At 42.1% G+C, this 267,799-nt stretch overlaps 1 protein-coding gene across 1 annotated transcript; it reads left to right on the top strand.

Moving 5' to 3' along the window:
• The first annotated feature begins 122,555 nt into the window (after positions 1-122,555).
• Positions 122,556-243,087, top strand: LOC137788044 (leucine-rich repeat and fibronectin type-III domain-containing protein 2). The gene is made up of 5 exons (XM_068580850.1): positions 122,556-122,807; positions 189,134-189,270; positions 204,727-204,814; positions 232,155-233,551; positions 238,120-243,087. The coding sequence occupies exons 4-5, from the start codon at positions 232,176-232,178 to the stop codon at positions 239,108-239,110; spliced, it is 2,367 nt and encodes a 788-aa protein (XP_068436951.1). The 5' UTR covers positions 122,556-122,807; positions 189,134-189,270; positions 204,727-204,814; positions 232,155-232,175; the 3' UTR covers positions 239,111-243,087.
• The last annotated feature ends 24,712 nt before the right edge of the window (positions 243,088-267,799 follow it).

The following is a 267,799-nucleotide window of genomic DNA, read 5'->3' on the forward strand; positions in this document are numbered from 1 at the left end:
CTCTAAAGAGCCAGTCAATTAAATTATATTGATTATGTTTTGTATTCCAAATAAGCACTGAAGTGTTTTATATGTGACAAAGATAAGGGAGGTTTGTTGGAAAACCAAATTTCTGTGCCACAGTATTTTTGTATTCTTGTTTGGAGGCGACTTAAGTACATTATACAGCTGCCTGGGTGTTCATATCTACCAGTGACTAACATCTTCAATCGAGTGCCAAGCACCCACATGACAAGAAAAGACACTGTATTTTTGGCTGTTTGTACAAAATCTGATTTCTCTCCCACAAGTGTGCTCAGGTTCATTTCAGGCTTTCTTCGAATAAAACAAACAAACACAAACAAACTGACTGTATGTAAGAAGTGGTCGTAATCACATGACGTCATTGATTTGTCAACTGCAGTTTTGAAGCCTCAAATCTGATATTTTGGCTGTCGCCATCTTGTTTATTGGAACCAGAAGTGACAGGAGTGGATGGAGCGAAACCAAATGGATAAATAAACACATTTTAGGCTACAAAAAAGTAACAATGACATTTCATGAAGTGAAAATACTCTGTGAAAAGGTTAAAATTGTTAGATGAAAACACAAACAACTCCCACACCGGACAACATTGTGGTAGTAATCTGTCAATCATAGGGTAGCCCGCCCTTGAGCATACCCTGATGTGTTTTCTATTTCACTCAAAATTAGAATAATTTAACAAATGAACATCATGCAGTGTTGAACGTTTAAAACTAGAGATTGAGCCCATGAACTCATGTTGATTGAGGTATTAAGTCTAGTGACAAGTCGGGTCATTCTCTTCTCCAACCAGAGGACTCGACTCCTGTACATAACAAAAAGTGTTTAAAAAAAGTCAACAGCTCGTCTGTTTATTGCATAATGAAGTTAAAATATGCACACCCTTGTGACTATTTTGTATGCCATCTTCCTCAGTGCCCCATACAAGGTAAAACTGTCTGATCTCAGATCTTAAGCCCTGTGATGTTGTTTGACAGGGGTCAGCAGAGGTGATTGGCTCTGGAGCTACAGCACTTCCTGTCACAGCTATTGTGCTGCATCATAAGAAGATTATATCCATCTATCCATGTCCAGACTTACTTATTCTGTCAACTCAGTTGAGGATTATTCTGATCTACTTAAGGAAAATAGGATTTCAGTGACTGTACACTTTAAATTGCTGGAACATGCAAAAATGTTATTTTTGCTAAGCTGCCATTATGATTTCTGTGGCGCCGTTATGTCCTATGCAGACTCATGAGATGATTCTGTAGAGGTGAAATGAAATAAGTTGTTTGTATGATTTTGTAGACGTATGTTGTTTAAGAGCATCACATAGAATGCCTAAAGTTTTTGGCAAAAACAATTGTTTTTTAAAATCTCAAACCTTCCTTCCTTTTTATATTTAAAGAAAACAGTTGATATTTGGCACTTTCAACTCGCAAACTTGTCCAAGATGTTCTAACATTCTCATTCCCCACCTGCTGCACTGAGGGAAAAGAAATGCATGAATAAGGAGAATCAGCCTTGTGGCTACATCATTGCTTCCCCTCTCACCTCTAGGATCTGCAATCCCTCCAACATCTGCTTGATCCAGCTCGCTACAGCCTTAACCATGCCCCCTCTAATTACAACATCTTGAGAAACTAAAGCAAATAATGAGAGAAGCAGGTGTGGAGAGCTGGAGGGCTCTGTTCACTCGAATTTCAGCATAGCACAAGCAAATTAATTCACTTGTAATTGAGCGGCCAAGGAAGCGTACAGAGAAAGTTGGGCACTGAGTGGAAGCGCGTGTAGATTTCCTCTGTGCGTGTTTAGCAAACATCACAGCTGAAATGCTTGATTTAATATAGATGGAGGTAAGTTTCCAGTTGTTTTCAGTCACATATTTGACACAATGTATTTTTACACAATGAAACAAGGGTTTACAGCCCTTCTCGCGGCTCTGTGAGACTGAACTTAGGCACCAAGGTGCTTTTAGCTAAATGCTAACCTTGGTATGCTAAGTGACAATTATACTATGCTGATGTTCATCAGGTTTGGTTCACGTTGCTCACCAATGTAGTTTAGCTTGTTAGCATTTAGACACAACTACAGCTAAGGTCGATGGGAAGATTAGCCGCTACCTCCTCATAAACCAAAGTATTGGACAATAATTGGAGACATTTTCACCTAATGATGGTTCTACATGTAAAGTCATAAAACGACCCAAGTCATTGCAATTCATCCCGAGGGGAACATCAATGTTGAAACTGAATTTAAGGACAATGGATTTCATAATTGTCGAGACATTTCAATAAATTACATCACAAATGTCAAGCCAATGCTGACACTAGAGGAAATGTCAGATGATTGTCTCCGGAGACCATATTCTGTTAGTCATTGTCTCAGGATGTTGTGTCCTGTACGTCCATGTTCTGTAAGTCAATGTGTCTGGGTTCCATGTCCTGAACAACATTTCTTGGCAATTAATCCAGACCGAATATAAAAAGGATCCTTACAGAGTCTTCTTTTCCTCAAGCAGGATTGATCTACAGACTGCCTTTTCTCACCAGTTTTGATACATCCCCTCCTGTTCCTCTTACAGCCTCCTTAGAAAGAAAAATATAAGAAGCAGATGACAGTAACAACACTGCTTCTGGCAATTCTGTAAGTATTTCCCTTAATGCAAGTGGAGAGTTCATCACTTTTTGTCCTGAAGTAAGGGCTCCGCTGTGCTCGGTTTGCTCCTCAAACATTTATATATTTCAAGGCCTGAGTTGTAGTTTCATGACCTTTCTAACTTCCCTTAAATACACACTGCAGATACCAAGAGATCTCAGCTCGACTCCTTCCATTATGTTGGGTGTTGTGATTCCTCCATGGCAGGTAATAACACCATTAGTTCTGATGATGAACCTAAACTGCTGCCTGTGCTGAGGGTACATATTGTGGTTGGATAGATAGGTCCTAACAAAGCTTTGTGCCTGGAGGGAATCCCTGAGCAGCTTTAATGTCTTTCTGGGTAGCAGTAACTGCAAACAAATGGTCATCCTGTGTGCAGCTGTAGGTTTGCCTCAGGCGAGGTGGGCCAACATATCGCTGAAAATGTATTTGATCGATTCCCTGCAGGTGGAAGGGTTGTTGTTTTGAGTCTAGGTTTTACAACTATGGGTGGTTGAGTTTAGTTTTCATCCATCATCAATTACATTGTTCTGTTTTTGTTTACTTTAACTGCAATATTTGTAAAAAGGTACTTTTTCCATCAGATTTCTTTCCTTTTTTTCCAAATGCCCTTGATCCGTGATGCACATCATGATCACTGCAGCGGCGGCAGGCACTGAGCGCTGGCTGTTTACGGAGCGCTGCAGGAAAGCGTGCACTCCCAGCTCCATCTGAAAGGGCAAACTGTGCTGTGTGCACAGCTGGCTTTTTGCCTGTGTGTAAATGTAGGGCCGATGTGAGGACACTATGTGGCACATTCACAATCTGCGCCACCAAATGTCACAGTTGAAGAATGGCAACCAAAGATGAATAATGGACCAGTGACATATATCACAAGTGGAATATAGGAATTTAAGCACATAACTCAGGTGTAACTGAGGTGATCATAACATATTGGCTACAAACTGAAGGCCTATTTCTTACAATCCTGACTTCATATGGTCTAAATCAAATTTGTAAAACATCTGCAATGCTGGCACATTCAGTATACATTCTTTAGCACTGTTTGCATTGAATTATACATATACTTTAATTACAACCCAACCCCAGTGTTTCCTGAAGAGTATTGTACGTTTCTCTCCAAGGCTGAAATGTTAATAAATGCTTCTATCTCTAGCAGGCTGCACCGTTGTAATGATCAGGTGTGTCTGAGAGCCAACATTACACCCACATCTTTAAAACGCTTACCTGTCTGTCAAATAATTAAGGTTTAGCTTTAAGGTTTTTTTCAAATCACTGAAAAGCTTTCGCTCCATCTTATCAAGAAATTGGTGCCTGCAAGGTTCCTTACATCCTGCGGCTGAAGCCTGAGGTCAGAACTCAAAGGGGTGGAGAGGCAGATTTTCTTTGTTATGCCCTCAAACTATTGAACGGTCTGCCAGAGGGTTTAAGGGACTTTAAATCTGTAAACATTCTGAAACGAAATCTTAAGCTGATACACTACCGGCAACAACATTGTTTTTTCATGCACTGGTCATATTTTAAAGGTTTGGGTTACTTTGCTTCAATAACATGTCTTCTTTCAGACGGGTGGAAACAGAACATCCAGAATACACATTAAGGTGTTTATTTTACCACTTTGTCAATTTGTGTCTTTGATTTCTGCTTCTTGGTGATATTAATGTCCCCTCCCCCTCATATTCATGTTCCAGAAATCTCCACTTCAGTAGCACTTAATACAAAAGCAGCACACTTTCCCAGTTCTATTCCTATCTATATTCTGAAGGTTTTTACAGAGCCTGATTTGTACGAAATCTCATTCCTAAAAACATAGCCAAAATAGAAAAATATCTTTATGGAATTATTTGGAAATGTGATTATTACAGCATTTAGATCGCTTTAGAAATGCATCTAAATTATTTTATAACAGTAAAGTCAGTAAGGCAGAAATTATAGGAATAAAAGGAAACCAACGTCAATGCCATCTTAAAATTAAGTTTTTTTTCTATCATTTTCACTTGTTCCAGACATGTCGACTTCACAAGGAATTAAAATTACAGTTCACAGCTATTTAATATTTGGGTGTCACCAGGTCATTTTTATCATCGTTTAAATGAGGCTTCAGTTTTCCATAACCAGGGAGAATGACGGCGGCTGTAGGGCCATTATCTCCCTGAGAAGGGATGAACGCGGGCCAAATGGAGTAATGCTCGTGGCGAGGGACGCTGTGAGGAGGTCAGGTCAGCCATTCAGCTGGGACCGTAATGGCTGCCTCGTGCCTCGCCCCGACAATGACAGCGATGATTACATGTAGGCCCCTGAGCCACATGAGTTCCAAAGAAATTGTGGCAGACACTGTCACCTGGCCCAGGTCTTAGGTGGATTAAGGCTGACAAACACAAAACAGGATAAATGACCTGCTCATCTCTTGCTGGACGTGTAAAAAAAAACATACATTCTCTCCATAATCGTTACACAGCACCTTTCTTTTATTCTTACATTCCATACAAAAAAAAAGAATAGATTGCGTGCCTTTTATTGATCGTAAGAAAGGTCTGTGGAAGGTTACTTCCTCCAGGTGAAATAGTTATACAAATACAAATCTCCATTAGCACTTCCAATCAGTGCGACATACTGTTGCAAAATTACAGAATTAAAGTGATGAACCTCGAGCTTCTAATTACATCACACCCAATTGTGATATTATTGCACACGCGCACACACACACACACACACACACACACACACACACACACACACACACACACACACACGTGCACATTATGTGAATTGCAACATGACAACGTGATTGTTAGTACAGACATCCTTTTTTCAAAAACTAAAGATGCAACCAATGAGAAACAGCCCAAAATACAAATTATTTTGAACATTATAAATTAGCCTTATCCTATATAAAACTAACATTTTAAAAACGATAATTAGTGGGTTATTACTTCACCACTAAAGGAAAAAAATACATGAGGAAGACCCAATAAAGTAATTCTGCACAATAATTACCAATTATATTCTGCTTGTTGCATGGAGAAGGGGCAATAGACCTTTGAATGGCTTTTTTATGGCTATGGCTGTTTTGGGGATAATAATCTGTCAGACAAATGGGCTTTAAGTCCAATTTGAACCCAGCCACCTATTTCACCTGTGCAACATTATATACAGAGGACAAACAATAGAGTGTGTGCATATCTGTGAACATGTAGGGGTATGTGTGCATGAATCATACACTGCGGTCACTTCTTCACTTGTTGCCAATGCACAGTAGAATCTGAGAGCAGACAGCACCATTGTTGTCCTTGATGGCATGATGCGAAGCATTGTGTGGAAGCTTGCCTGCACTGCGGTTCGCGGGGAGAGGGGTAGTATTGTCATGACGCATGCTTCAACAAAAGATTGAAAATATGATTCTGCGTATTTAACAATGCGGGGAACGGTTTGTACAGCCGTGTGTGAGAGAAACGTATCTGACAGATATCTGAGCGCTGCAGCAGAAAATGTCTGGCAGGAAATTTCATCCGTCTGCTCCCCCCCACCCAAAGCCCAGGATTCTTGTGGAATGAAAACCCAACTCTCACCTTCTCTGTAAACACAGTCAGAGTGGGGGGGATTTATGTTTGTGCAAAGCTTTGTCTCTTTATTTTTGATACATCCGAGTGACTTCGCATATTATGGATGTGTGGCATTGCATAATGCTTGGCTCAGACTACCCATGTCCCAGTTATTCATGAGCAGAAACGCTATAAATCCCATTGCTATTTATCAGTTACTGACTTCAACTTCTCCCTGTGACTCTAATTCTGTTAGACTTCTCGAGGCTTATCAATCACTTTCGATCTCACAACACAAGCAATTATGTAAATCTGGAGAATAATAACCATAACACGTCTGTTGTTTCTTTGCTTGGATGGCTGATGTAACCAGGAAAATTAAGCATCAGTTTTACCTTTTTAGTTTCTTGCCACTTCAGACGGTTGACAGCAATATGCAATGGTAGTTAAAAGTGTTTTTTGAACGTGTAAACATGTTCTAGTAGAAATCCGAAATACAAGTATGAACCTAAAAACAACAGCAAGAGATGTCCCCTTTAAATGTGTGAAAATGTGATTTTGCTCCAGCACTTTTCAAAAGGTCAGGCTGTTAAACTGAAGAGCTAAAGGGACAAAGCAAGTGTCCAAAAGGACAAACACCTGCCAAAGAGACTTTTCACAAGCTGGCAACTGGCTTTTGACTGATCTACATTACAAAATGATTCATTAACATCCATATATACATCAGTAACAATTAATATATCCGCATATTGGCCCATTTATCAATTAATTTCATATTTTCAAGCTAAATCGTTTCACTTTAAGGAAACTCAATGAAGTAGATTACAGTAGTTTAGTGTACAGCAGTGAACCTCTGACAGACGCTGCTCTGGTCAACAGGGTGGTTCGTGGTCGTTGGTCCTCCGCCTGCTCAATATGTATTCAAAGCTTTTATAGTTTAAGTGGCATCACTGCCAGTATGAATAGTTTTGATGCAAAATATTCACAGGCAAGTATCTTACGCCCCCGGATGATTTTATTATGGGAACCGCTCACAAACATAACAAAGGAAAAAAGTCCCCAGAGAGGCATTGTTTATGCATTATTCTGTCTGCATGCAACTTTGATGCGATATGACAATTGACAACCTCCAGTTAAACCATCTTAACAAATCTGATTATGTCTTATTTGTTAACTTATGTTGGCTAAACACAATATCAAGCAAATTGGCTTACAGGAGACACGGCTGCATGTCCGCCAGGTGGAAAACACTTAACAACAAGAACAGCAGAGACGAGCGATGGCATAAGAGAGCGAAATGAGCCTTTTCCCTGTTTAAATGCACTTTCATGATGCATTGCACGTTATATCACAGGTAAAAAGAAACAACTGCTATTGGAAATAAATCTGCGCCGTTGACTCTGGCTGTGTGAGTATTGATTTGCATGCGCCCGTGGGGTCTCTTTTGTTCCTCCTTGAATTTTCATTCTGCTTCTCCTGCATCGCATCCGCGGGCCCCTGGGCCTCTGCTTCGGCCTCACAGGCTCATGGACACGTGGCTTGTGTGAAAGGTAGGGGGTTTTGTGGGGGTGTGTGTGGGCGTCTGGGGTCAGGACAGTGTGTGTGGAGGATATCTAGAAAGGTATGTTTCCCTCCAGCCGGAATAGCTCGGCCCAGCGGGGGAGTTGTGATAGCCTGTCCAGCGTTAGCGACCTCATCCCCACCTCCAAGTAATGAAACGGATGGATGTTGGATCTGCTCAGGGGGAGAAGAAAAAAAAAGAAGAAAAAAGCATATATGTCTGGGTGGAAATGGGAAGGATGAGGGACTCTTTTTGAAGTTTGGTAAACGACCTTCATCTGTGTTCACCTCCTTACTTGTGAGGCTATACGGTGAAAAGTGTGCCCCGCCGCTCTCCTCTGGCCTCGTCACTGGCTGCAGGAAAGATACTCTCCTTCCCCACCGTCTGTTGGGAGAACACAGATGATGAAAGCGTCATAAAGAGATTAAACGGTGTACTTTTCCCCCGTGTGGCTCCCGGGTTGTACAGTAATTGGCGTCGGAGCCTAATGGGACCTGCAGCTCTGTTTAGGTGGATATTTTGAAGGGCCCTAATGTCGTCATTATCTCCTGCCGAGGTTACGGACGCGTGTCCCCTCGGGGGTGAGAGGATGCGGGGGGGTTGAGGGGGTTAGGCTGGGTGTATGAGGGGGAGAGGGGGAGGGGGGAGGCTTGTGTTGCATCGGGCCCACTTCCTCCTTTGGAGCCTTTGGACGACAGAGTCACTGGGATTGCTCAGTGAAGAAAGAAAAACACATTATTATGATTTTTGTTCGTGTTGAACGTTAAAAACACATTTCCTGACTGAATCCAAGGCTGTTTGCTCAGCGTTCACTTCCTTTATTCACAGACAGACTTCTGTTGCAATGCTTGCCATATTTTGTTCTTCACAGGAGAAGTAAGACGACTCATCTTGTCAGTGATAAGTGATTCAGAATAGTTTGGCCTGTACTTGCGAATGGATTTTTCCCCAAAATTTAAAAGGGAACACTTGGCACCTTTTATCTGAATGTCCAATCAGTGTTTATCATAAGTGTAATAGATTGATGAATTCCTCAGTGCATGCTACATTTAACCACAAAACTTTGTTGTTCCAAAAGTGAACACTGAAAATTTAAGACTTTACTGTAATGATTATTTTAATGATTATTTTAATTGATTATTTTAACCTAACCGAGGAGTTTTGTTGTCGAAATCAAACCAAGTAAACCTAAAAAATACGTAAACCTCTGTTGAGTGGGAACACAGAAGTTTGTTTTGAAACCCACTCACTGCCTACAGGGGCATCTAGTCCATCTCAGCTTGATGTGGAGACTGTAATGCTGTTTCGCAATGCTTTTTCGCCTGAGTTTACTCGCTGGAATTAATGGTTAATTTGCTTCATTCGCTTTTTTTTGCTGTGGAAAGGGGACTGAAAGAGGAAAATTTGCTTTTTTTACAACCATTCGCATCCGTGCATTGACTTTAGCTGTGTCTACTACCGGACACTTGATCACTTCAACCACTGACTTTCAGTGCTTAGGGCGCCAAACTGACAAAACCAGCAGAATTCAGTGCACTTAAAAGTTGATGGCACCCAGATGGCACTGCAAAACGATCAAAAAAGGCAGTGTAACACAATGAACACTACTCGCCCTAACCGGGCGCCATCTTGGCTACATAGCGAAAAGGAGTCCTTTTGCCAGCTTTTCATTTATTAATTCATCTGCTCCTGCCGCGATTGTGGAGGTGTCGCAGTTTTTACATGGGGAGAAAGAGGTAAACAAGGGACAAAAAGAGGGCAAGAAGTGCGTTCATTTTGTCAAGTTTTAGTTTCACGGGTATCGCGAGCAGATTTGCGTTCGTCACTTTTTGAGCGTTTGCAGTGCGCCATCCAGGTACTTTCAGTGCACTAAATTCTGCTGGTTTTGTCAGTGTGGCGGCCTAAGCACTGAAAGTCAGTGCTCGAGGTGCTCAAGTGTCCGGTAGTAGACACGCCCGCAGTCTTTGCCTAAACTTTACTGCCGCAAATAATTTGCAATGCTTTTGGTGTGAACACAGCATAACACCCGTATCCTGCGTGTGTCTTCACAGTGTTTCCCGATTGTTAATCGTTGTGCCTTCCGTCTGTGTGATTGCAACCACGCCCTCATTGCTTCCACCTGTGCCTCGTTGTCTGTCTTCAGCTGTGTACTTAGTCTGTCTTTCCCCGCCAAGTTGCAAGAGTGTCTTTGTTGTCCTGAGTATTTGCGTTGCCGCAGAGCCACCAACTCTCACTCTTTCGCCGTGTGGCACACGCTTTTTCATGTTTTCACACACTCACACGCCACACAACCAATATCTCACGCCAAAAAAAAGTCTAGGGCGCTCCGGCAGAGAAACTGAGGTATCGGGGCTCTCAAGTCTCACGCATTGAACGTGACTGTCACTCATTGGTCTTAAGTCTCGCCCTCCCAATACACAGCTGTTCGCGGCAGTGCGTATTTCTGGTCGTCGTCTACTCCCCCCGTCGACAAAATCTCACACCAAGGTTTTTTGAAAAGTTGGCAGCTCTGGTTGCCGTTGTTGTGGTTGTTTCCAGTACCAGACTTTTCCCTTGTTTTGTAACTTTAATTAGTAAAATACTTTTTGATTTTGCCTGACCAGAACTCATTCACTGTCATTTCTTCTGCACCAGAGTCTCATCCCCACCACATCCAGTCGGGTCAGGAGACTGTATTGGATTGTGTTGTGGCACCAGAGCGTCAGCAAGAGCTGGAAGCAGAGGAGAGCTGGAAATTGTGTACTATATTTTTGATTCAAGACCAGGGCTCGAAGTGAGAATCGCCTCTTTAAAAAGGGCATAATACAACCATTCCTCTTGACATTGAGTGGCGCCCATTCCAAAAGTAATTTGCACTTCTTCAATTAATCAACCGTTTCACAGTATTTCTGGGGCCTTTGAAGCCTCTGGACGTCCGCGGGTGTGAGGGCAGTTGCTCTCTTTGCCAGATTGGTAATCCGGCCTCGGGTTCTGTGGGTTAAACTCAACATTTACTCATTTATCTCCACTGCAATTAGAGGCCTTCATTTGCACATGAAATAGTGAAGCCTCGCCCGCTCTGTGTGTTACGCTAATGAGTAACAGTTTTGCATTTCGTCAAACCATTGACTTGTTGTCCACTCTGATTAACTCGGGTGGAGATTGTAGCAATTTGTCAGGCATCTAATTATACTTGTATGTGATTTTATTGTGTCACTGAAATTTTATAGTTTAATTACAATATGATTTTACTGCAACCCAGCCTTCCTTAATTTTGTATGCTAAAAATTGATTGGTCAAAAGGACCTCTTCAATGTGTATCCAAGCATGTAAATGCTTCAGTTTATATATTTTGTATTCCGTCTAGAAGTTCTACGAGCATCTTATCTAATATAACATTGCACCCCTAACTGTTTAGAATACACATGATAGAGTCCAAGTTTCATCGTGTATTTTAAATAATGGAATTGGGCTTCAAAGATATGAATTTTGTAGCATCAATAATGTATTATTAGCCAGCTCAAAGCATGTACTTCCCTTGAATAATTTAAGGTAAATGCATGAAGCGATGGGAATGATAAACAGAAGGTCTGCCAGCAGCTCCCACCTTCACCGACGAGCAGCATCCGTCTCAACCCCACCACCCCCGAAACCTCCACACATTCAAATGCACTGAAGAACCCTCCGGCCTCCACTCTCCACGCCCAATGAACTGACAGCACTGCAGGTCAGGTGATTCAAGGCTAGCACTCGATCCCCCGTGGGTGGCGGGGCTTCGCTCATAAAAATGTAAACGCTAGTCCCATGTTGTGATTACGATTCAATGCAATTTGTGCAGCCGCGACCAGTGGAGAATATACAGCGATTGACAGGCAGTCTTCCAGTGGGATGGCCTTCGTTTTGGTTCTTTTAATTAAGGTGTCGGGGGAACGCAATCAGGATGATTGAGAGGAGAGCTGGTTTTTATGTTAATTCATGCAATTTATCTTGAGACGAAAGGAAAAGTAACAGGCGACTTAAAGCATTAGAACTAAAATGTTTGACAATTTCTTCATCAAAAGATTAGCAGGCGGATCCAAAAATATCACTGAATACAATATTAAATTAATTCGGCTTTGTTTCTTTTAACCTGCTATTAGGTGGTAATTCATTTTATTCTGCATCAATCAGTAGGTAAAAAAACTGTCAAATTTGAATAGTTACATTTTTTTTAATGCCTTGCTTTTCCAATTATAATTTTTGACACCATTTGAAATTTAATAAAACATTGGGCCACTGTGTCGGGTCGTGGATCCACTTGGTCAGAGGAAAACTTTATGGTTGGCAGACCGATCCACCTCAAACTATTCGTGAACATACCGTTTTGGACATGTACATTGCATACAAAGTAAATACGTACAAAACGTCAAAATTATAAACCAAACGCATGTCAAACTGTATCAACATCTACGGGTTCTTCAGTCTTTCATCCCTTATTAATTTACATGTAAATATAATTAGTTTTCTGTCACAGTAGTGTAAAAATGAAGGCAATTACATTTCAGACTATTTCTGGGCATTCACAACACAAATAAAAGGTATCAACAGATCTAATGTGGCCAGTACATTCAATAGTATCCTCATAGTGTACAAAAACACATTGTACCTTTCACAATAAAAGCCCAAGATATCTACATATGCACTGTAACTGTTTACCAGAAGGAACTGACATTTACTCTAAGCATTTTGCTTGGAAGAACACTCTAACGTAGCTTCCAGTAAGCGCTGTATTGGATCAATAGGAGACCAGTAGTTGATCCTCTGCCTCGGCAACCAGTGTGTCCAGATGCCTCGCTCTGTGGAGAAAATTAACTTCAGCCAGGCAGTGAGCCGAAAAGGCTGGTGCTGAGTGGCCTTAGTGACCTTATCTCCCAGAGGTTTCAGGGAAGCTATAGTTTTCTCGATAACTGATGTTACACGTACGCCCTTGACCAATCACTGCAAGGACAAAAGGAAATGTTGCATTGGGAAATGGATGATTAATTAAATCTTTGCAATGACAAAACAAAATGGTAAAAGGAAAATTACCAACTGATTGTTGATAAAGGAAAAAGTAGAAATCTATGAATTCATCCTTCTCTGATTGAAATATTCAAACGACAATATTTCAATCAGGAGAGACAGTGAGTGATTAGTAGTTAATATTTATTATGCCAGATGATGCATTCATGGGTTAGACATTGATTTATTTGGTGCTTGATCAAGATCGCGCTGTGTCGCCCTGCACGGCAGCAATCTGTAGATTCCCAAAAGGGAAACGGGTAACAGAACAATCTGTTCTCCCCAAAAGACAGTATTACTCACCAAGTTGTACTTGAATGGCTGCGGATTTCCGTTGGTTGATGCAGGCTTGAGGCATGGAACAACATTATACTACAATTGACGTTAGGTGCATGCCGGCAGTGCTGCCCTGCTCATAATGAATGATGTCGTCGTCAGTGGCAAGAGTGGCAGTGACTTAAATGTTGCGATGTGATGGATCTGAAGTTACTTTTGTTAGAATATGATGCTGTGGCTATTACCGGGCGATGAATATGGAGTGGATAGGCTAGGATGGATATGGCGCTACTTACCAGATATGACTATATAACGCCACTTACCCAATCTGATTGCTGTGATGCCGCGAATCGGGACACACTTAATTTTTTTAGATTAGATTAAATTCAACTTTATTGTCATTACACATGTACAAGTACCCAGAAGTGCAATAGTAGTAAGTAACAATATACAGAAAATAAGTATTTTACATATAAGATAACGTTCCAAGTGGAACTGCAATATATAAGTATGGAATATACGGATTGATTAATTGAGGTAATATGTACATATTATACAGGTGTATTGTGCATTAAATGTAGGTTGACTATAAGCAGGAAATATAAACATAAGTTACAAAGGCAAATGATAAGTTAGGTAATGCAGGTTGAGTCAATGTTAAATAGTGCATAATAATAAACAGTAGCTGCCTAACGTTACTAGACTAGTGTGATGTTTCGTACATAATGTGGTGATTCGTAGTGGCTAAGAGCTGGGTGACCTGCTGTGGCCGCCATGGCTAGTGCGTCCTGTTTGTGCGGGATGGTGTAGCCGGCAGTGACTGACGGGCTGCATGCCCTGCTTAAAAATGATGTAGGCAGCACGACTATGGGCTGTGTGCCCTGCTGAAAATGATGCAGCCAGCGTGGCTATGGGCTGTGTGCCCTGCTAAAAATGATGTAGCCGCAAGGCTATGGGCTTTTTAAAATATTTATTTATATTCATTAATTTTCCATACATTATACTGCCTGTTCATGCATTTAGCATGTTGGAAAAGCGAGACCGTAATGATCCTACGAACTGCTTAGGTCGATAAACTGAGCATATCGAGGAAAAAAGAAAAGGCTGTTTAACCAACAGTTATATGCAGTTGCTTTAGGGTTTTAGTGTTTTTTGAGCTCCAATTATGTCTAAAACATTGGGGCGCATGTTGGAGGCGTAAGTTGAAGAAGACCAGCGCCCCAACTGGCCTTGTTTGGCTGTTGAGGTTGCAGCGCCTATCCTAAATGAATGACCCGAGTTGTGCTTTGGGGGTAGGTTACATTTACATAGGACCTGCTCCAGATGGTGGCTAAACCATGAGTTGGACATGGGATTACCCTCGGGCGTCAGGAACAGGGGCCAATGGGGGTTGAGTCCCACCCTGTGGCTCAACATGTCCGGCAAATCTTCCGGTGAGGCTACAGCAGCGGAAATGCATTAATTTGAGATGTTCATGATTATGGATTTGCATGTTTCTCTGCCTTGTCCTCATGGTCATCCAATGCATCTTCCTCATTGTCCTGATTCTGAGGGCCCTTAATTGGAAGCTGTAGAAACATTTTAGCATATAAGTATCCCTCATCATAGTAACATGGCACACGAATGAACATAAAATACCTGTTCTGTAGCACTGCCAACTGCTGCTTTTGACAACCTGTCCCAAGCATCAGCATCAGCAGCCATGGTGGAGCTCTTTAGCCGGACAACGACAGCTCCAAGTTTGGCGCACCACTTTGTAACGGCACTGATGCCGTAAACCTTCCGTGCTGCCAGGTTTAGGGTATGGGCGAAGCACCCCGTCTTTAAAAACGTCAATGTCTTCAGTGCGACATCCACATTTCTGGCATTGTCTACTGTGGCAGCTACAACTTTTGTGCTCAGAGAGAATTCCACCAGAATGCTATTTATCTCGTCTGCCACCACCGGGCCTGTCTGACTCATACACAGCTTTGTGGTTTAGCACCTTCTGCTTAATGTGGCCATGATTGGTGTAGTGTACACTGTTAAATAGTGGTCCTGTGCCACACTGGGCCACCCATCACAGGCAATATCAACCTTATTAACGATTGCTAATAATAACATTATGTTTCTCAACAGACTACCATCCAGGAATTGCAGAGATCATCCCTGGATGGAGGTCGGTAGTGAGGATTGAGGGCAGTGGTCACCTCTCTGTATAAAATACATTTGAGGATATTTATGTCTTTTTGCGGAACAGATTTTATACAAATATTGTTTTCACATCACTTTTTTTTTAACCTCAACCATGGTGATTCAACAGTGGAAAAAGAATGCAGTCCCTTGACCACACGTCACAGACCTGTGGAGTTTGTTCACCCCGTGTGCCAGGCTATTTGGTTGGCTCCATAATGTCACAAGATGAGAACCAATGCTGGACGCGCCTTACTATTGTCACTGGGAATGAATACTTAGGAGTATAATATTCAAAAGCTTGTTGTTCGAATGGTTGTGACCGAAAGGACGTAGATGCTATGACCAGAAATGGACCCAACTTGCGGAAATACGCTAGCGCGCGATAGGAGAGAGATGCCGCTGTGCAGACTCGCCTGCTCATTTTGGTTGCGTTGAAGTCAGCGATGGTCAGGGTACTTGCACGATTTAAGAATTCTTAAATAATAAATAAATGGACATACATATGTGTATGACAGTACCCACGAAGCATAGGTGCAGTAAAATGAAAAGGCTATCTGAGCAGAATTGTTACACCCAGACCTCCTGGGGAGTTTTGTGTTCACTGTCTGTTTCTGTTGTGTTGGCTGTCACTCACCTTGTCTCTCGTTGCAGACTCCCCCCTCCTCGTGTGCCAGCCTCATGTGTGATTGCAAGCCCCGCCTTCATTGTTTCCATCTGTGTCTCGTTCCCTTGTGTATTTAGTCTGTGTCTATCCTCTGTCCTGGGCGAATTTTGCCGGAGTAAAACCTGGTTTTTGCAACAAACTGCCTTTGCGGCCTGCCTACTGTGGTTCTGTTTCCTAACAAGAATAGCACATTGCATTTTTATTTTATTGGCTCTATGCTTTTTTTTTTCTAAGTTAGTTTGAAATGCTAAAAACGCTGTACATTTGAAAACCTTTAGGGCCAGAGGGATTAAAAGTGTTCTTAGTGACTATAATATCCCTGCTTGAAAGTAGGCAGGTTTATTAAGGCCTGTCTCCCTTCTGGAATTTACAGTATGTTTCCCGTCGAACAGGGAAATGTCATGAGATGAAACCATGTTAAGTTTTGGACGGTGCCTAGAACTACTGACGCCAATCTGAGCATATTTACCTCATAGATGGGAGGTCCGGGTGTGACATGTGTATGTGTTATGTATTCAGACTTGGACTGGGCAAGTTAACGCGTTAACTTTTCAATCCTTTCACGGCGTTAACTATTTGATGATGCGTTAACTTAATGGGAGGAGCTTATCGCTGCCACAAAATGGTGCTGCACTTTAAATTTTCCCCAGACGGCGTAGTTCAGACCTGGCGTCTTACGGCTCTCTGTCTGTTCCACGTGAGGTCAATCAAAAATGAAAAGTAAATAAATAAGATGCAATACAAATGACCTTGGCTTTTACTTTGAAGGAGATTTATGTACGTGTGTGCGCGCTTCTGTAGCCTCACCGACAGGCAGCGTTGACGATTTGCCGACTTCAGCCTGACACATGGCACGTATTGTTATGTAGTTTCTGTTCTCAGCGAGCAGCAAGTGCTGCCGCTCGCCTCACAAAGCGCTCACAGGCGGTTTGTCTCTCTGCAGCCTCGCAGAGAGACAAACCGCCGCCGCTGATCTTTTAGCTGTCAGCTGTCCTTCACATCTCCACCTCATTCAACCAGCCGTCAGTAAACTTGTTCAAGCCAACACAGACTGGACTTTTCTCACTGAGGAAGAAAAACTGAACTGAAAACATGAAAAGCACTTATTGCTTTTGTAGAAAGTGAATCAATTGCTGGTCTTTAACATATAAGATAAAGATAATATCTTTAAGGTAAGCAACAGACTGAACATGGACAAAAGGAGTGACTTGTCCCTCACAGGGACCCTTACTTCTAAACAGTACTTCAGAAAAATGTATGTTAACTTGCTGTTGCTCCAGAGTGCCTGTAATATTGTCCTGATAACAATACTTTAAAATAAAAGTGTGCAATACACTAGTTTTTTCTTCATTATTGAATTTGGCGCATAATGTGATTAATCGCAGAAAAATCAACTTATTAATCAGTTAAGTTTTTTTGACTGGATAATCTTTCACTGCATTTAATTTAGTTTTGGGGCTCCGCAGTCTCCGAGCGGGAATGATAATAAAAGAGTCATTCCCAAAAGAGCTGTTTCACAGATTTGAATTCTTCGCATGTGCATGTTTGACATGCAGGTGGTTTCAGGTTCTACCCTGACTGACATGGTTCCATGTCAGATCCCTCGCACAGCTCATCTCGCACAACACTGCTCATCCCTGTCAGCCGCTGCCAGCCGTCCCACGCAAAACACCAGAGAAACGTTCTGCCGCAGACAGACGAGACACGTCTGGGGAAAAAGAGGTGTGACGGTTCTTTTTTCTTCTTCTGGGGTTTGTGGTCAGTGGTTTTGAGGCTCCGACCAACTCGTAGAAAAGTAAAACCTGTGTTGAGTGGCCTTTGCGTCTGAAGATTTTTTTTCGTTCAATGAAATGTTACATTCTTCAGATTTAATATTGTTTAATTTCTTTATCAAGTCAATCACTAGAGACCATGAATTTACCCCCACAATCAGGTTCTTTCTCGGCTGTTTTGTTTCCCATTAAGATTTAACTGTAGAGGAGTTTGCGATTTTTATTTCGAGGACCTTAAATTGTATGGCTTAGGAACAGTGCTCACCTTCGGTTTACTTCTTTAGAAAGCATTTTTTTCACTTTGACGTGAGCCAGGTAAAGTTAAGACACGAGGCAGTCGTCCGATGGCTTTGTTTGCAGCTGTTAGTCGGCTTGTGGACTCTTTTCCTCGCCCCAAGCGTTTTCTGTTTGTGACCACCAGTCCGATATTAATACAAACCTTGAACCCCTTGAAGTCCAAACATAGGACATGTCATATTATCATTTTGAAAACGTATTAAAAAGTTCCCTGATTTAACTGAATAATGTATTCTATCAGAATGACTCAAAAAAAGTATCCCACTTGAAGCTCACACCGTCTTCACCGAATTACAATAAACACGTGTTCCATCGAATTTATTATGACAGACAACATACAGCCGCGCACACAATGTCACTTATTGTTGTTGACAGCAGCTCAGAGGAATTTAGAAACAGATCCGATGATGAATCAAATGCATGTTTTATGCAAATGTGTTCCAACCCCGAGAAAAGTTCTGAAAATGTGCTGCTTTCATCATTTTTGATGCCGTCTCTAATCTTGATCGGCAACGGCCAAGACTTTATATTTTCCTTTCCTGAATACAGAAATCCTGACTGTCAATTTGCAGCAGGTGAGTTCACACAAAGCAGAGTATGTAATTATTTAGCCTAATACAGGTATATGTAAAGCAGCATATCATCGCCTGGGTCTAAATCACTGCACACATTACGGCACTGAGTAACTGAAACTAAATTGCATGTTTTATTCTGCTGCGGAATAAAGGGCTGCTCTGTAAATTGCATTTCCATCACTTTCTCATTTGAGAAGAAAAAGAAATATGCCCAAGAGGGAGGTGCCATACATATTATGGTTGTATGGCGGCACCTGCTGACAAATCCATCAAAGCCACAGGCTGGTCAATCAAATAACTACATTTAAAATGATCCGAGATACATAATGTATTTATATTTTTTTTGGTTGGGTTAACCAATTTTTTTTTACTCATTCAGCAGTTATGAAGCAACAATCTGCCGAATGAAAGTCAGTTAAATATTCAGAATATAATAATATCGAGTCTGCATTAACTGCAAAGGAACATAATTGGCTGCTAAATGCTCCAGTAAGCATTTGGAGGCCTCTTATGTTTGAGATGCAATTTGCAAGCCCAAAAGCATGTTTTTTACAATCCATCAATGATTAGTATGAAGACGCTCCATATCCACAAAGAAATGTGCAACTGTGCAAAAAAAAACCTGATGAGATCCTATCTGCTTGGAACATGCTTGCGTTTCCTTACATGAGTGCATCCGTTCTCACTCCCAACGCGTCAAAAACCGGACGCCATACACCGCAGACGATCTTCTGCTTGTTTTGCCAGTGAGAGGCTTCTGCAAGTGTTCCTTTAAAGATCCCCGCAGTTTCTCGTGGCGGCGTTAAAGAAATCCGACAAAAAATCCCTCCTATACTGAAGGATTACGGGCTGCAGAGGAAAACTGAAGGCTGAGTCGAGCAGAGCTGTACCATGCAGTGAAAACATGGCTTAGGTGTCCACAGAACAGACATTCAATTCTCAAGTAAGTCGAGTCCCACAACAAATACAGTAGATACTAGAGACGTGTTTATTGGTAACTGTGTCATCGCTCCCCTTCCGAAATTATACCTCATACTACTACAGTCATCTCTCAATTTATGCGTCATGTTGCCTTTTACTATGTGCAATTCACACATTATTTCTAATGGTAACCGAGCAGCTCTCTGTGTTTCCATGCAGAAACAAGTCCGTTTCTAACCTTGTTGCTCAAGTGAGGTTTTCTGTCAAGGCGTGTAAATGTCAGACCCGAGTTCACTAGTTAAAAATCCGGCCCAGAATCCCAGATTACTTTCACAACAAAACAGATTGGTGCAGCATGGAAAATCCCCGCTTTACTTTGTAGTCAGGGCTATTCTGTTAATTGACTTACTTATAGCAAAAGCATTGGGGACACTCAGGTATTACATGTTAATGTAAACACGTAATCCGGATTAAACAGGATTAGACCAAATTATACCTTCCATATGGCCAATAGGCAGGTAATCAAAGAGTATTATCCTCTCCTTGTGGAAATATTAAAAGCCAAAAATATCTCATCAGTTTAGGATTTTGTTTTCTCCCCTTTATTCAAGGACATCTCTCAGTATTATGCAAAGTGCTAATTATTGTTTTGGTTTCATGCTTCGCTCATGATAATGATCCTCAAAAGTCCAACACTCACCTTGGGTATCTCCGGGTTTTCAGACTCTGGCTCTGTTCTTTTATAACCTGACATGTTACGATCATTTATATCTCCTCAGGCTCAAAATGATGTGTCACACACTTCATTGCCACGCAGACAAATGTCTTCTCATACTATTGTGACTCTCTTCAAAGGCAAAACTATTAGAATTAGGGGTTAAAACGGCCCCATGCGCCGTGGCTGTCACTCAAACTTCTTGACTCTGATCCAGCAGGAATTAGCTGCAGATGACTCTGCGTGATATCCGAGCGGAGGATAAGCGCTTGCCTGCGTCTCTGGGGGGACACATTAAGGGCCAAAGGGCTGCATTAAGATAAGGCCCTGCCTGCAGGTGATAAATGGAGTATTCAGAGTGAGTTTCTTTGTCCCCCTCCTCTTGTTCCACCTGCCAGAATCAAGCAGAATCTTCTTAACATTGTCTTCCAGTCAAGCGTTTGAAAAGGTAAGTGTTGCTGGACCCATCTAGGCTGTCAAGCATGCTTTTTTCTTTTCTTTTTTTTTTTACCCTTTTCTTTTCTTTCCAGGAGACGTATCAAAACAATGTGGCATTTCAGAAATCGTTGCCGATTTTGACTGGTGCTGTCTCCTGAACACATGCACCGTCTCAGACTAACAAAGACTCCGCTGCCTGCTTATTTTTATCCGGTTATTTATAGGCGACTCGGCTTGGTCTTGCGGTGCAGGCGGCGCTATGCTATCACTGTGAAGTGAGACAATAGAGGAACGGGGAAGACAAACGCAGGGTAGAGTAAACCAAAATGGGTCTCATTTCATTCTGTGTTGCGACTCAAACTTTTCCCCAAAGTAATTTGGCTTTTTGTTGAACTCTATTTTTGAAGCTGAGAAAGAAACACAAGCTCCAAACAAACAAACAAACAAACAATCGATGAAAATGCCGCTGGTGATGGAGATCGCACAGACTGTGGGAGTTTGGCTGCTCCTGAAATATGAGCTTTCGGAAGGAAAAATATTTACATATTTTACATTGACATATGTTCAAATCAATTATTTGCCCTCATGTTGCAGATTTATCTTGGAGGGAGTGATGGAGCATTTCACAGACACACACACACACGATTCCTAGATGAGGAAAGATGTTTTTTTTGCAGCACGACAACAAAGTTGTTCATTCAGCCGTGCGCTCTAATGATCCACTGGTAGGACTTTTTTTTTCCAATTATATTTGTATCTACAGCAAATACGTATTATGCGATGCTTGTTCTAATTATCTGACTGTGTGCTGCTGCTCATGGTCCACTTTGTATCCTTTTACAATCCTTAAAACTCTAAAATGGTAAAGTTAGGGTTAGTGAAACCCTTAATGAGATAAGAGTTATACAGGAAAAGAAACTGCCATTATATGCGCTCCTCAAAGCCACCAGGCTCCATTGACAGAAACGGTCATTTTATCTCGCTGATGATCGTAAACAACAATCTCAACAGAAACCCAATCAAAACCGTCTTTGTTTTTCCAGCGTTAAAACAGCCACCAACTCTGGTTTGAGAGGGAGAACTTCAAACTAGTACTGTTTTTTGTGACACAAAAGAAAACAGAAATCAATGGTAGTGCTGGGAAAAGGAGTCTATTGGCTTTTTTTTATCCAAGTATTCAATAAAAAAACCTGCATGTAACTTTGATGGAAAAAGTACATTTGCCACTATGTTGGCTCGATTACACAAATCTGATCTCAATCCCTCCTGGTTCCTCCAGACTACATGCACACTCCAGTCTGATAACAGATAATGGCCCACACCAAACAACTTATCAAGCAATTTTAAATGTTGAAGATGTATGTCCGGTGTCATAATAAAAATCCTTTTATTCTGTGTCTAGGCTTATATTCATATCTATGGAAGATCGTCAGGTTACTCGGGGGTGAGAAAAACATTATGCAGCTGTAGTTGTGTCTGGGAAATGTCCGGTTGTCTAGTTCTCTAGGGTAGTTAGTTACACATCTTTGCACTACAATACCCATGCATGTTATCTTTATATTTTCATTAGGGAAGCAGGCTGGCCATTGCAAGCCTAAATCATGCAGGAAGAGGTGATAACGTGGGATTATCCCCGTCCTTGACAGGTTAGAACCAATTAGATGTTAGGACGAAGCGAGCCGAACCTGTGACGACAACCTGCGTATGAAAGGCCCGAACCTTCGGTTGCTGGGTAGTTTTTCATTCCTCAACCTGCGTGTTGATTGAGTCACTCACTGTTCTTGCAGTTGTAGTGCTTATACTTTGCTTCTGATCAGATAATACATTTACAGGAATGAGAGAAATTGTTCGTTTGAATTCTTCCATCAGGCATCCAATTCATACACGTTAACAAGTGTCGGAATACAATCCTGATGGTATTGCTGGAGTTGTGGCGCGCACCCACAAACTCTAATGTTTGTGTAAATAAGAAGTTCTTAGTCTTGGCTCATGTAAATATGAATAAAGTTGACTTTGACAAGTTACACTGACCTCGAAGGGGAGTTGCTGAGTGAACAACAGTGCCTGCCTGGTCGAATGCGTCATTGTTCAACAGCTTCTCCGCTTGTGAACGTCCACCAGGAGCAGGACGGGAAATAATCTAAAAAAGAATTGACTTGGAAAAAAGTGACCTTTTGTCTTAGATGAGAGGCTGATACACTTTTATCAACTCCACACTGGTTTGTCAGAATAGAAAATACATTTAAAAAAAACAATTTTCGTGAACTTATGAACTGAGTTTCTTTTGGGTATCTTTTTTTTTTTTTTTTTAATTCTAGCAAGTTTGACATTTTCTGCTCATGTCAGAGAGGGACTAAATGCTGACTGACAGTTTGTGATTTTCACCGATTGAAAGTAGAGGAGAATACGAGAGGTCACGAATCACTGAGAAATGCCAAAGGCAATTCTTCTCTGGTTTGATATGTAGAGCCGATGAAATCCTTCGCCGTGGAATGTGTGCTCCGCAGTGAGCGAAGCCTTTATCGGAGATAATGAAATCTCCAGACGGAAATCAGCTCACAAGAGCAATACTGTGTTTCACTTATTGCCACTGGCACCATTCATTCAGCTCGCATAAGAGTTTTCAAAATGCAATTTCTGGCTGGGTTTGACAAAACTCCACACACAAAAACATGCTGAATCTCTTCCATCTCTTGCAAAAGTAAACCCTTCATTCAAAGCATATAAAGTCTTGTAAACTTTACACAAACACCACATAAATGGTTCTTTCACAAACTGCATACTGATGTGAGTTTAAACACTAATATCTACTACTGCTAACTGAAAACAGTGTCAAGTGCAATTACTGTAAATTATAAGGATACAAGTACTGCATTGTACAACAAACAAAATACTGTATTTTGCCATTTGCAGTCCTCTCACTTGCTTATGATTATGATTAGTGTCCAGGTGAAGAGAAGGGGAACACTAAAATACACCTCGGCAAAGAGTCAAGGGCAACGGATTAATCAACAAATGAGCAATTTATCAACCGTTAAAGTAAAAGATCCAAATGAAACCAACAGAAAATGACTTTCTAATTAAAAAACAGCACTGATTAACCAAACAGAGCTCAATATTAAACCAGCGAGGTCACACTAACAACCCAGGCGCACATCATAGACTGAATATAAGAATTTGACGAAGTTGTTGTGACGTCACCCGTTGGTTTTGTCGTCATCTCAGATTTTGCCCGCCGCCAGCTTGTTTTTTTTGCAAGCAGTGAACCGTAGGTCACATTTTAGAACTACGGAGGAGCGACGTAGAGACGCCGGATACGGCTCTTGTAGCGGTAGCAACCGGTTAGACCCCATGTAGCCACGCCCTAAAGCACCCCCTGCTTTATGGTCTGTTTGACTGTGAATGGACCATCATTTAATAAATGAACATCATGCTGAATTGAAGAAGACTTGTAACTAATCTGACTTGTTTTTGCGACAAGGTGTATATATATATATATATATATATATATATATATATATATGTATGTGTGTATATATATATATATATATATATATATATATATATATATATATATATATATATATATATATATATACTTGATATCCTCATGAGGTAATGGAGGTTTAAGGAACTTCTGCATTGGATTAACTTTTCTGAACCGTAGGTTGCTGCCAGGTGCGCGCTGCTCCTGTCCAGATAACGCCACACAAACAATCACACAGCTTTGAATGCTGCCACTTGGCCCACTGGCGCCGTCTGCCTGTCTCGCTGGCCTCTCAACCACCAGGTTCTTATCAGTGATTGAGCCGAGCCGCGGACGTTAGTCGGGAACAAAGGTGGTACCCGAAGAGACAGCAGAGAGAAACTTCACACAACACCAGAGCGCAAACTCCATCATGCGCTGGGCATAAGACAAGGACATATTTGGCAAAATAACATGTCAGGGTGGATATTTACACGCATACAGACATGCGAGCAAGGCAGCGCTTCCCTTCCTCTGAGAGCCGTGCGTGACCCACAGAGACGATCCCTTGTGACGGCTGCGTCGGCTCCACGCAGGCCTTGATAAAACATTTATGGGAGCCTGTTGGGGTCACCTTGAGATCGCTGCTCGGCGTCCGCCTGCAGAAGTCGAACTCCTTGTGGGATTGCATTAACATCATCTTTTCATCACGCGGGTTCATGGAGCACTGTAAGTCTGCAAGGGGAGAGCAGACGGAGCTGAAACTAGACATAATCCTTGTCTTCTGTGTCAGTTCCCACTCATCACGTTCATAGTGGCTTTTCAAAATAAACGTCCATTTTACGTTTAGTAGAATGTGACGTTTATTTGGTTAGGCTGAGGGAAAGATTATGATTTGAGGATAAAATAATATTGTTTTTCAGGAAAAACATGTTTTGTTTAAACTAAAATAAATAAGTCAACATTGACATGATTTCATACAGGACATGAACAGCAGTCTCCTTGGTAAAAGTGCTTTGTTTGTAGGCTCTGCACAAACCTCCACGCCAATGAGAAAAATAACATTCACACGTTTTCCACATTTCTTTCCACACACAATTTTTACGCAACTTTATTATAGGTAAAACAGGAAGAGAAAAAGGTTGTTATCTGGACAGAAAGCTAATTTACTAACTTAACAAAACTGGACCACTAGACCCACTACATACTGCTGGACTAGTAGACCCACTACATACTGCTGGACTTGTAGACCCACTATAGACTGCTGGACCAGTAGACCCACTAAAGACTGCTGGACCAGTAGACACACTACATACTGCTGGACTAGTAGACCCACTATAGACTGCTGGACCAGTAGACCCACTAAAGACTGCTGGACCAGTAGACCCACTACATACTGCTGGACTTGTAGACCCACTATAGACTGCTGGACCAGTAGTCCCACTATAGACTGCTGAACAAATAGACCCACTATAGACTACTAGACCAGTAGACCCACTAAAGACTATTGAAACAGTAGACCTACTATGGACTAAAGGCTGATTTATACTCGGGTTTTACGCAGAGACGCAATCACGCAAGACACGCATGGACCCCTTTGCATAGTCAAATCAGCCATTTTGCGTGCTTGGATGCGTCACCCAAAATTTCTGACTGTCCGTCAAAGCTACGCAAGCCATTCGCAGCCCACAAGACTGTGATTGGTCCGCTAACCACATCCTTTCTGAGTCTCGCATTTCCGGTTTCATAACATAATACCGTAGTTTTTAAAAGCCACAGCAGAAACACGAACAATGGATCCCGTTGAAGAACGTTTGGCTGAAGAGGTCCGTAAATATGAGCATTCATAAAACCCGTCTAAAAGGAGCATAAGGACACGCAGATGGCGGTGAATTCCTGAAGGGAGATATCTGTAAACGTGGGTGTGCAGGTCAACTCTACGGTTGTTGCGCCACCTACTGTTCTGGCGTATGGAAAACGCGCAGGAACTATAAACCAACAGGAGTCCGTCGATTCGACTGCGTGGCCAGCCGCAGTTGTAGTTGCAGGAGTATAATTCGCCCTTAATGGACCAGCAGATCCACTATAAACCACTGACGGATGTCTCTTTTTGCGTAACCTACAATCAAGCTGTTGCACCTTTTTAATAAGTTCCTTTAATATTTATCCGTGCTGAGCAGCCAATTCTATCTCGTTTTGTCTGCTTCCGGAACAAAAGAAAAAGTCCATCACTACATCCCATCTCTGTCGGCAAGTGGCCAACCTCATGACTTCCCTTGAACTGTAACAAATTAGAAGTCACCGCAGTAAATGCAAGGGGTTATCGTTCTGTGTGAGGAAGCAGATATCAATTTATTATCAAGGCCAAAGTCATGAAATGGTTTGAATGTTTATTAAAAATCTGAACTGATTAAATCAGTAATATCAGACACGGCTATTAACCGATTTTTCATTTTCCTCTGAGCTTTGCCCACATGTATTCATGATATTAATATTATTCAGCAGTGGAAACAACCTCAAATGCTTTTCACCAGTAAAAGCAGCCAAAGCAGAAGTGTTCCAGCATGAATATCATAATGTACTCATGCATCAAAAGTAGTCATTCTTAAGATTGCTTGTGTTCGGATTGAGACATTTAAAGAGAAGATAAGAAGATGATGGTTTATATAATGTTGGGGTGAAAATTATTGTAGTCCTATTTGACACTATATTCTGTGTGTGTCTCACACACAATATCCACAATCTAATCAGGGAATTCGCCAAACTCAAGGCTTCAAAATGGCTACAAACCAAAGGGTGACGTCATTATGACTACGCCTACTTCTTTTATAGCGTCTATGATTCTACAACAGGATAATACAGACGTTTACACCAGAAGATGTGGCATTAATCCCAGCTACGCATAATAAGTCAATGTGGCATTAATTCCAGCTACGCAGAATAAGTCACGACAGTTGGTAGTACTCTACTGAAGGCCTTTCCTTCTCACTGGTGACTCTCACGAGAGGGATGTTGTGTTGCGTAATGCAACAATTATGGAGAACCCCTCGTTCTCATATGCACATTTTGATTAAATACAGTTTCCTCTCCCCTCATTGAAAACCTTTCACCCAGCTGCACCAACGAATGTGAATCACTCACAAGTCTCTCAGGACCGTGTGTGTGTGTGTGTGTGTGTGTGTGTGTGTGTGTGTGTGTGTGTGTGTGTGTGTATCTCTATATTTACTGGACAGGTATGAGAGTGCTATCTATCTCCTATTCTCACATTCGGAATGTAAGACATTAAGGGTATCCCCACCCCCGGCTTAAAAGTATATTTTCTGTGCTTATGTGCATACATACATTTGGGTATCTGGACTGCTTATGAATCATCTTAATATCTCCACCCACGGATTTTCTTGCAAGCCAATGAAAGGATGGGTTTTTCCAGAAGGGCGATTTTAAAGAGACAGGCGCTCAAACCGAGCGTTTCAGACAAAAGGTGAATACTGGTATATTCAGACAGTGGGCATGAGATAAATAATGTTTTGAACATACAAGTTAGAAACCCAAGTATGAACCTGAAAACGAGCACGGCACGTCCCCTTTAAGCCTGTGAATCTAACTAAAAGCTTTTCGACTCTTAATCTTAGACCTGCCAAATTGTGTACACACACTCACACACACTATTGTGAGACTCAAACCTGAGTAATAATATCTCCACTTTAAATAGGCTTAGCAGAAACCACGGCTGCAAGCATTCAGGGTTCAACCTTGTCCATACAGCGAAATGGCCAAATCTGTTTGAGTTTTGCAAGCCCACTAAACACAGACACGGACTCCTTTATCACAGGAAATGTGCAGCTTCAAGTTTTCAAGTGTACATTTGTGATCGGCCTGTGTGGGTCCTAATTATCGGTTTTCACTGGCATCAGAGAGTGCTGACACTTTTAAAGTGTGAGCGGTGTGTGATATTTCTGCTCAGTGTTCCCACTGCAGCACAATGTGCGCTGAGTGTTCTGGTGTCCGCTCCTCCTTACAGCAGCTCCACTTCCTCTCTTTCCTTGCCCTTTATTTTGACTGTGCACCCTGCAGAAGAAATGTTGCAATGATACAATCTTCTAAACATGTTGCAGGTATGACAATACTACACACAAGTAGCATCATTTTTTCCAACAAATGTATCATTAAATACGATCATAACTCAGGAAAATGTTGGCTTAGAACTAAGAAGGTAGAACGTATGCATCTACAGTTGTTTTTCCTTTCTTTTTCTTGTACAGTGACCAATTTCATCACAAGTAATTAGCTGACTGCTCCTAAAAACATGGCCACGCGTGTTTTAATCTGAAGTTAAACCCGCACTGATACTTTTTTTTGAAATGTGAAGGATAAATTGAAGACTGGGCTGCATCTAAGAGTCTAAACCACGCCTCAGGAATAAAGTCAAGAAGAACTGTATAGAATGAGTCTGGTGTCAACCACGCAGGTCCATCATGCCCTGAAGTACAGGCCACGCGTGTGTGAGGGTCGTATGTTGCAATAAATTACTAATTTCATCTTGTTAGAACATTTGTTCACAGTTGAGAAACTCGTACATAATATATAGTGTGACATGTACTTCAGGCTCTTTGGGACACACTGAGCACGAGATCCCACAAATATTAAATATTAGACATGACCAGAAAACCTCTCAGTCCATTACTTACTTCGTGACCTTTTTTGAAACATGTATGTTTAAATATGCAATAGAGGCATTTTCTTAATAAATATAATGTCAGACATATTGGAGTTTGTTTTTAGTGAGAGCATTTGGGATATGTATTTGTATCACACCATAAATCAGAAAATACTGTCAACAGCAATAAAATAAATGACTTCATTCATTTTGTAATTTGTAGAAAAATATACATTTTTTTAATTAAGAAATGATTTATGAACAAACCCCGTTTAGAAACCCTCAGACCAAACACCATGACACTTCTCCAGTGGATTACTTACAAAAAGGCAATTCCTTTTTATATTACAAGGTGTCTGAAATGTTATGTTTATAAATGCAAACAAGATATTATGTAATGATAGTTTTGGGAGAATTTAGGAGAAATCCACAGATGTAAAGGGACAAAGTCATCAAATAAATAATATACTGTTTTTGGATCATTCCTTCCACTAGTCTGAAAGAAGACGAAATGGAAAAATAGCCTAAGATCTCAAAATGAATAAGTGTTTGAAATATTATTTGCCTGTAATGTCCCCCGAAGGACTAGAGCGGGTCATTCCTCTATTTTATGGTAAAATTCTTTAGAAATTAGTCTTTTACTTCCTTATCTTCCTTCCCTACTGTTATCATGTGTGTGACTGGCAGAGCATCATCAGTACCAACATTTGAACTTATCATTTCTACATCGGCATTGATTAAACCGTAATATTGAAGTTATGTAGATCATGAAATAATTGCGTGGCAAGTGTGACAAACACAACCCAAGGACCCTCTGTCTCGGTAAACAGAGTTGTTCTCGCCGAATTCACACGACACAATTTCATCTACACGAGTGAAACGCATCCATAATTCATAACGAGTTTCCCTCTGATGCCACATAATCAGTTTTTCAGACACATTTCATTGGTGTAATCAAACATTCAGACAGTTGGCAGCAATTCGAAGGACACAAACCACCGAACCTGCATCTCCTCTTTGTTGTGGGCATGATACACATGTCGCGTTGCAGTGTGCGTGTGCACACAGCGTGCATGTGCAGAGTGGTAATTACTTCATGTGATGGTGCTCACGGGCTGTGAAAGCCAATATGAAAGACTCCGGGTTGTTTGCTCAACAAACACCAGAACGAGCGGCTGTGGGAACAACCAGGCCGTGTTCGTTGGCGTTCCTAGTTATCCGACTACGCCGACAGTTTGGTGTCGAATTGTATTACAACTACAGATGGAGAAATGAATAGAAAAACGCCATAGACATTAGATTTACAATCACATCACTGACATCACTAGTTATATCAGTTTGTCGTGCTGCGAAATCGTGCACGGTTGCCAGGAGTGCACTTGGTCGGACAGATTGGAAAGGTCATTTGTAATATCTCTTTACAGTTGCCCCCTTTTGAAAAGGGTCAGTTGTGCCCAAATTGTCTGCTGAGATTTCTGGTTTTGACTTTGGACCTTAGTTTTTAAAAGGAAAATACTTATCTGGTAGAAAGTAGAAGGAGAAGAAAACGTTCCCAGCAAGGTTGCGTAACAGGAACTTTAATAAGAAGTATTTATGCTTAAAGTAATAATCTCGAAAATGTTTCTTTCAAATGTCTGTGTAGTCGCTATTTATTGCTGAATGAGGTAACACACACATGGCATTACTTATATATTTGCAGTACTACGACCAGTCAGTCTTTAAAATGCTGGAATAGAAAGATGAAAGTGAACATTTCCTTCTGCTGCAGCTTTACATTAAAAGCAGTTCTCTGGTGAATCACCTTTGAGGTTCAACGTATGCGTTGTTTTCAGAAACGTACAATTACAACGTTTTATTCTGGTGACTTTGTTTTTCACATCAAGAAACATCTTCTCGGTCGCTTTTACAACATTCAACCAGAAGTCCAGTGCTGCTGTAGCTTTACTACTTACTAGGAGTAGCTTAGCTTCAGTAGCTACAGTGTCAAAGTGGTATCCCCAACACTGAACAGTGACCACTGTTTTTAGAAAAATATGGGGGAATCTTCTTTAATTCCATTGTATCGAGGTGGTGGCAGAAATCCCAAGTCACTGGTATGGAACCTTCTCTATATTACATACAAAAAGTAATGATTTGAGCTCCTTACATTTGTAGCTTAATGGGGCTTTCTTGACGCTCTAAACCGTAAAGTCGTAAAGCACGGTAGGAGACAGCCATATAAAAAGAGTTGGTGAACATTATAATCAATAAGAAAATGTCATTTTTAACAAGCATTACCGGCCTGCCTCAGTCTGGACTTTTTTCTTCTTTTAATTATCAACCAAACTATTATTTGAAAATGAGGTCCATTAGAAGTGACAGTCTGTTCAAAGGCTGTGTCGTAAAAACGTTACATAAACGCTTGTACGGGAGCTGAAACGTGAAGAGCGGTCATGTGCAAGAAATCAAATTATCAGTGATTTTAAGGGAACTGGTGAACTAGCTTCTTTCTAGATTTGACCCCCGACTATTTCCAAAACCACGACTCACTTTAAATTAAATGTACTCAGATGATAATGCCATTTTTTAAGGGCTCAGATGAAGGTGAATCAATAGCGCGACATTGCAGTCCCAGACCAAATAAACTTGCTCCATCTTGCTGAGGTTACATTTAGAACCGTCGGTAACATTTCAAAGTAAAAGCACTTCCTCTGTCAACATCTATTGTAAAGGTATCACATGTTGCCAACAGCAGATCAAAACATTTACAGCTCCACACCGTTCGATACCTCACTGTGTGTTTTATTAAACTGTGTTCTTTTTGTTTATTATGGTGTCGGGATGTAGTAATATGGAAAGCAGTTTCCCCCCCTGTCTCTTAGCTAAATAGCAATGTTTATTTATAGATTTAACATGAACTGAATGGGTTGCTCGTATGCAATTATCTTCGTCCCCACAGGACTATTGTAAAAGACTAAATGATTTTCTAAATTGTGTTCTGTCAACAAGGGAGTGTTTATCATGTTAAATAAACGCCTCCCCTCCACTCTTTCCCAATATAATGTATATTTTGAGTTGAGGCATTCTCCGACAATGATGTCTCCTTCACTTCCCGTCTCCTCAGCCCCAAAAAATGTACAATGCCTCCCGTGAGCGCGCTACAAATAGCCGTTTCTTGAAAAGACGCTTGGCTTTGTGTGAGCAGATGTCCGTCTGCATGTCCATTACGGACCCCGGTGGGACCCCGACACCTTCTTTGTCAACGTCCTTTTCACCCAAACCCTAAGTTTCTATAAAGGACAGACTCCTCACTTCTGCTTCCTACTGTAGCGTATTCACCCTTTTTATGTGGCCGTTACTCACAGAGTCAGTGATTCAGCAAAAAATGGTGGAATAAAATGGTCGTAACTTACACCGCCTTTCAGCCCTGAACAAAATACCTCCCCCAGTGCCATAATATTAAAGGTTAACTTTGATCATGTCATCTTCAGACTTTCCACCAGCGCGGCCGCCGCCTGTCCCCCACCACACCCCCCTGTTTTTATGAAGATGTCAACAGTCATTCGAGTAATCATTTACTACTGGGTGTCTGCACATCGCCTTGCTCGATGACAAGGGATTCAGAAATGGAGTCATTAGAAGATAAAGAGCTTACCTTTCTCAGGGTGACAGGGTAGCCTTTGAGAGGGACAGTCCCATCCGTCATTGTTCACGTCCAGAATATTGGAACCTCAAACAGGTGTTCTGGACAGAAACAGCAGCAGTTTTTCTGCTGGCCGTGTTTGTACTGAATGCTTCTATTCGGGATTAAATGTCTTTCTATTTGTGTTTGTTTGTTTGTTTCTCATCTTCTGTTTAGTTGCTTTGTGTAGTCCTGATTCAGATTTTCACGTCTGATTTCACCACGTCGTTCATATTTGAGTGAATACTTTTAACATCTGGTCAACTGGCACAGCAAGGAAATTACCAATTTGGCTAACATTTCTACATTAACGTTGATGTTGATTAATGTGCGTTGTCTCCTGTAAAATTGGAAACAACATAAAAACATTTTGTCAGGAACAAATGAGCTGCAGACTTGATTCAGATTCAACTTTGTCAGTACAAGTACTGAGACGACGACGACATGCAGTTAAGCATCCGAGCAGAGGGCAAAAGAGAAGCAGTAAAAGTGCAGTGCAATGTGTGCAGTGCAATGTGTGCAGTGCAATGTGTGCAGTGCAATGTGTGCAGTGCAATGTGTGCAGTGCAATGTGCTGGTTAAATACTATCAGTATTAACAGTATAATCAGTGGATATGAAATGCAGATATGTATTTAGTACGTATTATGTATTGACAAAACATTTTGTGTGTGTTTATATATATATATATATATAGAGAGAGAGAGAGAGAGAGAGAGAGAGAGAGAGAGAGAGAGAGAGGTGAACATAGCAGTCAGGCTTCGTAGGTCCTGTCGTTGGATGTGATGTGTATTATATCAGCTTCCTCGTCCTCCACAACGCTAACAGGCTAACAGGCAGTAGCGTCATTTAGCTTCGGCTGCAGTAAGTTTGTTCTTCGTTGTGGTGTCCATGTGTTTCTGTCTGAAGTCATCCATTCTGGCCATGACGAGGGAGCGCGGAGTTAGCATCAGCTGTGTGCTCGGCCATCGAGTGGTATTTCAGACTGCGTAGCTACGATGATAGCTCAGTTCACAATGACAAACGGCTCATAACACTTCGGTCTTGTCATGGGAACCACGTCTTGTCATTCATTTTGCCGTATCGCGCTCACCATTCATTCATTTCAAACCGTAACGTTAGCCTAGCTTCCAAGCGCAAACGACATTCTTATTGTTTTGCTTCCGGTTGAGCTACATCCAGATGAACTACATTCGGCGTTGAAAATTAAAATGCGTTAACGCCAATAATAAAATTAACGGCGTTAAAATTGGTTTGCGTTAACACCGTTAATAACGCGCTACTATGACAGAACTAATATTTATATATGCACACACGCACACACACTGGGGCCTTGCGTGGCCTCAACATGTTCTCAGTTATGAAAATAAGTGATAATAGTAAACTGAAAAAGAAATCTCATGATGACATTCACTATTCAGACATTTGCTTATCAAGACATCCAAGAGTTGACTTGGACATATCTTAAAATGACTTGAAACTTGACGGTTGCTTATCTTGGATGACTCGACATTTGACCTTAACACATTACAAATGTTTTTTGGACTTGACCTAGAATTAAGGCGAATGATTTTAATTGGACTTGTCTTGAGGAGGTTGAGAATTTGTTTGGATTCATCTTAAACAGTTTACCTTGAGACTGAGAAACTAACAAATTAGAAACTTGACCAAAACAAAATACTTTTAAGATGCATCTAAATCAATCTTAATTACTTCATACTTACGACAAGTTACTTTGGACTTGACGTGATCTGATCTCAGATGACTCAACACTTCACTTAAACAATCACAAATTACTTCAGGCTTGACTTGGACTTTTCTTCAATGAAGGGAGACAGCTTAAATCATCACAAACTCACAACCCCACTCCCACTACCATAACTGTCTATTAAAGTCCATAAGCATTACCTTGGAATCTATTTGGATGAATCCCTTGCCACATAATATCAGTGTAGCTTGGTTAAAAGCAGAGGGATACCGTCAGTTTGCTGCCTGATGCTGACAGAAGCTGCTGTGAATTTAGAGTCAAATATCAGGGATAAGTTAAACCCAGCAACTGTATGAGATCCAGATAATCTCAATATTCTTCACCATAATATCTAAATGTCTGGTTCAGTATTCTATCAAAGAATTATGAATTAATTTAGGATGCTCTCACTGTCAATGTAAAACTTAATATCTCAATTACTACACTGAATTAGTGCCAGCATTCTCTCTGAAATAAAAGTGACTGCAAAACCTAATTCCTAGGCTGAGGATGATATCCACTCTGTAGCATTCATAATTCATACCAATATGATATGCTTGCAATTTGCTTTTACCGCTGAACATGCTGTACTTAAAGCAGATTTCATTCAATTGCTTTCTTTCCTCCGTTCAGCTGCTTGCAGACCAGCACCATTAAGAGCCACAAGATAAAGATTTCTCTTTTATTGATATAACAAAGACAAATGTTTCAGCTGGAACTTATAACAATGTTTAGTTTTACGCATTCAATCCATTTATGAAACCTCAGGAGATATTGTGCATTGTATTTTGCTAACACGTACAACTTTCACTCCACAAGATTTGTATTGGATTTCTATTTGGCTAAAGCTCAATGACTCTCTGCACAAATCACATTTCTTCAGTGACCTGCGCGTGAACTCCATTCTCCCAAAGACTCAGGACGCTTATGCTGACTCTTTTGAGGCGCATGTTTCTCATACAGGTTAACTGGAAAATGGACACCATGTAATTAACTGCTTTCACTACTGTGCATTCAATTGGCTTGATCTCGGATCCACTGTATATGTCAAACTCCACACAGTCTTAAACAATGAAATAAAAAGTCTATTGTCATTTCACTGGTCATCAAGCGAAGATTTTGGAAACTGTACTTGCTTATTGATACTTGTGTTTCTATGGAGGAAGACATATGGTATTCCTCCTGTCAATGCTGGCCACAAAAAGTGGCCACCATTGAAACGATGCCACGTTGATGTCAAGATGTTTATTGTCACTTTGGTCATACAAGTACAAATGTTTAAAAGGCTTTTGCTGGGAGGCTCCATAAAATAAGAAAATACATATCAAAATAAAAGACACAACATATACTACTATAAACGTAATAACTAAAATACAAGAAGCATTAAAACATCTATTTAATAAAATAAAAAAACAACCAACAAAAAAGATATTGCATATAGTACAGTAGTTGGATTTCACTTTGTGTGTGTGTGTGTGTTTTGATTTTATTTAGGATTTGATTTGTTCACCATGTCATTTAAAAACACATGTCTTCAAACCACAGCATACCTGAATGTCAATGTTTCTGAACCAAAAAATACATTTCAATAACACGTTAGCCCCGTATCACAATTGCACAACAGCCAATAGTTACCGCTCTGAAACAATCAATTAGATTTAACAAGAAGACTTGGCCAGGGCTAAAAAAAGATCCTGTTTGGTGTTAGAATTATAATGCAATGTAACAAGGTAACGATACAAGGTAACGGTACAAGGTAACGGTACAAGGTAACGGTACAAGGTAACGACGAAAGGTAACGACGAAAGGTAACGACGAAAGGTAACGATACAAGGTAACGATACAAGGTAACGATACAAGGTAACGATACAAGGTAACGATACAAGGTAACGGTTCAAGGTAACGACGCAAAGTAACGACGAAAGGTAACGACGCAAGGTAACGATGCAAGGTAACGATACAAGTTAACAATACAAGGTATACAAGGCAACAATCCAAGGTAATAAACGATACAAGGTAACAAAGTAAGGTTATAAGGTAACCTTCAAGGTAACCATACAACGTAACAGTGCCGGGAAAAAGGGGATGGGCTTGCTTTATGCAAATGTTTTATTTTATTGAAAAAAACAACTGCGAAACAGGGCTGTTCAAAATACAATTATAAAGTGCACATTTCAGGTAAACAAGGGCAAGAGAGAGCGGTAGCGAGCTTATTTTAATTACTTATTGTTTTATTATTATTGTTATCTGTATAAGTTGTATATTTCTATGTTTTTCTGATGTGTTTTGATACTTTGGCAATATTGTTGTTGCAACATTTATGCCAATAAAGCTGAGAGAGAGAGAGAGAGAGAGAGAGAGAGAGAGAGAGAGAGAGAGAGAGAGCTGAACATAGCAGTCGTTGGATGTGATGTGTATTACATCAGCTAGATCCTCGTCCTCCACAACGCGAACAGGCTAACAGGCAGTAGCATCATTTAGCTTTGGCTGCAGTAAGTTTGTTCTTGGTTGTGGGGTCCATGTGTTTCTGTCTGAAGTCATCCGTTCGTGTCTGGCTGTGACGAGGGAGCGCAGAGTTCGCATCAGCTGTGTGCTTGGGCTTCGAGTGGTATTTCACACTGCGTAGCTACGATGATAGCTCAGTTCACAATGACAAACGGCTCATAACACTTCGGTCTTGTCATGGGAACCCTCTGACAACTTTTTAAAACTTAACTTTCCATTTATTAGCATCTTATCATTAATTTTTCCGTATCACGCTCCCCATTCATTTCAACATGTAGCGTTAGCCAAGCTTCCAATGACGAACGGCGTGCTTGTTGTTTTGCTTTCGGTTGAGCTACATTCGGTGTTGAAAAATGAAATTGCATTAACAACGTTAATAAAATTGACGGCGTTAAAATTGGTTTGCGTTAACGCCGTTAATAACGCGCTAATCTGACAGCACTAATAAATAGAAGTTAACAAAACAAGGTAATGAAACAAGGTAATCTCATAATGCAATAACATAATGTAACGATGTGACGGCAACCTAAACAACCTAAAATGCTTACACGTGTTTCCTGCTTTACTAAGTCACTTGCTCTGTACGTCTCTGCTAACCATGGACATGTTGAATGTCAACGCCATTATTTATTCCTGGCGACCGGGCTACTTAATCACATCTGAACGATGTGGGCTTCTCTTCTCTACTGTGTGAACATAGCCAAAAAGAGAGACTAGCACTCACTGCACGAGAGACATTTAAAGGGTCATTATATAAATTGTGACTTTCATTGACCTCTTTTGGTGAGGAGTGAGTTGCAACACCATCAGCAGGTCTGTGGCACAGCTTCCAGTGGCCTGTCATGGACACACTCAATAAAAAGGCACAATGGAGAGGCTTATTATAGTGGAGATGGCCAGATGGCGTTAGGGCTGAAACACAAGCTCCGGAAGGCAGACATTTTAGTGGCCGACTCTGTAATTGGTGAACTCCCGCAGATGTGTTGTGCTTTTATATTACTGTTGAGAAAGAAGGGTTATGATCCTTAAAATGAGCCGAATAGAATGGCCAAACATTCAAGCCTCAGAGGCATCCTTGTTGAAGAATCACACAGTCAACATGTTCCCTCAAGCTTTAAACTTTAAGCCAAAGCCAATTAGTGCTGAGCCTGCACAGAACCTGTTCAAAAGTGTACCCCAAAAATAACTTCATCATAAAAGAGCTGGGAAAAGGACAAGTCCTTCAAGAGATAACTACGCAGCTGTGCACTGGACAGGCGAGCGAGTGAGTCAGCGTGAGTAGATTGTGCATATTTAGAGATAAATTAGGAACCTTGCCAATAGTCCCAGCTCAAGTCGAGGCAATTTAGTTCAAAATAAGAAAAACCCAGAGTATTACACTGGATTTCCAAGAGACGCAATATCATTCAGTCATCAGCGTCTCCTTGTGGGTTTGCATTTGTAAATGAGTGGCACATTGGCACGAGATGATGGCCTCTGGTTCCACATTTTTAAATCAAATCCTAATTTAGATAGGCTCCTGTTAAACACTGTAAACAACTTCAAATGAGCCCTTTTTTAAATGGTAAAAAGCCTTTTAATCTTGTCTTAAACCTCAAGCATAATGTCTTATGTAAATAACCCTAAGGCACTGCTTCTTTTTTTATTTCTTATTTAAACTGTATTTCTTTTTGCCTTACTGGCAAATAAAATCATTGATAACAATTTTCACGGCTCAAAATGGGTTGGCAGGAACTCCACAGATTTACAGAACAATCCATACAGCAAACACAAACAATCACCCATTACATATTCAAATTGTATATTTGGAATGGGGGAAAGAAAACAAAACGGTAAACGAACTGATATTGTCAACATTGTCAACGCTACAGTACAACAGCATGAAGCTCATATTACGAAGGACCAACAAAATCTCATTGTCTACGGCAGCGATTCCCGAAGTGTGGGCCGTACTGCAGGTGGGCCTCGAGAGGTCATTTTCAATTTTGAAAAGTTTGAAATGAATATGAAAATATTAATGATTTAAATTTTGTGTTATTATTTTACTAGTGTAACAAATGGTTCTTTTTGCGCCTATACTGTGTGGTACTAATAAAAATAATAACACGATCGTTCGTCTGCCAAGCCAGCAACCTTCTTATTAACGTCTTCCCTTTTTCCCTACATTTCTCCACACCTCTTCTTCCGTTTTCTTCCTTCAAAATAAAAGCCCGGAAAACACAATACAATATCTTACACTGGCAACAAAGACGATGTGTGCAGGATTAAAGTCGGTTTTGGATGAAGCAGTGAGAACAATAAATGTAATCAAAAGTCGTCCACTGCACCTGTTTGCCATATTATGTGTGGAGATGGGAAGCGACCACCCGCAGCTTCTCCTGCACACTGAAGTCCAGTGGCTTTACTGGTAAGGTGCTCACTGACTTTTTGAACAGTCATGACATGTTTTGTGAACTCCAGGTTTGAACTGTAAGACCAATTCTGTGACTTCAAGTGGCTTTGTAAGTTGGCGTATTTGGCCGAGATGTTCGGGTTTTTAAAAGAACTCAATCAATCCCTCCAAGAAAAAGCAGCGAAAAGCAGCTCCCTGATTACGTCGGTGTTTGACGTATTACAAATACGTTGATTACATGCATATTTTAGTTGTATTGTTTATTACAAATACGTTTATAATCGTGTGCTTGTGTTTCTTGAATTTCTAAACTTCGCGGAGGAAAAGAAAGGGCCGGTGTGAGGCCGGTAACGGGGCGGTCTGAAGACCGCTTGGCCGCCGGTGTGAGGTTGATGTGCCGGTAACGGCCCGGGACCGGTCCGAAGACCGCTTGCCCGAATGTGCCGCGAACGGCCCGCTACGCGCCGGGTCCGGGACGGTTACAGCCCCCGTCGCGCCGGGTCCGGTCTTCACTAAGTCGGGTTGTCAGCTGCAGCTGACACTGACGTACGTTTGTGTTTAACATTATAAAACATTTCTGTATGACCACTACAGTTAACTGACGTGAAAAAAAAAACAATGTCAAATGGGGCGCCTTCTTATAGTATTAAAGTAAATATATATATGAGCTCCAGAGAAAATGCTATAGAAAACATACATTGTCGGTTAATACTCTTTAATCGGTTAAATTCTTGTTTAATAATCCCTAGTTTATGTTTTGATCAGAGTTGCACGGCTCTTAAGCGTCACGCTTTGAACGTGACTGTCACTGATCTCGGTCTTAACTCACCCTCACGCCACACAGCTGTTCGGCGGCGTGTATTTGTCGTCCCCCCCCGCTTTCTGTCGCTTTCTTTCTGATTGAACTTCTCTAGGCCATGGCAATAGGTTCTTGGAGTTCTTAATTTAGGTGGTGTTCCCCTTTAGCAATACTGATTATATTTCCTTTGGAGCGATAAATCAAGTTCAGCTACTTGAGAGTCTCACACCTTTCCTCTAAATGTGAACACCTCAACATGCGTATTGAAGGAGCCCAAGCACAATTTTCAGCGTTGCTGCTCTTAGTTTCCCAAAGCCTCAGTAAGCTCATTGAAATTCACCGGGTTTTGACACATGTCAAATGTTCGTATTTAAGAAGCCTGTGTGAAATCGCTAAATGTTTTGAAAGGAGTTGATATTATAGCATTAGGAAGGGTGAACAAGTTGGCTTGTTGGTGTGACAGATTAGACGGTGGCAACGGATTTACTGACTGATAATGTTTCCCACATCATTCTCCATTGTTTTAGGTTGGACTGTTGCTCTTTCATTTGCACCATCTCGTTTTGCCCTCTTCTTCTAGGATGGTTTGATGTCACCTTGCTGGAGAATTAGCAAGTTGACATCAAACCATCTCATTTCGGTTGCTTGTGCTAGTTTCTATTAAACCCTACACGCTGACCCTGGAACTAATATCGGAGCCATTGAGGGACCTTCCTCAATTGAACCCATGCTGGAGGTCATCAAGGTGACACGCGACTCCACCTTGTCCGAGTGTGTGAAGTGGATATGTACAGTGCTTAAAGCAGTTCACAAAGACTCGAACTACAGCTCCTCCACTGGATAAAAACACTTGACCTAAATCCCAATGTAAAATAAATGTGTCACGAGTAAAAAAAACAACAACAAGCTGTTAAAAATTAATCACTGGGGTCCTTTAAATAGCACAGGACTTGAATGAGCTGACATGGTTCTAATCCAGCAGGGAGCTCAGACACAGACCTTTTCAGATGAAGATGGTGTTGCTGGTGTGCTGTATTTCAACATGATGGATACTCGCTGAGTGGTTATGATGATAATTAGTTAGCAATGTGCAGGAGAAACATTTACCGGCAACGCCCAGCATGACATCATGAATAGTCATCAGCACGAGGCTCCGAGTCGCCAAAGCTCTGGGCCCCTCGGCGCCTCACCTGCGAAGGAGACCCAGCCGGGCATATTGTGCTTTCACATGATTTAATGAAGCGCATGAAGTTGCGCATAGAGGCCACATTCGTCTTGGCTTTGAGACCTTGGCTTGAAGTGTACAAGGAAAGAGAGGCTGTCGAGAGGGTGTCCAGTGGGACGTCCACTCTAATAGTGCGCTCTCATTTCTGTAGATGATTCTTCGGTCGGTAATGGATCCGGTTGGATCCGGTTGGAGCCGACAGCGACGGCGGAAGAAGGTTATTTTGATAGATTTGTCTCACTCCACGACTTGTTTTTCACAGTTAAACCCACACGTGCGCTCCAGCATGAAGAGGTCAACGGTCCATCAGTGCGGGGGAGACAACATAAAGCGCGTCACACAGTGTGGTCAGGCTCTGCACACCATGGATGAACCGGGGGGAATCCTCCTCGCTTTGTTTCCTGTAGATTTACACTCACTAATCAAAACAAATAAGGACGGCATCCTTCATGCTGACAGCACATAGCCCCCGGGAGGGTTGAGTCATTTGATCTGGATGGCTGACTCTCCCAAGCCGCAGACTGTTGCGTGTCGCGAGGGGCTCACAAATCCTGTTGTATTAACACTAGCTCAGATGAGAAGAGGGGATCTGGGCCTCGGGGCAGAATCCACTATCGACCGGCTTTATAGTCCTCCTTGGACGCATGACGGTCTGCAGGGAGGAAACACTTGATTCATCTCCAGTCACCAGCACACACACTGCTATGATACAGTGACTTAAAGCTTGTATCATGGCTGGATATGCAGTAAACATGGTGAACAGAGACCTTTTAATCAAAGTAGGAATGTTAAATAGACCTGTACTTGTATAGTCCTTTCTAGTCTTCCGACCACTCAAAGTGCGTTAACACTACATGACATCATTCACCCATTCACACCCTGGTGGGAGGAGCCACCATGCAAGGTGCCACATCAGTTTTGTCAACCATTCATACACAGTAGGTGCAGCTACAGGAGCAATTTTAGGGTTAAGTGTCAATTTTAATTCAAGTGACTGGGCTCCATCTATGAATCCAGTAGCCAGTCCTCAATACAGGCATTTAAATAGGCTGCAGACAAGTTTGTAGACAAGAGGATCCATTAACCAAGTTTCCAGTTTAGACACCAGTTTATGCAGGAGAAGTTCAGATCAGATCAAACATTTTAACTTTTGACAGTATCCTACTCGCAATAATAAAGGTAAATCTTCAACCAACCGTTTGCTAGAACATTTTTTTAAATGCAGGTTTATTAATTGTATTATCACAGTTAATTATGGAGATTGTTGAACGATCTCTTTTGCTGTAAATTGACAAACATTGACAGAAAAAAAATATATATACATATGTGTGTCTGTACATTTTTCCCATGACCATCATCCCTCAGTGGCTTAAAAGAACATTTCTTTATTCTTCTGGACTGCTTCCAGTCCATATGTACTCCTTATTAGAGTATAACTGATGTACTTTAAATAACAAAAGTGGGCAGAAATAGCTGCGTTTAATTAGTTCATGCTCTGTGGATATTGCAGGTAATTAAAATGACAAGACTGTAATTCAGCCCTAAAGGCTTTGTCAAGGTGTACATCCAACCCTCATTAATTAGTAGCCCCGCCACATTCTTACAGCATCAGTTGACAACATCTTTTGCGCTTTTTTTTCAATTAACAGGCAGCGAGAGCGCTCTACGCACGGCTGAGGGCCCGGATGGTGCGACTCCCAATGAATTAAGGATGACTGGATGCTAAAAATGTCAGATGGACGACATCAAAGCAAAAAAAAGCATGCAGGGGTATCGATCCCGCGTGGAGATCTGAAAACGGTTCAAGGCGATGGCATTCAGTTGACGCGTGTCAATTCATTAAAAAGGGGAGGGGAGGACACAGTCGGAGACACATCAAAGTCAAGAGACCTTTAGCGCTAATTAATGTGTCCTTTCTGAGAGGACTAATGCTGAGGTTTGATATATTTAAACATTTGCTTGGTGAGGCAGCGTGTTTGTGTCTCGCTCTGGGAGCTGTCTCAATCCCGTTGTGTCCCAAATGTTGAGATTAACTGTTAAACAAATGAAAGGATGTGACACATGCTCTGAGTTCTACTGAAATAATAATTAATAGCATGAGGTAGATAATTAAATAGTTTGGCTTTGTATTTCGAAATAACTATCTTTTTTTCTTTTCTTTTTTAAATTATGCACCGGAGACAAAAGAGATAAAATATCACAATCATCCTGTTGATCAGCGAGCGGAGGTCACTGGGATTTAATTAAAGTTCATGTCTTTGTTTCAGAGTTTCTGAAGGTTCAAAACATGACAGGATGCGTCACAAAGAAATGAGTACACCATGATCAATGAGGCGACTAGAATTTATTTTATTTAATTTTACTCAGATCGCACCTTCAAACTGAAAGCAGCAAAACATACGGTAGGACAACGGTGTATAGTTTGGCAGAAGAGAAACTTTACTTCAGCCACTAATCATCAGTGCGACGTTATGGACTACATCCACCCTGGTCCCAGTCACCTCTCCAGGAGGATTCTGGGAGAAAGCACAGTGTCACCACCCCAGTACTTTCTGTAGCGAGTGGCGGAGGCTTTTTGCGGCAACCTTTCCAGACCCCTTTTTTTACTTTTTACATTCTCCTGGAAAAGGTTTTTAATCAGAAATGCTTTCATTACGGCAGTTATTTTAGTAACACAAAAGAAGTTCAAGCGCTTGTTCAGTGTTTTACGTTGCAACAATGGACATTGGGCGGAGGACAAAGCTTGGTATTGGCAGCATGGTTTGAGGAAAACATAATGGTAGACTCAAAAAAGAAAACCTTCAATTTAGAAAATTGGGAAATGAAAGAGAAGAAAAAACCTCTCCAAAGGAGCCACAACTCAACAAGTTGTTGTTGCTGTACAAAGGAATGTCTCGGGGCTTAAAGAAATGAATAATAACAACCATACTACACAAAGCTATTTAAGCAGCAGTGCAAGGTTGACTCCACAAAGACAAACCAGCTGCGGAGAAGTGATGTAGAGAAGCCGCGTGCGGCTCTGTTAGTGGCAGCAACCCGTCAATCACAGTAGCCCCGCCCTGAAGTATACCTTGCTTTATGGCCTTTGGACTCTAAATGGACTATCATGTACTTAGTGAACATCATTCTGTATTGAAGAACACTTGAAACGGGTATGTGTACGTACAATGAGTATGTTACTACTACACAAGATATGAACATGGATCTCTGGGGTGAAAGTCACTTGAAACATAATTGATGCAATTTTATGGTACGGGAATGCAATCTCAAGAAGACCATGCTGCTCAGTCAACAAGCTAAATGCTAATGTCGGCGCGCCAACATGCTCACAATGGGAATGTTAACATTTTCAATGCAGTATTTTTAGCATTTGCTAGTCAGCATAAAAAAGGCAAAGGCTGATGGGAATGTCATTCATTCTGGAGGTTCAGGGGCATACAGGCGCTGAATGAAACTTAAGATGTTTTTATTGCTTCTCAGTATGAATTTCTGAATTTATAGAGCACCAAGCTCGGCTGACTCTTAAGGGATAATGATTTGACCACCCAGGTGCGTCTCTCTGTGATCTCTTAATTCACTCGGTGTTTTCCAGTCTGCCAGCAGTGGGTTTACTCTTCTAAGGATACTGCCATCAGCAGGATGATAGGGAAATGTCACCGATAATAACATACCATTATTCTTCAGACAAAGTCTTACCTCTGCAGGCACCACACAACACTGCTGTGCCCTATCTTATATCTCCTCTTTGATTTGTCTTTTATAGCTTGTTTTGAACTGTGTGGAAAAAAAAGGAGTTATTTTTCCTCCCCTGAATGCCTCATAATCACATTTTTGATGCAATGTGAGACGAGCCGCCAAACCTCGATGGCTCAGGTATTTCTCTGCGGGGAGGTTTATTCTGGCTTCAGTCCTGAAGAGGGCAAGAAATAGAACAATTGAAACTAAGAACCTGGAGCGAGGAAGTCAGGCAGTGCATGTGATAGACAGAGGAGTCTGTAATTGAGACACACTCTATGAAGGTGGAAGAGGGGAGAACACAAAATGACTACGAGGCCCAGTCGTATCATGAAGGGGTGCAGCCAAATCTTTTCACATGTGCCCAAAGAAACTTGAGGAGACGAGAGGAGGTTGGGCTAAAGCGGACGGTGCAACACGGCGAATAAGCTACAATTTGATAAGCCTGTCAAGACGTTTACCCTTGGGTCAATGTCGAAAACTCACATATCAAAGTTCACCAAAGCTGAACTTGACGCAGCCTTTCGGCGCGACTACGAGCAAATGATGGCGATTCCTTTGAGATTCATTGATTTTTGCCAGGAAATGTCAGGGTTTTAAATGTTGGTGTGACCAGGCATCGGGGTAGCGAGCTCACTGATTCACAGTTGAGGAGCCCAACGAAAGAACGTTGGGTCATCACGTCATGTGACGGTATTTTAATAGCCAGACTTTGAAGCCATTTTGAGAGAAAGCAAATGAGCATATTTCCCAGAATGTTGCACTACTCAATGAAGGGGCAAGCTGAATCTATGCAGCTCAAGGAGGTCGTCCCGGCAGACGACCTCGATTTAATGGCGCTGCCTCTATAGATTCAGCTTCCTACCTAACCAATGTCCGGCAGCTTCTAAAAAAAAAAGGAGAACAAATGTTTTTCCCAGTTGTGGTTGAGCGGAGGCGAGGGCAAACGCAGGAGAGAATCTACGCTCGGCCAAACAAGGAAGGTTATGCGGGAGCCAGCATGATGGCAAAGGCCAGAGTATTTAGTTATGGTGGGGATTTTTCAGAGCACAGCACTCCTGGGAGAGATGACTTTCCATCGCGTAGCAAACTGCCTGCCAGGCTTGGCAACAGACGATACGCTGCAGAGATGTGATATGTATAATAAGGGAAGCAAATCAAGCCTGGACGCTCTTTATTTTTTATTATTTTTGTCCTCTGCTGTGAAAACACTACAAGGGAGATATTAATTGTAATCCCACTCTTCTCCAAGGTCAACCGTTTTGTTGGAAAGAGAAGGGACACGTGCTAAAAAAACAAAGCTCACTATTTTGACTCAGGTCAAATCATTTAACAGGATATTTGGGTGAAACTAAATATATTTTGGTGTTTTTTCAGCGTCCACTTGCGGAAAGTGAGCTTATGTACCGCTGCATCCTTTTTAAAAGGAGAAAAAGTTGTTTTTTTTTTGTGGCGCCTGCGAAATGAAGGTCCCCCAGATCATTCACTGCTTCACTTCACTTAATGAAATTATCTCTATAGGTTTTTTTCCTCTCCTCCCTTCAACGCCTCCCATATTCAATTCACAGATCTATTCTGGCATGTAATGAAATAAAGTTATTACCGCTATCAAATAAGTTGAGCGATGTAATGAGAGCCAAAACGATCTGAATTTGTGTTGCAATTTTACAAAATCAAATTAATCATCGTGACGACAACAACAAAAAGGAAAAAAACCCAGGCCAGGAGCACGGCGCTGTATTTACATACAGACGAGTCACATTGTGGCCTCGTCTCACACAGGGGCGCGGGGGTGAAATGCGTCTTGTTATCTGATCTCGTGCCGGGGCCCTTCAGGTCGCCTCGGACAAAACGTACGTTATCACCAAGACGAGCAAAGTGGCAGAAAGTAATTTTGGAGCACAATGGGAAGCTGTGGAAATGAAAGTGACTGTAATTGAGGGGACGCATTTACAAATCTAGAGGTTCCACAAAGAATCAGAGGCTGAGGTTGCGTACGGAGGCGAAGCGGGACATTACTCGCCTCAATTTCATTCCTGCTCATTCATTTGCAAGCCTGTCGAAGACTGTGCCGCTCCATGGTTTTTGCCCATCGAAGATGAATTTTTGAGCTCCGAGTCCAACACGAGTGGGGATGTTCTTCAAATGTGTCTGAGACACCTTGACTTTGCTGTGAGCCGCTTGTCAGGACCAAGCTGCGGGATTAGGGTTCGGGGCTCTTAAAAAAAGCTCCTAGAGTCCAACTGCTCAGCATCTAACAGCAGATGGAGGAAGGTATTGACTGACTACCTGGTGAACAGAGAGGAGCATTCAGCAGCTAAAGAGACGAACAAAATGCTCAACTATCCCGTCCAAAAGATAGTAACGTCAGCACATTGCATCCTAAAAAAACATACACAGATATTATAACTAACCTTGTGCCTCTTCCAGGAAAAGCATATATTTCACGCAGATATCCTTCTTTTTTTTTTACAAATATTACTGGGTATATTCCATAGCTCAAAAACAAAAATATTGACAATCTGTATAATTATCTATTATCATTTTTAAAATAAATAACCTTTTTTTTTTTTTTTGGTGGCTCAGGGTGGGTGTGGCCAAACCCCTTCATTGGCCGGCCGCCATTGGTTGTGACGCTCACCTGATGGGCAGTAGAGGGATTTCAGTAAACTCTGGTGCAACTGATTCTGTGAGCGTTGACAAGGCCTCTGCGTGCCGGCGTGCTGTGATGATTTCATCAAAACCTCAAATGTATAATTTAGTTTGACAAAACGAGTGGGCCGTGTCGTTTCACTGATCAAAAGAGCATCAGCAGAGCGGCGCGTCTCCTGGATGAACTGCCGTTAAATTTTGGAAAACTAGCTTGCACATATAAAGTAACGTCTCGGTTTATTTAGAAGTTGACTATTCTCTTGGTGGTTGGTTGAGGAGAAAAAAGCATCACGTAAGGACCACAGCAAAAATCAACTCCAGTACATAATAATATTTTACTTTAAGTAGAAACAATTACAGACCTTGACGTTAAATGGATCTAAAAATGTATACAATAATAATTGCACAAGATATTTTGTGCTCAAATCGTTTAGTGCTCGGAGGTTGTCACACACAAACAAGCCGGGACACAGACAGCGGTCACCTGGGTGAAGGTCCTGTGTTGGTTTGAGCTTCATTTATCTGCAGGACTTACATTAATACCACCTTTCTGAACTAATATCCAAAATTATTATCCATTGTCTGATATATATATATATATATATATATATATATATATATATATATATATATATATATATATATATATATATGTTTTCTCTGTTCACCAGGTAGTCAGTCAATAGCTTTCTTTGCAGCTTTTTTTAGGAGCCCCTGGCTCTGTTTGTCTTAAGTATCAATAGTTGTGTCAAAGAATGTCATTTTGGCAAAATAATTTAACTTTCAAAATCTGGCAAGTATTTGTCATTATTATGTTTTAAAGGCCAGGTGTAAAAACTAAAAATTAAAGAAACATAGTTGAATTTCCGTCATATTCCTCTTCTAAACTATTGAAAATGAACGTGACCAAAGCTTTTGAGATTACAGAAATCAAATTGAACCTATTTTACATCTTCTCAAAACTGTTTTGTTTGACTAAAGCGTTCAGTGCCCCTGTGATAGGCTTTTATATGTGTCCATGTCCAGCCGTGCTAAGGTTCTGTCTGTCAGACAGAACCCGTTATTGCATCCCGGCAGCTTTTACAGGCAGCTAGTACACCGTTTCCTCCCAGAATGCCCTTCTGTCCGTTCTTTTCCCACTGTCCTTTGTGGTTGTGGGGACAGGAAAGTGGTCTATCGTGGGGCGTTTAGGTGGGCCAGCAAGTGGCAGAACTCTCAGAAACTATACTAATACTATTAATTACTACCACAACATGTTATTTCTAGGGCAAAGTTGAAAAAAAATTTAACTGATTAATCAAATGATTTTTCTGTGATTAATCTCATTATGTGCCAAATCAAAGTAAAAACTAGTGCACACTTTTATTTTCTAGTGATGTTATCAGAACAATATAACGGCACTCTGGAGCAACATCAAGATAACATACATACATATAGTATATAAGTATATAGTATATATAGTATATAAGTATATGAGTTTCATTTCTTTCTGAACATTTGTATTTTGTCAGGGAACAACATAAACAGTCTGTTCAGTGGTACGGGTCCCTGTTAGGGACAAGCAACTCCTTCTTAGTGAAAGAAAAAAAAATGCACCTGACACATCATAAAATAATCAAGGCTGTCAAAAGGAATAAAAGTTATTAACACATTAACTTGCTCATCCCTACTTATTTCTAAAAAAACACCACTCAAAAGACCAGTGAAAACCAGTGAAATGCCAGTGAACGTCTCTCCTCTGCTGCTCTTCAGCTGCTGTCTGCTCACTTCTTCCCCACAGACAAGCGTGCCGCCGTTTATTTTTAGTTACGGTAACTTTAGTTTTGCATCCTGTTTGCATGTTATTCGTTCTAGAAGGGTTAAAAAGTCACTTGTAGTTAAAAACGTACAGAAACTTTCCAGAAAGAAGAAGAATACCTCATTAAAAACATACAGAAACTTTCCATAAAACAAGAAGAATACCTCGTATCACTGTGCCGGCTCGGTTGAGGCTATTTATAATTACATTTTCTGAGTCATTCAATCGACATAAAATACAAAGTTCCTCAACACATTATGGAAAGTTGGAACATTTCGAGTCACAAATATATGATTTGCACTTATCCATCTAGGAAGATAGCATCATTAAATGCTACCTGAATGTTTTGCATTTTTGCTTCACTATAACAACACTCACAAGTGGAGTGAGGACTACAGAAGGATCTAAAGAGAGCAGTTTAACATCTTCAGTACACGTGCAATTTCCGTTCCAGCATATTAGCTTGTGCATAAAGTTTGTGACCCAAATATCTAACTTTGTGCATAACATTTAGCTCTTGGTCTCCCATAGAAAAAGGGTACATGTAGCTTCTGATCCTCTTTGGTTTTAGCCGTCATGAGATCACCCTTTTAAGAGTTGAATGTTATATCACAGTGCACACTATACCTGTAGCAGACTCAATTGCTGTAAATCAGTGCGATAAGGAGACGGGACCACTAAGTGGTTAGCGTATAGATGGAAAAGAAGCCTTTCCCCCACCATACATCCTTTCTTCCACTTTTTAGAAAGGTCATAGAAAGATAAAAGAGCAGGTGACAGTATTCCACCTATTTGGACGGCATTGGTCAGAAAGGGTGCAGATACACTCTTTCCTCATCTAGCTCACATGGTTTCACGTGAATATCAAAAGTGCAAAGTCCTAATCTGATATGAAGAGACCCCTCGCTCTCGCAATTTGACCAAAAGGTTTCGATGCATCCAGGAAACACAAACATATTGTGGTGTTATGTCTACTTACTACCAACTTCCTTCAGTGCATGAATGCAGAAGTCTGTGCTATGTTTACGTTTAAAACCAAAGTGACCAATTTTAGTGGTTATTATGTAGTCTTGAATCTAAGAAAATGTGTTCGAGTACTTTAGAAAGTACACTGGCCAGAGCAATTGGTGTGTAATTTTAAATGCTGAATATTTTACCAGTTTTATTTTTGATTACTGCCACTAACAAAACCATTAGCATTGAGACAGGAAGGAAGCTCTGAAATTGTGTTTTTGATGGCATACAACACTTCATCAGGTCTTATACAAACACTAGCATGATGAGGAACATTACCAATATTTAATGTGTCACTCTTAACACTGTTAAAAATATCCCTATAACGCTTCTTTGACAATAAAAAGAGAAAATAAATATAAACATCTTGTCCATTCCACAGATCTGCAATACTGTGCCTAGGAGTTTGGCCTGTTCCTTTCTTTTAATAAAGCATTTTTAATATCAGTGTTCATATCCCTTAACAACAAAAATGTGTATATGCATCCTCGTTTGTTACTTTCATAAAGAGTGTAAACCTTTAAAATAACAAAAACATTGTTATGGAAAACTTTAATCGCTATGCACCACGATTCTGACGTCAACCTTTTTTTAAAATTTGAAACGTATATGCGATTCTGTCAAAAACAAACTCTTCTCCTGCAGAGAATATGTTTCCCTCAAACATCTTCCATGGTGCAGTTTGTAGATTCTTCTCTGAGAGACGTGGCTGCGACTTTAATCATCACGCCAGTCGCTGATCCCCTCTGCTGGAATAACAGCATAAACAGTAGCGCTGCGTTGTGCGTCTGTGCCAGAGCGTGGGCAGTGGAGCAATTTCTGACATCTTGAAAGTGTCGTCTCGCTTCAGTTTTTAAGGTCGTCATGCTTTTTTTTTTCACATATTGAGTATTTGTTGCAAACATTGTAAAAGCAACGTTGTACTCACCTGTGGCTCACACGGAAGGTGTTGATGGACTAAAACAAAGCTTCATTATGATATCGATGGTCAAAGTGCAAAACCTCCTTTTGGCCACTGATCCAGGAAAAGTGGGGAAAAAAACCTCCTCTCTGAACTTTCTGTATTATTTTAATGTTATATTATATATTGGGTATCCTTAACAAATACGACCATATACAAACCTTCAGAAGCTGTGATATCAAATAGCTTTTGCGACGCCAGACAATTTTTCGGGGGGTAGAAAAAAAAGGCAAAATGGCTCATTGGATAGGAAAGGTTGCTGACACCTGGTCCAAGGGAAATAACACAAAGTACACACTATACGGATTCAGAACTTGGGAAGTAATATCCTGTAGTAAAAACAAAAAAACAACATGGCAGATCTTGAAGGGCTCTGAACTACGAACAAGACGATGATCAGAGCGAGCGCGAGTCAGGCGGAGAAGGAATTCTGGTTTGTGCACGTGGGCTGGAAACACCGGCAGGGCAGCAACAGTCCGGCGCTGTGCGAGCCGTGTGGGTACGAGTGTACGTGCATACGTTGGTACCTGTGTACTCTCGCACAACTTCACACAGAAGCAGATGTGATGCAACGATCGTGAAACCCTTTTTCCAGACTTCTTCAAACAAGCCAATGTATGATGTTTTTTCTTCTTTTTTCGCTCTAATACAGCATTCAAGGGTATTTGATTGAAGCACACACACACACACACACACACACACACACCTACACATACATACATATACACACAGTTGCTATGACCGACTCCACTCTGATGACACTCAATGAAACGTCTGCACTGTTTCTGTAGCTTTTTTTCTTCCTGACAGCGGTAAATATTTTAATACGGTGTGAGTTGATGTAATTTTGTTGTGTAATACGTTTTTTTTAATGCGTTTCTGTTTAGACGCCTGAAAAAAGCTCTGTGGTCAAAACTGGCTTATTAGATTTTAATGTTTTGTTCTACGACATGAAAGAGGTCGATAAACACATCTTTAGTGCAGTTCAGAGACCCCCGGGGCTCCTCCTGTACTGTGATCCCCCTGAAGTAGATCATTTGATTTGGTTTTGCTGCTGTTCTCTGCAACCCTGACAGGTGAAGGAGTAACTGGATATGTTGCTGTTTCTGCAGGTGTGTGTTTGTGTGTGTGACTGTTCTTTAGCCCTTGTCCCAGGCCCTTGTTCCTGGAGTTTTACTGCTTATGTTCTGCTGCATGTGTATCTATGCATGGTTCAATGTGTGTGTGTGTGTGTGTGTGTGTGTGTGTGTGTTTTAACAGGGAGCTTTCAGGAGATATGAGGCTGTGCACCCTATACATTTTGTTCTATTGTGGCTTTTGATTGACTAACTCTGGTGATGGGCAAGTATAACATGAGACAGAAAGGTAAATACAGTAAAAAAAATAAAAAAAAAAGTACAATTCCAACATTCAATAGAAAGAAAATATGTATAAAAATAATAATAGCAGTAAAAGAGAACGCTAATATGAGTGATCTATATTTAGAATACTAACACCAGTGCCTGATAGAAAGAAAAAAGAAAAGTAATATTGAGAGTGATATAGTCATAATGTATTGTCATTATGCAAATGCAGGGATGCACAACGCAATTCAGTTGTAGCACAACAAACGCACGACAAACAACACAGTAATTCACTCCTTATTATTGGCATCATGAGGAGTGCAAACCGCAGCAAGAAAAACATGTCTCTGGACAGAATATGGCTGACATCTCAACATTAAAAATGTGACATCGTCTGTCATGTTTGAGCACCGAGGATCATGATGTAATCACAGACTCCGCCTCCTCCTCGGCCCACCAGAGTCTTTGCCCACACGTCAAGTGCAGCGTGATCCGGGGTGAGCGATGTGTCCAGGTCTCCGTGAAGACGTGGCCTCAACAGTCACTTGAACTCCCGCTGCTTTCATGCATCTTATTTTTCTGCGAGCGGGCATCAGACAGCCAGGAGCATGCTGGGTATTCGAGTCGCCTCTGGTCGCGAGCTTCCATCTCGGCTCTCCTCCCTGAGGCCGTTTGGTGGCCGTTTGGTCAAAAAGGTCTGGCTGGCTGGTCGGCCGTGGGCGGGGAGGTCTCAGATTCCCCACGCGTCCTTCTTTCAGATGATTATAAAATTATTCGGTCATATGCCATTAGTGATGAACTTGAAAAAAAAAACAATGAATAGAGACAGAAATAGAGAAAATGTATCTGCGCTACCAGTCGCAGCATGTACATAATGAAAGTAATGGAATATAATAATAATACTTAGCACTTAGCGCTGTTACTGTAAATGTTCTGCCCTGCGTGTGTTAAAGAAGTGTTTAAGTTAGCTGTTATGTGTTTTCATTGTTTTATGCATAAATGGGTGCAGTGCTTTTTTCTTTTGACACCTGTAATAAAGCAGGAAGTGAGAAACAGTACTTACTAAGGCCCCGTTTACACGAGGGGAAAAAACATATATATTCATGCGGTTTGGCCTTTCATTTACACGAAAACGGAGATTTTATCACGGAAAACGATCATTTCTAAAAACTCCGGCCAAAGCGTTTGCGTGTTTGCGTGTGCACTCGGTCAAACGGAGTTTTAGGTCCTCAAACGTACGCGACTAAAAATGCATCACGTCATGTATGAGCGTCCTCTGTTTACATTTTGCTTACTGGTCACGGCGCTCGGTGGTGTATTATGCAGGTTCATGTAAACAGAAACTTTTTGGAAAACGATCATGTGTGGATGACGTTATTTTTGAAAACGGAGGGGCAGAAATATTCGTTTTCATAAACACCCGTCTACGTGTAAATGTGGCCTAAATCACTTGGTTCAGTCTGAATCAGCAGACTCACTCGACTCGTCATTCTCCATGTCTTCGATGCTGGGAGTGTAATCAGGGTCTTCAAGGTCTGAGCCACGTTCACGTCGTCTCCTGAATGCTATATTGCTTCTTGTTGTGCATACTACAGAACAAAAATAAAATGCCATTGAAATATTACTCGATTTTATTTACTGATAGGTAAAAATAGTTTGTGACGTATGTGTCACAACGGTATTTATCTGATTTGGTTATCAGTTTGTTCAAGAAATGTGTTCACAACAGGTTAAATCTAATAAAGGGCATGTTGTATACACATTACAATTCTTAAATTGGTTGAATGTTACCTTTAGCAATGAAAAAAAGTGTGTTCGGGTTAGCTTCTTCTGTCAGATGAGCCACAACCTGTGGCTGCCATCTTGGAAAAGATTTTGTGGAAACATTACATCACATGACCCGGTCACATGACCCACCAAGATTTGCAGTTGGTGTCACTTAGGGACTTCATGAGTTATAGTCGAGGACAAAGCTGTATATGGGACTTTCCAGAACGTTCTGTGTGGTGCGGCCTTGCATGATGTCTAAATAAGGTACGGTCGTACTTTGTGCTCGCTCTCGCTCCCGGGAGGCGGTGACCCACGGCAACTCAACCCTCAGACCACCTTGTTCCCAATGTTTCCGTGCAGACCTCAAAAGACAGAGCAGGAGCTTGCGAGGAAGACCGCCAGCAGGAGGAAGCTTGTTATTTTCACCTCACACGAAGAACCAGAGGAGCTTTGTGGACCTCGATCGACCTTGACTGTTTATGCAATTTGAGAAACCCTCGTTGAGTGCTCCTCTGTCTGGAACGCCTTCGGTTTGATGATTATCCTCACGCAGGAAATTTGTTCAGAATGATCTTAAAATCCAGAAGTCTGTGCGGCAATACAGATATCTGCTTTACCTTGATCAATGATTTGTGTTGCGTTTTTAAAACCGAGGTGTATTATTAGCGCGTCACCTGAAGGCAGAACACACAGCCGGCAAAAAGGATTTTGGCTTTTTCAAAAAAGCGATGCCGCTGAAGCATGTAAAACCACGGCTGTGACTGAAATAACGAGCGAACAGTTTGGATGAGACTCCGTGGGGCTCTCCAGCCAGCAGACTTTCTAATGATCATCTGCAAAGTTTCTCACCTCGATGCAAAGACAGCACCTGGATGGCCTCTTCAGGACATGGTGATCAATATTTCCTATTTCGAGGATGAATGGGCTCAAGTGGCTTTTTTATTTATTCATGAAGGCAAGAGAACATAAAAAAAAGAAGCAGTAAAACGTTATAAGACAAGTTTAAACATGGAGAATACGTTAGCGAATAACTATTTACTGGTTTGATTTAGTAGTATTTGCAGGGAGTACAAACACTGAATATTTTAGCTAACAAGCTAACACCAACATCTTCAACCAACACAGGCTCACACGACGGCTCTTATTGAGTGTTATGAAAAGTTGCTCATTTTTTATGTGTTTCCCTACAAAAGCCATCAATAAGTGTTAAGTGCTAAACACATGCAGTCCTTATTAGAGATTAAGACACTTTTTTTTTCTAGGTTCAGGCAAAAAGATTGTGAAAAATTGAAGTTAGGTTAGGAAAAGATCTTCCTTTGTGTTGACAGAACTACAGATGTGCCGCTACTGAAATACATGTAAAATAACTCAAAATTGACTTCCGGGTGAAAGATCGGCATCTGTTTGACTTGTCCACCTTCTCTTTCCCGTCCGCTTGTCTGCTTCATGAATACATGGCCTGTACAGATTTTGCTTGTTCGTGGGATTCCTGTGCATCACTGCGCATTATTTCCTGTAGAAACAGCTACGAACGTTCTGTTGGGAACAGACTGTTTCGAGTCCTCGTCGAAGACATTTTAGCCTCCAGACGAAAACGATTCACAGTTGCAAGCGTTTGAGGCAATTTGTGTTTCTCACTGTCGAGTACAAATACTGAATGTCCCGTCAATGCGACGATTCCACTGTGAGACCGGCAGACGGATCAGGCTTCTTCGACACAATCGTCGACTGGTCGAGAATTCACTGACACTACCGTTAGAACTATTGGGAAAATTAGAAAGCATATGGGATCCTTTAAAATCTGACATACTCTTGATGTAGCTCAGCGGCCACATGCGAGTAGATCATTTCCCCCCCCTTTTTAAAAATTCAAGCATGTACTTTCTCCATATTGTCTATGCCGGGGCAGCTGTCAGGGAGCTGATGCAACACTGGCAAGTCTGAAAGCTGAGCCCATCGCTTCTTCCTTACACTTGTCAGAAAAGATATTTACACAATGACGCGTCACACTGCTGCGGCTGCTGGAAACTCTTGAGTTAATTTACTTCTGCCTGTGATCCTTTCAGCCTGGCGTGTGCGGCCTTATCATCTTCCTGCTGCATTTGTGTTACACGCTCACTTTTTTTCTCCCCCGCCTGCAAATATTTGCCTTTCGGGGGATTATGACAAAGATGGGACTGAAGCGAACAAGTCGCCCCGTGCAAGGAGGACATGGCATTATCTCACATTAGCCAACTGTCTGGCGTCTGCTTGCTGATGATGAGGGGCATTAATTAGGAGGCAGACAAAGAAATGGTGTGAAACGTCCTCTGCAATTAACGGCGAGTCCTTTGGTGACTCGACAGTTGTAGAAAAAGACAGATCCATTTTTCTTGATCAAAGGCTGCATCCGCTGCTTGCCCCTCTTGGAAATCTCTGAAGCTGTTTAACACATTTGTCAGGTTAGTCTGACTTTCAACCAGTAGATTAATTTGAAGGAACAATTCAGGTGTCAGATTCCTGAAATTCAAATTAACATAGTTTTGGCTCAGAGTCTGGCTGCACTTTTACTCGAGAATGTTGGCAAGCTGCTGTATTTTTTGGTGTTGTCAACTCATCCCACAAAAACCTAAGGGAAGGAGCGCCTTTTGCCACTGGTTGACACGTTCCCTCTGTCTCCTTGTTATGTTCCCTTGCCATGAAACTGTGATGTGGACGACGTTTCCAGAGGAAACCTATTTCACCGGAACATATATGCTGTTCATGTCTGGACCCGGTGCTTTTGTTGCCGACATGTAACCAAACATGTAGTAGTTTGGAGGCCTGAACCTATTGAGGAACTTCTGTTTCCCTTGGTTTCAATTCCCAAGGCAATTGGAGTCACCCCATGACGCTATTCACCAAACCGAACCAAGCGGCTTTGTTGCCGAAACACAATGAAGGCTTGCAGCGATGTTGATTTTGTATTTGGAGCAAATACTTTTCGACCGAAACTTAATTGAGAATGCTGTTTAGTTGTACGGGAATGTACATTTAGACGGAGACAGGGTTGCATGAGCAACCTTGTTTAATTTGACTCTGCTGTAAATGATATCTGAGTATCAATTTGCAACTAAAAATAGTCTCCTCCTTGACTTTTCACCATCCAACTGCAGTTCTCATCAGCTCCATCTCTTAACTTGTTGTTTTGGGTGAAAGGCCTGCGACTTTACTGTTTTCTGGCTCTCTCAACGACACCCTTTCCAGCTGCTTCCCTCTCATGATGCTCTGTTGAACCTACAGATCACAACCTGCTTGGCTCCAGACGGCAGAAAGACAAAGTTAGTGTTGAGCTGGTGACGGTTTTAACAGCTGAATAACCAGGTATGTCCCGCTAGAGACCTCTGACCAACACATAGCCGAAAGGAGACAGAATATTACATTTGTACTCCTCAAATGGCCAAGAAATATGTGGGACATTTCTTTATAATAAGTTTATTCCCAATATGTCAGCGTTGTGTTTACAGCCTGTTCCAACCAAGTGGCCCTTTTAATGATTCATGCAACTTGTATTGTTCTATTACATTTATTTATTATTCATCCATCACTTCAGAAGCAACAAAAAAGCATTTCTAAATATTATTCATTCATAATTTAACAGTTTAAAAACTGCTTTAAGACAATGCGAGTGTAGTTTTATCAGATTTGTGGTCTGGCAATATATGTCAGGAAACAGCACAGGAATTGACATAACATTTAATATTAGTGGCATCAACTAAAATATGGCTCAATACTTGTAGGTGTACAGACTTGTGTGACGTTTCCAATTTCCAGGAAAGAATGTCGACAAAAACATGAAATCTCACGTTTGGAGAAACACTTTTCAAAATTGATATCATTAGGGTTGTTGTTGACGGGTTGATGTGACACCATGTGATGAATCGCATTGGGGAAAAATGTTTTAAAAAAATTGCTCGTTTGAGGTGGTTTTTTTTGCTGATCCCATTTTTCCCTTTTGCAGATGAGTTGATGGGCTAAAAGGTTTGTGGAAACACCTTCGCTGAATAGATTCTGACATGTCGAACGTTCGCCTCACAGGATCGGAGGTTGCCGTCTTCTCCAATATTTCTGTAATGTGTGAATGCTCGTCTGTGTCTGGCCAATAATAGCTTTACATGAATGACATTTTTTAAATATATATATACTTGAAGAGCTTTTTTTCTGCCATATATGACCAACTACTTTGTTTCCTACTCTATGAACAGGTGTGTAACTCAAAGTGCCAACTTCTGACCAAACTACATTGTAGCTCAGGTCATTTTTTGATTTTTTTCCAAACCGGTTGATGGTTTGTGACATTTCAAAAGTTAGCTTGGCAGTTGAGGTATACATTACTCCAGCACACCTTCGCACAGCAAATTCAATGAATGTCACATGTGGCTTCTTCAGAGATGTACCTACTTTCAGTGGGATTGAATACATTTTGGGCTGGGAATGCCAGAGTTTCACAACTTTAACGCATCATTGCTTTTGGTCCGTGTTTGGTTTTTGTCTTCATTCCTCAGATGTCAAATGTGAGGTATACATTAAATCCAACAAATTACTTAAACACCTCGATTCTGTGATTTTTTTATTTATTTTTCTGAACAGGTACCAGAAGAAAAAATGTTATTTTATCAGGGAACAACACAAACCATGTGTTCAGTAGTAAGGGTCCCTCTTAGGTACAAACCTCTTCTTCTTTTGTCCATTTCAGTCTGTCGCTTACTTTAAAGATCTATGTTAAAAACCTGTTAAAATGCAGTTTACACATGATCAAGTAATTAACGCCGATAAAGGATTGAGAAGTTTACGCTGCGTTAATTTGCCCAGCCCTAATTTTTACTCATGCCAACCTTTACACATGGAAAGGTTGACAATAAAAATGAAAAGCAAGATGTTGAACTAATTAAAAAGAAAATAACAACAAACTAATGTAAGAAAATTAAACAGAGGTTTTCTGTAATGAGACGAGTGCAGCTGAATTTTTCTCTTCTCCTCTTAGTCGACGTGCCGCGTCATCCCGTCTGTCTCCCGTCACCTTTTAGCTCAAGTGTCCTTTTGAATGGCACCTGCTAACAGATCCCGCTGTTATCTGCACTGAGATAACACTGAGGGAGGGTGGCAATACCCAGGGACTCGCCTGTCAACTCTATTAACATCAGAGGGTCCTGACACCCGTCTGAGGCTCTCTCGCCGTGACAGAACGCCATCCTGTGGGAAAGGCTGAGGCACCTTGATTTACATCTTGGAGAGGAAAAAAAGCGGGTGAAATCCAAGAATCACCTTTTTTCTTTTGAGTGGATGTCACCTTCTAAATTACCTCGACATCATCACGTCTCAGAAGTTACCCATAAGGACCCACGGTGACACAGGTGTCACACGTCCTTTAAGTGTTCTGAAAAGTTCCATATACAGCGTCATCCTTCATTTGAACTCATGAAGTCCCAAAGTGACACCTTCTGAACATATTGGTGGCTCATGTGACCGTCGTGTTCCCAAAACAACTTTTCCAAGATGGCTGATCCAGGTTGTGACAGATCTGAAGGAAATGCTTAATTTAAAAAGCTAGTTTTTTGTTGTTAAAGTAAAGATTTACCCGTTTAAGAATTCTAATGCTTAATTAACAGTCCTTTAATGTATTGAACTGGCTGTAAGCACATTTATTGAAGAAACTGATACAAAAAAAACAGATGAAAATCGGTGTGTCACATCGGGCTTTAAGCTAAAATATTTTATTTTATATTGTTTAATCCAAAGCAGAAAACAAATGTAAACCTGTGGAAGTACTTTTGTTAGTCGCCTCGTTTTTCTATCCCCCAAATGAGAGAAACCTCACAGTGAGTTTCCTGTTAAAGCGGAGGGAGTTCGGAAAAATTAACTACTGTACCCATTTCTCTAAGTAAAATTATGGGGGACTTAATAAAGACGAAATAGACCACATAGAATACATTTCTACATTGTTTTGCAAATGTTACATATATGGCACATTGGGCGTTAATGGTAAACAAATGGTATTAATAATGACATCATTATAACTCGTCAGGCTCACCTGTGCTGCACAGACCCTGCTGCTGTGGGTGAGAGCGATGCTTTACTGTTCACAGCCCCGGGAAGCATATAAAAGTATACGCTCATCAACACAGAACAACAATGAACATATTCAATATATGTCTGGTATATTCTGTTGTTAAATTATCTAAACATTTACCTACAAATACAATGAGCTTCAAAACGTAAAGCCGCTCTAATCAAACATGTTATATTAATGATGGGTCACGGCACTTAATAATTATTATTTGATCTGCAGTGATCTGCACATGCATTCTAGACAAAGGGACAGAGCAGACTCTTTCTGGTGGTTAGACTGAGGTCTTCAGGAGTGCATGGAGCACTCCTGAAGACCTCTTTCGACTCTGTGGTGGCATCAGCCATTTTCTATGGAGTGGTCTTCTGGTGCAGCAGCATTACAAGCTGGTAAGGAAGAACAGCAGCGTGCTGGGGTCTCCTCTGGATACTGTGGAGGTGGTGGGGGACGGGAGGATGATGGCTAAGCTCTCATCCCTGATGAACCACGCCTGCCAAACCATGCAGGACACCCTGGCAGACGGCACAGCTCCTTCATCCTCAATGTCTGAGGGAGAGGTACTGAAAGTCCTTCCTTCCCGCTGCTGTCAGGCTGCATAATAAGCTGAGCTTGTGTGCCCTGCTGCTGTAATCCTGCAATTAGTCTGCAGAACTAATAAAGGAGTATCTTCTCTTATCTTATCCCCAGAGAATTAATCATGATGCATGTGGTGACCTCTGATTTTACCTCTAGTACCTAATTAAACCACAGTGTTTACTTTCACAGATGAACACAACAAGCACCATTTCATAAATGATATGATTTTTTTCTGAGCACATTTACACTCCCCAGAGGATAATCTCTCTACGTTTTAAAAACCTTGTCCAGTGCTACCATTGAGCTAGATTGCACACAATATATGTTGCAATAGTTAGCAGAATGGCTTGATATTTACTCAATGTTGTACATTTATGCTCCCAAGGGGATGAACCCATTTGTTTCTAACAAGCGTGCAGCCTTTTTAAATCGCACAGATTAGTGGGGCTAAACCCCAGAGATCACCAGTGACTCTCTGCTGCATACAAAAACGTCCTGATAAGAGGTGATTCTATACAGCCTCGAGATATCATTAATGGGACTTTAATTCATGCTCGTTTACACATTGGTTCCTGACCTAATCATAAGTTAATATCAGTCAATTAATGCACAAGAGAGATTTTCTATGCAGCATATTGGAGAATCCAGGGATGAAGTTCACGTTTATGATTTGACAACTATGAACAAGTAAACAAAATTACTATTAGTTGGTAATTATCGGACACCCAGATAAGCTTAATATGAATTCCATTTAGTCAAGAACATTCTTTCATGAAAGATGCATTTATTTAGAAATCAGTGACCACTCCTGACGGCAGAGTGACATGCCCGTCATACAAAGCAGCAGCTGTCATCTTAACTATATTGGGTTCTTACATCACCTGTCTTGGAACAGCCCCTCATGAAATTAAGGGGAATTAATATTGCAGTGTTGTGCCTTTAATTAAGCATTAGTCTGTAATTACGGGACGGGATGGAAATGAGCGAATATGAAATTACAGACGTTTTTTTAAGCTTCCCGAATGCACCGGGAACAATACTGCACAGTGGGGTTTACGGATGATATGCTGAAGCTAATTTGTTCTTGCTGGCATTCATTTTCACAGATAATTAAGCTTAGAATATTCAAGTGTGTGATGGCACGGTAGTTTATACTGCAATGGGCTCTGAATGGTTTCAATATCTGGCTAATTAATTCATTGACACTCGACACCTGTGTTAAAATGTAATGTCCATTTTGTGCTTCACATGGCTCCCACTCAAAATGTTTGAACAAGCCTTTTGGAAAGAGGTACAATCAATCAATGATCATTTGCCAATGAGCCTCAATGTGGCAGAAAGGATAACTCTGTGGACTGGCATGGTTTGACCTTTCTGATATAAATGAGCTCCACTATGCCAACGTGCAGTCATTAATCTAAAAGTGAGCTCATAAAACCCAAGATCTCCAGAGACACTTGACCACAGTGTTCCTCATTATCTAGTCACTAACTACATGAACATGCACACTATTCCGTTTTCCCCCCTATCCAAAAAAGACCATATTCCTAAATCAGATTTTTACAAGGCTAATGAAAATATTGCACTAATCTCGATGTTAAAATGCTGCCATGCATACTTATGTTTAGGGAGCGGTCGGAGAGAGAAAACATAAATACTCAGACAACAATTAATTCATTTGTGCGCATGGGATAAGATTCGTCCTCTAAAGTCTATTAATTCACACTTTGGTTAATTCGGATGCACAAGATAAGCATACAGAGAGCCGGCACAGCACGTCGGTGTGTATCTGACTGAATGTTGCCACGCCACTACTAAACATGGGAGATCCATGTTGCGCAATTACTGTGTTAATCTTTTGCTAAAATGATTTGCATCAAATTTAAAACATTGCAATTCTTGGGACAAAAGCAAGATATCAGTGTGCATGTAAATGTCGTAACTATCATGGTTTCACTTTAGTTTCACAATCGTGTTGACTTTCCATTTGGGTTTGTATTATTTAAAAACATCTGACAGGTTACTTCAATGAATCTGAAATTGGAAAGAACATTGTTGTGTGAAGAATGATCAAATGGAGGATTGAGTTATAGTTCACCATTCATGCAAAATGTGTGCTATTAATAACTGAAACAAAAACACGACCAGAAACCAACACTTGTTGTGAGCAAACGATCACCCTTACATCGAGTCATCACAACCTCCTGACACACAAAGTGGAGGACAAATGGCTGCTGTTAACACCTGCTGTGTTAGAGTAACTCTGTGATAGCACACTGGCCTCTCCTCTTACAAACGGTGTTTTCCTTTTTGTTTTGGCTCACAAAATGTCAGCAGCCATGCTGGTTTGTGTTGATGCTCCCGAAATAGAAAAGGCACGCTGAAGCACTTTGAAATTCCAACGATACCTTTTGAATGTCTATGCTAATACATGCCATTAAGCTAATGAAATAATTAGCATGTTTTATGTTTGGTTAAAACATATAAAGGAGTGTGGGGCACGTCTTGAAGTGTGTATTATATGTGTTAAAGTGTTCTAAATGTAAATACGTTAATTTTGTGGATGCTTTCCGGAAAGAAAAAAAAACATCTTCACAGCCAGTGCCTCAGTCTCAGAGCAAAAAAAAAACCATGCACAATGGACATTACAGTTACTAAAAGGTTGTATAGTTTGCATTAAGTACATCTGTGCAAAACAAGTCAAAGTAATTGGTGGCTGATCCCAAAACAGTCGAGATAGTTCTCTGATCTGGCCGATGAAAAGAAAATGAAAGTAAAAAAAACAATACAAAACAAGAGCAAACTGTACAATGTAGCTTAATAGTCATTAAACAAGTTAGTGAGTGGACCTTGAGTAAAGTTGTGTAAAGTTGTGCCAGGTAAATAACAAAATCTTCCCTCAATCCAGATAATTCCTTTACAGCATCAAGTTACAAGGAAAACATTCTAAAAAGGGGCCCGACGTCATTATCATTGAACGTGCATGATCCATGCGTTGATGAGCACTGGCTTAATAATATGGATTATTTACAATGTGCCAAGATTGATATATTTTTATTCTATTCTTTACATGATCCTTTTTACTCATTTTTATTCTGGTGAACAAAAGATGTTTTGTGCTTTTTTTTTTCTGGTGTCAGATTAGTCGTAGCGATAGTGATGGACACTGGTTGGAGAGGCGTTTTAACTTGGATTCCCAAACACTGTAGGAGTAGAACTGCCTCTAATCCTCAGCAGCTAGTTACTCGTGTAACATGAGAATATGTCACCTCACCTTCATCAAGAAAGCAAATAGGTGTATTCCCCATAATGTTAACCCATTTCTTAAGGTTGCTCATTTTAGATTGGGGAGAATTTTAAAGGAATACACAAAATATAAAGATGGTGCAATCGCTCAAGCGAGTTTAATGATCGTAAAAAGTAATCCTGGTACCGCACTCCTCTTGAACTCTGAACAGTCTCTCGGTACTTGAGGATTTCACCGGCACCTGGGACTCAGAATGTTCCCAACAATCCAACTGTTGCAGCAGGTTTCTTGAAAACCTGTTCAGAATGTCTTCATATGTATTTCCCAAAGGGCATTTTGGGGGTTTGTGCTGGAGAATGAAAGCATAAAGCATTTGAAAGGTTTAGGGTGTCAGTCTCTCGCTGGCTGAGAATCTCCTCATTCAGAACAGGTACATCTTTGGAAGGAATGCAAATAGATTCTTTTTTTCTTTTCTTTTTTGCAACAGTTCAAAGGGAGTGCTAAAAACAGAGTTCCACAAAAGTGAATAGTTTTTGCAGCTGCAACTCACGTATTCAGATGAGATAAGACAATATCTACCAAGGTCAAGGAAGCATCGTCTATCGTATTTTGTTATCTAAATGGCATCCTATATAGTATCTACTCAATTTCGGGCAAGAGGCACTCCGTATTGATATAACCAGCACTTCATTCTCTTACAAACTTCAGACATTTTGTTAACACAAGAGAAATAGACTTCAATTTATGGACTTAACATCGTTCAATTTTCAAACTGTAATAACAATGTGCCTGAGCTTTGAAATGGAAATGAGGCACAGCAAAAAAAAACAAAAAAAACATTAAGGCTGTTGTCCATCTTCAAAGTTTCTGTTCACAAGTCAGTGGCCTTGTCCTTTCTCTGGAAATAGATCATTTAAATGCATGGAGAGCTTGCATCTCGTAATTATGTTTGTGTTCTCTTGTCCATACCTTTGGGGGCATGAAAGGCTTCACAGCCTTTGTCCAAGATTGGTCCGCTCTTCTTCCCATCCCAATCTCTGGTTTTGTTTGTTTCAAAAACGAATGGGGTTATGAACCATGGTTTAAACCAAGAACAATAAAGTGTTTAATCTTACATGGATAAAAAGCATACAATAACTTGTAAAATGTTTTGGCTCTTACTGACAGACCCCAGGTTTGGTTATTTCAACCCAGACACCAGTTGGTATTTTATGCATCTGCAAAGCACAGGACACATTGAATGATGATGTTTCTGATTCATAAATGTCTGATATGCAGTGACAGGCCGTGCGTTTCCTATCTCCGCCTTCAATGCGTCTCTACAGCTGAAAAACCTAATCACTCAACCCTTAAACAGCTGGCGCGGCGCGTGCATGCCTGCCCGCCTGTCAATAGCGCAGATGCACCTCCAGTGTCTGGACTCCTCGGGGGGGCGGGGGGATCTACAGATTGGTGCCTCAGGGCAAAACACAGCGCAATCTCACTATTTTGGACATCAAGGGAGGTCACGTGGGTTGTGGACCGACCTGCGGAGCTATTTTAACCACTTTGACAAGAAAAAAAGGCGCGGCCACTCCGTGGAGCAATGTTCCACTACGCAGCTTGCTGGCTGACTGACTTGACCAGCAGCAACAACAGCACTGTGTATGAATAAATATGACTGCAGATGTTAAAAAAGTAACATAACTAGCATTTTACTCACCACATTTCCGTAATCCTCTGTGCAAAAGTCGTCATCAGGGAATTCACCAGCAAGGTAGATTGTTGGTTCTAGGTCGTAGCTTGAAGTTTCTAGTAGCTTTGTGCCTTACTGACCAATCACAGCGGATGTTAATGGTCATACTGGGCCACTGACCAATCATATACATCCACGCCATCTCACAGCTCCTACACGTCAAAGAATCTGCTCAGCTTGTCAAACTAAAGATCTGATTTGTTGAAGATCATGACAATCAACCACAATCTTTTTCATTATAACTTAACGGATTTTGGACTTTTTGCTCCAACACCCCGGATACTTTTATACTGCAGTAAATAAATATCTACTTACAGCATTCTGGTGAGCTTTTCAGTCCTCAAAATCCCCCGCAATGCTTGGGTTGTTTTCCAGCTCTATCTTAACATGTACAAGTATAGTCTATTGTAGCGTCACGGGTTGTCGCTAGGGCAGCCTAGCTTGGGGCAGTGCGACAAAAGAGCAGAGATCAGGCACTTCAGACGGCATAAACAAAAAGGTTTATTTCCTGTCCCACCAGCAAGGTAATAACTCCATGAATGAAAATACCAAGAAAAAGTCCAGTTCACAAAATAAAGCGTCCCGGAGGAGAAAAGGGTTATTTCACCAACATAAAACTCAACACTGTGACGTCCGGGTTGATACGGTCGTCTTTCCAGTCCTGTCCACTCCGCCTGGGGGTTGTCTCCTCTTCCGCTGGTGCAGCTTCTCCTCTCCTGTGCTCGCCGCTCTGCCCTCTCTTAATCCTCCCAGCCCTGCCTCAATCAGGTGCCTTACGCACCTGCAGCTAGGGGAGGAATGAGGCAGACTGGGAGATGTAGTTTTGGCCAAGGTGGCCATTTTGTAGTGGAGGGGCTGGTTATGCATTGGATTGTAGCGCCCCTCCACTGCCTGTCCCCTTGTGCTGCCACACTATGTTTAAAGATTTTGATCATGAATAGCAATTGTCCCGGGATGTGAGAATCAGAGTCAAATACCCTTGCACATCTTTTCAAAATACAGTTGCCACTTTTATTTTACAATATATACTTACTCCGCTTCGTAACATTGGTACTTGCATACCGCGCTACGAACTTATCGGGTCCAATCTACATCCAGGACATGGTAAAACCGTACACCCCAGCTTGTTCACTCCACACGGCCTGTGCCAGTCGGCTTGTAGCTCTGGGAGAGGTTAAAGTTATCAACTAGATACACTTTACAACCAAGGACAAGTAAACACGTATACAGCTTGTTTGAGCTCAACACTGATGGTGCATAACCAGGCCCAAGGAAGGAGATCAGCTCATGCCTCGAATGCAACAAATCATTCAAAACAACCAGCCTCATGAATGAGAAAACAAGGTCTGAATTTCACTCTGTCTGTATCCAAAGCAGCGGAGGAGAGAAATGTTCATTTAATGATGCCTTCAAGCTGTTTAATATTACACATCTGCCCCCGGCTTGTGCTATAACAGTGAAATGTGTAGGTGACAAACATAGTTTCACTGCAATTCATAATTAATTTAGAAGTCACACACCTGTTGCTGAGCTCCATAAAATACCAATAACAGAGCTGCTGCGTCCTGTTTTTAATCTAGTTTACCTGGCGGAAGTTGTTTATAATACTAGCTGCTGAATATAAATATCCAATTTCTTTCTCATTTGGAAAAAGTTTCGTGGCTGTTTTAAGTAAAAGTCATACCATCCCGCTGCCTTTTTTCTTGTGATACTTTTCACCTTAAATCACGAATGGCAGAATAGAGTCAGACTGAAAGGGGGGCGGACGTTATGGAGTGTGACATGCAACAAAGATCCCAAGATATGAATCAAACTTTGCAGTTATAAAGCATGTGTTACCATTTGGCTCCAAAGGTACTCCACCATCCTGCTCTCTAATGACCGCTCCGAGGAGCATGTATGGTGGGTGAACATCCAGTGCCGGGACATACTGGGACTGAAATTCAAATGGAGAGGCCTTTCATGTGAGCAGCCACAGGGCAGGAGCTGAACACTGCTATTGTTTCATGAAGTTGGGTCTATGAACTTAAGGCCTCTGTACTACTCGGTCCACCACTTCTCGTAGAAATGAAAGAGAGCCAGTGTCTCAGCTAAGCTTGACACACTCAGTCTGTTTGTACCCTCAGAGTTTCCTTAGCCCCGGGCAAACAGTTTAACACTTTGGACGTACTCCCACACAAAACCTGGGGCTAAGTGATCTTCACTCTCGAGCTGGGTTGTTCAATAACATCCCAACAAGTTATGCGCTTGCTTGCAGATAACAAGGTGGCTGTCGCCTTGGGTCAAGGTCAGCCTGGGGCTAACAAATCAAAATGTGGAAAGCCCATCAAGACCGTTACCGTTGCTACTTTCTCTTCTTTGTACAGCGCGCTGAGCTCTCAACATGAAAACATTTCCCCACATTCCTGGACTGCTAAACACACAGGGTATGGCGATCTTGCCTCTTTTAGTCTTATTGTTCAGTGCAAAGAGCTTATAATAAACGGACAGACCACAGCAATCCAACTGACATAGTGTGTGGTATTAAAAGATAGTAAGCATTGGGTTAGCATTAGCAACGGAAAAAATGGGATTGTAAGGATGCATTAGTTTGCGTATTTCTGGCTGCTAACCACATACATATATTTAGCCAGATAAGAAAGACATTTATACCTCTATAATCCCCAGAGAATTTAGTGTTTTTCTCTCGGTTGTGCATAACTTCATCATCAGAAATGCTGATTCTATAACAGACGCTTCGCATTAATGTACAATGCAAGAAAATCAATGTTAATGCATCATTGGTTCACTTAATTTTGAAGAAGGCATTTTTCTATGTTAAGATTGAGGGGCTTAATAACCTCTTTTCTGTTGTGCAGCACTCACAGTACTGCCTCAACCGTACTATTAAACTACAACAGAAATGATTGAAGTCTCCTCAACCTCGATGAAAGTGTAAACTGTCAAGTCAGGAGACATTTATTTATATAGCACAATTCATACAAGAGTTATAGACTTCAAAATAAAAAATTCGGACGCATAAAACAATTAAATAAAAGCTTTTGAAAACATACAAGATAAGACGGTATTACAATCCAAATGGAGCAAGATAATGTGTCACATTTCCAAAGACATTAAGTCTGCTTTTAAAAGAAGACATTAGTTGCCGACCTTAGTTCATGGGCTCAGAGAATTTCATAGTAAGGCGGTAGCATTCGATGATGTATAACTTTTTAGTATAGTGATAAGACGTTAAATTGATGATCTGTCCGGTGTACAGTCAGTGAGCAGGTCAACGAGCACTTTACTGCTGCAGCACAGCGTGTAGTTCACTGCACTGAAGATGAACGTGTCTGACAGAGTGTTGGCAACACGGCTCGAAGTGAAAGCAGAGCGGTTACACCAGCAGCAAAGGAAAGCACTTTTTTTTGTTGCTCATATTGGAAATTGTATAAGATAAGTCAAATTGCTCATATTTTCTTGCATTGCTGAATACAAGTGGAGGGAGTGTTGTGTACCAGGACTAATTGTCTCTATTGATTCATCTGTGTACAAAATGGCTAAGATTGCCAAATACCTAATTACCTCAAAGTTGAAAACTAATTGATGAATTGTGCACAAATAACTCATAGAAATGCTGATAATATTTAGAGGCGACAGAGGTGTTTCAAAAGGCCTGTTTACAATGTGTGGTGATTCCATTTTGAATGAAGACCTTACAGTTTGTTTGTTTTTTTGCTTATACATGTTTTTGATAAAAGGACCCATTTTCTATCATTTGAAAATACATCAAGATTTCAAACTTTTGCACCATATGGCACACAACTACACACTAATTGCGCGCCATCAAAAGCACTTTCATCTTTGTTGGGCTTCGTCATCATAATAATAATCATACAGGAAGAGAATTCTGCAGAAAGAAGGTTCAACAGAAAGATATACAAACAAAACTGTTTTTATTTTTCTCCACAGCAAAACAGTACTAAATGTGCAAAGAATCATCAACATCACAGCCAAAAGCATCCCTGGATGTAAGGATATACTATGTATCCAGACAGAGTTCAATCAGGAGAGACAAGAGAATGATTAGTAGTCAATGTTTATTATGCCAGATGATGCGTTCATGAGTTACACAGAATTTATTTGGAGTTTGAACTCAACGAGGAGATTTGAGATCACACTCCGTTTGCCTGAGCAGGCGCAATATACAAATCCCGAGAAGTGAGAAGTGAGAAGTGTAACACAGCAGTCTGTTCCCCCAAAAGATAGTATTACTTACCAAACTGTACTTCACTTGTAACTTTTCTCCAGTTGGTGCAGACTGTTAGGAGATGAGGCATAAAATAAACATTATACTGCAACTGAAGTTAAATGGATGCCAGCGGAGCCCTGCTTGTGATGAATGATGTCGCCATCCGTCGGCACTATAAAATACAGGGAAGACTGTCAGTAGTTCCTTGACCCGTGCTGCTTCTGCTGGGCTGGACCCTGCGTGGGCTCACAGGTTTTGGGTGAGCGTCCTGGCAATGGTTGCAGACATGAAGAAATTTGCGATTGGGTTAAGTACACTTTTTCATTGAAGCTATTACAAACCGGCTGATTGTTGACAATGTTCACCATGTCGCTATCTGGCACATCCAGCAAATTTATTATATAAACAAAAACTGAGGTCAGGGTTCAAAACAGGCTAAGGAACTACAAACAAACAAAAACAGGAATTCAAAAAACAGGGAAGCAAGATCAGGGAGCAAAGACCAGGAACAAAAACAGGCAGGGGTGCGAACAGACAACCAACGGGTATCTAAACAGGACAACTTATGGGACAACTAAAAAGGGAAAACCCGCAGGAACAAACAGTACGATCTGACAAGCTGACAGGAGACAAACAGGGTTTAAATATAAGGACAAGGGAAAGGTATCGAAGCCCATGTGGAAACAATTCAGCAGGACAGGTGAAGAGAATATACTATCAGGCACAAGGCAGACAATCAAGGACAATCACAGAGGCAGAAAGTGCAGAGGACACAAGACAAACCAACATCATGATAGTCCAAGACTGACCAGCCTCGTCAGCTGTTGGGTTGGGCTATGTATTCGGCTTTGCTAAAAAAATGTTTTTTTCCCGTACCTGAGATTGAAGTCGCCAATCAACACTAAAAACCCTTCTAGCTCTTGCCGGCGTTACAGTTAGACAGACCATATTATTTCACGAAAGATCCTAAAAGCGAGTAAGAATTTGTCTCTTGACACTCTTGGGTTGGCGGTTTTAATAAGTGCAGAAAAATACTCCCCGGTCCTTTCGTACTCGAGGGAAGGCAATTTTTGATCTCAAGCGTGGTGAAATGTTTGCTCCAGATGGAATATGCGGCCGACATGGGAGGGAGTGGGGATGGCGATGGCCAGGGATTATTGAGGTAGGATTAGGTGCTTGCTGGGGTGCCGGTGCCCCGGGCTGCAGGTTTTGTGCCCTCTACCTTGTTGAAAAAGATGACGTTTGATTGTCTTCTATGGACTGGAGGTATGTGTCTACGGCCTGGATGGAAATTGCCAGCAGCTGGAGAGTTGTTGCGAGGGAAGGAGGTTGGTTGAGTTGCGATGAGCTGACAGTGACAGACTTCCGTTGCTGGAGAGCTGGATGGTGGGTTTTCTCTACATGTTTACGGCCAGGAGCTGCGGTGATGAGCTTGTCCTCGGCTGGTGATCTGAATCCGAGGCCCACTTTATTAACCGGGCGTTAACACTGTGAGACATCTAAGCCCGGAGCCGGGTTGATGCCTTGAGTGTTTAACGACTCCAGTATTCCATTAGCTGTTTCCTCTTGACGGGTGGCGATCCGAGCGCTGTGCCCAGTTGTAGATGTGAAAGAAGCAGACTCGTTCAAGTCGGCAGCGATGAGGTCTGTCTGAGTCCGCCATCCTGAGGAATAGCAGCCCAATGATTAGCAGTCCAACACAGTTCTATTTTGCAATGAACGTGCGTCAGTACGGAGTCTCATGAGACAGAAGCAGAACTTTAGAGGTGGAGATACAGCGCATTTAGAGGAGATGGCAACAAGCTGATAAGCTAACGAAGAGGGTGTGACTGTGCTATTGTTTGCAGGCACCCAGCTGTTAAACAGCTGATAGTCTATGACTCTTCTGACAATGTCATGCGGTACATAATGTGTGCTCCTGTTGAGAGAGCAGTGCGAGTGAGAGGCCTACGAGCCCAGAGTGAAGGAATGGTCTTCCTGTCAGCATTTACGCTAGAGCTGAATTTGTAGAACGTCTAGACAGCAAAAACACTCATGATATGCAATCGGATCCCATGTTGAGCCTGAGGCTCAACCGAGGCCCAGAAAAACACAGAGTAAACGTTTACCTGCAGTCTGAACGTAGCTCATTTGTGACATTTCAGAGTACCGTCCACACTTTACTGCTACTGATAGTGTCATCTTGCCTTTCACCTGGAACATGCTCAGATAGGATTAGTCAGTATTGAAAATAAACAAATCACTTCTAGGTCTGAAAATATTTCGTAATGAATGAGAAACACGCAGCTTGCATCCACATGACCTCTCCAACACAGGAACACACCTTCAGATTAAAACACAAAGTTGAAGTCTTTGTTGTTGTTTTTTAATCCTCCGTATAGTGTCTCTTTTTCTGTCCTATATCTGTTTTGGTTCATTTGGCATCTCTCTGTAGTGTAGTTGCATTTCTCTGCAGCTTGTGTCTCTTTGCGGTTGTTTTGCACATTTCAGTAGTTTTGCATCTATTTGTGGCAGCTTTATATCTTACAGTTATTGTTTTGTATTTCTTTTTAGTTGTTTTGGTTCTCTGAGGCCACTGTGTGTCCCTCCGTAGTTGTTTAGCATCTCTGATAGGCTGTTTACTATTTCTCTGTAGTTGTTTTGTATCTCTCTGTAGTCGTTTTGTATCTCTCTGTAGTTGTTTTGCATCTCTCTGAAGTTGTTTTGTATCTCTCTGTAGTTGTTTTGTATCTCTCTGAAGTTGTTTTGTATCTCTCTGTAGTTGTTTTGTATCTCTCTGAAGTTGTTTTGTATCTCTCTGAAGTTGTTTTGTATCTCTCTGAAGTTGTTTTGTATCTCTCTGTAGTTGTTTTGTATCTCTCTGAAGTTGTTTTGTATCTCTCTGAAGTTGTTTTGTATCTCTCTGTAGTTGTTTTGTATAACATAGGTCATTGGTGTGCTTCCTGTAGATCAGTTGAGTTAAAAAACAGTTTTTAAATATTAAATTACCAATGGTAGACATTTTTTGTAGCTTTGATTTGAAGTGTCTGCATGCAAATGTCTGTGTGTGTGCTTACCTTCTGGTCTGGTGATACCAGCCAGATTTTTTTTTTCTCCTGCTAGCATGAAAGGACATTGGTGCTTTTATTTCCTTTTATTTGAGTTCAGAGAGGATGGGGGGTAAGTGAAGGGAAATGAGTTGGAAATAAAACCCTTTTTGCAATGAAGTGAATTATATTAAACTCCGAGTAGTCGGGTAAAGGTGATACATTCTAACAGAGATGAAATAAGTTCAGCACAGAATATTACGCAAATAACTACATCATATCCACAGTTGATATCTGATCTGTTAGCAACCTTCTTGATATTTGCCTGGATATGATGCACTGAGTGTGGCTTCACATTTATAGTTCTTTCCACATCCCGCGTGTGGAACAGGATTTACATTGCAGTGCCACTGGAAAAAGAAAACACTACCACATCCTGCATGTGTCATTAAAATCAAGAGCATGCGAACACAGCACGGGCTGCGCCTTGTTGTTTTTGCCTGAGGTTTATCGGGAAAGGTATTTGCTTTTTCATGCGCACAATTTAAATCCCTCCAATGTAACCAGGATTTCTTTCTCATTTCGGTCCCAGAGGAGTCATCTCTGTATTGATTTCCAACCACGGTTGAGGAATAGATTAGCCGTCTGCTGATGCTCATAATTTAAACACAGGGTCATTGATTTCAGATGGTCACGCTCGTTCAGTGTCACGGGCGGCGTACGGCGTGCGTTGCTTCACCGGCTTCGTCGAGTGTAGGAGGACGAGAGCGTGGGACAGATATATGCTGCCCCCCCCCTCCCAAAATCTCTGACCGGGGAAATGAGCCATCAAAATGAGACAGTGGCATAAATGGATCGCCAGCTTTGGGGGAGGATTGATTCCGAGGTGATTTGGGTTAACGAAAAAATAAATAAATAAATATATATAGGGAAGTAGCTACATGTAGATTGTGGTGGACTTGCGAGTGCAATGATGATATTACATTACTCAAGAAATACTCTAATTTTGAATGAGAGGATGAGTGTAATGCCCATGCTATGTCAATACATCCAAAGTGAAACATCATTCAAACGATCTTAATGGCTAACTCGTGTTCTCATGGTCTTACGCTTCCGTTTCAGCTAATGTTTCATCTCTCTTTCACCGAGAACATTATACTACAAAAGCAGGAAATGTCCCAGGAAGGTGAAAGCCTTGATCTGTCGCTCGGACAAAACCTGCAGCAAATCAAGTGACGGCACAAAAGGAATAGGACTCAACTGCTTGAATAGATTTTCCAATCTGGGAAAGCATAACACGAAGGTTATATTTGCATGAATTTAAAAGGTGCTGCTGCGTAGGGCTGTACAGAAATGTCATTTCTTTTCTAACATTCAAAGCTCCTCTTGTGGTTTTTGAAAGAAGTTTGTCATATTCTTTGCTGTCATCTCCCAAAATGAAAGGAGGAAAAAAAGCTGGACTTCTTATTCTAATGGTTATATAAATGGAACTCACAGTGCTGTTAGACGACTAGCCCGCTAATACTAGAACGTACCTCCCTTTTGTCTGCACCCAGCGGGCTTTTGTCCTTTTTTAAAAAGGCTAAAAAGTAACTAAATGTAGATTGAAGCAGAATATTTTGTTCGATGAAAACGTGCATTTTGCAGCCACCTCTGGAATCTGATTCTATAAAAAAAAATACCAATAGTATAAGTTAAGCCTGATTTGTATCTCCAACTGTGCAGAAATACAAACTGGAAATTCAATTAAATATTGTAAAACGTGTATTTAAATATTGTGTCAAACAATTGAGTTTTTTTCTCTCTACTCATGTTGGTTCACAGCACTGTTAGATAATGGTGGCGTCAAATGCTGCAACGTTCGCTGTTAAGCTTGGTTTATGGTCCTGCCTCAAGTCGGCGTCGTACCTACGCCGTCTCCGTGACGCCGTTGAGGGACCGCGTTGCTCTGCAATCTGCCGTCATGCCTTCAGGGGGGTGTGGCTGTGTGGCTTTAGAGGTTATAGCCGAATCCTTGCTTTGCAGGAAAATGCAGGAAGCGACTACTTCAACTAGAAACGGACTCACTCCATTGTGCTGACGGCAACATGCGATTCCAGGTAATTCCTCTCGAGCTAAGTCATTTAAAACAGGTATAACATGGACTCATAGATCAAACGTGTAAAAATCCACAGTAAAAAAACAACAACACTGACAACATGCATTGCATTGATGTCCTTTACAGATACAATTTCACAATGGTGGACATGGGAGGATATGGAAGAGAGAGCGATGGTGGCATTTTGAAAGAGAGCAGGTTTGGGTCAATGTTGCTTGACCACAAACTTAATCTGCCCCCACCAGCTGAACTTCCAGGGACCGGAGTCCAGATCCCTCATGTCATCGTTGCTGATGCTGCCTTTCCCCTGCACTGCAACTTGAAGAGGTTACAACCCCCAGGCGGAGTGGACAGGACTGGAAAGACGACCGTATCAACCGGGACATCACAGTGTTGAGTTTTATGTTGGTGAAATAACCCTTTTCTCCTCCAGGACGCTTTATTTTGTGAACTGGACTTTTTTTTGTTATTTTGATTCATGGAGTTATTACCTTGCTGGTGGGACAGAAAATAAAGCTTTTTGTTTATGCCGTCTGAAGTGCCTGATCTCTGCTCTTTTGTCGCACTGCCCCAAGCTGGGCTGCCCTAGCAACAACCCGTGACGCAACAATATCTATCTATCAATCATTCATAGAGCTGCTACAGACAAAAAAACAATTTGATGACGTCACTGACAGACTTTGTTTGTAAAATCCATGGTTTAGTAGTGTGGTCATTAATATTGTGCTTTCCTATACAGGAGTAGGCATGACCATGGAAAAGCAGGTCTACAACGACCGCCACTCCAGGGCCAGGCGGGTAAGTGAAAATACATTCGGCATCATGGCTGTGCGGAGGAGAATTCCTGGGCAACCAATAGAGTTTCGGCCTAAAAAAGCTGTGGATGTCGTCAAAGCCTGTGTGGTCCCACACAACTACCTCACCTACACAGATGAGGTGAGCACCCTAGACAGCAGATACATCCCACCACATTTTGGTGGCCAATGACTCAAACTTCGTTGAATCTGTGGATAACACACAGACGTCCAGGGTCTGTTCCACCAAAGCGGCATTGGCTGCTTGGAATGACCTGATGGCTTTCTTTCAGTCACCTCAAGGAACCGTGCCAGAGCAAAACAAGATGGTGTCCCGAGGCACACTCACTCAATGATAATAAACTCTGTAGATGGAATTATGCATAGTTTGTAAACTGTGTTGTGCTGTGTGTTAACTAAATATCAAAACAGCTGTTTGAAAACAAACCAGTGTGCTTTATTCTTATGTATAATGTAATATAAAAAGTATAATTTAACAGCAAAGTCCACTCAAAAGAAACAACACGCACTTGACTATTTATAAAACTATGAACATCACATCAGGTCTCCGGTCCTCTGGCACTCTCGAAAGCAAGTAGGCCACCGTTTGTCTGAACCTGGAGCCTCCATCAGCCCCCCGAAGTAGCTTCTGCTGTATCTCCGTCCTCTGTTCGTCCAGGTTTGTCATCTGCTTAGCAAACAGGTCGTCCTGCTGGTCCCTCTTCCTTCTGGGCCGAGACACGGGGGACTCCACCGGGGAAGAAGCCGGTGGCCTGCTGGGAGTTGCAGGAGGAGCAAGCAAACCCGGTGTGACAGACCGGAGGAGCTCGGTGGGCGACGTAGATGCAGGTGTAGATGTAGAGGCCGTCTCGCTCTCTGATGTTCTGCGCGACGTCTGTTTTGAATGAAAGAGTGGACGCTTGATAAGTCTGTTTGTTTACAACCAGTAGTCAACCTTGTTGTGCCAGCCTTGACAAGAAATTAAAAAAGGCAGGCACTTCTTGGCCGCCTGGGTCGCCTCTTTTTGTTGAGAGTTTTTTTCGCAGCTGCACAGATTTGTCCCGGAGGTTCTTCCACCTTCTCGTGCACTCAGCGCCCTCCAGCCTCGTGTATTGGGCGATTTCTCCCCATGAGTTCATTGACATTTTGCAGTCTTTGTAATCCTTCATAGAGGAGTTATAAAGGTGGTCATATTTCCTGACCTCCTCGATGATTCTTTCCTCTGCTTGGTCCATTGTTTCTACAGGTCCACAAGAACTTAAAAAATGGCGGAGTGGGAAGAAAGACACAACTGTAGGAAGAAAGAGGCAACTGCTGGAAATTACGTTCTGAGCCGACCAATCACAGCGCTTGCGGTCCGCATCAACGCCACGCATAGTTAGGATTCTTTGGAGGTGCACGTCAGGCTACAGCGTAGGGGTCTGGGTCGACGGCATATCTACGACATAGGTACGTCCTCCACCTGACGCAGAACCATAAACTAAGCTTGAGTCGATGTGTTGAGATAATTCCATCGGGGGGAAAGGGAGCGGAAATGACGACAAGAAAATAAATCATGCAATTTATCCATTTACTCATTTACTCCCACTGCAACTGATAATAATTATAAACTTACAAAGTCCCGACCATTTCCACAACTGAAATGGAGGCCTCCGGTCCACTCACTGTTGATTTTGGCGTGTGTTTTGACGGCAGCTGCAGCAAATGATAAATGGTTCAAATTACCCCACACATCAGAATATGTTCTCGTCTTTTAGTTTTTTAGACAAGGTAATTATAACAAATGAAGTCTGGGCAGTGTCAGGTTCTTTGCTATTCTTCCACATATGGAGAACAATTAATCCTTCGTGAGAGGCTCAATTCAAAGACAAACGACCAGACTTTACTTCCCTATACAAATAACTCTAATCTTTGCCAAAGAATTAATGCCATGCAATGAGCTGCTGACTGCAGGATATTCATCTTTGCAGCACAACGTCGAACATGATTTGATACACTCTGTACTTCATGCTATTGTTTCAAATAAAATGTGATCTCATCTGACAGTGAACAAACAGGACCACGCTGACAAAATACCCATATTACACTAATATAAGAGATCTATTCCGTCAGTGGAGATCATGAAAATCTGGTTACACGCGAACAACATCAGCTGTCTTTTGTGTTATTGGGGCAATAAACTCCACTGTAATTGATATTGATCAAGGAATCCACACTTTATAGGATTGTAACACTTAATTCAATGAGAGCAGAGTTGATTAAGAACTTTCAATGTATTGGTTTATTGACCCAATAAGATGTTAGTATGCAGCATGTTCCTGTTGTAAACATGAATGTATCAGCCATTACAGACTGAAATGGACTCGGAAGATTATGCTTTTTTTTTTATAATGCGTAACTACACCACAAGGGCTTTGTAGCTCCATGATGAGGGGAAAACAAAACAAAAAACACACTTCCTTCATTTTTTCCTTTAGTTAACACTCCCATCTACCTTTTTGACCGACAGTAAAACATGTGTTATGTCTCTATTGAAGAAAGAAACTTGGCTCTCGGGAGGAGGGGATCACTATGTCCTTGTTTTCCACCCAAGATGTCAGAAACATAATGGAACATCCATCAGGACTTCACCTGGTCATTCGAGCTCAATTCACGCTGCCGCGCCTCCCTCTCGCCTGTCAAAGTCTCCTCCTCTCACAACTCCCCGTCATGGTCGGACATGTTGGGGCTTCTTTTCGAAAACAAGTTGCTCCTTTGAAGAATTTGACAAGGCTTTGCTTTTTACGCCTTTCATCCTTGCCAGTGAGCCGCAGAGTAGCTCAAAAGATCTTGGGATTATTGAAATAATATATTCTGCTCTAATTACCGAGATCCCTTTCGATGAAATTTAAAGTATCCAGACAATTCCTTCAAAAATGGGATGGTGACGGTTCAACATCACAATGTTGGGATGAATGAAAAATGTGCATGCGTCTACAAGAAGAATGTTCTTAATTTGACTGCAGGACCATTTGTGCTTACAGCAAGTCTGCAGTCGAGTCTTCCACAAACTTTTCTTTTTATTGACACCCTTAAAGTTAGCATTCCATCTGCGAGAACTCATTTAGACAGTGATTAATATGTTTTAGCCCGCTTTTAAATGTTAGCCTGTGCCACAAGAGCGTTTCGAGGCCCCCCTTACTTCCGAAACCGAACAATCCAACAAAAAGTTCCCCATTGGACAGAAAGCCCATTTGTCCGACCGCCTTTTTTCCGATTGTTGTGCCATTGTTGTGAATGTCCATTTTCCTGTCGTGGCTAAAGCATCACCCGTATCTGGTTGGGTTACCTGACATTGGCTTACCCTAATCCTGACACATTTGACTCGTCATGCCTCAACCAAACCAACAGGAAGGGAACAAGTGTTTAGAGGCAGAATGGTGGGTCATGCCTTCCCTAATAGAAAAATAAATGAAGCTCCTATGGGTCATTCTGCTAATTAATTAGCCGTGTGCGTCTGGTTGTTGCATGGAGAGTGTGCGTTTTCAGTGTCATTTAGGAACAATCTGTGTTTGTTTTAACAAGCTGTCAAACTAATGGGCTTTTGGCCCAATGGGACATTATAATTTGGGTTGTAGGAACAATAGGCAGTGCCCTGGTTGCCTGCCCAATAACAACAGTTAGCCAGTTAGCCGCCTGAGTGTGCCACAGGCAGGTCACAGCAAGAAAAGACAATTATCTTTTGCACATTGACATCATACGAACACTGCTTTATATCTAACATGCCACATCATGTAGAGGAGTACACATTGATTTATAACTCAGTTTCAAAATAAAAGCCTCTGGCGTCTTTCTGTGAACAGAATCCCTTCATTTAACAGACTTTAACTCTGAAATATCTGCAGGGCAGGGACTAGAACGGCTCCATAAACATGAGTAACTGGGTTTAATAGGCCATTTGTATTTTCATTTGACAAATGAGTATACGCTTCTTAACCCTTTTCTATCTAAAATGCATGGAAATGTCATCCATAATGAAATGAAATTAAACCCCTCTGGGCTATTACGGAAAGCAAACTACAACGTCGAAAGAAGAACTCCGCAACTGGTGCGCCGCTACTCACAAGACTCACGAGACAGACGCTCCAGCAGGCAGCCGACACACGCAGCAGTAGTCAAATTTAATTCCCTAGCAAAACCATTCAATATAATTCATCTAAAAATCAAACTGTGTCGTAGGGAGACGTTTCTGGGTTTGATCCCACCGGCCGGCTCGAGCCTGTTGTTCCTGAATTCTCTCCAGGTGCTCTGGTCTCCTCCACAGACAGGTTGAATGGGTGATCTCTAAAATTGCCTAAAGGTGTGAGTGCACACTTAAACGAATGGTTGTCCGTCTCTTATGCGCCAGCCCAGTGATCGACCCGTCTGGGGCGTCCCCCGCCTCTGCTCTGTAACCCTAAAAGATAAGTGAGTAATGGATTGATGTTGGGTAATAGATGGATTACATATAATTCAATACGTATGCAATATACATGAGACGTTTTAGCAAAATGTGCACAACCTTCTCTGATACGCTGGTCTAATGATGTCCAGTAAATGTCGGTCATGAGTGAAGTGCTCACAGCTGTCGCAGCCCACACTTAAAGTAATTCCTCATCTGTGAGCGGTCCGTTGTGGTTTCTTCACAAAACATGTTTAATTCAGTGTCAGTCAAGCAGAAGGGGCCGTTATGGTGTGGGGAGGTGGGACGAAGGGCGTTGAGAAGCAGGATTTCATCTCGAGCTTCTAATCAGGGTGTGATTCACACCTGGGAGGCCAGGTGAAAGCAATCATGTTGCTGTAGGAAAAAAAAAGACTCACAGAAGTCTGGATTCCTCAGGATTTAGAAACGCTGCCTCAAGGACCTTTACGCTTGATGATTTTTTTCCTTCTTTTTCCACATATGACATTTTGACAGGTTACAGGGCACAGGTGCAGAGGATAACGTTTATTGTAATTAATTGCATTTAGCTGCTTTATTACCAGGCCGGTGTTGATGTGAACACTGGCTGGCCGCCACGGCTTTCTGAGACAATTGAATACAGCCGAGGCCTCGTTAGTGTCATTATTTACACCTGTGCTTTTTCTAGCACGTCAACGAGCGCTCGCTAAAAGGCTGCGTGTCACACTGAGCTCCATAATGGCTGTTTGAGTGCAAACTTTCTTTATAAATTATTCTAATTACTTTCACATTACTGTGACTTTATTGCTTCATCAAAGTCTTTTTTCAACAAGGAATTGTGGGAAGGAAAAATATACTTTAGACTCGAGTAAAAAAGAAAGTAAAAAGCCTGCATTTACTAACGGCAAAATGCACTAGAAGTAAAAGTTCAGCGTCTGCAGAAAGAAATACCCATTTAATTATATTTCACATTATAAATTGTGATGTTGCCATTTTAGAAATCCGACAATTATATGGTATTAAAAAAAAATGCATTCTTAAGTATGAGTAAAATTATTCAAACTCCTTAAAGTGACTGTGAGGAACTTTCAATTGGTTATGAAACTATTTCAATTTATTTTTGATGTCTCGATATGACCTACATAAAGTTAACAAGACCATCAGAGAGAAGATTGTCCGTTTCTACATCGTTATTCTTAACACTTGTCATCAATGCCACCAGATCGGATCCTGCAAGAAATCTGATGAAATCATGCAGGTTCATCTGAAACACTTTCATCTCGGGGAAGGAAGACGCGGGCGAGTCAGAACCAGGACTGAGCGGGGTTAACGTGCAGACTCTGCTGCAGTGGCCTGCCGTGGACACGTGTTGTAAATTACCGTTTCACTACAAACACAACACCGTACATCTGGCTTTTGTGCATAGATGTATATTATAAATTTTAGTCTTAAACAACAGAAGCGTTGTGAGTTTTTCTTGTGAGCAGACGTGAACGGTTGCAAATTTCCGCCAGGAAATAATTTAGAAATCGTCTGACGTTGTTTATGGAGGAGTCGGAGCTGTGTGCGGTTACGGATAAAATTATGAACCCAGACACGAGGACGTCTGACGTTCTGATGTTTGTGGGACTTCCACAACAAGTATGAAGCAGAACTCATGGTTATTTCAAGGGTGGATGGCGGAAATGCTAACTGTTTTTAGGGAAATAAGCCACAGAGATAAGCCACGCCCCCTTCCGACTCGAATAAGCAAATGCGTCAAGATAACCACGAAGTCAAGCAAACAAACTCTGGTGAAAAAACGTTGCTTTTAGTGTGAACGTAGCATTATGCTACTGGAATGTCCATATCAAAGAAAGTAAAAGTATAATGAGAGTTTTGCAGGGGACTCTGTTGCTTGGAAAACAGTAAAGTACAGAAGTATTATAGGCAAAATGAACCCTAATTATTGGAGCTTTTAAATCGATGGGCCATGTGTGTGTATCATACAACCAATGTACCAACTGTATGGGCAAGTATACAAGCTAAGAATGTGTGAACCAGTCCCATGTGTAAGAGTGTGTTTCAGTGTTCAGTTTCTGACTGAACTCATAACCACCTAGAAACTCAGGCTCTTTCTGTTTGTTTTTTTGTTGTCTTCATGCTGAAAAAATGTTATCCATATCGATGCGCAGTGACCCAGGGGAATTTGTGTCTCTTCCTATCTGTATATTGACTTTGAATGCAATTTCGCCCGCTCCAAAAGTAGCTGGTGCTGCTTGCTAATATTAATGCCAAAAAGTTTGGAATACTACTTAAGAGCAGGTGCGACCTCCTGTTCTGCCGCGTGAGGGCAATTCAGAAGTGTCTTAAAACCTGCAACCTCTCTGCTGACCAGCAGGGGCCAGTTACAAAAATAAGTCATGTTGTAGAAGAAGTCTGAGAGAATGACCCTTCTTCTCTGGATGTATTTCCTCAGTACACATCTTTCTTCTCTGGATGTATTTCCTCAGTACACATCTTTCTTCTCTGGATGTATTTCCTCAGTACACATTGGAAACATGAGTTTATGTCTCAATCTGTAGTTTGGTAAATGGATCTGTACAACGCTCTTTTAGTCTGCTGACCACTCAAAGCGCTTTATGACATCATTCACCCATTCACACACTGATGGGAGGCGCCACCATGCCAGGTGCCACATCAGTATCGTCAATCATTCTTACTCCGTAGGCGCAGCTACGGGAGCAATTTCGGGTTAAGTGTCTTGCTCAAGGACACATCAACATGGGCTAGCGGCGCCAGGGATCAAACCGCCGATTCTCTGATTGAAAGCTGATCGTGATCACCACTGAGCCACAGTCGCACTGTCTGCTTTAGTATGCTTTAGGGCGGGGCTTACTGTGAGTGACAGGTCACTCCCATTGCAAAAACAATTTTGCAAAGCGAGTTACCTTCTTTAAAAAAGTTGTTTGCAAAATCCAAACCTCTGTGAATGAATTTGCATAAATCCCTAACCCGACTGAAGCCTAAATCTATGAACGATTCAATATTATATTAAATATGAAACTAAACCACAAATATTGCAGTTCATGTCATTTATCTCTTCATAATTTAAATATCCTTTTTTTTTTGCTCATGAGCTCATAAGCAATGCTTTTAGAATATTAACTAGATGTAGTAGACAGTGAAGCATTTATCTCTAACTTTTTCAAGATTCAAGAAGCAATTTGAAGGCAGCAAAGCATGTTCGTGCAGTGCTTCTTATCTGTGGAATAAAACCGGCTCTGTGATTTACAATGCCGGCCCTACTGTGACGTTTAAATTCAGACATATGGCTGGAAATAGGTGGGGCTTCCATCCACATGTAGCGCACATTCTTTATGAATTTAAAGAAAATCGGCAATAACAAATCATGAATGAATGCTGGTTTTTATCCTCAATACCAATATGCGATTATAGGGAGTTGAGTTATCGAGATAATCAGTGGGGGGTCGCCAATGCTCCAGTGGGAAAACCATTGTGCAGAAGAAGATGATTTAAAAGTGCACTAGTCGAACGACAAACATGTAAAAAGTTAGACAGAAATATGACTCTTCTGTTTCCTCTTCATGTATTTTATTTATATGTATCTTAATTAGATCTGTGTGGAACAATTATGAGAACATTTTAGTCACATAATTCATGTGAATCCTGGATACTATATATATATATATATATATATATATATATATATATATATATATATATATATATATATATATATTACACAGAATCTGTTCCCATTGTGCTTTTAGGTTTTCCCCCTCAGTTGAGCACGTTTTATTTCAAAGTATTCAGCAAAACAAGAGGATGTTAACGCACCCATTATTGTTCTCTCTCTCTCTCTTTCTCTCTCTCTCACACACACATTACCATTCACATTGTTTGCATGTTATTTCTATTTAAAGTTGACATTACACTTTAATTGAATACGTGCTTGTATCTGATTTTAGTTTTCGCCAAATGCCAGAAACACGAGCGCCGTGTGATGTACGAACACAAGCGGTACGCATCACAGTCGGATGAAGCAAAACGGACCGTGTCAGAGCTGCTAGTGCTTCTCCTTGAATTTTCATTGGGGGGGTTGCCTTGACAACCACTTACGGCGCCAAGGAAATGGATCGTTCCCCTCCAACAGCATTGTTTGCTGTTTTCCTCATCCTCACCTCCTGGCTCATCAGAGATCTTAGGCAGTCCTGGAATTGTCTCATCTCCATGCGTGACACTTGGCACAGGAGCCAAGCACTCTCTGAGAAAATTGGCCTGGTTTTTTTCTTTCCCCGACTGGGGTGCTGGCTGGTGATTCGAGTTCGCTCTCCATCTCGAGTGCCTCTGTTATTTCACTTCTGGGCCTGTATGCAAGCACCGGATCACCTTCCCCGTGCCAATTTCGGTGGAGTTCATCTGACACAGTGGGCTGGCGAAATGACTCAAGTTTAAGAGCTCGTCGAAAAGATGAAGGAATGAGGGTCAACGCTTCAGATATCACGTTTAAGGGCCCCATTTACTCCAGTGCGTCTGGAAGACAGCGCTTCATATTCTCTCTCTGTTGAGGAGCGGTGGAACATGTTTATCCGGGAGTGAGTTTCATATCTCGGGTGCAATTCTAAAAAGGCGGATGAGGTTTTTATGAGGCCAAACGGGCTGAGTATTACAATATTAAATATACGAGTGATCCAGTGTTTCGGATGTGGGTAGTATCCCTGCAGGATTCTGCAATAACCCTTCTGGCATAAATGACAGATGTATGTTTCACTCAGCCAGCAGCATTTTGCCATCTATGCCTTCTGAATGTTAATTACTTGCTGCTCCTCTAAAAAAATCAGCTTCCTGTCAATGAATGCACGAGGAAAAGGAAGGAATAGAGCGAATATGTTGTGATGGTAAAATATGTTATGACATGTATGTTTATGTTTCTAATGGTTTTCAACTTGACAAGAACACAGACAGTAGGCTCGTGTGTATGTTACAAGTGGGCCTTCAGAGCTCAGAACAGAGCACATGCAGAGGCGGATACTGTACACATGAAGGCTGAATGGATACATGAGTTTGTTGGGTCCTTGTCTCATAAGATGCTACTTTTGTGATTCCTTTTGTTGCACGATGTTAGGACTAATGCATTATCCGGTCTTCTAATTCCATATGTGGTCGAACCTACACACTGTCTCCTTTACTCCTTATGAGGCATGCAGTCAGACCTATATGCTTCTTCCCTGTCGTCATCTGAGGGGTGATGTGATGCGAGTGGCGCTTAAGGTTTTATAAATCACTGTGTGCAACACTCTAACGTTAAAGACTTTTTCACAGCTCACTGAGATTTGTAATCTGTGAAACTTTCATCTGCTTGCAAGCTAAATAAAGGACCAGAGACACCGTGATTCCATCTAGAACTTTGTTGATTTTTATATTAATTGAGAACTTAAACTTTCCTCCTGAACCACAAAGACATTTTCCACAACAATGTCACTCAAAAACAGTCGTAGGAAGATCGTGACTGTTTTACGAGGCCTTTCTCTGGATGTAGAGTTACTGGCACAGTTACAGGGAGCACCCCAATCTCAAGGTAGTCAACATGTATAAATGTTTAGTTATCTCGACACCACAGGCAAAATCCACTTTAATTTTGAAGTAGCAAAATCAGAGGGCATGTCTCAGCTGGGCTCCAACCCCTGGTTTCCCTCCTCTCCTCCGAAATGATTGAAACCTGCAATTTGATAAATTATCCAAATTGTAGCATGCACGCTTTTCCACACTTCACTGAGATTGTCTCCCATTGCGAGCTAGGCCACGTCAGCATGTGGTCTGGCCTCTCGATCCATAGATACCAGCGAGAACTGATCCCAGAGCGTACGGACTTGGACACTTGATGCGTCCTGGAACGACTGGAGGACAAAAGTCTTGTGTGACCACAGCCCTTGTTGGCGTCCACAACGAGCTGGGATGTGCAAGGCTGATCCAAACACCCGAATGTTGTCCGGTGATGTTGCTGCTCACCGATAGCGCTGGAGTTGGAGATGGGGGCGGCGACCTGGGCTTGCAGGATTCCACCGCTTTGATTCCCATCGTGCCGAGTTTGACTTCTGACGTGTGTGTGTGTGTGTGTGTGTGTGTGTGTGTGTGTGTGTGTATACGCGTACCATTGTATCCTCACGCAACAATTTGTACGTCTAAAGTTACTTCCAGGGGACTTTTCTCTCGTTGAATGCATGCAGTCTTTTCATAGTGAACTTCCACAGTCACAGGAAAGAACTTAGGCAACAAAACTACTCGGTTTTGGAAAAGATCATCATTTGAGTTCATATTTACGACTCAAGTGCCGCTTACGGTGGTTCTGTGACAACTTGTTCCACACGAGGAGAGAACACTTGTCTCCTGGCTGAAAGATTGTTGTTTCTTGGACCCGCCCACCCCCCCTGCCATCTGCCCTAATGTGTTCTTTTGCGGTCTTCCTCGTTCGTGATCATGTGGATAACGTACAAAATCCACCAGCCCGCGTGGACGTATTGCTCTACCGGTTTGGGCCACGCCACTACATGGTGGTTCATTCACCTATTTTCGTTCAATTTGCATTTCCACATGTTGCTGCCTGCTGACCCACGTGCAATCATTTTTAGACAAAATCAACTTTACGTGAAAGATTGTTGTAAGAAATATTGATGACAATGAATACCAATGTATTACATTTGAATACTTGTTTAACGATCTGCAGCAAGTCTTGTCGAAGCCACACTTCTGCTTGACTTGAAGTGGCAAATTACAAGCGCACCTGAAGTTTGGATGATGTGCAGCGTATCCAGGGACAAACAGGTGGTGCCTTTTTATATGTTTCTGCTTTGAGCTGTGATCACATTGCATCACTGGTTCCATCCCCACATTTACTATGAAATTCCACTGTTCTTACTTGCAGGTTCATTATCAGCCTCCATGCCTCTTATGTATGGATGACAGGTATGGCAGACTGCACAGGCAGTGGAAAGTAGTTATTTTTAGCTCATCAGCAGCTCACAGGTAACCTTTAAATCTGCCGAGCAGCCAAGAGTGTACGTCAACAGAGCGTGGGCTTGTTAGTATGTAGGTGCTTCATAATATGTCTTTGTTTTATTTTCTCTATTCCTTTTAGTGGCATACATCAGTCATCTGTATCACTTTAAGCATGAGTAAACATTGAATTCATCATTTATAAAGCATTGTTCCAACATAGTTATTAGTAACTCATTTGTATGTAATTCATGAACAGTTAGTTAACAATTAATACGCTTGACTATTTGTTTCATGATTGTTTTTTCATACTTTATAAATGATGGATCCCCCATTTATCTTCCAAATTAGGTATTAAGGACTTATAGATGATTAATAGGATGATGTACTAAATGTAATTTATTCATGCATCTATTTTTACATATAATGTCGTAGATATCCACTAAAGGTAAAGGGGTGATCTTAATGTGTGCTTTATAAACATCCATCATTTATATAGTGTGAAAACCCAATCCTGAAACCTGTAATAGTCAAGCTTATTAATCAAGAATAAAACATTTATAACTGCATATTAATGTGTTCACGTTGGAACAATGCTTTATAAATGATAAAATATGTGTTTACTTATGCTTTAACTAATGCTGAAGAAAAGTTGGAAATCCTCATTGCGAGGGCTTAGTGTAGGAATGAATGAATGAGTTATGATACCGTTGAAGCGATATGAAAAGTCTGGGGCCATTCAACCCCATCGTCACTTAGAGGGACAGTAAAGTGGCATCATTAGTAGAGACAGTGGACCCCAACCCTTCAGACAGCGGCTTCTAATCAAACTGGAGGTGATCGGAGGTGGACGTGGGTCGTATCAATCAGACATCAGGAAAACAACCCAGTGGCTCACAAAGGAAGCCACAAAATATCTGAATAAATACAAAATGCATTAAGGGAATGCAGTGAAGATTGCCTTCATGACTGCGCTTTCGCTGTATGCCTCATTTCCTTTTAAATGTTGAGTGTTGAATCGGGCTCTGTGGTACAGCAGATCATCATTCAACCTCCAGATCCATCCATGGCCCTGCTTTTAACTACAACCTCTGAGGACTGTTCCCAGATGGCGACTGTGTGACCTTGATAATATGATTAACATTTTAATTGGGCAAACAAGTAGGAAGAGAATACTCCAGGTAGACACACCCACAGCATGTGGCATTAATCAGAAGGCTAACACATGTTTTCCATATGCAAAAGAATCTTTAGTCACCACAGCGGCATGGCTCTAAGGATGAAGCCGGGAGAATATAAAAAATGAAAGGGGAAGGACATAATGAATAGGAGGGGGGCGGGGGGGTTAACCCCTTTATCCATCTCTATGTACTGTAATATTTATGATCAAGAAACATAAATAATTTGTCTGCATTTCCGGAGGAAGACACATTCATCGATCACTTTATGTAATATAACATTATAATACTTTTACTTTTTAACTTTGTGTTGATAATAAAGGCGGATTATGCTATTCTGCACGCATGCTGCTTATGAATGATAAACCCATGCACTATGTTGAGAGAGTCTCTGCAGTAAAATGTTGGCAGTGGACAGACATTGCACGCTGCAGGTTTGTGAACATATATCAAATATTTCAAAGTGGCAAAACCCCACTTTGAAATCATTTTCAGGATAATTTCAGTAGACATGATGGTGTGGAATCCTCCATGTTCTTGTATAAAATCACAGATGCTTTTGTTACAACATTACATTTGCATAATGGAGACTGGAGAAATGTTTATGGACTACTTTATATACTATAGTAATACGTATTCCACAAAACTAAAATCACTCACCCATTACTATGACTCATCTAAATAAAAAATGAATCACCTGAGTCAGGTCACTGCCTGATGTCGATGGTGGCCGTCTATCTATGATACAGCTGTAGCAGGGTGTGACTGTTACCTTTAGTATGTCTGGCTTTGTTGGCCCTCACTGTTGAGCTTTCTGTTGTTTCACTGCCTCGCTTTTGCTGCTTTGTCTGTCAAACCCCTTTGTAAATATTATTCCCTCCTGGAAGCTGCCCAGTACAACACGAAAGCAGTTGGGTTCAAGGGCCTTGCTCAATGGCACCTCGGTGGTGGAAATAAAGGAGACGCAAGCTTTGTTTTTTTTTTCACAATCCCCAACTAGATTTTATTCTGCTGGTCTAGGGATTCAGTCACTTTACATTCCGGGTTTTGGATAGCGACCAACCGAATGGCTTTTCTGATAAAAGTGCCCTAAATGAGCTTCCTTCACACTGTGTATGAGCTCAGCCTCAGAGACCCGGAAGGGAGGTCAGATTATAGTCGCTGCTCCTTTGTGTCTTCAGGGCTCGGGCATCAGGTTGCCCCCTGGACATCGTTCTTTTAGTAGTTTTCCAGATACGTCCAACTGCAAAGAGGCCCCCGGGGTGGACCCAAAACATGCTGTAGAGATCATATATCTTGTCTGTGAACGCCTCCAGGGTTCCCCAGGAATAACTCTTCCCTCCTCCCGTTATCCGGCGGAAGATGATGGATGTACGGTCAGACGGTTGGCCGCAGGGCCGGCATGTACCACCAACGCATTTTCCCTTCCAAATCATCAAATACCTTGTCAGTAGATCTATGCTTCAAACGCTCCAGCTACCTCTCTAGTGGTCCGTTTCCACTCTTTAAAAATCCACATCCGGCTTCACAGGAAGTTTTGAATGCACGTCAACGGCAACTTGCAACGTACAACCTGGTTAATTCTAGTTATATGGACGACACCAATTTTACTCTGCTCCACTTTTGGCTGCGTGCTGTTCTCATTCACACAGCAAAAGTTACCAACCTTTTACACTGGCACATTAATCAACCGCACTGTATGAATATGCATGTCCCCTGAATGTTTGAAAATTGGATGCGATGATTGCCCGTTGTTAAGCTCTCACTCATTACAGGTTCTCGCGCTGCGCCAACACTCAAGGTAATTCGTCACTTAAACTAAACCGAGAGAGCACTTGACGAAGATTTGGTCCGACTTCTGTCAGAATGACTCCAAAACGTGTTCCCGGCAGAATCACTGTCTAATTTGACGACGACATGCTGAATGCTGACACACTTTTGCTTGCGCGCAATAATTAACAGAGCCCTCCCCCTCTCCCTTTCCACAGTGAACACAAATAGTGCAGCGCCTTGGTTTAGCGCTGAACGACACACATCAGATTAAAACAAATCCAGCGCCTGCACCTCACCTCCTTTTTCACTACCTTTACTTTCCAGAGCGAGCCTTACCTCCTGTGTGTTTACCCACAACGGGAAATATTCTGTAGACCGCGCGTCGCGTGTTCTCTTTGTTTCTAGTCCCCATCGCTCCTTTCAACCTCGCTTGTCTTTCCTGTCTCCAGCATTCAAGAATAGTTCCCTCCCCTCTATATGTGGCTTCCAAGTTTAACTCCAGGCTCATTTGAAAGTCAAATGTGCGCTTTCACTTTATCCCCGCCACACTTCAAGTGCGTCACGACGGTTGAAAACACTTAATCAAGCCGCCGCCACAGTGCTGCAATCAAAGATAACAGGCCGGGAATATATGGGTCATCCCGTGCTCCGCACTGAGCTTACCGAGTGTCACCAGATACACACTAATGAGGTGGACCCGCCCTTCACTGTTGTCAAGGCTGTGTGGTTTCTGTCAGGCCTCTCGACGGGCGGTTATCATAAGATGTCGTGGAAAGAGTGGAAAAGAAGTGATAGTGGAGGTATAACATTTAACGTTGAGTTACTGCATGACCCTCCAGGCTTCGTGTGTCACCTAATGATGATAATAACCTAGTAACATGTTCTTTCATCATGTTCTTGTCAAGCGTAAAGACGCTAAACACACAAACTCGCGAGATTTGATTGTGTTTCATCCATGTTGCTGAAGTACAAGAACACAGAAGTAACAGAGAAACATATCCGTGTTGTTGGGGTGTAGCTGCAGTCTTTAAGAAGAGAACCGTCACATAGTGTGCTCTCTTTAATCATCTACTTTAGTCTGTCTTCTTTCTGGCTAACAGTCCTATATATCAGCGGCCCCAAACCACTGGTAACCGGGCCGCACAGAAATAATGACGGAAAATGACCGGATGCATCCGTCTGTGCGTCATGTGATACGTTACCCCAAAACTAAAACTCAATAGTACGTTTCAACCGGTGTCCTGTCTTAAAATCAAAGCAGAATCTCCTGAGATCACCAAAAACGCTCTGAAAACCCTGCCTTCATTTCAACATCCTGTCTTTGTGAAGCGGATTTTAAGTTACAGAGTAGACCTGACTGAAGGTTGAAGTTACGGAGTAGACTGGACTAAAGGTTGAAGTTATGGAGTAGACCGGACTAAAGGTTGACGTTACGGAGTAGACCGGACATAACGAATACATGTAGGGTGTCGTTGTCTCCCATCACCCCAAGATGGACCGGTTTGTTGCAGAGAGACAAGCTCAGGCCTCCGTGTGGGGTTTTCCATGTAATCGGTAGTCTTTCAGCTAGCCTGCTAGCTCCCTAAATGCATGACACGTCCATCACTCTGCATCTCTCAGAACTAATAAACTTTCATTCCACTAAATGTGTCAATCTGCTCGTTGGGTGGAGGTTCTTGACCATTCTAAATGGGAGCAGCCCGGTTTGGGCCAACCCCAGGGCTTTTAGGGGTACTGAAACTGTTTTCACAACTCGATGGGTTTCGTTCTCTTAACCACATTGACGCTGATGGATCGAGGCTCCCGGTCTTATCTGTTAGCGCCGCTCACGTCTCTATACGTCTGTGGGGAAAAGCGACTGTGGGGATACATTACTGTTTTATTTTTGGAGTATCTCAATGGCATCAGCTGGAAGGAGCACCAGGCTGCAGTAAATGACCCCTGTGTGTATGAATGCCTACGCAAACAAAACATTGTGCTTGTAATAAATCAGAATGTGAACCATGAATACTGTTTCTTATGACCTAGATGTACGGTCACACCGATACAACATTCCACGAATAAATAAGCCAAGATCTGTAGATATACAGACAGAAGGCTGTTTTCTTTTTCTAAAGATAATACAATATGTAGTTAAAGCGAAGGCCACTTCAGGGGCAGCGTAATAATCTGTAAACAGAATGAACAAATTGCCATATAATCATGTTAATAGCAAAAAGAACACATTTATTTGTCACTAACAGACAAACAATATACATATTTATTTAAAGCTGTGTTTCGGGCTACTAAATTAATACCTTAACTTCACTTTGAATTCATGTTTTGTTTTTTTATCATTGTTCTATTTAATCACAGTATTTCTCTAAAATACTTGGCTATTTATTTATTTTTCACACTTTAATTATACTCATATTTGCTTTTGAAATGGACTTATTCATGGATAGTGTGCGTCATGAGTTGGAACTTTTAACAATGACTATTATTTGTTAAATCTCATTGTCATTAAAGACATAATCAGTGTATGTGTTGTTAAAATAACAAAAAGTATCAGCATCACATTGAACTGATGGCATAAACCTTTCTTTTCTTCACATCGTGCATTTTGGTCGCTGTTGCAAAAGTGAAGCATAGAAAAGTTTCCCAATTGATTTGAAGACGGTCAAAGTCTGATCAAGTCTTCCATCTTTGTAAAGTATCAGATGGATTTTTAAAACAGATCCGTACAAATGACGAGAACAATGAAGCGACTCCCCGACGCATCTGAACGAGTCCCTATGATTTCTCTTTCCGGGGCTGTTTTCAAGGAGTAACGGCTCTCCGCACCTTGCCTCCATGCTTCTTCCTGTGCTTGTTAAACACTGTGGGATATCCATTAGGGTGTGCGAGCCTGCAGCGATGCTTTGAATCTGAATTCAAGGCCTGCGCTGTCAGGATATATCTTCACAGGGAGGCGTGGCGGCGCTGTCCCCCGCTTCGTCTTTGAGGGCATGTCCCAGGGGGAAGCTGTGCTCAGGAGGAAGGAGACGAGTGAAATGGACAAACGGCGTTCACGCCGTCCCTTCTACTGCGCATACGAAAGCTCTGTGTGTCTTCAACCTTTGACCAATTTTTGTTTCTTGGTCTTTCCGCTTTGACCACTTGAGATCTGCTTTACTCCTTCGCCTTTCTGCATAGAAGAGATTAACTCCATCATATTCTCCACGACCAGCTACATATTCACTTTCGTCGGCAAAAAATAACTGAACTACGATGGAAAAATCTTTCTTACAAAGATACTTTAAAAAACTATATATATATATATATATATATATATAAATATATAAAAGTAAGGTAATGGGTAAAACTATAAAAAACACACGCAATCCTTTTTCGGGCCCATGTCTGCGTTACGGACCGTCAAGCATGTTAAGTGTGACAGGAGCACAATAACATACAAATAGCCTTGAAATGTTTTTGGTGAGGCTGTAAAAGTGGGAGAAGGAAACAGGATTACCAGGGACCAGGGCTTAACTCGAGTCTCCAGGTAAGCATCTGGAGGGATTAAACATTTATTTGGGGGTTGTGTGCCCTAAATGTTGAAATACATCCATAAAAAAAACAAGTGACAAACAAATGTCATCAAACATGGATGGGAGGAATCTGGTCTAAACTATAACTCTGTGAAAAGAGCAGCCAGTGTCCTTTGGTGTCGGGAAACCCACGCAGGGCATCGTAGTGGACGAGTCAAAAGGACTTTCACCCTGGGGCCTGCAGTTTACGTCCATTGTAAAACCACATTTATTTACTGTATTTTTTTTCCATAACTTTCTATTCCACGGCCTAAAAAAGTAGTTTTGTTGCAGATACACCTAAAAACCAAGTAAACCTACGTTGGAAGTCTATTTTGAAGAGATTGAATGCATGGAAACTATATGCTTCTTGTGAACAGAGAAGATTATTTTAAAAAGACATAATGCATGCAAGAATAAACATTTTTGACACATCCAAAACTGACGCTAGAGGGAAACCAGTCATAATGTGTAATATAGGTCCACTGAGCAAGCTGCTTTATTTGAGGTTGAGTAGAGAACATGTTGACGCAATTGAACCAGCTGTACTGTTGGCCCGGGTCATTCAGCTGTCAAGCATGTTAAGTCTCCAAGTCTCTGGATACCTTGGAGGGAATTACAGGCAGGGATCCATATCTGGTCAGCTTGACCTTTTCAATTCGCCCACTCATCACGGTGTCTCTGTATTTCCATTGTACTCTGCGATTGCTGCTGCTCACAAGAGAGCAGCTGTCCATGACTGCTGAAACCTGGCTTGGCCGGCACAACCTGATGGAGATAAACGTGGAGGGAGAAATCCTCCAGATGTACAGCCAGCCAGTGGATAATTAACCTGTAGAAGGCTGGTTGGCTGGTTGCTGTTGCACCTGATTTGGCTGTGGCTCTGTGGGTATCACCAGCAGGGCTGCAGACACTGGTGCACAATGGCATCGTGCCAGTTACAGTAATAATGTCCAAAGGAGGCGCAGCACAATAAAAGAGCCTCACGAATAGTCAAAACTCTATTATATATTCATGAGGGACAATAACACCCTGGCCCATGTGTGCAGCAATGTGAAGGGAGCCTACAGGGCTGTGTCCAGGCCACACTTTGTTAAGTTAAGTAACAGAAACCTAAACTAACTCTGCAGCCCAGGGGCATTAAAGTCACATGGAAATAAAAAACAGTATCAGTATACTCCTTGAAAGATTTACGTTTTGGTGCTATGCTGTTGAATCACGCTCAAAAACAAGGCAGGTTTTATTTTGAAAAATGACCGGATACATCTGTGCTGAGGCTCTTACTCTTGACAAATGTCAGAGGCTACGTGAGAACGTTATCCCAAAAATGAAACTTAAATGTACGTTTCAAGTCGGCCGGTGTTCTGGACTAAAATCAAGACAGAATGTCCGAAAATGTTAAAAAGCTCTGAAAACCTGCAAGCAACCTCCAAACCATGAGTGTGAATCCCAAGGAGTAGTATAAAAGTAAGTGAGTGATTTCTTAACTCTAGGTTTAAGAGTAGATTTAATGTGTTCTGTGAAGCAAAGAATGTAGTCGAGGCCGGCGATGTCAGAGGGAGAGCCGTGTGGTGATGGAAGTGGGCCGGCCTCAGCCCCGTCGGCCTACCTGGTAGTCCCCCGGTATCTCCCATGGCCAGTCCGCCCCTGCTCTTAAGGAAACGTATAGCTTGGAAGCTGATGTTTACCAGATGTGTAACTGGTATCAGTGTCAGGAGAGATGAAGTGTTTACTTTCCCATGACTTTCCCATGAACTGTGCTCGTTTCAAGGTAAACTGTTCCATGTGCGTGTCTCTGTTCCCTGGTCCATCAAGGGATCCATCGATGACAGACCTGGGTGGGCTTCTCCGGAGGATATAAGTTGACTATTCATGGAGTACAATGCCAGAATCTTCTGTCTCTTCTCTGGAGGAGGAAGAACGTTCTGACCCATTCAGCTGAATGTACCACGACTCCTGTCTGTATGTGCGATTGACATGTTACCTTGTTATATTCTTTTATATCTTATCTTCAATTAAATTGCTCAAAGACTAACTTGCTCAAAGTACTGTTGATTTCTCACAAGGAAACTATTCATTTCCACCACAATCCACAACTGCTTCAGATTGGACTCTTATTTCAGCTTGTTTCTTTCTCTGAATTGAACACCAAGGTGAGACGTCTGAACCAAGCAACGACTAGAGCAGAGTATGTCCTGTCAAGCCGATTGGAGGAGAGCTAGTTAGCTATTAGCATCCAGTGAAACTGACCCCTTTGATTTTTGTTACACTGCAGTTATTATGTCTTTCTGTACTGCCATACAAAAAACATCCAGCCGGAGAGAAAACGAGGGAGAGAGAGAGAGATCTCCTTCACGTGCTTTGGTTAACACTTACATATTGTTGAAAGGTTATTTAGTGATTTTCAAATAAGCACAAAGATGAAAATATGAAAGGTTGAGGCTTTCAAAATGGCCTAATGAGAATGCACACAAAAACAAACCGACCAGCAAATTATGCCGTGCACATCACCATATGCACTGCAGAAAATATTTGTGAGAAAAGGGGCCTTATTTTCGCCTGTTGTCTGTAAAAGGTTGAGATTTGCATATAAATTGACCATTTTATTTCTCCCACCGCAGCCCTTGCAGCCTTTATTTAATTTGCGGTCATGTTAATGACTTCTGCTAGTCTGGCACAATGTGGGACCACTTATACAGTATATTCGAATGCAGATTGTCAGTTTGGGTAACGGCCTCATTTCTTCGATTCAAACTTCAGTAAAACCCACCGGTTGTTGGATGGTATCAGATTTTTGATTGTAAGAGTAGAATTTATATTCCCCAAATATGCCATAAACGATACATGCAATTGCTCCAAATCTATCTGCTTGATAAGAATCTTCTATACATGAGAGCGTGAGGGGTTTGTGGAGGATGCAAACATTTAGGCAATGACAAATCTGACCCATTCTACTTCAGAATGAGGCCGTGATCGGGTTGATCCTTGAGTTTTACGATCAAGAAGGACTCCTTTCTTGCTTTCCTTGCTTACCTGGTGCCAACATGGCACCGACCCATAAAGGGGCAGGGAGCAGAGGGACGCACCGTCCAATTTAAACAATTATTATGAAGCCAGATCAACTGAAGACCGGGCCATCCGGACACAGACATGATTTTCTTGCCCGTGCTCTGAGGTCAGAATGGAATAGAAGCCGGTAAACCTTTAATCCCAGTCTGAGAAACCTACAATCAAAAGTAAAAAAGAACCCTGGACACTTTTATCAAATCCGCTGACTTCCATTAAAAAAAACAACAACCCAAAAGAACCTTTTTTCTTGTCCTTGTCTTTCTGTGTGTCCCACTGAGAGCAGTCACGAAACGGAATGAGTTGTTTCTGCTCCGCTGTAAGAAAAGCCTCTCCCAACAATTATGCCGGAGATGTCTGTATAACGACTAATCCGCAGTTTACTCCCGGCTTGAACACTCACAACCTCTCGTGAAGGTGAAGGCCTCTGGGACACGGAAGGGAACAAACCGAGCCGGTGCATTTAACAGCGGCCGACAGAGAAATTCCTTATTGGTTTATGCAATTATTTTCTTGGGTTGCTGTCACGGTCCTCAGTTCAGCAAAAAAGCAGCAGCCTCTCTGTGATAAACTATAATTACGTTGCATTCATTCACTCCGTTAACATTAATCACCCAGGACCGGTGGTCAAACACAAAGGCGGGTTTCGATCGTGGAGAATAGCCAAAGCTTTAAAGTACACATCACGGCTCAGGTAATAAATCCTTGAGATGACAATGGGGGTCAAGTTGGTTTCCCTTAGTGTTTGTTCAAATCACTGCCACAAAATATTTATACTCACAATTGTGATAGTGGGTAAAGACAAGTTGCATTGCTTGCATAGTGACACATCCATTAAAAGGAAATTACTCACAGCATTAGTCCTGTGTTTTCTTTCTGCCAACGCAATTCACACACCTCTAGTGTCGGCTCCTGGGGCCGGCGCGTCAGCTTCTGCTCATTGCGTGCACAGGTCTGTCAAAATAAACTTCCACGTTCGCAGGAAATGTCCCGTTTCAGCTCAACATGTGCTAAATGTCTTGAAAATTGACTTCTACGTTCCCATGAAACGTGCCGTTTCCGCTTATGTGCATAGTATTTTCAAAATAAACTTCCATGACTACAAGAAAGATACAGTTTTCAGGTCTTACATGCATAATGTCTTACAAAATATGCTTCCACGTTCACAGGAAAGGTACAGAGTATGCTTGTTAAATGCATCGTGTGTTTATTAGGATTCTAAAATCAGTGCTGCTGCCGAGGGAAACTGACCAGGCATCAGTGTTTGACCAGTTAGGAGTGAGACTGTGTAAATATGCGAGAGACACCCCTTTCGAGGTCCGTGTATACCCGGGATCATCTACCTTGTATTGCTTTTACTCACTGTTGTTCAATTTAGCTCAGGCTGCTAGTGAACAATTTGAATACGTTGTAGTGTTTTGAACGGTGCACTGTGCTGTATAGTGAACTCGGGCCTCTCTATCTGGGAAGATCTTCAAGCATTTTAGTGCTAAGTACCCATCCACTCTGCACACGGCGAGCTCTACGTCCTCGCTCCCTCCACCTCCCCAGCCTCCTCCTGTATTAGCATTTTCATCATACGTGAGATTTGAGACTTTAATGCGTGCTAATTGGATGTTTATCTGTGGTGCTGGAGGGTGGGGGTGTGAGCTCACGGACAGTGTGAGTCGAACACGCTCTGATTTGAGCTGGAGCATCTCATGAGCAGAGCCACGCTGCCATAATAAAATGCACATCCTCTAATAAAGGGTCCAGACGTTAGAAAAGCATGCATGCACAGACACAGAATGCTTTTAGTGTCTTCCAGTGAAAATCCAGAGCAAAAGGAGGAAGGAAGAGGACATAATATGCGCAGTAACGTTACACAAGGATGAATAAAAGTCTTGTTAGATAGATAACATTGTTTCTGTAAAATAAAGCGTACAACAACAAAAATTGGCCTCCCAGACATATGCAGTACTCTGTGTCTCTTTGAAAATGTTCTGTTGTATCTTTTATTTAAATATCAATATGTTTGGATGATGTAATGCAATGTTTTCAATAACATTTCGAGGGACTCTTTGGAGGGTGTTTGGGGGGCAAAGCTACATTTTTAACTACATTTTTTAAACGGATGCATCCATCTGGAGCACTCACAGCGTAAAGTGAAGACGCTCGATCTATGAAGAACGTTGTGCTCTCCTCGACGATGGTCGGCCATTGTCAACAATTATGTCATAAACACCTTATTTGTGGGGATATAATTGGCGATGAACGGGCAAAAGGTCCCATAACGTTGAACAAAAACGTGATCTCAGAAACATGTGAAATGATCACCAGCTCTGAACAACAGCGCATCACCAGGTTGTGGCATGTAATGTGTAAAAAGATGTGCCGCCACCACAGAAACAATATAAGATAGGTTTAGACATTGAGACAACGTTATGATTCAGCTAAATTATTTAGTTGGGTTTAGGTTTTGGGATATATAATATTGCCCTGTACAGACTTTAGCTCAACAACTTACACAACTACTACCACTGCTACTACTACTAATACTACTACTACTACTACTACTACTACACATGTACAGAAGAAAGTACACAGCTCAACTCTCTCTCTTCTTATTTACATGAGGGATCATTTGGGTGTCTCCATCGACAGCCGACTGAACTGGAAGGCCAACATCAACGCTGTCTACAAGAAGGGGATGAGTCGACTCTTTTTCCTGAGGAAGCTTCGATCCTTCAACGTGTGCAGCAAGATGCTGGAGTTGTTCTATCAGTCGGTTGTGGCCAGCGTCTTGTACTTCGCCATTGTCTGCTGGGGGAGCAGCATTGGAGCCGGTGACACCAACAGACTTAACAAGCTGGTTAAGAAAGCCGGCTCCATCATCGGCTGCAAGCAGGAGCATTTGGAACAGGTGGTGGAGAGGAGGACACTAAAGAAACTATTGTCCATATTAGACAACTCGGACCACCCTCTCCACCAGCTCCTGCAGGGTCAGCGGAGCACTTTTTCAAAAAGACTCATCACGCTCCGCTGCCACAAGGACCGCTACAGGAAGGCATTCCTACCCTCGGCCATAAGGCTATACAATAAATCCCTTGAGTCCAGATCCGTGGACTAAGTCACACTGTACACTGTACATGTATATAGATATGCTGATGTATATATGTTATGTATGCTGCATACATATATTTTGCATTTTGCACTTTTTGCACATTTCAGTTTACATTTAATTTAAATCAAACCTCTGAATACACTGAATACACTAATTTATCCTCCGAATACACTGCTGTGTTTTGCTTGTTGTGTATGTTTTGCACATGTGTATGTGTATATGTATGTGTACATGTGTGTATGTATGTATGTATGTATGTATGCATGCATGCATGCATGCATATGTATGTATGTGTATGTATGTATGTGTGTATGCGTGTGTATGTATATAGATATGTATGTATATATGTGTACATGTATGTGCGTGGGCCACGGGTGGGTGTGTATGTGTAGGTGTGTGTATGTATGTATATATGTATATGTATATGTTTGTATATATGTATATGTATGTGTATGTGTATATGTATGTATGTGTGTATATATGCATGTGTAGATATGTATGTATGTGTGTATGTATATGTGTGCGGGTGTATGTATATATATATATATATATGTATCCATTCCGCTTGCTTGCATGTATGTGTATATATATGTTTATACTTATTTCTTACTTATGCATACATCTGTTACCCGCTGTTCCTGTTATTATTTATTTTATTTTATCATCTGTGTGTTTAACTTAGTTTACGGCATTGGGATGCTGCTAGTACGACAAAAAATTTCTCCTTGGAGATTAATAAAGTACTTTTCATTCATTCATTCATTCATTTTATTTCCCTCAGTTTGTGTGTTTTTCAATGGATCCGTCGTGCATGGCTCACTCGGCACTGACTTGTTTCACACTGATTGAGAACCAATCGTATGCATGGATTTATATACGAGTAGTCTTTCACTAAGAAAGTGGGACTTTTAAGCAATTTCACCTTTTCTATTAGTTGTTCTCATCTTATGTTTGCTCCAGTGGTTATTACCCGTGAGAGGACGAGCATTTTCAAAGCTTGAAACAGCCAAGAGGGAAAAGAACAATCAAAGTGAGTTATCTTTGCAAACGCGACTATTAAAAAGAATGGAACAAAACTGAACAGTGCACATTGTACAAAGTAGTAACACTGGTGTTAATCTAACTCTGAAAGTGATCTGGAGGATCCTTGGAACTGTGGAGAGAAAACATTTTTTGCTGGGAAGGTTTTTCAAAAAGATTCAATGTTCTTGTTCATATATTTTTTTAAATCAAAAAATAGCTCCTAAGTTCCTCGGCTCGACCCGTTTACTGTCGCATCAGCGCTTCACATCCTGAGAGAACGCTTGTATCACAACTGAGTTTCATCACAGAGGGTTTCAGAAGGATTTAACGTCCTTGGTCTTTTCGTTTCAACCAAACATCATCCCACCAGTCCGAACAATTTAAATCAATCTACGTTGTCGACATTAAGTTTATATTAGGGCGGGGTTTAAATGAACGCGTTAGCGCAGCGTTAACTTCTCGATCCTTTAACAGCGTTCATTATTTGATCACACGTTAACTGCATTTTATTTATTTATTTTTTTGCATTGGGGGATCTTATCATGTCTTACGGCTCTCAAACATAAAAAATAAATAAATAAGATGCACACCATAAATGAAATACAACGACACTGCTTTTACTTTGAAGGCGATTCACGTACGTGCGCATGTGCTTCCGTACATACATGACTGTATATCAGTGGCGGGTCGTCAGCTAACTAGCGCTCACTGCTAGCTCGTGAGGGGGTGGTGGGCCGTTCCACATCTGATGAGACTATGACTCAGACAGTGAAGGCGTAGTTATAATCCACTGCCCGCCACTGCTGTGGATGATTGACAGGTCAAGATCCTTATACCCAAATAATGAGACGTAGCACCTTGTGATGAAATGTACTGACTAAACTAATTAATGCCTTAGTCAGTCACTGTGTCAAAGAAAAAGGTTAATTTAGTCGTGACACACGCATTTTGCAGACCATCTTCTGTTTTATAATAACACTTGCTAGTATAAATATAGGAAGGTAAACGAGAAATAACACAACTGCTTTATTTAAAATGAACAACCAACCATAACCAAAACAAGTGATTGCCAATTATTTTCATGATTACTTTGTGAATGTTGCCTATAATTTAAGAAATAATATTGTGGACCCAATAATGAAGGAGCATATAGATAATGAAATTATTGATATCTTTCTGATGAGAATTGAAGGAAGGGAACTAATGGATGTAGTATCCAATTGTAAGAAAAATCAAATAAATCCCAATAATGGTGATGAAACAGAAGAAATAACCACATCATTAAAAAATAAGGGGTGCTGTGGAGTGGTAATAATAGATTTTAAATAATGCTTCAAGAGAATAATCAAAACACAGTTTAAACCATTTCAACAGAACTTAAAAAAGTAATTCATCACAATACCTTATAATTGCTTGTCACTTGTGTTTTGCAAGAATCATAGTGTATTATAATTCATATTATTATGCCATAATAAGTTACTTGAGGTGGTAATTGTTTGTTTTGAATGAACTGAAAACTCTTTAAATTTATGCAAGAACACACAACGTTGCAATACATATATATATATATATATATATATATATATATATATATATATATATATATATATATATATATATATATATATTGGCTTTAGTAAAAGCAATGAATGACCACATAACAATAATTCTAGCAAAACATTTTTTTTCTTTAATAACATTACAATATGCACATTTTTAGGTATTATGATATGTAGATAAAGCAGGATAGACATGAGTGCAATGCATGTACACAATGCATGTACCCAATGCATGTACACAATGCATGTACACAATGCATGTACACAATGCACCCAATGTATGTACACAATGCATGTACCCAATGCATGCAAAGCACAAAAAGCAAGGCCACTGGTTCGTACAACAAAATGTTCCAACACAACAACATCCAGGCGTACAGCAATACACAACGATACTGAACCTCTTTGGGGTTCTAGGTCCAAGACGTTGCTGCATGACGTCGGCTTTACAGTGTCGAGGAAAGCAAGAAAATAAAAACTGCAACGACGCAGTATTAAAGGGAAAAAGAGAATTTCTTCCATATTGTGTCTGCTATTTTTAACCATTTAAAATAATTCTGAGAAGCACAATCCATGCCCTCATCCATCTGGCTATCTTTACCAAAAAGCTGCTTGATGTGGAGGTTTGGGGGGCATTAGTGCGACCACCTCCAGCCTAATAAGGCTGATGCAGCACTTTGTGTCTTTCTCAAGCAGTAAAAGATCAGCTGAAAAATTTCAAATATGAATATGTATTTTTTGGGGGGGCAAAAATAACAGCTTCCCATCATGAATAAAGCTAGGTTGAGAGTACGCCAAGTGTGGAGCTTCTTAATGTCAGCAGGTGGACGACTTAACTTTTCCCCTGTTTTATTTGCACAGTTTGGTAATGAAATTATCATATATGTTCTTTTGACATGTGTATTTGAGTTGTATAAGTTGATAACTTTGGTAAACAAAACAAAACTATGGAGATTGGATAGAGACATTTGAGAGAAATGTGAGTACAAAGCAGCTTTTTCGAAGCGCAAAACGCATGTCTCATGTCTCATGTCAGCCGTATGTGTCAGTGACAGATTTCTTTGATTTTAATGGCGCTGGCTGCGTCGCTTTCATGGTCACGGTCCCACGATTAGGGAGACTGTATGAAATGTATTCAAATTAGCTCGGTGGAAGTCTTTCCCTGCGCCGGGTTTAAAGGGGAACAAGCAGGATGAACTGATAGCTGCTCAGCTGGGGCTCTCTCTGAACGGACTGGGGTCGGTTGCTCTTCAACACTGTGATACTTACACCAGCTTAACACTGTATATGGATCTTCATGAAGCAGCAACTCCTGGCAAGGATTCCCACGCTGTAATGATGCTTCATAAAACGCCATCGCCTTCAAGGTAATGTTCCCCAGGACGATGTGAATATTTATTGAGCGTCCTCTCGCCTTTGAAGGCGTGTTATGTTGTTGGAAGGCAGCGACCGGCCCGGGGGAGCGGAGACAAAGCGAGCTTGTGAAGATCACACGGCAGTGGCTTTGTTGCATGATGTTATTGATAGGTTACTCTCTCGGTTCCAGTGATTATAAGATTCGGCCGCGCAGCCACCGGCCTCCGTTCCTCATTAATTCCCTGCCGCTCTGTTGGGAGTGTTTGGACGAGACAAAAGTCTCAAAGCATCAAAGACAACGGCTCTGAGAAATCGATTCCATGAATGACAGATTTAATTATGGTAATAATTGTACTAATAAAGAAATAAACTGACAATTGACTCAGCCGGCACGCTATAAATACCCAGGTGCACAAATACAATGCAATGATTTGTGTGGCTAATGAATGCATTCAGGCAATGTATACATTGTGTAATGGCTTCTTTTTCTTCTTTCACAGTTTCTCATTTAACATGAGCAGTAATTTCCATTAGAGTACAACTGTGACTTCAAGTAATTGAAACATGACAGCTGTTATTGTTAAAGCTAATTTAAATAATATTGGATTATTAGTGTACCCACGTAGCAGACTTTCCATCCAGGCTCTGCAGAGAGCAGAGCACAAGCCCTTTAAAACGGGGAATTTTATGAAAAGGTTTGTTCTCCACTCGACAAATGTTCAGTTTTGAGTGTTGTATGGAACAGCAGTAGTTTAAATAATTTCCGAAATGCAACAAACATTGTACCTTTGTTTATGATGATTATTTGTGATTATCAAAACTGTGGGACTGAGAAGTGAAGCCAATGTGGAAGTGTCTAAAACTTGCATTCTTTTTAATGGCCAGCAGGGGGCGACTCCTCTGGTTGTTAAAAGAAGGATTTGAGAAAATTACCCTAATTTTCACTTGAGTCTTAATCTCTTTTTTCAAATGTTCTTCAATACCGCATGACGTTCATTTTGTAAATGATGGGCGGGGCTAAAAGGTGATTGACAGCTTGCTACCAAGACATTGAACAGACTGTTGCCCGTGTTTTGTCTGACAACTTTGAACCTTTCAGCAGTGTTTTAAAGCAGGGTATGCTTTAGGGCGGGGCTACAAGGTGATTGACAGTAGTTTTATTGCATAACTTCCGCATTCAGCATCTCTACGTGACTTCTGTTCACTAATTGCAAAAAAACAACATGGCTGAGGCCAAAATCACGATCTCACGAGACTTCAAAACCACAGTCGACGAAGCAATGGGTGACGTCACGTCGACTGCGTCCATTTCCTGCCTTCATTATAACACTCAAATATGTGTTCCTGCTTTTTTTTGGACGGCCTAAAAATGTCTCTTTTGATCCAGGCTAATTTTAAACAAATGCAACAGCAATGCGAGTTTCCTTTTAAGTGTTTGTTTCATTCCCAGCCAACATCCACTCAAACACCAACTCAAAGTCTGAGTCTGCCCTGCACACAACAAAGCCTCCGTTTGCAAATGTTCTGTCTTACTCCCTCTGTTCCGGCTACGGGACAAGGCCGAGGCACACCGGATGCATTTTCGCCACTTTCCTCGGGCGTCTGTCTGAGGTGTGTCTGGGTTTTTTTTACGCTTGGCCTCTTTCGTAGCAGTTGTGACTGCTGGGAGAGAAGGAGGCGGATGCTTCAAGGTAAACAAATGCGCACTCCTGTTTACGAGCCGAGACAAGCTGGAGCATGAAGGATGAGACAGAAGCAGCACATTTAAATCATATTTGGGTCGAAATGTTAAAGGGAAACTCCATCAATGTTGCATTTCAAAGTCATTTTAATTGTCATTTAATCAATAAAAAAAAGGGTTTTACCTTGGTGCTACTTTTTTTCTATCCAGTTAATAACTCTCTGACTATAAAGTGGAGAGAAAATAACATTGCGAGCACTCAAACTGTATTCAGCATGAAATCGGTGGTCGAGAGCGACGCAATCGTCCACCCAGACTCCATCAGTGGCGTATGAGACGTTCACTGTCTGTGGGATTAAAAGATCAGCAGCTTGTAATCAAGCCGTTACAAAGGGATTCCAAAACAATTGTTAAATGTCTCTCTTAATAATCAATTACTCAAAACACAGATACAAGTCCAGATGAAAACAGGGAGGGATGAAATATCCTCTGAAATGCTCCACGGTCTGTCGACACTTAGCATCAGAATCAGCTTTGATGTCCAAGTATGTCGCGCCTATAAAACATCTGTGTACTGTTATTACAGGTTTCATGGAATGAAAGCAACCTCGATTAGGTTTATGAGGAGAAGTCAGTTTCTATCTGAAAGAATGATTGATGTTTGAGTACGTTGTAGACGTACGTAGTGCTGCAGAGATGTAACTATCTGTCACTCTCAATATAAATCCTGGATACTATATATGTATAAATATATATATATATACATATGTGTGTATATGTAATTTGATTTAATGATTTCATATTAACATCTATTTGTTCACTACCTGTGGACATAACGGTCCTGTATATTCTTTACCCTTTGTACAATTCCCTGTATGGGCGCGACATCCTTAATCTACATTCTTAAGCAAGACATTTCTTCCAAGCTGCTGATCTTTTAATCCCACAGACAGTGAACGTCTCATACTCCACTGATGGAGTCCGGGCAGACGATTGCTTCGACCTAGACCACAGTTTTCGTGCTGAATAATATGTTTTGAGTGCTCGCACCGTTATTCTCTTCTCCTCTGTGTAGTCAGGGGGTTAATAAGTGAATGGGGAAAAAAATGAGTAGCAGCAAGGTAAAAACTGGTGCTCAGTTTATAAGCTGCGTTATCCTTCGTCCCCACAGACCCTTCTCATCATCACACCATCATGAAGCAATTTCTGGGCCCCGGCAAAGTAATTCCCAAGAGGACCTAAAGGTTGGAGGCAGAGAAACGGATCGGCTTCCTGGGCGACAGGTTGCATTTGTTGCACATATTTTATTACGATATATTACATGACTGCCGGAGTCGAGTGGCTTATGGATTACGGTCGACATAAGAAATGACGACAAAACGGTGCAGCAAAATAAAAACACACCAGCGTGATTGTGTGGTTTCCCCGCATTAGAGGCCAGTTTGTGGGAGTGCGACTGCCTGCACAGTCTACTGCAAAACAGCGAGCGTTGACAAATGATCGGAGAAACGTGCAGTTCTCGGTGAATTCAGGACATGTTGTGTGCTGCAAGGAGAAGCGCGAGGCCGGCGCAGAGTGCAGTGGCAGCTGCGCCGGCATCACGCCCCCACCTGGACGGCTCGGCTAATGCGACCACCGTCGGATCCGAAATGTTCCTCTCCATCCACACTGCACATCGCGCTTACTGGTTGTGTTTTTTTTGTCTTTTCTCTTTAAGAACAGCTTATCCACAGTGTGAATAGGTAATTAAATTGCTGGTAATTATGTATTGATCTGAAGCTTAAATGTTGTCGAGGGTTGGCGGTTTAATCGGCAGGAGCTGCCAGTCACTCGCACTGTTTATGAGGGGGGAGGAGAGAGAGGGAGAGAGGGGGGAGAGAGGTGGGGAGGCTAGACATAGACAGAGAAGAAGACAGCGTTATCGTAGTGGCTCTAATCATCTTCAAGCGATTGTTTTTTCTTTCCTCTAATCCCTTTTTGGTCTCCAGAAAACAAATGATGGGATGGTACATTTCTGTGTTTTTTTTTTGCATCTGGTCCGTGCACTTCATGGAGTTTTAACAAGCGGACATTCCTGAAGGTAATGACGGGTTTAACAAGCGGAGTAAGGGTCGGTGGAGGTGGAGGATGGGTCAGACCAACACAGGACCTTCTTCCACCAGGAGACTGCTGTTCGTGTCCCGTTTGAAAGCAACAGGAATCCTTTGCATCTGTACGTAATGTCATGATGTACTGGTATATACGAAAGTCCTGATTCAGTCGTTGAACAGCGTTCACAACGTGGCATTGTGTGTTTCTGCAAGTGTGATACGAGGCTAATATGGAAGGCATTCACGCAAAGTATTATGTTCATTTATGTTCAACGTATCCCGTGGTTTGCAGAAAGGTCGGTCTGGGTTGGATGCTCGACCTCTCAGTGACCCAAAACAGGAATGAGCAGGTACAGAAACAGTCAGTTTCACTCTTTTTCCACCCGAAGAGCTATTATTGAGGTATTTCCACGATATTTTTCATTTACAGTAATTATCTCTGTTGGGCATGAGCCAGGGGGGGAGCTCGGGATTAGGAATAGTTTCTGATGGGATTTGCGTGCCTTGGTGAGCCACAAACAATGTTTACAGTCCAGCAGCATTCCAGATCTATCCTTCCATCATCTGACGTGTGTGACGGCGGCGCCATAGCAGTGCTCAGTGTGTGGCCGTAAGACATGGTGGATGCTCTGAGGCCAGACCAGTGGTGGTGATCGAAGCTGAGGGAAAGATCAGCTGTCTAGTGACAATAAGTACAGTGTAGGTATTAGGTTTCATGAATAAACAAAAATACTCATTAATACCCCAAAAAAAGTGAAGGACGAGTCGGTGGGATTACAAACCGGAGAAAATATGTGTTCAGTGTCTTCTGAATGGTCAGTTTATTATATAGGGGCTCCAGATTTTATCGTATTATGTCCTTAAATTATTATTCCTATGGTTCAGTGCTTGGGAGATGAGCTAATAAATGCTAATACATAATAGAAATCGCTGAGTGGGAAATACATGTGCTGTATATTAATGTGTAATAACAGGAGGCTTGTCTTGTGAAGATGAGGATGGAGGGATGGGTCAGCCAAGCATCAAACTCAGTTTACTGCCAACAGTCAAGTTTTATTTCTTTCACCGGTGACCTCAATTTTACCCCAACCGTAAACCTGCATTCATAAATATGGTTTTTATAACGGCCATGAATCAAACGCCTATGTGTAATTTGAATGTGGTGAAGTTATCAACCTCTATCGTGTCTTTACAGTTAGGACTCACTTTACCTTCACATCGAGCGTCCAGCAGCAGAGAAGTATCTTCCTGATTCAAGTTCTTCCAACCAAACATATTCAACATCAAAATGTTTTCATGATGCTCGAGTTCTGCTTGATGGGTTATTAGGCAACTGCTTGTTCATAACTGTACGGTGATAATATTGTTTCCACAGCTTGGTTTTGATAAACTGTATTTAAATGCACCGCAGCCATTCTTCAAGTAGTTGTATGAACCTCAAATGAGTTCTCATACTTATGTTAATTTATATAGATTTTTTCAGAATTTTATTCTGCATAAAATGTATATTTCCAAAACTGTATATTTCCAAAAATGAAACTTTTAGAATTTTTATTTTTATTTTTTTTCTCCAATGATTGCCTTTTTGAGCTGTCGCCGACTTGTTCAAACGGTCTGCGTCAGGACCTTAACTCCAGCCTGACAGACAGTACTGATGAGACCCCTCTTTGAAAAGATAAAGACCTACAGAACGGTGCAGGGAAAATCACAATAAAACAAAGTATTGGGGGTGTTACAATTACATTTCAGTCAAAAAAAATGGTGTTATTCAGTTAAAAAATTTAAACGTTATAACCTTTATGCCTGAACATGGTTGGAATGGTGCATGCTGGGTACACAACTCTGTAAAACAATTTCTGCTTAAGACGTGTGACTCGTTCTTAGAAATCTCTCCGCCCACAGAAACAAGCGCAGTGGAAAAATGGAACAAGGGAGTCGATGGTGAAGTCTGGCAGCATTGGGATTTTTCAGGTACTAATAAACTACAACGAATGATGTCAGATGCTTTATTAGACTCCGACAAGCTCATAGGGTTGCAAAGAGGTGTCTTTTATTGAAATCTTGTTATTGCAAAGTGTACTTAATAACGGTCTAGTGAAACGTTACGGTCGTCGCCCGGAAGTGACGTCGAGGCTACGGGTTTATGTAATTACATAAACTTAACGGTAAGTTTAATTAATTTTTTTGTTTAACTCTCCCCACAAGGCTGTACTGTGATTCATCAATTTAAATCAAAGTGATCAAGGTTGTGGTTCCAGATATCTTTTAGGAAACGTTAAGCGCTGCGGCGCTCGGGCAGTGAAGGGTTAAGAAGTGGACAGAGTCACGGTCACTTCACACATTCAGTTGTGGGCTACAGTTTTGAAGGCTTGTGTTTGCCATCTTGTCTTTTGGCTTCAACATCTTGTCGTGTGAGGGTGAAGCTAAGTACAACGCAAAAACATTTTCATGCAACCAAAAATGTTATAATTACCTTTCATGAGGGGAAAACCCACAGTGAAAGGGTTAAAGTTGTGATACTATAACCGACAAACAAACCTAGACTGGACAACGGCGTGGCAGGGACCTGTCAATCACAGTCGCCCCGCCTTAGAGCACACCCTGCTTTATGGTCTGTTTGACTCTAAATGGACCATAATTCACTAAATTGACATCATACTCTATTGAAGAAGACTTGAGACTAGAGATTGAGACATGAACTCATGTTTACAATGTTCACTGAGGGAATAAATCACGAGACAAGTAGAGTCCTTTTCTAATGGACTTCAAAACAACCAGACTTCTTTTTGTAACCAGAGGTTTCGCCCCCTGCTGGTGATTAAATGGTATTTCCACATTGGCTGCACGTTTTCCAACTAAACTTTGCTGCCAGCTTATTCTAAAACATTGAGACACGGCAGCGTCAATCAGGAAGTTTTTCTTCCAAAACCATGAGCTCTTCCTCACGCTGAAGTCGAGGAACTTTCTTTACGTGATGATTTTGGCGTCCAACAGCTGTTGAAGGCGAAAACCTAACCTTCCGCTCCGTCTAACAGTCATACGAATAATGTTTTGTAACATTGGTATCACATGGTTTTGGGAGAAACTGACAAACAATCTTGCTCTTCATATAGTGGCACCAAACCACAGCTCATGTGTCATTTTTGACTTGTTGGATGACAGCCAGGTGACATGAGGTGCACCGTAATTGGTTGGTGTGTTTTTTTTTTATAATGATGTGTCTCACACAATAATTCCATACGCTGAGGTGCTGAATTGTCAAAATGATGGTGCGGTCCGTCATACTTCCTTACCCGCGGAGCACGTATGTGTTGATGAAAGGCTCCACTGTACTCAGTAATGAGGTTTATCGCTCCGGCGCCACAGCGGTTCATCAGCCGTTACAATTTCTACCTGTCAATACCATAATTCATATGCAAGGATGTACAGTATTCTCCACCTACAGTGCCGCTGCCGCACACTGCCAGGTCAGCGTTCAGACTTGGGGAGGTAATTGCCAGCTGCAGAAGGCAAATGAAGCTGTCCCAAAAGAGGCTGAAATCAGGAGCGCTGTGGAAAAAAATCTGTTTACGTGGACAAATGACGGAGTGATAATCTGACAGCAGCTCGAAAAGTTGTTTTCATAGAGACAGCAATAAAAAAAGAGGAAATTATTATCATCCACATGTTTTTTTTTTCACAAAGTCTCCCCAAGCTTAAGGGTAGAGTTAACTCTGTCGTGCCCTCAATGATCAGCGACCATACATCCACTCGCAATGCATCGAACGCTGTCGTTGGCCTGTTTGGTTGCGGAACAAACTCACAATTCAAGACCAGTAACACAACCTGGAATGGAATGAAATCGCCTCAAATGTATGAATACAGTAACACAATATACATTTTCATGCACACACTTCATGTTCAGAGCAAATGTAAATGGTCGAGTTCAAACTGTGGAAGACTTTCTGCTACACTGACAAGGACACCACAGGAAAGGCCTGCTCCGAAAATAGCACATCAGCTATCAGCAGAAAGTATAATTACACTGGAAACTGGAAATCTAGGAATTATGAAGTGGATCCTACGCATAGTGTGTTACACTTATGTCTGCAACAATGTCAGCGCAAGCCTGAGGCGTATGTCCGATACCCATTTACATGTTTCTGTACAGATTTGGGGACAGAAACCAAACCTGAAAGAGAAGGCGGAAATCAAAACGATAGATTTCTATTCAGGCTTTGAAAGAATTACAAGAGTAATGGGTGGAAAATGTTCAATTACGCGTAGATATTAACATATGGCGATGCGGTTGGCACTCTGGATTTAATAAGGCGGCGGAAAGAATTTTACAGAATCTGTTGGAAAAATTGTCAATTTTAAGTTTAGACGGCTCACACTGTTACTGTGTGTTTATTGATATTTAATGAATAGCAAAATAGTTTGTCAGGCTCTGTGATCAATGCTTTGCTGGTCTCTTTGGTGTGGTTTCAGAGTTTGTTGTTTTAGTTCAGTTGCTTTGGAGGGAAAATGCACATTGTTATTCTTCCTGTGAGCAACGCATCCTCATACAACAGGTGCTGGCCTACAAAAAGAGTTATGACTCATTTTTGCTGTGTTTTCCTAAATAATTCCAGCGGTGTGTTATTTTACGCTCGTTACATCCATCCAGTCTTTTCAAAATAAACCTCACAGGAAACAATGTAGGAAAATAACATATTTAGTTTGATTTAGGAAACACAACTATATAGTTGTGTTCAAGAAAAGATAGTAAAATAATTTGTTTGGTTTAGGGAACACAACTACTTTGTTAGGTTTGTTGTTGTTTTGTAGTTTTGGTTAAGATAACTATGAAAGTCCATCACTTAAGAATGAACGTTTTGATTCCAAATAAATACACATTGACTTCACGTTTTACGGTCTTAATACTTCCTGGTTCACCGTCACGTGGATATAGTTACAAACAGTATACCAGAACATTAGATCATGTTGGGTTAAAACTGTTTATTCAACTTCCTGTTGTCCCTGGGATGACAGTATGCTGTTAATCTCAATCTGTCTACCGTCGTGTATCCAGAATTTAGTCCCTCAGTAAGGTTTCTCCTGACTTCCCCACTTTGCTGTGATTGTCCAGGTCCAATAACTTGACTGAATCGGTTATCCATCATCGTGGATGATGCTTCTGACCTTGTCCTAGAGAGTCTTTTTAATTTCCTCCCTTTTATGACGCTCAGTGAAGGGGTGACTCCGGGTAAAAGCTACCATCCTGTATTGATTTCCCTTATTAAATCTATAGCAATCGCAATGGAGGGCATTTAGAGTGAGAGCTACTGATAATATCAGTTGACGCTCCTCTCGGAGCCTTTCAGAATAACCAATGCAAACAGATATTCTTCAGGGACATCCTTCGTCTTCCTCACTCTTTTATTTGCATGCCCCGGGGGGGTCGCTGTCTCTCGCTACAAAGCAAATGAACACATTCTCCCCGGGGAACGAGTGATCTGTGATCAGTAAATAAAACAAACATCATGAGAAGACGGACGCCTATCCGTCTCCCGGGGTGGGATATTGACTGATTGACTGATTCAGCCGCTGACTGTCATCTGGTCCGTTGATTCATCATTTAGTGCCAATGACACTGGCCGCTTCGCTTCAGTAATTGTTCTTGTGGATGAATCAGCATGCGTGAGGGATTAATAGACAGAAGATAGGAAAGCAGATGAAGAGACTTTTCCTTCATCTGTAAAAGGGAATAGTGGAGGAGTATTTTTGTTTTTGATATGAAATGTCTCTAACACAGTTGGATGGACTGCTACATCACAGACGTTCATGTACAAAATATAAAAGTGGGGATGTTCTGTCTCTTCATCCAGAAGTATTTATTTATTTATTTTGTATTTGTCCAATACTTTAATGTATCACCAAATACCTTCTAAACTAATGACTTGCCTCAACAGCCTCCGCAGTATTTTTGGTTATCTGTTATCACGCTAAAATTACGTCGCAATCGTGACAATTATTAACATTTTACATACAAAATACTATCAAGTATCTGTCATTGTGGAGGTCCGGGTATAAAGACCCAAAATAAACGATAAGCACATCGGATGGATGAGATAAAACACAGGAATATAACCCAGGAGACCACAGTTTGGTCACGTTGGGATGTTTTAATAACCAATTTGTTGTGTTGTGTAAACATGACATGTCATTTTGTTGCGTCCGTAATCCTGTGGAAAATCCCATTGAATTGTATTGAGCACGCAGTTTATTAATTGCATGGGAACAGAATATTTTTAGGCGAATGTAGTGAGCTAGTTTTTTAACAGCCGTCATAATTTATTATTACCTGCAGAATTCGGTTGGGATCTGGAGATGTGTCTCCACGTTGATCATTACTTTTTCATGACGTTGTCATAAGCTGCTCTGATTTTGAAACACTGCTTTACTTCACTACGCTGCAGAGGGAACAGTTGCCTTCAGACAACCATGTTAACTTGATTATAAGCACAATAAGATGCATTATAGAAACATGTAGAGTTCACATTGACAACATGTAAATGTTACAGGTTCATCATGATGCATGAGAATACATATTACAATAATATCTGTGTTTGACCAACATGACACTCGCGGGCATTCTGCATGTGTGCTTTGAATGCAGGAAATGACTTCAGTAAATACAGACAAGAATAAAAGCATCAAGTGTGCAGGACTTCTACTTTTACTCTAATAAAATATTAGTCATATTTCCATGTCCTTAATGATCGTAATCCAGGTCTATGTGCTATATGAGTACTGAACTGGGCTTTTTGGGGAAGAAAGCTTAAAGAGACCGGCGCTAAAGTGTAGCATGTCATACAAAGGTATATGCAGGTGGACGGTGTATTTCAAAATAAAGTGTTAAGTGATCAATTAAACCAAAAAAAAAAGGAAACGTCTTTGTTCTCCACATAATGAGCCATGTAAAGGTCGGCGTGTCATACAAGCTAAGCAACACATTAATTAAAAGCTGTAATCCTCTTACATCATTGCAAACAGATAACAATTACATCATGTCCCCATCATTCATGGCCATTATGATCACGACATGACATTTCACACACTTGCTGAGAGGTCAACTGATATATTGGTTGAGTAACAAGATTAGCCACGGCGACCGAACAATTAGCCTTCTAGTCACTGAGTTGTTTTATCAGCGTGTTGTTCGGTGATTCATTCAGTTACATCTTCACCGCAGAGGCCAGTGTGTCAGCAGGTCGGAGGCACCGATACCCCGACAGCCAATCGACGCCAAAGACGACAGATCAATAGAAACGGGATGACAAACTGAACTCTATCCCCCTTCACCTCTGATGGATTGCAACGGAGTCAGAGAGGATCAGAGCCATGCATCTTCACAGTAACGTTGTCAGGTTGCCGTAACAGCAGGCAGGACAAAAGCCTGTCAAGTGGTGAAACTGGGAAATCCTTCCTTATTTCCCTCTGACAAGCTGTGGGAATTGAAATGCAAATCATCAGGTGTGCTGCGCTCGACTGTGGCAACTGACAAAAGCAGAGGATGCCTTGTGTGTTTCCCCTCAGAGACAGAAGCTGCTGCTTTTGTAAGCTTCCAGCGGTTCTACGTCCACTTTTCTTTCCATTTCCACTCGTGATTCTGTTTGATCGTTATCATCTGTATGGTTCGTATCATCAAGTTTTGATTCATAACACAAATGACCATAAGAAAAAGCCATTTCAAACCAATGCTAGAGGAAGGACAATGACTAACTAATAATTACATGCTGTAAAAAGTCTATAAAAGTGAGTTTTTAAAGGTGAATTAAAAGGTTACAATGCAGGCACTTTGCTATTCTTATCCTGCACAAAATCCCAAAAGTTCAAGGGCGTGGGAAAGGTCGTTCTGTTTAAATCCCTGCACAGTGTGTACCTGAACTGTATGAACACGGAACAGGTGGCAGAAGATTCAAAAGATTATTAACATTGTGAAACGATTGTTTAGGTTTAGGCAACAAAACTATTGGTTAATGTTAGAAAAACAAGTGTAGTTTGTGCAGCGTAAATAATAAAGACCGCTTGGAGGAGTGTCTATGGTGCAACAACATTGTGTAGCAAGCATAACAACATGACACAACAAACTGAAAGTCAACGCCTTCCTTTGGTTTCACAGCAGGAGGAGTTTCCTCCTGTAAGGCTTCAAGTTCAGTGAGCCACAGCACGGGCCGATCGGCGTCCTGTGTAGTTTTGTAGATTAGCGTAAATGAAGCGGTCGCATGGAGTAATTAAACGTATAAAAGAAGATAAAAGAACGCCACTGAGGGCTTTGGTCGATAAACAAGCTGTTTTTGCCCTTCTCCCGACTGGCTTTGGCAAAGATGTGATTGACAGATGCTTCCAATACAATCACCTGCCACTTTTTTTTTTAAAAGTGCCTGCCATTTTCTAACTCCATTTGCGGAGGACAACTGAGAGAAAAAGTGATATACCCATCATAAGAATGACTAGAGTGCTAAACCTCGTGGGGAGATTGTGATCGAAAGTCTTGACCTTGAAAGACCAAAGCATTTTTCTTTCAAAGTTAAGTACGTTAGTTTTTTTCCGAAACCTCATTCCGAACATTGGGAGGATTTTAATGTGGGACTTAAAAGATGTCTCTGACCTTCCTGTCCTCTCAAGCCCATTGGCTCCTACTGAAGAGGTACATCTTGAAAAACACCTCACAACAATGTAATTGCATCCAAAAGAAGAATAAAAACATGATAATTTTCTAATAAACATGGACGCTGTAGCTTGTGTTTTCCATCACACTCAAAAGCAGCAAACAATGCATTTGTTAACGACCTTTCAGCTGCAGATGGATCACATTTAGTGTTCTAGTGCTATGGTTCTCAACCAGGGGGTTAAAACCCTTTCAAGGGTTAAGTAACTCCACATCCCTGCTGTTGGATATAGACCACCCGGCCTCCATCTGTCTCCCACTCATGTATTGAAAAACAGGACCTCCACGTCTCAGCGGCTCCAGCGTTTGTCTTTCTCATTACCCCTTCTTTTCATTGTGTTGCCTTTGTTGTTGCTTTGCAATTGAGGACATACAAAGCCATTGATTGTGTCTTGTTTACTGCCTGGTTTTGTCAGAACTTGTTTTTGTGGCCCTTAACATTTTTCTCCATGACACATTTATGCTTGTTTTGATCCACTATCTGTCTGTGAAAATTGTACTTTGACAGTTTGGTAATGAAATGGGCTTTGACTAAATGAAAGCAGCTCTTGTCTCCAGTTCCATTTACACAGAGACACTTACAGCCTACTTGCTGCACTTTTACTGTAATTTAAAGCGGGCTAAAAGCCTTGTTTGGAATCATTATTATAATGACTTCTCTATAGCTCAAAGGCTGTGCACAAGAGGCACAACAAGGTGTCAGCGAGAAATACTAGACGGTGTGTTTGTTTCCATGTGCATTGCGCAAAAATACTGCCAGCGTGCTGTTGATACAATGTCCGTGCTTTCTGTGGTTTAAGCTTAAGCACAGGTGTAAACCCTACTCAGTCTGGGTCGTTTAAACCGCACCTGTGGATTAGTCGGTAGTTCTGTCCTTAAAAAATCCCCTAATCTCCTGCGGAGGTCACTGTGTCTAACTTGAACCTTTGTAAAATTATGTCCGCATGCTTGGTTTAACTGAGGTTTAACTGAAATCTCCTGCAGGCCTGGTTTAACTGAAGTTTAAAGTAAACCTGTTTCTGACCCGGTGCGGTTTAGCTTTAACCTGCTGCAGACATAGTTTCAGGTTAACCCTAAACCTGCTGACTCTTTGGTTTAACTAAGGTTCAAATTAAACCTGCTGTACGCCTGATTGTTGAACTTAAACCTTCTTCAGACCTGATTTAAATGAGCTTTTACTGAAATACTGCAGGTCTAGTATAACGTACGTGTAATCTTAACCTTTTTCAGATCAGGTTCAGTTAAAGTTGGACTTGGTCAACTGAGGTAACCTGCTGCAGACTTGCTTAGTTCTTCACTAATCTGGGGCAGGTCTAGTCAAACTGACATTTATAGATGTCAAAACTCTTTATGGATAAGTTTCTTTGAAGGGAAGATTTTAATCTCTCTGGGTTTGCGTTCACTTTTCCAGTAATGTTGTCTATTACTAGTATTAAAAGAGGATCTAAATACAGATCAATGGCACAGTGGTAAGGAGAGGCAGAGCTGCCATGTCTGCTGCCGTCTGCATCGATAACAAACAGCAAGGGAGAGGAAGGAGACGTTGAGAGGAAACCAACTCCACCTGCTGAGTTCAAGCACTCCAAGAAAGCTGCCAGGGATCCTTTTCTGCTCAAGAACAAAAGAGGATGTTCAAGTACTACCGACACGCCAATGGATTCACTGTGACCCGAAGAGGACGACCATCCAGGAGGAAATAGCTTGATTTCCAGGGCTTTTAATACACATGTTGCAGTCTCTCTGAGAAGAGGACTTGTACTGTTTCCTTGGTCAAGAATATAATTTCAAGCTGGAAAAAAAAAACTATTTACGTTAAAGTTTCCAGTTAAAAATCTAAACTACACATCTGTACAGAGTGTTGATCACCTCCTCAATAACAACTGAGCCAACATAATGAGACCTGACTTCTTTTTAGGAGGTCGTATGAATATATGTTGCTTAAAAGCCCTGAAAACGCATTTTCTCAATTAGAGTCTTATTATGGGCAGCGGGGCAGTGCATTAACAGAGAACAAATTACTAAAGGTGTCACAGTTTTAGTTGATTCACAGGAGAGATTAATGTTAGGCTCCAATGGATGAAATCTATCGGCCAGAGGTGATGTAATGTACCACCGTGCACCAATCAGAGTTTGAAGCAGTAGTGTAATCAAAATGTGACGAGAGGAATGATTGTTGTGTGAAAATGAAGGTAGTATTATATAGTGTGTTAGCTCGTGATATGAAACCTGTTTTCATCCCAGCAAGCGAGCCAAGACGGCCCCCACCTTCCACTGGTTTAGTAACACTTCACCCCCCGTTTCGTTGTCATTAACAGGGATAGAGACCAGACTTTGTTCCAGTCATTATTTCTTCTGGACATTTTAACGTTGGGGGTCGACGGGTCTGCTCCACTCTGACCACCGTACGCCTCATTATTGTTGCGAATCCAGACACTCGCTTTGGTTTACGCAAGAAAACCACTTAGTTTGGTTTAGGAAAAAATTTAAGTTTGCCTCAAATTTGCGTGAAATACACCAACATATTGTTGGTTTCACATGGGACCGAATCAGCGGTTCCCTGGGTGAGCGTCCTGTGTTTCTTTGTCCCGTCCATCCTCCCTCTCCAACCTAGCGTTTCTGTAGTTAGACTCCGTCACCACACTACTGGAACACATGCTCCGACGGTCTCAGATTGCTGTGGATGGGTTATCATTGTCGTTAGTGGAAGGCTCGGTGCGTCTCGTACAGACGCCAAAGGGTTCCTTGTGTGTCAGGATGAGACGCTGGGGGGCCATCACACACACTGTGAAACACAGAGAAGAGGAAAGAATACACTGACGAGGAATTTAATTATAGATTGTGGCAGGTGTTTGCAGAACCTGGAGCTTGAATTCGGGGGATGATTGCAAAACAAAAGGATGTACGGAAGATTGGAAAGTAGCGATGTCATTCATTCATTACCCCTGTTTGGGACCGGTGCTATCCATTGCTCCCATGTTAATGCCTTTTGTCTTGTGTTGCAAACATTGGTATCAAATGGAACAATAAAACTCATCAAACTCACTCAGTGTGCAAGGTTTCCGGTTTCCGTGCGCGGCACTTTTTTCCTTTTCTTGGATGATGGATGAATAAAAGCCCAAACAAAACATACAGACTTGGTGTGAAAAGGCCTTCAGGGTGTCTTTTTGAGTGTATTTAGAGTCTGAGTCAGACTTAATCAGGAACAACTGATAAAGAAAGTGTTCCTGCAGAGGTCGTGAATCCTACAACACAGCAATTTTTTCCTCTATATACGTTAGTCTAAATGCTTTTAAAGCACTTTCCACAAGACCAGGGTGGAAGGCTGCTGCAGAAATACTCACTCACTCTCACCCTAATCCCTTTTATATTGTGTTTGGGGTCCAGGAAGCCCAGAGCCTCCTAGAACCAAATGAAAATCATCGTTACATAATTTTATCAGCTTAGCACTGCGTTACATTTATTGATTTTATGAATGCTTATAATCAGGAAGACATGTATATGGACATTTCTGTATTTTGTCCCCGAACATGCAAGCCCAGCATGTGACAAAGAGAAGGTTCACACCTCAATACTTTACACATTGCTTTTAATGTTGTCACAATAAAAAGAAACGGAAAAAATAACCCAACCAAAATGGTTTTAATTTTTATATTATTATTACTTTTACATGTAAAAGTAATAATAATATCCCAAATTGGCCTAAACCAGTGTGAAATGAATTATCTAATTAAGCAGCTTTGAATGAAATAAGCGGATAAAAGTCTGGTTGTTCACGAGGTGAACTAACGAGAAAGAGTTCATTAGAGAAAGTCTGCAAATGTTCAGTTAATTAATGGACAATATTACCTTTTCACATCTATTTAAAATACAATAGTTATACATAGATTTGTTTGAATGCGTCACAAGTAATTCCCTTACAATTAATTGGGCGTGATGCAGCGACAGTCTCTGTTTTGTCTCTTAATTTAAGTTGAAGTCAACTCCAGATGTTCCAAACCCTCTTAACCATCTAAATCTGCTCTTACACCAGCTGTGCTGAGTGATGAATCCCACTTGATCATAAATTGGAGGTGTGTTTATTATTAGCATAGGTAACGCGCCCTAAACACCTTACAAGGGTCTCAAGAAGGACAGATGAGAGATGAGAGAACCACTTCTGTTAAACAAAATTAAAGAAAGTTATCATGTGATGTTAGAGAGCTTCAGTCCGGGCGTTAAAGGAAAATCAAAAGGCATCCAAGAGCAACATGCTAGCCATTCAGAAGACAAACCGTTTGTATAATCTATATGCGGGCTGAATGGAACAATAATATTTCCTCAATCAGCCAATAATTTCTCTAAATAATTACTCTAAAAAAAATACAAATATACACTCGATAAAATGATATTCATGCTTGATACAAGATGGTTTCTTGGTAAGATGCTCTCGTAAAAACGTTCTGACCATTTAGGTTCATCCCAGAAATCAATGGTCACTGACAAAATGAGAACAAACCGAGGTTACGGACAACATTAAGAGGACTATTACTGAAAAAAGAAGATATGTATGTATGTATATATATATATATATATATATATATATATATATATATATATATATATATATATATATATATATATATATATATATAATAAATAATGAAATATTAGCAACAACATGTACTTAATGTGCAGAATGACCCCAATCCGTGTCATATTATTATATACAGTAAGTTACTTGTCAATGGCTGCCAGTTAATAACTGTGAATTTCACAGCGCGTTTCTTAAAGAGTATAATTGTGGGCAGTTTGATCTATAACAGTGCACCTGCTCATATTCTTTATATGTACATATCTGCAAAGTAGCTGTCATTATGGGATCATAAATGTTGTCATAAAACATCACAGCAAATGGAAACGCTCCAACTTAAGTGCAATATTGAGCAGGCACGAGAACTTTAACGACTCATTGGCTATGAGTTGACTTCTTGCCCCCTCACTGGGTCAGTGGTCCTGCACGGAAGTGACCTCTCCAGGGTCCTGAAGGTCAAACAGTGACGCAAACCCGAAATTATCAGGACCGAACAAGAACTCCATCCACATGATGGCTGTCCTACACACACACACACACACACACACACACACACACACACACACACACACACACACACACACACACACACACACACACACACACACACTTGATAGGCTACTTTTTGTTTGCTGCCAGCGATAAACACCGCTAAGCACACACACTAATCCGCGCTCGGTCCTTAATCCCCTGCAGACGACGCTGCGGACCGGACCGGAAGTGACTCTCTCTACGGCGTTATCGGCGCCGCGATCTCGCTCCGGTGCGCGGTTCTGGCTGACCTGCCCGTCTCTCTCTCTCTCTCTCTCTCTCTCTCTCTCTCTCTCTCTCTCTCTCTCTCTCTCCCCCCCCCCCCCCCCCCCCCCCCCCCCTCCGGTGGGCTCTGTCATCATACCCCATGGTGTTTGTGCCATCTAGGGTTATCCGCCGCTCCATTGCAGTCTTTTTCCAGCGCGTGGACTTCGCACCCTCTCCACCTGCTCGCTCTCGGACAAACGAATAACTGAATTATTCAAAGCAAACAGGAAGAAAAAAACACTTTTGGATGTACTATTTTTTTGTTCCTTCTATTTTTTTTCACTTTCGGCTTGGATGAGCGTTTAAGAGCCCAAGAGAAGCAAACAAGGACTTACGGCACCGCGGGGAGAAAACAACGCGACTGTCTCCCTCTCTCTCTCTCTCCCTCTCTCTCTCTTTCTTTCTCTCTCTAAAACAGAAGAAAAGTCTCCTGGAAATACATAGGAAACACATAGACGAGCACACACGCGCACCACCAGCGAGCTAGTTATTTTTACTTGAAGAGGTGGTGGTGGTGGTGGTGGTGTGTGTGGGGGGGAGGGGGGGACTACAAATATGCTGTGAAGCTCCTCGTCGCAGCTTGGCTCCCGGCAGCAACAACAACATAAAGCGCAGGTTTCCACAGCATCTGCTGGTGGGTGAAGGAAGACCAAAACGAAGAAATTGGTCAAGGAGAGAAGTGCGAGAGGAGATGCGGGCTCGGTAAGCAGCTGGGTCTGCAGTTCGTCTCCTGGAATTAGTGGCTGAATGGGAAGGGAGCGGCTGGAGCAGCGCGTGCAGAGCCGCACCATGGATACCTGTCCGTGTCTGAAGGTAAGGGACCACCTCTCATACGTGGAAGAGTTACGGCTGCTCACATCTCGTATTTCATAGTTTTAGGATGTGTTTTTTTCCTGTTTTTGTGCGGAGGAGCTTCTGCCTGAAGCTCACCTTCAACTCGGTTGCCTGCAATTCCCACGGAGCCAGTTTGGGTTCAGAACGCGAGATAGAGTTTCCTTTGACTACCGCGGACGTTTCACGAGCTTTCCCATTCCCCTTCATGGCAGGCAGCGTGTGCGTGTGCGCGCGCGTGTGTGCGTGTGCCAGGGGTGGCTGGCGCTCTTGGACAATTACAGATATCCACAGAAAGTAACCGGACTCAGTGGGAATCAGTTCAGCGCAGTGCAGCTGTTTTCATTGTATTTCTTCTTTTTTTTGTGCAATTTTTTGTATTAATATTGAGAGAGAGAGAGAGAGAGAGAGAGAGAGAGAGAGAGAGAGAGAGAGAGAGAGGAAAGGTCGCATCGTTGCGTGGAGAATCCAGAAAGAAAAGAAGAAGCTGAAAGCTTGGATAGGTGTGCCTGACGCATACTAATCCTGGGTGTGTATCAATGTGCGCCCTTTTTTTGGGAGGGAGGGAGGGGTGGGGGTGACAATGTGTGCGTTGTTTTAGGTGTTAGAGAGAGAGAGAGAGAGAGAGAGAGAGAGAGAGAGAGAAAGAGAGAGAGAGAGAGAGAGAGAGAGAGAGAGAGAGAGGGAGAGAGAGAGAGAGAGAGAGAGCAAGGGAGGGGTAGATTAGCCTCCTCTTTCCAAAAATGCTCCCTTGTGATTACTGTAGCCAAGACGTTTATTAAACTCCCTTTAAGTTGCACGAAGGGACTGCTATGCCTGTGCGCGTGATGTTTGATTATATCACCCCCCCCCCCCCCCCATACCCCCTCCGCCCCTCCTCATATGTGCTGATTCTTCCTATCAAACCAGCAGTCCCCTTTTTAATCTCGAAAAAGTATGAGGTATAGTCTGTGCATGATCTGTGCGTCTCTGGGTAAGGAGTTGATGGGGGCAGCAGAGTAACGCCGACACCCACTGTAATCACCAGCCTCTCCGTGGATTACACGTGGTCCCGTGGCTCAGTGTCCGAGGATCTGAGAGAGAGAGAGAGAGAGAGAGAGAGAGAGAGAGAGAGAGAGAGAGAGAGAGAGAGGGAGAGGGGAGGCTTCTTTCTTTCTTTCTTTATTTTCAGGACCACGGACAGCGCAGAGAAGTAGGAGGGAACTCTCTGGCTCCCACACAGGGGCTTTTATTTATCGACATCTGAATAGCTGGTGTTCTCAAAGTCCCACTGTGAAGGGATCTGTCTGAAGAACACAGAGTGTGGAGGGTTTTTAAAAAAGAAAAAAAAAATTACCAAGCCAGGCCTTTTAGATCGCTGACAAGATTTGACAGGGTTTGTATTCATAAAAAAAAGAAGAGTGATCCTGACGCTAAATGACTCACTGACAAGAGCACTCTCTATCCGGGCCTCGCTATTTATTACCCGAGCCACTGTCATTTATGTAAGTAGAACTCACTGTGGATGGGACCAAAAATAGCCGCTCTAAAGAGAAGAATAAAAAGCCTCTTCATTCTCTTTATTTACAGTACAGTTCGTACAAGATGACTGTTCGAGTTAGAATCATCCGGTTCATTTTGACTCCAAATGATTCCCCAGAGCTGATGTAAATGTTACATTTGAAGTATTTCTCTGACACTTAACTGCAGTAAACGTGTTGGTCACTTGGGGGCAGCAGAAACACAACATTGACATATTATCTAAAATTGATACGATAACATGTTAGCATACTGTCGCTTATTTACACGTCCAGCAGTGAACCAAATGTTGTGGGTGGATAGTTTCCACGTTGCCCTTTGGTGTTACAGTCGTCCCTCGCTATAACGCGGTTCACCTTTCGCAGACTCGCTGTTATGCAGATTTTTTTTTTGTTGCTTTTTTTTTTTACAGCGTCCAGTATGAACACACATTGTGTTCTGCGCCCTCATGAAGCTGAGGGACTGTACCGTACACCTTGTAATCAGTCTCCTCCGTGCAGCGTCTCCTGGACAGTACAGAATACGTCCGGATAAAACGTCAGCGGAGCAGCTTCCGGACAAAGAGGCACGGGTCAGAGGACCTCGTGGATTGATCATTAAAATTAAATTTGTTAAACATGTTCAGGCTTATTTTTTAAATCCGCGAAACTTTGAGAGTTTAAATGAGAGAGAAATGTGAGAAAATGTTAATGCCTGTCTGAGAAAAGTGTATAAAAGTGTGTGGTTAGAGGTTTTACGGCCTTGAAACATGTATAATAATGGTAAAAAATAAAGCTGACTACTTCGCAGATTTCGTCTATCACGGGTTGTTTTTGGAACAAACGAGGCGCCTCCCAAACGAGGGACCTCGTTTTTGAATTTAGACATTAATGGCTAAATATGTGCAACACCAACTACCAGGAACCGCTTTTGTTGTCCCATCTGAAACTACACCTGACTTCTACACAACGTTGTGTAACTTTGACATTGACATTCAACAAGTCGAGTGTGGAGCCGATTCAACTTGTGTTGGTAAAGAAAATTGACTTTTTTTACTGACCCCATAGTAAAATTACTTATTTTAGGTTGTTGTTTAAGTTACACAAGGTTCTATAACATTACATAACGTAACATAAAAAAACACTTTTTTTTACCTTGTGACTGTGAAACATGACATATTTAAGTGAACATTTAAGTTAGGCAAAGTTGTGTTACGTTATGTCCTAAAATATTGGGTAATAAAACAGGACTTTCACTCAGGAGACAGCTGTTGGTGTCCAGTGTGAAACATAACTTAATCTAAGATGACGTGTACGTTATGTCACGTTGTATCACAGTCGCTACGTCACGAGGGAAAGGCGACTCTTGGTACTCGGCTACTCGCTAAAAACATACTTATTTACCCACATATATACCCACAGCCCACAACTCTTAAACCTGACCAAGTAGTTCTGCGGCCTAAACTGAACTTTTATGTTTCCTGTGAACATTTTTGTTTAAAAAGTGGGCACGTAACAAGCAGAAATTGACATGTGTAAGACGTGGGAGTTGGAAGTGAGTGCGTTGTTGGATGATTGTGCTTTTCTAGCGAGAACAACACAGGCAGCGACTGTTTAATTCATTTCCATCCTGTTTATATTCATCATTATTTGAGTCTTGAGTTCCTCATCGCCGTCAGTCACCGCAGAGCTATCAACAGCGCTCATCTGATGTGTTGATATCACCAGCAGTTATTGTCTGTCAACGCTTGACGCCAGAATGACGCCGCGGGGTTAATGCCTTCTGTCGAGGCGGCTTGCTGAAACGGATAGGCCCGTCTTGACGGATGAGATTAACCTGCAATTGCAGGCAAAACACAATTTACGGGTGCGGCAAATGGATGCTGAGGATGCACCCAGAAGTAGGCCAGTTTTACCTTGGGGAGAAGCCTCGACATTGAACAGAAGGCTCCCGGAGAACGTCGGAGCATCTTTGCTTTTGCAGGGGAGGGAAGTTATGAGAGAGGTGTGGGAGGAATGGAAATCAGGGGACTATTTCATTAAGCGCCACACACGGTTAAAGAATAAAAAAAGGGGAGCGGGGGAGGGGGGATCAACTCCCGCTCACATGGAAAAGCTTAAGGCGGAATTCAAAAAATTAAAATTAAGTGGAAATAACGTGGGATTTGGCCCTAAACCCTCTGCGGTGGACCCTCGTGTGGTTCTTCTTTCCATTAAACTCTTCCTAGTGGCAGAGTTTGCTTCACATTGACCAGCAGAACGAGCAGTGGGGAGGAGCCAGCAGTGGGGAGGAGCAAAGAAAGGGGAGGAGCCAGAAATGCACATATGGTGCAGCACTTCTCAGTGACTGTGTGCCATGTTTTAGCCTGCTAACTACAATTAACCCTCCTTCTTCTGAAGAATACAGCACTTTCCTTCCCTACTATTTTTGGCAGCCATTGTTCTGATCTTGCGTCTTATCGATCAAGTATGAAACTCTAACTAGCTGGGAGGTAGCTGATGCATCGCACTGAACATTTCTTTTATTCGTCTTCTTTTCTTCTTTTCCCGAGTCAGATTTGGGTCATTATTGCACGGGTAATGCAGGTGAGAGAAAGAAGTGTTGGAAAAAGTAATCCGGACGGTGCATTCAGGTCCTGGAGGGAAAGTGTGAAATGTGTGCGTTGCATACGTAACATCAGAATGCACCGAGCTGTGTGTTTATAATACAAGCACACCTGCAGTCCGGATAGGGTGAAAAAGGAATTGGTAGCGTGCAGCGTCAAAAAAAAGAAGAAGAAAAAAGGCCGCTGTCCTTTGCCAACTGCCTCTTTTGTCTCAAGTGTGGGACCTGCAGCTTCCCACCAGCTGAGCCGAGATGGAGTTTCCCTGAAGCCTTTTCACAACACTGTTGGCTTTTACTACATGTGAATTACCCCCAACAACAACACTACCTTCAACAACACTACCTTCCTACCAACCCACCTATCTATCCATCCATCCATCTATTCACCCACCCATCTATTACTTAAGTCAAAAGTACAAATGTCTTTGCGTTAAAACATACTACACATACAATAGTAATGTGGATGTAACCGTTTTATTGGACTAACAAGTCAACTAATCTGGTTTTGGTCTCAACGCCTTCAGATTTATTTTGGCACCACAACATGTATAGTGGTGCTTTTGTGTGATTCTATGTGGAGACACTCCATCAGATTAATAGTTGAGACTCGGTCGAACATCCTTATTAATGACTGTGAAGAATCATTAACATTATTCAGTCAACGTAGACCGACAGTCTCCTGATGCATGTATTATTCATATTTTAAAGGTAAACCGAGATAGCTATTTATTTAAAAACAAGTGGCCGTCCATATAACTCTCCACCCTTCAGGTCTCGGTCTGCAACGTTTGGTTTCCTCTGCTCTAAAGCGATGCATCTCTCTACAATCATGAGCACGGAGGTTGTTTCTCTGTCTCTGGCTCCTTTGGCTTTGGGGCAGCAGCTTAACTTGCTCACAAAGAGCACGCTCGTTCACGCCTGCACCAGGTTCCTCCGGGCCACGCCGCTGTGATGTGGCTTCTCCCGGGCCGTCTCAGCGGGAGGCGCTCGACTCCAGAGGACATCAAAGGGAGCTGCGAGCTCTCAGGGGTGGGGTGGGGGAGGGTGGGGAAGGGTGGGGGGCATTGTGGAGCGTCGGCAAGAACCTTCTGGCGGCTGGGGGGGTGCACACGGGGTGACAGCCTTCCTGCCTTTTGTGAAACACGGAACATTGGGATGTCATTTGTGACCGTCCGACACGGGGCCGCGGGGGCCACGATGTGAAACGTCAGACTTCCAGTCGGTCGGCGGGAAGACGTTTCGCGGTGCGGGTGACGGTGTGTCTGGGGCATGATTCAAACTCTTTTTACAATCATCACGACTAAGCACCTTTAATACATTAGGTAAAATCCTACCGTGAGTCAGATTACAAAGGCTAAATTCATCACATCCCCCCCCCCCCCTCCCCTCTGTCTCATATTGTCTCCTTTGTTTGGTTACCAGACTCAATCGGCCTGTGAGCTCCAAGAGCCGCCGTTCTAATTCTGCCGTCACCCCTTTCTCTTCACTCCCACATGAATCTCTTGTTGCTGTTGTTGTTTTTGCACTTTAGAATACAGTGGCCCGCGTCATTTAATGGCGGGTTCATTCATCAAAGTCAGCAGTTCCAGCCTACTCAAGCTTCAACATTTTAAAAGCCCGGGCTTGTGCTGCTTACGGAGAGTTGTGACGTTCAGTGTCTCACACAGGGCTACAATATACTCTACCTGCGAGTGACATAACAGGGATGGCATTTACAAAGATGACACAATTTGTGTGATTTTTCTTTCTCATAATTCAGAGCCTTGATGAGAAAGGTGACAATGAAGGACTTCATGTTGCACACGACCCTCTTCAGTAAGCCAGGTGCAAACCGGCCATTAACAACTAATTAATTACAGATATGAGTGCAATTAAAGACTTGGTGTACAATAATAGTCCAGTTATTTCCAGAAATACTATGATTAAATACTGAGCTTTCTTTTATCCGTAGAGGTTACTTGTGTTCATCTTGCTGAATTTCTATCTGCAGGAGAAAAGTAGCATTTTTTCTCACCTATCAGAAGTTTGGTGGTGAAGTTGTGAAGGCACGTGTTTCCACACTCAGCTAAATATGTCAGGGCTGTTTTGGCATTTTATGAAAGTGGTAAAAAAAAAATAATCAAAACGTTTGGAAGTGATGCAGCCACCCACGTTTGTGTTGATACCACTCCATGAGTAATACTCTTCTAAAAGACATCACTACCAAATGATTAGCTTGTGAACGTCGTAGTTTTGATACCTCATTAGCGACCCCTCCTACTCCCACCCCGCCCATCCTGTCCTACAGAGGGACCACAGAGAGGCCGGCTGCATCACTGTCTGGTACGGGAACTACAACAACTGAGACTGCAAATCTCTGTAGATAGTGAACTCAACCGGGTCCGTCTTTGGGACCTGTCTCCCCTCCGTCCGTGACAGTTGTACTAAACGTGGGACAAACGGGGCCTCGGGGATCATAACAGACCCTTCCCATCTGTCTCTTACGGACTCTGCACCCTGCTGAGCAAACGGCGCCAAGATCCTGCAAACACAGCAACAGCTACCCCCCCGCCCCATAAAGACCCATAGACCCCCCACCCCTCAAGGCTGTCAGACACCTCAACACCCTGCTACCCTCGAGCTCATCATAACCAGCAAAGACCCATAGACCCCTCCAAGTACGGTCCTGTCTTTATGCCTCGGCGCTGTGTATTGTTTTGTACCTTTTTTGTTGTCTGAAAGTTGCTTCACCCCCACAGAAGGAGAGGAGAAACACAATTCCACATCTGTCTTCAACTGCCCGACGGTGGCGTCAAGATGTACCGACACACCCTGAAGTATACTTTGTGTCACCGCAGGGAAGGGAGAAGTCGGTGTTGCTCAGTCACAAGTTACCTCATTAAGTAATCATGCCTAAACATAGAATACAATATTAATAGTACAACACTCCGAAAAGAGTGTTGACTTTTGATACTGTTAGAATACTGTGACAGTAACTTTGAATGCAAGACTTTGACTTTAACTGAATACTGTGTTATGATGTAAAGTAAGGTATAGTTTTGTATTACATTATAATATTTAATATGATATACATACATACATTATTAATACCTTGACTGAAGTCAAGCTGAAGCAAAAGTTCCTTAAACCTACATTGTCTCTACTGACCAGCAGGGAGCCTACGCATCTGCATTAACAGTATTAGAAATGCGCTCCATTAATGTGACGACCCAGCTGGTGGGTCGCTGCGTTTCTCTGAACACATTCTCAAAATGTTACCCACACCCATCGCTTTTTGTCCCACTAAGTTGTTGAAAATAAAGAATAAATAAAAGTCATTACTAGGAGCGTGACAGCAGCTCAGCCAGGTCGGCTCTTCTAACTCGCCGAAGGTTAGCAAGAAAAGAAACAAACGGTTGAGCTGCACAGATCTAAATGGAGGGCTCCTCGTGCCGCTGCGGAGAGATAACATTCATGCTCTGCTGGGGATGTCGCCATTGTGAAGAAGCTGTAATTTAGAGAAGGGTCGGGAAAAAGCTTATCTTCCTAAGCCGCAGAGAAAATAAAGAAATAGTGGAGGAAGGGAAAACATGAAAACACAAGACACAAGCAATGAGCTACTGTTGATGGCAAACACAAGTAAAAAAAAAAAAAAGGTTTAGGTTTTGTGGTCAAAAAATGAGCAGCCCTGCTTATTATTCATGAGATTGTTGTTAAGACTCAGAGTCACCAAAACTGGGTCCAAAAGGTCAATTGCCGCGTAGTTTTCATTCCACTGCGGCGGTCGTTGCAGCGGGAAATGGAAATAGGACGAGGACAAATGAGATACTGCTGTGACCAAGCTTTGGAGCTCGCCGGATGCTGAAAAAATCCTCGCTGTGTTGAGAAAAAAAGCAACATTATTCCCTTCTGCCTCGCATTTGATTTGATCTTTTTTCTTCAAAACCACCTGAAACCCCCCTTTGACATCGCGCCACACCGCGGTCCCTTTTGACATATTATGGTGCAAAATCAACAAATAAAAAAATAATAATTGCCTCTCAAGATTTCAGTTTCTGAGTTGTCCATGCTCTGTTATACATTTCAGTTATTAAGAAAGAAAATGTCCCCAATTCTGCTTTAAAAGTTGAAGTTCCCTCTCGGTAGCATCTTTGATAAATTGGTAGCGGGTCTTTTATTCTCGCTGCGCTCCTTTGGGGTCCTCCCCAATGATTGCTCTGTTGATGGGATCTTTGCAAAGAGCCGTCCTTGTCTCACAGCAGTAGGTTTGCGTCTCTTAGTCAGCGCGAGGCTTCGTCTGCACACAGTGTTCCCTCGGCGCTGCTTTCTGAACGCCAACCTTCTCTTTTCGCTTGTTTATTAGGTATTCTGTGGAGAGAAATTGCAGAGGATTAGACTGTGAAGTGTTGTTTTTTCCCGGTGTAAACCACTGCAGCACACACAAATTGATGCAGTTTGTTTTTTGGATTCTGGTTTGGAAGTTTAGTTCAGTTTAGTTGCACTTATGCCTTTGTCCTTGACACGGTTTACATTGTTAAAGGAGCTGTTTTTAACATTCTGAGCATGTCCCAGCAAACAACTTTGCTGTGTAAAGATGTAGAGGAGGGATGTCAATCTGCGCCAAGAATGAAGTCGCTCTCTGTCTGTGTGTGTGTGTGTGTGTGTGTGTGTGTGTGTGTGGGGTACATGGACTTTCTCTGTGCTTCGTGGACATCCGGCCCTTTGTGCATGCCGTCTAAACCCGAGCGTGGTGTTGCTGCTGGCTTTGTCTGTTGTCATTTGTCGTTTGCACTGTTAGCACTGTTAGCGCTGTTAGCACCGTCAGCTCAGCCGTGGTGAGTCAATCAAAAAGGCTCTCAATGTCGCATCTAACGCTGTTAGCACTAACATTCAAAAGTTACTGTTTTATGGACATCGGATGTCACACGTATTGTTTAATTTCCTGTCAGTACAAAGCAGTGAAAGTTATTTTCGAGGAACTTTCATTTCGTGTGAATTTTGGCAGTTCCCGTGTACCCCTCATTTTCCTGCAGCAGGGTAGGACAGTCCGCCCCGCTCTGTCCTGGCTCTCCTGTGCCTCCCTTTCCTCCAGCGGGCCGAGCAATATGGCCTGGGCCCCAGCACAGTGGTGTCGGTGTTGGCATCAGTAGTAAATTCAGATTTATTTCATAACTAGCTCCGTTTCTGACTCAAAGTAATCAATTATGCTTGGATTCAGCCATTTTATGTAAATGACAATAGAATTCACACCGGAATAGTGTTTGTTGAAGCTGTCATTTGAACAGCTTCAACAAAGTTATTATTGTTTTAAATATTTGTTTCTGTTGTCAATAATTAGGTGAAGAACACCATCTGCCTTTGGCTACTGACAGCACAATTTCCTGGAGAAGCTCACGCTGCCTCCGTCGAGCGGCGGTGCCACACGCCTCTGATTGGCTTAGCTGCTGGTGAGACCAGCTGCACTACTGGCTGACTGTGTATTCATTAATCAACACACTGTCCGATCTATAGCCCACCTCAAAAGCCATCATGCACTTAGAGCTCCTGCTCATACATGAACCAAAAAGAAAGCAGGGGCCCATTTTACAAAAGCAATTTGCAAGCACTATTTACCCTGCTAATGGTGCCAGTGTCCCATTTCACAAATGACTGCCACTGCCACAAATTGCAGACACATTTGAGAGTCTTGTGCTCATGCATGGGGTCACATGTATGGCTGTTCTGTTGATTGGTTAAAAATTGTGCGGAGAGGAAATCATCATATGCTGCAGATTCTGTGACTCAGGCATCAAATCTACCACTAAACGCTGGATCGTGGCCAGTTGTGACAGTTTGGTCTGTTAGTAAAGGAACAACAGCATTGTTTAATAAGACATAAATGTTTCTGCTTTTGATTTGACCATTACATACTGGTTTCTCAATGACAGCCCATAGGAAATACAGTTTCCGAAACAGGGACATCACAAAAACAATAGCAAGTTGGTGCCAAATTTGGAAAACGTGACTACAGAACTGCACGTACCGGCAATCGGGGGTGGAGATGAACAGCAACCCAATTGAAAATGTATCTGATAATGCAACAATGTGAATATCAAATACGTGCTGAAATCGCCAGGTGGGGAGCTAGCAGGTTAGCAGCAGGTGAGCAGCGCAGCCCTGCACAGCTATTAAACATAGCTCACGGCTAACGTTAACGAAGCTAGTTAACTGTTAGCAATATGTGAGCAGCACAGCCCTGCATGGCTATTAAATGTAGCTAATGGCTAACGTTAACAAAGGTAGTTTAGCTTTTAGCAGCAAATGAGCAGCGCAAAGATTAGCGTTATCATAATATGTTCAAGTGTAATTTGAGTTTTTTGCTTAAAAACAGTAATAAAGGAGTGTATGTGGAAGTACATGTATTGTTTCCCTTTTTACTGTGGTATTAAATTAGGGTACTGGGGTTGGTATTGACTCCAAAATACCTGCTTTTTAATTATTCCATCTAATTTACATACACAAAGAGCCCTTGCTGTGAAGAGCCGAGGCTAAGGGTTTGTTAAATGTGTGAATTATTATTTTGCCTTGGTAAATTATGTTCCATTTTGTCATGTACCTGCACAATTATATACAATTATAATACAGATCCTAGTCAGATATTAGTCTTTATTGTTCCTAAAGTGTGAACACAGTCAGTTAGTTGGCATCCTTCCCTTGAACTGTAACTAAGATGTGTTGCACTGCGTGGCCCGTGTTCCACATGATTACATAAAGTGGTGTAATGGTGTTGTAATTAGTTATAATACGCTGCTGGCAAGCACATCCTTGGATGCAGGGAAAACTGCCAAAAAATAGAATCATTTGTTTTTAAATTAGACATGAGCTAAAAGATGTAGCGCCGCGTGGCTCTGATGATCACTTTCAGCAACAGCAAACTCCCAACATTGAACCAGCAGGGTGTTTTTTACCGAGAGTGCAAAGAAACAAAATCAACCCCACAGTGAACACCATTGAGGTGCAGGCCTACCCGCTGTAGGCCATGCTAATCCAACCTGATGAACCAACAGTCGTGATCCCTCTCAGCCAGTATGCACAGTGTACGGCGACGGCTGCGAATTGTTATTGTGAATTGACAAACATTGAGTTTTTTTCTTTGCTTCCAATAGACAATCTGTGCCAGAAAAGAACAACAACAAAAAAATTCTTCGTATATTCTTTTTGCTGGTGAAGCGAACAAAGAAAAAAGAAAAGAAAAAGAAAAGCCACACAGCCTCAGGCGTTGAGCCCGTATAATCCCACAGCAGGCTCTCCTTTAGATGTCAACAGTGGCAACAAAGCCTCAATTTGTTGCTTGGATGAAGTGGGTGCTGAAGAGAAGCAAGGTGACGCAGACACACACACACACATGGGGAAAGATAATGTGAACAAATTGTTCTGGAAAATAGTCACCTTGTGAATATTGTAATAATGTTTTGGATTTAAGCGTGTTCATAGTTCTCACCAGTATTTAAAGTACTGACTAGAAGTTGTGGCCTAAGAGAGTGCATATCTGCTCACTGAGATCTCGACAAGTTTTTTAGTTTTATTGCATCTGATGCTCATGAACTCTGTTTCATTCGAATGTCATCACTTCCTGTGAACCGTTCTGCATTGGGCTGAAGCTCCTTGTGGGCTTAAAACTACTTAACTTTGTCACAATTTAAAGACGTAATTTCCATACTTTACTAGTGTCAGTTACACAACAAGCGTAACTTTTCTTACTTCATGTTCTCATTTGACCCCAAACCAAGATTTTTTGTGATTGGTGTTATTTAGCAACTAGTTAAGAAATAAGGGGAGACCAGCCTTGGAGGAATCTTAAAATCTAGGAAGCGATTGTACCGTCCGCTGGAACACACACACACACACACACACACACACACACACACACACACACACACACACACACACACACACACACACACACTCAAACACACGTGTAATAAGGCAGTTGCATGTATGTGTACCGGTCGTCCGTCATGCTGCTCATCTGTAATAACTGTGTCAAGACCCCTCCCGTGATCCATCTGGTATGATGTTTTAAAGTGCCTCGGGCACAGTAAAGTGTCGAGCTGTAACCCTGTGAACATAGCGGATAATCAGTGAACAATGGCCGGCCCGAGCTGAGCTGAGCTCCACTTTGTCCGCATGATTCAGCCTCACAGAAAGGCAAATTATCCCAGAAACGGTGGCTGGATTCTTCAGCTTGAGTAAACTGCCTCCCCTTTCCCTCTAGCGATAATAGTCGTCTCATTGACAGAGACTCGGCTTACTGGGCCCCAAAAAAAAGTTCTCACTTAATGTTCCTCTCGCGTCCATCATGCAGCTCTTTTTGTGGGCTCAATCTTTTTCGCCCGCGTGATCTTTTTCTGCACCGGCGCCGCATGTGGCGGTCCACCGCTCCTTCACAAACAGGGCACCCTCTGATCCTCGTCGAGCGCCAGTCCCCGGGCCTGTGTAGACGGATCTTTGATCCACCTGCGAGGCTGAGGAGCCCCCATGCATCGGGCGTCACGGTGTGCACAACGCTGTGTAAGAGGCAGGGGCCACTGGTGGGAGGAAGGAAAGCCAAACAGAGATGCTGGGCGATCGGTTAAAGTTTGTCTCCAGTGATGTCGTCTTCAAACAGACACTACAGGGTAGTGTGAGGTTCACTGAGCGAGGAGAAAGTAACGGCACCTGATTATAGGAGGGAACTTTTTTCTTCTCATGTGATAGTCACAGTTAGTACGTGAGCAGCTTTTTCAAGTCAGTGAAAGTACCACTAATTGTGTCATCAGGGACATTATCACAATGTCTTCAGAAATATTGAAAATAATAATAATCCAAGTTCTTTTCGGTTAGCTTTGATTATCGTGCATTTTGTCTCTTTTTATAGCAAATGAGTTCCACTCAAAGTACAAGTGAAGGTAACTCAACAGAGAATCTTGTAAGCATAACGGTAGAAACGATACAAATGGGTTGCATTATGGGAAACAAAGCAATGTTGAAGTCAAGGCTGACGTTGCCTTTCACATGAACAAATGATCCAAGTACGTCCACGCAGTGAGACATCCAGTTTATCAATTTAAAACCCTTTTTCCTGACCTACACACATTGAGTGACAATAGACATTCGTGTCCGTGTGCTTTGCAATAAACGGAGGAGGAGTACAGAGAGCGACCTGGGACCCAATCGTCTGCCAACCAAATGTGTCGTTTGCTGGAAACGAGTAAAGTTCTGCACCGGGTCGCGGATTTGCTGCTACGGACAAATAATGGCCTTCGTCCCTCTGGTGAAATGTTTCAGCGGGCTGATAAAGTCACCACAAGAGCCTCTCTCTGACAGAGCAGGGTTTTTTTCTGACACCACGACAGGCGCCGCAAATGTTACCCCGAAGCGCCGGGCGGACTCGAGGCGGCCTCGTTGGATGACAGTGACGGGCCGGAAGATTGCTAGCAACAGAGCGGCGGACGTCTCGGTCCTCCGTGTTTCTCTTGGTTCTCTTGACAGGATGGCGAAGAGAGCGCTGGGGCGGACTAATAAACAACCCAGAGTGCCAGGTCCGCTCGAGACCGGACCGCCGGAACACCCGGCGTCTTTGTGCCCGAGCCTGAATCGATAGCTGTGGTAGTTTGGCTGACGAGGCGGCTGTCTGTCTGTCTGAATGGCGCCCTTCTCCGGCTGACTCCTCCCCCTTCACAAGCGGCTACTCTGACACCCTTCAACGTGCTTAATACCCCTGGAATTGGTCAATGGTTACAATTACCTTCTCGATTGTAATGCAAGTTTTTCATTTTGTTTATTCAGTCAAAGAAGTATATATTTTTTTTGTTGGGGGATAAAAACTAAATATGAAAGGCAATGTAAAGGTTACAGTTATTAGAAAGCTACATTAGCTACACTTCAAGCTCTTTAGGTTCCGCTTTTTAGCCGTTGAAGAGGCGACACACTTAAAGTATTACAGAAGTAATAACCACTCGAGTGTTGGATGTGAATTTGTTTTCATATCTGACTTTTTTAATTGACGTAAGTGTGAAGGCCGTAAGGTGTTACATCACCGAGCCACTTGTAATCTAAAGATAGGAGAAACAGGTCTTCATAATTACTGTGATAATGGCTGTTTGTTGGGAAAAATAAATAAATAGAGAGAGAGAGAGAGAAAGAGAGAGAGAGAGAGAGAGAGAGAGAGAGAGAGAGAGAGAGAGAGAGAGAGAGAGAGAGAGGCTCTTCTCACATTCAAGAGAACAAGTCTCGCGGTAAAAGGTGAAACAAAGCGAGGCCGCTGATCTCCTGCTGCATCAAATGAGGAGTCAGATTATGATTAGAAGTCAAATGAGTTTTCACAAGGGCAGAATGAGCTCAATTATCTGCAATGATGGAAGTTACTGATGACGGTGCAAATGGAAAGTAGATGGATTAGACTTGGCCTTCGGCAGGTGCGCTGCAAATTGTCTCTTTCAAGGTTACAGAGCGCCCAAAGGAGGACTCACTTTGGCCCGTTTGGGTGAATGAGGTGAACCGAAAATCAGAATCAGAACCATTTATTTGCAAGGTATGGTCACACAAATGAGGATTTTTTCTTGGCTGTGTTTGTGGTTTGTGTGCGTTTGCAGTGTTTGTGTGTGAGATGAATGCGTATACGTGGGTGCTCTTCAGTGTATGTCGCTGTGTGTAATTGGCACAAGCTATTTAAGTATGCGGAGGTGATCGGATCACGGATCGTAAGACTCGCGGCTCGGCTCACAGATCAGATCCCTTTGTTGTTTGACTGCAGCAGCTGGTCGTCAAGGCTGCAGACTTTTCCTCTGTCTGTAAATTCTAAATGCCATCTTTTTACTTTGTTATAATAATGCATGGTGTTTTTTCATAAAAGACTAGAGACGGATTAAAGATTGTGTTTTTATTGATTAAAACAAATAGATATAATTCTTATATCTATGTATGATGCTGTGATCTTCAAACAACTGGATTTATTTAAGTTACTCATGTGAACAGATTATGATATTGTTATAATTTACCTTTGCCCAATACTCATTTTTCACTCAACAGAGTCTGAATGCATCATGATGTACATTAGCGTGACAGAATACAGGCAACAGCAACAGTCGGCGGCATTGCCGTCTAAAGTTAAGCTATTTTAGCGATGTGAACGCAGCAATAGTAAGAAAAGCCTCGGTGTTACTAAAATAAGTATGCACCACGCGAGGAACCTGAATCTAAAGCGGCTAAATAGAATTTTGCATCATTGGTTTTCCATTTACGGTGATGCTCTTCCCACTGAGACGAGTCAAATTGTCTTCAGAGGAAACGGCCTCGTTAGCGGACGAGTTAAAACAACTTTGTGAGACATTAGTTTGAAAAAAAAACAAACACAAAACCTTCAGGATCAAACGACTGCGACTTTGACTCCTCTACATCATCTCAGCCAAACCCAGAATGACTCAGGGAGCTGAGAGACGGACGACGACATTGGAACGTGCCTGTGATTGAAAGACTTTATTTCATCACAGCCGTTGCGAGTCTGTTGTCAGGCGGGGCCGCACCTCTGCAGCTCACTTCATACCTCACCCGACACTTTCCCCTGACTTTTACACTTGGGTAATGGTGAAGAAGGCACTTTAAGAGACCGAGCCGCAAACTTGCCAGACGTGGGAAATTATTCTTTGTGAACATTCATCTAAACTGAAATCAACACATTGAATTAATATCAGCAACTTTTTTTCTCACCAGCTTTTCTCAGCTTTGAAGATTTATGACTCAGCGTTTATGGTTAGATTCTGATTCTATGACATTTGTATCTGACTTTTTTGATTATTGGAATAGAAACAGACGTTAAAGGGCTATTGTTATATATTAATGTATTTATCATTTTAGGCAAATGCTGTTCATCTACTTCCCCAGCTTAAAAAATGTCTGATTCCACATCACGGCTGATGTAGAAAACATTCTTCAATAATCCTTTTCAAGTTTAAATTATATTGCATTTCCAATCTGTACAAGTTGAACTGACTGACACTTCATTTTGTGGTATTAGCTAGAGAATAAAGTCCAATAACAATTAATTACTCTGAGGTGGGTTTTGCAATCTTTACAAACAGAAAGGTGAGATCGTGCCGCCCACTCTGCCATAGTAATTCCCCTGCAGTCCTTGAGTACTATATACTCAAATCAAAGCTGAATTATATAGATGCCATGGGGCCTATATTCTCTAATCCCAATATGTCATTTGTTAAATAGATATGTCTGCTGAGAGGAAGGTGCACATTTCCCTCACTCACTCGCTCAGCGTTTATAAGAGCTGTGAACTTGTGTTGAGGCAACCTCGTTGACTCGCGTTAAATCCTTCTGCTGACACAGGTTTTCTGTAGAGGGACCTTTATAGCCTGACCTGCCTGTCCCTTTAAGAAGAAGCAGTGCGGTTCCCTCTATTAAATGTGTTTTCTTGCTGCAGCGTTGGGGATGTTGGCTTGTTGGCTTGTTTCTCTACCACACTGACACTATGTTTGTGTGGCTCATGTCTCTTGAGAGACTACATTTGACTGATATCTTTTGTCAAAGTGTATTTGACTACCAATTGCCTCCAAATGAGTGGAGATTAATGTCAGATGGGCTAAAGCGGCACTAATCCCAGAGATCCGGCCTGATTGGCCTCAGACGTCAGGTAACGGGGTATGTAAGGGCTCTGTTGCTCACGCGACAGAAACAAGGAGGCCGGCCAATGTTTCGTGTACCGAAAGTTTTTTTCCCCCCACTTTTTCCGGAGATAACCTTCAACGATGAACCAACGCCTGCATGATTAAACTAGCAACCGTCCTCAAGTTCATCAGCAAGATAATAAAACTGCTTCACTGGTATAACAGGGTATCATTAATTGAAAGGGAACAAATCATGCATATTTCCAGGTTCAAACCTTTAGTTCTGATTTCATGTTTTCATGCTTTAGTGCAGTGGTTCTCAAACTTTTTCTGTCACGCCCCACTTTGGAGGAAGCAAAACGTTCGGCCCCCACTGCCCCAAAAAACATTGGAACAAAATGGTCCAACTATTTGAGACTCCTCCATCCTTTTTTTTAATTAACAGATTAGAGAAAATTGAAATCCCAAGTAAACCAGATTGCTCCATCAGACAAAAACTAATAACACGTGCAATCACCTTTGCTAAAACAATGCAAATAAAGTTATATATGTGCAAAAATATTATTTTTTTAATGGTGTGTTTACACCAAACGCGTCGAAAATTAACTCGACGAGCGGCAACATTTTTCTCGACGCGCGTCGAGAAAAAGTGTGTTCACACCAAAAGCAGCAAGACTAATTACGGCGCCACAAAGTGTGGCTTATCTCAGGTGCTTCTCTCCCGACTATAGACTATAGATTACTCACAATTATTCATATTATTCTCACAACAGCGCCTGAATGAAGCCGCTATCAGCTTCTTCCGGAGGACCAGCAGCAGTTTGATTCAGCATGGGCAGGATGGCGGTGACGAGCGGAACATCTCAACGCTGATTGGCTGACGGACGCGACTATAACTCACGCGTTTCTGCTGCCGGAGTTGGGAAATTTCAACTCGCGCGTTGACCCGAGTTCGTCCCGCGACCAACGGGCTGTTCGTGCTGCTTCTACGCGTCTGACGCGCTGGAAAACAGGCGTCTACGCAGCTTCGAAATCTTGACGCATCAGGTGTAGACACAATATAAGAATCTGCATCTCCCTCCGCCCCCCCACCTGTAATACCACCACGCCCCACTAAAGGGTCGCGCCCCACAGTTTGAGAACCACTGCTTTAGTGTTAGATTGACTATTGCTACATTCACTCAAGCCCAACTGACTATGCTTTCAATCAGCAGTGGTAATAACACACGATGGGATGGAAATGTGTCCAAGACCGGTTTGCATTCAAAGCAATCTCTAGCACTTTTGATTAACAGTTAAAGTAAACACAGACTTGCTTACCGCACTCGTTAAATGTCAGCCGGCCTACTTCTGAGCCTGCTGCAGTGTGTGAGTGCTGTGCAGAGCAGCATGGCCACTCAGAAGGGAGGACATTGATTTTTCTTTCTCTTTTTTTTTCTTTCTTTTCTCGGATAACGAGGCTTGACCGACTTGGGCGCTTGCCTGAGTTCGATCACTTCCGTTCTCAGCTGTTTGTCCATACAAATCTCAGACGGACGCGGCCGAACTCCAAATGTCTTCACACAGATGTGTCTGTCTTTAGAGAGAGAGAGAGAGAGAGAGAGAGAGAGAGAGAGAGAGAGAGAGATTGAAGTCTTCACACAGGTTGAGGAGTAAACCGCCGCATGCCCAATCAGGGGAGCTAGAAGAGAGAGTAAAATAAATTGGGAGAGAATTCAGTCGCAATCAGCGGGAGCTTTGATTGATTAAATGCAGCCTTTTTGCACCCGAGCTGAGTTTTTGGAAGTTTTTGACAGTTCTACATTTAGAAAGGCAGCGGCAGCTGGGAGTACTTTATTACGACGTCTCAGGAGGGGAATTCACAATGCTGTGTGACACCAGCCGGAGTGTAGCTGGAGGGTCCAGTATTTCATCGCTTGGATTTTCCTCACTGGAATTAAAACCAGGAGATGAAAAATGGGGCCTATTTCGTGGGATTTTGTTCACAAAATAGAGTTTGTCACGTAAAGAAGGGAGAGTTTTAAAGTCAGAAGATTGTGTTGCTTCAAATGCGTTACTCAAAGCCTGTGTTATAAACTGGTTAAACTGTTGAGGACTAAATATGGGGGCGATTACCAGGCAAAGAGGTTCCGATGAAAGACTTAATTAGTTTGTATTATGGGAAATGTAGGATCCAGGATTTGGGGGGGATTGACTCAGATTGACTCGCTGTTGCTGGTTTTGATCATTCGGAGCCCTTTGAGCACTTTTATGAGCCAATCAAATGCAACAAATCCAATCTTCAACGCAGCAAAAGGGGAAAAACTCGGTGTAAATGGGGGTCAAATTGGGTTGAGATGATTTTCATATATCTTATCAAAGAGGGAAGTGAATGGATTAACAGCTGTCAGTCTTAGGCATGAGAGGACAAACATGTCTCTCACTTTCAGAGCCTATTAGAGTTTTTGAAGGAAAGATGATGAAAACAAAAAGAGGTGGAGGGAACACATGTTTATGTTTCCGCATACATGGCAAAAAGTCTGAGCGGTCTTACATGAAAATGCAGCAGCTAGTAGTTCTACATTTTTGGAGCGGTGATTTTTCATCCAGGAGACTCTAGTTCGTTGATTTATTTATCCACAACTTGTGTACTCAAGTAACAGCACTCATGTAGTTTTTTTTCAGTCCAAATGGTTTTCCTCAACCTAACTCAGCATTCATTTTTGCCTAAACGTAAGGAGGTAGTTTCCCCGTGAAGACAGAAGTTTATTTTGAAAAATACTTTATGCATGTAAGGCTATAACATGTAGGAAAACAGATAACTGTATGAGTAATGAATAACGATACAGGGCCATAAGTGTTTTTAATGGCGAGTGCGCTCACGATGCTGGTCAAGGCCAATACATTGAAACCTAAATATAGAGCATGGACCAGACTGATGGCTGTCTCTCAGCATCCTCCTCCCCCAGTAGAGAGACCGAGCATGTCAATAGTATACTGTACAGGAAGATTGCTTGACGACAACAACAACAGCAGCAGAGTGGTGTCATCTGTCCTTTTTCCCAGCATGCCAAGCACTCACAATCCACTGCCGGTTGCTGCAGCCTGCATGCAAGCTGTTATAAATAATAGAAAGCCCTGTGGATTGGGAATACGTGGACCAAAAACAATGGCGGCGCTACACTGTTTCGGCCGTGCCAAGTTTACATCGCGCCTCATTACACATTTATGAGGCGCAGCCTCACAACCCGCTTTGATTCTTCGAGTGAGATTTAGATTTTTTTTTTTCATGCCAGAGTTTTTGACGTCGGCCGTCTGTGAGGACTTTTTTTTTTTTTTAAAGCGCTGAATTGACTGGAAGCATACGTCAGAAGGCGTCTGGTATCATGGCGAAAGGCTTCAGCTTACAGCCATACGACTTTAAAGGCTCCGGTCCTGGTCCGAATAGAAAACATTACACTTTACTATGAAATCGAGTAGAATCTGTTTCAGTAGTGGAGAGGCCGAAGTACAAACCTCTTCTGTGTTTCAACAACAGGCTTGTAACATTTATTTTTTTTAATTTCGTACTCATTGCGTCACATTGAGCCTTGCTTCTTTGCACAAGGAGGCGTTAAACGATAGAATAAATGAAGACGGCTTCAGGAGCCCCGCTGACGCCTTCATGAATTAGCCGCCTCTGCTTTGCCCCGTCATGCTCATCAAGAGGCCGACTGGGTGCGCGCCACGGTTTGTTTTGTTTCTGCCCTATGAGTTTCTACCGTCAGATAAAGGATCAAGTGAAATCACCTCTTCCACTCTCTCTGTTAGGGTTGTTTCGCTAACCATCACTCTTCAAATCGCCTTCTGACGGTAGGTGCCCATTTTGTGAAAAGAGAACTGTGCTGTTTGTTGAGGATGGGCTGCTGTTGTGTCGCATAGGAATGGTTGAATATCAGCTAGTATGAATCGTGGGACTAATATACAGTATGCAGAAAAGGAGGCAATCAATCAGGGATCCCTCCCACAGTCCCCTGTACAATATGTGAAAAAAGACAAATGTCACATAATTTTAAAGAACTAACATCTGTAAACAAAAGATTTTATTAAGAAATCTAGTCAACATTATTCTCATAACTATTAATGTCACAATCTTGGCATTTAGTACTTGCACAGAGCTTGATGGGATATGCAGAGGATACGATGTACGTGCTATAGAAAACTGTGTATTAATCAAGACGTGTTTTGGAAAGAAAGAGTAGACTTTATGACTTCCTGGGAGTGTCTCAATGTGGAAACACATTGGGGTGCATCCCAAATCTCCTAATTGCATCCTTTTTCCCTTCACTTGCGTCTTTTCCATGCGAGGAGAGAGAAAACAAGGAAATATGTTTGAAGAGAAATGAGACGTCCTTTTCTCTGAAGCGTCACGTGAAGCAACATCGGTTTCTGAAGACAGCGGCCGCTGATCACAGCTGGATCAGCTGCCGGTCGGCTTGAACAGCTGGAGGGACTGACAATCACTGTGCTAATGAAGACAGTTATCCTCCCTGTACTAATACTTATAAAGACAATGCTATCATCACTGTCAGAGTAGAAATGATACCTGTTAAACAAACAACATTGTGTATTTATATACAGGGTTTAGTTTTCATCCTGTGTCCTGCTTACATGCACAAGATTGATTTCTACCAGAATGCGTTTGACTTATTTATAAAAAATATTATTATGAGTGTTTCTCTTGAACACTGGAATTAATTTATTAAGCTGAATGTTTTGGGGGTAAATTGAGGGAACATCTCTCATCAAAGCCGACGGTCAGGAATGATCGGCCTCACATGATGAATGGAAATGACTATAATTGTATCCATTTTAAAGTTATTGAGGTAAACAACAGATCAAGAAAATAATTTCTAATAAGTTATTTTGTTGTTTAGACCTACATTGAACATATTTTAACCAGATGGTGAATCAGAAAACAAATCTAATATACAACTTGAGTTTAAGCTGTGATCGTCTTCACTCTGGTCTGAAACCCCAGCGATCAGCCCGCTCAGCTGCAGCGTCCAATCAGACGACTGATGAACAATAAGGGGGCGTGTCGGCCGCTAAAACGCTTCCTGGAAGCCTGCTCTCATGCACCCTCGTTCATGGCCGTTTGGGGACGGCCATCAATATGGCAGGTCAGAACAACTCCAGAGGAGGGAGAACATGACAAATAAGAGACCGAGGATGGACCGATGGACTTGGAGACAAGTTGTAGGAAAGTCCATGAGGGTTTAGGGCAGTCCTGCTGTCAAATCATGAGGCCTCTCTCGCTGTACGTTTGAGCGCTTTATGCACACTACCAGTTAGTCTACATTTCTGCAGACTTTGCCTGCCTTTGTGGCGTTAACATCTGGGTTAGCATGCGTTGAAAAGGAAAACAAACAGAGAACTGCACATCGGTATTCAAAAAACACTCATGAACATTAAGCACTTAAGATGGTATACAGAAGAATGCAAGCATGGGCTTTATTAAACACCTGGTTTACTCAAACATGTTTTTCTTTTTACTTGATGATGCTGGGTATAGAAAAACTGAGTACATTGAATGGAGGAAGAACAAAATGTACAATAAATGAGTTTTGAAGGATGACAAGGGAGTTTTTACTGGAGTGGATGGTGTCTTTTGAATGTTTTTATTACCTCTTGACAGCCTACGATAATGGACTGTCACTTCCCAAATAGAACCTCTAGACCCAAACTGGAGATACTGTACATTGGATATTGGACAATTCCCTCTTTTTGGGACGTTAAAGAAACACAACATCACAAAACACGGTCTGGCATCTCCTGGGTAACATGCCATGTAAATCATGTAGAGCTGTCCCATTGGAATATAGAGATGTTGAACACGTTCAACCTCTCGCTCCCAAGGCCCTAAAGGTGCATGAGTTAAAGAGGACATTGGAGTTGGCCCTTACTCTCACACAAAAAACAACAATACTTTTAATGTACATACATTTGTATGATTTGTGTCATGTAATATAACTACCGGAGGACAAATGAGAATCACCGGTGGAACTAGATGACAGCAAGGAATTTACAATAACTTGTTTTCCTGTGTTGAAAGCCTTCAACCGTCTGTGAAATCCTGCCAAAGCTGACACTGACAGGTGACAGCATGCCATTCTACCGCTGCTGTAACCTCTTTTTATGCCTGGTTTTATTTTTTTGAAATATGCAAATGTGTGACGTTAAGCAGTCTGAGCTGGCAACTCTGCTGATCTAGTAAACAAATGTGTTCTACTTGTTTCCTTTATTTCCTTTGAGAGTCGGGGAATTGGGGGAATTGTGGAAGTTTTCTTGAAAGAAGAACAAAATGTACAATAGATGAGTTTTTAAGGACGACATGGGAGTCGTTGCTGGAGTGGATGGTCTCTTATGAATCTTTTCATTACCTCTCCACAGCCTATGATAATGGACTGCCGCTGCCGAAATAGAAGCTCTTGACCCAAACTGGAGAGTAGATGAAGCATTGAAACAATTCTGAACGCTGTGATGCTTTTAGACGACTGTAGAATAATGCATGCATGTAATCGACTTGATGAAAAAGCATTCAATGTGTGCCAATAGATGAACAGGACGTCTCTACCAATGATGGGATTTCATCCGGTTGCCTCGTCACTTAGAATAAATCAACCACATGAAAGGTTCACATCATTCAGAGCTTCCCCATGAGAAGGTTCTCAGCTGCGGTCGTGTACCTGTGTTGACTCTTCTCTGAAGTTGTTGGTCCTGTAAAAACATTTTGGTTAACGCCCCTCTTCATACCGTTTGACTGGAGTTGTTCTGGTACTGTTACCACTATCAGAAATACCTCCGATTGAGCCTAAAATGCTGGCAAGCACCCACATATATTCACCAATCCGATATCAGATTCTTGTATAATGTATCAGAATTGTTCAATTGTTGTGTGCAGCATGGGTGTGCCATATACATGAATGGTATTGGCCAATGTTCAAGTTTCGGTATCGGGACGGAAAACAATGCTATCGGAACATCTATGTTTGACTACATAGATGTCGTAATTAGCCCCAAAGATTACATCACTGCAGCAGTAAAGATGGAGGTTTCTCCACAGTTAGAGTTTGACTATCTACGTCTCCCCTGGCTCCGTCGCGCTATTTGCAGTGCGTCATGGTCAACGGAGCACAGAAATCACGTCAGCAACCACAGAGGTACCATGTGTTAGCCTTTCACTGGAAACGGACCTCAGGTGTTTGCTCTGGGCTCATCTTGACACACAAAGGATTCAAGTTATTCCATTTTCTCCATCCGCCTCCATGAAGGTGGTTTACTTCTACTCGCTGGCTCTGTTTCATGTTCAGATCCTCAGGGTATAAATGCATGTTGAGTATTGGTGGTTCAAGGGAAATGTGTACTGAAACCAGGCATTCAATGTGTGATTTACAGAGCATCCTACATGGCATTTTAGTGCATGTGTTTTATATTGAGGTATTTCTTCAAACCGACACATTAACTTTCGGTTGGTTGTCTTTTTTATCTACACGTACAGAGTTCTGTCTCAGGAGGAAAAGTGAGGAAACCTTTGTCCGAATATATTGTTTCCAAACCAGTATTAGAACAAAAATGTTTAAAAAATGGACTACTATACATTTTGGGATGCCCTATTTTTTCCTCTTACACGACCACGAAGGTCACATTTGTGGTTTTGAGTAAAGTGGTGAAACATATGGAATGAGATCAACTGTATTTACTGTGACAATCTGACATCTTATTTAGTTCCATCGTCAGTTCAAATTTAAATTGGTCCAATAATCTTTGTTTTTCACCAAATAACTGGAATACTAACCTCATCCATGTCCGATTCAGCTGTGCTTAGTGCTAGCAAATTATTTGGTGTTTTGTTTGATCAGCGTCGTCATTGTGATCAGACTGCTGATGTTAACATTCAGGTCAAAGCAACACTGTGGCAAGTATACTAGCAGAGCTCAGCGTTGTTACCTTAATCCAAAGTGGGAAATATATCCACCACCCGAGAAATGTATGGAGTACACTGGTTATGAAAGCTAGAATTAGGTGTTTTGGTGTTAAGAACTATTTAAACAGATTAAACACTTTGATAACTCAAAAAGTTCTTACAATGAAAAGAAAACCTGGTCTCAAGTATCCTTTTTTCTTATTAACTGTGCCTATTCATCGGGCCAATAGTATCTTTATCTAACTGCTTGTGGCTAAACTCGAACACTTTTCTCTTTTTCTACACAGTGAAGGACCATATGGTCCATTTTAAGTTTTGCTGTTTGACATTCAAAAGGCTCTGAGATGATTCTAGACAATATGACAGTGTATAACAGAGGTTAAGAAGGATAGCAGCAAAGGCAAAGGGATTGAATTCTCGCCCAGTCGGAGTCTTAACTGCTGCAGATCGTCACATTTAGAAGTAGCTGCAATTTTAAGCAAAGCTTGGTTTTGTTATGACTCGCCTACAGACAGACAGAAGGGCTTCAGCTGGCACAGAAGAGAGCGTAAAACATAGTCCCTATCTGTTTGGACCGTTCTTGGAAATGCTCCATGGAGTCACACAGCCAAAGCTATGAGCACCAACTCCAAGCAGCTTTTTATTTTTCATCATCCCACAGCAAATGGAGACCTCAAGGACAGATGCACGGCATTCCATTCAACTATCGCAGACAATCTGGCTCGTTTAAAGCCGTTTATGTGCTTCTCTTATAGTCAGCAGATGTCTAATTGAGGTTAAAGGAATTATGGATGAATAAACTAAGCCTTGAGGGAAAACACACATCTCTGGACTGGGATTTGTCTGCTAGGCATAGCCAGTTGGATCTCTGTAAGAGCTCACTCCGTGTATGTTTAATTCAAGAGCGATCACATGTGCTCGCGGAATGCAAGCGAACTGAGAGAAAAGCTTTTGGCTTTTCATCTGCTAGTTTACTCCACTGTGGAGGTCAAGTCAAGGATTCAGAGTCCCCGAGTAGGCTGTGCCGGATTAGAGGCGTGTTTGCTTTTCCAACAAAGGAATGAGCTCGTAAGCTAACAGTGTTTCTGAGGTGATTGTGCAACACGATGTGAGTCAGAGCAATGGAAATGAAGCCAGTTGACAATTCTCACTGTTTACAGGCGGCGTCCTCGCTGTGCTGCTGCAGCGCATGTTCTTCCTCAGAAAAACACCGGAACATCACATCAAAACATTGCTCTACAGAAGCACTCGTGGTCAAGATGACATTTTATTCTCCTGTCCTTTTGTGTATTGAAAATGTACAGCATTATTTACACAGTGGCTATTTAGTGTGAATACATTTTGGTGGATGGAACCTTTTTATGACATCGCAGCTTGGTCAGTGGCCCTTTGGCGTCTGATTCAGAAAGCAATGAGGCACCCTTTAGAATCTGTAGGGCACCCATGTAGACCCATCTCCATCCATAAGACTGAGAACAACTGGTTAGTAGTTTAAATGGGAAGAAAGTCCACGCAATGTGGATGTGAGGGGTCAGATAACCACAAGACTTAAATTCAGAATGTTACTGTTGATGTCCAGTGTGAAACCAAGTCAACCATAATTTAAATTACCTTATTAATGCTTATTACCTTCTTTGCTTTGCGTAACAAGCATACTTGTTTGATGTAACAAACGTACCTATTTGAACCCCAACCACGACATTTACGTAAACCCAAACAAGTACTTTTAATGCACACCTTTGGAAGTATTTTTCAAAAGGGTGTACATGTAACGAGTGGAAACTTGCACGTCCAAAACTGACACTGGAGCAGTACTTTGTGTGTTCAGAGTGGGGAAGCCTTTGCTCGGAGGCACGCGAATAACTCTGAGGAGTGATATACTGCCGATCAACATGGAGGTCCTTTCGATATGTAAACAACTACAACATTCGGCTTGCTCGGCTAACTAGCGTCCTCTGCCATCATGGGAGCGAGGTAATCTAACTCGCTTCGCCAAGTTTAGCATTGGTTCCCGCTTGGATGTCCTTTTTTTTTCCGTTTGTGTTATTTCAACACCTGCTGAGTCACTGGCTGGTCCCGCACACTCAGTGTTGGTACTCGTTTTGTACAAAGGAGGGGGTTCTACTTCGCATTAGTCGTGATGGCAGACAGATGACCAGATTGTCACAGCGAGCAGCTCAAGAGAGAAGTGCAACATACGCGATGCTGTCATTGGAAGAAAAAGAAGTGAAGTTGGTATAGTTTTTTACATTTTATTTGTCTCTGCATGTCTTTCTCCACAAAGTAGGGAACTCAGACGCCAGGAAGAGGAGCTGGGAGTCTGATGTTTTAATAGCCATGTTGTGACAGTAAGCTTGTCTGCCCTTTTACGCACCCGCTGTGTCAGACACCTGTGTGTTGTAGAGACTCAGCTAATGAGAGCAAGTCTGACATTTAATAATGGATGAATTAAGAGAAGAGAGAAAAAGATGGACGGACGGACAGTTCATTAGCTTGTGGGAATCATGATTTAACAAATAAGTGAAAAGACTTATCTGTGTATTCAAGGCTCAAAAGGTTATTTTTTTCATGCAATCAATTTACTCGCTGTGACTCTAAATACACAGCTGTGACAGGAGCTGAAAAAGCCAATGACCCAGACTACATGTAAGGTTATCTCGGCCTCTGAGGCTTTGATTTTGAACATTCTTTTGACACATTTTTTTTCTTTTCTTTTTTTTTTATGTCCTTTTGTTGCCCATATTCTTGGGCGTTCATACTAAATCAACGGAGCTCCACATATGAGAAGCATCCGGTCTGCACTTCTCTTGTGTAACGTTGGACAATTCTCCCGAGAGGACATGAGTGTATACGGAGGCATGTACGGGAAATGAGAGGTTCAAAGCTGAGCGAGTTGACAGATGATACAGCTGGACACTAATGACCTCTCGAAGATTCTTCACTCTCGCTGCAAAGGTCGCTGTCCGAGGTGCTGAAAGCCCTCTCCACTGTGTGGACACCGTCAGACAGTTTGTTTTCTTTATGTTCTTTCCTGCAGCCATCGGGTTGTCGGAAGAGGACGAAGGGGGGAGGTGGGATTTGACATTGAGTCTTTGTTTGTGCTGATAATTTGTGATAATTCAAGAGTTTTGACTTTGTTTTTGTGAAAATCGGCAACAGTTGTTTGATGATGTTTTCATGCCGTTACGGAGAGGGTGCTTTCTGTCTAAGAAGTCGAACCATTTTGAAGTAATATGCAATTGTGATGTGATATCTCAAAGGATATGATTCTTTCAATGTCATTATTCAAAAACGTATCAGAATAATTATGGTGTGATTATTTATTGTTTGCAAGGAATCTGTACCAAACATGTTTTCTTAAGTCTATAGGATGTGATGTGTAGTGTGATGTGCAATATATTTGCAGCATCACAATATCTTTTTTCATGACACATTTCGCCTTACAACAAATATTTCACAACCTGCATATTGAAAATTGCGGTGGACCAAAATGCGATTTTGATTAATTATCCAGCTCTTGTATCAGACCTCCTCAATTGTATGTATGTGTGTCCCCACACATTTGCAAAATAATATAGCTAATACTATAATATAACATATAAAGTATGGAGTTGGTGTGTTCTGTTTGGCTGCTTGTCTTTCCTCCAGGAAACCTGAACATGAAGCATGCAGTTTTGATTAACAAGATATCAAAAATTGCCAGAATGTGAGTTGTAATGAATGTCTGTCAACATGTGTTAGCGCTGTGATAATATGTTGACTCGCCCAACGGGAGCATTGCCAGGGCTCCTGCCCGCCTCCCCGCCTGCAACCCTGGACAGGATAACCGAGCTCAGATAATGGATGGATCAGTTCAGGAGTAATTTAAAAGTGAGCGAGTGTAGAAGCAGGCTTGATATCCTCAGGCATTGTTCTCCACCGATACCTTGGCGCCCAATTAATCTGCATTGTCAAACTGAATTTACAAAGCGCACCCTGCCTGAGGAGCTCACGCCGTAATTAGGTTGGTACGGGATTAAAAAGGTCAGAGATGTAGCTTGATGATAGTCCAGCAACAAAAATCAGAAGGCTACACAAACCACCATTTACCATAAAGTGGGTAAATGTCGGGCCAAACGATATTTGACGTCAGAAAGGCAATGCTCGAAGCATTGAGTGTTTGCTTGCCTCTGCGAATGATGTGAATATATATACACACACACACACACACACACACACACACACACACACAAAACAAAAGACTCCCCAGAGCTGAATGCAGTTTAATTTTCCAAGTCAAGTATAATGTACTAAATCCAAGAATGACTCCCAGCCGTTGGTACAGTAGAACATTAAATAACTAAAAGATAGTTTCAGTGCTCTCAGAACTAACATCAAACAGAAATTGGTCGAAATGTATTTGATCCATAATCCACGATCCAGTTTTCTCAAAACTTTCAGATAAAAAGTACACACCTCTGAAATTCAAATTGGTGGAACCACAGCCCATGAAGTCAGGACTGTGTCTGAATCTATATGAAAGTATTTATGAGAACTGTGCACCTCAAACCCTTCTGGGTAATTTGACTTCAAAGCTGCAAACTGGAGGTAACTGCTCCGGCGGTTGCCACGGGGTACATGCTGCAGCCATTATACACTATGATTTCTCATAATGCATTTTGATTTTAAGCACGTTAACTATAATACACTTTAGGATTTATAAGGGCACATGAGAGTAAAGGCCAACTTTCTTCAAATTTAATCCCAGAACCACACAAATGTCAGGGCTACAGCTATAAGCCGGCATCCCCGGCTGGAAAATGTCCGGAAGCTGGATAAAAATATCTCTGCAGTTCCTATGCATCAGTTTGCTAAATGTGTGGAGAGAAATGGAGGCAGACTGGACCCCCCCCCCCCCCTTATGTACCATCATGTATTGCAGTTGTGCTCAGTTTTAACACATTGCATTCAGCCATTTATTGATTGCAACTAATTAGAAGGATATGGCTGCTATCATGCTCATGCTACACATGGAGATGTGATATAAATATGGTGAGAATTATACCTGCATTATTTATATAACAAACAAAAAACATTTACATATCACGTTGCTTTTAGTTGGAGTTTCTGTCCACCTGATGAATGTAAGTCCATCATACACCTTCTTTTAAACTCTGTTTTTTGTCTCCACCAACCCCTCTAAGGAAAATACCTGCCTCATTAGCTGCTAAATGCGGCAAAATGTCCACCATGTACTTGCTGTCTGTTTGGTGCTCAGCAAGTGAAATAGGCACAGTTTTTATCAGGGCGTTTTGCTACGGCTGGAGACGAGGTCGATGAGCGTCCACATTGTTGAAATCAGCTAAGGAGTTCAGCCTTGACATTGAACATCTTTGAGACAACACTAAGCAGCGCTTTCTGTTCTCCAACACAACACACTGTGCCAGCGGCGGCCGTCCTCTCTGCGACTCTCACTCACATTTCCACCGACGTCTTCCGGCAACACCAAGACTTCTACTCGAGCGAGTCTCGGTTAGACACAATGACACACAAAATCTTTTATTGTCTGCAGGGTCACCTCTATTGTCAGTGGCAAGAAACGGAACTTTCATCAGACGTAGAATTACGTAATCGAAATACTTCGCAGGTCTTTTAGCAGCTGCAGGTTGCGGGCGCTCTCGCTCGGTGATGGATCATTAGCAACAATTGTTGTGGCCATTACTCGGATACAAACACATGGGAAAATAGGTTTCAAGTCCAAAAACACTGAAGTTACCCTTTAGGCAGTTAAGGATTAGCAAAGTAATAAATGATCTTTTGGATAAGTAATCCTGTGCTTTATTTAGATACGACGGTTATTTTTAATCCGTGAATATCTTTGCATCTTTCTTTTAAAACATCTTTGAGATAGTATAAGCTGCATAAATTAATTCATTTGAAGTTATGGAGAGTGTGGATAATGGATTTCAGACAGATTTTAGACACCTCTTTAAGACTTTAAACAGACTAAGTGGGTTAATCAGTTCTTTCTAGAAAAAATATTTCAGATGATGATGTTTCTATTTGCCAGTCCTGAAAATAAATAGTTACACCAATCCTGACTTTAACTCTATCTCTTAGGAATGATTCTCCTGTGCTTCGGAATGATATTTCGTCCTTTTTTTAATTTTTTTTACAGCGCTTTCAAAGGGGACAAAAAAGTCAGTGATTAAACATTTTCTAAAAGCAAAAAATCGAAAAACGATGTTGATTAAATTAAATTGAAGTCCCCTTGTCCCTGGATGTGTGGTGAGGTTAAACCGTGATGGTGCTGCAACAGATGCTGTTCCTGTGGGTGGTGTTCATCTGATTTGCCAAATATTAGTACACTTCTCTGAGTGAGAAGTGAGCAAAAGCATCATGTGGACTGGCTTAAAAACAACTGCCAGATTCCTGGACTACAATTCAATACGTTGGACCTTCGGGAAATGTTTGATACATCTTGACTACACGGCTCATAATTTGACTGTTTAGGGAGATATTTGCTTTTATATTTATTTTCTTGGTGTCCAAGTTCCTTGGATTGGATTCTCTGCTTGAGACATGATGCAACAAGGACCACCTCCACACCCAAAAAAACAGCAATTGGTAAAGCTTTTAAAAGAACATTCAGAGGCTCACATGTGTATCAATTTCTTCAACTGTGAGACTCTTTTCCTAGAGCAAAGCAACGGTTCAAATATCTGGCCTGCCAAGCAAATGCATAAGCAATGGCTTCGGTACTGAGAAAAGGTCAGAGGATACAAGGAAGCAGTCTGATTTGAAGGGCACTCACTGCTGGGTCTCACTGGACTTTGGCTGCATTTCAAAGAAAACTGTCAAAGGAAAAGCAGACAATACAGCTAAAGGCAAAAGGCAACTGGGGAGAAAGGGTAAAGTCATTACTTGTTCATGAATATTTTCAATTATGTATTCAGGTATTCTTTATTTATTACCATCAGGCCACATTTATCTCTCAATATGTGTTGGTGAAGAATAAAAGTCAGCGTTTAATGGGAAAACACGACACATTAATGAATGCCTTCGATACTCAAGACCTTTTGTTATATTTGCCAGAGGGTAAAAACACGGCATTCAATTCAATATTTCTGCCGCAACCTTATCTATTTGTTCAGCCAGCCAGTCGGCAAAAATAGTTTTTCTTTTCTTTTCTGTTATTTAATTGGGAAACTCAGAGTCACAGATTCAGATTGTGCCTCGCTCATCCCTTATCTAAATATAAAAAGAAGTCAGCCATGCCACGCATTGAGCTAATAATGAACGCAGGCATGACGATGGTGGGGCTAAATCAAAAGTCAGGGAATAACCAAAGTGAATGCACTTCATCCTGTTGGGAACATGAATGTCTGGACCCAATGTAATGGCAATCTTTTCTATAGTTGTTGAGACATTTGACTCAAAGCGTTAACCTCCTGGTGCTACAGGAAAGGTCAGGGTACCATTGAAGTGATTAGCATTCATCCTCTGGTAACCCTGGACATTTGAGCAAAATGGCACGGCAATCCATTCAACAGTTGTCGAGACATTTCATAAAGTGCAAGCTGTCAACCTGCTGATTCATACTTCCCAGGCGAGTAAGAGTCAGCGTGACGGAAAGGTACGTCCATGTCCACCAGTGTGAACGTCTGCAAGTAACCCAAAATGTGTGACAACGCGTTTTGTACACAGAGCAAGCGCACTGGTTATGCTCGCTCCAGCTTTGCAGAGCAAAAGCTACCAACTGGACCAGTCCAGTTGGTAGCTTTTGCTCTGCATGCTGGTAAAAGATAACAAAATGGCTGCTTGTTTTGAAGATAAGTTGTTTAACTGACTTGACGACATTGAACTTGTAAAGGTTTGACTATCAGCAACTAGAATCATGGGTTCATCAGGAAATAAACATGCGTGGAACACCAGACTAACACGGACCCAGACGCAGGATTGGACCATACATAGAGCCACCTGCACTTCTCAGCACTTGCAGCCATCAGTTAAGACTGCAAGGGCCGTCCTCTGGGGACCATGAATAACATACATAACAAGATAATCCATCTGAAACTTGCTGGGATATTTCAGTCTGGACCAAAGCGCTCAACCAACAGAGTGACATAGAATCAAGTCACGAGCATGGCAAAAACATATATATATATGTGTATATATATATATATATATATATATATATATATATATATATATATATATATATATATATATATATATAAGTTTCTCACATTTGATGGTAAATGTGAGCATGCTGTGTTTACTCATGGCACAAATCCAGTTGTCATATTATATGATGAGCTCCATATTGCAGCTTTCATTTGTCTGATCAATGCCCACGGTAAACCACTGTTACGTGGCAACATGCTGAATGCTGCACATGAGCAGGGTTTCCTGCAAATGACAGATTGTTATTCAGGTCACGGTAAGCAATATGCGTTAAGAAATATAATAGAAATAGAAATAAGGCCATCCTCCCTCCTGACTCAACAGGTTAGTAGTTAAATGCAATTGATCACGCATTGTGTACATACAATAGAAGGCCAGAGAGCATGGTACTTAGTTTAGATTTTACACCGAGAGATGAAAAACAGACACAAGGGAAGTTTTATTTTTTTAAAGAGAAGTTTAAAAGGGTTCTTTGTATGACTAAAGGTTCCATTTCATCCAAATAACCTTTTCAAGAATAACAAATTCTGCCAGGGTTGTTGAAAGCATTGGTGTTATAAAGGTCCTCCCAACCACAGCCCCGAAAACTGTGATTGTGAACCATGATTGTCGTGCACCACATCACCCCTCAGGCTGCTGGACTTAACGCCACAGGCTAACCGGTTTTAAAGTAGAACCATCTGTAGGGGTTCCAGGTGAAACCTACTATAAATAATAATAAAAAAAGGGTCGTAAGGGAACAAACCTGAGGGACCCTGTATTGTTCTAGTTGGCGTCGTTTTAATTATAAGATTGTAGGATCATACATGGAATACATTACTCTCCAACTTAAGTTCATTAGTTCCAAATGAGAGAATCCATTATGGGTGCGCGAGTCATTCCAGAAGGGACTGAATGAGGTTGACACCGTTGCATGCGTACTGTAAATCGAGTGCTGTTAGGCTAATAATAAGGGACATGTATGTGAAAAGAACATTTTGTTGCTAAATCAGCAACACAAATGTATTGATGACTGATCTTCCCCCCTTCCCAACACATTGGAGTCACAGGGTGTGACGTGACATGAAACATGCACACGGGCTTGGCATCACATATAGTTGGGATCCAGGCGTAATGTTGTCGGTACATGGTGCACTATGTGCTTTTGCCCTCCGAGATACCAGTTTGCCTCGGGCCTTTATGGAATAATTTTCTTTCTTTTTTTTTCTTTAGTTTTTGGTAAGCAAACCGTAGGAAACACCCCTACTGCCTGAGGACACGCCGCAGCTACGTTAGCAAAAGCAGCTTCACAGCCGTACAGATGCTAACGGCTCTGCCTAAAGCGGGAAAGCCAAGCAGCTGATGGCTGTGCACATGAACTGGGCAGGCAGCGCCTGCAAACTTTAAACCTCAGCTGCACATGTTGTGTGGTAGGCCGCCTTTGAAAACATTGCGTGCTTTCATTTTAAGGGTCAAGTGCAGGGCGCTGGTTTACGTTAGCCCCATCAAAAAAGGGTGTCTCTTTAATTGGAACATGAAGTGATTCCAACACAGCGGAGATGAATAGTTGGAGCTCCTCACGTTGTGTGTGTGTGTGTGTGTTTTTGTGTGACAGTAGAAGAGAGCATAGCGGTGTACGCACGTGAAAATTAATGAGCTTCTTCACACATGGAGCCTAATAACGGCCGTGAAAATAATTACATGCAGTGGAACATTGATGTGTGAAATAACAAAGGCCAGCACGCTGTGTTAGCTCGTGTTGCCATCAGCTGCCCTAATTATCCGCGTTAGCCGCAACTGGGCAGCTGGAGGGACCGCGGTGTCACATATGATGGCCAAAACAAAGCCTCGACCCTTCCAACCCCGTGCTGGAGTGCTGCCGTAACTCGCTCTCAATTCACAGAAAAGAAATATCAGATTGCAAACCGACCTCGGGCCGCACCCTGCCGCTCGAAAATCCCAGTGCCGCCCGTAAGAGGCTTTACCACCGACTAGAAGCGGGTGAATAGGGATAATTTAATGAAACATTAGGAGAGAGCACTCCACGTCCTTAAACAAATTGCTTTTCTGACTGCCAAGCTTGGCTCAATTTGGGTTGCCTGAAGGAAAGAGCCGAGTGAAAACAAGAGAAGGGAAGACAGAGCTGTTTTCCACCTGCAGCGATTAGAGATTGAATGTAATAGTTCCAGAGAAAAACAACAACAATTGAAATATAGAAGATAAGGTTGTCCAATGATGGGTAAACCCCCCGTGGATTCATGAGAACTTTCCACAGATTAAGAGCAATAAGAGCCTGTTAGCTCCCTTCCGTGTTATCCGCCGCCACCTATGGGCACATCCAGTTGGCTGCTGGGTATTGGCACCTTTTTAGTGGCTAACTCTTCTAGGTGATTTGAGGCTGGGCCTTATTGAGATGTTGGCAGGGGCCCCAGGAGCCATTTTTGTGGCATCGCAAAGGAGATTCACCTCTCATTACCTCTTTGTGCTCCACAGTATTCTTAAGCTTGGGATTTGAAGCTGGCGACTGAGTAAAGCCTTGAATTAGCTTAATTAGAGGAGCCAGGCACATAATTTAAACCACACGTGGAGAGAAAGTCACTGGCTGATATGAATATTGTGGACTGTCTCCTGCGTAGGTGTGGTTTGTGTCATGTGTCATTGTGTCTGAATCTATACATTTCTGTGCTAATGGGAGTTTATATGGGACTCAGGCATATGGATTTGTCGCGGTGCCTCTGTAATGAGGGCAGAGAGAGGCATACAACCGTAAAAATGTACATCTCTCTTGCACATTGTTGGCTTTACTTTGATCCAGTGGGTGTAAGACAGAGATGTGGCAATGTTCATAGCACACAAGAGAGTTTTCAAAGGACTGGCCCACCTATCTATATGCAAAGACAAGTAGAGACCATCAAAGTGAAATAATGAATGATTCCTTTTTAGCTGAGTAATGGTTGGACTTCTGATAGGACTATTCTATTATTAGCCTTTTTAAGTAAGGAAGATTAATGTTCAAAACAACGTAATGATAATGGGAAGCTTCAGTCGGCATGTCGAATCATCCTCGACCAAGACACAAGTTGCTCCTGAAGCCTGCACCATTGGTATGTGTGAATGTGTTTTCCACACATAAGATCACGGGGAGCAGTGGCACCTTGCATAACAGCAAAAGGCTGAGTGTTGACATGCAATGTAAAATGCACTGAGTGGTCAGAAAACTAGAAAGGTACTATTTAAATGCAGGTATATTTATCAATATTATAGGCTACTAGTAGCTCAAAAGACAATCACATGATAATTCTAGGAATTCAATATTGGTAATTACCATAGCATTACTTAATTGTATGTTCCAAAAGTGTTCTTTTCTTTCAGAACGTTTCACAGCAATGCTAAGCAACAGAAAATATATCCAAGTTGTAATAAAGCATTGTTTTACAGGTGAAATTGAGAAAATACTGTAAAGAACTGACTTGTCTCACACCTAATCTGCAATTTACGTGGAAATAGCATGACATGTTTTCTACTTAAACAATTTGTGTGATCATGTCTTGACGACAACACACCTTTGTTCCACTATAATAGAGGAACAAGCATCAAGCCGAAATTAGTTGTCAACGCGTTGTCAAGCTCTTAGAGGAGGTTCCCCTGCGTTGGATGAATAAATGGGTTTTTTTTTTGTACATAATCAAGAGAGCGTCAAAATCACACTTGTTTATTTCCATGTTGTTGACGTGTGTTGGGTTGCATGTTCCTCTGTTGTGTGGTGTACGACATGTTGCCCTGTCACCAAGAGAAAAGAGCCCGCAGGCTGCTCATTACCAGTCAGAAGCAGCGAACCATATGTGTGTTTGCATGTGCGTGCATCTTCAGGAGCGTCCGCCATTTAAATGAATTCTTTGACCTCGGCTCTTGATCAAACAGAGAGAAAAAAGCAAATCCTATTTTCCCTCATTATTCTCCTGCTGGTTGTCCGACTGTGCACTGGGACAGAGAGGTTAGAGTCTCCTGTGGCTTGACACTTCATCGAGGGTTGTGAGTAACTGCCAGAGCACACAACACATTTTTTATTTATCATTTCTATTTTTTTCACTGTTTTTTCATCCTGCTGAAGGGAAATGTGAAATGAGCCAAGTCGTACTGCAACAATTAAATATCTGGATTGTGTTCAAGCATTGCAAGTAACCTAGAGACAGTGTTTAATTTATTTTTTTTTTCACATGATCTAAACATGAATTTCAAAGCTGAATTTTATTTATTTATTAAATTCTTCACTTAACTTAATGTGGATCAGTTTGTATTGTTTTTGTCTTGTCAATGATTTTTAAAGCACCTGCGTTTGAGGCCAGGTGCAATCTGAACAAAACTTGACTGAAGTAGAAGCGCTCAAATACCTTTTAGCACCACGCCTGGCTTGCTCCACGATCAAAGACGTGGCTGTGTCTTCCCGAGTCAAGAGTTGCAAATGGAGTCCTGCACTTGTGATGCAATGTGCCAAACACCTCCCAGTTTAGACTTGTGTAATACGTCTCCATTAACTCATTGGCAAATGGTTGTGCAGGCCTGTGATCCGTCTGCTTACTCACACACACATTTTCCACAGATCCGCGGTGTGCACGCTCTAAATTAGTCCACAAGCTTTTTTCGTCAGGTAACGCTGACAAGCAGAACATGGAAATCACATTAAACCCTGCATGCGTCATTATCAATGTGCATGGCTGGCTGTGTAGACAAGCGCTAAAGCCTCTATGGCAGCAGGCATGTGGGCAAGCATGCCTTTGATCAAGAAATGTCCACAGTAAATCCATAAGCAGGTGCAGCCAAAAAACAGATTGAGGCCGTATGCTTTGATAGCGGTGGACTCAGATGTAAAGCTGTCAGGGGGAAAGACACGTGTGATTCATGTTGGATAGTCTGAAAGGCCAGTGAACCTGCAAGTGCCTCTTTCAAGTGCCTCTTTCACATTTTAGTTATTTATCGTCGTATTCAAAGATATGGCGCGGTAGCGATTGGCAAAGAAAACTCGCCAGTAAAGTAACTAAAAGATCAATTTTCATCAGAAGGACCAGTTTACAATTCTTGCATCAAGTCATCGGGGGATAAATGCGCGTTTGGTCAAACTACATCTGTGAATGAACCGGAGCAGAGTGGATAATGGGAGAATGTAGAGTGCGGCTGAGCTAAGTTTGTTTTATTGAATGAAACAATATGGCGTTTGAAAATGGCTTCGATGACCCCACTATACAAGAATGTGTTTATTTCACCTTGTGACTTGTTTCTATTACACTGCGCGTGTAATTTATCATTTGGTGGGGTAATATTTCTCAAAGTGGATAGCTGCTCTGGCCCCTTAGCCTGCAGCTCAAAATTAGCCATTGCCACATTATTGCAACCGTGCATTCAATTTTTATTCTGTAATATTGCCGGGCAAGAAAAAGTGCCGGCAGGTTGTAATTGGGAGCTTAACGGCCAGCGATGGCTGGCAAAGCCTGACTGGACTGAGGGCTTACCGTTGGGGACTTTGTGCACAATGCCAATTGGTATTTGTAGGCACTGTTGGACAGGGCTGTGAAAATGGAAGGTGCTTCATTGGGGAATTACAAATGGAACAGACTGGATATATTAATAATATATTTATACAGTAGCAACTCCCCCCCCCCCACCCCCACCCCCCACTCCCTTTACACCTTTGCTGGTTGGCTACCAAACTCCATGACCTTCTCGAATTGACAATTGGCCGGCTGCATGGACCTTTTTATTCTCACAACTGTTTCAGTCACTTTCTAGGTGAACATCCAAGGGCGACCTTTTGAATGTCTTCGAGGAGAAATTGTCTGAACTTAGGCACCATTAACACCACATTTGACATCTCGTTTTGACCGGGCCTTCTCGTCAACTGTGCGCTTTCTATAAATATTTTAAGCAGACCTTATTTGTGTTCTCCGGGAGACAAGTCTTCCGGACAGACTTACCTCCAAAGTTTTTCTGAAGTGAGAGAGACCAAGTTTTTAAGTGAATATGATTGTATTTGACAGCAAAGTTTTCTACTAAATATAGTATCTCAACGGGTTGGGGACGAAGGGATTACGGCATCACCTTGAGAGTGACTAGTAAGTGGCAAGTCCCCAAGAGTTGGCACAATACAGCAGATTTCTTTTTCGCTAATGGAGTTGAAGCATTTCCTGCAAAAAGAGGAAAGAGGCTCAAATGAGGCAGTGGAATGACAGGCAATAGCCTGGAAAATATGAGACGGGGCGAGTGGGATGGACTCAAGCTGATGTGTTTATTTGGCACTGCGGGTTCCCAGCAGAAATCTTTGTGGGCAAATACATTTTTAAGTCCCCAATGCATAAAAAAGTAGATATAGCCTGTGTTCTACCATACAAGAAAAGAAAGAAAAAACCTTTGGAACTCAAACGCAGCCTCAGATGTTGTGACTTTTGGTCTTTGGTGGTTTCAAAAGTTAATTGGGGGATTCAGAGGAAGACTACGTTGAAATTATCTTTCGTCTAACTGTGTATGCTAATTTAGGCAATCTGTTGAGGCAATCCAGTTGTGTCAAAAGGGATGCATTCTGAGTAAGGTTGTAGATCTTTTTTTTGTCATTGAAACAACTTTTATATGAAAGTGTAAGTGTGTACTAAAGGTGCCAAGTGAGTTGATTGTGAAAGTGCCAACCCACACGGTTAGCGTCTTCAGTTCAATCTCTCGGGTACCTTTTCAAGAAACCAAATCACAGCCACCTGTTTCTCTAACCTCTGTCGCCGTTCATGATGGCTTCCTCGTCTTCACTCAGCAGGGAAACAATCAGACAAGGTCATCCGGTATTGCGAAATGCAGCATAATAATCTTTCCTTTCAAAAAAAGGAAGGCTGCGTAATGACAGTCTTTGCTGACACCACTCAAACCGTTGTTCTGTTTGAGAAAAAGACACTTTCCAACAAAGCTACAGCTGATGCAGTTCCATAAAAGACACAAGACAGAGATACAGTAACGTACAGCACATTTGGCAGCTTGCCAAGATAATTCATTGCATTACAACTAATTGCTTTTTCATGCTAATCAATGACGAATAGAAGCATCTAACATTGCTTGTTAAGCTTTCAGACTGTGCAAGCTGACAAAGCTACAGAGGAATAACACATACAAGGATGAATGCATGTTTCATGATGTATTGTCTTAATACCAAGGTCCACACTGGAAACAATTGTTGCACTCCGCGTCCATGTGTTAACCTCTGGGTGTATGTCTGTCATTTATACCCAAAATGAGAATCAATGAATCAATATCACATAGAAGTTTGTTTTAAGTTTGTTTTGTTTTTGTCAAGAGGTCAAGCTAATACTAGGCTAATTAATGCTGAGTTTTAGATCCAAAAGCAAAGCTAGAAAAACATTTGAACAATAGTACTTTGGTTTAAAATGTGGCTCATGCAGAGTTACATGTTATGACAATTGAGACAAGTTTAAGTTTGAGGTCGAAAAATCAAGTCATGGTAAAGTCTGAGGTTGAAAATTCAAGCCAATGATGAAAAGTTTGGGGTTTAAAATTGGTAGCTGGAAACGTCAAGCTTATAAAGTCATCCTCATAAAGTCTAGCTAATGAAGTCAAACTTATAAAGTCAAGCTAATGTTTTAACTAGAAAAAAAGCTAAAGACTAGTTTTAGGTAAAGACTAGTTAATAATTAAGTTAGTAAATATTAAGCGAAGGTTAAGTTAAAACATGTACATCTAATCATTACATATTTTAGTATTACATTAACAAAATCAAGGTTGGTAGCTTGTAAAGTTAAAATTATAATAAAAATGTCATAGGTTTTAAGGTAATGAAATATTATAGGTAAAAAAAATCAACCTGAGAATTGCAATATACATTGGATACATTATCAGTGGAATAAATGGAGCCTAAGTCAATTTAAACAACACTTCAGGTTCAACCATGAAGGTTATGATCAAAGATATTTCTTAACTTGTATATATTCTTTTTTACTTCTCTCCATTGAATGATGCTGCAGTCGTCATGTTAAATGTCTTTACGTCACCTTCAACGCATGCGTCCATTTTTTTATTTTAAAAGTTGAATGCATTGGGGCTGCATATATTTTAGAAAATACGACTTAGAGGATGATGGAGAGCATGAAACCCAAACAGACTTTGGTTTCGCACATCTCAGCACTAAAACACAGAGTCGCTCTCAGTCCCGGTCTCTGTCTTCGATAGCTGGTGTTGACCCGACTCACTGTACGTGCTGGACGACAATACATTACAGCGACTACAGAGGGCCACTTGAATAAATTACTTCAAAAGAAGCAAGTGAGATAGCAGCTGCCCAATCAGATCTCACTTTAGCGGGATAATAGCATTCAGGTCCCCGGAGGCAGGGAACAAGGATGTGTCATAAATTATGAATTTCCATGAGAACAGATACGGATGGTGGTGTCACGCAATAATTGGCACAGCACTTAGCTCAGAGTGAAGCCGGCCGGTGGCTGAGTGACACGCGCTACGGGCGCCAACACCCTAAAGAAAACCCTGTCCAAGTGATTTGCAAAGTCAGCGTGATACAAAGAGGCGCCCCCAATTATCATTTCGACGAGAAGATATGTGCTGTGGTGACCTCATTTTACAACCTGCAGGGCGGCTGGTGGGTCCGAGGTGACAGGAGCCTCCTGAGATGACAGAAGGGGCCCTCAGGAACATTGGAATGCCACCTGATCTGTCCATCTGCAAGCTGAGGGTGCAGATGTAGAGATTGGCTATTCCCCATGTGCATGTTTAAATGAGAAAAGAAAACGCCACTGCCGGGCAAAGAGAAGAAATTCAGGCTGGAGCAATGTGGCAGGAGCGAGCGTCTCTGGCTGCCAAAAAAAACTTTGGCGCTATCAAAAATGTACTGACTGGACAGAAAAATGCCAAACGGCAACGCTGCTCATTTTCTCAGATTATTCTTCTTTCATTATGTATTTTCCAAACACAATTTTTTTTCTTTGAAGGGAGCGTTCAACGTCGGATCCAAAAATAAAGAAACGCCTCGCAGCGTCATAGTTGTCCCAATCTTAGATCCGGTTTAAACCTGTTGCCCTCTCAGACATACTGAACGTATCCTCACACAACGGGTTTGCGTGATACACCAGTAATACGCGACTTAAAATAAACTTACATCTTCACAGGAAACAACTTGTTTTGGTAAAAATACTTTGTTGGGTTGGGCTTCTTTGGTCTTCATACTTTCTACGTCCATTTTATGATGACATGGATAACATACGAGATGATCTCTACAAATCACAAGGTTACAAAAGCTGTGTGAGAACAGTTTGACAGACGATATCCTAGATACCAATTGTCTGCTGCCAAAAAAGGAATTGTTCAACCTTTTTTCTATTTCTGCCAATCCTTTTCTCATATCTGCTTTTACTGCATACAGTTAGGAGATGAGATCAATGACGTTGTCATTAAGTGGCGAGCTGGAGAGTATTCAGCTGGTTTGGGGTCCAAAGTAAAACAAACAAACAGAATAAACTCACTTAACAGCTCATGAATGACCTCTTTGTATCTAACGTGTTACATTTGTACACAAAAACTAACGTGACGCCCATTAAAAAAAAATCCTTATTCTTATATGTCCTTGTGTGTGTTCAACCAACTTTGGCATCATTATGCAAGAGCCTGCACCCTCCATAATTCACTAACCCCATTTCTACAAGCTGTTCCCAGCCCAGCTGAATTAAAATCCCTCCTGCATGACATTATGGATTCAGGATTTTTTCTGTTGTTACAATTTCTCCAGAAAAGCCACAGCAAGCACAGGCACGTGTAGTCACAACAACAAAAACGTCTAAGAACCACTTTGTCGATGTGACAACTTTCCTTTCTCATGCGATGGAACTCAGTTCCTTGAAAACAACGCTGCTCCAGACAGGACGGAGAATAGTCTGGATTTTTTGGGCCGACCCAGTCCGTCTCTCTCTCTGTGAAATAGAAAAGGATTAGATGCCACACAGACCTGCACCATTTCTCATCTCCCTGCCCCTCATTTCCTCATCGTTTTCCCCTGCAGGTAAAAAGACTGAACGGATGAGGCACACACACACACACACACACACACACACACACACACACACACACAGACGAGCGCACACACAGACACACACGTCACCTTGCACTCTTCGTCCGTGGGAGGAGGGGCAAGACTTGGGATTGTTTGTTGCCCGCAGGAGGAATTCAAGGTCAGACCACAGTGCACACACACACACACACACACTCACACACACACTCTGATTTGAGAACAAATAAATAGGAGGGAGCCTCTTCTTTTCTATGGGCTGTGTTTGTATTAAAGAGGAGTCAAGTGAGTTGATAAGATTTCATGCATGAGCTGCTTTGCGTTCAAGAACAAATAATTGGAAAATAAATGAAGGATCCACTGAATATATAACGGAGAAATAGATTTTGTCTCGACAAAATCATTGTTCAGATAAAAAAAAGGAGTCATCGACAAACCCCGCATGCCTTTTTGATATTTCTGCCAATCCTTTCCTCGTATTTTGTTTCCTTTGTGTCCTCTCAGCCGTGTTTTTTTTTTTTTAAATACACAATGTCTAAAAGAAAATCACTGATCAACGCCTCTAAACAAATGTTGCACTGTCCAAGGTTGAAAAAAAAAATCTTCTGTGAAGTCCATACACACTGGGTAGAATATGGATTTTAATTGCTTCCCCACAGATTGCTGCCTCACTGAGAAACTGGGTTAATTGCATAAGAAGAGCGAGCCACTCACGACTTTCGCTGAAGACCATCTACTATACGGTTACTGCAGCGTGCCTATTCGCAGTGTCACATTTACAGGTTTTTTAGTCACAGTTTATGAGAAGAGTGAAGAGAAGAAAAAAAAGGTGATAGCCTGGATATGTGCCGGTTTCATACATACGTTGACATCGTTATCAAAAAGCTTTTAAACTGTCAGTCCTGTGAAGTCATCTCGACAGGATGGCGTTTCCTGTGTGATTTCTCGGCGTACGCGTGTCGGCGTGTGGCTCTGTTTGACGCTGCGATCGCACGACATTGATTAGATGTATCAAAGCTGCTTCAGGTGGAAGTGGAAAGTTAACTTAAAATGTCAAAGGATAGGTCAGTCAAGTCAGTTTAGTTGCTTCACTCTTTGGCGTTATCCCATCCTTCCTCTGGATATTTATTTTTTATGGAGAGCTGACCAGCTGTCAACTTCCATACTCTACATTCATGGAGTGATCGGAGGTCTGCAATCCTTTCAGACATTTGTGCAAGCACAACGAGCATCATTCAAAAACAACAACAGCTCCTGTAGGTTTCCAGTACTGTTTGACTGAAGAACCTTTCAATACTACTTGGTACCAAGCAATTTCGGTGGATACAAGGTATGAGAGACACGCCCCACCAATCTTTCCCCTCGTTAATGCTACATTTAAAACGATAAAGCTGTGTTGAAATGGTCAGGAGGAGAGCTAGCAAACGTGAGCTGTTAGCAGCTGCTGGACAGCACAGTCCCGTTTGACTGAATATCGTTGCACTGCGTTTTATTAAGATGTGTTCAAGCTCTATTCGGCAAAAATAACGGCAAATATACATTTAGTGAGAAACTTGCAAAACATACAGTATTTTATTTTCCCAGCAAAGGGAATTATGACCTAAGCAGATTGTAATACATCATACATAAACAACAAATGCTAATTTAATCAAACAAAATAATTAAATCTAAATACACTCATTGATATCATTATCATTTTAACTCAGTGTTTAATGCAGTGAAAACACAATACAATGCCAAAGTGAAAGGAGATTAGATTTTAAGTTGGTTTGCATTCATCCTGGACAGTTGAAATTCAAATTTTTTCACCAAATAATAAATGGGGAATTGATAAAAGGATCATTAAAAAATGTCATCAATAAAAAGGAATCAATAATGGCTTCATCTCGATCAAAATCTCAATTCCCATCCCTACCCTACCTCCTGTCCTGTCTTTTGTCCGATCCTTTCCCCTCACCTCTTCCTCCGACTGATGCCTTCCCCTCATTTCTGCTTTGCTCTCAACATGATCCGCTCTCAGCGAGCCAATGATAGCTGGAGATGAGGTCAGGGCCTCGGTGTTCCCCTAAGAGGCCGATGCCTGGCACAGAGTCCTTGCAGAATACTCAGGTAGTGACGCAATTTGGTGGAGGATAATTATACCTGTTTTGAGAATCCCAAGGGCACTGTGAAGGACAATCAGGGGTCAGGAAAACACAGGCCGAGTGTACGTTGTGTTCCGTTAGCCGGGAAGTCATTTGCATTCGCTCAAACGTAAGAGAAACCATATTGGACTCGTAGAGGATTGGATTTGGTTTCACCATTGATTTCCCTCGAATAGTGTAAATAATTTTTAGATCTCTTTGTTTGTTTTATTCACAGATTCTTGGTCATGAAGTGAAGTCTATCAGAATGTGAGCTAATCTGGATGGGAAATATAAAATAAATAAGAAAACAATAACCGGATATAAGAAGTGTCAAGTCTGTTATCTGGCAAGCATTCAACTTCGTTGACCTGAGATTTGACGATAGTGTGAGGCGGTATTGGCAGCGTTGACATAGAGCAGCAGTTATTGAGTGGAAGCTTGTGCTAATGAACTTCAGCAGTAAAAAATAACGAGCTGTGTGGCGCCGCTGAACAAACTGCTAATGTATAAACCTTTAGAGCTGAGCAAAGTTTGAGTCTGCCATTAACATCCACTGGCCACAAATCACATGTACCTCCAAACACGATTTTAAATAATGGAGGATATCTACAAACTCATATTGTCCCGTCTGTGCAAACTGTCCTCACATCTGTTCATCTGTTCAAAAAAATACAAAAAGTGACTCCATTCCATTATGATACGTTTATGCTCTCAGTGTTGGGCGAAGGTAAATTGTAACATGATGATATCTTCACGTTATCCTGTAAAATGTAGTGTTGGTGAGAAACTTTGATAAATCTAGTTGTTTGAAGACATTTTCACATTAATACAATATAAAGTAGTTAACTTCTAAAGTAGTTTAACTTCATAACACTGTAAGCAACTTAGAAGACACAATTTAAACTATTTATGACAGGATTTGTATAAATGCAACTTTGTATTTCCTAATGATTTGAATTGTGTTTCTATAAAGCCCTGTTGAGCAGCTGCTATAATCAAACAACAAAATGTTTTGGCTCCGCCATTATAGTTTCAGTGGCAAAAAAACATAGTCAGCCATCTCTGAAAGATATATTTGCTCCCTTTTTGTCTTTTGTTCTAATCCAATCCGTGACTCTAAACTGTGATGGGATCTTAACCGCAAATAATCCGCTGCAGCTCTTCACATCAACTTCCCAATATGAACGATTGAATAATCCTCATTTAAATTATTAGGTCCTCAACCTTAGTTCACTTCACTTACCTATAATATATAATTTGTAATCAATAATCAATAAAAGTCTATAATATTAACAGATAAATAATGTATTCTGCTGCTTTCTGTCCATCCAGAAACGGCCTCCTTGTCCGGAGGAGGATGATATTCAGTCCATTCCATTAGACACAGACTCATTGATTTGACAAATGAAGATGTTCCTTCAGCGCACTGCCACCCACACACACACTCCATTCGTAACATGAATTTTAATAATAGGCAATGGAGTATTAATGTGATCTCAATATGTCACTCCTCAGTGGATTGAGTGAGTGAAGTCTCGCTCTCTGTGGACGGATTGCATTACATTGTACTAAGCTGGGGCTATTATATTAGAGGGTTGTTTGGACTGTTTCGTGTTCATTTTTTCACTGATCACTGTAGCTTCCACATTTAGCTTGATGAGAGAAAGTACTCTGGACTGAGGGGAAACGACGCCATAGCACGAGTGGACCTCAGCAAAGCACAACAGGGTCAAAACCTGGCTACAAATCGCTCACATTAAAGAAAGAAATAATTATTTTTTTGTCCCACAGTGGGGAAATTTATTCTCCGCATTTGACCCATGCTTAGTATTTTTTTAAGGAGCTGTAGGCCTCCCCCTCGTGAAACGTGGGTTTCAGTGTCTCGCTCATGGACAAGCAAACTATGGGGAGACTGGGAATCGAACCAGCTACCCCGTGGTTGCAGGACAACCACAAGATAAGATAATCAAACTAGAATATTTTAACACAAATCTCCACATAGCAAGTAATGCCTGCTGCAGTTATCTTATTGCTTGTTTCCAATGACTTTGGGTGTTTTAGACTAAAACTTGCAGATAAAGTAATCTCATTTATCTGCTTCTGACTTGTGACCCTGCAGGAAAGTGCTTGCTAAATACGATCCATATGATAATGGCACAGTGAGACAGAGACGAGACAGAGAGGGTGGGCGTGCCGGCAGCGACTATGTAGCGATGGAAACAAACTCCCGCAGGATGTTCTTGGCCGTCTCCAGGAGGTTCTTGGTCGATCATCAGGGCTTTCTGGTGTCCTGAATGGAGTTGCCCTGGGACATCAAGCATTCAATCTACCCGTTTAAGGTCCGGCTTCCAGGAGCAGGAGGCGGAGCAGGATGCACAGGCGGAGTGGGTGAGGAGGAGGAGGGAACTGGCGGGGTTACCATTGGAGCAGGAGAATCACGGTTTGCCGGCCTAGGCCGTCTGTCGGAGTTGCCTCGCCATGGGAAAGGAAGGTTTGGGGGAACGTTCAGGTTCGGCACCTGCTGCAAACACACTGGCTTCTACTGCATTGCCGATGCTGAGAGTGCTAAAGGCCACTGAGGGACCGCACATATCCGACAGGGTTCTCCTGGTCGGGCCCGGAGGGATGACCAGTCTGGGAGAGACATACTCGTAGATATCCTCTTCAATGCTCTCCTCTTTCTTGTCCTGGGGAACCAAAGCTGAATGTTTCGGTTGGTAAGGTTCAGGGGCCATTGCCACCTCAGAGGAACCAGCCTGGGCCTGGATGTTACACATGGACTCAGCCACCTTGCTGCTTGTAGCCAGGCTGTAGACAACGTTGGTAGCTGCCTGGGGTTTGCTTCCCTCTCCACTGGTTCCATTGTTCTGAGGGGTAGAGGACAAGGCTGACAGGGCCTTGGTGGCTGGACCTGGGACCATGTAGTTGAAGGCCCAGGCGGCCTGGTCAGGGGTGGAGGCCAGCCGCCTCCTCTGGAGTCCTGGCCGACTAGAGAAGCTTTTGAAAAATGTGACTATATAAATTAAATATATGAATAAAATAAAGTCCTTCATTATAGAAAAACAATTTAACTGAATTGTCATGCAGCTTTAAATTCAGTTTTTTTTTGGCGTCAAGTGACATCAATCAAAAGAGCCAAGATATGATTCTTGTCATCTCAAAAGAGAAATGTGTGTTCAGGGACTTTATCTGTTTTTTAAACCACTTGTTTCAGCTAATTTCTTCTCTCTGTTCACATTATTGTTGGTCAGTATATTATTGTGTATGTTTCGGATGCGAGTCGGTCTGTTTGCTCTAAAGATCTGTGCTTTGTCTCGTGATTTTAATGTCGCTGAACACGAGACATACTGCTTTTGAACTGGTTGTGGCGATAATAAACACAGAAGAGTCTATCCATTCTTGGTTCAAGGCTTTGGTTAAGCTGTCTACATGTCTCTTTTTGGAGCGCCAAATGAAATAACCTCTCTGACTCGCATACTTTTCTCAACTTTTTCCAGCGTCAGGGTCTCTCCTGACGCTGTGTGTGTGTGTGTGTGTGTGTCTGTGTGAGAATATGGCACCTGAGTCGAGGTTGCGGCTTAACAGAATACACACGTGATTAGTCAAGTCGGATCACGTGAGAGGCTTTTTCAGGGTTAGTTGGTGTGTTTACTGGACCTTTGGAGTGTCACAAAGGCAGGAAAAGCTGCGTCGGTGAAATAGAAGTGATCCATCAACAGTTAATGAATAATTAATAATAATTGGTTAGGAGACATTGGCGTCTGGTCAGGACTCGGGCCGCTCTCCGCTTGTTAGTGACCCATGCTGTAGAGTCAAAATGGCAGATGTCTGTGGAGAAAGAAAAGCTGTGTTCATGTTTTCAATTCAACTTCCTGCATTAGTGAACACACAGATTGGCAATTAGGGCATTTTGACATCCTTTGCTTTGAATGGCAGGCCGCCGTTTAACACATTCATTTCGTCGATTCCAAGTTCAATAGACTCATTCAGCTAATGCGGGAGCATCAACGATTAGATTGCTACTGAGAGGCTGGCGTGATGTTTCTTTTGGGGGTTTAAGGGTGAGCTCGGATAGTGAGATGGAGAATGATGAGTGCCCTGATATTTGATTCGGTACGGTCATTATTTGCACGGCTGCACTTCATTCAATCCCCTTTATGGGGGAGAGGACTAACTGATATGCCATGCGTGGGTCATGCAGGGTCAAAGCCTGTTACTGCCTGCCTAGGGGTACACAGGCGTAGAACACATTAATAGGGCAAAATAGCCTTGGCAAAGGTGGAACAAGGAAGGGAAAGAAAAAGTCGGGTGACTGGCTCAATGGTGAGCAGGCTTGTCTTTCAATCAGAGGATTGCCGGTTCGATCCCCGGTGCCGCTCGCCCATGTCGATGTGTCCTTGAGCAAGACACTTATGGAGTATGAAAGCGTGTGAATGGTTGACGATACTGATGTGGCAGGTTGCATGGTGGCTCCTCCCATCAATGGGTGAATGATGTCATGTAGTGTTAAAGTGCTTTGAGTGGTTGGAAGACTAGAAAAGCACTGTACAAGACCATTTAGATAGTAAAGCAGCAACCACTATATTGCTATGTGGGATGTATTATATCGACTGGACAGGGATAATATTGACATGACTAGGGGCACTGGGCCGATGTTGGCCAGCTGCTTGGACACATACAGACTGGAATACGGCTCGGATGCACTGCTGAACGCACTGTATTTCTGAGAAGCAGAGCAAGTAAAACTGCTGGGCACATGACCTGCAGCGCTGGAAGTGATGTGCCATCGTTTTTAACTTTTTTTTTTTTTTGGAACAACGCAGAGATGCATTGTTTCCTCTGCAGATATCTTTTTACGCGTGGGCGTGTTTGGAAGCCTTTCGGAGCAGATCTGAAGAAAAGAAAAAGAAAAAAAATGGAAGTATGTGATGTGCTTTCAACATTACCCAAACAAATTGAGTTCAAAGAACTAAGGCAAACTTGACAGTCAGACAAAATCTGCTACATCCCACAGTCGGGCAAATTATATATATAAAAAAAGAAACTGGCTGATGAAACTAACAGTGAAGCTTCTGTGTTGTAAAAAAAAAATATTGTTTTTTTGTTGCCTTTTTTGACTGAGCATTGATCAGAAAAAATGTCTAAATGGGGAGATACCCAGAATAGTTGAGTCTCCTACAGCTGTTTTTTATGAATATTATGTCCCGAAATTGTCACCCTGGTTAGTAAAAGGAGTGGCAAGCCCCCCCCGAGTATGAAGAGTGCAGGATCGTGTCAAACCGTTGCCTCACACGTCCTTCGATGGCCTAAGTGCTCCCTGTTGGTGAGTCACGTTCACCTGCCTCACGTGTGGATAAAGTCTTGGCGTGTTCTTTCTCACGCTTGCATCATTGCGGTTAAGACAACGAAGGTGGTTTTAATAGCGCCTGGGGCTTCTCCACATGCTGCCACCCAGAAATACTCGGCGGTAGGCTGTGATTTAATGAAGGGCTATAGTGGTTTCAGTTTTTCCTGACATAGATACAGCTCGACAATGGGCGGGGATGGAGCGGAGAATGAAATGCAGTACAGCAGATGTCTCAGGTGAACTGGAGACCTGTGTCACTGACGTTGTGCGCATGAGTTCACTCACCAACCCTTAGAGCGAGAATCATGAATAAACCAGTGGCTTCAAAAGCTTCGGATGGCTTGTGATGTTATAATATGGTGCTGCTCGTGCTTCCGAGATTTCGGGTCATACACGTAATTACACACATGGGAATCTGATCAGAGGACATACACACCAGAAGTGAATCTGTCCTATCCAAATGTATGATGCTTAAGTATTGCCGACACGGGGGACCATCCAGGGCTGGATCGTGTCAGTGTTGCCAAACCAGTTTCTAGCTGTCTCGCAACTTAAAACCGGCCCATTTCAATGAACAGCCCAAATCATAACTTTTCCAAAAACCTTTGTAAAACCATACAACTATTTAATGTGCAATGATAAAACGCATCAAAAGCATACAAAGCTTCCAACCTGAAACTGTAAGATGAATAGTCGTAACCCACAAAGAATGCAATCGGACTACCAGAGACAAACATTTCCATGTCAATGTTAACGGTGATGACGGCAGGGAACATTATCCCGAAAGACAAGTATAATTTATATTCCAAATAGACCACAACTGTAAAAGAGACATCTGTAAAACGCTTGACAGGAGAACTCAAACTGCAAACGAGAGCAATTATGACTCTGTGAAGTTTGTGTGCCGTGGAAACACGTCACATTGAAAATGCATCTATGTAGTATAAATAAATTGGGCACACTTTGCTTTATTAATGTAACAAATACAACCACAGATAAACATTTCCTGAATTATTTATTGTTAAATAAATAATTGCTATCTACGCTAATAAGCAAGATATCCAACAGTTATAAAATCAATCCACAATAGCAGCACTTTAAGTGAATTCATTTGATATGGAAAAAAGCAATCTCAAAACTCAAACAATTACGCAGGCATTACACATACACATTACACACATTTATGAGCAATTACCATTATCACACTCATTTTGGCCGACTGCTAAAATGTTTGGCGCCGACGCATTATAAAATGTCGAGAGCAAGAAAGTGGTTCGACAGAGTCCTGGTGGCTCAGTGATTTGGCTCGGCGTCACGCTTAATGTGTTTCTACAAAAGCTTCGGGATATCCCTTTCAGTTCATGAATGCTCTTTGCTCGTATTTTTAATCATGATTTTATTTATCTTTAAATTGCAGTTTCGATACAACTCCTTGCTCGTAAGAAACACACATGGCCTCAGGGTCAAAACATATGAAATGGTACAAAAACTAAACCTGTAATTAGTAATCGTAAAACTGAAAGTGCAGGAAAGGTGACAAGCGAGATGAACATCACTCATAACACACACAAAATTCATGAATGCATTTCAGCTCACAACCACTCAAGCTGTTTTCCAATCAAAGACTCCAACAGAATGTGAAATTAGGTCTTCGAAAATCAAACATTCAGAGGCAAAACTTTCCTACAGCATGCAGTCGTCATACAGGAGGCAGCAGCCGCCTGGCCGATCGCCTTGATTAAAAAGTATTGATTGAGAACGAGCGGGGCGGCCGGGGCTACTTCCTGTAAGTCATGGAGGAAAACAACCCAGCCGTGCTCCACAAACTCTGGGATTTTTGCTGGTTATATAACCTGTAGTTTCTGTCTCGGCCGCCTGTTGGAAGCTCAGGGCTCCGTGTGCTGGACTTTTGAATAGAGGCATCTATGACGCTCACGGCGAAGGCGCTCGGATTAGAGTTTGTTCAACTTAGCAATTGTGCACTTCGATCGGAGAATGAACAAGGCCATTTTCTTGCGGATACAGTTATTTCAAAGTTAACAGAAGATGCAAAGTCTGGATCTTCTTAATAAAAGACTTAAATGTGGTGGAGACGCACAAATACTTGCTAACGCTCCATTTGCATTTCTTTATCTGCGGCTGATGCCAGACCATACCTTTTCTGGAGCGAAGCTGCTGCTGCGACGGAAATGTGTTTGATTTGTGCTCTCTGATGAGCAGCCAAAGACGGAAAGTTGACCTCATGACACACTTTGAATGACAGTATTTGCATAATGAAGAAAAAATGCATAATTAAATGTAATAGAGGCACAAAAAAAGGAAAACTGCAATAGGAAAAAAATTAATTAATTGAATACATATTTAAATTAATACAGAAAATGGAAAATTAAATTAGAAGTAGAGGGATAGTGGAATTACAAATAAGTAAATGTATGTATATTTTTACAGTCGATGTTGGCATTCCATTTCCAGCATATGATTTTAAAGGTCAAACATTTTCAGAATAAAATGTTCAGATAAAGGCTGTGATGTATAAATCATGAAATAATTATTCAACTATTGCAGGTTTTCGAAAGTAATAATACAGTAATGGTCCAAAACGATGTGCATGGTTTGAGGTCATAAACAATAATGATACTGGCTCATAAACACACCGACACTAACAGCACTGCTCGCACGTAATGCAATCTCAACTTTTGTTGACAGGAAAACTCCCCCGGGCCTCCTGAAATGTATATTTGAAAAACGGCATGCAATCTAAGCCGCGTGGAAAAACAACAACTGCTTTTCAGATGCTGTGCTTCATTAAAACCATCATACTGTTGGCATGCAAAATCCTATATTAGACAAACTCTTTGGAAAATTACACACCGAGGCAGCAATCTGCCTTTTCATATCCAACTCTGAATCTCCCTAATGGATCTTGAATGCAGCATCTGAAACGCTGAAAGTCATCTTTACCTGAATCAAGCTCTTTATCGAAGCGCCGAGGAGAAGCGCGATCAATCTGAAGTGTGGGCGTGCGCTGACATTTCCCGCCGTCTCGGGAACATTTTCAGCCAAATAGCTTCATGGGAGTTTTGTGCTAACTACTGTAATGAGAAGAACACTCATTTGGTTTAATTTTGATGTATCTAAAGATTGTGTTATCAGCAAATGAGTTACAGACTGATACGGTATGATCTGCAATCCCTGCCGTGGGTTTAATGATGCACAATAATCATCGACAGCTAAAGATCAGAGCACAACAGGTGACCATTTAGAAAACAGCCTTTTAATTACATCTCGAGCACCGTTGGAGATCTCGGGAGGAGTGAGGCACAGTGACCCGTTTGATGCGACGATTCACTTGTTTCGGATTCGAGCCGAAACACTGACGTTTAACAACCCATAACCACCTACTTCAGAGGGAATTGCGATGAATTTCAGCATTATTTGGCTCAAATAGCTGTCGGTGAACAGCCTCACCAATTAGCGTCTGAATGGCCTTAACGCCGGTCTTGCTTGTTGCGTGTCATCAGTACTTACAACCAAGTCACGTTTATGGCGTGTTCTCCTGTTACGTTGATTACATACATATTTCACTGAGTTTACATTCTTATTTTAAGCCCAACCATGATGTTTTACCTCAACCATACTCAGTAGTTTTGTTGCCTGAACTTAACAAAGTCCATAATGGTAGTTATCTTCCCTCGATGGCGGCCGTTAGCATGGTTTAGTTGCCTTAATAAGACAGCACGAGTCAACAGCTAAAGTGGAATCATGGTGACAAATTACGTTAAATTACTAAATTGTGTAATAATGACCTATGGAAACATTGGAAATGTCCTACTAGTTGTCTCCCCATCCGATCAACGCTAACTTTGTATCATTACTAGTACATAGAGAAAATACAACATTGCTCCATTGGATGTTTAGTACCACTTAATGACACAAAAGCAGAAGGCATTTAGCCATACTTGAAACTTAATTGAGCCTAACGATGATCTACAACAAATGAGTCATGGACGAATGAAAAAAAGAAAGAAAGAAAACAAGCACACTGGTCTTTTTTTGGAATGTGACTGAGCGACTGCTGCCAAAGCTTTTTTTTTTTCTCAATGTCTTATTGATCAAAGATCATGCAAATGTGGTGGAAACCTTTCATTCGGCCTGATCGTAGCACCGTGTCGAGCCTCCAGGTCTCTCCGGGGTGCGTCTTGTTGTTTCTCGTCCGTAGCTGATTTCCAGCGGTCCTACAAACTAAATGTTATCAACAAACAAATCAATGTTTCATCAAAAGGCAAACCAACGAGAGCCGTTCAGTCATACTCCACTGACTGACAGCATTGTGAATATTTCATTGAATATTTAATGCGTGTTTTTTCGAGAAGTTTACCCGAGGGGATACGTGGACGCAGCGCCTCGCGTAGCGCGTCGTTTGCTGGCCGGTTTGTTTTGGGACATTCAATCTGCATTTCAGTGTGTAAGCGAACATGTGTCAAACCAGCAACCTACTCTTGTTTTATGCATTTAATCCATTTTCGAGGCTTCAGTTATATAACATCAATAGATCTGACCTCATCTTCTTCAACTGTTCCGAGACGCCCACGTGATGCATCGACGGGGTCATGAGATGATAACCAGAGTAGGAAATAAATACATTCAATAATATACAAAAACATAAGCCATGCTTTGTGTGCTAGACAGCCCAGTGCTGAGCATTCAATTTTCAAATAGATTTTTGGGACATTTAACAACACTTAGTGCTGTTCTGAAGGTTTTTCAAAAATCCCCAAAGACCCCTTGAACCATCTGGATGAAACGATTTCCATCTGCTACGCAACCATTAACTTGGTTTCTCAACTCGCCGCTGCGTATTCTGTTGTTTTTTAATTGGAGCGGCCGAGGGAACAGGTTCCACAAAGCACAGGACTTGGACACCTAAAAAAGGGCGTTCTGGTCTTGTGTTGTGAGAAAGCCAAGAACTCAAGCTAAGAACCGCCAATTTGAGAAGCAGGGTTATGCAATTCTTTGACAGATATGAGAACCTCAGTTAAAGGGACAGTGTGTGGGACTTGGTGGTATCTGATGGCAAGGTCACAGATGGCAACCATCTGAGCTGAACACAATCATTCCTATTTTAAGGTGATGTTACACTACTTAAAGCATAATCATGAATATTATATTCCATTTCTGGATATAAATCCCATGAAAATCCGACACGCTGCTCCAAATACGTTATTGTATCTGAGATGGATGTGTACAATAAGCCTTTGTCCCCGTCTTCATAAGTCTCCAGGTAAATGGGATGCTTTTAGACAGTATTGTAAGTGTATTGAGAGTTTATGGCTGTACTGAGATATGTCCATGACTGGAGAAGATGGCGCCAAGAATACACACTGGTTTTTGTTGGGGGGGAGAAGGAATTAAAGAAAAAATACATCTTGGCTTGTCTCACTCAGCAAAGACAACACAATTACCAGCTAGTACAATCAGAGGTACAGTCGTAATAGCCAACAGCCTGAAACCTTTTATTGTTTCTCCTCAATTGTGTACCTGCCGTACTGTACTGTGTGCGAATGTGTTTGTCTCACGAGAGAAAGCACAAAGGATTCCCTGCATGGTCGCCTGCTGTTTTTACGCCTGCTGCCCAATCTGCATGTTTGACATGTCTGTCAAAAGCTTGAGGGCTTCAACTTTGCTTCATACGCTGTATGTATATTTGGCATGTATTTAACTCCTACATTCATGCAAGGTTGTGACATGTAAAGGTTGTCCATTTCCATAAAGCGGGCACGCTGACCAGCTCCATTGACCCCGTGAGTGGTTTCAAATCACTTAACTACAAAGAGCAGGCAAACCTACGGGTTCTTCAGGAAATGGATGAAAGTGAAGACAAGTCCGGAAAGGTTTCATCCTACGAGCTACTGGATACATGATTGTTAAATGTAATGGCAATTAAGACACCACTGACGTTGTTGTAGTGGAATGTTTTACTTTGACTCGACACAGGGACGTAATGTCTTTGAAATCAGTGTTTTTATTCATATTAAAAGCTCACAAATAGATTTCGATTACCTCCTTAATTTCTTTCAAATATTTTTTGGATATGGAAAGATATAGTTGAGTAATCAACTATATCTCTCTATATAAAAAAATATTTTTGCTGCTGTATAAATGTTCTGGGTGTCGAGTATAGCACCTTTTTAACACCAAAAATCAACCCGCTGAACCCTTTTTGTTGCGAGTCGGAAGCCTTTCATACATCGTTACCACTTTAACAAGCCACCACTTTAACAAAGCCCAACAGTGATGTCCAGGTGCGCCAGACACACTTCTACATCACTGCTGAGAGGTAGCAACTTCAATCCCGGAAAAAGTCCCCATCCCAAAAAAAGAAAAAAATTAGAAACAGTTTATTGCCAGGAATTTTTTCACAAACGAGGAATTTTCCTTGACGGAAGGTACAACATAAGAGATGAGACGTTAGACGAGACAAACGACACTCAACAGTCCACGACAACAACAGTGCAATGTGTATTAAATTAAGTATGAGGTAAAGATGAAGGGCTAAGACAACAAATAACGTTAAAGTGTATGTTAAAATGACGTGTGTTTAAATAAATAGATGTGAGGTGTAAAGGGCGCTCTACTGATGCGCCCGACTGCTGATGGGAAAAAACTGTTAGTGTGGCGGGAGGTCTTGGTCCTGAAGGACCGCAGCCTCCTGCCAGAAGGAAGGGACTCGAACAGGTTATGTTCAGGGTGAGAGAGGTCAATCTTCCTTCATCTGCTTCAGAGTCCATGGTATTGAAAGCAGCGCTTAAGTCCACAAACAGGATCCTGGCGTCGGTTCCTTGGGAGTACATTTCCCAATGGACATGAATTCTTAAAACATTTTCATCCACCAGTATTACAATGAAAAAACATAAATACAAGAGGAAATTCAGAATGGGGGAATACGTTAAATCTCTGGAGCAGTTTCCGTGTTTTCAGATGTCGGCATCAAAAATGTGACAACTTCCCCAACATCATCTGTGATTACCGCTGACAGGAAGCAGAGTCTGCTGTCTGACTGTCACACTGGAGCGCTGCTAGCAACCCAGATCAGGCCGCAGGCGGCGGCGGCTTCCTTTACAAGTTGGCAGCACTGCTACAAGAACACTTAAAGTGAAACTTACACTTAACCACAAATGTGACGGGACTTTCTTCTACTTTTTAATTATTAATGGAGGATGAATGGACTTTGAGTTACTAAGCTTAAAAAAAACAAGTTAAACTCTCTTGACTTGAATTACAATCTGTCGAGATGACGAATGCATGGGCTTTCTGTGTGAGGGCGACACAAAACAGTCCAAATGACTCGATCGTACCCAAATGTCAAGCAGCAGACGTATAATTCATCAAATATTGTGGTTGACATTTGCATACCTGCTTGTGCAGTTTCCACCCAGTAGTTATCTTTTGGAGGCGAGGGGACCTAAAGTGAGAGGGTTGCCATGAGTGGAGCTGATAAGAAAGAGGGGTTACCATGTTTTCATACCGCGTGGGCTAACCTTTTAAAATGCCATCCTTTGTCATCCAGGACCGACCGTCTCCCCCGCGGAGAGCCGTGTCACCGAGGCAACGCCTCGCAACTGTCCTTTAGCCGAGATGAATGTACTTTCTGGTTCAAGACAAACAGAATCATTGTTGCTAAATAATTGTTGCACGACTTTTAAAAAAGGAGGAACGGCGTAAAAAGTAATCCGCCGTCTTCTGAAGGAGTGGCGTTTTTTTGGGCTCGGGGGTGTAATGCACGGCGGGCTTTGCGGCGCCAGATGAAGTGACGTGATATTAAGCCGGTTTTGCAAAGTCTGTTTTGGGGTGTAATCCAGCTCTCTGACAGTAACGTTTACGTCCTGCATGCATAAGCGAGTACATCACAACCTGACAAACAGACAAACATGGAGCTTCAGGGCCGCCGCTCGTCTTTGTGTAAGCCTCGTCCCCGAAACAGATTTTACATCAACAAAGAATTTTTCCGGAATTTAAAATGTGTTATTACCCCTGCATACATAATGCTCACTCCCCTTGTGTATTTGTCATGGAATAAAATATTCCATCTTATGTTCGGCACCGTAGGGCTCAACTTACAGTCAATTACTGTATTCGGCGTCTTCGTATATATCTAGCATGCAAATGAGACTATAAATACCCGCGACTCATCTCACAGATGCATCACCCTGTCAGGGCGTTAAGCAGAGAGCTGCGACTCACCGAGTTGGAGCTCTTCTCCACGCTACAGACGCTCAAACTTAATTTTCTTTCATGCCGTGTCAGGACTTCTGGCCCCTGCAGAGGCTGAGGCACCAGAAGTTGTTTCAACGGCAGATGTTCGTCTCCCAGAGCTTTAATGAGCGCGGACCTCAAAGCTGCAGGAAATGATGAATTACAAAGCGGTGTTTTCTTGTCCTCTTTAAACTGGATTGATGAGGGAAAATAATATCTATGTTAATAAAAAGGCTATATTAACAACTAAAATGTACTATTTATTGCATTTAAATGTAACTTGTATAAATTTCCAAATCGCGTTCTGACATACTGTTCATACTCGGTGAGCTATGGCATAAAACTGAATATGTAATGTGTTCCTACTGCATATTTTGTGGACTTTGTGTGCGTGAGAAAGTATAAAATGTGAGTTTACGGGACATACACAGTCTTTCCCAAAATGCATTGCAGCTCCTCAGTTTGAATAAATCAAATAATTAGGAATGTATTTAAAACAAAAATATTTTTGAACATCAATTTGTAATTTGTTTGATGTATTCTTGGAAAATGATTAAATTGAGTGGAAGAGGTATTTTGAGTTTGTAGTACGTACATTCTGATCAACTATATAGTTACTGTGCATTTTCAAACGCAAATCTACAAATTAACACTTCAATGTGTTTTAATGTTTAAAGATAAACCTGTAATGAAAGCAAAACAGCCCCAAATCTCAGGAAATGGTGTGTTTTTGTTTTACCGTCTTCCTTTAAGAATATAACTTGTGCAGTTAGCTGTTTCTCAGTTGCAACGGGCATTTATTAGAAATACACACCGAAGATCAGGATATAAAGACACACAAATGTGGGTGGGTCCCACCACATTCTTCCGATTCAAAGACATTTATCCCCTAATTATAGTTGTTTATTTATAAAATATGCTCAGATATCAAGAATCTGACCGTCCGTGCATCATCTGGCATCCCGACACCGCCTGACGGCACACCCCATCCATCGGTGTGGCGGGAAGCCTCGCGGTGAGACTGCAACTGTTCAGCACCGTGATAACGATTAAGCGGCTGGTGCTTTGAGCCGGGGCGCTCGCTAATTCCTCTCACAGCACATTTTGCTCAAACACAGATGAATTATGGAGCGAGCGGCCCACCGAAGCGTCCTGCAAGCTGTGTCAACGATGCTGCGGAGCTAAAGATAGAGCCGGCAACAGGTCAGACTCTTCTCCACTGCACAAAGCCTCCAGTGGTGGAGAAACGCAGGAGGGTCGACACAGAGGAGGCTCCGAAGGCCAGAAGAGCGCGCTGATTGGCTGTCAACACACGGTGCAGACCATGAGAGATTTTTATATCCAGCATATAGCATTATATTTAGCCTAAAGCATTGTAACACTGAGTACACTAAGTAGAAGTGAATGTATGACATTGTTGGACCATGGGTGAGATGATGGACTAAAAGGACTTATTATTCGCGCTTCACCCTTTTCATCCATGGACGTCACAACAATGGGTTGAAAGGTCAGACAATTTGACACGGAGGTTCCCGGCAGTCGAGCATCAGGGATTTACGGTGCTTGAAATCCATTTATCTCTTGTTTGGACTTTGTGTAGTTTGAGTCAGTGAGGCTTGCGGCGAAATAGCCGCAGCTTTATCATCGTTGTGACCGCAGGTTGCCTAGTAACAGGGCGGGAGAGCAGCATCCCAAACACCTCGGACAGAGGGATGAAGAAGCGTTGGAGCAGCCGGCGTTTTAAATGGGTTTTAAGACCGCATAGAGCTATTAGCGCCGTTAGCTGAGAGCCGCCGGCTCAACCGCCGCCATGTTGAGAACCATTAAGAGGCAATAGAAATGGTCCCCATCTTGGACACTTTTAAATCAACACAGTGGTGTTTTATTCTGTCATCACACAGAACACAATGAGTAAAGCCTATATACAATCTAATAAACAATATGACTGAGTGTTATACTTCTCTCTGTGTTTTTTTAAAATATATTTCTATCCTACATTCTTATTAATTAGGATTATGTCAACAGAGAAGGATCAATAAATGTAGTCTTTATTTTTCCTCTCATCTCATGTTTGCACTACTGGCATGTACTCTCACTGTTGTCAAACAATGAAGATTACAATTGTGCAAGAGAAAAAAGAAGAAGAAAAAAAAAAGCCAGTACTTTGATGTCTGCACTCAGCGTGTCGTTTCGGTGAGGTGTCGTCTTTCACATCGGGCACAATGGTGTAATAGGTGACTTTGGGGAGCGCTGCTTCTTTAAAAGACATCACCCATTAATATTCCAAAGGGACGGCCCCGTCCGACCGCCCAGTGCCGGGATCAAAACGTTGCCAACGGCGGGGCGGGAGACGGAGGGGGGTGGGGGGGCGAGCCCAGCATCCCCTTTGACCTTGAGTCTTAGAGTTGCAGCACAGGTGTCATGTGCAAATCCCCCCAGAAAGATAATGTCACGGGCACACTCAGCAACCTGTCATGTTATTATGACGTCTGACCTGTCATGTTATTATGACAGGTCTGTTTGCCGAGAGAGATTGGATCTGATTCGGAAGGACAGTACAGCAGCTCTTTGATGATCCAGATCCTGGTGGTAATAATGGTAGGAAAGAGTGTGTGTGTGTGTGTGTGTGTGTGTGTGTGTGTGTGTGTGTGTGTGTGTGTGGGCTGCGCAGAGACTTGTGAAAGACGAGACAAAGTCAATGGAAAGTGTTAGGACTCATGGATTTCCTCAGCCCCTTAATGTTGCCTCATGCATGGGAGCTGACTAATAAGGGCCTCATGACTCATTCTGTGAACTTTCTCTCCGTTGAGTTCAATTTTAAAAAGAGGCACTCAGATTTTGCGCGTCAAAGTGAATTTATTAGTCATGCTTGGTGTTTTTGTGTGGTTTCCGGAGCTTTGTCATGTTTGATCCAGGCTTCGACATCCCGCTCTGAAGAGGTAAGCCAAGGTGGAAATGCTTTAAACTCGCATTGACGCCAGTTCTCTTTTAAATAATTCCCTCGGTAAACATTGTAAACATAAGTTTATGGTCTCAATCTCTAGTTTTAAGTCTTCTTCAATGCACCATGATGTTCATTGAGTGAATTAAGGTCTATTTAGTGTCAAACAGACCATAAATCATGGTATGCTGTAAGGCGGAGCTACACGGTGCCACAATGTCGTTTTCACAACCGCGCAAATAACGAGTCAGGTAATTATCATACATAAAAGTTATATGACATTTAAATTTTGGGGGGTTTTCTTTTAAAAGGAAGAAAGAAAGAAAGAATCATCCTTTATTAATCCCCTTATGGAAATTCTTTTCTGCATTTGATGTATCTTTGGTTAAGAAGCCGCCTTATGAGGCGCCGGGGAAAACATGTTACCACAACGAATATTATATAATTGATATTGTTATGATGAATGTTGTCATTTTGCCACCTGAGTCATTAGTCAATCAAGTTATCATCAACCGTGTTTCCTTAAACCCAACTTCCTGTGAAAAGGGGAAGTTCATTTTTAAAGACAGGATGTATGTCACACGCGTGTATCGGGGATATCGTCATAGTTTACAACTATGAAAGTGACATTGACCAAGCTGCGTTTTTCTGGAATGAGAATGTCGGCACATTATAAATACATAGACGATACACACATCCACTGTCTGTACCTCCCAGAACACCAGAACTAATATGTGTGTGTGAGATGTGAAGAGTGCTTCCTTAAAACTTAATCTCCCCCCGGAAAAAGCAATTGGATCTGGATCTGGGTTCCACTAATCTACCACCATTCCCCTGCTTATTGTAAGTGCATGTTGCACTCACTGACTGATATGCAAGAAGTAAATGCAATCTAATGCTAAGAGGAACACAGCAGTCTGCCCGCTCGCTCCCTGCAGAGGTCCAGTTGTGGCTTTGCTTCAGGATCAGATGACGAACAAGACTTCAATTCATCATCTGAAGCATCACATTGTGTTAGTGTGTGTGTGTGTGTGTGTGTGTATTGGCTACATTGTGTCTCATATCATCCAGCCACCTAATGAATGAATGTGCTGTGGTCGTTCTTGTGCGCACACACAACAATATGCGTTTTATTGGCACGGTGAAGTGTTATTCACAGCGTCTGAGCGACTCCTGATGTTCCCACACCGTTTCCTTGTGAACAAATCCTTTAATAATACAATTCAGGCCCTGACAGCGGGTGAGACCGCTCATAATTAACCCACTGTAAACACACACTTAAATGATTTATCGGCGTCCTCCCCCCGCCTCCATTGACCCCTTTTAATAGCACATAGATGACGAGGGGCTTTCTTGATTGATTCCTAATACGCAGCTTCCTCCGAAACGAAGCGCTTGGAGACCACGCGGCTCAATTAATTACCTGTTCGGCACCCGGTATCTCGCGTCTTATTTGAGGCATTTGGCATTCATGAGCATGCAGACGCGGCTTGTTTTACATCAAGAAACTGACAGCCGCGGCAGAGGCGTTGACGGCAATTTGAGTGGGAAATAAAACCAGACGAATCTGCGTATCAGCGGCTCCAAGGTGGACGGTTATGATCGACAGCTTCAGTGTTTCTCTTCGGCGGGTGGAACGTGGAGGCTGTGAACCCGCGTTAAAAACAATCTGAGCTCAACAGGAAGATGCTGAAAAGTGTGAGGTTGGGCCTTCACGCAGTTAGTGAAATCCTTTCCCCGCTGTTTCACTCTGTTACGTCAACAGTAATCTAGAGTGGCAGCTGCTTGATGACCTCAGCGACACGCTGCACCGGCGGCGTCTCAATTACGCAGGCGTGAAATTGTTGCTGTCTGAATTCTGGTTGAACTTTTTTCCTTTTTTTTTTTTTTTTTACAGCTTCATGCCCGTTTGCACTCAAACAATTCGTAGACCACCACGAGGCAGCGTGGGCGCTCCGGGCCGCCGTGGGTGGGTGGAGGCTCCGGAAATCTCGTTGAGCACATTGTGTTGCTGGGAATCCAAAGCAGAGGTGTTCTTTGGCAAAGGACAACCCGACACAGCCGTGGAAGTTGGGTGGGTGGGGGCTGGAGGAGGAGGAATTCCACGGCTTAGTTACACCCCGCATTGCAGAGAGAGCTTGTCAACGGGATTGTGGGAGGATATTCTGCGGCTTGTCACAAACAGAGGCAGAAATCACATGACATAACAACTGCAGTGGCTTGTCAGGGAGAACAAATCGTTGTCTTCGGTTTCAGTCGAAATTCACAGAATACAACCCGGGGAAAAGGCTGACTTTGTGACTTTGCAGCAATTTGGGTCCCCTTACAAACACATTATCCTTCCCAACTCGTCAAACGCTAACGGTTGGTCAGCGGCGCTGCACTTTAAACTAAGACGCTCTAGGTTCCCCTCTAGCGTCAGTTATGTACATGTTATGGATTGGAAAAGACGTATATAGATTTACTTGGTGTTTAGGTTTTACGTATGCAACATAACTACTTGCTGATGCTTAGGATAGGGGTCAGGGTTGAACTAAGCATTTGTTACATAAAGTAAGTCTGTTCACTATGTAAATAAGCTCTAGTCTAAGTTCAGTGTGCAAGACTATACTTGTGCATGCCTAGGCCCTTAGTTTATTTGCATACATCCTCCCATACACTTCTTACACGCATGTCCACTCATCTGTCATTGTGAGGGGCTGTCAATCATGATATCAGCTGTTCTGATCAGCTGGTCTCTTCTCTCCAATAGCACAATGACATCGTTAGCCTTTCATCTTGCTGCTGTCTCTGTTTAAATATGACTGTCTCTCTAACCTGTTACGCACCCATCCACCTCCCCATCTTCATTGACTCATCATTCTAACTGCCTCGTCAGCCACAAGCAATTATCTCTTTCTCATCCGTCTCTCCCGATGGAAACGGAGTTGCTTATGTACGGAAATTACGCAACAGAAGTTAAAATAAGTCAACGTTGACTTGGTTGCTCGAGAGGACACAAACAGTCGTCCACTAGGTGAATGTCAGGTGTTTGTTTGGCTTGTCCGGCCTACACGCCGATCTGCTTTCATGAGAATGTGATGGACAACCAGACAGTGAAGCTCTGGTGTCAGACAACGAGGGGCACGGATCCAGCGTCGGTATTTGACATGTTGAGAGTGAGATGAGGTGTCATAGCTTTTATTCCAGATGTTTGAATCAATGCCCACATCTGAGAAGTGACCAGAAGCGGTTTGGTTTTGTGCTCATTGATGCTCCCGCACGTGGGGAAGAAAAAAACTCGGCCAATGGTTTGTAGTTAGGATTATGAGTTCGACTGTGATCTTCCTGTGCGAGAGAGAGAACACTTTCCAAACAGAAAAGTTGGCTTGAAAAATATTAGAAATGAGTCCCATTGTTTGTTGTATTTGTATTGGGTTCTCTTTTGCGTACAAAGATCGTCACTCTGTTTCACTTTAGTCGTTTGTGTCGCTTGCTGCATTACTGGGAAATATATTAAAGACACTGTATAAACTGCCCACTCTTATGCAAAACCAGTTGCATTGGAGCTACCGAAGAAACGGCCCCAACGAGCCCTGTGAACTCGTCAGAGAGACGTGGACGCAATTTGGGAGAAAAACTTTTTTTTTTTTTTATGTGATTAACGTTGGTGAGCAGAATAAGCTGCTCGTCTCCGCAGTTACGAGCTTGTTTTGAATGGAGAAAGCGCAAACGACGGTCATTATCAGGGATCGAGCAATCAGCTTGTTCAGTTGTGCTCGACCGCTGTGACACAATGCTTATTATCCAGTTTCACACTGACACTATTTAACTGGGTGACTCTTGTCCATTGCCGTAAGACGGCAGCGTCTTTGTCAGCTAGTTGGTTTTGTGTCATTTGTTCTCCGACCGGCCGTCTAATTTGGCGGAGACAGACGTCTCGGAGCCTTATTTTAGCACAAGAGATGCATTGTTCTGTAAAGACAGTATTAATTGCATTGAGATTTCAAAATGTATCTTGTTTATCCACCTTAGGCCTGGAGCCAGAACACACAATAAACATTATGGAACCTTGCCTTGTCTACCTTTCTCTCTATGGGTTGATTTATTTGTACTTTTTCATCTCCACCCATTAGGATGAGAAGCAGCAGTGTGTTTTGGGAGTGCTCCGACATGGTGACAGAATTTTAATGGGGAGATGAATCAATGCTGTATTATTAGACACCGGCTATGTCCTTAAAAACGAACTAACATACAAACAGTTGTTGTCAGGAGACTTTTCTGAAACCTTTTCTGCAATAAACATAAATTGAATGTGTGTCTCTCAGACACTAATGTCTTTATCTTTATATGGGATCCAAACTGATCTATCTATCTATCCTTTAATTCTACACACTCAAATCAAACACTCAGAGGGGTATAATTACCAAACTGTTTTTTTTCTGCACTTTAAAAAAGCAGTTTGAATGTTTTCATTCCACTTTGGTCATGGCCAGCTACGTGCTCCTGGTAACAGATACATGAAAGGCCAAATCAAGACGGGCCAGGGTTTTTTTTCACTTGAAATGTCATGTTTTTCTCTAATTAATGCCTTTTCAAAAGTGGAAAGACCCACAGTTGGTTTTGCAGAACATCTCCAATATTTAAATTATTCATAATAGAAATGCTACTAAAAGTCTCCATGTGGATGAATACAAATATTCCTCTTTCTTTCTTCATGAATTTGTTGTTTTTGGTCATACGTGATGTCATCAGCCACCACTTCCTTTTACTAACTTGTCCTCCTCTTTCTTTCAGGTGACCTGAGAGATCCAACCGAGACAAATGTGACTAACTATTGAGAAAAGGCGTCGTACGAGTTGGACCCCACCTTCTTGACATGAATCACTATGTGTTTGGATACCTGACCCGACAGAACTATTGATCCCGTCACTGTGAGTACCAGAACACAAAGTGATCGTGTCCTCCAGTGGTTTTCTGTTTGTGTTGCATTTGACATCAGATTTTGAGCTTGAAAAGAGCTCTACTGTTGGAGTGTACAGTGTTTGGCCGTTTACTTTTCTGATGAAGTGGTGGCACTTGTCCATCGGTGTCTTTACATGCACTCAACAGGGCTACATCACGTTGATAAGAAACTTGCTTTGCGGAGTAATCGGAGTAGTGGTGAGAGAAACCGTCTCCTGGGGGGGACAAACATTGTTGGCCATGTGCTGTGTACACACACTTTGCTGCACCACTGTCCCTGTGTTATAACAGGGATTATAACACAGGGACAGTGGTGCTGGGTAATGCAATGACAATTGATTGTGTACATATTCTTGATTGAAAAAAAAAAAAGTCAGACTAAAACTGACACAAAGTTGCCTCAATTTCACTCAGCAGAAACTACATTTATATTATATCATGTCCGGTAAAGGGAAATGTGAATTGACGTAGTATTTTTAGGGGGTGGAGATGCCTGGGTTAGATCAGAAGTAGCAGGACGAGGCACTGACGTGATGGAGGCCGGAGGTGAATTGGCGGAGGACGGTCGCATCCCTTTGTCTGAAACAACAACTGACATAGAAGCCGATACCAGCATGACAGTTTTAAAGTTAATGCAATGATATGATTGGCTGAGCGAGACTTGGGGCCACATCTGGTTGAAAAGTGAACGCTCATAGTCAGCGCCCATGGGAGACTGTTTGCCTTCAGGGCTTTCTACCAGAAAGAGCTCGTTTTCACCGAAAAGATGATATTTTTTCCTAAAGGTATGTTATTAAGTATGTTTAGTTGCCTAAAGACATTCAAGACAGAAAGCCCTGTAGGCAAACTTCTCTAGATGTGTAAATAGTCATAGCTGATAGAGTCGAAGCTGGAGAGATTGTGAATAAGTGGAAGCGGGAAGAGCCTCTCTGACTGAACCTCAGCTCAGCTCCATAAGTCTAAATAACGTTGTTTTTTAAAGTTAACTTTGGAGTATTTATGAAATGAAGACACATTTGCGCTGTAAAGAAAATTCCTCTCACTGCTCATAGGCTCCCTGTATGACAAAATGGCACTTTAAATTAAACCACGTTACAGTGACACTTGTATGTAACCTGATTTTGCTGAGTAACCTGGTTGCTTGTGTGCAGCCAGCGAGAACATGAGCTCTCAGGATGGAGGCTGATACGAAAGCCTGCATCATATTGGTCATCTCAGCAACAAAGTCAATAATCCTGAGAATGTGTTGCGGCTCTGAAGGTACGTCGTGAGCTTAGATTGGAACTCTGGCAGTCAATGGAAATAAACAAAATTTACATAAGATTTATGAAAATAACAGTATCACTGACAGCTATGAAAAGGTCACCTGGAGAGCTGCGGGATATATCGTCGAAACGCACCATGCAGTGGATATATATAGACACATATATAATATTTTCACACAGTTTTTCACACAGTTTATGTTTAATTTCCAGAATGAAAATGTCATATTTTGGATAGCGATAGACGTCGATGATGACTGAGAGCTACAATACAAATATAGAGAGAGAGAGATCTGCAAGCCACACAGTGACGAATGGGTTGCTACACACGGTCGACAAAACTGTGACTTGCGAACTGCCCAATGAACAACTCTTCTGGTTCTTTGGTGTTTTTTAATGCACAGACAGCGCCATGGATTTAATAACACACAGCACAGTTATACTGCTTTCACTGAGCCGGAGCCGTGGTCGGTTCCCTAAGCCATAGACAATAAGTGAGATAAAGGATCCATGAGTCAGACGGACTTAAATAACATATTTAACCAATTAACCCCTCCGCCCCTGCACTCTCTCTCTCTCTGCTCCTCTGGGATTGAGAGTGGGGATGGAAGGTTAATTAGGGGCATGGATTTCAGTCCTTATGCCAACAAGGAGGACGGCATCGCTCTTATTTCGCCTCAATTTGCCAACCGAGTGTGAAATGCCATGTGGTTTAATCAAACTCCATAAAACAAGCACAAAATGAGCTGTTCTGTCAAGAACTTTGACATTTAGTTGACCGATCAGTACATTGGATAACCCTGTCGTGAATGTATAAGTTAGCACATTTAACCAGAGCTTAGAAATAAGATAAGATATGTGTTATTGTCCTGCAGGGAAATCTGTCTTGGGCTCCAAGCTGCTGCATCACACAATACACATGCACACACAGAACATCATACCTACGCTAATGCAGAAACATGCTTTAAAAACAGCAATAGTTATGAATAATGAAATAATAAAGCAGGTCTGATCAACACATATCATATAATACTACTTGTTGCTATTTATTAAGTTGATGGAGGATAGAATAAATACAGTTTTGTACCAATTTAGCCTGCAGATTGGCTTTCTGAACAGCTTCTTTGGCACAGATGTGCCATAAGGGCTGAAAAGAGAGACATTCTCTTTCTCTCTGATCTTTATGGTTGTTTGAGCTCCTACTTTAACTGCACTGACAGGTTACCTCACCATACTTGTACGCCATATCGAATTATGAAAATCATTTGATGAAACAGAATCGTGAGTTCACCATTAACACCGGAGAGTCTGAACCAGACCGGGGCTGTATTGGGGTGATAGGGACTTGATACTTGGCAATGAAGGAAAAATCTCACCCAAACTTTTTATCCCCTGAAGACAAAATATGTCACAATTTCTTTCGCAGAAATGTGACATTCACCAAATCGTCTTAAACCCATTCTGTCACATATCTTCAGTCAGCATTTGAGCCGCGTGCGCCACAATTATTGGATGATATAAGTCACTTCTACGGGACAAACACTCAGCAAAACCCCGGGTGTTCTGATTGACTTAGGTTGGATTAGAGTCTTAAGCTATCTCCCCAAACTCTTCTCTTCCTTTTCTTATTCTATCACTCTCCCTTTCACTGGGAAAATTGGCATCATTTACTGCTGTCACTGCAGAGCTCATTGTCGCCCATTATCTCAGGGACAAAGCTGCCATGACATTGAGTTAATCCGTGCTTGTTTCAATTTTGCTTTCAGGGCTTGAACACAGATAAGAAGTTCAGGTAAGTGATGGCAAGGAGGCGCCATACCCTAGGCAAAAAACAAAAAAGTGCACCACAATGATTGAAATAAAATGCAATCTGTCAGGCAAATTGGGTTGATCTCCACCCCCCCACACAAAAAATAAGATTATGTCAGAGGCATGGTTTGGTTTTGCACTTCTCTCTTGAATGTATGAAGCATTCTTCTAAAGACAAAGAATTGCTTGCAAAGATGTTTAATACAGATACTGTAAAAAAAAGAAAAGAAAAGAAAAAAGAAAATGCAACCAGTTAGACTAAAAGGAACATTTTATGAAATCTAGGACGAGGAAACTAGAGTAGGCCAAGATCTCCTCCCTCAACAACATCTTTGCAATCATCATCACCGTGAGACATAAAACACTGCAGCAAGAGTTCGATCAGAGGTTTCTTAGAAGGGGAATTGTGTGTGTGTGTGTGTGTGTGTGTGTGTGTGTGTGTGTGTGTGTGTGTGTGCAGGCCTACTCTTCCACGGACAGGGAAATGACGGTCTTAGATAAGGCTCTTTTCAAGACCTGCATAGCCAGTATGCACGTCGTATGGTGTTTTGACCCTAAACTAAGCTTATTTAATTGCATCCACAGAGTATAGCTAAAATATCAGAATGAGCTGGGAGAGAGGAGAGAGACAGAATGTTGATCCAAATATGTCTGCCAAGCAAAGCCACATTTCAAGTCTCTCTCCCAACTCCCATTCTAGAAGAAGATGGTGCACCCTGCAGTTTTTCCAGTTTTCTTGGGAACGAAAGTTGAGACATTTTACGCCTGGGCTGTATCGATTCTGACTTTTTTTTAACTTCTTTCCTGTCTCTTAAGAGGCCCACTTCTCATCACCAGAGTGCTGCTTTAAGACAGTCCAATAGACAATCGTAGGAATTGGAATAAAATCCATTAATTTTAATGGAATTGTTTTAGTAAGATTTGGTTTTGGGGCGGAATTAATCGGTTTGTGTTGAGTTCAACTTCAAATTGTCTTGACAGCCAACCCTTGAGGAAACAGAGAGCCAGACGGTCCGCAATGGATGAAGCTAGCATAGCTCATTAGCTGTGTTCCATCCACTTGTGTTTAACCTTCTCTATTAAAGTTCAAACTGCTCCACAAAAGAGTTTTTTAACAAAGTAATGAGACAGGGGTTCATGGTGCAGCATTGAGACAACTCACAATACAAAAATAAATAACACTGCTTCCTTTTACATTTCAAAATGACACACTTGCTCAAGTCAATGCAGTTATTTGTTTTGCGACAGCGTTAGCCTGGTTTGACCAGTAGCTGTTGGTGGCTGTTAGCTTACTTCAAACATTGCTATACAGCTGACCTCTTACAGAGTCTGTTTACTGACTTATCTTCTTTTTAGTGTCACACAATGTTTTACGAATTCACTGTTTTTCAATAAATAACACTGTTTAACAAAATCAATTAAGTGATCGTATCGTGCTGTTAGCATCTGAGCTAACAAGCTTACTTACTGTAGCTAGCTTGTACGGCTAACTTAAATATATTATTGTGTACCACTGTTCTTAGCTTTTTAGCTGTCACCCCAGCAGCCACAGCAGTTTGCCAATAGCCCTGTGACTACCACTGTGAGACCAAACGTCTAGTGTCACTTCAGTGGAGTGCCTGCAGCACGTAGTAGAAATGTTGGTCTGAGTGTCGGATGTTTGCCAGCCTCAGATTTAATTCATAGATAGGCGATACAAAAAAGATGTGTTCCCCACATGAGCAATGCAGATTGGCACTCAAAGCAGTGAACAACATCTAATAAACAAGACAAATACACCGCCGTTATTGGTCCTTCTTACAGAATCCTTATTACTGTCTCCCAAATATATCTGTACCCATCTGTCCCATCTGCTCCGATGGGAAAAAGCAAAGTAGTAAAAAGACCCGTGATAGCATATAATTGGCAAATTCAGCAATTAACTAGAAATAGATTGACAAAGCGCTCTGAGGTCAGTTAATGTTTGTGCTGAAAAATGAATGATGAGCATTTGCGGGGCCGAGAAGACGTGACACATTTGCTGAAGCGGGGAATTGCCTTTCCCTACTGTCCCTTCTCTGCGGGGTATCAAAAAGATGATAGCGAGTTAATATCGCAGTGCGATCTATTGATTGCACTTGTCAGCTTTTACAATCTGGCTTCATCCGTCGGTCCGCACTCCCTCCGTCTCATTTGAGATTTTCCTATTCGTAGCCGAGGTGAACCCGTCCTCTATCTGACAAACCGTCGCTCCCTCATCTATCGCTGCTCTCAGCCGCCGCCTCCGCCGCCTCCCTTACAGCTGCGCACGAGAGCTCCGTCACGGCTCACTAATCCCCCTCATTAAGCCGGGGCCTCACGGCTCTCGTTACTGTACATCTATTCCCAGGTGCCTTGTTCCACCAAACTCAAGGCTTTCATCTTTGGCAGCATGTGCACGTTTTATGAATTTGCCATGTGCAATGTAGTATGCATGTCAGGATTTTGATGCCTCAATCAGCCGCGGGACCGGATAGCACATGCAAAGGCAGACGTGTTCTCGCTCCATCCTGGTGGTGGAAGGGATCGTGGCATGGAATCGTGCTCACGCTGCTTTTCGGAGACTTAAACATGGACCTATATCTGTTTTTTTACCCCCAGGCTGATGACTGCCGTGGCCGGAGGCGTTATGTTGTCAATGCTTCTATCCCACACACCTTCATACCTAAATACCTCCGTCCAGTCCATTCCTGTGAACGCCACAATTCAGTAACGCCTGGAGGGAATTTGGTCAAATTTGGTACAAACGTCCCCTTGAAATCGTGGAATCAAGAAATTGGGGTTTGGTGGTCAAAAGTCACTTTGACCTTGCGTTTCATTAACAACGCGACAGTAATACTCTGAGGGAATTTCTTCACATATGGCACAAACGTCCACCTGGATTCAATGGATGAACTAATACACATGTTGTGATCACAAAACACAATTTCAGACCACAACTCAAATGCTTATTATTACAATTTCGCACACATTTTCACGATGATAGAATGATAAAAGCATGCCATATTGTACTAAAATGGACATAAACTGCAACTTCATTGGTTGGCAAAGACAACCAATCACTGAGCAATCAGTGTATTCGCCGACACTCGGGCTGAGGTGCTTTCCTCTTGGACTAAGGCTCATATTATTTATAATCTTTTCAGGAGTTTCAGGAATAGTTATGAAAGCATGTGTGCATTTGGTGTTTGATATGGAAGGTTCAGCCTTGGGGCGGCATCCATTTCTGTATTCACTGTGTTTTTATCAGACGAATGAAAACAACCAAATGTATCTTTTTACAGTCTAAAAATGTGAGTTTTCTTGATGGAGAATAATTCCGTCCGCTCCACAGCTCGTGTAAAGTTGGTGGCAGCATGGAAAATGCTCAGAGGATCTATATTAACCTTGCTTTGAAGACATTTTTTGCATTTCCTTATTAAAAGCCTTTTGATTTATCAAACAACTGAGACCCTGTGGAGGATGTGTCGTCTGCACTTCCATGCAATCATAGAACTCTCTTCTGACAAACGGTGCAAAAACGCCAATGACAGGTGGCAGGGAAGATGGGGGTTTGAAGGATACAAATCATCCAGCTGGGAGACTGAATCACAAAGTTGAGCAGCTTTGGCTCTCCATCAGAATTATGTGTGAGTGATGGGTTGTCCTTTCTTAAAAGTGACTTGTAGTAAGGATGCTTTTTAATCCAAAATGGGGAGAGGTGGATAACCCTGTATCAGAGAGAGGCGTTAAATGTGTCTGACAAGGTATTAAACTAAAGAACCAGGGGTGGCCTCGCTGATAACAGCTGGATGTTACTCAACAGTTGTTTTTATTTTCCTATGCCCTGCATAAAATACAGCATGTCTTCGTTATATAATAACATTGTAACTGGTCAAGTGCGCCTTTTATATGATGAAAACAATAAGGCTGTTCTAGTTGTGGGTGGAGTCATTCCAACTATGAGTTGCTTTTGTTGTGTGTCTTGTACATGAAAAGATAAATAACAATAATACAATTAAATAAAACTACATGCCATTGTCAGTATGGTTTATTATTGTCAAGAGTTATCACTGTACCACTGTCACCTATTGAATTATTATTGTATTAAAGAAAGTATTTCCTATTACTATACCCCATCTGTGTTTTGACAGTAAGTATAACAGCCCGCAACATGTAGTTTTGTTCCCCGGTTCCTTCTAAATCTCCACACTTTAAATATTTAAAGGTCCTTTCTTTGTAATGATACACATGGAAGGAGTTACATCATAACTCAATACATAACAAAACACCTTAATCCTATGCTCCGGTACCTTCCTACATCCATGCAACCCAACTCAGATTTATTTAAGTGGGAAACTTGTCAGTGGAAAAGCAACTTGGGGAGTCAGATTTATTTGCCTGCTTTCGAAAGACAAGAAAAGGGACAATAGTCATCAATAGAGCAGATGTTGAACAACCTGCATTGTGAATGCGAGACAGGGCAGGATTTAGATAGCATACTTAAGTGCAAGTAAACCCCTGTAAACCTGCTTTACATGGACATTAATGTGCACTCACCCAAAGACAGTTAGGAACACACATCCCCCCACAGACATCCAAGTAGAATTTTGAAGATGAATTTCCACAGCACAGTAGGAGCCAATGGAGTGGTTTAACTACTGGAATGATACGTTTGGCTTTGCATGCACAGGATGAGCCTGTTGTTGGAATTACCAGCGGCGACTAACATCCACCAGCCTCAGTGAATGCTCATTCTGTGCTTCATTTGCTTTCATTTGAAGCCCCAGTGACTGATGAGGATTCAAGCCTGCATTTCCTGTTCCAGAGCGAGTGAGTTGGAGCTGTTTTGCAGTGCGGAAAACTTGTGAACGACAGCGCATCCATCCATCCATCCGTTATCTGTAACCGCTTATCCTACTGAGGGGTCGCGGGCGTGCTGGAGCCGATAACGCAGCATACTCCTCCCATAAATAAGCAATAAGATATCGCACATCATCCACAAATGGGACAAAGTACGTCAGCCCGACCTGCCACGGACATGCAACGAAACAGATTCCATCAGCGATGCCCACAGAGGCAAATACCATGACGGCAATGGATTATACCTTTTTATTAATGTTCATGCTCATTATTTTTCTTACATTCTTTTTTTTTTGTAATTTGCCCTGCATGCTTCCACGACAAAACACAGCTAGTAATTAATTGTCTGTTGTGAGCAATTGTGAGTAAAGAAAATAGTCATATCTCGTGAATGAATCCAAAAGACAGATAGGTTTGTATTTTGTATGTATTTGCATAACTTAAAACCAAAATAAATGTCATGAAATAATAGAAAGTGAACTGCAAGAAGAAGGTAAAAAGCCCCAAAGCCTTCTTAATATAAAATAAAATAAGTATACAGTAAATCAGTAGATTTTTAACATATTCTGAAGGACTTTAAAGGCCATTTTAATCAAACGAGTAAAACAAGGCTTTCATAAATGAATTTAAAAGATTTGCATTTCTGAACTGTACCTTACACAAGTCATTGCAACACGTTGACATTTCTAAAATGATGCGGCCAGTCGTGTGAAAGACTACTTAAAACACATGAAAAGCTGTTAGTACTTTCTAAATATATCCCAGAATTTGTATTTTGGAGCTCAAACTTGATGCAATTGATCACCTCAACACAGAGGAAGTAAATAAACCATTTATTTGTAAAAATTTGTAAAAGCATTTACAAATTGCTACATCCAACTACCATGTCAAATATTTTTTTTTTAAATCTTACCCATCAATAATCCTATTAATTGTTTAACTTACATGGTTTATTTGGCTGTAGTTTTAAGTTGCCTTGTGAATGTTTTTACATTAAACAGATGCTGGAAAAAAACACAACACTTACACGAATAGTATTCCATATCCTGGTGTTTACATTAGGACACAGCAGTGTCGGGCTGTGGATTTTCTACCTGCACCTTCAGTGCCCGACGCTATAACTTTGTCATTCTGTTCAGGCCAGCAGAGAAGGCTTAGCAGGCCCTAATGGCCCGCCGCTGGGACTTAGTATGGTGTAACTATGGGGACGGACTCGACTAAAGCAGCATGAAGGAGGGTGATGATATAAACAATGTGTAAATACACTTTTTTGTTGCAGTTTACATTAAAGAGAACTGTGATCCTCCTTTAAGAAAAGGCTGTTTCATTCGAAGCAGTTCTATTGTCGTTCTAAATGTGGCCTCATCAGTTGATGAAATATCTCTGAAGTTGGGAACCATAAAACTGCAGCAAAGCTAATGATTTCAGTCACCTCCACTCAAAGACAATACCTTCAAAGTGCTTTGCTGCAGGACTCTTTACATCTTCTCTTTGAGCTCTCTCGCTTATGATCCTTTATTGAAGAGGGGCACTTGAATGCATGCACCGTTTTTCATATTCAGACGCTCTGCATGTAGGTTGGCATACCTTTTTCGCCATGAGGGAATAAATCCCGGAGCACTTGAAGGCAGGAGAAGAGAGTACTTAGACTCGGTGTCGACAATAGACAGCTGCACGTTGATGCAGGTTAAGGGGCAGCGTTGATGCAGTCCTGCCAAATAAATGAATCAATTCGTGGCATTAAGCCACTTTTGTGCCAGGTTTCTTTTGGGTTCTTTCTACTCTACATTCTCAGCCCTACTTTGTGTGTCTGGTATTCTGCCTTTTGTATTTTTTTTTAAATTTAATTGATACATTATTTGACCTGAGTAACATTACCTGGGGTACCAGCCACAACCACTGTCGGACATGGTTTCCACTTTGCTCGGCTCCCTGCCGGCCCACACATCCACCAACCTCCCAGTGGGGAAAGGTACTCCAGATGGCCACTCCGCCTGTTTCATCCTAACTGGAGTAAACACACTTGTACTCTTGCATGCTTAGACATCACAAATGACATAGTTTGTACTTCTAAACAGGCCAAATCACTTCTAACACTAAATCTAGCTCTAACATTGAGAAATAGTGGAGGTTACAGACTGTTATCCAAGTGATGCTCTGCTTCGTTAAGTCTTCGTTAAGTTGCTGTTCCACCACAAACGTCCTGTACATTATGGTCACTCAGAGCTGTTTTTTGCTGTGGATGTAAAATAAGAACTGGATACGGTGCCACTGCTCAGCCATCCTTCCAATTTGACCAGTGGCCACTCACAGTATTGGGTTAGCGATATCCCCCTGCGGCCCATAATGCATCTTCCCCATGGACCACCACTGTAAAAGAGACCTCTGCAGAACTATTGATAGGACACTGTCTGCCAACAAGGTCACTGGTGATTCTTTCTATTATGAATTGCTGATCCATGGAGGTTTTATATTTGTACTTGAGCTGAGAAAAGTGACTATGTAATGTCTATGGGCCCAGCAGAACTGGGGGCCCATGGATGTAAGTTAACCCACAAGCTACAAAACCTTTTTGGCGTATGCGCTAGGCGAGATCATTTTCATTGCAGTGAGCACCATCATTAGAATACTTACTGTACATGTTTAGTTTTTTACTCCAACTTTGACATTGAGATGTTTTACACTTTGTGTTTTTCTGTTTTTTATCTTCAAGCTGATTGTCTGATATGTGAAACTAGCTCTTAATCAGCTTCAAGCAACATACATAATAGATGATTCTGCTCTTCACAAATGCCAACATTCAGTGCCATTGCGAGAGAAAAAAAGGGTGTGGAGGTCAGGTTGATGGATGGTCCTGTAGCACGTCAGATCTGCATGCAGATGACTGGAATTCAGGCCCGGCATTACCCTTTGCCTTTGGAAATGCCACCAGAAGATTTGCCTTGAATGTTAAAGTGATTTAATTGCCAAATTCTATTCAGATTTGAACAGTTTTGTGTGATAATGAAGTAACTTTTGTTATTGAAAGCTGCTTCTGCCCAAATCTAGAAAGTGACTTAAAGCATGCATTATTATCTCTACAGACAAGCGGAGTCAATTTTCGGAAATTATGGTCCATTTAAATCAAATAACTCATAAGGGAGGTAAGGCTTTAAGGCAGGCTGACTGTGATTGACAGTAGGCCCGCCCTAAAACATACGCTCCGTATACCCCGTCTCTTCGTCACTCTTCCACATTCCAAATATGGTAACGTCCGTTAATTGGATGCAGGAAAAAACATCACAGCAGCGGAAAAATCGCCAAAGTCAAGGCTTCAAAACCATTGTCTGATGTCACGATGACTATGTCCACTTCTTCTTTTCAGACATCTTGACTGGGGTTTGGAGACTACATATTCTAAATGTAATGCCTGAAGAAAAAGGTGGGCATTTTATTGGCATGGAAGGTCTCGCAAAAGCTGGTGTTCAGGTGCATTATGGAAAGTGTAGGCTCGAGTGTCTTTGGAGCTTAACCCACACGAGGAACTGAAGCCAAGAGTTCTCAGCCTCTGCTGTTTGGGTTTAATCGTTTTTCAGCCACGCTGCCAGCAAGCTTCATGTCTCGGACATCTTCCCATGACACAGACATATAATGTACGTCTTATGATAGCTAAAATAACAACTCAGTAAAAGCCATCGATAAAAAGGTTTTAAAATTGTGGAACGACTTTAATCACTAGCCTTCTTTGGTGAATAAATAGTATATTACTCTATATTAGCATTTTTTTGGCTTCAAGGATTCAACTGTAAATCTATTTTATGCCCACAAAAATGCCAAATAAAATTCCACACACATCGTCCAACCTACCTTGTAATTTCCTTATGTGTGTTACCAACAGCACTCACGACTACAACAAGTGTGTGTGTGTGTGTGTGTGTGAGTGTGTGTGTGTGTGTGTGTATTTTCTAGCCTTAGCACTCTTTAAACTGCACTGGCTTGATGTAAGTGTCCGCAAACACTGAGGGGAAGCCACATGGACTGCGTAATGACAATGTGTGTGAATTCGATAAACCCTTTTCTCATGAGCACTAGAACCACCCTTGCGGAAAATGTGATTACACTTCTCCACAGGAGGTGCAATGTGGGACGTTAATGCGGGGGGGAGGGGTTACTTGGCTCGTCATTGAGTCCTCAGTTTGTCCGTCACCTCATACGCACCAAAGACTTTGAGACGTAATGCGCAAGTGGCATTCGTGTGCATTTTGCGTGTGAAGCTGAGTCACTAATGACTCCGTCTCGCGTGACGTGGATGAAACTATGTGTTGTTGCCTCGTTGGCGTAAACTGACAATGGTAAGTTGGAGTAAATGGATATGGAAAATGACTCAAACATGCTGTGCTCACAAAGCAGAGGGTTTTTTGTTTCTTTTTTTTTTTTTGGAGCCACAATGCAAAAAAAACTACTGCCGGCGGCTGTTGTTCACGGCCTTGTGAGTGGTGCATCATTTACTGATAAAGAAAAATGTGTGTTACTCGCTTACAATGCACGAGTAGAGTCAGACTGCTATGATAACTGTTATAATAATGTACCTTCCTGACTTTGGGCTGATTTATGGCAGCTGAAGTTGTTTTAAGGTTGTTTTTTCCTGAGAGCTTCGTCTTGCTCCTCATTGTAAGACAGAGGTACAATACAGAACTTCTTTCGCGGTGTTGCCCACTTCCCTCGACCAGAGACCGGCATTCTGCTGACTGAAAGCATCTGAAGACACGATTTGACCCTTTTTGCGCTTTTCTTTTGGTGCTGGATATGCTGAAGTATATCATTGAAGGGCCTTATCTAAGCCTCTTAGCAAATGATGATTTAATAATTTTGCTCCGACGACTTGCAAGAATTCTTTCAATCTAAAAGTTGGCCTAATTCTTTTCACTGCTATCTGTTCAGAAAAGAAATTGAGATTAACATTTTTGAAACTTTTTGGCCATTGATTTATATATCGAACCATGTTTAAGGACCTGGATGTTACAACACCTGTGACTTTCGCATCAAAACCCTTCATATTGGTAGAAGGCCAACAGCCAGGATCTATTACCCAGAGCAGCGTCTGACAGAGCAGCGTCTGTCTGAGGTAAATTCTTATAACATAAGCCACTGTGAGCTATTTTTTTCCCTCTGGTAAACAGTTGTGGTGTATATGCTTTTATTGTGAAAGCCAAGAATAGAAAGAGTGCATCTAATCCGCGCTGCCCTTGTCAAGGTTGAGAAGAGTAACAACATTGTCAGTTTTCTGCCAAGAAATATTAGCTTTGTTTTGGGAGGTACAGACATTACATCTGAATCTTTAGAAAGAAAATCGCAACCATTCGTTAAAGTCTCTGCCTCATGGAGTGAGAAACAACCGAGCCAACAGTGCTCGCTGAACAAGCTTCTTAACGCCATAGTTTAATACAAGGCCACATTGCAAGCTAATGTTATGCCTTCTTATATATCTGAACTTTGACAAAGGCCACACATTTTGAACACATCTATTAGTCATTGTTTAAAGTTGATCTCATTATTAGCTAATGACCTGTTCTCATAAGCGCTATTATAATAACTGGGGATAAAAGGCAAAACAAAATGCTAACCCAATGGCTGTACGTCCCCTTAGAAACGTCCGGTGTAGACCTCTAATGGTGGGGCATTGTTTTCCCCCACGAGCATTTAGGACCTGAGTCTTGAGGACCCCTCCTCACCTTTCATCTCCTCCTGTACAGGCTGTTACACAGAGTTAATACCACAGTATTACCAACAAAAAATAATAATGCACCAATTACAGATAAGATGATGCAGCATGCCACAAAAAACTTAACAAAACAAGAAGATACACATTTCAAATGCATCATGAACTCTATTGATAAGCTTGCTGTGTTTGTTCTACTGAATCTGCATTCTCTTTGCATCTTTTTAAGAGTCAATTCCCTCACTTTGTTCGCCTGAATCTGCAGCGCGGTAGGTAATCGCCTCGAGCAGTGTCTTTTAAATGAGTGAATTAAGACAGCTAACGACAGCGGGTCAATAATCTTTTTGCTTTCTTCTTTCTTTTTGTTTGCTTGGAAGCCTGCTATGCCTTTCCAAGAATGAGCAAATCTCAGGTGGCCAGCATGAACCCCAGCATCCACCTTCTCGGATCATTTCGGCTTGGATATGTCCAGCAGAGTCGGGGTTTGAGTACTTCCAGTCTCTTGAGGGGAGCGTGCAGTGCATCCTGCGTGGGCATCGTGGAAATAAAATCTACGATTGACAGGCTAAACCCAGCCGGGGCCCTCTAAAGGCAACCAGAGGCTTAGATTGTTTGTCTTTCTTTTAGTTTTGTTCGTAGGGAAGCGTTCGCGAGTCCTTCGCTCGTCATTAGACCGAAGCGCTCTGCGAGGTCACGAAGGGAAGAGCAGGGCAGGAAGGTGGCCCGACCCATGAATCTGACTTCTGAGAAAGTAAGGCATTGTCTCGTGTCTCGGAAAAGAAGATGTGTGTCTGTGTAGGGGTGTCAGAGGAGTGTAGAAAAGGGTCAGTCGACGGTGGCGTTGCCCGGGAAAAGGGCAGGATCGTGCGTGGGAGGGCAAAGGCGTGAGAGAGAAAGCGTCTCATGACCACCTCAGGGAATGAGCACTGAGGCACGTGCTGTCAATCATTCAACAACGTACATGCGATGAGGGGGTGGGGCGCGCATCCAAGACTACACCCCAACCCTCATTCATCACGTTGATATGTTTCCATACTTTATGGCAGCAGATGATGGCGTTATTCAATGACGCAAACAAACAAACCACTTCTACTTGCATGATCTTGTCCTTTCCCAGCTGCTTTGGCGTGACGCTGAGCACATTCAGGCACTCTCTCAACCCCCTCACTACCCCTACACAGACACACACACACACACACATTTGCAATCAAACTGCGTACAGTCAAACTGCTGGTGAAACGGCCGGCTACAAAAATGTGAGAAAAGAGTAAGGTATAACGTCACTGAGACGATGAAGTCCCTCAGGCCCGCTTCACGAACACTGCTGCTCTTTGAATAACTTTTCCACACACCGATCTAATCTCCTCTTTCCTCCTAAACAAGAATTGTCTTTTCAAAGGCTTTTTGTTTGAGAAGCAGAAGATTCCTCATAAATCATAGTGCCGCTTCCTGGTTTGTAAAAGGTTTTCCGTCGGCCCTGCGGCGTAATTGGCTCGCATTGTTCAGTACGTGTGCGAGGTGGCCTCGGCCGAGTCACAGTACAGAGGAAAACATATTAATCAATGGCAAACACGATCAATCTGTGGGTGTGATTCTTCATGAAACGCCAGGTGAATGCTTTGCTAACTGTGCGTGACCTCTCTGGAAGCACGTCTTTTGAATTTCTTTCCTTGCGCCTAACCTCCACCATGGTAATGGACAAATAACCTTCTTTCAAACAAGACGATAAAGTAGTGGTGTAGAAAATGGCCTTGTTGTTTTGTCTTTTTAACTGTTTTCTCTTTCACTTTCTCTAGGCTGCTCCCTCACCGTGCTCGCCGAGCGTGAATGTGTGGCCTTGAGGTGTTTCTGAGGGACCATATGGCACAATACCGCACAATATAGGTAATGTTGGGCTTCTGTCTTGCGTGTAGGGATATAGTTTGAGGGCTGAACGTACCTTATGGAAAGTCCTTGACGTTTCTAATGCAAGTGTATACAAAGCAACCTCGGGCCGAGGCATATATTCACTGTCACAGAGGCCTTTCAATATGATAAGTGACCAAAAACCTCAGGCGTGGAGGTGATAAACCTGCGCCTTTAACACATGATTTGTGGATTTGCTTGGAGAATTCTTCTCAGACTCCACTTTATCTTTCACCCGGGAGTGATACTAAGTGTACGGGAAAGGAAAACTTGTGTTACGTTGGCATGAATAAATGGTTCCTCAAGAACATGGGGAACAAAATTGCAACAAGACATGAATGAATATCTCAGGTTAGTGTCTTTCTGTGGAACACAAACAAATCAAACAAGCGATGAGCACCTCCCACTCATGTTGGGTTGCAGAGCTCGCATACTGAACTTCACACGGTATATTTATTTTGCCGTAGCGCTGGCTGAACGCCTCCATGCTCCCAGCGTCGTCTGCACCTACCTGCATCTGTCTGTCTTTTTGCTGGTGGAAATAATTTAAATGCACTTAATGCGCTGCATTCCTGGCCACCTGTCATGATGGTGAAATGGAATATGTTCAAATATCTCTGCAAAAGCTGTAATGCAAATGAAAGTACTGCTCACCTTAATCACGGTAGAGGTCTCTGAAACTCTTGTGTCACATATGATACAAAATGGCTTCATAGGGGTAAATAAGTGACAACCTGCTCCATAGCACTTTCTTACATAAAACGATGTGACAAGCGTGACAACATCATGTAACAAACGCAAAGTCAACGTTTACTTTGTGTTTCAGACGGATCACAATCAGTGGTCCTCTGGGCGATAGTGCTTTTTGTTCAAACCCTATCCCACACCAGTCCCGCCCTGCCCCAGTGGACTTTCTCTTGCTCTGCCGTGTTCACACCAAACGCGACCCGATTTTGTCGCGCGACCAGATCACATGCACGGACGCGACCCGTCGCAAAGACGCAAATTTTCCGGTGGGCGGCGCATCAGACGCATTTGAGGCGGCGCAAACAGCGAGCTTGCCGCGGCGTGACCAGAGCGTCGGACGCGACACAAATTTTTCCGGAGACAAGCGACGGAGATAAGCCACGCCCCCTCTGTGGCGTTGCGATTATTCAAGCTGTGTTTGGTGTGAACACCCTTTTTTTGTTGCATGACACACTTGCACTTGTCGCCATGCCGTGGAACTTTCCACAGCGGTCTTTCAATAGACTATGTCACCGGCTCTGCACGTCTTGTATTGCTGCAAAAACGTCTTCGTTCGTCATATCATTGGTGTGCAAAAAAAGGCAACATTTTGTTCCGACGACTTGGGCTGTTAAAAGACACACACACACACACAAACAGACACACACACACCATCAGCCGAGGAGCCTGCAGGTGCAGCGGCCTGTGAAGACGATGACAGGTTTTGACGCTGCGATCACAGCAGTTTAGCTGCCTCACAATGAGGCTGGAGCTGCCATCCATGTTGTCTTGACTATAAAGCAAGCGGCATTCCCTGTGAAAGATGTCCCACATTCTTGGCGCCCACTTTTGATCACTTTGTTGAATCCGCCTGCTACAGGAGATTTCAAACAGTGATTCCAGGCTTTTGACGTTTTCTGCTTTCCTACTCAGGAAGTTAGTGAAGGTCATTGAAATGTGGAAAAAAGGTATTATGAATACAGGCAGAATAAATAAGTGCATCCTGCTGAATTTTGGCATTAAAAGGACATTTCAAATGGTTTTCTTGTCTTATTTTTTTGTGCACTGCTTTCACCTGCTTGGCGTTTTGAAACCTTTCACCAAAGCGAAGCAATGCTTAAACTCTGGTTCCGCTGGATTTTGATCCAAAGTACGTCTGGCTTGGAGCGGGGCCTGGCTTTTGTTGGCACTCAACGGCACAGAAAAAAAGGTATTAGTAATGAAGAGCAGATTGAAAGTTGTGTTAAAAAACACAATTCAGTGTTTTCTTGAACCTGAGATCTGTATTGCGGTCGCCATACATGAACCTAATATAAAGTTCAGCAGTTTAAAATCGAACGACTCTCCTTAGTGACTCAAAAAAGCCTCTTTTATGACGCTCTTTTAGGTACGTCACATATTTTCCATTAACGTCTCGACTGCGGCGGAAGGCTGAACCCTTAGGCTGGGAGCACGAAACACAATTAGACGAAGATATATAATTTTAAACCACAATGAGTGAGAGCTTGACAAATCTGTTCTGACCCGCACCACAGAGATCCGACAGACTGAGACTCAATCAAGAAGTCTCTTTTCCTCTGAGGAATGTCTCGGGGAATCCATCACGCATTGTTTTAATTAGTTTCCCCCTTCATCTCGGGATTCTGAGTCTGATATCTTAATGAATACACTTTGCACATGCACCGTAGATGTTAACTTTTAAATTGCTGATTAGAGTTACAGTCTGATAACAGCCACAGCTTTCCTTCAACTTTTTTTGCTTTTAATTTTTTTTTTATTAAAAAGCTTTTCAATTTCCACTGCAGCTTGACTCGACTCAACCTTTTTGGAGGAGTGGCGTGGCGCTATAGTCCGAGATGCTGCACAGGAGTACCGGATGGAGGGATACGGCTGTAGCTGCCCATGAAATCCTAAATGATCGCGGGCCTGCAGGTCCAGTTCAAAGATATCACCGTACGCCTTTTTGAAGTGCTTTTTCTTGGGTGTGACCCGAGTTCAGACGGCATTGCTAGAAAGAGCCAACGGGTATGAAACATTTTTGGGGCAAAGCTTCCCTCGCCGTTTGTGTTTCACAGCCCCGGTTGCCACGGGCACGGGCAGGAAGCGCCATGCAGGTGTGTTGAAAAAGGAGCAGGAGGGGGGCGGGGGGGGGGGGGGGTGGGAGGCTGATCAGGAAATGGTGTCGGGAAATCTAATTTATTTCTCATACGGCGCTGAGATAGAATGTCATATATCACGCCATGCAGCAATTTGGTGGCAGTCCCGGGCTCACAGAAGATGAAAGAATAGCGATCAAAGATACAAGGGAGGGAAGTCAGCTGCTGGAGCTGCTCAGGGATCCACTTCTACCGAGAACAATATAAACTGTGTTGGAATAGTCATCCAGTATCCTGTCACTGTTGGTTTTCAGTGTGGGACAACTCACTCCAAAACATCTTACGCATGAGGGAACTGGAATGAAATGTATAGCCTTTTGTGTTGTTGGCGTACACACTTGGAAGGAATGTTAAAGAAACAAATGAAATAGATGAATCACGTTAGCTCCTGCAGATAAATGCCAACTGGCTAATTCTGTTAGCAGTCATTTGTGACAGTGAGGAAAGCATTGCATCACAAACTGAAACTACCTCTTGGATTATGATTTGTTGTTGTTGTATTTTATTCCATTAGTCATTAAATTGTGGATGCTTTCAAAGCCTTAAAGATGTTATGAAGTTGGCTGTGAGTGTTAAAAGACACATCATGTCTCCCTGGTGAACTTCAATTGTCTACCACATGTTGGTTTTTATGCATTTTTTGATGTTCAGCCTCCCTCAAAGGATCTGTTCTCGTATCCATTGCAACGCCCACCTTCCTGGTTGTGTCCTGTTGTCTGATGGGAAAGTGTCAGTCATGCACCACCAAGCGCTCCGAGCTTCCCTTTCAATTTTAATTTCTCCGTGCGTGGTCATGTTTGGCGGCACCAACCGCTTCCTTGTTTCTGCTTTCAGGTTTGAGAATCGCCACCGTCTTGTTACACACCAGAGAGCAACCAATTACAGTATCTATATCAGGCGATGAAGCTTTTTCTTCTTCACTGGCTTCATGAAAAAAAAAGAAGAAAAAAAGTGGTTTTAATGTGCTCCATGTTCCGCTTCATGATTACCGGAGGCGATATCGAGCTACATATGGAAACACGAAGCGCATTCAATGCAAAAAAGAAGAAGAAGTCCCTTTTTAAAAGGCCATTTTTTCTCCGGGTTTTTTCTTATTTTCTTACTTACATTATTTGCTGGTGGGCATGCGTCATTATCTTCTAACAAGAGATTTGCATCGGACACAGGCCAAGTCGTATCACACTGGCAGATATATGCAGACGTTAGTGATAGTCAGTTCTGGATTAATAGACAGAGTTTTTTTCTTCTATGCAAATGTCAATCTCGTTTTCGAGGTACCGCCCTCAGCAAACCCACACGGCACTTGTCTTTTGCTTCATGAGGATGAATATAAACTAACTTGGCGAGGACTGTCGTTGGGTGTAACACTTGTTTTCACGCCGTCCAGATCATTACGTTGTGAAATTGAGTTACTTTACAGGAACTCAATGTTCTCCATGTCTTTGTGCAAGAACAATACAAGTCTTGCTTTAACATTTGGACAACGTTGAGATTGGTTATTGATAAACGTTTCAGGACATTAATGCAGATGAATGTAAATTCATTAAGTGTAAGTTAATTTAAATTGACTCAAAAAAGAGGTGAAGGACGTGCTGTAAAGGGGAACTTTCAAAGGAGCGTTCCATCAAGTGTACAGAGTATATTTACCAGACAGGAGTACTTACCATGTGAAGACCAGTGAGTCAGTGCTTTATTGGGAAGGAAATGTCCAATAATGAGGTGCATTATGGGGGATGAGGGATCCAATATTTTAACCAGAACAAGCAGGCAGTCATCTAATGAACAGTATGAACTACATTGTGTTGTTTTACAGCCGAGTGCATCCTTCCACTTTGTTATCCCTGTTTTTAGTACAAAATATTAATATTTTACTCTAAAGCCAATTCAACCGTGAGCAGAAATGGAGCGACATCATTTTAAGTTGAGTTTTGGGACCCTTGGTGTCTCACTTTAAAATGTACTCTCCTTGTTTGGTCTCCACCACCTCCTGAGGGACGTATATAGTCTCATTAGCTGCTAAGTTTGAAACACTGTGTCTGTTGCTTGGTACCGGGCAGGTAGCTTGTCAGACCGCTTCAATGTTAATGCTGCGCACCACAACACCAGAGCAACAAGAAGAGCAGGTAGTTCATCTTCTATTGGATTTGACGCTAACGCTTTACGACCCTTTTAAAAAAATGTCACGTGAACCATCGTTGATACAAAAACATTGATTAGTGCAGCTTTAAGTAGAGCCCCTGAAACGCTGCAGTTGTGCAACCCAGCACCAGGTCTGATGCGTAACAATGTGTGTAATCACCGTGATTACGAAGCGATAATTAGGCAAAATGATATCTCTAATTAGCTGATTGGAGTGGGGTGTTTAAACCCAGCCTTATTTTGAACTCATGCCCACTCGTCTTAAAATCAGTGATCCCATAGGGGTCCTGAAAACAAGATCCAGGTGGTTCGTCAACCCCCCCCCCCCCCCCCCCCCACACACACCACGTTGTGTATGCATGGAGACACTTTGATTTATTGCAAGCCGAGGTTGTGCGGCAGTCAGTGCGTTGCATCAGCGCTTCGGTGTGTGAGCGTGATTCCAATATGTCCACTTCATTTCTTTGATCCCAGCGGGGAGGCCTCAGCCCAGCGATGAAGAAATCACACGCCCGGCCTTTGAGTGTAAGCACGAGCGCTCATTAAATCTCCCGAACGGAAACGGCGACGCGTTTGTTTTTTTTACGAATGCAAATGAACATTATCATCCGAGCATTCAGCGAGAACAACAACCAATATATGTCTTTATTTGCTTGATTGCTTATTAACTTGGGATTGCTTTGTGTATGTTTTTTTTAGGGGGGTAAAATGATTTCACACGATAATTAATCGGTCTCAGTCCACCAATGCAACTCCTCCTCAACGTAGCCGGCGCTAAACAAGCTCAAATGAAGCCTCGTGAACTCGGCCAACTAATGCCGTTAAAGAGCCGCACCGGTTGCTCACCTGTCGCCTCCCCTCCTCGTGCAGCGGGTCGCGTTCATTCCTGCAGCGGGTGGATAGCTGTGAGAGTGAAGGATAAGGGTTGGAAATCTGTTCAGCCTTGGAAGTGTTTTTGAGAGACATTCATCTGCCCTATCGAGCGTATGAAGACACACATCTGTAGCGCAGCTGAAGGACATGCTGTACTTAACAGATATTATCTCTTGATCCACCTGGAGATTCACCGAACATCATCTTGCAGCAAGTGATGTGAACGGATGTGAGAACGTTTGTTTTTTGGGGGGTATGAACATATGAAGCGCTCTGAACAGCTACAGCTACTCATAGTCATGGGGTTTCAACTTGTTCACCGGTATGAGCTGTGAGGTGTGCGCACGCTGCACACAGGAACTTTTCATGCTGCTGGTTTGAGAGGAAATGCATTGAAATCTGCTTTTTTGGCAGAAAGCTGTTCATTCAGACCTTTCACCAGCTTCAACACGTATGTGACATTCAGGGGAGTTTAAAGCTTGACTGACGTTGCACAGCTGTTTTTAATAATTTGTTCCACCTCGTGATTAGATGTTAAAGTCTGACACCTTGACCGACTTCACAGTAAATGGAAAGTGACAAGTTTAATTTAAGGATTCTCAAAAGTGGACAATTGCCAAAGCAGCTTTTGAGAGTGATGTCTGATTGCTTTTTGCTTTTCATTTCAAACCAACCAATCTTATTGCACGCGCAGCATTCTTTTTTATGTATGTAAAATGTTACAATAAGCTGCTGCTATTTCATCTGTCGATATTTTTTCTACTGGGAAAAAACATAAGCAAACAATAGACACGTTGCCAGGTTTACAGGTCACCTTTTTTTATATGTTATTTTTCTCGCCAACCTTTCTACTCTCCCCTGAACGACAACAACAATAACAAAGATTGCAGAGAGACAAAAAGTAAGTAATAATGGAAAAGGTTCCTAAAAAAAAACAAAAATAGATGAAAAGGGGCAATTTTCAGGTAAGAAGTATTCTCTACCTCGCTTGAAGTGAAAGAAATTGCCAGTAATGGCCAAAGCGTCAAGAACATGCCTCTGGTTTGAAAAAACGAGTACCAGCAATGAAGCGACGCTGTGAAGCCGCAGTGGACGAGACGACGGCAAAACAAGTTTGACACATAACAGAAATAAATCAAACCTGCGAAAGTGTAGGCTAAGCTATATTTAGAAATATTTCACCACTTTACCCTTCGACAGAACAGAGGAGCTGACTTCGATGGGGTAGTCTGTGTTATAGTAGGACTTTGGTGTTGCAAAGGGTTAGTTTCTACTCCAAAAAACAACACAAATGAATCGCCGTATCGAGGCAGCAGTCAACCGACAACTTCCACGTTGCTCGAGTTAGAATTACTGTTTTTGTCAACGGAGTCTTTTGACCTTGGAAGAGAGCATACGGATCAGTTCCCAGATAAGGCCTGGATGATGGCAAGGTAAAGTCGTGAAAATATTCTAAATATAGTGTACACTTTTCAAGTGGCCAAAAATACGTTTGTGTCACTTTGGCCAGTTACAGCAGTACATGGCGGTAAGCAACTGTCCCGGTTTGGGGTCAAATAAAGCCGTCCAAGTAAGTATCACATACAACCCCCACTTCAAAATCCAAACTATCTCTTGAACCTCACATGCATTGAAGACCTTTAACCACTTTTTAAAGCGTAACACTGCTTTGATGACGGGAGAAACAGAGAACACAACACGCTTCGGCTGTGAGAGTTGAGGTATGGGATTCTGTGCGTCCAGCAATGCCCTTCTGAGGATCTTCTTACCTTGTCAAAGGAAGCGGTGAGCAGCCAGCGAGGATCGATAAATAGATTTCAGGAGCTGGCAGCCCCACCAGGCTGGACTTTGGCAGTACGCTCTCTACTCTCTCTCTCTCTCTCTCTCTTTCTCTCTCTCTCTCTCTCACACACACACCCTTCTTGACTGCTATGTTTCAATCAATGGACTCCGTGGACTGGTGTGTGTCTCTGGTAAAGCCAGCAAACCCAGTGACCACAGAGCCTGTCAGTTTGCTGCGAGGCCTTTGCCCTTTGCAGCAGTGAGCCACAAAACTGAATTACTGCTGGTGTAACAGTACACTTGAAGAATGCCATGGAATATGAAATTGAATTGACAAAGTATTATTACGGGCTTTCATGAAAGGGCATGGGCCGACGGTTTCCTTTTAAATTGTTGCTCAGAAGTTGAGTATCACACAATTTGGAGGCGATCAATATGCCTGTTGTGTAGGCCTTTCCTAGTACATTCTGCTGTAAAATATTGAATTCAAAGCTGTACAAATCAATATATTTGTCTCAGTAAGAGAATAAATTAATGTGTCATTTAAAAAGAGTGATAAATTACATCGGTAAATACTGCTACGGTCAATTTTGAAGCTTGAACACGTCTTTAAGGCTGTTTCTAACGAGTGACTAAATGAGACTACAAAACGTCATCAGGCCAAAGACTGTACCCACCTTAAGCTGGGTAGCCATGCTACTGCTATAGCCTAGCGTTAGCTGTTTACCAGAGCTACCAACTCTCACGGTTTTGCCGTGTGACACACGCTTTTTCATGTTTTCACACAACCAATTTCTCACGGCAAAAAAAACATTCTGAGGCGCGTTCGTGCCTTTTCAAACTCCCTGACGATAGATGGCGCTAAGGAGCGCATCTGTAAACCTATTCGCTGCATAGACACCCTGTTTACCCCAAACAGTCCCAAAGTCAGCAACAGAAGACACAGCCGGGGAGAAACTCAGGAGGAGCAGAGAGACGGCGGTATCGGGCTCTCGAGTGCCACTCATTGAGCGTGACTGTCACTCATGGCGGTCTTAAATCACGCCCTCCCACTACACAGCTGTCCGGCGGCACGTATTTGTTGTCATCGTCTTGGAATACGACTGTCGGCCATCTTGGCTTTTCTTGCATCCGATGAACAGAAGTTGCCATCTTTAGAATGCGGAGGAGTGACGATAAAACCTGTTGCCTGCTTCTTACCTCTGCTCAAGACCAGCGGCTCGAGGATATTACACTAGGTGCCACGAGCATAACACACCTACATTTCCAGCCAAATTGCTGATAGTGGTGTTGCATTGTGGGTAATCCAGGTGCCTGGTAGGAAAAGGGATGTATGGGAGACTGATCTTGCTCTGTTCTGCTGCATCAATGTTGATGTGTTTCCTTTGGTTAACACAGTTTCGAGTCCCACAAAGGAGTGCCCTTTCAACCAGACCCATGCAGGACAATCCATTGCATCGATATATGAAGGATGAGGAAATGACCAGAAGGTTTTCTGGGCAGACTGCCGAGGATTGAGGCTAAAATTAGAAAAATAATACGGCAGAAATGAGGTCAGACTGAAGATTGAAATAGGTGAAACTCAAGTCAGAGTATTACAGCCAGAACATTCAATAAATTGCTGAAACGTCTTTCTGACTGACTTAAATGAGTACAACAAAAGGTTATTTCCTGGGGAAACAAAGGAAAACAGACACAGTCACTTTTTCCCGGCAGCCCAGCATCACCAGTGTGCGATTGAACCGCAGAGATCAGAGGAAGCTGAGCTTTCGCATTGGGCTCCAGTGGCCTCAGCATGCACTAAAGAGGTTCACTAAGCACCATAAATTACCAGCTGCCTTTGTTGTGCGAGCCTCTGCTGATGGGAGATCTTTATTTCTTTTATTTCTTTATTTTTCTCCTCCCTGTCTTTGGGGCCAGTTTGGATGATGACAAAGGGATGCCAGCAGCATCTGCTGTGTGACGGGGATGTTTGCCGCGCTGACACATGCAGCAAAGTGCGTCTCACATCAAAGGGGACCAGCCAGTATCTCTGCATCGCAGCCCACTTCAATCATGAATCAGCCGGGTTCCTTTTATGATCGACATTCTCTGAAACTAATTAAAAAAAAAGAAAGAAAAAAAGGCTCCCTTATCGTAGTAGAAAGCAAATCACATATCGACTAAGGAACAAAAGTTAATCCTATTATTGCAACCGGAATACTGGCTGACTGTATCGCACAAGGATTATTATTTCTTTTTTTGCGTTTTTTTCTTTCTTTTTTTTGATTTAAATCAGGGCTAGCAGCTCATCCTCCGACAAATATGAAACGAACCGTGCTCTGTCCGCGAGGAAAACCTGACATCAGACATTTCTGTTTGACAAAAAGCCGGCTGACGTCCTCGCTGATTGGTTTTGTGCCCTTCATGTTCCCCGACCATTGTGTGTGCCCCGATGCCGTGGAAATTCAGTATTGCTCTTCAATGACTTATTCCTGTCGGCCATTTTGTGTACACGCAGCCCCCGCTGTCGACAAGGGGCCCTCTTTCAAAAGTGGGGCGCCAGTATTCGCACGATGCAAATGGAAACTTATCACATGGTATCAAATCTGACTCCGCCTCTGTTAGCTTTCACTAACATGGGTTAAGTTGATATTTGCTGACGGTTCTCCGTGTTTGTTTTCTCCTTCTCGGAGTGGCAGATGGATGGGGATTGTCTGCCTTTAATTTTGGGTAAAGCTTGGATTGCAGATGGCTGTTAGTTTCCTCTCTCAAACCCTTTCTCTGGATATTTTAGACTCACTTGTATTATCTAAACGAGAAGTTGGAACTTGGACAAATTAACATAATTGTGTTTAATAGCTTGAGGGTTTTGTCTTTGTTGTGTCATATAGTATTCTCTCATCTCTCTTTTTTAGAATAATGTCAATTACTCCCATGTAAAGATAAAAAACAATCACACAATTGCTTGTACTAACAATAATTGAGTGGATATACTGCCCCTCACTCCTCTGTGCCATTGTGCTTCGTTGTCATCCAAAATGTCCTATTGAAAACAGCCACACTGGTCCCTTTATTACAATGAGCATGAGCGCTGTAGTTTAAGTTAATCGCACATAAGCCGACACCATCTTGCTGCCAAAAACTCACTCGTTCGTAGCTTGATGTTTGTGCTCGTGGGCATGTAACTCCCCGACAAGAGTATCAATTCAGGCTGGTAATTGGCAATCAATGCCTTTTAAAGATATCGACCCAAATTAAGCACTAAGCTTCTCCAATCGAACAATACCTGCAATACCATCTCATGGTCCCATCGAGAACAAAAATGACTGTTTGTTTGGATTTCTCGCAGCCAATCACTGCGAGCAAACTTCGGTTTATTGGCACGTGTGATTGGCCCGCTACCACAGGAAGTACAACCCACACAGCCGGGACCGCATTGCCTGTACACACGGCTCAACGTGCAACTAGCGGGTAACGTGAATCTGCAGTGATTGAAACTAAAGCAATGTAGCTTTTGGCTTTTGAAAGGAAAGACTATGCTGATATTTTTCCATCTTAAATGTGACATTTGTTTGGATTTTGGAGTGGAGGGACAAAATAGACAGTCCATTGACCTCTCAGAATTTAGAACTGAGTTAAATTCCCAATTGATAGACCATTCATCACCAATCAACCACAGAGCAATCTTTCCACGAATTGTCTGAAAACCTCGACCGTTCACACATTCTGCTCCCTGCTCTCCACACTCACATTGTGGTTTTTCACACGAGACTCAGTGCCTTGCGTTGATGGCTTCTTGTCCCCCTGTCTCTCTGCGTCGTCCTCTCAAACTCAAATGTTACGCTCCCATACCCTGCGAGCTCTCCGCTGCTTGTTGAGAGGATGCGTGGTGCTGGTAATCAGCTTTCACCGGCAGCCTGACAAAAAGAAGCCAAGGCAGCGAGCAGCTGCCAGCCGTGGTGTGTGTGTGTGTGTGTGCGTGCGTACGTACGTACACGCCTGCGCGTCTGTCAAGTGGGTGCACATCCGAGCGTCACCATGGATAGTTGTCGTTGAGCAGAGAACATAAGAGAGTAAAACAAAATTGAATTTTGGGGCTGTCAACCAGCGCACTTCCAGCAGCCCGTCAAAATCGAATCACAGATGGCTCGATCAGACGGTGGTAAAAGGTTTTCTCCCTTCCACATGAAAAAGATTTTTAGAGGGCTTTACACGCTGTGAAAGACTGCCCGTAGGCTTTTGCATACAATGCGCGCATGATTGGCTTCATCACCGCGGGGGCCGCGGCGCTGTGCATCGGAAGCCGTAACAAGGCTGATGGATGGAGCTTGTTACTCGCAAGTGATTTGCATCATCTTTACTGTTGCCACAAAGCCGCCAGAGGAGCCATCTTGAACTGCATTTTTTTTCTTTCTTTCCCCCTATAATAGATTACTGTGTCAAAACTCATCTGAAAGTTGTTTCTGCTTTCTTTTTGTATTCAGCCTCTCAGGCATGGTGATAGGGGGTAGAAAAAAAAAAGGGATTGGTCTTTGACGCCACCGATCCACTTGTTCTCCAGCCTCCCTCGGCTCCAATCCACCGTCCTCCGTTTCTCCCTCCGAATGTTTCCAGGCTATGCGTCTCCTCTTCCCTCTTGCTCCCCCCCCACGGTATCTCCCTCGCTCTCCCTTTACCAATGCGACGGCTTTCGCGTTGCAGTGCACCTTCCGGCAGTGTGTGGGATGGTGTTGTGGGCTGGCATCTGGCAGCCTCCGATAAGAGAGCGAGTGAGCTGGTGCTATTCCTTTTGAGATGTGTTTTTTATTATTTAAAAAATGTATTTGGGGTCGTCCAGGAAGACCATTGAGAATGATTTTTTGATGTGTCTGAAGGACCTTGTCGGAATGCTATTACAAATTAGACTTAAGCCACAAAGCGGTTCCCAAAAAACAAAAAATCTATGTCTTTATGTGTGAAGATTTTCTCACAGGCTGCACCACATATACAAGCTGCAACAACTGATATTCATGACAACACAACCAATGACGCATCACCTTACACAATTTGCTAACATGTTAGCAAACAATTGCCAGTTTACAATTGCCACTTTTTATTATTATTATTGTGACATTAAGTTTTGATATTGGGTGCAGTTGGTGAGTGTAGATCTTCCTGATATTGCCTCAGCTTTGGGCACCGCAGGTCTGGAACACGCTCCGGGCAAAGCATGACCACATACTTCATCCACTTACTGCTTGTGAATAGATAATCTGAGCCATAGGCCGTTGTTTACCGCATTTGAAATCTCCTTCTCGGAAGTTTTGGAATAAATTGCTTACCTCAGAGGATAACTACTGCAATATCCATACATGGATTTTACTGGTCGGCCCTACTCGGTTGAATAGCGTACATGCCCCTTCTTAATGAAAGTATCTCCCCTGCTCCTCTTTTTCACTGGCTTCGTTTTGTGTTTCAATGGGGTTGTGGTTATGGGGATATAGGGACCTAACATTATTTGTCATTCTGCAATTAATTGCAAAAGTGACGCAGGGGAAAGAGTCAGACATATCTAATTGCTATAATCATATCCATATAACGCCTCCCATGGGAATGTGAGGCATCATGTGCCACAGACTGTGGAGTGCCAGACTGGCTGGCTGCATCACTCGCATTGTATCAACCTCTCTCTTGTGTCCCAAAATCCCAATTAATAAATGGTCTGCATGTCACAAGCTCCTCGCTAGTGGATTCTGTAGTCGGTGGTTCAGAAATAATATTCAGAAATAAAATTCTACCCATACATTGTATTTGTAAACCTATCCATTGTAAATCTTTAAATGTCATAAACTCAGCTAATCTGGTTTATCTGAGTCAGATTGTATTGAAGAAAAAAATACTGTCAAAACCTCGTCTTTTATTTGAAATAAAAACTGTTCTAACTTTGGAAGAAAATGTTGCGTTCATTACACTGGGTTAGAGCAGTAGATGTCAGGGCCTTTAACATCTGTTTTGGCTTTTATTTATTAAAATATATCTAATTTTGCCTTTTACTCATGCCAGAACAAGTCATTGAAACATCTACTGCAGCTATAACTATAAACACATTGACTTGATGGATGGTTAAATTTGGCTGTAATGGCGATTGAACCCATGAGCCTTGCATTATTAGCACCAATCGCTGACCATCTGAGCTAACCAGCCCCATTTTCAACTGAATACAGTATATTCTTGGTATTTGTGACTTTAAAATGTTGCCCTTGGCCCCTAAAGCAAATGTATTCTGGACCCCCAAATGCCCAAAATCCAGCTACTAAATATATTGTGTGTTACATTGTACAACTGCTGACCCAAGTAAGTAATATGCAGGGTGTAGAAAAGGCTTTTGGATGGTGATCTTTGGCTTTCTATTCATTTTTTCTCAAATCACCATAAAATGCAGCACTTCCTGAATACACTGAGTGTTTGTCTATTCCTCCTCAGGGCTCCTTTGTTCTGAGTCTTGATTCTCTTTTTAGACATGATCTCAAACACATCATGGAGCACGCAAGTATACATAGTGGGAAAACACACACACGATCTAGGCCCTAGATATTTCACCCTTTAATCTATCTTTCGCTTGAAAGGTCCAGAGTCTCTAGCCGGAAAGTTCAGCAGTCAGGGGCGATGTGATGCACCGGGCAGGAAGCCAAACCAAATATGACATGAAGAGGAGACACAAGTTAGATGCTTTGATTGGATGAAGGGAGCAAAAAGCACAATGGTTACCCAATGACTTGTCAATTACCTGTGTATTTCCGATGTATTGCAGAACCTGTGACTTGCCTTGACGTGCTGGATACAAGAGTGTGTGCAGCACTGCAGCTATGTCTGTGTGTGGGAGCCTTATGGAACAGCACTGCCAACTGACTCATCTCTCCATATCTATCTCGTTTTATACTGTATGCTGGACACACACACATCTACAGTCACCCTTGAGTGAGCAGTTAAGGGGTGAAGTTATGTAGTCAATACTTGTGTGTGCTACAAGAGAGAAACTGTGTCTCCAACAGGAACCTTAGAAACCAGATATTTCATCAGGCTGTGATAATTAGGCATTCATTCATTGGGCATGGAGAATGGAATAAACAACATAAACCGATCTACGCATGTTAATGCAGAAACTGGAGGCATCATGAGACAATTTTGTAGCGGAAGACTCATGGTTTCTGTTTGTAGTTAATTTGGTCAGGGACCAATCACGTTTTAGTAGGCTTTGGTTGAATGCACGTTAACAGTCCGTGTGGAGAGCAAAAGACGTGGAAAGCGTTGGACGAAATCCATTCTTGGAACCCGCCGGCTATTTTCAGAAGATTGATTTTGCTTTTCATTAGGCAAAAATTAAGCAGTCTGAGACTGTCTTTCAAAAACATTTCGGCCGTGGATGTCGTCTCCCAATTTAAACTCCATTCTGGCACCTTAAGTTGCGTATCGGACTGTAAGTGACGGGGTACACTAAAACCTTGGAAATATAGGACCCATCCACCTCCCACCCTATGTGTTTTGGAAATTTGGATACTTTATACTTTTGATCACACTCGTGACTTAAGCGTTGGTATTTGACGCCCAGGTACTAAGAACGGGGGCTGTCTACCGACAACCGTTAGCACCTGCTAACAGTCAAACATTCAGTAAAATGATCAGATTCATTAAAACAAGCTAAAACTCCAGTGCGACTGTACTAAAATGCCGGTGACCAACATCGATTTCACATTAGGTTCCAGCTAATTGCATCACCGAGGTAGAGTAACGGCAAGCTTCCAGTCCACGTGTCACAAACTCCAGATGGTTGGAGCTACCCACATCATTATGGTGGATGAAAATGAAATAAAACCCTCTCGAAGCCCGATTCTCCGTCTGCACGATGCGCGTCTTAATCACGCCTCTGGCATGTCTTTACTGCAGAATATCCCTGGCAATTTAGTGCAACCTGCTCTGCTCAGATGATTCAGTTTACCTTCACTGGCACATTGACTGTTGAATACAAATTGAGCTCATATCACTCATCCCAGACTGCCAGCCCACATTGTAATATCATCACGATGAAGCTTCTAATTATTTTGCCATTAACCTTTAGATTTTGCCAAGTCATGTATCTAAATTTCACCTTTTTTTGTTTTATATTTGTAATTCTTTATTTTAATTCTAAATGCTGTGAGCACTTCTCTGACCTTAACACTTCTCTTCTAAATAGTATTTCAAAAGTGTATCATGTCCTTTCTGCAGGGGATTGATAAGAAGTATTGGAGACATTTAGGGAAAAAGGTGCATTCAGGGACATAACAGCCACAACAAGCTAAATATGCCAGACACAACAGCATGGATAAATAGACGCAGTCTAATCCGATAAAGGTTAATTAGGTCGACAATGGTTAAGATGTTGTTTGTTTTTTTCAAATAGAAAAACAATTTAATTTATTAACTGCTGGCCTCCAGCAACATCAATTAATTTGATCCTGTTTTGGGCTGTGGAGACCTCCTCCTGCGCTGGCATTCATTATTGTGCGCGGGGGGGCTTTCATCAAATACCAAGCAGGGTTGTGAAGCCTCGTTCAATTAATCAGCGTGTGTGACAATGTGTGTTTGCGATTGGATGTCAGAGGAATGTATGTGATTAGCAGGAGACAATGGTAAACCAGGGGAATGAAGGGGTTTCACAGTTTTAATATGTTTGACCTTTCCCAAATTGACGGCTTGTGAGACAGGCAGATGTCTCATTTGAGGATTGGAAATGTCGGAAATGACCAGTGAAGCAAAATGTCATCATCCGCTCACCTGTAATTCTTACATTCCCTCTATCGCGAAGCAAATGTGATGATATTGACAAAGTTGTCATGGCATTCTGTGCAGAAAAACACGTCCCCTTCTGAAATATGGAGACTGGAATATCGTTGTGATGGCGCTTTGAGAATAAACATCCATAAATCTTCCATTAAACACTTTCTCTAACCAAGCTGTTGTTATGATGGATATCTGTGTTGGCTTTGAGTCAAAACTTTAAGAACAGGACAGAAACTGCAGAGCAAAATTTCAACACCTTCGCCAAAAGCTACTTTGCTTCCACAAAGGACATAAACCGTGGCCTCGGTTTCATCGACTTCTCTTGTTAAAAGGCTCAAGCGCAACTACAGAGCGCCACTCAACTATAGCATGACAGTGTCACAGCCTCTGCAGCCCAGTTACTAAAGACAAAGTGTATTCAGCAATTTAAAGGCTGATTATAGTTTTCAAATGTCTTGTGGAAAACAAACTGAGCATTGTGGGTTTTCTTTGATGGTTAAATAGTCTGAAGATTGTAGCTTGTTCAGTTGTGTTACATCATAAACTGACAACGAATGGGTTTGAATCAAGCTGATTATATAACAAAAGACAGAGAAAAACTAAGATAATGCGACGCTACAGGTAAAGAGACTTCCACCTCCAACCTACCTAAACAGTAGTCCAGTAATATGTTCAGGGCCAGGAAAGCTGAATAGCTGTTGGCCTAAATTAAGCTACACAAACAAGCTTCAGCAATAATGTTTGCCGCAATGTGTTGACAGGTAGCAGGCTAAAACCTACAAATGCCCCTCCAAAATACTAAAGACAGAACCTCAGTGGCCTCAATGGTACAGTAACAACATCCCTGCTATAATGCCAATCAGGAGCAGCAATCAACGCTGCAGCAAATTGGTTGCAAATAACACGTTCTCACTCCCTGTTCGTCCAATACCGACCATTGGTTAGGTACAATGGGTCAGTATATGCATAGTGGGGTTTTTTCTGTAAAAAAAATAAACTTCCTAAATAGGTTTTCTTAATTTTTTAGTCTTATTTTTATAGTCTTACTTACATGATTGGATTCAGGCATCAACATATTTTTTTTAATTGGTTTCATTCAAGAGATGATCAGTGGCTTCCTGTGTGAAACCAACCAACCAACCGACACTTAAGTATGTGGGTTGACATTAGAGTTGCTTGAAAGCCTGATGTGTTGCATGCAGATGCCGAGGGGCACTGACCAAGTGGCGGTGTTTGCGACATCGCCTTCACACTTCGCTAGAACTCGTCAATCAGCAACAGAAGGACATTTACAAAGTGTAAACTTCTTCCTCTTGCATAAGCCCCGTGAATCAGTGTTTCCTACGGAGCAATACTTTTTTGTCTGAGTGGTTGAGTTGTAGACTGATACAGTTTGACTTTCTAGAAAAACAAAGATCTTTTGTTGGTGATCTGTCGTACGGGTAACTCTATTGGGAGAGTTTCAAACCCGCTGAATCCTTGAAAGTGCTTTAACTGCTAATTAAGTGAATGAATCGTTTACTTTTGTAACTCTTGATGCCTCGAAATGTGTTTTTCCACCATTCAACTGTATGTACCACACCACGTTGGTTGCACAGGAATAAAAGGATACAAAGAAGCTTAGTACCCTGAAAACATTTGGTTTTCTTTGTAAAGGGCAGTTTTTACAGGGTGACATCTGTTTGTCTGAGCAGCATTCAGAATTACTAACTCTAGTTTTTACCAATGCTCAACAGATAGCCTTTAGCCCTCATCTGTTCTATCAGACTTGTTCAGACATACCAAAAAGGCAAGACTGATAAAAGTCTCCATAAATGTCAAAGAGCCCTTTCTGGGAAGCTTTTTAGAAAAGGTGGAAAGAAGACGAGCTCATAGCTGGTTGATGTAATCCTGTCGCTGTTCTGGAGAGGCAGGCCCTTTCAGGTAGTCTTTTCTTATCCAGCAGACACAGACGACCCTATACAATGCGCGTGTGGGTAAAAAATGATTGAACAAACAGATTACTTTGGTTATCACCCAGAGAAGCGTCAGGTCTCAGCCACAATGTGCTGCTTCCATTTTCCACTCCGATAAATCTCCGCCTTTTGTGAACATTTCCCCTGTTGCCCAAGAATCATGTTACAAATCCTGCAATTTCCTGACAAAATATGTACTTTTTTGAAATAAACGTGATGCCTGAGATTGTGAATAAATGTTGTCACAACTAAGAGAGTCTGAATGTCTGCACCCGAAAATAATGCAACATGACATCAGTGGATTACACACATCACACTCGGGTTTACCGAGCTGTCGTCCCGTGACACGGTTTATCAAAGTGTTAGTAGAGGGAAAGAAAAAGCTAGGCAGATATGATGCAGGCGAGTCCAGCTCTCTCTGCTCAGAAATCATGCAATGTTGTTCAAGAGACAGCAGTAGTGTAACCCCCCCACTCTCCTGTGTTTGTTGGAAGATTATGCCACTAAACACAGCTGACAACTGCAAAATGCACTGAGGCAAAGAATGCTGAGGTCAGGCGGGAAGGTCTTATTTCGGAGGGCTGGGGCTGTCCTCACTGCTGCGTCCTCGATTTGAGATTTCGGAGGTTGGATAAGAATTTTTGTCGAACACAGATTGACACCCTATCACTTAATTTGGGATCCACAGTAAGACATCTTCACATAAACACCTGCACTGATGGATGGCCGTTTTGTCAGCTCCAAGGGAAGAAGCCATGAAGAGTGACCGTGACTACACTACCTTAAGGACACTTTTTTTTTGTGTCAAACAGATGGCAACACAGCTGTGCAGTCATGTTCACGTGGAGGCTAACCTTGTACATTGACGTCCCGCTCGCAACTCACCATCTCTCTCTGTGTTCGCCTGTTTGTTTTTCTCTCACTTGTGGGACGTTCGAATGTATCCCCACACCCGCGGGATGAAATAGACGGTGCTGAAAAGATTCTCATGAGCGTTTTTGTTTTTAAAAACTGGCAACTCCATAAAAAACTGACAATTTATATAAAACTATAAACAAAGAGTAAAAAAAAAACAATCACACATAAAAAAAGTCATTAAAAATATATAAAATCCCTCAGCCACTGTTGAGGGATGGCTGTGTTGAGTTTTCAGTTGGCTTTGCAACTGAAACTCCTAAAACTCGTTTCTGGTCAGGAAGAGGCCGTTGTTAAACGCTACGATCTGGTTAAGGTTCGGGACGTCATGGTTTGTAGAGCTGCTTGTAGAGCATTAAAGCATGACATCATCACACTACTTCTATCTTTGCTTCTCACAACAGAACAATGAACATGATGATGGGTACCACTCTCAAGGCCGCTAAAAGTCTGCAGCGAGCAAATTCAAAACCTCGGAACCCATCGGTTATTGATCTGATTATGATTTAGGGAAAAAGACAATATTTCAGTGATTCTGTCTCTGCCCCTTCATCAGGATAACTGATATCCAGGTCAAGTGTTCCTCTTCTGTGTCCTGGTCATTGTTCAGGTGTTTTAGGGACAAATGACCTTTCGGATAATCTCAATAAACCATAGCTACTATAGATACCTGCATATGACTAGATGGATACATTAAAAGCTGATGAAACACTAAATTACCTTTAAGGGCAATATGGTTCACAGATTGCATTTCTGCAAAGGTGTTGCACCCCTTTACTTTAGTTTTCTTTACTTTTTCCCCCCTCTTTTTATTTCGATAGACACATAACAGCAAAAATGCATTTCAACTGAAACTTCCATTGTTCTCTATCCGTTTTCTTTTTTTTTTACACACACAAACAGACAACATACCACTCACACCAACCCACCCCTCCCACTGGTACACCCACCTAGAACATGCATATATACACAGGAATAAATAAAAATAATAATAAACAAAGACGTCATCTCATTTCTCCGAGCCAGACGTCGACACATACACACTCCTAAACACATATATCTCCGGTACATCTGCATGTAGACATACCTGCTTCACTGTACACAGCAAACAGTCATCACATCACACAAACATCTCTATAAACTAATTGATAACAGGTTTGGTTGATTATGAATTATTGCCTATCCAACAGACAGGTTGATACTTGAATAAAAGTAACAAACAGACAAAAAAAAAGTTATGTCTGTCCTAATGATTTAGGGACTATACCAAGGGATATTGCTAGGAGGTATCAGGCATAGTTTTGAGTTTCTCTAAGAACATCAATACCGGATCGCAGGTGGAAAGGAATTTGTTCCTTAACCCCTTCAGCGAGTATTTTATTTTTTCTAGATGGATAAATTGCTTCAGGTCACTAAACCACGTAGATGTGTCTTTTACTCTCCACACGGACGGTTTACCTGCCTTCAACCAAAGCCTGCTTGCCCGTAATTGGTCGTTAAAACACAGACTACAGACAGAAACCAAAGAAATTATTGTCTTTTGCCTATAGATTATGTATTTGTATGCAAAGGACTCTTAGAATTTCCAAATGTCAGTAATAGAGCACACTTAAAAGAAGTCAAATAAGCATGTTGCATAACCTGCCAATTGCCATACTGTGTGGTTTTCTTCACATTGGTTCAGACTCACTGGAAGTCCATGTGAAATCTGGTCCACCAGCTGACATGACAGACTTATCGGTCAACGTAGAAACAATCAATATCCATCAACAGTCAATAACAGATGTCTGCGCTTTTCCTGCTGACAGGAAATCGGTTACATAAATACATGTTGCCTTTCAGGAAATGAACAACGAACAATTGATTCGTGTAAAGTTTTTCAATATGTGTATGATATGTATTCATTATATTATATGTATTCACTCTACATGTGTGGAGACTGACAAGTGAAACTAAGGTGAGGAACACTGCACTTACACAAAGCCCATCTCTTTATGGCGTGATATCATTCCACTTTTTTTCTTTAAGGTACAAATTATTAAACTATTAGTTACTATGGTATGCGCAATATGTTAAAATTACTGCAGGGTTTATTTCAAAGTGTGTATGGCATTTGAAGAAATGCCATGTTTGATTAAATGGAAGCAGACATTCTGTGGGGTGATGAGCCTCATAAGAATGACTACATGACCGGCTCAGGACCTTCATAATATGCCACGACTTTATGCCCATCAATACACAGTGACAAATGGTAAACAGATTGCCCTCCTACACTGTAAACGGAAAATTAAAGTCATCAATGCGAGACAATTCGAGGGCTGTTTTTGCCGATAAGTTAATGCTTCGAAGCTTTATTCATAATGTTGACATTTTAATTCTAAATCTAAATTTGAACGCTGCCCAGCTTTTACTTTTTGGATGTCTATTCATTGTATTTGAACCTGGTATTCCTGCAGAGTTGTAGATAAAGATCAGGCTTCACTAATCCTGTTAGTATTATTATTGGTACGAATTGTAAAATTTGACTCTAGCAGCGGCTGTATTGGAGTGTTTCCGACCTGATCCAATCATTTCCAGCAACTCCGGCATTATGCATTATGTTTTTATCTAACAAAATATTCTGCTTCAATCCATATTTGTTGTTTTTCAGCCTGTCAGAAACAACACTTTCTCTCCAGAGAAGTGCTTCCTTCTCCAATTTGTCCAATCCACCATTTAGATAGCGACGTGGAAAGGGAATGGATGATGACACTGATTGTCTTGATTCATGTAAAGCCCAAAACACGCCTTTGATCAATTTGGATACTACATACAACCCTCTCTTTTGCACCCACGTTATGCGCCAATTAACTGACCAAAGTGGAGTTGAATAGGCCGTGAATGCACTTTAGACCATGCACTTTACACACGGAGCCCAAAATCAAATTATTGTCATACTTGTTGAAGAAGACAAAGTCTCTGCCTTTGAAAAAGAGAAGAAAACTCTTGAATATATTATTTAGCTTTAGAGTACTTTAAAGCAATAAGCCATTGGTGCAATGAATAAATATGTTTACTCTTCCCTTTATTGCCATTTGATTGACGAGAGCGCCACTGATACAACCAAGTGATTCAACCAATTGCCAGTTCTTAAAAGCTTTTATATTTGCTCTTCTGAACACACAACGTGCTACTTTCTCTGAAAAAAAACCTGTTCTGCTGATGAACTGATGTCCTTTTACATTCACAGAAGCAACAACAGCACATTTTATTTTATGAGTGCACACAAGCAGACGTAATGTAACAATTTGCAGTCTGCACTGAATGTCCATTACACACAGTCTCTAAACAATAATGTCAAAAACACTAAAGCAATGGCTGCTCATAAACACATTTTAGTTCTTCCAGAGGTTCACCATTTGTTAGTTTGAAGAGGAAAGTGCTGTGGTCACGGTGAAAAGTCTAAAATCAGTTTGTTTTATTCAACAGGATGTAGTTACTGAAGTAATGTGTCAAATAACTACTTAGACAATACCTGTACAAACATCAGCTGCAGTTATTGTTCTTTCTTTACGTGCAAATGAATTCTTCTGTTCAATGAGAGACGCTTCCTCTCAGATCTTGCTACACAGTAAGTCCTGTCAAGCGTTACACATCTTCTTTACAATGATGACTCTGGCCCATTCACTGTCGCAATTCGTAGTATTCTCTGAAACAATGAGTCTCTGAGTGGAGTGGGCCACTGGTTTCACAGATTTATGACAGCGTAAATGCCCACAGTGAATTTCTGTCATTTGTAGGGAGCTGTCTGGGACTGACTTGTTAAAAAAGAACCATAGAAAGTTTCACATGATGGCTACGTGCATGATATTGTGCACAGTCCTTGTTATGTTTTTTTTCAGGTAGCCTTACAAGGAAAGTTTTTGTTATTCAGTTCGAACCTGTTTGGAACCCTATCTTGCTAAAGAAAACATACTCCGGTATGATGTATACTATAATGTTCATATTTTCACTTTCAAAAGAAAAAAAGCCTTTTAGGATGAGGACAAGCTCACAAGATTGGAACATCTCCAGTCTCTTCTTGACTGTCAAGAGATTTCTTTTGTACAGCTGTTGGCGGTATTGTCTGTTCTCGTGAAGCAAAGAGCTATCCAAAATTCTCTTTGTAAAAACCTTTGACTCTCTTATACGTCTGAAAGAAATAAACCTAAACTTAGCTTTATCCAATGTTACAGATTTCTGTTCTGGAAGTATATGCAAATTAGCATATATTTAAAAAAATAGTCATTTATTTGCATATCTAATCTCAACATTTTAGAACAATTACAATGAGTAAAGATATTATTTGTATTATCATATTTATCATAGCAATACTATTATCAGATTTTAACATATCATAGCAATACTATTATCATATTTATCACAGCAACACATCACATTTTTGTGCAATAATGTATTACCTATTATTTTTTGTGGCTTATTGTTTATTCATTTATTTTTTACCGTTTATTGTAATTCTGTGTTAGGAGGACCGAGCAAAATAAGCTTTTCATTGTATAGAATACGTGTCTGTTATCTGGGCATATGGCAGTAAAAACATCTTGAATCTCACTTGTAATACAACATATAAGTGTCTCAAAGTGTTTATTTTAGTGGAAAAGTTTCATAGTTTCAAGTTACCAATGCCGGTGGGACGTTTGTGGGAGGAGTTTAGCTAACGGTTACAGTAACGTGTGCAGGCACAAAGGAAATGCAATGTCATCTGGCTGTATGTTTCCACAGTGGACATGTAGACCGGCACTGCAATCACTGAAGAAGCCACACAGGGGTCGAAACCATTCTTATAGGTTAACAAGGAATTGCACAGGTCTGTATGTCATCGCTGATGCGCTGTGGAAGTGAACGTGTGCCTGTTGGTATTTCCAGCAGCATCTCAGTCCCCTTGCGTTGGTGTTGCAGTGCTCGGTGAAGCCTATGAGTAACGACGTTAAACATCCTCCGTGGTTTTCATCTCTTCTATTCCTCAAAAGGTCACCCCTGCCTCTCACACCGGCTTCCTCCACCTGGCAACTTCCCCACATGTGACACAAGCCTCTAATGAAAAACTGTTTGCGAGATCAGAAATAACACCAGGCTTTTCAACCGCATTCAGCCGGCACTGTGTGCATTCAATTTGTATATTTTTTGCCCAGTTTTTCAAAAAATGCTCAGACACCATAATTGTCCCTTTTCAGGGGGCGAGGAAGATCAAAAGAGAGTATAAAAAAGAGAGGCTTCTGTGGGTTAGCAGGGCTTTTCAGCCGCTCTTTCTGCACGCTGTCCATTAAAATGAGTTCTTGAGAGGAGCTGTCTGTCTCACCTTGAGGCCTTGCGGGGATTAGCTCCAGACTGGGGATAGGGTCCGAACAGTATGCATCCAGTCTGCAATTATTGGGTTAGAAAAATTATTTTTTTTCAAAGTCTTTCTTACGGTTTGCTAAAGTGTTGATTGAATCCTAACAAGATGGGCTGCTCAGAATGTGGCAGCTGAGAAGAAAAGCTCTATTTGTGGAATGAATGTTTGATGGCAATTAACATTGTTTTTGTCTTTAAAAAGAAACATCTGTTGGAGGAAGGAGAGAGGCCGTTGCACTTTTGTGGTGGAAATCGTAACACCCAAAGAGATTTACGTTGTTATTTTTCTGAAATGTCAACTCCCTCTAGTTATTTCTTTTATTTTATAATTTACCCGCCTGTCATTTCATTGTAATTAACTCTGTGCAACACGCAGTCCAGATGCAGTGGCCCTTCATGATGTAATTACCAACTGTTATCAAGAAGGAGAGGGGTTATTTATACATAGTTCCTCTTGTAATTGGGAGTTATTGAAAAGTGGAGTGCACACGTGAAGGGGTGTTACGAGGTAGTTGAAGATAAGGGGTGTCCTCGGGATGCGACCGGCATCTCACACACTTATGAATAATTATGATTAATGGCACAGACATTTAGTCCATCCTCATGGTTCTAGTGAGAACCACGCAGACTAGCAGACGGAGCTTCTATTAATAAAATGGAAAAAATGATTGAAATTGATTTTTAGGTTTTGCCTTTATTAGGAATTAATGATACAAATGTCTAGGGGAATTAAAAGCTCGTTGGATGAAGCCGAGTGTAGCCACCCCCACGGAGGAATCATCCAGGTGTGAAGTTCTGTTCAGACTTCCACAGAAGCGTGCCGATTTCATCAGTCAAGTCTGATGAGCCTTAACACCTGCGGCTTATCTTTCGCCAAAACGGTACAGACGCGATGGGGAAAGAGAACAAACAAGACAAAAGGATCAAGACAATGCAGAAATAAAAAGACGCTGTCAGTAAACATACGAACCGGAACTCTAATCCTCCACTGTTTTCACATTTGCGTCGCCAACATGATGCAGCAGTCCAAAGGACTAGTTTTCACTGCATGCAAAGCAGCACCCTGTGTCTTTAATGACAGCTTATAAGCATGTGCGTCATTAAAAATAACTTCTTAGATGTTTAATCCTGGTCTTTATTCAGAGAGGCCTCGTGTGATTTCTTACACCTTCTTTGCATCGCAAAATTCATGCATATGAATGTTATAATGGAGAATATTAATGTGAGAAAAATCCTCAAGGACGATAATCAGACCAGCTCATCAAGTAAGCCGCCACGGTCCAAGGATCACGGTGGAATTATATCTGGCCAGTGTTAATAGAGTTAACACACATACACACATGGGAGTGTCTTAGTGGAACGATTGTGTTGTTATAATGTTTAAAATTGTATTGTTGTAATGATTGCATTTAGGCTTCAAACACTACAATCATCATGCATCTACCTCGCGTATGTTGCACAATGTTAAAAGTACGATTAAAAACCTTAGGCTTAGAACTTTCTATGGTTGTGAGCTGAGATAGTGACCCGAAGTTATCCACTACATTACAGTACATGTCATTTAGCTGACGTTTTTATCTAAAGCGACTTACAATAAGTGCATTCAACCGTAAGTACGAAGTAGGAACAACAAGAATCAAGACAGAACAATTTCTCAAATAAAGTCAAACTACTAAGTGCTATCAGTAAGAGCCATCGAAGTGCTGCCTAAGTGCTGCTGTCATTGACTTTATTGAAGGTATAGTCGAAAAATATGAGTTTTTAGTTTGTGGCGGAAGATGTAGACACTTTCTGCTGTCCTGATGTCAATGGGGAGCTCATTCCACCATCTTTACAAGACCAAGTCAATTTTGTTCAGGTTTGAGTGTAATTTAAATACGTTGAATGGCATTATAATTATAATTACAGACCCCACAATAGTAGATAAATGAAAGTGCAAAACAGTGGACAGCGAAACAGGCAGAGTGCTTTATTCAAAATGCAATGGTAAATGGTAAATACTTGCATAGCATTTTTCTAGTCTTCCGACCACTTATAGCGGTTCAACACTCCTTGTCATCATTCACATATGCACACCCATTCAAACACTAATGGCAGGGGCTGAGTTAGCTTCTTATTGGTTTAAAATGCATCGCCTTCAGTCTAGTCTCACATCTCAAGCTGCTAATCGGACTGTAAACAACAAGCAGCACCATTAAAAAAGATAGAACCCAGTAATATATAGCCCCTTGCTTAGCTGAACTAAGGCCTCATCTCCTCAGACTGATAGCTGAAAAGTTCCAAGGTTGATCTGAAAATGATTGGTCTATTGTGCTTTAAAGCTACTGGCTGATACTCTTATTCAGAATTCCTTTAAGTATACCTGTTGTGATTAATACAATGGTAATCCGGAGTCAATACACTTAATTTGCTTGCTGGTGTTGTTCTGAGGCCATCGGGTTCGGGTTCATGCCAAGTTTGACCAGATTCAATTGTGTATGGTACTAAAGATTGTTGCAGGGATGTACCCCAATATATTATTTTAATTATTTTAGAATTATGTTTGTTGTGCAACCAAATGTTGTCTGAAATCAGGGATCATTATCTCAAACTGATCCTCGTTTTCTTTTGTTTCTGCAGGTCCCCTTTGTATGAACTAACATGGACAAAGTGGTCATCAGTCTCCTGCTTCTGGGAACCGCAGTTACGATGGTCCATGCATGTCCCAAATACTGTGTCTGCCAGAACCTCTCGGAGTCTCTGGGGACTCTGTGCCCCTCCAAAGGCCTGCTCTTTGTCCCTCTGGACATCGACCGGCGAACTGTGGAGCTCCGGCTGGGCGGCAACTTCATCCTCAAGGTCACAACTCAGGACTTTGCCAACATGTCAGGTCTGGTTGATCTCACCTTGTCCCGCAACACCATCAGCGCCATCCAGCCTTTCTCTTTCCTCGACCTGGAGACCCTGAGATCCCTGCATCTTGACACTAACCGGTTGACTCAGCTGGGACCAGACGACCTCCGAGGGCTGGTCAACCTGCAGCACCTGATCCTCAACAACAATCAGCTAAGTCGGATCTCCGACACAGCCTTTGACGACTTGTTATCGACACTGGAAGATCTGGATTTGTCGTATAACAACTTGCGCAGTGTGCCTTGGGAAGCCATCCGCAAGATGGTCAACCTCCATCAAATGAGTCTGGATCATAACCTCATCGCCTTCATTTCCGAGGGGACTTTTACAGATCTGGATAAACTGGCCCGCTTGGACCTCACCTCCAACCGTCTGCAGAAGCTCCCTCCAGACCCGATCTTTGGGCGCTCCCAGAGCAATGTCGTGATGAGCACCCCTTATGCACCTCCGCTCTCTCTAAGCTTTGGTGGAAATCCATTGCACTGCAACTGTGAAGTGCTTTGGCTTCGACGGCTGGAGCGTGAGGATGATATGGAAACCTGCGCCTCTCCTGCAAGTCTAAAGGGACGCTACTTTTGGTTTGTCCGTGAGGAGGAGTTTGTTTGCGAGCCCCCTCTCATCACGCAACATACACACAAGCTACTTGTGCTGGAAGGCCAAACGGCTAGCCTACGCTGCAAAGCAGTCGGCGATCCGATGCCAACTGTGCATTGGGTTGCTCCTGATGACCGTTTGATCAGCAACTCCTCCAGAGCAACGGTATATGAAAATGGCACCTTGGATATCACAATCACCACGTCAAAGGATTACGGGACCTTTACTTGCATTGCTGCCAATGCTGCTGGGGAATCTACGGCGTCCATTGAGCTGTCAATCATTCAACTCCCCCATTTAAGTAATGGTACAAACCGTACCACGCAGTCCAAGTCGGGGCTTTCAGACATAACAAGCTCTACCAAGATCAGTAAAGGGGAGCCTAAACCTCTACCAGAGAAGGTTGTGTCTGTATCAGAAGTGACTGCCGTCTCTGCTTCGGTCAAGTGGACTGTTAGCAAATCAACTCCAAAGGTCAAAATGTATCAGCTTCAATACAACTGCTCAGAGGATGAAGTCCTCATTTACAGGTAAGAATGATTAAGTTTGATTACATTCAAGTGCGAGTTGAGACCTTTCTGATCAAAGTGGTAGATCAAGCCCGAGGAAATATTTAACTTCAAAACACTGGCCGCTCAGCTACTTCAGTCAATTGCTAATTGTTTGCTGGGTGCGTACTTGACAGTCAATTTCTCTGAAGTGTTGCTTGGAGATCAACATTCATTTTTCTTAATCCTTCTTGAGATTTTCCTTTTTACCTTTTTAAATCGACAATAGCTTTCACCAAAAGAATGAACAGCGAGTGCACATTTTTTTAAGAACTGAAAATGAAATCCTTGCCCTGAGCCATTAATTAGAAATCCAAAAAGAAAAAGGATTATAGACCTTCATTTTAATATATCCTTCCTAAGCTGCTCAAGTCTATAAAGTGTGAGCTTGGAGACTGCAGCTGGAGATCTTTGGGCTCTGTGAAATCAATTTCCTATGTCAAATGAGACAGTGAAAGTAGTTGCATTCGACCAAGAAAATTGAGCTGGAAATACATAAAAGAGCGTCATCGCTAAACATTATATCAATCTGGGGCAGACATTAAAAAAGACCAAAGGGCTGGCAAACAAATTGATGCATTTTTATGAGTCTTGACTTTTTTACATATTACATCTCATAGCTATGTCTCTGTATTTGCCAATGACTATACCCTAAGCATGCTTTAAATGGTATGTACAGCATCAGAATACCGTGGAAATTGATAAACCTGTTGCGGAAGCAGTTACAGCAATTTTGCGTCCACTTCATGCTTTTTCCAACACTGACAATTGTCGGCGAATCCCTTTAGCAACGCCTCATCCCAAATCTTATTCTGTGCCACGGTCCTACACATTTTACCTGTATTATGCATTCCAGCAAGAGCGGTTTAATGAAAGATAATTGACAGAATAGGGAAAGTCTGGTTATTAGCTGGGAATATGAGATTAGTGCAGCACACAATATTGAAGAAAGATATTGCTTTGTTCAAACACTGTGAATGCAATCAATAATAAGGTGTTTATCTGATTTCCTTGCTTGCACACGGCTCGCTGTGTCAGATTGTCATGCCAGAAAAAAAGAGAGCAACATGAAATTTCAGTACCTTTTCTTTTCCCGGTTATGGAAACGTCGGATGACTCATCTGCATTTCTTTCAAATGCCTTTCATAAATGTTGCATCTCATATCTACAGAATTGCAAATCAAACACTGATGTGTGCTTTATAAAAGCCCTCCTCATCCATTGACTTGCAGGAGCATAATAATGAGTAGTTATTTTAATATTGTTGTTTGCCCAGATTCTTCCATATAGCTCTCATTTAGTGATTTGATGCTTGATAATGTTTTGTACTCCATAATCAGTGCCCACAATATGTAATTTATGTACAGTAGTAAAAAATGACCAAAAGCAGTTCTATATATAATACTGGCTGTGCAGTCCCTTTTGCAAGTCAGAAAACAAATTAGGAGCTGGAAAGGAAAGATAGCGTGCACAGAGAAGCCAACTACTGTTTTTGAATTAATATTACCATGACTGCATTGCTCACATGTGCACACCTACTGAGCTCCTCTAGTTGGCTGACATAGTTTTCCAGGGCACTGCCCGCACTCAAGCGATGGCATGATTAAAAATCAATCAGAGCCATGTGAGGGAGGAGAATTACTGCATGAGTTCTCTCTAACATGTGAGCCAACGCAGCAGCCTCTTCCTCCTTCTGGAAGACGGCAATTAGGGGTGAATAATGGCCGATTCAGAGCGTTATGGATGGATGTTTTCTAGGGAGACAATGGCCCTGAAAGACTCTTTGTTTCCATTCTCCGAGAGTTACACAGGGCTGCTACAGCCAGCCCTTTATTCTACTTAAAGTTTTTCATTTCCAAATGGCCAGAATGTTTTTGATTTATGATTTAATCGTTGATGCCATTCCTGTCAATTTTCGACAGAAAGAAAAAGTTGAGAAGCGTGTGGTTATTATAGTAATAACAACATCCACATTTCAAAGCCGGTTCTTTAATCATTTGTAAAGACATGCCAATCACACATTTCTTTTGGAGATATTTTAGAGTGAAAGCCCTGTGTGAACAAATAAAGCTATTCTGTCCACAGAAAGATGCCCAAGAGCTTTACTTTTGAAACAGAAACCGGAAGTGTTGACTTAGACATTTTAAAGAATCGGAACCTTCTCCTCTTGAAAATTAGGCAAATCCTTGAATCTAGTCTCTGAGACACACCTGAGCTTATTTATTAATACATCATTATGTGAAATAAGCTACAGCTTAGTATGTTTAGGGTTAGGCGAGTAAAACTCTCGCAACGCTTAACACATAATCAGGCCGTATTACGCTTTCATTATATTGCCCACAATAACTGTTTATATTTCATTCACTTTGTGATACAGAGCAATTGCCATGCAATTGCCGTGTTTACATATTAGTTTATACAGTATTAGTTTATACGGAGCGGCATTAGAAAACTTCTAGGAGTAAACTTCAACAGCACGTGCCGACCGTTCAGAATTCTTTGGATCCCCTTGAGGCGAGCTGCGGTACCAAATTGTGAACTTGCTTTTTTTTTGAGGAGGCATTAGTCAGCTACGATGAAGGCTATAGCGTAACCCAGGAGGTTATGCGTGTAGCCAAAGAAGTATCAATCCTGATTAAGGTTGGAGAAGTTTGGGGAAGGTGAGAGGCAATTTGTTAGATTCGATAAAGGACTCAGGCAGACCAGAGGACTCCACTCTTTTTGCTACGAGCAGATGGAGAGTAACTGGAAATGTCAAAGGGGATGCATTTTGGTCATGTTGCTGACAAGTGGTTGGAAACCTCCCCCCTACTGGGTCTGTGAAAGAACAACAAGAACAAAAGTCTGACTTGCTCCAGTCTTAACACCCATCCACCACATTGACCTCACACCCTCAACACATAGTTGCTGCTGTGGCAATGTAATGAAGTGGAGCTTCTAATGAGGACCAGGACACGTCTTGTATGAACAAAATCACTTTACTCTTGAACTGCAGTATTACAAACTGTTAAAGCGATTCAGAACGTGTTCTAGCACGCGACGTTGTGTATTTCTTCCACGTAACATCAAACATTGTTCGCGTCAACAAGCACATATCATTCTACTTACTGTCTTCAAAGTAAAAGCACTTCTTGTTTTCATGCTCTTTACAATAAAAGTCAATCATGCGATCAAACAAGTTACAACAGGCAATAAACAAAACATTGCACATGTCTAATATGTATGCGTTTCCTAGATCAATGGGCTGTGTATACAGTATGTTTGCAAAATGATTGCAGATCTTAATGATGTTTCATCTGCATTTAAAAGGTGTGGTCAGTAGAGTCTGTTACACTTAGCAGCATGGTGATTTAATTTCCTAAAAGCACAACATTTACAAACGTACCTGTGAATCTTTTCAAACTGTAAGTTCAGTCTCCATCAGCAGATGAGTTTCTTTGACAAAAGCTTCCATCACCGGGCACAACACAACGGTTTCTGCAGGATTTCATTGATTAGCAATACGTCTTAGATAATTAACCCACTGCAGATTGACTTTTGATTCCCTTTAAAAGCAGTGAGGCTTAGTTAATCAGTCATTCAAACATCTAGAATAATAACAGAGTTGAAACTACTGAATGCTTGTTAAATGGCACTTACAAGAAAATTACATTCAGTGAAGACAATATTCAAAAAGGGTCCATTGAAGACTTATGTCATTGATATTGCTTCATGCATGTCAAATGGGATATGCTGGGACCAATGAAGTCATCTTTTCAAATTACTCTGTGCATATAAATAGCTACTTAGCATGCTTCATTTTGGCAATGTATTTGATCTGCCTCAGCATTACAGACTAAGCCAATGTTGCCATTAACACAAAAGTTCTGAGGGCGCTTTTACAAGCCATAGTTGTTTGGGCTAATCCAAATCAGAGTGAAATGGATACTTTAGGTTTATGCATTTAGTCTGGTTTCGATTTCACAGTGCACAAATGAAAGTGGACCAAATAAAACAAATTAAAAATGTAAGGGGGGTGTTCAAAGGATCAAATGAATCGTTTTTCATCTCAAGAACTGGCAATTTTTATGCAGGGAAATAAGTGAAATATGGCTGTTAAATTTCCCTATGTTCACTTTTATTCAACACTGATCTACTGTAAGACCAAATCCCTTATTACTTAATGATAGTCACTGTTTTTGAAGATTTTTTAGCGTATTTTCTCTTCAGCCTACATGTCTTCACTCAATATCCTGTATCCATCTTAACAAAAGGGGTTGCACAGGCAGCCTGCGGGTCCGTATACTTCCTGCATTCTCACTGCAATCAAACCACTGGTTTGCTTGAGATCTGTTGGTGAGAGCTGGTCTGTAATGGTCTGCACTGAAATGCAATAACTGCGTTCACAACTGTCCGAACAAACCGCACCAGTGGTTGAACCACACCAGAGTTTGCCCAAAACCGACGAAATGTAGGCTTGTGAAAGTGCCCTAACTTTATCTAGAACGTCCATCTCAAGAGATATTTATTTCTAATGCTGTTTCTTTCTGTCTCTCTCTCTCTCTTGTCAGGATGATTTCCATGACTAACAGAGCCTTCGTAGTGACAAATCTTGTCCCGGGGATGCAGTACGACCTGTGTGTCTTGGCCATCTGGGAAGACACCGCCACCACCCTCACTGCCACCAACATTGTCGGCTGTGTCCAGTTTGTCACTGGGGAGGACTACCCACAGTGCCAGTCCCTTCACAGTGGCTTCCTGGGTGGTACAATGATCCTGGTCATCGGTGGCATCATTGTGGCCACGCTGCTGGTGTTCATCATCATCCTCATGGTGCGGTACAAGGTGACCAATGGCATACAGACGAATAAATTACCCAGTGTGAGCAACACATACTCGCAAACCAACGGAGGGTTGAACAGGTTCAACGGTGCGCCGCCACAGGTCAAATCCACAGTGGTGGTCATGCGTGAGGAAATGGTAGAGTTCAAGTGTGGATCCCTCCAGAGTAGTCTGTCCTCGTCCTCTTCCTCCTCCAACTCATTAGACAGCCAAACAGGAAGAAGGGCTGGCGACCGCTACAGTATGCAGGGCAGCGAATGCAACACCCTGCCCAGCAGCAAGTTTAGGAGGCACAGGCACGGCACCAAAGCACGGCCAAACCTGGACCACCTTTTAGGGGCCTTTACCTCACTGGAGCTGCGAGCGGTAGGGAGGGACCACCACGGGGCTTCTGGCCCCCCTAGCACTTCCAATGCTGTGATGACGGTGGCTGTGGTACCCCCGTCCGATAAAGAACCCCTGCTCGGAAGAGCCGAGTCCACCACCATGCTGGGACGACTATTAGGGATGCCCCAGGAGGGTAAGCCCAAGAGGAGTCACTCGTTTGACATGGGTCATGTGGGATCAGCGCAGTGTCGCAGCAGCTACCCTCGCAGGATCAGCAACATCTGGACTAAGCGCAGTCTGTCCGTTAACGGCATGCTTCTTCAGTACGACGACAGCGAGGACGAGAAGCCCACTTTTGAAAGCTCTGAGTGGGTGATGGAAAGCACTGTTTGAGTGGGTCAAACTGTGAGGTCCATCGCTCACAAGTCCATACCGGGAGCTTGAGGAACACAAGTGTAGAGGCAGGGTGTTCCAGAAAGAATCTGCCTTTGGGTATTGCATGACATTCATCCATGTGAATCCTGTCTAAGTAATTATGTGAGAAAAAGAAACTCAAATCGATAGATTCCTGGCCATGATCTCAAATCTCTGACAGTGTCTGACTGTATTTGAAATATTGTTCCCATCTCAAAACCAATACCGAACCTTGGATTGTGCGGAGAAAATCGTTTCCTGTCAACGAGCGCGTGAGATTGACTCAAAAGGAAAGAGGGGCAAAAGAAAGATGAGAAATTCAAAGAGGATTTATTTCGTCTTTGTCAAAAGAACTCAATGAAGAGGATTTGCCTCAGTCGTGGTGAACAGGATGGGCATCGCAAAATATCTTGGACCTTCAGCATGAATTGGGACTACTGCAACAGTAGAAAGAAAGACTAGTGGAGCCAATATAGAAAATTAAAGGAAAGTCATTTTTATTTTCATCTGGGTTTTTTCTACCATTCTGACTATTTATTATTTGAGGTGATTCATCAGCAGGCACAGCTTTTCACTGAAGTTATAGTATACACAAACCGAAGTCACCCCCTCACATGCAGCCATTTCACATTACTCAACCGTACTTTAAATCAAATTCAAATAACTATTTTTCTCAAACACTACGGTCTTATAGACTAGATTCCAGTAACATTCAACCACAGTACGCTAGTCTTGTATTTCTACCTCAGCTTACGTATCACAAGAGGTTATTTAAACATGAAAGTGAATGGAAATACAACCGAAACCCAAATACACAAGAGGATCACACACTTGTTTGCGAAAGCTTTCGTCTCCAAGCCAATCAAATTGAGTATTGTTCTCAACTCAGGTTTGATTCCTGCTGACAGAAAAGAAATCTTGTTGAAAACGCTTTGATATGCTCCCATCGGCCAATGCCGGTGACAGTATTCCCCGTAGGCTCAAAGGCCATTGATGTAAACTGAGTGTTTGCCTCAGGATATGGTTTCAGATGCCATCAGCACATATGACAGTCGCCAGACGGGAATAGGCTTTGAAATCCATCAAGCCCCCTAAATCATTTGCTCATCCCCACAGCAGGATATATTATTCACCTCTAGTTATCTTTAGGTAAAACAAACAAGAGAGTACAACAATTACTCATTTAGCCAGGTTAAATGGCGGAATGAGTCCAAATTGACTTTTATTTGCGCGATAACGGTCATTACGCTGCTCCGGAGAGGACGTTAAATTGAGCGAATGGGAGAACGATAACTTTTTAAGGGCCAAAAAGCAGAAAACTCTCTGAAAATCTATTTCACCAGATTGCACGACACAGACCCTTTGTTGGTTGATGTATCATGTGAAGCGATTCATCAAAGGAACCATTTATTTTTCATTGACACTCATACGGCGCTGTACATTGCAGCAAGATACTTTGAAATAGTGACTATTCTGGTTGCTGCCTACAATCAACTCTGACATCCTTACACATTTAGATGCCTTTATCAATATCGTGTGGATCTTTGCTTCATTTTTAAAATGTGGGGTGGTCATCTTTTTTTTCTCTTTTTTTTATTTTCTCTAATTGTTTTCATCCCTAGGTGTACCGTTCTGTATATTGGCATTTTTTTGTACAATAACTGGGTGAGAATGTAAAGGGGCGTGGGGGAAATTGTGCAGTAGTACTTTTATTTTCATGTGAAGCAAACAGATGGAAGGTGCTTTACTGTGTTGTACCAACTCATTGTTAGTTGGCTCACTGAGATGGGATTTTACATGATATGACATGTAAAGCACGTGGCTGCTTTTAAAGGGTCAGTTCATCAAAATTACAAAAGAAATACATGTTTTACCTCCAGTTGTGTCTTGCCATGTAGAGACTTGGTTTATTTACTCGGGTTAACCTTCTTTGAGATGTCTACTTCTACTGTGGGGGCGTGCAATATGATAACAGATACCATAAGTGTCAGAGATTTTACCATAACATTGCTACCATAGCAGCTATTGATGGATTACCACTGTGTGTTTTAACCATTTGTGGGCAATTCATGAGCAGGACTGTGTTATAGCAATATTGGATTTCATCTGATTTAGTCTAGTCATATTCAATATTTTTTCTCACTGACAACAAAGCCTCATAAAAAGACCAAAACCAACAGTGAAATTGATTCTTCTACAAGCATGGTCCAATACGTTAATCCCTTTGTGACACGATGTTTCTGGATTATAGATGAGACAAAATGAAGGACCGTTACCATGAGCACAGGATATATAGTATAGTATTTTGAATAGATTCTGCAGACAGGACTCCGTGCACTGTCTTGCACAGCAGCTGGATTCTCGGGATATCAAGCGAGAATTACGGGCTCACACATAACACGAAAATCCATCTCGATAGGCTTCAAGTAATGCGTTTGCTTCTGGTAAGCCAGAGCACGGGCACACAGTTAGGAGTTACTAAGGTGCGGGATTAGATGTGCGTGACCACACGGTCTAAAGAAGAATGCCCGGTCCTCAAGAGGCTGCTGCGATAGATTAAATTACATCAGAATTTAAGAGTATTTCTTGATTGACAGAAGAGCAAAGAACACTGAAGTATTTTCTTGTTGAAAAGCCGTTAACCCTCTAAATTTGATTGACAGATGGCTCATCCAATCCCCTGCCTTTTTGCAAACCGATTCCAATGACGTTAGTTTTGTGTTAACTTAAAATAGTCCTCAACAAATGCTCTATTTACATTTGTTTGAGGCTAAATGTTTAGTATTTTGGAAATGAATAATGAATTCATAATTTAAATGGCCTTGTGGAGTGCAACAAACAGGGTAGAGAGGTAAGAAATGTACACATTGTTGGTTTTGGTCTTTTGATGGAATTTGCTGTTAATAAGATTTTATACACAGGAATTCATCCATATTGCTTCAATGGAGAGATGGTGGCATGCACGATACGTGCATAGTTTTGCATGATTTTAAATAACTTTAAGAACAGTAGGTCATTCCACTGGGAATCAACAACTAATTATAAACTTAACTCAACAAACTGAACTATTTAACTCTAAGAATTTTGTTATTTTGAAATTAGTGCCAAGTTTCCAAGAAAACTTTAGTATTTTCGAGTAGTTCAGAAAACGGCGCTACTGAAACTTTGACCTTTGCAAATAAAATTGCATCAACCCCTGTTGTATTGGCTGGAGGCCGAAATCTCAATGATATCACAGAAACCTGGTTCAATAAAAGGTGCTATCAGAGATTTGACTTTTTTTTTGTCATTTGGGTGAACTGAGCCTTTAACCTGCCTCCTCTACCTGTGACACCATGTAACGTCCCCCTCCACTCTGCTAACTGACAATACAGTTTAAGTGTGTACTTGACTCGACATAGTCATGACTCTCACCTGAGGTTCTAGGACAAAAACGAGAAGAAAAAAAAAAACTGTTTCTGTGTGAAAACGTTTTGCTACAAAAGAACATAAAATATTGATGAATTCCTACGAACCAAACTGGCTCCTCTGTGCTTTCTCTTCTTGCAACCCGTCACACATGCGCCAATTCCTCCACCTGCCTTGGATTACATTACTAATCGCATTTATTTTTTTATTTTCTGCCCTCATCCCCATCAGCTTAACGTGTTACCTTACCGTTGCGAGTACAAAGGAGCTAATGGAGTGTCCTTCCTGCCTCGCTGTCTTTGTTTACTGGTGGATGAGCCAAGGGTTTTCCTCCTGTGGTCCAGCTGCTGTAATCAGGCCAGTCGCTGCTGACTCACCTCAGCGCTGCCCTTATTACAAATCACCGGTACACGCAGCTCCTGGCCAGATCCCATAATAAGGCCTTAATTCATATAATCTGTCAGGGAAGGTGCTTACGGCAGCACAGAGTAAATATAATCTCCACAGGGGCCAAGCGGTGCATGGTAAGACAGCGGTACGCACCTGCTGAGGGCTCAGGAGGGACATGACTGCATGTAGGCATGTAGGAAGGTTGTCATCATCGTCGCTTCGGGTTGTCGCGACGCAGAGGACACTCCCGTCGAGGCGATTGCACTCTTGCTGAACCGACGAATGTATCCGGCAGCAACAGCAGCGTTTTAAGGAAGTAAGCGAGCCGCAGCCTCCACAGAGGTGATGGAGTTACCCTCTCAGCTTTGAACATCGCACCAGCAGGACGACTTGCGAGAAGACACCTATAACGAAGCTGACAATGTTCTAAATGGATTTGCTCACACTGTTTGTTTCTTCTTTTTTTTTTGCATTGAAATAAACCAGGGCATCGAACAAAGAAATATACCGTCTTTCACTCAGAAGTTCTTTCCCGATGTGGAACGAGAAGTCAACAATGATATATTTGTGAAGTTACCACATTAAAGCCCAACAATATTTTTCCAATCCTAACTCAGTAGTTGTGTTGCTTAAACCTATCCAAGTTGGTTCCTGTGAACCTGTGACGGAATTTTATTTTGAAAAGCTTGTAAGGGTGTGAATAGTGGAAATGGGCACGTGCTCCTGGGCTTTATTTAATTTTTTTCATAAAATATAACGCAAAGCGTTTTTTTCTTTTCATGTTTATTTTGCATGGAGAAATAATTATACATAGATATTTTGTCATATTGCGCAATAATTAGCCAACACATAATAATTGCACCATTATTATCCAGTGCAGTGCATCACAGTTCCCTGCAGGAGCATTCTCCGAGTGGACAATCCGACGGCCTGAACCGACCGCACCATGTCACGTAGAGCCTCAGGGGCCCGGCCATGTAAACATTGCAATTTGGCAATTTTTGTATTCTTTTTAAAATAGTCCAGATAATCAGATTTTTACGTGTTTTATATCTGCCTCTAAAGCACAAAACAAAAGTGTTTTCTGCTGAACGTAGGATATTGGTTGAAGAGAAACTTCTGGATTGCAGGTGTGCATTCCTCTGGTGAGATGACTATGCAATCTGAGACAAAATACTAACTGGTGTCTGCTCTACAAAAAAAAAGATCAGCGATCAAATGAGTCATAAAAAATCAGTTGGGGGTTATTGGGGAAAATTCTTAATAACACAACCTGTTTATTAAGTATCCATGGCTTCATCTTCAGCTAAAAAGGCACAGTATTGGGAAAGATCTGCTTTATTATCGGTCTCTCTCACTCCCTGTTGGTGTCTCTCCCTGCGTGGGTGTAGGTGTGTGTGTGGGTGTGGGTGTAGGTGTGTGTGGGTGTGTGTCTGATGAAACAATCTCACAGGCCTTGTTTGTCTGCAGCAGTGATCGGTCTGCAGTGATAAATCAGGTGCAGAGGTTATTTTGTGTAAATTTCCATTCCCTCCGCCCAGAACCAGCTCCTCTGCACAGGGAAATACATATTACATGAAACCATTTATCAGCAGTGCGACTTTTCTTTCATTTTACCCGCACAAACAACCATGCGGCCCTTTAGCGAGTAAGGACAACAGTTTGACGGTGGAACGTAAATAAAGGCAGCAAACCTCCAGTCTGCGGCTGCATTTAGGCACACAGGAGCACAAAGCTCTGAGTTTAGCTCAGTGGTTCTCAAACTTTTTCAGTCACTTCCCACTTTGGAGGAAGAAAAACGTTTGGGCCCCACCGCCCCAACAACATCGGAACAAAATGGTCCAACGTTTTGAGACTCCTTCATGCTTTTTTTATTAACAGATTAAATTAAAATCCTGAGTAAACCAGATTGCTCCGTCAGACGAAAACTAATAACATGTGCAATAACTTTGTTAAAACAATGCAAATGAAGTTATAAATGTGCAAAAAAAAACCTCATATTTGGCAAAAAAGATTTCCGGGGAGGCCGGTTGGATCTCTGTTGTCTCATAGTTTCATGTTGAAGTGTCCTTGGGCAAGACACTGAAGCCTCAGTGCTTCACAGCAGCACAAAGCTCCTTCATTAATAAGGATGTTAAAATGCAGAAAATAATTTCCCCACTGTGGGATTAATAAAGAATTATTTTTAAGAATCTGCATCCCCCCTCGTGCCCCACCTGTAATACCTCTGCGCCCTACCAGAGGGTTGCACTCCACAGTTTGAGAACCACTGGTTTAACGTGCTAATGACTCAAGTGACTACAGTTTAGCAGGTATTTCATCATCGATTAAAATATTTCACACAGACATTTTGACCATTTGAAGCTCAATAGAAGATGAAGGGATCACCAAGGTCAGTGAGAAAAAAAATCAAGCAGCTATGAGGCTTTCAAAAGTCTAATGTGAACCCATACGCATCAGTATGAGACGCTCAGGGCAACTGGTGAAGTATGAAGAGCGAGAAAGTTAGATTGCCGGCCCGAACAAACAGGACTTTTCCCCCAGGAGACCGCTGCCAGTGTTGAAACCAAGTCAATGTTCCCTTATTTTAGCTTACTTCTGTCATGTAACTCAGCACTGTACATGCAAAATGTTACAAATTTATCTTTAATCTAACCGTAACCATTTCCTAAGCCTCACAAAGTAGTGTTGTTGCCCAAATCAAGGGAATCCAAACACTAAGTCAAAACTGTCTGTTATGAAAACTATGCATGGCACGAGCAGAAATTGACGCACCATACACTCGAGGGTTACCAAGAGCGTCATCGTTTGAAGTCCACTGACCAAGTCGTGAACATGGACACGTTTGCCTCTGGTCATTTTGAATATGGCTGTTCAACATTTAACGATTTCTCTCGGGAGAAGAGAAAACGTGCCCCGGAGTCTTTTTATTTGGCACGAGGCAACCGACTTGACTCTGCGCCATCACAGAAGCGGGATTACTGGTTTGACATCCTGTCTCCCTGGACAATTGGAAACAAATACTCCTGTGAGTGCAACAGATGTTCGGCGCGTACAAAGAGAAAGAGAAGAGTCGATCTGTTGACTGTCGTTGTTCATTTGACTGCGCTGCCTGCTGAGGACGTTCACACTAATTGTCGTACTCCTCTCTTATCTCTGACCTTCTCTGTCGCTGTTTTATCCCAACAACTACAACAAAGTTTTGCTTTGCAGGGCAACGACCCCGTTTCGGTTTCATGAAGTTCTCTTTCTGCTGTTACTTTTATGCAGCATTTCCGGCTCCCGCCGTGCATCTTACCCATCATCTCTCATCCCAAAGCACAGCCCACAGCCGCATGCTTTGTCTTTTGTTTTGTTTTGACACAGGGAAAGCACACTTCATTGGAGGTCATGACAAAAACAAAGTTTGCACAGGCCGACTCTCCTATTCCCCGTAAAGTGGGTGTCCGTTACAGGAAGCTCTCCGAAGGAAAACCTTATCTTCTGTCTGCTTCTGCAGCCTCGTCGACGCCACGCCCGTGGGAGATTCTTTATTCACAGAATCCAATATTAATAATTCTCATTATTAAGAATGCCCGAGGGAACGCGGGGCGGACTGTGTGCGGGCCTTGTTTATTTCCCAGATAAAGTTGTCTGGCTGCAGAAAAGTTCAACGGCTGGATCGGAGATGGAGAATTTGAGCCTGCCGGAGTTTATTTCGTCTCGTCTGCGGTATTCCCCGGCTCCGTCTTAATAAGTATCTCATCCGCTGTCACTCTTTCTCCCTCTCCGTAACAAGCAATTAAGTGATACCTGCTGGATAGTGTAATAATGTGTCACAATGCAATAAACTGGATGGCTATGAAATGCAATCACATCGCCACATTAGGACATTACGCTATTTCTTCATAAAGTTGCACCACATGACATTAACTCGCAATATAACTCCAATCCTGATGGACTCATGCCTGACATTATGAATGAAAACTATTGCAGTATTTAGAGATATTTGCAGTAACTCTGTTTGTCCACAATACAAACTTAAAGTTACGAGAAGGAACTTTTATTTTGTGGTGATTCTGGCGGTCCCTGTGGATGAAAGTGGTAGTGTTATCCGAGCAAAAGAGTCTCTTTAAAAATGATATTTCATTTGAATGCAGCAGGGTCTGAGAATCTGCTCTCGGCCCTGTTTCTGGTCTTCCCTCCAGTGGCCCCCGGCAGCGAGTTTGTTGCGTAAAATAAGTACATTTGTTTTGTAACTTACGTACTGGTGATTAGTATTCAATAAAGTACAATGAGTCAACATTGACTGTAGTAGTTTGGAGTGTGAATTGCGCTCTACACACTACCCTCGCAGCACCAAACAGCTGACCCCACAACGTTGGTAACTAACAATTGAATATTGTGACGCTTTAGTGGCCCAAGAGCCAGATATGCGCCTCAGGTTTGATGTGTTGGTTGAGCTTATTCTGCTCAACCCAAAATATATATCAATGCAGATTTAAATGAGCGTCACCTTGACCAGCTACAACAATAATGCTGCCTCATGCATCTCGAACAATAACTTTAGATATTATATAATCATGTAATTGCCTGAAATGGCCAATTTGCACCTTGAGTACTTTTACTTTTCAGAATGAAATGTTCCTATATGGGTTTGAAAGCTACTTCATAAGCTAAATATATACAATAAAGATGCCATGATTTATTAGCAGTACGACTACGCTTTGATAAATTCAGTATTTGTTTCCGATAAGGCACTTACAGTTTGCGTTTTTCCATTCCCACAGATGTTTTGATCCAGATTTCGCACAGCATTCCTTCGTGTTTCTCAGATTTCACCCTCACAGCTTTATGTCTGGTTTAATCGAGTTGAAATCAGGGGAAGAGATTCATACGAGTGACTGGATAGACTTCCCCTCCTGCGATGCGCCTCCATTATCCCCGAGATCCCTCTCTCCCCTGCAGGGAGACGCTCTGTTGTCAAATATCCGATCGTGGCGCGCCTCCCGTTCACCTCCACCTCTCCCTCCTCTATTGATTCGGCGTTCACCAGCTCCAGCTTCTCATATCTCCTCCTGAAAGCATGTCCAAGCTCAAGGACCAATGTGATATTTTTGTTGACCCTTTCTTCACCCTTCCTTTGTGACGAGACACTTGGCGGCGGATTCCCCTCTGTCTGCCGCCGATAGCGCCGTCCTGAGAGCGTGTCAATACTCGGCGGTGCAGACTGCGATCTGGCTTGTAAAGCGCTTATCTCCATAAAACTAAAACATAAATCTCCCCGTCAAATGGCCTTATCAACAAACACACATTTCAATAAATTAAAGTCTGTTTGTGTGTGCATTTTTCTTTTCTTTTTTACGCTTTATCTCTTTGGCATTGCAGTCGCACGCCTGCCAACTCGACGTTTAAATACTTGACAGCCGATCGTAACAATCTGAGGAAAAATGTAAGCCCACAAATATTTATCGTTGAGCTGAATTTACACAGAAGTGGAGAAAGTAAAAGTGCAATTATTGCCGCGGCGTTTGGAAAAATCTGTTGACAGTCTTTTGAGTGACAGTGACGCCATCGGGGCGTTCTTATCGCCACGTGTTCCCCTTTGAAAGCGATTGTCGGAGGTAATGCGCCAGCTGAAATCAGTGGGACGCCAGATTTGTTTGAGAGAAGCAGAAAGGATTGCTTGACAATCTGTGACAGTTTGAGTTGAGGTATTAAAATGTTTGTATTGCAGCATCAAGATTAGATTGTCGAGCGGAATTGTGCAAAAAAAGTTTTTACTCTTTCTTCAGATGTTTTTTTGCCTTTGAACATTTGATATGAATGGCACATGGAAATGCCTTTAAAAGGCAGCTGACATAAAAGAACTGTTGAAACTGAAATGAAACAAAGACGCTCTGTTTTTCACTTGAAGATAGCGAGGTGGAAAAAACGTCTTGTATTGATTCTCAACCTTCACTTCTTCTTCTTCTTCTTCTTCTTCTTCTTCTTCTTCTTCTTCTTCTTCTTCTTCTTCTTCTTCATCTTCTTCTTCTTCCGTGTTCACTGCAGACAACTGGTGCCAACGTCTGACCGAACTCCGCTGCAGCTCAGTTTATTCGCTTCAAACCAGTTGAGGGAAATGTGCTCAATTTGCAATATTTTTTGGGGACACCTCAAAATTTCTTGTATAATTTTTATGCTTCGCTTCCACAACATCATAGAGTAAAATAGATTTTTTTTAATGGTTATATTTATTGGACAGCTGTCGTAATTATTTTAACATATAGCTTTGACATTAAAATATTTGTTCAGTTCTTTATAATATATAAAAAGAAGAATACATGATAAGTACCTTCACTTTTGTTATCGTCAAGCTCCTGTGAGGAACTTTCATTTATTTGCTCATTTCTGGCGGTCCATGCGGAGAAAAGCGGTACTACTTCCAAGCGCCAGACTTCTGGTTCTCCGGTGTCTCCCTTCACTCCAGCAGATCAAACAATGCGGCCTGGACCTCCAGCAGCGAGCGCCGATCCCGCTGCCATGAAGCATTTTTGTTTAATTTTACAGAAAAAATATTATCATTAGACTATAAGTTAAACATTTGCTAGTTTTGAATATTTTCCAGTGTGTTATTTGTACTTTTTCAAAGGAATAGGATTTCACGTCTTCAACCACTGATGTGTCATATTGTCATTGGATCACAGTAACGTGCTTTGACTGATTTTCAGTAGATATCGGCCAGATGTAGCAGCCTACCGCGCGTCAGCTAACACCTCCTGATGAAGCGCCGCGGTAAAGGTAACGCCATCTGCAGAATCAGCGGTTGAAACGCGGCAAAAAAAAAGAAGATATTATCCGAGGCTTTATTCGAAAAAAGGAAGAAGTAATGTACATTGATTCATGTCTGAGCTGTACCTCAAAGCCACCAGCCGTGAGCACAGCATAATGTAGCTCAGTGTGACATCTGAAGGCGCGGCATGATGCATCTCAGAGGCTCACCTCAGCTCACCCCTTTGTAACAACATTGTGTAAATGTCACCCGGTAAATAGAGCGGGGGAAGTGTGTGTGTGTGTGTGTAACCTTGAACCATTTCTCACCGCGTCCCCCCCCCCCCAACCGCCGCCGTCGCGTCTGACATCCGCCTCCGTGTCATCCAGCTGGTCGGGATGATGAATGGGACCGAGTCATTGCATCCCACCATAGCAGGTATGTGTGATAAACTTGTTGGCGGATTTTATGCACACAAATCCCCCCTCCCTCTCCTGCCCCCACCTATGTAATTGAGGAGGGAGATTTTCTCTCTCAACAACTAGCATTATGAATATTTCATGGCACACTTTCAAGTAAATGGTCCGGGAAATAAGCTCCATTCAGAGGATGTACTAACCCCCGAAATGATATTTTCTCATTGGCCTATCTGCCAGGTAAGCACTCATCTGGTTATGTCGCTTTTGTTTGCCTTTACCACAAAAGAGGAGGGGGGAGGGAGGGGGGCAGCGACGATTCAGATTCACTCTGGTGTTTTTACTCTGCACATTTTCCCAAAGCGGGAAAACGAGCCAGGAAATGAATTTGAAGCGGTGTGTTTTGTTGTGTGCTCCGGTGACACGGGACAACAATATACCGTGTAGTCTCTTCTTATATTCTCCCTGTCATCCCCCCTCTATGATGCATCTCTATTTCACCATATTATTGACAATCAGGCTTTGTTTATCTCAAGTAGAGTGAAGCCAAAACGCAGTACTTGCTGTAAAATATATACATGTAGTCATAGAAGTGTATTGCTTCTGGGAAAGCATATGAAATGTGCAGTGTTTTTTTGAAGAGGGGGGTGGGGGGGGGGGTTACAGCAAAACAAAAGGGGAAAACATGGCCTAGGAAATGACTTAATTTCACATTTCCCACAGAGTTTAACAGGGGGTCTGGGTGGGTGGTGAAAACCGCGCTACAAGCTTTTTTTTAAAAAAGAGATGGAAAAATAACTTTTTGTGTAGCTGCCTTGACAGTCTGTACACAGCAACAACCCAGCAACAACACAGCAACAACCCAGCAACAACCCAGCAGCAGCAATGTGATCCAGCGGGTCCCCTGAGACGACAGCAGAGGTTAGAAGAGTTCCTGAGTAAAGCTGCCTGAACTTCCTGTGTCCTGCAAGCAAATACCCTCTGGCCATGTCTGGAGTCCCTCTGGACTCAAGCTGACCACCACAGGATGAGGTGGAGGAACAGGATGTGACTTGAAACTGGTGGGATTACAGGTCTGTGACTCACGGTTGAAGGTTTACTGCACATTTCTTGCACTTTAGATGCATTTCTTCCTCAGACTTTATTTTTTTGCTTCTTCGTTTCTATTTGTTTAGGTTGTGTGCATCTATGGGGAAAAAAATATAGCAACAAAAAAATACTGGTTTCAGATCAATAGACAGCGCTGCTTCTTGAGGCGTGGCGCTGTCCCTGGTCCTGAAACGAAGAGGAGCTCACGCGACTCTTTATTAGCCTGCTTGCTTCATGAGGTTGTAGCTGGGAGCTTTAGAAAGAACAGAGAGAGAGAGAGAGACAGAGACAGAGAGAGAGAGAGAGAGAGAGAGAGAGAGAGAGAAAGAGAGAGAGAGAGACAGAGAGAGAGAGAGAGTCAAGAATCGTCCATAAAGTCCCTAAAACCATGTAGCGCTCTGCTTGTGCTGTGATTCATAAATAACGTTCCTTGATTTTAGTCTCATGTTGTTGCCGTTTGGTCTTTTCTGACGCTGCTCTGACGGCCCCGCACATTTAGAGGAACTTGGTCTGCTGGTGTTTTATTCACGCTTTCTAAAGGAAATCGATTGAAGGCGATTGTTGTTATTTTATTTTCAAATTAATATTCACAGTCTTATTAATAGATGATATTCAATTCCTGATTTATTGAGAGAAACCAAGCAGTTCTGTGTAAATCAGTACTGCAGTAACCTAACGCCGCCCGAATGCAATGATACTTTGTGTCATGACCACATCTTCCCGTCGCTGTGGCGATTGGATAGATTGTTCAAGGTCACCCCATGTGCACGTAATTGCCATTCGTTTTTTTTATTTTTTTTTAAATGGCCCCAACATGCTCATTGTTGGCGAGGTACAATCGTTTCCAATAAACACACTGGAAGCCGACGAAGTTTCCTCTCTAACTAGCTTGCTGGAGAAACACCCCCCTCTTAAGTTCCCCCATCATTATTATTTCACCAGCGGTTTGGTTTATGGCAATATTCAGCAGCTGGCGGGCACTGAGGTGATTATTCTATCAACTGTGTTGTCGAAGATAATCCGCATGGTCCGGTTAACCGCAGGGTCTTCAATGACGGGCAACATAAGGACAACAGCAATTCGCAAATGGCCAATTTAAATCGCTGCGGAGAAAAGGGCGTCGGCCTCACTCAGCATCAAGGTCATGGATTTCATTTTTATTGTGGCTTAAAATGACACGTTTAAATGGCAGATTTATTGATATAGCTATTTAAAAAATATGAATAGTGAACAAAACAGATTTACTAAGACTAAGTTTATGTCGTAATTGGAATTGGAAAAATGGAAATAAAACTGTAGATTGATCAAAAGCAGAGTCTCTATATTGTGTCGATGTTTTGTGTATGGTTTCTGTTATTGGGATTTTACAGTTTGACCCAGCCTGAAAAATCAAATACTTTTTCATCTCATATATCATTATGCAGTTACTCACTTTGTTAAATTGTTCACAAAATGTTTCAACATTTACCCCCAAAGATACGGTGTTGTGAGATAATGAAGGAAACCCAAATCCATAACTAATGACCCGTGTGTGTGTGTGTGTGTGTGTGTGTGTGTGTGTGTGTGTGTGTGTGTGTGTGTGTGTGTGTGTGTGTGTGTGTGTGTGTGTGTGTGTACATGAGCACTAATGAAAAGTCTGACAAAACAACACACAGTTTACTCCGCTGCTCCATATGGCTGATGTTTATAGCTGTTTGCTCGCGTCATTAACCTGCAGCGGTTAGCTCCAGCGGGCATCCATACAGTCTGAACGTGGGGGTAATTAGTGCGCCGGTGCTCTCTTATTCCTCGGCACACTGTGCGTCGCAGGTACACGGTCATTTTGCAAGCTGAATAGATGTGTTTTTGTGTTTGTTAGTTTTTTTCTCTACTCGGGGGTCCAGTGGAGAAGTCTCGGCGCATGCAGCAATGAGCATTAGCCGCGGTGGACACGAGTAATCATTCCAAAAGCAGAACGGCACTCGTGGGGCGCATTTCTAGGAGGTAGAGAAACAGTTTCCTGCAACATCTACAAAGTTTTACATCAACAACAACAAAAAAGAGATGGAAACATCACTTTTTCAAGACCGAGCGTAGCTGCCCGGCCAGTGTGTGTCCAGCAGCGACCCACCGGCGGCCGTCTGATCCAGCTTTCATTCCCCTGAGACGGCAGCACGGGTTCGGACAGCGTCTGAGTAAAGCTGCCCGAGCTTCCTGTGTCCTGCGAGCCCAAACCCTCCGGCCATGTCTGGAGTCCCTCTGGACTTCCTGTGCTGACAAACACAAAGGATGAGAGGGAGGGAACCGAGGGAAAGTTAACTTTATTCCAGCTGCGCCATCGCTGTTGTCAAGCGGCGCATAATTGGACTTTTACCAAAAGGAATTGCCCCCACACTGACATGCTCATTCATGCACTTTCTATACCTGCTAATTGGAGTACAGGGTCACTTCCCAGCTTTACCACCTTTAACGCTTTATAAAAGGAGCAATAATCAAGGAACTCTCCTGCCCTGTAATTCTGCCATGAGGGCGATGAATGTGTTAATCAACATCAGCTGACTGATGACCGCCGGCTGAAGAACAACGGGGAGAAAAGTAGTAGTGTCTCATATGATTGTTGTTGTTGAATGAAGTCTGCTTGAATACAAGTTTCACAATTGACTTTCTTTCCGTTTGTTAACTGTGTTTTTAAAGTGGAGAATATCTGCAAATTGCCACTATGATATGGCTTAGGGGGACTGTGTGTTTACAGGGCCAGAGGGTTGCATTTAGGGGGGATTTAATGGCTGGAATGGAATATAATGTGTATGTATACTGTTCTTTAATGAGTATATAATCCCCTGAAACTAAAAACCGTTGTCTTCTTGTTTTCCTAGAATTAACTTTTCATATCTGCATAGGGGCCAGATCCTCACATTGGTTGTTAATGTTACACCCACAAAAGAGTGGTAAACATTGGCCTCCATCGCAGCAGACGCCCCCCCCCCCCCCCCACACACACACACACACACACATGCACACACACGTTGGCAATGGGTGTGGCTTCTCCATTTCCCCGGCTCCCTGATCGCTGCCAAGCTGCTTCCCTTGCTATAAGCCACAAACCTGCAATACATCAACTCATCAGCCCTGCAGTTTATCTCACACACACACACACGCACACACACACACACTGTCGACGTCAGGTTGTTCTGTCCGTTACAGCGGTGGTTTTACATTGCGGGCCCCGTGTTTGCTGCCGTGCCTAATCCCATGTCCCCTGTGCGTTATGCGCCTGCCTGCTCTCACCCTGCAGTCCAAGCCACCTCAGCAAACCTCGCCTTTCCCTCCTCCTCTCCCTCGCCTCGCCATCCCCGGGCCCCGTCTCCACACACTCCTCTGTCCACTGCAGCTGCCAGCTCGCTCCTTGTGCATTCCAACTCAACCACCACCCCCCCCCGACAATAAATCCCTTTTATTATAATCTACAGCTGAGTGTGTGTCGGCATCTGGGTCTCTGAACAAAGCCCGTGTTGACAGAGTCGTAACCCGTGCACGGCCTCGGTTACAGTCCTCGGGAAACAGAAGTCGGGAGCGTCTTCGGCTTCTGTTGCGGTTTCAAATATTTGTAGACACATCCTGCACTCGGGGGCGTTTACAAGAAATGAAACAGTCGAGTAATAGAATGGGCTGCGAGCAAGCTGCACCACATGAAGAGATGTTAGAATATCAGTGGGCTGAGGTCGTATTTATTCTAGGGTGACAATCTGTAAAGTTTCCCTTTCGTCGCTCCTTCCTCCTCCTGATCTAACAGCATTCTCCAGCGAGTAGACTTTTTATATTATGTTGTTATGCTATAGCATGACCTTTGAGTTGACAAGGTGCTCTACTATGTCGTTCTACCACAAAGTCACAAGTGGAATAAATGGAACTGCATCATGATGTCGATTTTTCTTTTTTTTTTGTTAAAACCTGTATTCATGCTTCGGTCTATCCGCCAGACTGAAAACTTTAAAAAATGTTCTGCTTCACCCGTGAATTCACAGTGCAGACGCTGAAGATGCTGGAAACGCCGGTTCACTGGGACTTAAAGACAACCATGTGATTAACCTCCATCTTCGTCCTTGCTCTCAACGCAGCTAATCAATATGTTCCTGAATGAGAGGTCAATCCCGCCTCTCCATTGCGTAATCAAGGAACAGTTCGTGATTGGAATATAGATGTTCCCTCAGCACGTCCACCGCCACGCGACCGCACTGAAAAACATTGTAAACCTTCACAAATTCTATTTCTATTCTTTGACTTTGTGATTATGATCTAAAGCGGTTATTAACATCCAACACTGGTTGCAATGCCATGAACGTTTCCTAAACTTAACAAGTCTAAATCAAACCAACTACTGGCTGCAGTCTCTGGTCCACTATCTAATATTTGCACTGTGTCTGTAAAGTTTGAAAATATGATAGCGGGGGGGAAAAAAATGTGTATTCTCCAGTCTCCTTTCATCAACTTCACTTGAACTCTGGAATCCAGCTGTTCATGATTTTTTTTCGATCTCAAAGTGAGATATTAAATTATTGATTGACAGCACTAATGGCATTGCACATCTGCCTTTATTCTCCGTTTCCTTCAGAAACCGGCGGACACTGGTTTCCCCCGGCAGCTGAGCATTAATGGTGCATGCTGGGAGAAACTGTGTGGGGCGGAAACCACGGGGGGATCGGAGGGTGGGGGGGCCATCAAGTGCCTCTAATGTGAAGCGTTATCCTACAGCAGTCTACAGGGTACAGCTCGGCTTGTGAATGTACTCGCTGTGTCTTTATTTTCTACAAAGCAGCTTTTCCCTCCACCAGTTCTCACTGATGCATGAAACATCGGGGTGTTTCGGGTAACTGAGTCAACTTTTCTTCAAACCGAAAGGAGCGGGTCACATTTGGATTTTAGAGGCAAAATGCTCTCAAGTAAAAAAGTTCAGCATTTCCTGGCAGAACGAGGACAAATGCAGAGGAAAGTATTATTTTGGCACACTGTGAGCGACCCTAAGAAACTAAATTATTGCTTCAGCTGTGTGCTACTTACAGGCATCCAGAAGCATGTGTGTGTGTGTGTGTGTGTGTGTGTGTGTGTGTGTGTGTTGCGGGGGACGACGAGAAATAGCCTGGAAAGATCCATTTAAATGATGCTAGTTAGCTCTGCCAGCTAAGTCATTTATCAAAAGGTCAATCCAGACACTCATCACAGGGCTGTTCAAGAAGATCAATGACAAATTAGCATTTGGTGTTGTTGAAGAAAACAATCGATTCTTCAATAAAGCAGGCGGGGAGGTCTCAAAACGCCAAATAAAGGAGCGCTAATGAGCAACGAATTTAAAAGTCAAAGAGTTTTCTCTGGCGTCGTCTGTCGCCGGGCGTTAACAAATTAACCTGTAAGCAAACGGCACTGTGGGAATGCTGGAATGTAATTCAATTTATTTAAATGGCTCTTTTTATTTATATGATCTTTTGTGGTAATGAGATGATGTCTGACACACATCACTGAATGGGATTGACTGCTTACTAAACCCTGGGCCTCCACATGCTGAAGCGGATTGAATGGAGCTGCAGCAAACTGACACTGCTGCTTTTATAGGCTTTGGAGGTTGTTTTTCCTGCCGGTCCAGTATCTGTATCTAGATTTAGGAGAGTTTACACTCCAGCAACTTCAGCCCAATTGGTCATCTGAACATGTCTACACGGCTCGTGTAGCTGGAGCAGCACGTTAGCGGAGCAGCAGTCGCTTCGGTGCGTTCGATGGAGCGCAATTTGGCACTCAGAGCTGAGCATGCAGAGGAAATGGACTTGGAGAAAAAACGACGACTTCTTCGTCATGAAAATGGCTGATCCTAATTGACTTCCCATTGGAGCCTCATCGACGCCAATGGGAAGTCGATGTGGCGGACACGGAAATGAAATGCTCAGAGCTCATGATCGTGGTCGGTGGGTGGATGCGTCAAACAAACGCAGAACTTTCAACCAGTGTTGTTGTTGAGTTGTTGTGATGTTACGTTGGTGGCGTTTGTTCTTTGTGTATGTATTGGACTTCTTAGTTTTATTGCTTTTTTTAAGCCCAGCCGCCATGCTTTTATTCAACCCAACTGTGTGGTTTCCTTGCCTTAACAAAAAAGGGTCATGTTTAAATATGTTAGGTCGATAATGTGTTCCTGTGGTTCATAACACCTGTGCGCTCATCTCAGCCTGTCATGCAGTATGGCTCGGCTCGTCAACGTCCCACTTGGCCGAGGCAGCCAAACAAATCAAGCGAGAGGCGGACTCTTTAACTCCAACACTTCTGTCTTGTTTGTCATGCCGGCAGATGTGGTGGGAACAGTGGGACGATGACAGATGCAGACGGGAGGTTGACATCAATCACCATGAACTATATAATTCAATAGCAGAGCAAAAACATCTGCTTGAATCCAATTAGATCGCCTTGTCGAGCACGCCTTTCTCTTGTAATGTTTACTGGAACACAGTTTAAAAAAGCTCAGCTCCATGTTGCATATCAATGCATTTGAGCCAAGCATTCAAACTGGGTTACGTTTGAATTAAAGCATTACAATCAGCATGCTTATGAAACGTTGCTAAACTATATATCCATAGCACTACGTCTACATGGATGCTCCCCGCTGCAGCACATTATCATGTGCAGTATGTAGCCACTAACTAGATGGAGACAACCGTTACATGCAGCTAGCATTAGCGTAACTAGCTGGCTAGCTGCAGTTGACAAAATTGTCTGGCAACAGTTATTTCAGTTGGCAAAATCGAGGCTAGAAATGAGACGGCGGCTTTTGTCGTCCCGTATCCGAAATGACGAAGCATTTTGAGAAGTACATCCACCACTTTGCATTTGCTTTGCATTCATGACTTGACCGAATGGAGGGCTTGGTGACTTTTGTCTTTTCTTCTCAAAGGATTTTGAAAAAAATATGAGTGTACACGAGAAGTCAGCGTTTAATATTTACAGAATGTCATCCACTAATCTTCTTGGTGTTGAATCAGTGGCAACAGAGGGTATCAAACAAACAAAATGAGGTTGGAAGCCATCCATTCCAAGTGTCATGGCATTGTTTATTTCTGAGCCCATGGCCCGAGCAGCGTGAGTGCATTTCTATACGCGCAGGCTTTTCCCCACCGCTGCTCTTCATAAAATAAATAAGAATAAATTGAACTTGCATGCCAAGGCCCTTTCTTATACATGCATAGTTGTGGTGCAGCGGGAGGGGAAGGGGGAAGAAATATTGCTTCTTTTTTTCGCCCCAATAAAATGAAATTCCCGGGTGTATTACTTAACTCGTGATGGAAAGGTCAGGACTCACAGGAGCAGAGATGCAAGGACAGCACAGAGCGAAGGTTTTCAACCAGAAAGAGCTTCGCAGTGCAAAGAAACGATCCTGTGGGGGGGTGGAGGGATTCAGTGTGACTGTATATTCCAAATTATGTGGGGGAAAAAGCACCAAAAAACATAAATGTTGAGACCCACAAAGGGTGAAATACACCCCTCCCTGTGCGATTTACGTAAATTGGGTAACTGAAGCAAATTCATAAGGTTTTGTCGACTAAAGCAGGTTTATTTCAGGATGCAGTGACAGTTGTGTCACGAAAAGTAAATAAATAAAGTCCCCCTACATGTCACAATTGAAAATACATGAAACAAAAATGAGAGTTAAATTATCAATGAAGTTACGCTACGGTGGCTACGGTGATGTACATGACGTTTATCTTACGGAGAATTGCTGCAGGTAATAAATAAACCAAAAAAAGTGCATCAAAAGACTTTACAAATTAATGATGAATTATTTAAGCCTTTAAATATATTCCCTCTGTGCCGAAGGTGTTTATGGGAACACCTGAGCATGTCGGAGGCTGACGCTTACACCTCACAAGCGACACATTGGCCTCAAGCACATTGTCACTTTGCCACATTGATCACGTGCAAACACGCAGATAGCGGTTGCAATTCATGGTGTTGTCAGCGACAGCACAGCAGGTAGTGACGGTAATAAATTGGCCCCACAGAGGCAACTTCCTGCTCATGTAAAACAATGTCCGCTTGTACATACATTCACCTTCGGTGTCGACGGCCAGAAAACAAGATGGCGATGGCTAAAATGCCAAACTCGACGCTTGAAATCTCTAGTGGGTGAAGTCACGCTGATTACGTCCACGTCGCATGTACAGTTTATGCTATATAGTTAGCATGAACAGTATTAGCCACAATGACCAAACACACACCCAGAAAAGAGCCAATGGAGTCCGACAGGCAAACACAAGGTAAAAGAGATAATTCTCCCTCTGTGATTGATCACTGGGAGACTTTCCATACCAAAATTTCATATTAAAATATGTATCGCTAAGCCTGTTGATATAATAGATTTGGATCGCATAATTAAGAAACCTCAAAGCGCCGCAGCGGACACAAAACATTTTGTCTGGTCCTTGAGGGCACCGTCAACACCGGCGATCCGTTTTCCGTTGACGCGAGACGTCTCACACATATTAAGTCATGCTGAGACACGTGACCTTGGCGAGTTACAGCAGAGCGCTGGAGATTCATCATTTGTGTTGGGTGTGAAATAAATAAAGCCCCCCATTTCCCTCCGTTGTCTCTCAGCTCACCTCTTTGATCTCCCTTGACTCTTATTTCACACGCCACAGGCATCAGATTTCCAGGGATGAGAGGAAATGTGCTTTTTTTTTCTCTTTCTTTTCTTAATAGAACGTCTTCTAAGACGTCTGGTGGATGGGAGCCATGCGGGGGCTTGCACATCCCAGAGGATGCTGTGATTTTCTCCTGAGTTATGATATCGGAGCGTGACCTCTTGGGCAGCCACTCTAAACGTGAGATATTGTCAGAGTGGAGAGACAGCGGGTTCAGATGGTCATCACAGATTTAGAACTGCTGTATGGTGAGGATGGATCAAACCCAGACAGTCAGTGCGCATCCAGCCTTTCAAAATAAAATGATAATCTCATTTGGGCCTGTTTTCTTCTTCCTTCGTCCACATTACGCCTTCGCAGTATTCATTGGACTTGAAGGATAACAATTCTGTGTCGAAACAAATGTACCTGCGGCCCCTGCTCCCAGGAGACACCTCGAATAAAAAGCCACCCATGTGACATTAAAGTCAGGTGACATGTTGTGAGGGGTTGTTTTCTCCCTGACACTTCCATTTCTTCCTGTCGTCAGCTGATTGACAACAAGCGAGTAGCGCAGCACTGTAATATATTTAACAAAAACAGGAAGGGAACATGTTTATTCTGTTTGTAGCTTTTGCTACAGTTCATTTAAAATTCCCCAGATTCCTTTTAGGGAGAAAAATTGGTGAGAACAGATTACATATTTATTTTTTTACATCCATAAGTTGTTTTGTTTCCCACAGCAAGACGTTGCTGATAAAAGAGCTCCCTTTGGAGTGAGTAAAGCTGGAAAAATAAGGAGGAAAATAGCAGAAAATGCCAGAGAGCTGCTGACTCTGTGCCAAAGGCCTTTAAATTCATCAAACATTAAACGGTCAAACTACAGGGGTTTTGAACAGTTTTTTGGGGAAATCGGATCATTAAAAAATGTTCACTTAAAGGTGCTAAATACTGGAACATAGCTGTTGCTTCCCCACGGTTCTCTAAATTGTGACATCTGCAAGATAACAGCGCAAAACAATGACAACAGTGCTGACGGAGCTAACAGCGCTAACTCGAAGGTGTAGCTGGAAGGGACGGGTGCTATGGCTTCTGAATACACCGTTGTGGTGGCAGAGGGCGTGGTTAGGCTCAGCTGCAGAGTGTGCTCGTGTCATTGGTGCTGGCGGGAACCCGGGGAAGTAACAGGAGCTTGTTACAACTGTCTTCAGAGAGAAACAACTCAGGCAACAAAACTACTGCGTTATGTTGAGAAAAGGTCGCTGCGTGGTTAAGAATGAGTATGGAAGTGAGTCTCCTCGGTGAGAGACTTTACTTTCCTCTCAGAATAATGCACGATGCAATGTGTTGAACAGGGAACCTTTTGAACTTCTTCTAAAGTCACTAATAGGAGTGTCAACATCTCCGTGTATTGCCTCCACTTATTCCTTGTCGTTGTTGTTTTCCTTCTCCGGTTTCCTCGGTTGTGGGCGTGGCGCCGTCCTCCCCCTGGTTGAAGCAAAGAGGATTCCTCTGGTCCAAGCTGTACACCTGCAACCCGTCTGCCCGTCACCGCCGCAGTGTATCAACCCTGATTTTATTTTTTTTTTTTTCTCCACCCCGTCTGCGTCAGATTGTTCGCGCGGCTCCAGCGGTATCCCAGTCGTGGCTGCTTGTTGTGAATAAACCTTTTCTTTTGATTTCATATTTGGTTTCCGGCCTGTCTGTGTTACATCTCGACCTCGTCGAGGCTCAATGTTGGAACGAAACCTTGCAGAGTCAGAATCTGCTCTTGTTTGTGATCCTGTCTTCAGGGCTTGGTTTTCAGAAGGTGTAGTGCGATGCAGCTGATGTCTGACCCTTGCACTGCTCTCACGGCTGTCCTTCTACACTGCACTGTTCATGAGATCGCCTGCCAACCAAACAGCATGGATCAGCTTTCGACGGGAAAATGTGCCTCATTAGTTAAAAAAAACTCTGTCTTTCTGGTGCGAATGAAGCAAATATACCACATAGTCGAGCGAGTAAACTCACACATGCTTGTGGTGTGAATGCAGCATTAGTTTACACTTCCTGGAGAAGGACTTCCTAAAGGCATGACAACAACTGCTGTAGTCTTTGAGAAGCAATGGCTACTGCAGCGTTTTACTGTTAGCATAGATGCTACCACACTGTCTCCTACACTGTGTCCTCCTCAAAGTTGTCATCTCAATGACTTTCCTTAACCTAAATAGTTTTCACTTGCCTAAAGGTAATCACGTGGCTTACATATCAAACAAAAACAATGCATGGCTCAAACAAATGAAGGACTTTCACAAAGTAGACCTCTGTTCATGTGGTGTGAAGCCAAAAATAAACCTTTTACCTGTTAAGTAACAGTGACGCTTGTTGAGTAACAGTGACGCTTGTTAAGTAAGAAAGTTGGGCGGTTGTTTCCCATTCATGCTTTTACTGACCTCACCAAGCAGTTTTCCTCTCTACATCTTACCAATCGTTAGTTCTGATGCACATAATGCAAGTTAAATAAATGTAATCTAGGAAAGGAAATAGTGTAATAGTAAAAATCCCATCCTCTTCGACACAAAGAGGAACATGTGCACGTAATTAACATATACATCATAGTTTAAAAAAAACCTCAATGTTTCTCGGAGCATTTCATGACTCATCACCAATCGTTGTGATGCTATGCAACGTTGCTGCAACATTATTTTTAGAACGCATCATTTTTGTGCACTTTCTGTACATTGCTCCGGTTCGTACCAGCCTGCCTCCTCCTCCTCCTCCAACTCCTCTTCCTCCTCCTCCTCCTCCTCCTCCTCCACTCCCACAATCGCAACTGAGAACAGCAGCGCTCCCCCTCCCCATCGAGCACCTGCATCTCATTGATGTCTGTGGATTCCAACAGCATCAATACGTCCTTCCCACCCTCTCTCCCTCTCTGTCTTCTCATTTCTCTCTCGCTCTGACCCTCCCCCCTCCACCTCCCTCCTCTCCCCAGCTACACCAACCTCTCTCCGCCTCATCGTCAAAGACAGATAATCGATGCGGCTCGGCGTCCCAAACCTTATTGACTTTTAGTTTTGAGTTTTTTTTTTCAGGAAGACTCCATAAAGAGTCATCGGGGAGACTCTGTCACTGCCTGTTCCATCCCCTGGCATTAAAACCTCCTTCGCGGCCGGCCTAAAGACAAGAGGTTGCAGAGGGACGAGCTCTGGCTGCCCACACGACCACCGGAATATCAAATAACGGGGGAATGGAGACGGCGGTGCCGCTTTCTACTCACGAGAGAAACGAGGTTCAACAGCGTGTGATGAGAATACAAACACCACCTGGGGGTCCTTCGGAGACTGAGAAAACATTCCTGTGGGTGGAGAGGAGGGATATTTAGATGATTTCACATGATGAACAGCAGGGTGAACTGTGTATAGGGGAAGGGAGGTGGTTTGAAGTCTTTTCCGGCCGGAGACAGATGAATGGAAGTCATAGAGGACGAAAGGTCCCTTCAAATGTTTAATAGGCTTTTCAATGCATGCATTCTCATGTAAGAGGCAGTACTCGTGGCTCACATGAGCCAATAAAGGCTGGTCCCTAATAGTATAAACTGCTTTTGGAGACGTTGAATTGACTGTACTGCGACAGCTCACGTGGTGAATTCAGCACAATGTACATTCCCACAGAACTAATTCCATCAGTCGACATGGAGAGGGAGGGAGTGTGTCCTTTTGAGCTGCTGCAAAGCTTTTAATGTGAAACATCTGTGCGGCTTAGTGGGAAGCTTTCAGTGTCAATGATGGTATCTTCACAGCAAGAGGAAAAAAAGGGAAAGTCGAATAATCCGCAGTGAATTAATGAGTGACGATATAAATACTGTACATGAATAATGGCAAACATGTGCAGGGCTGCATCACTGACCAGGCGGCAACCTCCGCTTCTGATTCAGCCAATGCGGATGCCTTGAACCTGTATTCTGTCTGCTGACCAGCAGGGGGCGACTCCTCTGGTTGTATAGAAGTCTATATGAATGACTCTACTTCTCTTTTGATTTATTCCCTCAGTAAACATTGCAAACATGAGTTTGTCTCAATTTCTAGTTTGAAGTCTTCTTCAATACAGCATGATGTTCATTTAGTAAAATGTTAGAGTAAAATACACCTTAAAGTAGGGCGTGGCTACCTTGTGATTGACAGATCGCTATGGCGCCGGCGTCCGGTCACGGAGTTCATAAAAAGAAAAGATTTGCTACAAGTTAATTGTAACATTTTATATATTGTTTGAGTCAAACAAGCCCTGACATGACTGTGTGACAGAACCGAGCGCACACACTTCCACACCATCAACGGGTGAGAGGCGAGATAGGGAACGCGGTTGCGGTGCTGCTTCACTCCTGTAGATGAAAATACAGCTTACAAACAAACACGAGGCTCGGTCCTCTCTGCAGTAAATAAAAACAAGACATCAGAGAAGGAATGTTGTGCAGCGATGATGCAGCCAGATGTGGTCTCTGGGTACACAGACGACATCACTCCCAGCGGCCCACACGTCCCTTATGGTGCACAAGTGGGATAATCCCATTGGAAAGAAAAGGCCACCGCTCACAGCTGTCAGGATGGCAGCGAGCAGACCAGGTGACGACGCTTTGAGGATGAGAGGGGATCATCTTAATTTGCCTCGGCTCGAGAGGCGAGCGGCTCTCTCTTTTGGAAAAGGATGCTCCGCTGCAGTGGGTGGAAGTTGTTGTCGTGACACCTCAGGAAATCATCTGGACCAGTCATCCAGTGCGACGTGATTTTATTTGATTTTGTCCTCTTTTTTTTGTTTTTCCTTTCAATTCAAGCTCATGCATGATGTTCACACAGACACGATCATTTACATGTGCTTGATTAATAGTCTGGAAATATAGTATCATCTCTGAGCAGGAAAGGTTTTGTGCCTATATATATATATATATATATATATATATATATATATATATATATATATATATATATATATATATATATATATGTATATATACATATATATATATATATATACACACACACACTTTTCTGGACTTTGAATGACCTCGTTTTAGTTGGCCTGCCTGCATGAAATCAATAACTTTCTTTTTTTTTTCAAATTAAAATCTTTGAGGACTTTGCTTATTGGATTTTAAAGAAAAAAGAGGACTTCTTATATTCCTGGAAACCTACGTGGCTCAACAGTCCAGTTATGAGCGTCCAGAAGCCCTGATGGCATTAGTTTATACCTTCTTTCTTTGTTGGCAAGCGGCGGGATAAGATTGCTGTGTACGCCGGGGCAATATATGGATTTAAAAATATACAGCGTATTGTAATATTTTATACCAGCTATACATGGTAAGGATAGTCACAGCTACGGTATCGCAGGAAGCAGGAGAAAATCATTACTCGTTTCGGGCTCGCCGGTCCCCGAAGACGCATGGCGGGACAGTAATCCATACGGTAATATCTTTTTAATAACGCCCCCCCAACAGAATCCTATTAATGCAAAATCTTGTCCAGCCGATTGGAGGATGAGATCAAGCTCGATAGCAGGAGTTGAGTTGAACTTTACTCTGTTTTTCGATACTGAAGGCAGCTGTCAGCCTGAAATTGATCTGTGTTCATCAATAGCTCGCTCCTGCAGGAATAGATCAGCCGTTAATCATTTAGCAGTAAAAGGCAAAGAAAAAAAGGCAAATTACAGAAGCAGCACACACGAGGGAGAGGTAATTACACATATTTACAAAGGGCTTGGGGTGTTAAGGTAGAGTCTTTGGTCACCCTTTAAAGGTGTGAAAATAAAGGCTGAATGGCGAGTACTGTTTTTTTATGCAATTATGATGTATCACTCCTAATTCCTAATTATTTTTTCTCATGTTGCTGAATTACTGTAAAAGAGGGACTATATTTTTCTATTTATATTTTGACTGAAGGTCAGGCAAAATATTATGTTCATTACAATGAACATACATCCACAAATACTTCACTAAACACTAAGAAAATGTTAAGAATAATAGTAATACAATAAAAAACACACAAAGATGTCCTTGTGTAAACTTACAACTGCATTGCTTTACATTGACATTATTGCATGTTCACTCTTTTATTTATAGGATCACACACGACTTTATTTATTTCTAAGGTGAGAGTTGGACCATTTTGTGTCGTGCGAGCCGGCTGAAGTGGAGCGACGACATCAGACCTGCTTGTTCAAATCTTCTCTGACTGCTCCTGAGTCCTTGGCGAAGGCCAAAGTCTGCAGCCTTTCAGAGAAGGAGGACAATCTGAGCGACTACCGGGGCCCCGAGCGCCGAGTCCAGTTAAAACACCCGGTGTGACCTCCGGACCTCCAGACATGTCCGAGTAGGAGATTATTCCAAGAGGGAAATCAAGTTGGACAACACCACAACTTTTTTGTGAAGTTGTCAAGGAAGACAACGACGAGTTGTAAGCGTGTTCCTTTTCTATCTTGGTTAGTCTTTCTGAGGAAGAATGTTCTTCTACTAAGCGTCTGGTGTAAAAGTTTGTTTTTTACTCCTTTACTTCATCTTAAAATACAATACAATGTGTGTGCACCCCATCAAATTTGTAATTATTGTTTTAAAAAAAAGATTTAAGTAATTTTGGTTGCAATATATTCTTTATATATATATATATATATATATATATATATATATATATATATATATATATGTATATATATACATATATATATATATATATATATATATATATATATATATATATATATATATATATATATATATATTGTGTTCTAAGTAGTTGTTTCTGTGTACAGCTCACACACTTCAGCCATTTTAACCCAAATGACAATATTTTCTAACACACAACTTTTTTTTTGGAGATTTCCTTCAGAGATTTCCTTTAACTAAGGGAAAGTGACACACGTTGATGACTTTCATAAGTAAACCTGTGAAACATAAGGGGTAATTCTTTGTAAGATATCATATCACATATGAGGGGACGTTGCAAACCAAGCCGACATTTTGTCAACCCACCCAAGTGGATTCCAACCGACACGATCCCGCCACCCAATTGCGAAGAAACTGCCAATCTGGCAACATTTATTGAGAGCAAAATCTTTCCCATCAAAATATACTTGTTGTTTATGTGTCAACCAATCAGGGGCCACCAGGAAATACACACTTACTACCGCCGCACACAGACAAATACTGTCGGCAGCACGTTTCCATGATAAAAGAAAAAGTACTTTTTTTGTGTGTAAATACTGATTTATGTTCGGGTATCAAGATTCATACACACAGCACAACAATACAACAGATTTTTTATTCTTTATTTCAGCAACCGTAATGAACCACACACACCAGTAGCTCTAGGGCCATCATCATGTCATCCCCCACATGACTAAACCCCTGAAATAGAAATCCCATCAGCTGAGGCTGATTAGCAAAGTGCTAATTAGCAAACGCTAGCATGATAGCACGCAAGATGGTGGCCGTGGTAAACAAACCTGCTGAATATCAGCGTGTCAGCTTGACATTTAGTTACAAGCACAGCTGTGTCTAAACGCTGCCTCGCAGAGCTGTGAGCAGGAAAGTAGACTTCCAGTCCAAACAGACGTTACAGTTCTCTCTCATCCTGAGCAGATGTAGCCAAAGTGTTTCAGTTATTATATTTGCTTTTATATGTTTGACAGATTGGTGATGCGTTGCAATTGAGGGGACTCTAACGGAAGTGACACACCTCAGGCCTGGTGTCTCAGCGCCCAGCCGAGAGGTCTTCAATCCTCTAATATCATGCTAATGCGGCAATTAATATCAATTAATTACATTGAGGCACTGGAATTCATAACTCGCCCTCAGGAGGACGAGATGCGCCGACTCAATAAAGTCGGCGTTGCTCATCTCGCCAACAAACGCTCAGCTCTGTCCAGGAGATTTCTTTGGAGAGTCTGCGCTGCTCGCTTGAGCCCACAGCCTCCGATCAGAGGTCAACCAAATCCTGCAGAGTCAGACGGTGCCGCAGCACCAACA

Source organism: Clinocottus analis, unplaced genomic scaffold (genome assembly GCF_023055335.1).
Source record: "Clinocottus analis isolate CAN_PGR_092001 unplaced genomic scaffold, fCliAna1.0.p SCAF_17, whole genome shotgun sequence".
Taxonomy (NCBI): domain Eukaryota; kingdom Metazoa; phylum Chordata; class Actinopteri; order Perciformes; family Cottidae; genus Clinocottus; species Clinocottus analis.

Coding starts and splice junctions, on each gene's coding strand:
- LOC137788044 (XM_068580850.1), top strand. CDS start 232,176: ATGGACAAAGTGGTCATCAGTCTCCTGCTTCTGGGAACCGCAGTTACG. Junction 233,552..238,119: donor GATGAAGTCCTCATTTACAG/GTAAGAATGATT, acceptor CTCTCTTGTCAG/GATGATTTCCATGACTAACA.